Source organism: Plecotus auritus (assembly GCF_963455305.1).
Source record: "Plecotus auritus genome assembly, chromosome: 1".
Lineage (NCBI taxonomy): Eukaryota > Metazoa > Chordata > Mammalia > Chiroptera > Vespertilionidae > Plecotus > Plecotus auritus.
In genome coordinates this window covers 49,766,914-50,050,877 of record NC_137770.1, presented here as the reverse complement: position 1 = coordinate 50,050,877, position 283,964 = coordinate 49,766,914, and the positions used below count along the sequence as shown (strand labels likewise).

General features: G+C 40.2%; 5 protein-coding genes and 1 pseudogene across 19 annotated transcripts in view; 3 read left to right on the top strand and 3 right to left on the bottom strand.

Moving 5' to 3' along the window:
- Positions 1-23,810, bottom strand: part of DPP8 (dipeptidyl peptidase 8) — a 66,838-nt gene extending 43,028 nt beyond the window's left edge. For 2 of the 3 annotated variants that reach the window (XM_080644753.1, XM_080644755.1), the window contains exons 1-6: positions 23,594-23,810; positions 21,814-21,950; positions 19,071-19,340; positions 15,687-15,799; positions 6,648-6,821; positions 5,714-5,882 (exon numbers count right to left, since the gene is read on the bottom strand). In XM_080644753.1, coding sequence (XP_080500879.1) covers positions 5,714-5,882; positions 6,648-6,821; positions 15,687-15,799; positions 19,071-19,340; positions 21,814-21,850 — 763 coding nt within the window. In that variant the 5' untranslated portion in view covers positions 21,851-21,950; positions 23,594-23,810. Of the gene's footprint in view, positions 1-5,713; positions 5,883-6,647; positions 6,822-15,686; positions 15,800-19,070; positions 19,341-21,813; positions 21,951-23,350 lie in introns of all 3 variants that reach the window. The other variant, XM_080644754.1, reaches the window with a different exon arrangement.
- Positions 1,849-2,227, top strand: LOC308253981 (small ribosomal subunit protein uS10-like; annotated as a pseudogene). The gene has a single exon. The product of its transcript is annotated as a small ribosomal subunit protein uS10-like (transcript).
- Positions 23,212-67,990, top strand: HACD3 (3-hydroxyacyl-CoA dehydratase 3). 3 transcript variants are annotated; one of them, XM_080644782.1, is made up of 11 exons: positions 23,212-23,435; positions 43,210-43,252; positions 45,238-45,311; positions 46,764-46,928; positions 48,335-48,386; positions 51,853-51,963; positions 59,641-59,768; positions 61,237-61,349; positions 62,286-62,392; positions 63,177-63,308; positions 66,323-67,990. In XM_080644782.1, the coding sequence occupies exons 4-11, from the start codon at positions 46,911-46,913 to the stop codon at positions 66,397-66,399; spliced, it is 738 nt and encodes a 245-aa protein (XP_080500908.1). In that variant the 5' UTR covers positions 23,212-23,435; positions 43,210-43,252; positions 45,238-45,311; positions 46,764-46,910; the 3' UTR covers positions 66,400-67,990. The 3 variants fall into 3 exon arrangements, with proteins under 3 accessions (XP_080500908.1, XP_080500909.1, XP_080500910.1); XM_080644784.1 differs by lacking the exon at positions 23,212-23,435 and adding an exon at positions 31,892-32,118; XM_080644783.1 differs by lacking the exons at positions 23,212-23,435; positions 43,210-43,252 and adding an exon at positions 31,877-32,118.
- Positions 67,991-68,564: 574 nt separating this feature from the next.
- On the bottom strand, positions 68,565-107,199 carry INTS14 (integrator complex subunit 14). 2 transcript variants are annotated; one of them, XM_080658969.1, is made up of 12 exons: positions 107,147-107,199; positions 102,847-103,130; positions 101,604-101,711; positions 98,335-98,490; positions 96,650-96,768; positions 96,090-96,232; positions 90,646-90,738; positions 86,344-86,488; positions 84,440-84,573; positions 76,551-76,669; positions 73,387-73,452; positions 68,565-69,444 (listed from the first exon to the last, which is right to left on the bottom strand). In XM_080658969.1, exons 2-12 carry the CDS (start codon positions 103,066-103,068, stop codon positions 69,193-69,195), a joined length of 1,557 nt encoding a protein of 518 aa, XP_080515095.1. In that variant the 5' UTR covers positions 103,069-103,130; positions 107,147-107,199; the 3' UTR covers positions 68,565-69,192. The 2 variants fall into 2 exon arrangements, with proteins under 2 accessions (XP_080515095.1, XP_080515096.1); XM_080658970.1 differs by lacking the exon at positions 107,147-107,199 and adding an exon at positions 105,545-105,691.
- Positions 107,200-115,747: 8,548 nt separating this feature from the next.
- Positions 115,748-147,054, top strand: SLC24A1 (solute carrier family 24 member 1; the record flags this gene model as incomplete). 4 transcript variants are annotated; one of them, XM_080678647.1, is made up of 10 exons in its annotated part: positions 115,748-117,583; positions 133,277-133,330; positions 134,704-134,812; positions 138,562-138,648; positions 139,667-139,758; positions 142,897-143,086; positions 143,282-143,628; positions 144,382-144,471; positions 145,312-145,478; positions 146,424-147,054. In XM_080678647.1, 10 exons carry the CDS (start codon positions 115,748-115,750, stop codon positions 146,671-146,673), a joined length of 3,222 nt encoding a protein of 1,073 aa, XP_080534773.1. In that variant the 3' UTR covers positions 146,674-147,054. The 4 variants fall into 4 exon arrangements, with proteins under 4 accessions (XP_080534773.1, XP_080534774.1, XP_080534775.1 ...); XM_080678648.1 differs by lacking the exon at positions 133,277-133,330; XM_080678649.1 differs by lacking the exon at positions 144,382-144,471.
- Positions 147,055-153,825: 6,771 nt separating this feature from the next.
- Positions 153,826-283,732, bottom strand: DENND4A (DENN domain containing 4A). Of its 6 annotated transcripts, none has more exons than XM_080687107.1 (35): positions 283,417-283,732; positions 246,447-246,524; positions 244,256-244,383; positions 235,897-236,229; positions 225,488-225,737; positions 218,345-218,414; positions 215,953-216,122; positions 214,897-215,138; positions 207,605-207,671; positions 206,176-206,234; positions 203,730-203,874; positions 203,305-203,480; positions 199,178-199,278; positions 195,149-195,367; positions 193,496-193,641; positions 186,609-186,742; positions 182,483-182,618; positions 181,908-182,114; positions 181,690-181,818; positions 181,290-181,431; positions 179,375-179,506; positions 176,865-176,981; positions 175,826-175,957; positions 173,209-174,305; positions 167,576-167,765; positions 164,136-164,230; positions 160,359-160,534; positions 160,122-160,265; positions 158,911-159,109; positions 158,218-158,472; positions 157,114-157,231; positions 156,968-156,994; positions 156,337-156,499; positions 156,125-156,189; positions 153,826-154,627 (listed from the first exon to the last, which is right to left on the bottom strand). In XM_080687107.1, exons 4-35 carry the CDS (start codon positions 236,205-236,207, stop codon positions 154,491-154,493), a joined length of 5,751 nt encoding a protein of 1,916 aa, XP_080543233.1. In that variant the 5' UTR covers positions 236,208-236,229; positions 244,256-244,383; positions 246,447-246,524; positions 283,417-283,732; the 3' UTR covers positions 153,826-154,490. The 6 variants fall into 6 exon arrangements, with proteins under 6 accessions (XP_080543233.1, XP_080543234.1, XP_080543235.1 ...); XM_080687108.1 differs by having other exon boundaries at positions 179,375-179,503; XM_080687109.1 differs by lacking the exon at positions 156,968-156,994.
- Positions 283,733-283,964: the final 232 nt, after the last annotated feature.

The following is a 283,964-nucleotide window of genomic DNA, read 5'->3' as shown; positions in this document are numbered from 1 at the left end:
ACTCTGGAGCCAAAGAGACTGAATTCAAATCATTTACTGTCTGACCTTGGGCTAATCACCTAGTCTCATTCCACTGAAGTATTTCATTTGTCAACGGGAATTAGAATCTACCTTTTAAGGTTATGAGGATTAAATGAATTAATTCACATAAAACACTTAGAACAAAGCCTAAACTGTAATATGTGCTCCATAAATGTTATTTTCCAATTTAGCTAGAATCATGGAAAAAAAGAACACTGAAAAAGATCATGTTAACTTGTAACTCTCGAGAAGTACATTTTTAGACCTAGAATGGGTCTTACAGATCATGTAATTCATGGTTCCCCCTCCCTGCTCTTCAACCAGAGCAGCTCAGCTTTATCTATTTTACACTTAAAAGTTTCTTGTAAATAGTTAGAAGGGAACTTGTGCTTTAAAAACAAAAATGATCAAAACACAAAGACTTACTTATGTAAGATTTCATGACATGGGGAAATGTTTACAATACCCTTGAATTTTAAAAAACATATTACACTAAATAGCATGTATGCTGTGATTCCATTTATAAAAATGTTAAACATATATTTAAAAATGTATTGGGCCGGGCTGGCATGGCTCAGTGGTTGAGCATCAACCTATGAATCAGGAGGTCACGGTTCGATTTCTGGTCAGGGCACATGCCCAGGTTGTGGGCTCGGTCCCCAGTGTGGGGCCTGCAGGAGGCAGCCACTCAATGATTCTCTCATCATTGATGTTTCCATCTCTCACTCCCACTTCCTTCCTCTCTGAAATCAATAAAAATATATTTTTTAGAAAATGTATTGGGATGTAAACCAAAATGTGGTTTTCTCCAAATAGTGGGACTATGGACAAGCTTAAAAAAATGCGTTATAATTTATAAAACCTTAAGTGTACCTTTTATTTTTGAAAAATGCATACACTTGTATAACATCCTATCAAGACACAGAATACTTCCAATACTCCAGAATGTTTTCTCATGCCCCTTCCCAGACAATGTCCATTCCCGCCCAGAAGGAACTGTTGATCTGATTTCTATCATCATAGGTTAGTTTTGCATATTCTAGAATACCATATAAATGAAATCATACAGGGGAGTATGGGTGGGGGATTTAGGAAAAAAAGAGAGAACTCATGGACATGGACAACAGTGTGGTGATGGTGGGGGTTAAAGGGGATGGATGGAGATGGAAGAGGGCATAGAAGGGGTAAATAGTGATGGGAAAAACAAAACTAAATTATATTTAAAAATAAATCATATAGTACCTATTTGTGTCTGTTTTTTAAATTCATCTATGTTGTTGCATCAACATTACGTTGTATCAATGTATTGCTAATTGCTTCCTGTTTATTGCTGAATAGTATTCCATTGTATACCACAGTTCTTTTATATATTTATCTCTTAATGGACATCTGGGCTGCTTCCAATTTTTGGGTATTATGAAGAAAGATGCTGTGACCATTCTTTTTTTCTTTTTAATATTTTTAAAAATTGATTTCAGAGAGGAAGGAAGATCGAGAGATAGAAACATCAATGATGAGAGAGAATCATTGATTGGCTGTCTTCTGCACACGCACTACTGGGGATTGAGCCTACAACCTGGGCAAGTGCCCTGACTGCCCCAACCGGAAATCAAACTATGACCTCCTGGTTCATAGGTCCACGCTCAACCACTGAGCCACACTGGCCAGACGCACTATGATCATTCTTGTATAAGAATCTTTGTAGCTCTTTGAGGAAGATGTGGTCGCAGCTGAAGCAGAGCTGTTTTACCCACTCCTGCTTCTGATTCACTGTTGTTTGTTCACTCCTACAGAGGAACAAGTGGGTCAGGAAGCAGCACCGCAGCCATGGGTTTTAAAGATACAAGAAAGACACCCATGGAACTAGAGGTGGCAATTCACCGAATTAAAATTTCTCTAACCAGCCACAACATAAAATCTTTGGAGAACGTGTGTGCTGACTTGATCAGAGGTGCCAAGGAAAAGAATCACAAAGTGCAAGGATCAGTTCGGATGCCTACCAAGAGTCTGAGAATCACTATTAGAAGAACTCCCCATGGGGAAGGTTCTTGGAATAGTTTTCAGATGAGGATCCACAAGCAACTCATTGACTTGCAGTCCTTCTGAGGTAAAGATTACTTCTATCAGTATTGAGCCAGGAGTGGAGATTGAAATCACTTTTAATAAACTGATTGTCAGTCGTAAAGAAAAAAAAAAGAATCTTTGAGATATATGTTTTTCTCTTAAATAAAGACATAAGAGTGGAATGGCTGAATAGTATGGTAAGTATATGCTTAACTTTTAAGAAACTGCCACATAGTTTTCTTTAAAAAAATTTTTTTTTAAATTGATTTCAGAGAGGAAGAGGGGGCGGGAGGAGAGGAGGGAGAGGGAGGGGAGGGGGAGGGGGAGGGGGAGGGGGAGGGGGAGGGGGAGGGGGAGGGGGAGGGGGAGGGGGAGGGGAGGGAGAGGGAGAGGGAGAGGGAGAGGGAGAGGGAGAGGGAGAGGGAGAGGGAGAGGGAGAGGGAGAGAATGAATCAGAGAATTGTTGTTCGGCTACCTCCTGTATGCCCCACACTAGGGTTTGAGCCTGCAAGCCAGGCATGTGCCCTGACTGGGAATTGAACTGTGACCTTCTGGTTCAGAGGACGGGCTGCCACACAGTTTTCCAAAGTATTTGTATTATGTTATATTCTTAGTCTCTCCAGGCTTTGGTGTTCTTGTTTTCACTTTAGCCAGTCTAATGGGTATGTAGAGTAATGTTTTATAGTGATTTAAATTTTATGTATTATTTTTATTTGTATTTTCTATACTGTATATTGTCTAAAATGAATGTGCAGTATGAACCAATAATCCCTTATCCAAAATATTTGAGTTTAGAAGTGTTTGGAGCTCAGAATTTTCCCCCCAAGTATTATACATCTATTATACAATTATGCAACATCTCCAGCAGGGTAATCAAATACACCAATATTCCTGCAGCAAACATGAATAGGCACACTAGGTAGGATTAAGATTATAAATATCCTCAGGTCAGGTCAGGTTTTGCCACCAAATGAGTTTTAGCACATAGCTAATGAAAAATAATCAGAGTTTTCAAATTTTTTTGAATTTTGGAATTACTGACATAACCAAAACCAGTGCTCAGTTTTCTTGGACCTTTCAACTACCCCAAAATATACCCCCCACACAAAACTGTTTTAGGTTTTGTTCTCCTTTAGATATGAAAATAAGTACTACTCATTTGTATATCCCTATTACTTATTACAGACCTCAATTATTAAAAGTTATTTATTAAATGAACAAATGGTCAACCTATTCTCTCAATAGGATACCTCATTTGCGAGTAGAGCCTGGCATTAACATTACTTTTAAATTCTTCTATCATACTAGGCAGAGAACAAACACATGCACATGCTGATTGATAAACCCATCTAAAAGCAGACTTTCACTAGAAAAGTTATTGTGAATAAGAGGAATAAGAGTGATGATACTCACTCTCTACTTACCTTTCTACCTTAACAAACACATAGCATTTACAATGGTTCAGACACTTTCCTAAACACTTCACAAATATTAACTCATTAAAACCTCATAAAACCATATGTGATATGCTATTAATTAACCTTTTTACAGATACAGAAACAGAGATAGGTTAAATAACTTACAGTCACAGAGCTAAAAAATGGTAGATCTGGGACTCAAACCCACAGAGTCTGGTTCTAGATTGTACTTTTAACTACGATTTAATTCTGAAAATAATATACCACATACCATTATACAAAAGAATAAAAACACTACTACAGAATTTTGCAGGTTTTCAGTGCTTTCTATTTTAAATTCTGCCAATCTTCACAATAATTGTGGAAACAATTCTATAGAAGAAGAAATAAATAGACTAAAGAATGCCTAATTCTACAGTTTCTTTGAGGGACAGAACTATATCTTATTCAATTCTGTATAGTTCCTGCAACATTGCCTGGCACACAGGTACTTAACATACTTTTGTCGACTAACTGAATAGTTATAACAGATATCTTGACTTCTAATTAATTAATCTGTTATCATCAGAACTTTGCAGTCTCAGCCTCAAGTACAATAACTAGTACATAATGAGTACTCAAAGTTTATTGAAGCATAAAATAATTGCCAGGCTTTCCAATCTAGATTCACTAATTACCAACCTAATCTTTCTACGCCATTGGTAGCTGTTCTGATTCCATGACTCCAAATGGAGACCCACTGAACACCAAAAATGTACTTTTTACTTAAAAGTTTCCCTATTCCACACTCTTTTCTCTATCCTATACTTGTTTTAGGTCATAGAACCTGAATAATTGCAACAGTCAAGCTTTGGTATCCCTGTCTCTAGTCTTGTGCTTCTCAAATATAACTTCCACAAAGTACCCGCAACAATTTATCTACAATATGATTCTGACCATACCACTCAACTGCTAGAACTTTTCAATGGACTGCCACATCATTATAAAGATCATGCTCATTTACATGACATACAGTCTACCCTTGTCCTGGCTTTTCTTATCTGCCAGTTTGAATTCGTACGTGGGTGGGGTCCGGCCAGCTTGGCCAGGGGGAGGGGACATGGGCGGTTGGCCGGCCTGCGTGCTGGTCAAACTCCTGGTCGAGGGGACAATTTGCATATTAGCCTTTTATTATATAGGATATACACTGTGTGGCCAGATTATTATGCGTTCAGAGATCATAATAATCTGGCCACTCAGTGTATATTCTAAAATCACTTATTAAAGAAGATGCCTAATAAATCAACTTTGTGAACACTAGATTAAGAAAAGTTGGACAAATGAATTTTCAAAGTGACCATTCTTCATTATGCAATTTATTCTTAAGCTGTTTCACATGTTTAAAGAAAAAGCAATACAGTATTTCCCATCTTTCATTTGTATGAAAGCTTTAGAGGAAAACATCCACATCTTTTCTGTACTTAGAGTACTGCATACTATTATTATAGTCACTTCAATAAAAATTAAGTATTTCCACAAACACACAAGTACACAAAGTTCTGTTTTTCCTATTATGACAAAATAACTAAGTAGACTCTCCAAGAAGGGGAGACAAATATTCAGGTAGTTCTTAATTTTTCCTGTTTGTTTCCCAAAAACAAGATTAATTTTTAAAATTAAAATTTTATTTTAAGGAGAACAGTTTGGGGAAATTCTCGCAGTCTAATTTGGCTAAAAGAACAATCACATCAAGGGTGCACTGTTGTGCTGTCTAGAAATGAACATTAAAACACAAGTCAGCATAGCCGAGCCTGTGGCTCTCAGCAGTTGAGTGATGACCCATGAACCAGGAGGTCACAATTGATTCCCAGTTAGGGCACATGCCTGGGTTGCGGGCTCGATTCCCCAGTAGGGGGCTGTAGGAGACAGCCGATCAATGATTCTCTCTCATCATTGATGTTTCTCTCTCTCCCTCCTTTTCCTTCCTCTCTGAAATCAATAAACACACACACACACACACACACACACACACACACACACACACACACGGCAGCATTACACAGGTGATACATACCACTTATCCTCTGCATGTTTTTCTTTTTTAATTTTAAAGATTTGAATTTAAAATACAAAAATCACCTTTTAGTTTACTTCATTTTCAAAACATAAGCAAAAGCAAATTACATTTAAAAAAACTTTTCAGAAAAGTGGATTTGAAGAACTATCATTACCATTGTGCACATAGGTTAGCCTCCTTTCCTCTCTGGTTACGATGTTGGATATCCAAATATCATTGCTATGTATAAAGGCAATCCAGTCTGGATCAGCTGGGCATAATTTTGGATCCATCCTAATGTTGGGACAACTAGTCTCCACTAAATTAGGCCGTAAGGGTTGTTGCTAGAAAAGTAAACAACATTTTAAGGAAAATGTTAGGCTGATACATACATACTTGTTTGCCAGCACCCTTCCTATAAAATGAACAATAATTCCAAGTAAAATGTCAACTATGACAATTGCTCCCTAGAAAAATATATTTCATATGCCTTAACTTATTAGGAAGGACTTGTTTTTTTTTTGGTTTTTTTAGAAACTATGAATTAGAAAGCCAAGAGTAATAGGAACTTCATAAATTTTGTTATCCAAATCTGTTTACTAGAATAATTATTTATTAAATAACTTATTTTTTATTTATTAAACATTTCAAATTAATTTTAACAATATAAAAGTTTTCTCATAAAAACATGTAATGAAAGCCAGGATCATCACAATTCTATCAAAAGAACAGTTCTACTAGCACATAAAAAATTGCGGGGAATAAAACCAAACATTTAAAACCAGTTATTAAGATGAATTAAGCTTATAAGGGAACCAAAAATAGATTGCCTTGTGATAATATTATCCTCCCACTCCCACTTCTCAGCACTTACTCAGAAAGTAGGCACTGATGTCCTTTACTATATCTTCCTAATAAGATAGCATGTGGTTTTAGCATTTTAAAAATTTATATTGTCACTAGAAAAATTAACTCCTAAAATTAGAAATTATCTAAATTTTTTAGCTGATGGGTAAACAGAATATTTTGGTTTAATTACCTTTCTGATTTGGGTGCAAATAACTCTTAGGACCCTAAAACACATTTAATAAGTAGTAATACCAACTTACAGTAAATCCTTGTGGCCCTCCATCTTTTACGTGATATATTCCACTACCAGCTTGAAAGAGAAATGTTCCACTTCCTTGGTGATAATCATAAGAAGCAATTCCAACTGTTCCAATGCGTTTTCTTTCTCTTAATAGTTCTTCTTCTCGAGAATACATTCCATAGTCCAGTGTTGCCTAATGCAAAATTAATTTTAACAACATAAAATAGTTTGCTCATAAAAAAATGTAATAAAAGCCAGGATCTGCGGCAGCACTAGGGATGTCTGACTGACGGCTCAGGCCTGCTCCCTGCGGACATCCCCCAAGGGCTCCTAGACTGCGAGAGGGCACAGGTCGGGCTGAGGGAACCCCCGCCCCCCACACCCGGTGCATGAATTTCATTCACCGGGCCTCTAGTCCTCTAATAAACCCCTAGGTCAGGTTGATCACATCACTGATGTAAAACCTAACATGTGATGTTTTGCTTCCTGGCCTTTGTCCCTTCCATTTCCCCCCTTGAAAGGGTATTTTTCTTTCTACCCACCCAAGTTTTAACGATATCCCAAAACCTTGGCTCTAATTCAACCGTGGCCAGGAAAGCTTCCTGATGCATTACGGTGTATAGCAGTGATCTCTTCTTTGAAATTTATGTAAGAGTTACTATCTCTTTTACTTATTTGGCTATGGTTTGGCTTTTCACTTTTTTCAGTATTTCTGAGAACTAGGTTTTAAAAAGCATAAAAAACTTGAGAGCAGAATCTGTCATTTTGTTTTCCTACCTATAGTATTTGTTAAAATGTTTCTCAAAAGAATATTTGTAGCCCTAACCAGTTTGGCTCAGTGGATAGAGCATCAGCCTGCGGACTGAAGGGTCCCAGGTTCAATTACGGTCAAGAGCATGTACCTTGGTTGTGGGCACATCCCCAGTAGGGGGTGTGCAGGAGGCAGCTGATCGATGTTTCTCTCTCCTTGATGTTTCTAACTCTCTATCCCTCTCCCTTCCTCTCTGTAAAAAATAAATAAAATACATTAAAAAAAAGAATATTTGTAATTAATGACTGATGATGATTTTTCCCAAGCTAGAAATATAATTTGACACATATATAAAATACAAAAAGAAATATAAAGAAAACAAATCTAGTAAGTGCTAACTTAAAAAAATTGCATCCAAGCCCTGGCTGATTTGGCTCAGTGGATGGAACGTTGGCCTGCGGAGTGAAGGGTCCCAAGTTCGATTCTGTCAAGGGCACATGAATGGGTTGTGGGCTTAATCCCCAATAGGAGGTGTGCAGAAGGCAGCCAATCAATGATTCTCTCTTATCATTGATGTTTCTCTCTTTCCCTCCTCCTTCCTGTCTGAAATCAATAAAAATGTTTTGAAAAAAATTGCATCCCATACATTCCCTCACTCACTAAGAGCTCTTCACACTTTGAGTTTGATAAAAGAAAATAGACATGGTTTCTGCTATCTATCTATCTATCTATCTATCTATCTATCTATCTATCAATTATCTAAAAGCCCACTGACTGGAATGGCGGAACAACCGGAACGACCAGTAGCTATAATGCGCACTGTGGCGCCAACCGGCCTGATCCAGGCCCTGATCGCCCCCCCACCCCAGTCTCCTGTGGCCCCTCCCCCAGGCTGGCCCCATCCCCATACACCCTCCCCACCCCTATCGAGGGCAGGTCTGGCCGGCCAACCACCTGTGCCCCCCCACTCACCGGCCTGGCCCAGATCAGCCCCCATTGCATGGGGCAGGGGCAGCCGGACCCTACCCGTGCATGAATTTGTGCACTGGGCCTCTACTCAAGGAATAATATTTTAAAAAGAGGTCAGCCCTTGCCCATGTGTCTAAGTGTTAGTCAGCCCCTGCACTGAGGGCTTGCAGGTTCAATTCCAGGGCACATACCTGGATTGTAGGTTTGATCCCTGGCCCTGGTCAGGGTGCAGGCAGGAGGCAACCAATCAATGTATCTCTAGCACAACGATATCTGTCCCTATCTCTGTCTCTGTCTCTCTCCTTCTAATCCTCCCTTCCTCCCTTTAATTCTCTTTAAATATATCCCACGAGGATTAACAACAACAAAAGAGGACTAGACAAATTTGTAAGCATGTACCACTCCAAAATTAAGCCAGCACACTGAAAGTAAACATTGTTTACAATGATGGCAAATACAGATACATATTTGCAAACCCAAAATAATGTTAGGTGAGGTTAAAAAAAAAACAACCTTGGAATCCTGGTAAAAACTCACATTTTTTTTTTTATTCAATGTATCATATCGCTTTTTTATTAATGTTTAATTATATTTATATACATTTGTGTGTGTGTGTTAGGCTCAAAAAAAAAAAAAACTCACAAATTCTATGAACATATAGTTTTATTGATTTTGATCTTTTGTTTTAAATATTTCTTAAGACTTTCCATAAAAGCCAAGAGCAATTCTGACTATATATTTTAATTTCTCCCCTCTTCTTCTCCTTGAATGTCACCAGACTTGATCTCTGCTTAATATGTCTTTTCTTTTTAATATATCTTATTGATTTTTTACAGAGAGGAAGGGAGAGGGATAGAGAGTTAGAAACATCGATGAGAGAGAAACATCGATCAGCTGCCTCCTACACACCTCCCACCGGGGATGTGCCCACAACCAAAGTACATGCCCTTGACCGGAATCGAACCCAGGACCCCTCAGTCCACAGGCCAACGCTCTATCCACTGAGCCAAACTGGTCAGGGCTTAATATGTCTTAATACTTAATAATCAGAACATAAGAAATTTCAGAGCTAAGAAATTAACTTTCACAAGAAACTGTATTTATAACTTTGTGATTATAAAATTTGTTATTTGAAAGAATAACAAGCAAGATGATAAAAAGAACCCTGAAAAAGATCAATTATGAGGGGGAAAAAAGGTTAGCCTTACTAGATATTAAAAATTAAAACATGAATAAACAGAATGAACAATGTTAGAGAACTAAAAAATCCAAAACAGACAACTGATATTTTAAATCAGTTGGAATTACTGCATAGTCATATACAAAAAGATAACACTGGGACCTAGCTGGCTTGTCTCAGTGGATACAGCGTCAGCCTGCGGACTGAAGGGCCCGAGGTTCGATTCTGGTCAAGGGCAGATGCCCGGCTTTCGGGCTCAATCCCCTGTACAGGGCATGCAGGAGGCAGCCAATCAATGATCCTCTCTCATCACTGATGTTTCTATCTCTCTTCCCTCTCCCTTCCTCTCTAAAATCAATAACAATATATTTTAAAAAGATAATACTGGATCTACTTTTCACATATTCCAAATATGTTAGAGATTTAAATGTTAAAATGAAACAAACTTTCCATTTCTACCCAAGATGGAGTAACAGGGACCAGAAATATCCTCCCTGTTTCTGAAACAACTGAGAAAATGAACAAAATATATGAAATAACACTGGACATCAGACAACAAAGGACAGTGATCCCTGAGAAATAGGAAACAAATGAGGTAAGCCGTATACTTGAACTGCCTTGACAATTTTACAGATGTTGGCACAAGAAGGAAGAAGCTAATGGGTCAAAGAAAAAAAAAAAAATCACAACTACATTAAAAAAGAGATCTTAGGGGAAAAAAGGGGACATATGTAATATTTTCAACAATAAAAAATTATTTAAAAAAAGAGAGCTCAAATTAATAAGCCAACTTTCCATCTAAAACTGTAAAAAAAAGAAAAGCAGACTAAATCCAAAGCAAGGAGAAGTTAGGAAATAATATAAATTAGATTTGAAATAAAACAAAATGGAAAACAGAAAAACAATAAAGCTCAACAAAACCAAAAGTTAGTTATTAAGAATCTTATATGGATTTTAAGTAAATAGTATAAACGGTTGTATGCCAACTAAATGGATGATGTAGATAAAAATGGTTAAATTCCTAGAAACAAACCAACCACCAAAACTGACTCAAGAAATAGAAAATCTGAATAGACTTATAATGAGTAAAGATACTGAGTTAATAATAATAAAAAAACTTCCCACAAAGAAAAGTCCAGGATTAGATGGTTTTACTGATAAATTCTACCAAATGTTTAAAGAAGAATTAAGATGCACCCTAGTCACACTTTCCAATTTCAAAAGTTAGTACAAAGCTACATTAATGAAGACAGCATGGTACTGGAACAGAATTGAGAGTCCAGAAATATATCCAGACATTTATGGTCAATTGACTTTCAACAAGAGTGCTAAGACTATTCCATGGGGGAAAAATAGCTTTTCAACAAATGGTACTAAACAAATTAATGTGAACCCCTATCTCAAACCATATACAAAAATTAACTCAAAATGGATCCAAGACCAAAATGTAAGAGCTAAAACTATAAAACTCATGTAAGAACATACAGATGAAAATCTGTGTAACCTTGGATGAAGCAACAGTTTCTTATATATGACACCAAAAGCACAAGCAATCACAGGGAAAAAAAAATGAATTCATCAAAATGTAAAACTGTGCTGGGCTTCTGACACTGGGAGGATGTATATGGGGGTGGCATACATCGAAGTAAACCCCAACCCTCGAGTGATGAATAACCAAGGCATCTCGCTGGCCTACATCATGTTGGTAGGACTGCTACATGTGGTTTTATTCAGCATCCTCTTCTTCAGTATTCCTGTTGTCTGGACCTTGAACATTATCATCCATAATTTGTCTATGTATGTCTTCTTACATACGGAGAAAGGTACACCCTTTGAGATCCCTGACCAAAGAAAGGCTTGGCTACTGACACACTGGTAACAGATAGTAACCTCTTCCTTCAATAAAGGGGAAGTCTAAAAATGTTTTATCCTCCATAAAAGAGAGATCAAAGTAACTATATTTAAATGTATGGATCTAAATTAATGATTATAGTACTAAACACTTGCCAAAGATAACTGTAGCTGATTTTATACTCATAATTACTACAATTAAAGAAAAAAGTAAAAAGAAAACTCACAGAATGGGAGAAAATATTTGCAAATCACATCTGATAAGGGTCTAGTATCCAGAATACAGAAAAAAACTCTTACAACTCAACATTAAAAAGACCCAATTAAAAATAGGCAAAGGACTTGCACAGATATTTCCTCAAAGAAAATAAACAAATAGCTAATAAACACATGAAAAAATGTCCAACATCACTGGTCATTAGGAAAATGCAAAGCAAACAACAATGAGAAAGACTTCACACCTTCTAGGATGGCTATAGTAAAAATGATGAATAACAAGGATCAGTGAGAATGTAGGAAATCAGAACCTTCATATATGACTGATGGAAACGTAAAATGGTGTAGCTGCTATAGAAAGCAATTTAGTAGTTCCTTAAAATTTTAAACATAGAGTTACCACACGACCCAGCAATTTAACTCCTAGGTATATAACTAAGGGAATTGAAAACAAATCTACACAAAATCTTTTGGGGATGACAGGAAGTTCTAAATTTAGATTGTGGTGATAGCTGCACAACTCAGTGAGTATACTACAAACTACTGAAGCCCTGACCGGTTTGGCTCAGTGGATACAGCGTTGGCCTGCGGACTGAAGGGTCCCGGGTTCAATTCCGGTCAAGGGCATGTACCTGGGTTGCGGGCACATCCCCAGTGGGGGGTGTGCAGGAGGCAGCTGATCGATGTTTTTCTCTCATCGATGTTTCTAACTCTCTATCTCTCTCCCTTCCTCTCTGTAAAAAAGCAATAAAATATATTTAAAAATAAATAAACAAAAACTACTGAACTGTGTACTTTGAGTGAATTGGATGGTATGTGAATTATATCTCAATAAAGCCAGTTAAAAAAAGGAAAAGAATGGAAAAGCATATTCCATGCTAATATTAATCAAAGGAAAGCTGGAGTGGCTGTATTAAAGTAAATTTCATGGTAAAGATTATTGCTAGAAACAAAGAAAGTCATACAATAACAATAAAGAAGTCGATTTCTCAGCTCATAACAATCCTAGCCTGATGTACCTAATAACATAGCTTCGAAAAAATAAAGCAGAGGCTAGAAAACAAGGTTCCATTAGAGAGGATCACCTTGGCCAGAGTTCCGAGATATGCCGCCCTGGGTATAAAGCCCTAGACACCCAACACTTACTTTTAAAACTTTTCGCTCCTGAGAGAGAAACCAAGATGGCGGCATAGGTAAACACCTGAACTGCTGCCTCACACAACTTCAAAACTACAACTAAAAGACAAAACGGACATCATCCAGAACCACAGGAAGGCTGGCTGAGTGGAAATTCTACAACTAGAAGGAAAGAGAAAAAGCACACTGAGACTCACAGAAGCTGCAGAAGTAAAGGCCGAGGTACTGAGCCGCGCGGAGAGGGTTGGCAACTGAGTACGCGGCTGGCTGACTTTTTCAAGCGGGAGGAAGACAAAGCTCCCGACTGCTCTGAACTCCAGTTCCAGGTGAGACTCTGGGGACCCAGACTCATACGGGGAGAAACTGGACTGTCTGGCAGCGGGCTGAAGAGGTGCTTGCAGTGATTACCATGGGACACTAAGATCCAGGAGCAACTTAGGGCAGGGCTGAGGGAAGCCATTGCTGTTTGCTCCGCCCTGAGACTCAGCCCCATCCAAGCTGAGCGCAGAGGCTTTTGCATATGAATGGCCGGTTTGCATATGAATGGCCGGGTCCTTTGAATTCTAAACTTACCTAACAAACTACAGCTGAGTCAGAGAGACCCAGAACATCCAAAAGGCCCCACAGCAGCTTGCATTGCTTCATAGCTGGGCCTCATCTGGGCACCTCCAAAACCCAAACAAAGAAGAGGAATCTGAAGATCTCTCTGTAGCTTCTGCTGGGTGGCCTCAGGCAGAGGCTAAATTAGCACCTCCTTGGAGATCCAAGAGCCAGTGTACACAGGGGTCAGAGTAGGACCATCCAGATTACAACTCCTCAGATCCATAAGGGACACACTCAGGGAGCAGATTCAGTGAACACCAAAGCCACTGAAGCAAGTCTTGCCTCATAAGGGTGTCTCCAGCACAGAAGTTCTCCCAGTGTAGACACAGCTGATCCTCACAGCCAATTCCTCCCAGTGATACCAACAACAATCAAGGCTTAACTACAACAAGACTGTGTACACAGCCCACAAAAGGGTGCACCAAGAGTGTCCACCTCAGGTAACTGGGGAGGCTGAGCCACTGAGCCCTATAGGACACCTAGCACACAAAGCCACGCTATCAACTCAGGGAAGCAGCCAAAATGTGGAGACAAAGAAACAGGTCACAAATGAAAGAAATGGAGGAAAGCAAATGACTGGATATAGACTTCAAAACCACGGTTATAATGTTTTTCAAGAATTTTCTAGAAAAGGCTGATAAATTTAGCGAGACCCTCGAGGATATGAAAAAGGACCAACTAGAAATTAAGCATACACTGACTGAAATAAAAAATAATATACAGAGATCCAACAGCAGACTAGAGGATCACAAGAATCAAGTCAAAGAGTTGAAATACAAAGAAGCAAAAAACACTCAGCCAGACAAGCAAAAAGAAAAAGAATCCAAAAATATGAAGATAGTGTAAGGAGCCTCTGGGACAACTTCAAGCGTACCAACATCAGAATTATGGGGGTGCCAGAAGGAGAGAGAGAGCAAGATACTGAAAACCTATTTGAAGAAATAATGACCGAAAACTTCCCCCACCTGGTGAAAGAAATACACTTACAAGTCCAGGAAGCCCACAGAACCCCAAACAAAAGGAATCCAAAGAGGACCACACCAAGACACATCATAATTAAAATGCCAAGAGCAAAAGACAAAGAGAGAATATTAAAAGCAGCAAGAGAAAAACAGTTAGTTACCTACAAGGGAGCACCCATACGACTGTCAGCTGATTTCTCAACAGAAACTATGCAGGCCAGATGGGAGTGGCAAGAAATATTCAAAGTGATGAATAGCAAGAACCTACAACCAAGATTATTCTACCCAACAAAGCTATCATTTAGAATGGAAGGTCAGATAAAGAGCTTCACAGATAAGAAAAAGCTAAAGGAGTTCATCACTGCCAAACGAGTATTATATGAAATGCTGAAAGGTATCCTTTAAGAGGAAGAAAAAGAAAAAGGTAGCCGAAACCGGTTTGGCTCAGTGGTAGAGTGTCAGCCTGCGGACTGAAAGGTCCCAGGTTCGATTCCGGTCAAGGGCATGTACCTTGGTTGCGGGCATGTCCCCAGTAGGGGGTGTGCAGGAGGCAGCTGATTGATGTTTCTCTCTCATCGATGTTTCTAACTCTCTATCCCTCTTTCTTCCTCTCTGTAAAAAATCAATAAAATATATTTAAAAAAAGAAAAAAAGAAAAAGGTAAAGATAAAAATTATGAACAACAAATACATATCTATCAACAAGTGAATCTAAAAATCAAGTGAATAAAAAATCTGACGAACAGAATAAACTGGTGAATATAATAGAATCAGGGGCATAGAAAGGGAGTGGACTGACAATTCTGGGGGGGAAAGGGGTATGCGGGAAGAGACTGGACAAAAATCGTATACCTATGGATGAGGACAGTGGGGGGGGGCGGTAAGGGCATGGGGTGGGTGGGAACCGGGTGTAGGGGAGCTATGGGGGGAAAAAAGAGGAACAATTGTAATCATCTGAACAATAAAGATTTATTTAAAAAATAAAAATAAATAAAGCAAAAACGAACAGAACTACAAGGAGAAATCATCAAATCTACAATTATGGTTGGAGATTTCTACACCCTCTTTCAATAATTGATAGAACAAATAAAAAATCAGTAAGAACGTAGAAGACTTAAAACAGTACAATAAACCAATTTGATCTAATGATCACTTATAAACCCAACAATAGCAGAACACATTCTTTTCAAGTGAACACAGAACATTTACCAGGATGAACCATATTCTGGGCCATAAAATAAGACTCAATAAACTGGAAAAGATTCACATAATCAAAGTATGCTCTCTGATTCACATCTCCTTCATATACAAAACCCCAACTGAATTTCTGTCTCTAAAGAAATGCTGAAAACATACACCAAGTCACAGGAATAATAATGTCTAATCCTACCTGAAAAAGATCCAAAAGAGGCTTCCAAGAGAGCATTAAGATTGCAGCTTTGTTGATGTTTTTGGGAATTTCAGAATAAAACAGTGTATTTTCTCTGTTCTCACCAGACATAGCTATAAGAAAAAAAACAGTCTTTTAAATAATCACTTTTAAAAATAGCCATCGACTGCAATCATAGTAGTAAGTACATAATGCCTTCTATATCTGCAAATTTTCATATTCTGTGGAATCTATAATAAATGTTAACAAGTAGGAGATACATATGCCATATGCCCTGGAAATTCGTTTCAATAAAACTCAAGTTTCATTCTGATATCAGATCTTATTCTCTCTCAAAACAAACGAAAGTATGTAAGATGATATAGGGACAAGTGTCATTTTTAGTTTTTGTTTCATTTTTAGTTTTTGTTATGTTGTTGTTGTTGTTTTAATTGATTTCAGAGAGGAAGGGAGAGGGAGAGATAGAAACATCAATGATGAGAGGTTCATTGATCAGCGGCCTCCTGCATGCTCCCTACTGGGAATCGAGCCCCACAGCCAAGGCACGTGCCCTGACTGGGATGGGACACTTCCTGGTTCATGGGCTAATGTTCAACCACTGAACTGCACTTGCCAGGCAGGGTTTTGTTTTTTTTTGTTAGCCTCTTATAAATTGGCAACAGACTCATGAGATTCCAAATGAGCGTGCTTTGTGACAACTTCAGATTACTAAAATTTCTTATTTTTCTGAACCACTAAAGTGCTTATTTAGAAATATACATGTCTGAATTCTAGTTTTTCTTCATTATAAATGTTCTATAACTATAATCACTAATAAGTTTCAATTAAATATATACTTATATTAAAACAACACAGAAGCTGGTATCTGATTTGCTAAAAATCTTTTTCCTTTATTGGGTAAAGGTAAAGGAAAGAGGTCTATATTAAGTAGAAGCCACATCTATTCTGGGAAATCATGCAATAATTGAATAGAAAGACACAGTAGTACAGAATGAGCTACATACAAAAGAGAAAGGAAATACACTTGGGTTTTGAAGATGTGAACCAAAGAAAACGCAAATAAAAACAAAGCCCCACTACCCTAAAAGGTATTAGTAAGGTATCATTTCCAAAAAGGGCAGGAGAGAGTGAAGGAAGGAGAAAATAAATCTCACAGTTAGAACAAGAAACTCTTGAGTGGAACAGTCTCAGCCTAGTGTTTCTGATAAAGGCAGAGAAGATAGTCTTGGAAGGGCACAGTAACTTCCACACTAACCCTCACAAAGGCTGGAGGTGAGCCCTGAAATATCCACATCATCCTTTAGCCCTTATTTTCCTAAACCTTTCTTAGTTTGTGTTGTCTTTTGGAGTAGAAAGTAAAATATTAGCTGACATTTACTTCAGCACTTACTTTTGTCTTAAATCTGTTTTGTATATTCCAGAGTTACTTTGTTATAGAATTCTTAAGATTGCAGTCACCTATCCACACCATTCCTAATTTTACTAAATGTGATCATTTCCTCTGAAGCCCTCTCCTTCCAAGAGCCTTCAGCCCTCAAATATGAAAAAACTGGTTCTCAGCTATCCTCAAATGAGAGCCATTCCCCATAATTGTTTCAGTTGTCCCTTTTGAAACTGCTCCTTATTCTAAAATGTTTTCCTTGGCTTCATTCATGACCAGTGCAAATTTCCAAAGCATGGTGCCAGGGAAGCACTAAACTTAAGGAGGGGAATCACTTCATAAGTTATGTAAATGTCTAACCGCTACGCTGTACCACCTGAAACTAATATATTATTGAATGCCAACTTTAATTAAACTTTATTTTTTAAATTTCCAAGGCATTCTATGTATACATACACCAGTTCTGTGTAAGCACAAAATGAGCTTTCCTCATTGTTTCTTTCCTGATGACACACTGGTATTAACTGGTGTTTGAAGTATATTAAAAATTTTTAAACAATGGATTTTTATTTAGAAAAATATTTTTGGGACATCCTATAAAATGAAACTCTTATCAATATGGATTCTTGCAGAGAATATCTCTTATAATACACACACACACACACACACACACAGAGGCTAATGTAGCTAAGTGGTTAGAGCATCAGCACACAGATCGAAGGGTCTCGGGTTTGATTCCCTATCAAGGGTATGTACCTGGTTTGCAGATTCCATCCCCAGCCCAGTCAGGGTGATGGAATATAAATAAAGAGAAATGGGAGGCAACCAATTGATGTGTCTCTCTCACAGCGATGTCTCTATCTCTCTCTCTTCTCCTCGCTCCTTCCCTTTTTCTCTCTCTCTAAAATCAATAAAAAATATCCTCAGGTGAGGATTAACAACAACAACAAAAAACAAACACACACACACACACAAATGGGGAGGAAAGTCTAATAACAAAATAAGCTGATGAACAAAATAGATCTAGAGACATAGAATCATAGAACAGACTGCAAAACCCCAGAAAGAAGGCAGGGGAGGGAGGGTGGGTGGGAAGTGATCAACCAAAAAACTTGTATGTGTGTGTGTGTGTGTGTGTGTATTTATGCATAACGCATGGACACAGACAATAGGGTGATGAAGGCCTAGGGCAGGGAGGTGGGCTAGAAGGGGTCCATGGGGGGGAAAAGGGGCATATGTAATACTTTCAACAATATTTAAAAAATTTTTAAAAAGTACATATGTACACATGCTTAAACAATAAATATTTAATAAGTAATAAATTAATCAGTGGTGTAATATATTTAATTTATACAAACCTTAAATCTGGAGTGAATAGGGAAGAAGAGACCAAAACCAGCCTTGGTTTAAAAAAAATGACAGCAGCAGCTACTGAGAGTGGGAACAAACTAATGGTTTTATTGTTTGTGCTCCTAATCTGACCATTGCTAAGGAAAGGCATTTTGATCTAGCTTTAGAAAGAATTAATTTCTGGCATCTTTAACTTTAAAAATAAGATAATGATCAATCATGATTTGTCACCTGAAAGTAAAATAAAGTTAATGGGACAAACCAAGACTTCAAAGAAGCTTTTTGTTGTTGTTAACCCTCAAGGGAGGATATGTTTTCCATTGATTTTTAGAGAGTGGAAGGGAGGAGGAGAAACATCAATGTGAGAGAGAGATATCGATTGGTTGCCTCCTGCACATGCCCCACTGGGGCCAGGAATCGAACCTGCAACCAAGGTATGTGCCCTTGACTGGAATCCAACCCAGGACCCTTCACTCTGCGGGCCAACATTCCAACCACTGAGCCAAACCCGCTAGCTAGAGCCAAAAAAGCCGCCTCCCCCCGCCCCCCCCAATGGGACCATCACTGATGCATTTATTTATTTACCAATTGCATCTAGCCTTTAAGTTTGAATTAAGAAAGCATTTCCTCTCAGAAACTGACTTCATACTCACCAAGGTAATAGATCCTGTCTGAATGAGGCCCATCTGGATCATTCCTCTTTACAAACATAAAATCATGTGGTGCCTTAGCCATCATGTAGCCATGATATTTTCTGGTATCAGCAAGCAGCTTTTTAAGCTGACTCCAGGAATACCGCTCCACATAAAACGGCTCCAATTTAGGCTGATCCCCTGATTCAATATTCTCCTCACACTCTGCAGTTTCAAAGATCTCAACACCCAGCTGTTCTGTTTCCATTGCTGCTGCCATGTTGCATTTTCCTAGAAAAACAAAGCACATGAAGTTGTTCTCAGGCCTACCTTCTCTTATATTAATCAGAATGACAATTTGATAGGGACCCTGCACCCTCCCCCCAATGCAAGAAAAAAAAGCTTTTGAGCATAGTTGTAATGAAACCTAGTAAGAAAAGCTCCCCCTTCTCTGTGTTCAGTTTAAAAATAAGATTTAAAAAAAAAATTGAGGTCATGTCTATTTCACATTGACTCTAAATCCCTTTGGGAACCTTTATAAAAGGCTCTCCTTAGGTATCTCTTGCCAAAATTCCTTTTTCCTTTCCCACACTGGAAGGAAACAGGCCATATGCCAGTTGGCTGTTATGCTCCTTCCAAGAGATGTCAATAGCGAAGCTGAATGTGCCAAGGGAGTTAAGTGCTTCTGTACTTTAAAAAGTGACACATTTAATAAATGTGGACTTCTTCAGCTAACAGAAATAATCATGACCTATTAGAACAGTGATAAAACTGTCGCAAAACAAGGTACTTTTAATAATCTTCTGAGGGCACTTACCCAATATAAATACTGTTTCTTTTTAATTGAAACTCTAAGCAACAAAAGACTTAACTGGCTGGTATGTTTTTCTTTGTCTTCTGCTCTTGCCTAGACATCACTGTCTTATGATTACTGTGGTGACTCTATACTACTAGGAATCTATGAGCCTATTATTACAGATTACACAAGTTTTACTCTCCTGATTAAATGAGAGGGGGGAAAAAAAGTTACTACTTCAAGTGGCTTTAATAGTTGAAGTAGTTGATACAGAAAGCAACTGATGGCCTGGCCAGTGTTGAGCATCGACCTATGAACCGGGAGATCAGCGTTCAATTCCCAGCAAGGGCACAGGCCTGGGTTGCAGGCTCAATTTCCAATAGAGGATGTGCAGGAGGCAGCTGATCAGTTAATTCTCTCTCATCACTGATGTTTCTATCTCTCCCTCTGTCTTCCTCTCTGAAATCAATAAAAATATATTTTTAAAAAACTTTATTTAAAGAAAGCAACTGATGTTTGTTATCAATATTTTGATAAAAGTTCGAGCCCAATTTACCAGTTCAACCTCCAAACAGTGTTAATATTTCATCTATTAATGATGTTTCTTTTCATGATATAAATTCAGGAGATGATGTATTTTTGCTTTATCTATTTCAATATTAAAATGTATCAGGAGCAAAGTATCAAAGAAAAATAACAAGCAGTGTTATTATAAGCCTTTGTGTGATATTCTGATATGTATTACTCATGAAATTACTAAAAAGAAGCAAAATAAACAGAAATTCTGTGGCAACCACTTCTTTTTGAACTATTAAATGTCAAAAACTTGTGGAGTTGGCAGACTGCATTTATGTAAGCAATTTCACATTGTATTTTATGTAAGCAAATGAACAACAATCAATACATGGTGTATATTTAATATGCTTTTTTTAAAGCTCAATTTCGCAGGTTAACAGGCGTTAACTACATAGAAAAAGTAATTAGCAGGTACGGGTTGTGAATTAGCCCATCAGGCATGCAGTATGACATGCAAAATAAACTAAACTGTGTGGCCAGGATATGGTATCTTTCTTTAATCCTACAGTGAATTGTACTACCATTTTCAATGTAATAGTAGCAAAAATGGCCAGGAAAGCCATTTGAGAATTATATCAGGCATACAACATGTAACATTAATGCAATTTAATATCAGTATACAACTTGTAATATTATTACAACTGGGCATTTACCACCAATGATTAAAATCCAAATAGCTCAGCAGAGAAAAAGTCATTTTGCTCAACTGGCATTCAGCATGCCAATATTAAATGGCAGTACTTGACAAAGGTGGTCATTTGTCTGCCTAAAAGCTAGTGTAGGCCTACTTTCTATCAAATTCGTCAATGGATCTAGCTTTATTTTTAATAGAGCAAAAGAAGCAGCTTCACAAATTGGGTTCATTTTTCTCAATTCCCCCTGTGTTAAATTTGGAACTTCATCTCCAAGAACTGGGCTAGGGAATAGAACAGGGAGCTAAGCAGACAGACCTCTGAAGTCTTACTGCCCAGCTCCTTGAGTTATCATTCATTTGATTGATATTTCTCCTATATAAATGTTGCATTAGCTTGTACTTATGCAAAATTATTAGTATTCCTAAATTGTAAGATCCTTGGACTATTTCTCTATCTTTCTACACACAAATTTTACAGTTCAAATGACACTACTACTTCATGTTTATGATAAATAGATATCCTGCCATTTCCTAGGACCTGATATATAATTTTAGTACTTTACACAAATGTGTAACTTAGTGATTTAATTTTCAGATTTTCATAACACCTACACATATAGATATATTCTCGAAATACACGATCCTAATTTTCTAATTTCAAAAATTAGAAAATAGGGGCAGCATACATTCTCAGCACAGTGCATATATTTCACTACCCCCACCTACCTCCTCATTTAAGGCCCTTCCCTGGTACTTACCCGATTGTATTTTCATCTGCTCAGATCTCTTCCACATTCAAAGAGATCTTTTCCAAGTGACTCAACTTCAAGCATAGATCCCTCTGCTCATTCTGCTCTCTTTCTCACAGGAGTCTTGCCTTTTCTCACATCCAATCCTATTCACCAAGACAATGAAATAAGATATAAGGCTGCTAATCATTACCAAAATGAATCATATGTGACCAAAAAGATTAAAATTTAGAAGTCTCATATATACTTAAAACTTACACAGAAATTTTCTTTCTGGTTAAAATGTAATTTAACCGAATTTAACTGAATTATTTTGTATCTACATTTTAGATTAAAATTATTTCAGAAATATACTCAAAAGAATATCCTAACAATAGTATAAATCCTGACACCCAGACATACATTAAAAGTTATGGAAAAGCTTCAAAAAATATAAAAGGCATACAGATATGAGGTTACTCATTGACTATTACAAATCTTCAAAAATGACAGATGATTAACAAAGTTAATTTCTATTTTTCTGTTCCTCTGTTTTACATAATACATTTGTATTACTTTACATAATACATATTGAGCTGTTTGGAGACAGAATAGACTCAGTAAAATAACCAAAAATGACAGAATAGGCCATTTTTGTGGGAAGGGAACTAACTTGCATTTAGTAAGTTAAGATTTTTACAAGATAAAGAACGTACTAGCCATTTTAAGTGCATTCCACTTATGCTTTTTTTTCCATGTACACTCTTAAAATAACTAAATTAGGTAACCTTTCTGGAAAAGGAAGCATTAAGGTTGTTGAAATTATAGCTTAGTAATAGAAAAATAAAGGAGGAACTGTGATTACACTTGTTATTTTATCAGTTTTAATTCTGAAGAGAGAGGTAATGAGAAAAGCTCAATGGCAAATGGAGGGAAAATGGTGAAGTTATGACAGCACGGCAACCACGTAGGAAGTGTCAAGACACCTTCCCAATGCACTATTAGCCTCGCAGAGAAGAGCATGTTGGGTTAGAAAACAGCTTCAGATAGGACTCTTGAATTTGGACCCACTGAAATATCATCTCTTAATTTTTAATCCAAGGGCCAAATCGTCGTCCACTTAAAACATCCCAAGCCTCACTGAACCAGCCTAGATATCACCCTTCAGGGTCCACAGCTAGTTGAGAGGTTCATCATCCGAGAGTGGACCCAGATTTTGAAATCTATGAATGAGGAATGTCGAGAAGGGGGGGTAGGGAGAGGCCAAGTCTTAGGAGAAAAATGTGTAATCAGAGAAATTTTAAAAAGGGAAGTATTTATCCTGCCCCAGGTGAGTGAAGCAGAATGAGAGGTGGTAGTGAGCAGGGAAGGGAGGGGAATCGACCTCGAGGGAGGCAGTAGAGAGAAAAGAACACCAGCTGGGAAACCAGAAAAATCTCGGTCCAAATGCGACCTGCCCAGTCGGGCTTTAGGCAAATCCCTTCGGCCCTGTGGGCTTCCGTTTCCCCGTCTGTAAGCCTGGGCCATCCCCGCTCCCCACCCCGGCGAGGCTCGAAAGATAACGGACGTGGACGTGCGGAGGCCAGCACCCAGCTCAGGGGGCCCAATGGACGTTGGTGGACGGAATTTCAGAGCCTCCGCTTCCTCTTCCGGCAAGTGGGGCCCTGCAGTCCGGCCCGCGCAGGCCGGGTGTCGGTGCACCGCGGGGTGGGCTGACCGGGGGCGCGCGGGCGGCTCTGGGAGGCCGAGGCCCGGGTGGGCTGCGGCCCAGGCCTGGCAGGCGCAGAGGAAGGAGGGGTGGATACTGCACCTTCCCCCCGGCCCCGCCCGGACCGTCCCGACGCGCGTCAGGGTGCGGGCCTGCGCCGCTTCATGCCGCGCCGCCTCCTCCCCGACCCGGCTGCGGCAGCTCCCTCGGCGGCGGCGCCGGCGGTAGCCCAGGCGGAAGGCGGCACTTAGAGGCGCCAGGGGGACCGCTCGGGAGCTCCCGCGGCTCGGCACTTCCGGTTCCTCGGCCCCGCCCCGCTACCAGCGGTGGCGGCGCGGGGCGGAGAAGGGCGCCGCTCCCTGCTCGGTGGGGTCCGTTGTCACAGTGCCGTCTCGTGGCCGGAGGAGCAAACCGGGCGTGGGAGGGAGAGGTGGCGTGGGGGACAGAGGTGACATCTAGGAACGGACAAGCGATTTGCAGGGAGTCAAAGGACGAACTGCGGCGCGTCTCTACTCTTCCAGGTTTTTCATTCAAATGGCACAGAGCAGGCCGCGTTGTAGGCGCTGAGATTACAGTAAGGAGCAAGCCAGGCAAAGACCCCTGCCCCTTCATGAGATTAGGTAGAAAGGGAAAGGACCAGGGCTTCAGGGACCCTCTAAGTGTTTCATTGTTAGGGTGGAAAGAAACTTGAACTTGGAGTCAGGAAGCTTGGTTCTAGTACTAATTAGTGGTCTTCTGCAGATCTCGCAATCTCTGAGCCATGATTGGTTGATTGGTTAATTTGGTTAATCCTCACCTGAGGATTTTTTTTTCCATTGATGTTTAGAGAGAATGGGAGGGAGGAGAGAGAGAAACATCCCTGTGAGAGAGAGACTTCAATTGGTTGCCTCCCACACGCACCCCAGCTAGCGCCAGGGCCAGGGCTGGAATTCGAAATCTAGGTACATGACCTGACCGCGAATCACCTTGACCCTTCGGTGTGTGGTGGATCCACACCGATTTCTTAATCTGTAAAAGAGATATAACAACATGTCACTTAGTTGCAATTAAGGAAAACCATGTGTGTCACATTAACACATAAATTTGGAGAAACTGGGGCCCAGGGCAGAGAAGTGAGTGACACTTGTTATAATCAGAACCAGAGGCAGGTCCTTTGACCCACAATTTCTTTCCTAATCCCTTATCATTCATTGGCTGAGAGAAAGAGAAAAAGGGAGCCTGGGCAGATGACTAAGTGATAGGCATAGAACAAAAATGGGAAAGCTGGGCCTCCGCTATTTCTGTTATTACAAGGAACCATGTGTCAGAAGTGTGTGTCACTAGGATCCTATATAATAAAAGCCTAATGTGCTAAGTGTCTGACCATTCGTCTGACCCCCCCACACACACACCCCCCACCAGGGGGCAGACGCTTTGATCTGTAGGTTAGCTTGCTGCTGGGGTCTGGGCAAGACAGGCCAGACATGCCCTGGAGCCCTCCTGTGGTCCCTCCCCAGCCCCATCATGTACTGGTGGGGTCTCTCGGCCTGGCCTGCACCCTCTGGCAATCTGGGACCCCTCAGGGGATATTGGAGAGCCAGTTTCAGCCCGATCCCCACAGGCCAGGCCAAGGGACCCCACCAGTGCATGAATCCATGCACTGGGCCTCTAGTTTATTATAATAGCACTAATAAAAGATTCATTTGGGTGTGTTTCCATTCCTCCATATGTAATTATTCACTCTGAGGTTAAATGAGTCTTCCCTTAGGTTTATTTTTTAGTTGAGCTCCCCTAAAAGCAAGGTACAGACATTTCACTGGAACTCCTCTATGAATTTTCTGCACATAATCCAAAGTCGATTTTAAGGCTTTGAATGCACATACACATACTAACAAAATACAATGAAATATCCTATACTTCATTTTCTTCATCCAACAAGTGTTCATTGAATCCCTGCTACATGCCTGTCATTGTTACAGGCAATGGGACTACAATAGTGACCAAGGTAGGTAAAATCCCTGTCTTTGTGCAGTTTACATTCTAATAAGAGGAGAAAGACCTCCTGAAAAACAATATATGTATATAATTTTATGGATTTTTGAAAAAAAGAGCCCTGAGGAGATAACGGACTTGCTTAAGTCACATGGCTAATTTGGGATTAAACTAGATTTTAATTCAGATTTCGCGGTTTTCAGTCTTATTATCTTTATGGCAGGCTTAAAAGGCCTCAAACGCTGAGAAAGCTGAAGGGGAACATCTCCAACATGCCCCCTGGCAACCTTGAATGTATCCATTTAGGCATTATAGGCAGAGGCTTGAATCAAAGCATGTCTGAGTCTCAGCAGAATGTCTTGTGATCTTTCCAGAACAGGAGAGGATGGGAGGCTTATGAGGACCTCAATCAATCAGCAACACATACTAATATCTTCCTGGATCTACAAGTAGAGCATGACCCAAGTTAAAGGAAGAGAAAACTCTGGGAACCCTGGCTTCCCAGAGGGACATATCTTATAGCAGGAGCAACATTTTTAAGTCACATACAGATGTGCACATATATTTCATACCCTTTGGTTTTCTATCATTCAACTCAACCTCATTTATATGACCCATTTCACTTAATAGCAAAAAGATACTAAAGTATCTTTTATCGCTGCTGTAGTGGTTTGAAGAGTGTCCTCCCAAAATTCGTACCCTGCCAGAACCTCTAATGAGATCCTATTTGGAAATAGGGTCTTCGTAAGATGTGATCAGATTAGATTACAGTGGGCCCAAAATCCAATGAGTGGTGTCCTTTTAAGGCCATGTGAAGTCATAAGGACACACACACACACAGAGAAGGCCATATGACAACAGAGGCAGAGATTGGAATGATGCTGGTACAAGTCAAAGAATACCAAGAACTGACAGCAACCACCAGAAACTAGGAAGAGGCAGGGAGTATTCTTCCTTAGAGCCTTCAGAGCATGGCCCTGCCAACACCTTGACTTGGAACTTCTACCCTCTAGAACTGTGAGAGAATAAATTCTATAGTTTTAAGCTACCTTGTTTTACTTTGTTATGGCAGCCCTAGAAAATAAATATGCCAGCTAATGCTCAGGTGTGACCTTTCCCCCCATCATGCACCCAATTAAATATCTGTTACCCATCAGTTTCCAGTTGTCAGTCCACACTCTCTGTTCCTTTTTATCTCAACTGCTAGCCCTTCTCAGAGGCTCTCCTGAACCTACACCCAGGAAGCCTCAGGCCCTCTCTTGCCAGCCCTCCACCTCCACCTCCACTCACTGCTGTTACACCAGGGCACTGCTGCTCTACACCTTGCACTAATGCTTGGGCATAGGCATTGGTCTTTTCTTTTCCTAGATCCCTAAATTTGTATTGAGGGGTGGGGATCTACTATCCCCTTCTGCTTTGGAGAAGCCCTAAAGAGAAGGTAAGGGCAAGACTCAGGTTTCTTCTTAAGGGTACCCCCTTACTTCCCTTTTAACTTTCTCCTCCCTCCTCTACTTGGAAAACTTGTATTTAGTCAATATATTATTCCAGATATTTTCTATCTTGCATGTGCAGCTGGGCTTAAAAGAGACAAATTTGGTTCTCTGTTCTCTGATCCTATCATTACAACTCCTAGAAGACAATGGTTGTCCCATGTTAGCTCCCTAAATTGGGGAGGATCAAAGGTTATAAATGAGGAAAACTGAACCGCATCCAGCACAGCCAGGGGTGAACCTGAGGAGGGGCGGTGAAGGATTAAAGAAGACAGACAAGAGTTGGGGCCAGGTAGGATCGCTGTGCCTGGATGAGGAAACAGTGACACAGCCTGTAAGCGGAAGCTTTATTTTATAGTCAGATCACAAAAGCAAAGCAAGGGGAGTGGTCAATATGTTTACAATATTCTTGCGAGTTTCAAATCTATTTCCTTACTCAAGCCTTGTTTTGGCAGCACTTGCTGCACCTCCCACAGCCCATTAGCTACCTAAGAACAAGGGAGGACTATAAGGTCAAGCTTAATTGTGCTAGGAGGGCTCTGCCCTCCAAGCTGGGACTTGTATGTGGCTCTGCCACAGGTCAGTCCAAGGCTTGACCCTATAGCCCCTCCCTACAGAAAACAAAAATACAATTTGTAATCAGAATTAAAATATTTTGATCATAAACATTTTTAATATTGCTAGTTTCTAATTCACCATGTTGTATAGCTATATAGTTTTTCCACTGAGAGTTATACTACAGCTAGAGGCCCGGTGCATGAAAATTCATGCACTGGAGTGGGGGGGGGTCCCTCAGCCCGGCCTGCCCCCTCTCACAGTCCAGGAGCCCTCAGGGGCAGGAGGCGACCCGGCAATCAGGGGAAGGCGATGCCCCATCACACCTCTGCTGCTGCCACTTCTGGCAGCACAAGCCTCAGCCGGCCCTGGTTACCTGAGCTTAAGGTGGCTCTGGGTGTCTGGGCAGCTGCCATCTGAGGCTTGCCTGCACCTCGGGCTGGCCCTGGGCAGCTGGGGGACTGAGGAGACTGGGGGACTCCGGAGGCAGGTGTGCGGAGCTGAGGGGATTGGGCGCCACCATCTTGTGGCTGTGGGCGCTGCCATCTTTGCAATGGTATGAGGGTCAATTAGCATATTCCCTCTTTATTAGATAGGATTGGTCATGCTCATGTAATTTCCATTGTTTCACCATGTAACACCATGAATATCTTCATATATACATCTTTCTTCCTTGAAATTATTTTCTTAGAATAAAATCCCAAAAGTGAAGTTACTAGGCCAAGCAGCATAAACATCTCCATTTTTCTTGCTATGTATTGCAAAATTGCTTTCCAAAACGATTCCACAAATTCATTTTGTCCTTACCTACATTCAGCATGTATGCCAATTTCACTAAACTTTTTTTTAGCACTGGGCATTATCATTGATAAATATATTTTAAGCATCTATTTTATGAAACACATTGTGCTAGATGCTACAGGATACCAAAAGGAGGCAATCTGTGTTCTAGGAAGATTTATAATTTGAGGAAACAGATCATCCTATCTAATAAGGAGGGAATATGCTAATTGACTGCCACGCCCTAAAAGATGGCGGCGCCCACAGCCACAAAATGGTGGCCTCCAGTCCCCTCAGCCCCTCAGCCAACCAGGGCTGGCCCGAGGCACAGGCAAGCCTCAGATGGCGGCTGCCCAGCCACCCAGGGCCACCCGAGGCTCAGGGAACCAGGGCTGGCTGAGGCTTGCGCTGCCAGCAGTGGCAGCAGCAGAGGTGTGATGGGGGCATCGCCTTCCCCTGATTGCTGGGTTGCCTCCCACCCCTGAGGGCTCCCAGGCTGTGAGAGGGGGCAGGCTGGGCAGAGGGACCCCCCCCTCCAGTGCATGAATTTTCATGCATCGGGCCTCTAGTAAGCATATAATACACACATTAATAGCAGTTGACTACAGGAAATGGCAGCCTGCCAAAAGGAGCTGGGAAGGCAGGACACAAGGTAGGACTTGGTAGGACTCTAAGATAGGACACAAAGATAGTGCTTAATTTGCATTTTCATTTAACTAGTATTTTCATAAAACCCTACCTACTTCAGGTTGGCAGTTCCTCTTGGTTCTGCTTTTTTATCCCCTTTGCTATCTTTTAATTTTATAGTTTACCTGGATGCTACTTTTTCCCTTTTCCAATTTTTTTTTTCTGACTGCATTTCCACTGGAGAGAATGGTCTACAATAGTTGGCCTCTTCACAGGAAACTCCAGAAAAAGCTGGTAAGAGCATTGGAGGGGACTGAATATAACTCATTTAATAGATATGGAAACTCGGGCCTGGAGAAGTCATCCCGCAGGTTAGTGGTGGCTGAACCAGGCTAGATAGGACCTTTTCCAATGGACCTTTCTTATGGACCGTCTGAGGCAAAATGTCAAGATTCAATTTCCTTGCTTAACAGCTTTCAACTTGGATAGAGGTCAGTTGATAAGTCTCAGATTCAATATGCTGGATTAAAATTCTTTCATTTTTTTTAAAATAACACATCCACAAGAATGGCTAAAATTAAAAAAGAATGAAAATACCAAGGCTATAAAGCAAATGAGACTTTTAAACATTACTTGTGGGAGTGTAAATTGATCAAAAACACTTTATAGCCCTAGCCCAGTGGTCGGCAAACTCATTAGTCAACAGAGCCGCAGTTTGCCGACCACTGCCTTAGCCGGTTTTGATCAGTGGTTAGAGTGTCAACTGGTGGCCTGAAGGGGTCTTGGGTTGGATTCCGATCAAGGGCAGGCACCTAGGTGCGGGAGGCAACCAATTGATGTGTCTCTCTCACACTGATGTTTCTCTCTCTGTGTCTCTCCCACTCCTGTGCACTCCCTCCCGCTATGAACCAGGAGGTTGTAGTTCCCAATTCCTGGTCAGAGCACATATATTAAAATATATTTAAAAAATAATAATTTTAAAAAGCACCCTGTATTTTATCTGCATTATAGTTAAGGCAATGCAATTAAAATACTTTTATTGTTTTTGTTTTTAATCCTCACCTGAGGATATGTTTTATTGGTTTTTAAAAAATATATTTTTATTGATTTCAGAGAGGAAGGGAAAGAGAGCTTGAAACATCGATGTTAGAGAGAAATATCTTTCAGTTGCCTTCTGTTTGTGCCCTGACCAGGGATTGAACCCGCAACATATGTATGTGCCCTAACTGGGAATCAAACACGCAACCTTTTGGTGTACAGGACTATGCTCCAATCGACTGAGCCACCCAGCCAGGGCACTTTTATCATTTAAATTTTTTTTTATTTTTAAAATTCATTATCTCATACCTGGCAGATTATATCACCTTCAACAGGTATGCCTACTACCAATTCCTCCTCACTGACAGGTCATCCTGCTGAGCACATATTTGATTTTGCTAATCTAAGCTTAACAAACTTCCTTGGCTCCCACGTGTCTGTGGGATACAGAACAAACACCTCACTGAAGCAAATAAAGACTTTCCTAATCCACTCTCTACCTGGGTTTCCAGATCCAGGGTGACCTCTCTCTCCAGGTCCTTAACCCCCAACAGCCAGACCTTCCACATCCCTTCACCTTTGGACTCCTGCTCTGTGCTTCCACTGCTCTACCTCTGCTTCTTCCTCTACCAAACGCCTCACATTTCATTGTCCAGCTTTCCAGGATTCCCTCTGGAAAGGCTGCCCATGGTTTCTGCAGCCCTCAGTTCCTACCTTCTTCCTGCCTCTTTGTGAGCTCAGCACATTCCCCACATTAAAACCCTCTATATTTTATACATTCCACCCCCTGAGCTAAATGTTTCCTGAGAGCTGGCATCATTTCTCTTTCATCTCTATGTCCCTGTGCTCAGCACTTCGGTAAGCCAATGAGTGCTAATAGAACTGAAGTAGAAGTTCCATTTTTGTCCCAGACTTCTGGTTTTCATAGTAATGTTGCTTTCTCACGGTGGCAGACTTAGAGATGAAAGTGTATACAGATGAGATAGCTTAAATTAGACATAGATTAGTGGTTTTGCTAGTTTGGGTTTCCTATTTCAAGAGAGGCAAGTCTGCTCTACCCAATAGGATAGTACTAATATGTGGATATTTAAATTAATTATAAGTATATAAAAATAAAACATTCAGTTTCTTATTCTCACTAGTCACATTTCAAGTACGCAAAAGCTTCATGTGGCTACCGTATTTGGGCAGCTCAGAATGCAATACTATTTCCATCAGCGCTGTAAATCTCTAACCTTTACACTTAACTCTCCCCTCTGAGAACACTCTTCCATCCTAATCCCACACCGCTTCCCTTATAACCATCATCATCCTTATTGTGTCTGTAATTGCTTGTGTCTTTGAAAGACCGAGGGTTCCAGGTCGTCAGGGGCTGTTTCTTACTGCTGTGGCTCCAGCGTTTAGCTTTGCAGCCCAGGCACTTAAGTGGAGTGGGCGTTCAGTTAATGTTTAATTAATGAGTGATAGAATGGGAGGGACCAGTCCTGACCAGCGTTTTTTATTTTAAACTTATTTATTTAAATATTTTTTACTGATTTCAGAGAGAGGAAGGGAGAGGGAGAAAGAGATAGAAACATCAATGATGAGAGAGAATCATTGATTGGCTGCCTCCTGCACACCCCACACTGGGGATCAAGCGGGCAACCCCAGCATGTGCCCTGACCAGAGTCCAACCCGGGACCCTTCAGTCCACAGGCCGACGCTCTATCCACTGAGCAAACCGGCTAGGGCTTAAGCTTACTTATAAGCATCGCCCTAAAGAACAGAAAAAAGCCCGGTGCACCTGCTGGGCGCAACTCCAAGGCAGTCGCAGCCAGGCGTCCCGCACTCCTGGGCCCGCCCCTTCCCGCCATCGCCCCGCCCCGCCCCGCCTTCAGCCGGCGGGTGCTGAGCGCTGGAGCCCGCGCCGCCACTCCGGCTCCTCACTGCGCAAGTGCGGCTGGAGAGCGTGGGGGCTGCGGGCTGCGGGCGCTCAGGAGCGCGGGGGTTTGGGCCTGCGATCACCGGCTCCAGCCGCGCACTGCCCGAGGCAGCGAGGCACCGCGAGCGGATTCCCCCCGCGCCCTGGGCTGTGTGGCCATGGAGAATCAGGTGCTGACGCCGCACGTCTACTGGGCTCAGCGGCACCGCGAGCTGTACTTGCGCGTGGAGCTGAGTGACGTGCAGGTAAAGGCCGGGTCCGGGCGGCGGGACGCGCGCAGAGCCGGGGCTCCCGGGGCTCTCGGGGCTCAGAGGACTCGCCGAGACCCACCCGGATCCCCTGCTCCTTTGTTACGGTGCGCGCAGGAGAGGCTGCAGTGCACCAGCGGGATCCGGTACGCGGTTCACTCACGGCGTCTAGCCTCGGGTAGGAGTTGGCCCTTTTCGGGGAAAACCCGCAGGTCCGATCACGACCCCCCGAGGGGTGTAGGTACCTTCGGGGGCTGCGCGAGTCTCGCGGGGGCCTCGGAGGCTGACCCCGGCCTCCTCTTTGTTCGTAGTCCTCGGCCTGATGGAGCCCGAGCCCGGCCCTGGAGGCCTGGCAGTTAGGGTTGGGGTTTGCTGAGGCCGTTGGAGGCGTGGGATGAGCACGTTGGGTGAAGGGCGCAGTGGGACAGTGGCTTGATGGGCCGTGACTGGACGTCTAGAGCTGGCCTGAGAGGTCCAGCCGGTCCCTTCGGACCTTCAGGAGACCAGCCGCTGTCTCAGAGGGGCCACACCCACCCCCCAACCGTTCAGGGATGGAAATCATGCTTGCTAACTTTAAAGTCCAGAAGACCTCGAAGTAATGATTTTTATCCTTTATTCTGAAGGCTGTGAGCTCAGGTTTGCTGAGTTGCATACAGAACTTAAAAATTATCTTAAGTTGCATTGAGCATTTATGTTTGATCTCATTTGCTCCCCGTGTGAACTGAGGCCTCCTCAATGTTGGAGGTCTCTGGACCTGAGTACCCCCATGTTTCTGTTCAAACCTTTCAGTATTCCAGTCTTTGAGGAACTGAAATTTCAGTCTGGAATGTTCTTTTCTATAGTCATCCTTACTCCCTACTCTCTGACACTTAAACTCTCTCTGAGGTTATGTCTGGATCTGTCAGCCTGACTGGCATATTGTCTTGCAAAGTGAGGGCGCTCTTTGAGTGCGAACTTGAATTTGTTGAATTTAATCTTTACATCGAATATAAACCTGTTTTCCCATTGAAAGAGAAAAGACAATACTAGCCAGAATGCCTTTAAGTAGGCTGTAGCATTGCATGGTGTGTCATTTAATGTGTTAAACCAGGTCCAATTATACTTTGGCCTCAGAGAGTGAATAAATGTTTTGTGCTGGCTCTTCTCTGCTTCATGATGTCTTAATTAAAAAAGGAAGAAAACAAAGTTTTTGTAGATGGAGATCGAAGCCTCTATCTAGAGAGGACTTTTTCCAGCCACAAGAAAAGTCTGGTCTGTTACAACAGTCTCTCTAAGTATTGAGCGTTATGTAGACCAATTAAATAAACTTAGACTCGGTCCTCTCTAGAAGTGTATCATGTAATAAGCATGTAATATTCTGGGATACTTTTGAAGCTACAAACAGAAAAGGTGTTTTTAAGGGGAAGGGAGTAGTGATGGTGGAAAGAAGTGGAAATTAGACAAATGAAAGAATGTATCATACTTAAATATTTTCTAAGAGGTTTAAACCTTTTAGTTAAGCATGAACACATCAACCATTTGCTATATTAAAAAATATAAAGGTATATGTTTGAAATATAGTTAAAATAAATGTAAAGGTGGAGAAAAATGGAATTTTATTTTGGAGAGAGAAGTCCTTTTATTTTAACTTTTTGGGAAAAAATAAATCTTTTTCTCCAATTGAGTTGTTTTTTTTTTTTCATCTTTTCTGGGATTTCCTATGTGTAATTCTGAGACATCCATTTCAGCTACCATTAGTTTAAAAGCAACATGTTCATACCATTGATAAAATAAATCCTCTACCACATGTGAGATACTACAGATTTTCAAAGATCAGACAGATTTGGCTTTCTAATGGTATGTTATCTAGAAGAAAGCATATTATACCAACAAAAAGTTTTGTGCATGAGTATGTTTATTGGTAAAATTGGAGTTGAATATTGAACCAGGTTCCTGGTGTTAAAGGAATTTGTTACTTTTCTTTTGTTTAGTTAGAGATGACTTCCAGAAATAAGATGAAGAATTCTTGTCAAACTGAGATTGGGAGAAAATTCTAGAAAGAGAAAGGCATAGACTTTTAGACCTTCTGATTTGTACTGTGTGAACACTATCCAGCCAAACACTGCCAGGAACACACTACTTAAACAAGTTGGGTTTATTACTCTTTTCAGCAAGGGAAAGCATACCTCATACAATCATGGGGTGTTTTAAGAGGGTATTAGAAAGAACTGATTATAGGTTGTGGACTTTGGTGATTCAAGGATGGTCTAAGGCAGTCGTCGGCAAACTGCGGCTCGCGAGCCACATGCGGCTCTTTGGCCCCTTGAGTGTGGCTCTTCCACAAAATACCACTGCCTGGGCGAGTCTATTTTGAAGAAATGGCGTTAGAAGAAGTTTAAGTTTAAAAAATTTGGCTCTCAAAAGAAATTTCAATCGTACTGTTGATATTTGGCTCTGTTGACTAATGAGTTTGCTGACCAGTGGTCTAAGGAAGTGGGATTTGCTTTAAAGGCTGTCATAAAATGATTGGTTATCTGAATAAATCTTTCTTTAAAAAATAAATCTTATCTATAGGGACTAGCACAAGAACAAAACCGTCAATAATTGGTAGGGAAGTAGCAGTCACATATTTTGGCCCAGAGTGGAAGGGCGTCTGGTATCTTATGAGTGACATATTGGCCAAATTTTTGTCTGCTTACGCAGACAAAAATCAAGGTTTCAGAATAACTTTGTCTGAGGTTGGTATTCTGTGAGATCAGCCACGTTGTTTGTGTTTATGTCCAGTAGGAGAATAACATGCCTTAGCTGTGCGTGCCAAGCCAACTTCTGAATATCAGGGGCTGCTTTTTATTTTATTTTATTTTATTTTATTTTATTTTATTTATTTATTAAATATATTTATTGATTTCAGAGAGGAAGGGAGAGGAAGACAGATAGAAACATCAATGATGAGAGAAAATCATGGATTGACTGCCTCCTGCACACCCCCTACTGGGGACTGAGCCAGAAACCCGGGCATGTGCCCCTTGATCAGAATTGAACCCGGGACCCTTTAGTCTGCAGCCCAACGCTCTATGCATTGAGCCAAACCAGCTAGGGGTATTTTTTTTTAAATTTCTTAATTCATTGCTCTATGTAAGGCCTGTGAAACCGGTGATTCTGGCTCAGGATGAAGCAATTCATTTATTTGTTCAATGAAAACCATTTGTGGAGTACCTACTCTTATCCTTAATCTAGGTGCTGGATTGTTAGACAGCTCTCTGTCGCCCCCTGCTCTCTCTAGCATGTCCCATAGTTTATGTGTAAATTTCAGAGTTGAATTCCAATTGGGAGCATCAGCTTTGCTCCCCTCTCCTTCTGAGACAGAGAACCATCGGGTTTTGTTGTTATTTATTTTTTTTTTGAAAGACAGATCAATTTGTTTAAAAATGCAACTTACAAAAACTCTCGTCTCTATTCTGTGTTTGGAGATGCCGGGTTAGTGGCTGATGAGAAACTACTGATGAGAGGAGGAATGGTGTGCAATAAAGATTTCAACAGCAGCATTGTCTGTGTTTGAGGTGAGCTGTAGCAAAGGAGCTAGGTAGGAGTCTGTTGGGGCCAGGACAGGGTTACTTTCAGAATAGAATTTATTTTCAAGATAAGCCTAATGGACAGATTTGTGTCAGCAACCTTAGTTGTCAAAGCATTTGTTCACTTATCAAGGCTTTTGTTTGTTTGTTTGTTTTAGTTTTGTGCGGACAAAGTGCATAGCTCTGTTTGGGAGCTGTTTGAAAGATATGGTTCTTGTCCTTGCCCAATAGAGTCTGGTGGGAAGAGTGATAACTGAAGATAAGAGACTGGGTCCTTGCTTGTTGACTTACTTTCTGGTAGCCATGGATAATTCACTTAACTTTTGTGAGCCTTGGCCTCAAAATGAATAATAACACCTAATTCACAGGATTGTTTGAGGTTTGAATTGGATATTAGATTTGAAAGTGCTTTGTGAATTCTAGTGTGCTATTCAAGTGTAAGGGATTATTATTGTGATAGTAAACCTTAGATGAGAGCAGTAGAACAGAATAGAGTCTATTAGGAAATTCATTCATATAAGAAAACTTACTGTACAACAGTGTGGCTTTATGAATTAATATGGGCAAAGATGAACCATTCAGGAAATTGTATTGGTACAATTGGTCATCCAAATGGCAAAAAAGGTAAAGTAAGATCTTACCTGCATACACAGAAGTTAATTCTAGGTGGGTTAATAACATAAATTCATAAAGCAAAACTAAAAGAAAATATAGAAGAGTATATGGTATTGAAACAGGGATGAATGCATTAATCTAGACACAGAAAACATAAACCTTAAATAAAAAGATTGACAAATGTAAGACAAACTTGAAGCAGATATTGTGGCACATATCACTGACAAATGACTAGCATCTTGAATAAAGAACTACCTACAGATCAATAAGAAAAAAGGCATATTACCCAATAGAAAAAGGGTAGATAATAAAAGCAGTTTAGAGTAAAAGGAAACAAGAATGGCCAATAAAACTGAAAAGATATTTGACCTCACTTATAATCAGGGACATTTAAATTAAAATGATAGGTCATTATTTCTCACATTAAGTTTTGAAAAATGAAAAGTCCAACATTACCAACTGTTGGCAAAGATGTTCAATGGTGGGACATTCTTATACAGTGTGTGGGGTTATTAATTGGTACAACTGGTTTGGAGAACAGTTTGGCACTGTCTAGTCAAGCTGAAGATGTATGTAATCTTATGCCTTGGAAGTTTTGCTCCTTGGAGACTCTCTTCCTTTCATGCACAAGGAGACAGCTTGTTCATTGCAGCAATAAATAAATAAATAAAATAAAAACAATCTTAATTCTTATCAACAGAAGAATGGATAGATTGTGATGTGTTTATACAATGGCACACTGTACAAGAGCTAAAATAAATGAACAGAACTGCCCATATCGATAAAGATAGAGTTTAGAAATATAAACTAAAAAGCAAGTTCAAGAATTATATAGACAGTATGAAACCATTTATATAACATGTAAAATAATACTTTGTATAATAATAAATACCCAACATGTTATAAGTAAGTAAAGAAATACAGTGGGTGCCCTGGCTGGTGTGACTCAGCTCATTGTCCTGTGCACCCATTCAGGTCAGGACACGTGCCCAGGTTGCAGGTTCGGTTCCTGGTCTTGGTGTGTATGGGTTCCTGGTCTCTTTCTGTCTCCCTCTCCCTTTCTCTCTTTCTAAAATCAACAGAAAACATTAAAAAAAAAAAGAAGAAATACAATGGGAATGGTAAGCTCCAATTCTGGAATAGTGGTTACCTGTGAGGATGGGATGTGTTTGAGAGGGAGAGGGTGGTGGGATTGAGTAATTGTATAACTGTACCCATATCTACTTTATTTCTTTGAAAAAAAAAAAAAAAAGCTGATGCAAGTAAACCAAAATGCTAATGGATGAGCATCCTTGCCATCATTATTATGAACTCTTTGTCTGATGAATTTTTTATGTCATTTTCATTTAGGTCTTCTTCTGGAAAATTCTCTTATTCTTTCATTTGGGGCTTGTTTTTTCGTCTCCCCATTTTGGCTGCCTGTTTGGGTTTGTGTGTGTGTGTTAGGTAGATCTGATAGCTACAATGGTGTTTGCTGTATTTTTCTGTGTATACCGATCGTTTGAAATATTTCATAAAAAGGTTAAATAAGTCTGAGCTGTTCAGAAACACAGTACAAAAACACACATAAAGCAGTAAAGTAATGAAATAATCTGGTTACTGTTGAGCACACACAATGGTCCAGGCACAGTGCTAGATACCTGGGAGTTCATGTGAGCCTCATGCTTACTATATAACTCTATTTTTGCGCATGTATTAATCACACATGCAGCAAAGGTAAATGCCAACAATTTAAACTAAAAAGGAGACTATTTTCTAAAGAGTTAGGTAGCAGATAGTTAATTGAACTCTGTAGTTCTGTCAGAAATTATGAAAAGGGGAAAATTGATTTGATTTCAATTTATTAGTTATTGAGGCATTAGGGATTCAGAGATAAATAAGACACAGTGCCTGCTATTAGGGAACTCAATTCTAGAGAGGCAGATAAACCAATAAACAATAATTACAGAACAGTGTGATAGGTATTATAATAAAGGTGAAGAGGAGATAGTAAGGAAGCTATTGATGTTGGAAGTGAGTAGATGGGAAAAGGAATTAACATTTGACCTGGACTTTTAAAGATGAATAGATTTGGAAGCTTAGAAGACCATTCTAGTCAGAGGAAGAAAAGCATCTGTAATATGAGTGCTTACTAGATGCCAGACTCTTTGTAGATTATTGTAGTTCTCACAACAGTCTTGTGAAATAAGGGGTTTTATTGTTGTAGTATTTTTAAATGTTGTAGTATTTTTAAATATATTTTATTGATTTTTTACAGAGAGGAAGGGAGAGGGATAGAGAGTTAGAAACATCGATGACAGAGAAACATCGATCAGCTGCCTCCTGCACACCCCCCACCGGGGATGTGCCCGCAACCAAGGTACATGCCCTTGACCGGAATCGAACCTGGGACCTTTCAGTCTGCAGGCTGACGCTCTACCCACTGAGCCAAACCGGTTTCGGCTGTTGTAGTATTTTTAAATGTTGTAGTATTTTTAAATGACAGTTGCTGTGGATTTGAAAGTGAATGATAGAAATAAGTATGATATGACTAGGATTTGTACCCAGGTCTATTTGACTTCAAAGCCACCTTGTACCCTTTTCCTTATTCATTCATTTTTTTTCATAAGCAAAGGCACAGTTCCTTCTCTGGTAAAAGATGGGCTAAATTGTGCAGATTAATCTTTCTGCTAAAAACAGAAAGTTTCAATGTAAGTGTTCAATATACATCTTAAAATCATCAAAGATTCAACAAGTTAGGAAATAAAGTGGGAACTCAGAGAGGTAAGCTGAAGTCTGAAATTGCTTTTGCCTTGAGAACATTTGCTCAACTGCATGAACTTGAGCTTTGGTTTTGACAGCCTGACAGAATACCGGGATAGAAGTAAGATCAAATCTCACCAGAGATGCAATATGTAATAGGAAACCCTTCTCTCCATTAACTCTATGTCAGAGGACTACACACTTGTACAGGAAGGATGAACTAGAGGTAAACACACCCCATCTTCCTATCCCCACATGCCGTGGCCCTGAACAGAGTAGAGGAAAAGGTCCTTGTGGACTTAAAACTGTTAGTTGGCTCTCAAAAGATTATGCAGCCCAAATTTACCGAATTTTGGAGATCTAAAAACCCTCAAGCCATGAATTTAGTTTAAAGTGGTCTAAACTGATAGGTGCCTGGCAGAAGCAGATCTTTGTGGTATAGCTATGTTGATATCAGATAAGAGTTTTAGGTCAAATGTATTTTTAGAAATAAAGAGGTCAGTTCATAATGATAGAGGTTTCAATTCACCAGGAAGATATAACAATATTAAACTTTTATATAACTAATACCATGGCCTTTATAATATGGAAATTAGCAGGTATAAGGAGAAATAGACAAGTTTAAAATATTGTGATTTTTCAGTCTGGCCTGCGTGGCTCAATGGTTGAGCATTGACCTATGTGAACCAGGAGGTCACCGTTTGATTCCTGGTCAGGAGGGTACATGCCCAGGTTGTGGGCTCGATCCCTAGGGTGGGGCGTGCAGGAGGCAGCTGATCAATGATGCTCTCTGATCATTGATGTTTCTGTCTTGCTCTCCCTCTCCCTTCCTCTCTGAAAATAATAAAAATATATTTTTTAAAATACCATGATTTTTCACTAATTGCTAGAAGACAAAATTCCAAAAAGATAGATAAATGTGAACAATTAATTAACAGTAAACCTAATGTATATGTATATATATAGAATACTGCATCTAATAATTTTCAAGTTTACTTAGAACATTTATAAAATTTAACTATATACTGCTTCCTCAAGCAAGTCTCCATAAATTTGAAAGGATTAAAATCATACGGAGAATGTTCTCTGATCACAGTGTAATTGAGGTAGAAATTAATAAGTAGAAAGTCTCTTGTGTTTGGTAATTAAGAAACACTTCTCAGTAACCCATGTTTTAAGGGGAAAAATGATAATGTAAATTAGGAAATATTTTAGAGTATGATAATGAAAATAATATATTCAGAGCTTGAGAGATGCTACTAAAATAGGAATTAGTAGGAAATTTATATTTGTAAATGTTTATATTTAAAGTATTAATTAAAATAAAATAATGAAGTCTGAAAATTAATTATGAGTCCATTATAAGAAGTTAGAAAAAAATAGCAAATTCTCTCAAAGTTGAAGAAGGAAATAAAGAACAGAAATAGAAAGCAGAGATAGAGAGAATCAATAAAGTTAAAAGTTCTTGAAAAGACAATTAAAATGGACAGATCTCTTGATAAGATTAAGACAAAAATGGTAGTAATAATGAAAAAGGCTTAACTATACATAGATGCTACAGACATTAAAAAGCAAAGAGAATATTGAATTTGTCAGATAAAATGGATAAATTCTTCAAAAGTAAAGACGGTTTTTATCAAAGAGATAGAAAACCTAAATAGCACAATAACCATTAAATAAATCAGTATCCAGAAATCTTCCCATAAGGAAATTTCCAGATTTGAGTGGCTTCACCATTGACTTCTATCAAACATTTATAGACATAATTCTAGTTTTATTAGTTATCTATTGCTGCGTAACAAATCACCCCAAAATGTAGTGGTTTAAAACAACAATAATCCGTTATCTCTGTGGGTCCTTCAGAAAGGATTAGGGTTGTTGTGGCTTAGGATCTCTTCACGAGGTTGTCGTTAGATGTTAGCAGTGTGATAGCCTGGGGTATTCACTTCAAGGGTGTCTCACTCACCTTGTTGGCAAATTCGTGTGCACAGGTTAGTTTTCCATGTACTCCTCTACACAGGACTGCGTGAGTATTTTTGTGACATTGATGTCTGTCTTTGCCCAGAGTGAACAGAGACCTATATGGAAGCTGCAATGGCTTTTATGACCTAACCTCCGAAGTCACATTGTTGTTTCCACTGTATTCTGTTGGTTACTCAGATCATACCTGACACCAGCTAGCAGGGGACCGCACAGGGTGTAAATACCAGGGGAAGAGGCTCACTGGGGCCATCTTGAAGGCTGGCTACCACACTGGCCTTGTACTTACATTTCCAGAGAAGAGAGAGAGAGAGAGAGAGAGACCTCTCTCCAACTCTTTTATGAGGCAGATATAAGAAAGGGAAATTATAGGCCAATCTCACTTATAAATATAGACAGATATAACTTTTATATTGCTTCAGGTCTCTTCCCAATTTTGAACTTGTGTCTGGCGTAAGCATTAAAAAAAGATATTCTTATTGATTTTAGAGAGGAAGGGAGAGGGAAAGAGATAGAAACATCAATGATGAGAAAGAATCATTGATCGGCTGCTTCCTGCATGCCCCACATGGGATCAAGCCCCGTAACCTGGCATGTGCACCTACCGGGAATCGAATTGTCACCTCCTGGTTCATAGGTTGATGCTCAAACACTGAGCCATGCTGGCCAGGCTGGCATAAGTATTTTTAACTGAAATATCCCTCCACTGCCACCACCGTCGGAGAAGCTAAACCTGAAATGCCCAGTGCACGGCTGGATAGGAGCTGCCCCGTTACTGCTGAGTTAGCATCTGAAACCTGGCCCACAAAAATGCTTAATGAGCCTCTGGACTTGGGCTGTGGCTAGCCACTTAGACCTTTACACACATCAGTCTGTCCAAGGAGAGTAAACTGGGCCCCCAAAACTCCATTTTCCTTCCACATGAATTAGGGTATGGGGAACAGAGTTGGGCAAGAAGTGACCTAGGTAGGAAACTTACTTCCAAGACATCCCAGAACTCTAGCCTTCAAAATAATATTTACATCAAAACCCTGTTTCCCTTGCTGAGGAACCATGCCCCTGGACTTGTAGGCACCCCCCTCTCCCGCCTTATTTTTTTAAACTCCCTCTTCCTGCCACAGAGATCCTCTTCATTGTTATCCTCTTTGGTTGAGCTTCTCAGCCTGAAATCTATACTCCCACTGGGGAGGTTCTTAATATAAAATTTGGCTCAAATGCTGTCCCCACCCCAAGCCTTCCTTATTCCCCCTTTCCTAACATTCTTGGCTATGAATAGAGCATCTAGGCTCCCACTGCCTCTCAAAACCTTCTGTCTGTCTTGTTGGTTTCCTTTGATGCATGCTAGAGCACAGAGAGCTGAGCCTGCAGGAGGAAAATAAATAAACTAGTTAGGGCTCTGGGAACATGCTGCTTCTTCCTTACTGACTTTGAGCTGAGAGGTAGGAGGTGAGTTGTTTTTCATTTACCCGGAAAAGTGTTTAATAGTTTCATTTTAAATTATGCTGTTAAAGGCATGTAGCAATCTCTGGGAATAAAGGAACAATTTGGAGAATTTCGATCTCTGATCTCTTCTAGTCTTCCTTGGGATGGGGGTTAAGGGAATGTGGAGCCTCAGGTTAAGGCACTGCATGTTTCATTTCCATCCAACCACTCTTAATCCCTCTCTTACTGAATTAATTTATTCTTCATGTTACAACGCAGGCCTTAAATTTGGTGAAGCTTTCCCCAACCATTCTGTTCCCATTGTGCTTGCTGGCTTAACTGTACAATTACTGCTTTTACTACTCTTTTGGTCTTGAGCGTATGTTATTTGATACTCTTTGATATCTTCTCATAGGAAATGACTCATCTGTTCCATTAGATTCTCTTCCTCCACAGCTCAGGGACAGAGTCTTAGAGATTTGTGTATTCCCCCATAACACCTCACGTAGCACCTTGCACTATTTGCACTCATCAGAATGGACTGGCTCAGTATCTGATTGTTCTGCATAGTTAGGGTCCTTCTTGCCGGAGCCTACAATCTCAGATGGGTACAGCTAGACATAGAGAAACCCTATGCAGATATGTGAATAAACGACTAAATACATTCTCTGGGGGAGGCCCAGGTTAGGAGGTTGAGTCCCCAAGTGGGAAGGAGGGTTTTAATTCCATTTTTCTCTTCATTAAAATGCCTTCTCGAATCCTTGGTCTCTTTTCACAGAATCCTGCCATCAGCATCGCTGAAAATGTACTGCATTTCAAAGGTCAGTATTCGGGCAAATGCTCCCAGCTCTCTAAACAGTTAAAGAGGTGTAGTGGTGGTTTCTTTTTATTTTTATCTATTTGTTTTATTCACTTTCTATTCACTTTCTCTGATACTCTTGAGGTAAACTAGGTTGTTTTGAAATACTTGATTAAGGAAGTCAAAGAATTTGTTTAAAATCCTGCTTTCCCCTTGGAGAGGCAAAAAAAGAAGCGTGGGCTAGAAATACGGAAATTAATTCTGCTGCTACCTAAGACAACTATTGACTTCTCTGGGCCTATAAAATGGGGTATTGGGTTATATGTTGTGTTTCTCAAACTTGAGGACCCAAAGCATCTGAGAATATGTCCTCAGCATCCTCCAGGACCATAGACCCAGATTGAAAAACGTGTCAGGAGTTAAGTATGGTTCCTGTAAGTGATATGTGGCTTCATTGCAGCTGTGAACACCGCCCCTGAACTTGTGATGCCTATAAGGTAGTCATCAAGATGACCTTTTATTTTTATTTTTTAAGATTAAAATGAAACAAAAAAAATAGAAATTTTCTTAATGAGGCTATGTGGCTCCCTGATATTACACTTACAGACCAGTTTAAGAAATACTTATTCTAGATGACACCTAAAGCTTTTCTAGCTCTGACGGTCTCAGTTCTGTGAATCTGCCTCCATCTCCTTTCTCCTCCGTTTATCAGCTGGGCCTCCGATGGTAGGTCTGGAGTTACTGTCACCCCATGGGGTGGAATTCTCCCTAATTGCTTTCTGTGCTAGTTCTTGGAATGTCATTAGTAAGTGACTAGGGTTATGGGACAGTGAAGAGTTTCTGCTTTCCATGAGATTCCGTCTGCCTTAATATACTTGCATGAAATCACAGCCTGACTTTTGTATCTACTTCTCAAGATGAGAGCAGTGGTGGCAGCAGCTCCGGTTTATTTTAGGCGTTACACGTTTGAATGGAAGTTAAAGTGATAAAAGTGCGTCTTGCCACTGGAGCTTATAGACTGTCCTATCTTAAGGAATTTATGGTTTTAGGGATCATTAGCTACCTGTAGCAAATATTAGGCAGGTTATGCTACATAGGGCCAGATGAAGAAATGGAACCGAATTGGTAACACAAGTCCGAGAGTGAGAGGGGAAGTGATGTGCAGCAGCCCCTGGCACTGAGGCGTGGCTGGATCCGGGGAGAGGAGCCATGTCAAGGCACAGGTCAACCCAGGGCTTTCCTGCCAGTGCCATTTGTCCTCGCGGGTTGAGCTGAGAGAATGATTTTTTTCTTTTTTGTTCCATTTGGGATGTGCTAAAGCAGTTGTCGGCAAACTGCGGCTCACGAGCCACATGCGGCTCTTTGGCCCCTTGAGTGTGGCTCTTCCACAAAATACCACGGCCTGGGCGAGTCTATTTTGAAGAAGTGGCATTAGAAGAAGTTTAAGTTTAAAAAATTTGGCTCTCAAAAGAAATTTCAATCGTTGTACTGTTGATATTTGGCTCTGTTGACTAATGAGTTTGCCGACCACTGTGCTAAAGGAAAGTCAGCTTCTCCATTTTCTACCCCTGGTTGGAAAGTATTAGGTTCAGAGCTTTCTCTGAGGCAATCCAGCATTTCCATGTATCCAGCAACTTTCCTTAACCTGATTTTTCTCTGCTCTGGATTCAGCGCCAAAGTGCATGTGAGAGTTAAATTTATATCTATGTGATACCTTTGGCTTTGCTTTCTGTAATCTTTCCCCTGCCTATTATTTGTACTGGGCATCGTGAGGGCCATGTTGGAAGATTAATTAACTACTCTGGAACTGACCATCAGAAGGACATATGGAAATAAACTTTTGTCCAGGATTCAGCTTATCTAGCTGTTGAGTAGCTCTTCTCACACGCCCCGACTTGTTTTGGCAGGACCCATTGACATTTGTATACTTCTGAAAGAACTGCATTAAGCTTTTGGATGGCCTTTTTCTGCTCAAATTCACAGTAACCCACATTTTTTTCTTTATAGCTCAAGGACATGGTGCCAAAGGAGATAATGTCTATGAGTTTCACCTGGAGTTCTTGGACCTTGTGAAGCCAGAGGTATGTTCTTTCCTTTCTTTTTCTTTTTTTAAAAATAATATATTTTATTGACTTTTTACAGAGAGGAAGGGAGAGGGATAAAGAGTTAGAAACATTGATGAGAGAAAAACACCGATCAGCTGCCTCCTGCACACCCCTCACTGGGGATGTGCCCATAACCAAGGTACATGCCCTTGACCAGAATCGAACCCGGGACCCTTCAGTCCGCAGGCTGACGCTTTATCCACTGAGCCAAACCAGTTTGGGCTTTCCTTTCTATTTTAGGAAATAAATACTAGTAATTTAGTGAAATGGGAAGGAACAGTTGTGGGAAAGAAGATAAAAACCAAAGGAGAATATAATTTTAGCTGCAGAGGAATGTGGAAGTTGGAGAACCTGACGTGATTCTTGCTCTGCCACTTATTAGTGGTTGAACAAGTCCTTTCACTTTTTTGAGTTCCTATTTCCTTATGTGTTAAATGAAGAATTGGATAATGATCTCTTATCCAGTCTGGTGTTTTCCAGCTCTGATATTCTGTCTTTTAACGACGACAGAGGAGGAGTATGGTACCCACAGAGAGCAGTTATGGAGGGCAGGAGAAGCCCACACAGGCGCTGCTTTCCTGTGACTTTGCCGGAAGGGCAGTAGAAATCAAAATGCTGAGGCAGTTGATCTTTAGGAAGAATGTGGGACGTATATTGAAGTTTCCCTTCTCTAAGCGCTTGAGGAAGCTTCTGTAACTGGAAGGGAGGGAATCCAGCACATGGTGTATTTCAGTTTCTGGAATTACATGCTTATCTATGAGGGTTTGAGCATATTGCTCTCTGTCTGCAGGAGGTTTCTGTTGTTTTGGTTGTTTTAATAGACAGCAGTGATTTAAGGAGTGGAGAACTTGTCATGGGTCTTGCTTTGGAGGCAAAGGGGGAAGACATGTAGAATAATGAACTGCAACAGCCACTAAGAATTTGAGTTTAGTTGGGAAGACTCCCTAGGCTGACCCATGTGAAAAAGTTGTATCTGATCCAGTACAGTTCTAGCTTTGATTAGACCTTTCTAAAATAAGGACTCTCTATGCCAGGACCATCGTCATGGGAGGAAAATTTGGAAGGTGAGGATGCACTTGAAAGAGTGATTGGATGTAGTGCCTTGCATGATATAGATCTGGCAGGAGGTTCATTTAGTTTCTTCTAGTATACCAGTAACCAGGAACTCTGCCTTTCTTATCCTGATCTCCTCCTGTGTCATTCATTGGGTGCATCATAAAGACAGTGCTATTCTTACCAGATTTTCCCTATACCGGCTCGTGGTCTAGATGTTCTCTTTGCATCAGGATGTGTTGGAACAGAGAAGGAAGGGGAATAAGCCTACTCTTTAGTTTCTCTGTATAGTCACACTGGCTTGGGGCAGTTTCAGAGGAAGAAGAGGGGGATAGGAAGGAGAGAGCATTCTCACATTCTTATTTTCTCTCTTAGCTGGTTTACAAACTGACCCAGAGGCAGGTAAACATTACGGTACAGAAGAAAGTGAGCCAGTGGTGGGAGAGACTCACCAAGCAGGAGAAGCGCCCACTGTTTTTGGCCCCTGACTTTGATCGCTGGCTGGACGAGTCTGATGCGGAAATGGAGCTCCGAGCCAAGGTCAGTAAGGACCCTAGGACCTAGGCAGAAATCGTGAGGAGACCAAGTTATTTGGGTCACCTCAGATACTTATCAGGGTCTGATAGAATAAATACGAAGTTAGACATTAAGTTAACGACCTGGAGACATGGTTTTATAGAAGTATTGGTCATATTTTGTAGACTGTTCCTCAGTGGGTGTGCTTGGTGTGTTTTTCATGATTGGTTTTGGGGAAGGAAGACCACAGAGGTTTTATTCTTATCATGCCATATCACGGGTACATACTATCAATATGACTTATCACTGTTGATATTGATCTTGCTCATGTGGCTGAGGTAATGTTTGTCAGGTCTCTTCATTGTAATGTTACTTCCTCCCCTTTCCTTACTGTACTCTTTGGAAGGAAGTTACTATGCATAGCTCACACTTAAGGAGTGGGGAGTTATGCTTCCCATCTTCAGGGTGGAGTATCTACATATTTTATTTGAAATTATTCTGCATTGGAGATTATTCTCTCCCACTAATTTATTCAGTCATTAAAAATATCAGTAGACTCATTAATATTTATTTTATAGTTTGAGTTATAATTCAGTACTGTGTTATTTATTTTGTTGCTCAGATTGTTTCAGGTTTGGACAATAGAACTCTTTCAGTTGGCTCTTGTGTCCTTTTGACAAAGCTCATAGCTCCTTCACTTCACTATGGGGCTTTCTTCTTTCCTTTTTTTGTGTGCACTTCTTTAATTTCTGGCACTGTAAGCTGCTCCTGGCTTATCTTGTATGTTCCCTGCTCAGCCCTAGAATAAGCCATTCTTCAAGGAGCTCTGTTCTTTTTAGTGGAGAATGGTAGTGGAAACCAACATCTAGGTTTTGGTATGCTTGTTGCAGCTGGGATATCATCGCTTCTAGGTCCTCTCAGCTGACTGAACAACAAACTATGTGTGTGCATACTAGCCTATGCATATACATCTATCCATAAATATTTCTATATGTAACCACCTATATATTAACCTAATATGAGTTCGTACTGATGTGGAGACATAGTTTTAGATTCTGGAAAAATTATACTAAAAATCTAGAGGTGTTAAAAATAAAATAGCGATCTATTTTCTGCCTTAAATTTCTGTTTGTTTCTATGACCATGACAAATCTTAATGTCTCTCCAGCTCTAAGATGTCAAGACTACCCACTTTATAGATTAGAAGCCAACTGATTGGCTCAGTTCTGTGAGTACTGGACGGGCATTCTGTGATGTTAATGCTACTCAGTAAGGAGGAGCACCCTGAGCTAGGACATTTTCCCCAATGAAGTCTGAGCACAATTGGAAGAGGCTTTCAGGGAGTCAGATCACTCAGCCAACATGTGGACTTTTGCAAGCATCTGGGCAGTCTAATTTTTCTTCTTGAAAAACTTCTGTCCAAATTCTAGGAAGAAGAACGCCTAAATAAACTCAGAATGGAAAGCCAAGGCTCCCCTGAAAGTAAGTTGCCCCTGCTGCTATGGTAGTTACCATTTAATTTGTGATAGAGATGGGGGTATGGATGAGTGTGATGTGGTAGGAGAGCTAATATTGTGTAGGTGAGTGGATGAGCAGTCCTTAATGTCCAGTGCTTACGCTGTGCACATCCACATTAGAAGCCTTACTTTTAATGTTTCCCTTTTAAAAAAATATTTTTATTGATTTCAGAGAGGAAGGGAGAAGCAGAGAGAGATAGAAACCTCAGTGATGAGAGAGAATCATTGATCGGCTGCCTCCTGTACGCCCCACACTAGGAATCGACCCCACAACTTGGGCATGTGCCCTGACTGGGAATTGAACCTTGACCTCCTGGTTCATAGATTGATGCTCAACCAGTGAGCCAAGTTGGTTGGGTAATGTTTCCCTTCTATTTGGAACTTACCATCATCTGGTATGTAGTATGGAAGAACCTTAGTCTCTTGGACTGGCCTAATGTCAGATGGCAGCATGTACTGCATGGAAATGTGGAAATGTGATGGAGGTCCAAGGCTACACTCCTTCCAATCTGGTGTTTTTCTCCCAACCGAGATCTTAAGGGCTGTGCTACAGATAAGTGTGGTTGTCAACCTTGAAAAAAATCCATCTCTATTTCTGTCTGTCCAACCACTTATAAGCAATAAGTTCTGTAAGTGTATTATCTTCTGGGTGACATAGATTAAATTCAGCAGCGATCTATTAAATTCTTGCGGCACTGAAAGCATTATACTAGTCCCTTGAGTGTGGAGTCAATGAATTCATCATAGCACCTGTGCTCTAAGAGCTTGCATTCTAGAGGGAGGACTATGGAAGTCTATAAGTTAAAACTTATATAAGTTAATGCTAAAACACCAAATAATATAAGAGTTCCTCATTTGTTCACTTTTTCAAGTTTAGTGGTGCATATTTGGCATGCCATAAATAAGGGAGTGGAAAGTTGTAGAGCAGTGGTTTTCAAACTATGTTCCATGGTACCCCAATTCCCAGAGATGCTTTGGAGGGATAGGCCAACCAAGCATTTCCACTTTAGTCAAAGCAACTGTGCTTTTGTGTTTCATGGCATTGTTAATAAAGTTTCTCTTGAAAAGAAGATTTCATTGCTCTAAAAAAAAAAGATTTGAATAACTACTAATTAAGAGAAATATTCCCTTAGAAAAGCAAAGGAGGGGAGACAATTAGTGGAGGTAAAGAATAGCAACATAAAAGGACACCTGAGATTTAAATTAATTTTTTGTGTTTAGAGGGATAAACTTCAAAAATATATGAAAATACTTATATACTGATTTTTAGGATGTTAGATAAAACTTTAACAGTTTTATCTAAATTCATAAAGGTCCCTAATGAAAGAAGTTTTTTATGATTGGGAAGTATAATAAACTTTTATAGTTTTGAAGAAAAAATTTTAATTTGTCTAGCTTTTTTGGCCCCTTAGAATAAGGTTGCTTTTGCTTGCAACATCATCCAAGGGTGTATGCAGAATGTCTGTAGTCTAGGAATAAATTTGTGCAGCAGAACCTGCACTTCATAGCTCTTCTCTTGAGAAGTCTCCTTTACCCTGCTCCTTTGACTCACCATGACCCGAAGTTTCTCACTCCTTCCGTAAGTCTGTAGTTAGCTGTTCCACAAACCTTGGGCTGCAGACAAAACTAATGTCCCTTATTCCCTTGCCTCTCAGATTGTAATTTCCTCCTTTGGTTATATCTTCATTCTACCCATCCTCCAAAGCCTAGATCAGATACTTGCTTGATTCCCACTTCCCAGCCTAATGTAATTTTCTCACCTTGAAATTGTCACAAGATGTTACCTGTCATTCTATCTTGTATTATGGTTTTAGATTGTAAGTTCTTTGAATCCCAATAGTGCCCCTCCATACCTTGGACATTGTAGGTGTTCAGTTAATGCTTGGTTGAATGAATATATGATCAAATATCAGAATTTTTTTCATTATTCATTCTCTCTCTTTGAGCTAGTTTGACCTCTATGACCTTAAAAAATTCCAGAAAAGAAGTAACTGTAGATTATATTAAGATTAGTGGCCCGGTGCACAAAATTCATGCACGGGGTGGGGGGTGTCCTTCAGCCTGGCCTGCACCCTCTCCAATCTGGGATCCCTCTGGCAATCCAGGACTGCTGGCTCCTAACTGCTCATCTGCCTGCCTGCCTGATTGCCCCTAACCACTCTGCCTGCCGGCCTGCTTGTCCCCAACTGCCCCCCCGCTGGCCTGCTTGCCCGCAACTGCCCCCCCTGCCAGCCTGCTCACCTCCAACTGCCTCCCCCCACCCCCACCGGCCTGCTCGCTGCCCCCACCTGCCCTCCCCGCTGGCCTGCTCACCCCAAACTGCCCCCCTGCTGGTCTGCTCACCCCCAACGGCCTGATTACCCACAACTGCCGTCCCATCCTGGCCTGATCACCCACAACTGCCCTCCCCTCTTGGCCCCTAACTGCCTCTACCTTGGCCCCGCCACCATGGCTTTGTCCATAAGAACGTCCGGAAGGTCTCCTGGAAGGTCTCCCAGTCTAATTATCATATCCTTTTATTAGCATAGATAGAGGTGTGGTGCACAGGTGGGGGCTGGCTGGTTTGCCCTGAAGGGTGTCCTGGATCAGGGTGGGGGTTCCCTTGGGGGGCGGGCTGGCCTGGTCGAGGGGCCTGTGGTGGTTTGCAGGCCGGCCACGCCCCCATTGGGGTGGCGGTCCCCACTGGGGACGGTGCCAGCCTGGGTAAGGGGCTGAGGGCTGTTTTCAGGCTGGCCATGCCCCCCAGCGGAGACCCTTACCCCATGGGGGCATGGCCAGCCTGGGTGAGGGGCTGAGGGCCGTTTGCAGGCCCCTCCCTTGGCAGCCAGCCCAGGCTACCCAAGCCTCCTACGCTCAGGCCGGCTCCATGGCTACTGCCCACAGGCTCCTCCTTTGACAGCCAGCCCAGGCGGGCGGGAAGCTTGGCTTCTTCCGTCGCCAGGGGCGACCCAAGCCTCCCGCCTGCTCTGGCTGGTTCCGTGGCCGCTGCCATCTTTGTCCTGCTAATTTGCATACTCACTCCTGATTGGCCGGTGGGCATCGTGAAGTGACAGTCAATTTCCATATTTCTCTTTTATTAGTGTAGATAACAAGAATAGGAGCTGAGCATAGCTTTCCCCCCATACTTTAATACCTCCTAAGTTATATTCTCTTCTTGGATTTGTTATGTCTATATTAGTATACTTACCCTTCAAGACTCTGAGGGGAAAGTCTGCTGAAAACATACCTTGGAGTGCAGTGTTCCTCATATTTTTTCTTTCTGTTTGTCTATGGGACCAGGAGCCAGGCTGGTACAGACCTGGGCCAGGTATTTGTATGGGAGCTTAGAGCACCCAAATAGGAAAGAGGGATGAAGTTATTATAGGATGCCCTACATACCCCTCTCCTGCTGTGCTGCTTGTAACAGTTTACTGCCTTGCTTTGCTTTTCAGCTCTTATAAACTTGAAGAAAGGATACCTGTTCATGTATAATCTTGTGCAATTCTTGGGATTCTCGTGGATGTTTGTCAACATGACTGTGCGGTTCTTTATCCTGGGAAAAGGCAAGTACCAAATTTTAACACTAGTTTTCTTTTTTTAGTAGATTGGCCCCCTAATCATCACAGGTAATACTCTTTGCCTTTGGTATTAATATTAAACCCCCTTATTTGTATAGTACTCTATGCTTTTCATTGTATTTTCATATCTTCTATTTCCCATGATCTCTGAAACAGATGGGCTGATATTCCATCTTGTTAGCTGGTGAGGAAACAGGTTTAGAGATGGCCAAAGAAATGGTCCCTGTCCACACAGCTCACCAGGAGCATATCTTGGACTACCATCCCTTTCTCTATTCACTACATGATAGTTTATAACTAAAGAAATTGATGTGATACTTCTAATGCCAGAGTTATGCAAGTCCAAAAGGGATCTTATCCTTTTGGAGTCTAAATAGATTCTCAACTGAACTGTTCTAAAAATGAATGAAAAGACTATTATAAAGATATTAGTTCTTGATAAATTAGTTTGCATGTTTAACAGAATTCTGGCCAAAGTAAATGACAATAGAAAATATTTGAGAATGTGATCTAAAGTATTATGAAATTTTATTGTGAATAATAAATAGATAATAAAATTTAGGGGAAGAAAGGTAATGGGAGAGGACTTTCTCCACCTGATATAAAAGAATCTGTATATATAAAAGGCTAAGCGAGTGTCCGACCGTCCTACTGGTAGCTATGATACGCACTGACTGCCAGGGGTAGATGCTCAACGCAGGAGCTGACGAGCTGCGGTGACTTGGCAGCAGCGGTTCTCAGGTGACGCACCCTGGAATCAGAGAGGAGGGAGCCCAATTCTGGGGTGCATCACCTGAGAACTGCCCTCTCTCAATCGGGGACCCCTTGGGGGATGTTGGAGAGCCCGTTTCAGCCCAATCCTTGAAGGCCAGGCCAAGGGACCTCATCTGCCGGAGGGACCCTGCTCACTCTGCAGATGCCCTTCGAGCTGCTGCGCAACCCCAGGTACAGCTGGCCGGGGAGGGACTGTGGGAGGTTGGCTCCAGGGTGTGTCCAGCCCCTCTCACCCAGTCCCGCCCCTCCAGCCACCTTCTAATTAATGTTCTTTCAATGTGCACGAATCTGTGCACTGGGGCACTAGTGATAATTAAAATAGTACGGTCTTAGTGTAAGAACAGACTAATCAGCAGAGCAGACTAGGTGGCCTAGGAATAGTTCTTACATTATATACACACCTCAATTATATATGATAAAGAGATCATGAATCAATGGAAAGGGAAATATTATCCAATACTTTTTTACTGGATAAATATTTCCAAGGAAAATTGATTAGGTTTGGACACATGAAGGAACAAGGACTCTGACTCTTCTCCTTCACACTGAAAAATAAATTCGCTCAAAGGACTTAAGAATTATTTATCAAAAAGTTAAACCATAATTGATATAAGTAAATATTTATAAAAATCTCATGTGGAATGTTAGGCCTTTCTAAGCTTAAAAGTGTTGAAAGAATCATAAAGGAAAAGGTCAATATATTTGACTACAATAAAATACCTAAATTCCTGTATATCTGATAACACCCCAGCCAAGATAGCATTAAAGATTAAAAGTATATTGAGATTAGCAGCATGGGGATAGACTAGAGGGTGGTGGAAAATTGCAACAAATACCAATAAAGATTGATTTCTTTACATATAAAGAACTTGTACAAATTACTTTAAATATGTGAAAACTCCACCGAATAGATAAACTATAAAGTATGTACACAAAAGTCATAAGAGGAACTAAAACTAATTTAATATACAGAAAAAATTATTAACAGTAATGATGAAGAAAATAAAAAATAAGACTTTTTTATTGTCAATTTTGCAAAGTTTTAAAAGATACCTAAATCAAGAGGACATATGCTAAAATAGACACACCAATGGCTACTGTGAAGGTACGTAATTACAACTCTTGGGAAATAATTTGGCAAAGTGAATCAGGAACCTTAACTGTTCATATCCTTGGAACCTGGTAATTTCACTTCTAGAACTATGCTCTAAAGAAAGAACTGAAACTGCAAGAGAAGCTTTTTCAAAAAGATAGATAGATATCATGGCATTATTTATGTTAGTGACAGATTAGAAGCTACCTAAATGTTCAGTGAGGAATTGGTTTAGAATATTTCCTCATTGGAATGTTGTGAAACAAATATAAAGTATTTGAAGAGTTTGTAATAACATGTAAAAATACTGATAACAGGCTAAATAAATAACATAAATTTAATCTTCCAATTAGTTCACACCCATGTAAAAAGGTGAAAATGAACCAATACACCCAAAAAGATTGGGAGGAAATGCACCATTTTCAAATGGTTTGAATGTGGATAATTTAAAAAATTTCTTCATTTTATAAAATAAAAAGGAGTATAAAAATAAGTACAATGGAAAAATATAAATTCTATTTAAAGAGAGAAAAAAGTCCTGTCGACTGTTTCCTTCTTCACTCCTAAATGTTTTTATCCGAGGTTTGTAGACGATGTATTGTAGTTGCGTCTGGAGTCATTTGAAAGAAGTGCATGTTTTTCCAGCCTTCTTAACACCTTGGAATTCTGCAAATCACAGGTTAAACCAACATAGTTGGATTGATTCTGAGTGTTGCTGTGCAAGCCTGCTGGCCTGATGCAGTTCAAAAGCTGCTAAGTATCTGGGTCATGTGTTAAAGTAAGCTGCATGGATTTGTAATTTCTATTTTGGCTCTGAGCCTCTTCCTGACCACCTGCTGGTTTAATTCTTCCCTTATCAGTTCTCAGAGAAGAGTTGGGCCCTAGCACCCAGAGTCCTAGCTTGCCTTTTGCAGTTTTCTCCTTTTGAATAAAGGATGTTGATGAATGGCAGATTCCACACATGTACTTGTTTTTTCTTTTTCTTTTTTTTTAAAATAAATCTTTATTGTTCAGATTATTACAGGTGGTCCTCTTTCCCCCTAGCTCCCCTTCACCTGATTCCCCACCCCACCCCATGCCCTTACCCCCCGCCACTGTCTTCATCCATAGGTGTAAGCTTTTTGTCCAGTCTCTTCCTGCACCCCTCCCCCCCCTCCCCCCTGAGAATTGTCAGTCCACTCCCTTTCTATGTCCCTGATTCTATTATATTCACCAGTCCATTCTGTTCTTCAGATTTTTTATTCACTTGATTTTTAGATTCAGTTGTTGGTAGGTATGTATTTGATGTCATTTTGTTGTTCATAATTTTTATCTTTACCTTTTTCTTCTTCTTCCTCTTCTTAAAGAACAACCTTCAGCATTTCATGTAATCCTGGTTTGGTGGTGATGAACTCCTTTAGCTTTTTCTTGTCTGTGAAGCTCTTTATCTGACCTTCAACTCTGAATGATAGCTTTGCTGGGTAGAGTAATCTTGGTTGTAGGTTCTTGCTGTTCATCACTTTGAATATTTCTTGCCACTCCCTTCTGGCCTGCATAGTTTCTACCGAGAAATCAGCTGACAGTCGTATGGGTGCTCCCTTGTAGGTAACTAACCGTTTTTCTCTTGCTGCTTTCAAGATTCTCTCTTTGTCTTTTGCCCTTGGCATTTTAATTATGATGTGTCTTGGTGTGGTCCTCTTTGGATTCCTCTTGTATGGGGTTCTGTGTGCTTCCTGAACTTGTAAGTCTATTTCTTTCACCAGGTAGGGAAAGTTTTCTGTCATTATTTCTTCTAATAGGTTTTCAATATTTTGCTCTTTCTCTTCTTCTGGCACCCCAAAAATTCGGATGTTGGTACGCTTAAAGTTGTCCCAGAGGTTCCTTACACTATCTTCATATTTTTGGATTTTTTCTTTTTGTTTTTCTGGTTGGGTGTTTTTTGTTTCCTCATATTTCAGATCTTTGGTTTGATTCTTGGGGTACGTTGATCTATAGTTGAGTTTCTGTATATTCTTTATTTCAGACAGTGTATGCTTAATTTCTGACTGGTCCTTTTCCATTTTTTTGGCATTCTCATTAAGGTCCTTGAAGGTCTCACTAAGCTCCTCGGAGGTCTCATCAAGTTTCTCGGCAGTTTTTAGAAGATTCTTGAGTAACCTTATAAATGTGGTTCTGAACTCTATGTCGTCCAATAGTTTGCTTTCCTCCATTTCTCTCATTCGTGACATGTTTCTTTGTCTCCGCATTTTGCTGCTTCCCTGTGTTGATGGAGTGGCTTTGTGTGGTAGGTGACCTATAGGGGCCAGTAGCTCAGCCTCCCCAATCACCTGAGGTGGATGCCTTTGGTACACCCCTTTGTGGGCTTAGTGCAAAGTCTTGGTGTAGTTAAGCCTTGATTGCTGTTGGTACACTGGGAGGAATTGACCTCCAGGCCAATTGGCTGTGAGGACCCGCTGTGTCTATAATGGAAGAACTGCTGCGCTGGAGACACGCTTATGGAGCAGGACTTGTTTCAGTGGGGCTTTGGTGCTCCCTGAGTCTGCCTCTTGAATGTGTCACTTATGGATGTGAGGAGTTGAAATCTGGTGTCTCACACTGACCACTAGGTACACTGGTTTCTGGATCTCCAATGGGGTGCAGGTCAGCTACTGTCTGAGGCCACCCAGCAGGAGCTACAGCAAGAATTACAGTTTTCTCCTCTTTGCTTGGGGTTTGGAGGTTTTGGAGCTGTCTGACCCGGGCTGCAAGTTTGCTAGGTTAAGCTGCTATAGGGCAGGCCATTCATATGCTAAAGCCGCTGCTTAGAGCTTGGGTGGGTTCGTAGATTGTGCAGGGCGGGGTCTCAGGGCGTGACTAGGCTAGGGCGTGGCAAACAGCGATGGCTGCCAGTAAGCCGGCTCTGCGTCTCCGACTGTGTCCCCGCGTCCCGCGCCCCAGCACAATAAACAATTGTTCCTGCGCACAGCCCTGCAAGCTAGCCACCCTCACTTTCCCACCCCACAGCAGACAGTCCAGCTTCTCCCCGTAGGAGTTTGGGTTCCCCGTGTCTCCCCAGAAACTGGAGTTCAGTGTAATCGGGAGCTTGTCTCCCTTCTGGTTGAAAAAAGCAGCACTCCCAGTCGCCCATCGCCAGCCAGATTAGCGCACCTCCGTACCTCAGCTTTTCAGCGCTTGCGCACCCCTCAATCTGTTTGCTCTTTCCTTCTAGTTGTAGAACTTCCACTGAGCCAGCTTTCCCGTGGTTCTGGGTGATAGACGTTTTGTCTTTTAGTTGTAGTTTTGAAATTGTTGTGCGAGGCAGCAGTTTAGGTGTTTACCTACGCTGCCATCTTGGATCTCCTCTGTACTTGTTTTTTCATGTAATCATGTATTTGCTAAACTTCATATGCTCAGGAAACAGCAGTAGACTCTTGGGCTTATGTAGAAACTTGTTTGAGCTTGCCTAGCTCTCTATTAAGTAATACTTTTTTATTAAATAAATTTTTACTTTTTTTTCTAATTATAAAAATGTGTTAATTACAGAAGAAATCAGAAAATAAAGACTTAAAACAAAAACTCTACCCTAATCCCAACTATGAGAGCAGCAGATTCTTGGCTCCTTGGTTCTTGTCACCTTTCCCACAAAGCTTCCTTGGGAACAATTCCTAAAGTGGAACTGTGAGTTTAGAGGACACATTGTTTTTAGGGATTTTGATGTATAATGCCCAGAAAGAGTATATACTGTTTTATACTACCACTGTTTAAATCCATATTCTATTCACATATGAGAGCCTTTTCCTATTTTCAAAATTTTTTTTCAATTATAAAATTTAATGTGCTGATTTTAAAAAGTTTGTAAAATGGGGGAAAACAGGAGTAAAGGTGTAGGAGAAGGAAAGGGAGGTTAATAAGCCATTGTCTATCATTATTAATATTCCCATACAATGCCTTTTAGTCTTTTTTCTTCCTACAGTTAAAAATAATCATCATGCCGAAACCGGTTTGGCTCAGTGGATAGAGTGTCGGCCTGCGGACTGAAGGGTCCCGGGTTCGATTCCGGTCAAGGGCATGTACCTTGGCTGCGGGCACATCCCCAGTGGGGGGTGTGCAGGAGGCAGCTGATCGATGTTTCTCTCTCATCGATGTTTCTAGCTTTCTATCCCTCTCCCTTCCTCTCTGTAAAAATATCAATAAAATATATTAAAAAAAAAATCATCATAATGTATGTATATACAATTTTGCATCTTATTTTTAAAAACAATATTATAAGCATTTTAATGTTACTAATATTCTTTATAACTATCATTTTAGAAATCAGATTTCTATTCCTGAATTGAATCAAGGATCAATTTCCCATAAAATCAGAGGCAAAGCCCAGAAGATCTAATTTTCATTTATCATATGCCAAGTCTTAAGTCACAACTTTCTATGTATGAGTTTTAACTTTCTAAGTTTTAGCTTTAAATTTCTCATTTTATAAAGGAGAAATGTCACTTAAAGTGAATCCCCTTCTCAACGATACCAGAATTTACATTGTAAATGTGACAAAAAGATTTGATGGGGATTTTGTCTTGAAAAAGGGGCATTTAAAATTATGAAAATAATTTATTTTATATGTAGCAAAATTTAAATTGTAATTTTGCATTAATTTTTTTTCAAAGAAAAGAATTAGTCAGATTTTGAACTGCATATTGATGGAATTTTTCTGGTAAAATTATGTATCAGCAATATATACACCATTCTTCGTTTCACATTTGACTTTGCAGCAGGATTGTAAAGTGATTCATTTCTGCAAAAATACTTCAGAGGTTTTCTTCAACTTTGGCAAGGGCCTCTTTTATTCATCATTATTTAAATCATACCCTTTGAGGCTCTACAGTGTCCTCTTTGTTGGTAGCTGTCCTAACTCTGCTGGATCCTCGGAAGCACTACTTGGATTTAATAAGCAGCCAAGAATCCTAAACTTTCTGCAATGTGTAGGACAAACAGTTGTCCTCGCCAAAATGTCATGGATGGCTTGGCTGAGACACAGTGCAAAGAGGAATGTGGGAATGCAGGGTGTGAGGTGAGGATCAGTATGAGAAGTAAAGGATTTTATATTATGGACCACTCAGAATTGATACCACATTTGCTGACCTCATATAAGCAATAACTTATTTTAAATTATTATATAATTTCCATGAAGTAATATACTATAGTTTACTCAAACTCCCCATACCCTTAAACATTCAGACAGTTTCTACTTTAATGTACTTAGAAATGTTTCAGAGAGCAACCTTGTTTCTAAAGTTTTTTTCTCTCTTCATTTTAGACTTTTTTTAGTTAGGATAGATTTTCAGAATAAGAATAGTTAGGATTAAATATATAAGCACAATTAAGGTTTTTGAAAGTTAATTTTATTCAATATTCTTGTACTTCTATTTATGATTATACAATTTTTGAGATTTTAAAAGGCTAGATTGCATTCAATGAGATATAGTTTTAGCTTTAAATTAAATTAGATAATGGAGCTGAAAAGAATTATTGCTGTGCTTGATATATAGATCTTTCAGAATATAATAACTGAATGAAGTGTAGGTGTGCTTCTTTCTCTTGCTTTTTAAAATGAGAAGTGCATACAGGTTTATGTGTTGACTTTGTGGTAACCAGTGGAGTTGACTTCCATGATTCTGCAGGCCTGCTTTCTTTCAGCGTAGTTGGTTATTAAACTTGAATCTGACTGGATATTTATTATACCTTTCTTAAAATTCCTTTCATTTAAGGCATTATATAGTTTGAGAAATAATCCTGTTGTAATTTGCCAGCTCATTTACCCTTAATGTATTTTTATTCCATAGAGTCCTTCTATGACACATTTCACACCATAGCTGACATGATGTATTTCTGCCAGATGTTGGCGGTTGTGGAGTCTATCAATGCAGCAATTGGAGTCACTAAGTCACCAGTGATACCTTCTGTTATCCAGGTATTAAATAGTTGATCTCTAGGGTGGGGAATGAAAGAGTTCAGTGTTTATTTAGTAGTTATGCCACAATTTTCTGGGAAGTCTCAATTAGTAAAAATACTTATTGGCATAGGAAAAGCATTGTTTTATCTGAACAAGGAGGAAAATTTAAGCCTCAGGAATATTTTCCAAAGTAAACTTTTGCCATTTCAGGTCAATTTCATTATAACATCTTCATGAAATCACAGTTATACAAAGAGCTGTAAAACTAAGGAAACTTGATTCTCAGGCAGCAGCAGAAAATCCTACCCTCAATCTTCTCAGATAGAGACATGCTTGGTGTCCTCCCACCTTGGGTGAATAAAGGCAATATAGTACCTCAGAACTCTTTTTACTTTGGACTTTCTCTCATATATGAAGGTGGCTCTTCTGACTTGTGTGGGGATCCCTCCCCCTAATACATCCATATAATTTCCAATGTTTGGAAGATTGTAACCAGGAATGGAGCAGCAGAGCCTTTCTTCATTCTTTCTGTTTCCTAACTGTGCAATCACGTACCATTAAATACCACCTGCCCAGACACGGGGGACCAGGTGATTATTGGTTAGTCTTTTCTGGAGTAGTTTTTATGATTCTACCCTTTTGTGGTATAGCAACTCTGGCATGCTAATAGTATCAGTTGCATGGTAAAGGGTGTTAATACAGTAGCCTTGTTATTTCTAGGTTTTCTGCCCTTGGAAAGAGTCTGCTTGGTTTAGTTTAAAAAATAAGAAGGGGATAGTGATTGACCTGCTAATATGGAATAATATTTTTTGCATATCAGTGACTAGTACACGTAAGCATTAGGGTAGAATCTCTAGGGCAAGATGGATGGGACAGGTTCAGTATCCCATTGCATGGGTCCAGCAGGTTCCATTCACATGGGATACAATGTGAATGAAGCCGCCGGGAGCTGGGCAGTGCCACATGATTCTATGTGGATGAATCTTGAGAACTTAACATCGAGTAAGAAGTAAGTTACAGAATAATACATGTAGCATAATTTCAGCACATTAAAAAACAGGCAGAGTGAAACAGTGTACTGCATAGGAATACATACATAAGAAGTGAGCCTATAAAGAAAAACAGTGGAATGGTTAACACAAGACAGTAATGTTCTATTTCTTAACTTGGGTTATGCAGACGTAAATGTTCATTCGTCAGCATCCTTTAAACCGTTTGTGTATTTTTACACACACACATACATTTATACACACACACACACACACACACACACACACACACACACACACACACATACTCACTTATCCAGAAAGACTGGTTTGGACATTTAACTTGTTCCAAAACTGGAGCAAAGGAGTAAACCAGTTGAGCTCAATCTTTTTCTATTTACTTTGAATTTAGTAGGGTTAGGTTTCAGATAACACATGTATATGGTTTTTTAAAATATATTTTTAAATTTTTTCTCTCTTTTGGGTCCCTTTAATAGCTTTTTGGAAGAAATTTCATTTTGTTTATCATCTTTGGCACTATGGAAGAAATGCAAAACAAAGCCGTGGTTTTCTTTGTGTTTTATATGTGGAGCACAATTGAAATTTTCAGGTGGGTAGAAATGCTAGGATGGTGTTTGAATGCTTCTCCTTTGGATCAGCTCTCTTCTTGAGAGCTGTCTTACCCAGAGTCTCATTTGGTTTGGGATTAAGGTTCCACCTGTGGAGAGTGTAGCTGCAGCTATGTGCTCTGCCAGCGTGAGGCAGAGTTGTTGTTTTTTTTAAGCCATCATTGGATCGTAGTGCCAGCCTGGGCACTGGGGAGCAGGAGAGACCCAGAGAAATGAAAAGACCCATCTTACCCTTCAGGATCTTGCTGTCTTGGTGGGAAGAGAAACATTCATGAAAGGGCTGAAAAAACCTGGGGTTGAAGGAGCAATCCAGGTTGGATGGGACTAGTGAAGACTAGCCTTCTAAAAGGGATGGTAAAAATGAATCTTACTACAAGATTTCTGAAGTTTAAATTGACCTCTTATCTGCTTCTTCCATCCTCAGTTGTCAATAAAATAATCTTTTTTAAAAACCCAATTAAAGTGGATGTATTCTTCTCTACCAGACCATACATATTCCATAAGTCTGATTTGAGGCTAACGGTCTTTGGTGGTGTGCTTAAGTATAGTTAATTTTGATAGCATTCGTTTATCCAGAGATAAAGTGCCGTCAATGTGTCTGTCAGCCTTACCTACTTGGAATGTTGATCAGAACTAGGAAGAAAGCCAAAAAACTTATTATCATCCATTCCCCATACTCAACTATTTCAAAGAGGGTTCCTTTGAGACGTACACTTAGTCTGTCTTTAAAGAGAGTTCACATCCTTTGAAGGTGGGAGGAGCATGATGGGAGTTTGTGGGTAGATAGCCCAGGATTATATTTCTGTTCTGAAGAAGATGTGTGGCTAATTGTGAAATGGTTCTGTTTGAATGATGTTCTAGGGTTACATTCAGAACCTGAAGTGGCTTTCAACATCTGAATTCCTTATTTTCAATAGGTACCCCTACTACATGCTTTCCTGCATTGACATGGATTGGAAAGTGCTCACATGGCTTCGTTACACTGTGTGGATTCCTCTATATCCTCTGGGATGTTTGGCAGAAGGTACTTTCAGGAACTCTATGTTTTATAGCTTAGCTCCAAGGGATAGCTAAGCCAATAGGCCAGATCTGTCTTCCTCCCTCTGCCAGCCTTAGTCAATCTATGGAAGTTGGACTTTTCAAGATTATCTTCCTAGTGGCTTCCTTCCATAATACTCCTGGTATCCAGACTGTTCCAGGGATGTGGCACATTTGGAAGCTGGTGGTCATGCTTCCTATTCCTATGGTAGTTTTAATTTTCCAAAGGAGGTTCATATTTTTATTTTACTGTTTATTTTTTAAATTGATTTTAGAGAGGAAGTGAGAGGGAGAGATAGAAACACCAGTGTTGAGAGAGAATTATTGACCAGCTGCCTCCTACACCCCCCTACTGGGGACTGAGCCTGAAATCTGGGCATGTGCCCTGATCAGGCATCAAACGTGACATCCTGGTTCATAGGTCATTGCTCAACCACTGAGCCACACTGGGTAGAGCAGGTTCATATTTATGACTTAATTTTATTCTGACCAACAACTAGTGGTAGGATTTTTCTCTCCATTTTATAGGGTAGGAAACTGAAGCCCAGTGTTATCAAATGGTTGTTCCTCATTCATCTTCGGTTGTCAGCTTGGAGGCTAATCTCTTAGGAAAACTAGGGGGAAAAGAAGAGGCATAAGCCCTCTGTGCAAAGGGAGGAGGAAGCATTTTCAACAAACCCATAACTGAAACTTGGAGGAGTTAGAAGGTGCTGTCGCTAGATGTGACTGTGCTTTATTTGCTTCTAACAAGTTCTTATTTCTGCTTTCAGCTGTCTCAGTGATCCAGTCCATTCCAGTGTTCAATGAAACAGGGAGATTCAGTTTCACATTGCCATATCCCATGGAAATCAAAGTTAGATTTTCCTTTTTTCTTCAGATTTATCTTATAATGTTATTTTTAGGTAAGTATTGGTTCTGTAATAGACTTTTTCCTCTCACTTCATTAGAGTGTAGAGCTAAATGATTCAAACTTTTAAAAGTCTTTAGGAATCTTATTTCCAAAAGAGTAGTATAGAGTTAGAGAAGAATTACTTTGCAGAACAGACCCACTAGGACCTTCGTTGGCAAACTCATTAGTCAACAGAGCGGCAAACTGCGGCTCGTGAGCCGCATGTGGCTCGCGAGCCACAGTTTGCTGACCACTGCACTAGGAGAATGTGCTCTGTATGGGAAGTATTTCTTCCCATATCTCCAGTGATTATCTTTCTTGAAGTACTCTTGGTTATTGGGAACTCACTGTAATATATTTTATGTTTAAAACAATGTCAGAAGCTCTTTTAAAATAGAATAAGCAGCTCATTTTACTTTTACTAATTTCATTAGCACATTCCTTATCCAGAGTTTACAGGAGTGGTAATACAACTGGTAGCAAGAAGGAAGAACAGCCAAGAGATGTCATAAAGCTTTCTACCTAACAATAGGAGGCTTCCCTGCTCCTCATGTAAAAACTACTTGCTTATTTATTAATTTACTCTTATATAAAATATAAATTATTGCCTTAATTCATAAAAACTAAAAGAAGGGAAAATATGTAAACCTAAATTATTGCAAATATGAGAGATTTATAAGCCTTCCTAACTATAAAGACTATATACTTTAGGTAAAGTTCTAATACATTTTAACATAATTTATGTACTTATTCCTGCTTCAGTTCACAAAAGTCTTGAGGTGGCCCTAAATAAGTATGGCTCTCTGGTGTCCTAGTAACAGAGGATGTGTCAGCAAGATAGTATATTAGGTATCTATTGTATGACAAATTACCCCAGAATTTAGCAGTCTGAGACCACAAACATTTATTCTCTCACATGGTTTCTGAGGGTCAGGAAGCAGCCCAGTTGGGTGACCTGGCTCAGGGTCCCTCATGAGGTTTCAGTCAAGTGGTCAGCTCAGCTGGTGCTAGTTTCTGCAGACTTGACTGGGGCTGGAGGATCTGTGCCAAGCTCACTCATGTAGTTGTGGACAGAAAGCTCTTTTCTAGCTGCAGTACTTCTCCCTGTGGCTGCTCATGACATGGCTTCCCCCATAGCAAGTGATCGAGAGACAGAAGCCACACTGCCTTTTAAAAATTTATCTATTTATTTAATTTTTGATTGTAATGTGCTTGACATACTGTATAAATTTAAAGTGTACAACATATTGATTTGATATTTCTATACATTGTTATAAGATTGCCACTGCAGTGATAATAGCACCTCTGTCTCCACACTTTTATAACCTAATTGCAGAAGTGACATACCGTCACTTTTCCATATTCTGTTGGTTACATTAGACATACCTAGTAAAGTGTGGGAGGGGACTACACAAGGGTATGACATACCAAGAGGTGTGGGGTCACTGGGGACCATCTTGGAGGCTGGCTACCACAGTCACTGAGAGGAAGACCACAAAAGTAAACCCAAGAAGCCAGAAAGCCCAGCGGCCTTGGTCACTTAGTATCAGGGAGAAGAGACCTACACTTCCGGATAGAGCACATGGCAGAAACACAGTTAGTAGTACAACTTATGGGTGTAGGTCATTTGCTAAAGATTAAATTTTATTCCATTTCTTATTTTCTATTTCAGAAAAGGTATAATACATTTCAGAAAGATTTCTAACCAAAAGTGTTAAAATAGTTGGGCAGTTGAAGGGAATAAGCTTCAGTTTGGAAAATGCACTCATTAAGAGCTCTTCACCTCTGTTACTGGATAAACCTACTATTACTGTAATTAGGCTCCACGAGGTGGGCATACTGAAAGGGTTAAAGAGGAATAAATATTGGAAAGACCTTAAAATATTTTACTAAAAAAGAAGAGTAGAAGTATTTTAATGTGCATTAACCGTAGTGGCTTTTTTCATGTTGCTTATGTTGTACACTCTAATTTTCAAGGTTTTATACTCATATCTAGTTTGCCTACAATGAATATGCAGTTGTTCTTATTCTTCACAATGAAATAAATCCTAAATCTGCATAATTTAGAAGCAGTAATAACAACCATAGATCAAAGTGCTTTTCTAAACCTATGTTCTCTCAATCAGTCTGTTAAATAAGTGTTTTTAACTCTGCTGCACAATGAGGAAACTGAAGTGAGGCTAAGCCACAGTGATCAAGTAGAACTGAAATTTGTTCTTTCTGACTGAAATCCTGTGTTGTTTTTAAAAAATATATATTTTTATTGATTTCAGAGAGGAAGGGAAAGGGAGAGAGAAATAGAAACATCAAAGATGAGAGAGAATCATTGATTGGCTACCTCCTGCATCCTCCACAGTGGGGATCAAGCCCACAACCTGGGCATGTGCCCTGACTAGGAATTGAACCGTGACCTTCTGGTTCATGGGTTGATGCTCAACCACTGAGCCATGCTGGCTGGGCTGAAATCCTGTGTTTTCTAACAGAGAAGATTGTGCTCCTTTTAAACTATTGCTTAATACAGGTTATTGCATAGCCTTGAATTAGAAATTGGGTTGTTTCTATACTTCAGACTTGTGTATTTTATGTAAGTCTTACTTGAAGAGAAATTGGGAAAAAAATATTGTGAACTCCAATTAAGGAAATGTTTAGGGATATTGATGTCTGTAACTTTCACTGAAAAACACAAAAAATGAGATGGGAATGGGTATGTGATAAAAAAAAAAAGTAATAGAGTTAAAGTTTAAATCTAGATGGTATTTATTGTACAATGATTTAATCTTTTTTGTATATTTGAAAATTTTCACAATAAAATATGGGAGAAAATGAAATTGTAAACCTACTGGGAAAAAATTGAGTGGTCTCTGGTGCGTTGTTACTAACTTATTATTGAATCGTACTTTCTGAGCAGCTGCAGTAAGCACAGAGGGGTATGAAAAACAGCCAACTAGAGACTGTCCCTGCCCAAGAGCTTCTGGTTATAAACAGGACAAAGATTCTCATGTCTAATTGGCCTCTTTTCTTTTTCAGGGTTATACATAAATTTCCGTCACCTTTATAAACAGCGCAGGCGGCACTATGGACAAAAAAAGAAAAAGATCCACTGAAAAGAGATTTAGATGACTTCTTACCATGTAGACTTTTGAGCCTAATCTATAATTCTTACAGTTTTACCTTCTTGTACTGATGTAAAAGTTTTTTTAAAGTTAAATGATTAAATTCTCAGTAAGACTATCTTCCCTTTCCCCCAGTTACATCCTGAATTTATTGTATTATCTTAGTGTAGTACTTGCATGATAGCTGATGACAGGTTTGTTCTTTTGTAATCTATCAGTAACATCAGACTCAGCCCTGTCCCCACCCACTCCATGTTCAGTCAGTCTCCTTCACACAAGCCAGAGATTTCATCAGTGCCCTGAACCTACTAGGTACTGGCCTTTCTTACAGCTGGAATGTGTTCTTTTCAGCTATTGATTGTGGAAGAAAAACAAGACTGTTTTTGCTTTATCAGAGGCTGTGAAAGTGACCTAGGCAGGACCTAATATATTCTGTACCCAAAAGGTTACTTAATAAGTGGAGTGGCATTGATTTTTTGAAAATCTGTTTGACTCAGTCACTGATAAAACATTTGAGTCCAAGTGGGCCTCAAGCATCCATATTACCTCTGAATTTTTTGGCCTCTCTAACGATATCTGTTACTATACAGTGCTTACCTGTGTGGACACAGAACGAGTTGAGAGAAACCAGTCAGAACCATGGAACACCATGATCACTTACTTCATTCCAAGATAAATCAGAACTATTTTCAACTTTAAAGAAAGATGAAACAGAAAATAATGAGATTGTAAGAGTTCCAACCCCAAATGGTTACAGGGATCAGACGGGTCAAACTGGCCACAAGACAGCTGCCTGCAATGCAGCCTGTAGCAAACTGGAAACACTAGAGTAGGCCAGTCTAAACACACCTGCAAAACGGCCTTAGGCTGTGCACAAACATAAAAAACTCAAGCTTCTTTCCCCTAACCTGGGTAAGTCCATTTGTGTACCTGTCAGAGTAAGTGGTGGGGTTGTCTGTTTTTTAGTAGACCTCAAAACACCTGCTTTTATGTCGCTGTTTCACCTCTGAAGTTGGACAGTGAACAGAGAACACTGGCTAGAGAACCACCAGCTGGTCCATTAACACAGGTCCTGGTAGGAAACCCACCAACAGAGAAACTGAAAAAAAGTAGGCATTATGAAGTTTGGCCATTGTCAAAAACATCAATTTCTTCCACATTCCAAGCAAAATGTGTTAGAAGTAATGCTTGTATGAAAGAATTTAAGGCATGATTGCTCAATTGTGCCATTCCCATTGTTCCTGGGAAAAAGGGACTAAATGAACTATGCTGTTTCTCTGAGCCCAAGGTGGAAACTTGGTTTGACCTAAAAACATATGATTAGCATAGGCTGGCTGATTTTTTTTACAAGTTCATTGCACTGAAGGATATTTTGCATGTATGTAACTTCTGTCAATACTTGTTTGTATTAATTTCTGATATTCTTTCACCTGAGTTTCTGTGTGTAATTAGGCAGATCAGCTTTGCAGCAGATTATGCTGCATCTGTGGCAGAATCTTACATTCTTATAAGACTTTTTGTTGCTGTCTGAGAAAGCAAAAGATTGTGTATTTCTATTAAACATTTACAATCAAAATCCTAACTTGTGTTTAAAGATCACTTATTTACTCTAATGGTCTTCAAATTGTTAGTGATAAAGTCCTTTTTCCAGACAAAATATTATATAGCAGCTCAGCATGTTAAACCAAAAGTGGATGCTCAGGTTGAAGCCTTGAGGAAGTAATACTTTAGGCCAGCAGTCGCCAACCTTTCAGACCTCACGGACCACCAGTGGTCTGCGGACCACCGGTTGGTGACCGTTGCTTTAGGCGGTCCACGGAGCAATTTGAAAAGCACTGATAATATAAATAAAACCTAGAGAAGCTACAGGATTTGACCAATGTCATGAAGCTAGGGGATGAATTGGAAGGGGAGCTGACTGCAGTGACCTGTCAGAATCTACCTGAATGGAACTTGGTGTAGGCCAGTGGTCGGCAAACTGCGGCTCGCGAGCCGCCGCGGTTTGCCGCTCTGTTGACTAATGAGTTTGCCGACCACTGGCATAGGCAACGAGGCCTAACAGGTGTCAGAAACAAGGAAGTCAGTATGGAACCCAAGGAACCCTCATGATTTATGAATCTGCCATATAGAAAGCTGAAATTATATCCAGATAGACTAAAAGACAAAGACTCATTAATTTACCAGTGAAACCATTTTATAGAAAATCAAATACTTTTTCATTAAAAAACAAACCTTGAATGGGAATGATTTTATACACTTATGGTTGCTATTTAAAAGTCTGTATCTCAAGACATACCAAAAGCACCTAAGTGTTACCACTAAGTTTTGCCCAAGTTCTAAGAAAAGTTCCAAAACTTAGTGGTGCAGGGCTTGTCCTTAGCTAGACCCAGACAGTCTGGGTTGCTCATTCCAAGGGCAGAATCTTGAAAATGTCCTTATGACTGAGAGAAGAGAAGATAGATGCTTTTCAGGAAGCCAGAGGACCCCTGTGGGTTAGGTTTCCTGAAGAAGGGGGAGAGCTCTGTACCCATCACACGGTCAAGCTTCTCAGAAGATGTACCCATCACGGGAGCAACAGGTGTCTTGGGCTGAAAGACTGAGCCTAGAAAGCTAAGGTCAAAGCCCTTAGACTGTTGCAGTCATTCAAACCAGCAAGTGGTGCTTCTGAGGCAGCCTCAGGGAGGTCTTCAGATGGTTGTTGCAGAGGTGAACACCCTGGAGAAGTTTTTACCCTAAATCATTTGGACTTAAAATGAAAAAGAAGGAAGGCTCCCAAAGTCAGCTTTACATTCTTTCAGTGCTGCTCCCAGAGAAGTCTGTCTGCAAAGGTGTGATGTTGTGGTCATAGCCAGCGTACTCGGAGGTGCCAGTACTGGCCAGCTTGAGCTGCTGGGCAGCGTGGGTCAGCTGGAACGCTGCATCGGGGTGGGCTGTGTCGGGCAGCAGCGTGCACTCCCTTTCCAGCATGTCAGCCACCCCTTTGAGCAGGTCCAGGAAACCAAAGGCCAGAGCAGCCTTTCGTAAACGGTTCAGTTCCTGAAATAAGATAAAAAAACATGAATGTTCCTAAAATGCCATTTCCTTATCACATACTTAAAAAAAACAAACACAACTTTTTTTTTTATTCTCACCCGAGTATACTTTTTCCATTGCCTCTTATTTGTTTATTTTGTTTTAAAGGCTGAGTTCTTTTTTTAAAAAATATATTTTTATTGATTTTTTACAGAGAGGAAGGGAGAGGGATAGAGAGTTAGAAACATCGATGAGAGAGAAACATCGATCAGCTGCCTCCTGCACGCCCCCTACTGGGATGTGCCCGCAACCAAGGTACATGCCCTTGACCGGAATCGAACCCGGGACCCTTGAGTCCGCAGGCCGACGCTCTATCCACTGAGCCAAGCCAGTTAGGGCTCCATTGACTTTTAGAGAGAGTGAAAGTGAGTGAAAGTGAACGACGCTCTATCCACTGAGCCAAGCCAGTTAGGGCTCCATTGACTTTTAGAGAGAGTGAAAGTGAGTGAAAGTGAACGAAGGAAGGCCCCGGTTAGAGAGAAATATCCATGTGAAAGGGACACATCACTTGTTGCCTCCCACATGCGCCCTGCCAGGTGGGGATTGAATCTGCAACTGAGGTACATGCTTTTGACTGGGAATTAAACCTGATATCTTTCAGTCTGAGAACCGACGCTCTAACCACTGAGCAAAACTTTCCGGCTAAAAGCAGGTTTTTTTATTCAAAGGTATAACTGGATAAGTAGATTTGTTTAGAACCATTCTTGCGAAATACTTTTTAAGAAAATACAACCACCTTTTCTTATCTGCAAATAGCATACACATACCTCAACTATGATGACCTAATTTTTGGTGAATAATGTACATAATTAGGCAGAAATTATGTACACTGGTAGACTATCAAATTCTCAAAGCTCCATTTGTGGCCCCACTTTAAAAAATATGTATATTTTTTATTGATTTCAGAGAGGAAGAGAGAGAGACATCAACAATGAGTGAGAATAATCGGTCAACTGCCTCCTGCACTCTCCTTATTGGGGATTGAGCCCACAACCTCAGTATGTGCCCTGACTGGGAATCAAACCATGACCTCCTAGTTCATAGGTGGATGCTCAACCACTGAGCCACACTGGCCTGGCCCCACTTCTTCTTTTTAAAAAAATATATTTTTATTTATTTCAAAGCGTAAGGAAGAGGGAGAGAGAGATAGAAACATCAATAATGAGAGAGAATCATTGATCAGCTGCCTCCTGTATGCCCCCTACTGGGAGTTGAGCCCGCAACCTAGGCACGTGCCCTTGACCCAAATAGAACCCAGGAGCCTTCAGTCCTCAGGCCAGTGTTTTATCCACTGAGCCAAACCAGCTAGGGAACTTTTGTATTTTAAAAAAACCCCACATTTTATTGATTTTTTACAGAGAGGAAGAGAGAGAGAGTTAGAAACATCGATGAGAAAGAAACATCAGCTGCCTCCTGCACACCCCCTACTGGGGATGTGCCCGCAAGCAAGGTACATGCCCTTGACCGGAATTGAACCTGGGACTCTTCAGTCCGCAGGCCGATGCTCTATCCACTGAGCCAAACCGGTTAGGGCAGTGGTCGGCAAACTGCGGCTCGTGAGCCACATGCGGCTCTTTGGCCCCTTGAGTGTGGCTTTTCCACAAAATACCACGGCCTGGGCGAGTCTATTTTGAAGAAGTGGCATTAGAAGAAGTTTAAGTTTAAAAAATTTGGCTCTCAAAAGAAATTTCAATCGTTGTACTGTTGATATTTGGCTCTGTTGACTAATGAGTTTGCCGATCACTGGGTTAGGGCACGGCCCCACTTCTTGACTGATTTCTATTCCCACTTCATCTTCTTCCTTCTTGTTGACTTCCTGACTGATTCCCCTGCCTATTCTGTCTACCTGACCGAGCTAGTCCAGCCATTTCTCTGTCTGGAATGATCACATACTTTCCAGCTTAGAATAAGTTCTCACTGACCCCCAAACTTAAGTGAGCATCTCTATCTCTATATATAAAAGGCCAATATGCAAAGTGTCCCCTCAGGAGTTCAACCAGGAGTGCAAATGCTCACAATGACATGCGCTGACCACCAGGGCGTGGCGCGGAACCAAGGAAGGCCCTGGCCGGCAACCAGGGAAGGGAGGCCCTGACCAGCAGCCAGAAGGCCCCCGATTAGCCCTGATCGCCAGCCAGGCCTAGGGACACTATAATGAGAGTGGGATGACATAACTGAGAAGCAGTTCCTCTACAGGTGATGAGAAAGCTGGGTAAGAAAGACACTGACTGAAACAGGTCATCACCACCACAGTTAATGAGCACTCATGCAGATGTTGTGAGGCACTTTGCATACATCATTTCATTTACTCATAACTCTAAGGAGGTTTTACTTTTCCTGTTACTCAGGTATGGAAAAGGTTTGTCCCAAACCTCAGAGGCTCTTAGCCTCTCCTGCTGAATGACAATGGACACACTGGAGGAGGTTCTGGAGGAGTCAGAAGCCTGACCCACCAGACAGCCACAAAAAGAAAGGTGGATCCGGGCTGGTGTAGTTCAGTTGGGTGGGCATCGACCCATGCACCAAAAGGTTGCCAGTTTGATTCCTGGTCAGGGCACATGCCCGGGTTTGGGCCTTGGTGGGGAGTGTGCAGGAGGCAGCCGATAGATATTTCTTTCTCACATCGATGTCTCTCTCTCTCTCTCTCAAAAAAAAAAAAAAAAAGAAGTGGGGTAGTGAATGAAAGCAGAGAATAGGAAATGCCCCATCAACCACTCAGCACACTTAGCAGTGTGATCTGGGCAATGTGTATAGCCTGTCTGGGTCTCAGTGGCCTCATTTACAAAGTGAGGATAACCTCTTCCCTGCCCACTGCAGGGGCTGAAACAATGGCCTGGTAGAAGCCCTTTCCAGCTCTGATATGTGGCATTATATAAATCCAGAGAAGAGAAATGGGCTTTCTGACCACTTCTCTGTTATCTGTTAAAAAGTGAAAAGTTCAAAAGGCCAAAGTACAAGTGTGTCATCTTGAATAGAAGCTGATGATTGTGTGTAGAAAGCTCTGCAGGGAGAAGGACCACAGCCAGAATGGTCACCAAGGGCCTGTGTGAGCTGGCTTTCAGTTAGGGGGGCATGGCAGGCTGGCCAGCTCTCTGGTGTTGAACTCTGATTAAGGTTGCTCTTACTCGATTCCACCAGCTCACTACATAATTAGGTTTGAAGACAATAGTGACATAAAGGTAATGAAATAACATCCAGACAAAGTAGCCTGTATGTTCTCTGGAATAAATGCTAGCCTAGGGCTGTCTGTGTGTCCACATTTTTAAGCTTAGCAAACTAGGATACAACTGACAACAGCATACCTCACACTGCTACTTAATTTGATTTCAGCCAAACATCAGAAGGACAGGGGAGAAATTAGTGAGCTTAAAGGCCCCACACTCCACCTCACCCCTTGTAAATTTATTCCTTCCACCAATGGTTCTGGATTAGCTAGGTATGATTCCTGAAGGCTATCCTTTTGCAATTCATAAATGTGCAATTTTAGAAATCAATCCTGGAAGCAGCTTTTCTGGTACAGTAAGAATGTCCTTGGCAATCACCATCCCAGGAAGTCACATACCATGGTAGCCTGGGGCTAGGCTGGATACCCACATGGGAATGGTGAAAAGGGTTAAGGGCTATGAGGGTTAGGGTCCTTTCCGCTCCTTCCTTTAGCCAGTCATAGCAGCACAGAGAAGCCCTTCTGCGCAGAACCAGGCACTTCCAATTCTTGGATTTTAGGGCAAAAATGGACCTATCACTTCTACTGACTTTACTGATGAAAAAACTGAAGCACAAGCCATACAGTATTTCTAACACCTGTCCATGTTCACGCTATGACTCCACACTAACTATGGTAAACCATTTATTTTTGGCACCCACCCCAGGGCTCACCCTCTTCCACTGTAATTCTGATAGTCTCACCTTGTAAAATGTCTGTGTTTTTTCAGGTAATTTCCTTGCATTTCTTAAAATCTTCTGTACATCTGTCTATCAAGGATAAAACAAATTCAACATTAGATTTCTGTGGTAAAGGGGAAAGAATACAAAAGGATGGCTCTAAATGTTTAAAGAAATGAAAATACGAGTAGAACTACAGTGTCAAAATGAGGATCCCTCCTGAATTAATGTCACTGTTCTGTTCAATATTAGTACAGCACCTCCCTCCTGCAAAGTGCTTGATAATAAATCCCTTGGTGACAGAAATTAACTTGTTTTACAAAAACACACCAAGTAATTATATATATGGCCAGCTGCTTTTTTGACAAGGTTGCCAAGACCGTTTAATGGGGTAAGAATAGTTTCTTCTACAAATGGTGCTAGAACAACTAGATAGACACATAGAAAAGAATGAAGTTGTACCCTTACTTCACACCAAAAAAGTAAATAAAAATGTATCAGAGATCTAAATGCAAGAGCTAAAACTCTTACACTTCAGACTCTTAAAAGAAAACATAAGGCAAATCTTCATGGCCTTGGATTTTTAAAAAAATATATATTTTATTGATTTTTTACAGAGAGGAAGGGAGAAAGATAGAGAGTCAGAAACAGATCAGCTGCCTCCTGCACACCCCCTACTGGGGATGTGCCCTCAACCAAGGTACATGCCCTTGACTGGAATCGAACCCGGGACCCTTCAGTCTGCAGGCCGACGCTCTAGCCACTGAGCCAAACCAGTCAGGGCATGGCCTTGGATTTGGCTATGATTTCTTAGTTACAACAGTACAGCACCTTAAGAAAAAAAATTAATTTGATGAATTTTCATAGCAGCATTATTCCTAATAGCAAAAAGGTAGAAACGATCCAAATGCCATCAACTGAAAATGTGGCATGGTTATACAATGGATTATTCAGCCACCAAAAGTAAAATTACTGATGTATGCTACAACATGAACACTGACACTGTGCTTAGTGGAAGGAAACCAAACCAAAAAGGCCACATGTTATATGACTCCATTTATTTGAAATATCCAGAATAGGCAAATCCAAAGAGACATAACGCAGATTAGTGACTTGCTTAATGGGTATAGCGTTTCCTTTTGGGGTGATAAAATATTCTGGAACGAGATAGGGCAAGTACCGTGGTTGCGGGCACATTCCCAGTCGGGGGGTGTGAAGAAGGCAGCTGATCTATGTTTCTGATATTCAGTAGTAGTTGAATAACATTGTGATTATACAAAATGCCACTGAATGGTATATTTAAAAATGGATGAAATGGTAAATGTTACGTGTATTTCATCACAATAAAAAAAATACACCTAGTCTAAAATAAAAAATTTTAAATAATTTTAGAAAAATTAGGGGGGAAAAATCAGCTATCCTTCCAATAGGGAAGAGCTCAGGTCAGGGGTGATAGGAAAGAGGGAGAACCTGATTTCCCAACAAAGAGAAGAGACCTCCCTTCCCTTAGCCATGGCAGGATGTGTCCAGTCTCTGTGAAAAGGGGGACTATGCCATCAACAGAAGCCACTTCTGTTGTCAGGTGGCCTGACTACCTCTTCCCTTTTGGTTTAAGCTGGATTCACTGGAGGAACAAAGGAAAAAAAGGCACTTAAATGAGAACAAAGGCTCAAAAGTGATTTTAAAAAATAGGTACAAAGGACTTTTTGGAAGAAGAAATGTCACTCAGTACCTTGCCTGAAAGTAGCATATCTTGGTAATAATCTACTTGCAGCTTCCCATGAAAGTGTTTTTGTGGAATTACAGTGTAATGCTATGGTTTGCGCTCTACTGTGGGAATGGAAGAAATAACCACATGAAGATTTTTACATCTTTCTCAAAATTGTTGTTAAAGATAACACCCATTATATTATTCAATGTCTCAGCATGTCCAAAATTTCACATTAAAATTAAATGCCAGGGAAATGTGTCTCTCTAGAAAAACTGACATACTTCCTTTAATCAGACATATAACCCTATCCTATCTAATAAAAGAGTAATATGCAAATTGACCATCACTGCAACACACAAGATGGCTGCCCCTATGTGGACAAAAGATGGCCACCACAGATGGCCCGCAGGGGAGGGCAGTTGTGGGTGATCAGGCCAGCAGGGGAGGACAGTTGGGGGGGACCCAGGCCTGCAGGGGAGGCAGTTGGGAGGGAACCAGGCCAGCAGGGGAGGGTATTGGGGGGGGAACCAGGCCAGGAGGGGAGGGCAGTGGAGGAGGGGCAGGCTTGAAGAGGAGGGCAGTTGGGGAGGACCAGGCTGGCAGGGAAGGGCAGTTGGGGGGGGACCAGGCCTGCAGGGGAGGGCAGTTGGGGGGGACCAGGCCTGCAGGGGAGGCAGTTGGGGGGACCAGGCCTGCATGGCAGGGCAGTTGGGGACGACCAGGCCAGCAGTGGAGGGCAGTTGGGGGGGACCAGGCCTGCAGGGGAAGGCAGTTGGGGGTGACTGGGCTAGCAGGGGAGGGCAGCTGGGGAGACTAGGCCTACAGGGGAGGACACTTAGGGGTGACTAGGTCAGCAGGGGAGGGCAGTTAGGGGCAATCGGGCCAGCAGGGGAGCAGTTAGACGTCGATCAGGCTGGCAGGGGAGTGGTTAGGGGGTGATCAGGCTGGCAGGCAGAAGCAGTTAGGGGCAATAGGCGGTGATCAGGCTGGCAGGCAGAAGCAGTTAGGGGCAATTAGGCAGGTAGGCAGGTCAGTGGTTGGGAGCCAGCAGTCCTGGATTGTGAGAGGGATGTCTGACATTGGAGAGGGTGCAGGCTGGGCTGAGGGACACACACCCCTGTGCACGAATTTCATGCACCGGGCCTCTAGTATAACATAAACCCTATCTGTTTCTTTTTTGACTTTGGTAACTCAGAGCCAAATTGTTCAATACAATTATTTTGCCTTGGGTTCCCAGAACAATTGCCTCCCCTCTTCCTCTAGGTTTTGTATTGCTCTAAATTTTGTAAAAAATGATTTTGCTGTATACACTTTTTATCGTAGGCCACCTCAAATCCTTTTTGGAAATAATGACAAACATTAGAAGTAAATGAATTAGTAAGTATCAAAGGGAAGGAAAATCAGATCAAATGTCTGCCTGCCTGCCAGAATCCCTCCTTCTGTTCCCAGTGGAAAGCAACGTGAATGGTACTATTACCTGCAGGCCACTGGGTTTGATCCAGACAGTCACATTCTGGGCATAACTGCGTTTGTTTTTGGGCTGCAGGGGGAATGGGCTCTTATTGTCATCCTCACCATAAGGGTTTTCTTTAGCATCTTAAAAGAAAAAGACATTCTTGAAATGACATCTGGCAGAACACAATCAATTACATTTCCAATTAGGCTAGAAGCTCTTTGAAATCATTCGATCTTCTATATCCTGTTACTTCCCTAATTAAGAAAATCTATTAACTTCAGTCAGGTTGGGGATCTTGTTCTCAATAAAACGCCACTGATGTAAGAGACCAAACAATCAACTAAGGCCCATGTAAGTGAAATACAGCTTGATGTTTTTAAAGAAACAAGCTTTACTTATTATTTGATTTATGAATTAAAGTCAGAGAAGATAAAACAAATACATACAATAATACTAATGTACTATTTTAAAAAATAAACATACAAATGGAAATTCTGTATAGCTTAGTCTAGCATTCTCCAACAGAACTTTCTGTGATGACAGAATGACAGCCACTAGCCCATGTGGCCACAGAACATTTTTGTGTAGCTAGTGTGACTGAGGTACTGAATTTTAAATTTTGTTTAATTAAATAGCCTCATGTGGCTAGTGGCTAGTGGATTAGAGAGGATAGTGATTATATAGACAAATTAAGAAAAGAAGTACTTTTTGGTGAAACATACCCCACCTTATTATGGTTTATTAGTTTATTATTTCCAAAGGATTAAAGTCATATTGGTTTTATAGCTATGTGAATAAACAAGAGTTCTTATTTTTCTACCTGCTTCCTGAGCCAATGAAACTGCCACAAACTTACAGGGTATACCTACATCTACTGGCTTGTCGTTATAGTTACCACCTTCTGGGGTAGACAGAGCAGGAATCATTTTCCCAACCAGGCAGGGAGCTTAAATCCTTTGCCCATTATTATGTGTCTACTATGGCAGAAACTTTATACTTATTCCCCTCAATAAATTCTCTCAACAAACCTCTAAGGTAGGTTTTATTATCAATTATTACTTGTTACCATAATGACAATCCCAACCTCATAAGACTATTATGAGAATTAAATGAGATTATACATTTCATTGTGCCTAGCACAGTGCCAGGCACAAAGTTAAGTTCAATAAAAATGTTAGCTCTTACTATATACTCAAACTATAATCACCTAAAAGTATGTATGTATGATGTATGTATATGTATATAGAGAGAGAAAGAGAAAAAAAAGGGAGAGAGGAAGGGAGGAAGAGAGAGAGAATTTCTGAAGGTAAGATTCTTCAAAAGCTGCTCTAAGATGATAATTATGTTTCTCAAGTCTATTGGAGGGAACCTGACATACCTATTATAGAACTGTCACATGATATACTAAAGGTTACTATGGGTGTTGCCCAAAGTCAAAATAAACATTTCATTGAAATATTTTTCAACTCCAGACAAATACTAACGTGTATGCTGAAGAAATTAGTTTTCCTTACCCAAATGAACTGATATATGTATATGTATTCACTGGTAGCAGAACTTTTTAATAGAGTGTACTGAGGAAAAAAAGTCTCAGAAACATTTTTTAAAAAGCACTTGCTAAAGCAAATGAGAAATCTAATTTTTAAATTAGGCATTTAAAATAAAATGACTTTAGAGAGAGAAGTACTAACTCCTAAGATACCATGTCTTTCCATTGCTTTGCAAAATTAATCTTCTGCCCTGGCCAGTGTTGCTCAGTGGTTGGAACGATGGCCCAAGCACTTAAGGCTCATGGGTTCAATTTCTGGTCAAGGGTTCGTACCTGGGTTGCAGGTTTGATCCCCACCTCAGTCAGAGTGCATATGGGTGGTGGGTGGGGTGGCAACCAGTTGATGTGTCTCTCTCACATCGATATTTCTCTCTCCCTTCCTCCCTTCCACTCTGAAAAGCAATGAAAAAAATATCCTGTTAAAAGCAATAACAAAAAAAAATAAAATAAAATCTATCTTCTTTGCAGATAAGCTGTAAAGAATATCTACATAAAAACAGACATATGAGCCCAGCTGGTGTGGCTCAGTGGTTGAGCATCGACCTATGAACCGGGAGGTCATGGTTTAATTCTCAGTCAGGGCAAATACCAGGATTGCAGGCTAGATCCCCAGTAAGGGGTGTATAGGAGGCAGCCAATCAAATATTCTCTCATATCATTGATGTTTTTTTCTCTTTCCCTCTCCCTTCCTCTCTGAAATCAATATGTATGTTTTTAAACAAACATATGAAAGAAAAATAATTTAAGTTGTTTTACCAAGAATTCTGATTTTTTCCCAAGAAGGATCTAGATAGTGGTATCCTTAATAAGATAGCAGATTCACACTCTTTAAAAATAATTGCAAAACAACACATATTTTTTGACCCAAGCCATTATGCTCAATTAATATTTAACAAAGGAGGCAAGACCATACAATGGATTCAAGATAGTCTCTTCAATAAATAGTGCTGGGAAATTTGGTCAGATACACGCCAAAAAAAAAAAAAAAAAAAAAAAAGAAAGAAAAAAGAAACTAGATCACCAACTTACACCATACACAAAAACAAACTCAAAATGGATAAAGGACTTAAATGTAAGACGGGAAACCATAAAAATCCTACAAGACTCCATAGGCAGCAAAATACCAGACATATGTCATAGCAATATCTTTACAGACACAGCTCCTAGGGCAATGGAGACTAAGGAGAAAATAAACAAATGGGACTACATCAAAATAAAAAGCTTCTGTACAGCAAAAGAAAACATCAACAAAACAATAAGAAAGCCCACTGCATGAAAGAACTATTTGCCAATGCTATTTCAGATAAGGGTTTAATCTCCAAAATTTACAGAGAACTCATACAACTTAAAAGGAAGATAAACAACCCAATCAAAAAATAGGCAAAGAACCTAAATGGACACTTTTCGAAAGAGGATATACAGAAGGCCGAGAGACATGAAAACATGCTCAAAGTCACTAATCATCCGAGAGATGCAAATCAAAACCACAATGAGGTACCATCTCATACCTGTCAGAATGGCTATAATCAATAAATGACAAGTGCTGGTGAGGATGTGGAGAAAAAGGAACCCTCATGCACGGCTGGTGGGAATGTAGACTGGTGCAGCCACTGTGGAAGACAGTATGGAGTTTCCTCAAAAAGTTAAAAATGGAACTCCCATTTGACCCAAGAATCCCACTTCTAGGACTATATCCCAAGAAACCAGAAACACCAATCAGGAAGGATATATGCACCTCTATGTTCATAGCAGCACAATTTACAATACCTAAGATTTGGAAACAGCCTAAGTGCCCACCAGCAGATGAGTGGATGAAAAAACTGTGGTACATCTACACAATGGAAAACTACGCCACTATAAAAAAGAAGAAACTTGTACCATTTGCAACAGCATGGATGGAACTGGAGAGCATTATTCTAAGTGAAATAAGCCAGTCGGAGAAAGATAAATATCACATGATCGCACTCATATGTGGGATATAATGATCAACATAATTTGATGAACAAAAATAGATCCAGAGACAAATGGCAAGGGAGGGGAGGGGGTTAGAGAGCAACCAAAGGACTTGTATGCATGCAGATTAGCATAACCAATGGACACAGACACTGGGGCGGTGGGGGCTTGCCCAGAGTGGGAATGGTCGGGGGGGAGGAGGTCAACTGGGGAAAAGGAGACATATGTAAAAGTTTAGACAATAAAAAAAACAACAACACATTTTATGCATATTTGGACTTGTATATGGAACCAGTATTGTACCTAGTGATCACTGCTATTATAACTGAAGTTAACCAGAAACCAAACAAAGGGAAAGCTTCAGGTAAAACTCACAAGGCAACACTTTTAATAAACCTTTTAAATTAAAAAAAAAGAAGAAAGACCCAGAGGGAGGAAAATAATAACTTGAATATAAGGCACAGTAAACAGCAGTCCAATTTGAATGAAGAATGCATGTAACAAGCCAAGCACTGCTAGGTTGGAAGCCTGATCAGAAAGAAATGTGAATGCTACTATCTTAGATTATGGACAGGCAGGCATCTGTGGTGAAAACTATCACAATAGTCTAGGTCAGGGGTGAGCAAACTTTTTCTGTAAAGGGCCAGACTATAAATATTTTAGGTTTTGTGGGTGATATGGTCTCTGTTATAACTACTCTACTCTGCCACTGGAGCAGGAGAGCAGCCATAGACAATACGAAAGCAATGAGTGTGCCTATGTAATAAAACTTTACTTATAAAACAGGCAGTGGGCTAATTTGACCTGCAGGCCATAGTTAGCTGTCCTCTGACCTAAGTGAAAGGTAAAGAAAGCCAGAACAAGGCAAGAGCAGTGAGAACGAAAGGCAGAATGAATGTAAGGATGTTAGAGAGAATAGATGAAGGAGGTGAGGAATCGTTACACTTACACACACAAACACACACACACACACACACGCACACGCACGCACTTCCTCTGCCCTTGTGTTCTCCTCCAACTCTTGGTGGCCAAACTTGTCATCTTCATTTCCTCATATCTAATTCATTCCTCAACCTATGTCCTGGCTAACTATCTACTGAGGCTCTTTTTATGAAGCCACCAATCATTTCCTAACTGTCAAGATCAAATGACTCCTGATTTATAGTGTCCTCTTCTTTCCTCATGGTTTCTAGTCCTTCCTAAAACTCTTCAGTCTTTAAAACACTCATTCCACAGTTTCAGATTTAGTTCTCAGAGTGCTAATCACTCTGTTGGTCTTCCTTCAAAGGAGATAAAATCCTCTCATGATTTGGAAACTGTTTTTCAAATCATGATCTCATCGTCAGCGGGGATTTTTCTGTGGAAGTCCTTTTGCCCTGGGCTGTAGAGGTGTTCCTACAGAGCCACTGTATGAACTTCTGGAGGATGCACCAAGGGTTTCATTGCTTCAGAACCAGTTTTGTATTGTTTGGTTTTAGAAATCCCCATTTCAGAATGAGTAGTATCAGTCTACATGGTGCAGGACTTGGGCTTCAATTTCTCATAGAAGGCTTTTAAATTTCTTTATATCCAGAAAAGTAGGTAGAAAAAAATGGGTAGAATTTTTCTTGCCATCCTCTCACTGAGAGGGCAGACCTTCCACATTCTTAGCTTTACTCACAGAGCTCAATTCTTTGTCTTGTTTGGATCCAAAGTCATGTCTCCTGTCCCAGTGTGAACTTTAAAACCCCAGTCCCTGGATCCTAGCTCAAGAGCTGGCAAACTATGACCTGTTGCCTGTTTTTGAGTTAAGAATGGTTTTTGTATTTTTAAATGCTGGGTAAAGAAATCAAAAGAATAATATTTCATGAAATATACATGAAAATTATATAAAATTCAAATTCTGGTATCCATAAGTAACATTTTTTGGAATATAGTCACTATCATTTATGCACATATGGTGCTACAATGGCAGAGCTTAGTAGTTATGACAGAGGCCATATGATCTGCAAAGCCTAAAATATTTACTATCTTGTTCTTTTTCTGAAAAAGTTTGATGAACCTTGGCCTACCATCTGGGCCTATATTTAGTCCAAATCTTCTCCAGGCTCCAATGGCAAAAGGCATCCTTTGGGCTCAACTGACAAGCATGCACAATTGTATGAGACACTGTACTTCCTTCTTGAGTCTCTTTATTCTCTTTGCTTCTGCAACATCACTTCTACTTTTCCTCTTTCATCTGCCTATTCCCTCTCATTTTCCTTTACTAGTACCCTTTCTACTGTCCCCAATAGTTGTCCCTTTCTAGGGGTTTGGTCCTTGACTCTTTTTTCCTTAAATCTGTACTTTGCTAAGGCTAGGCTTCTTAGAGTGTAGATCACCTGGATTGTAATCATGTGGGTAATATTAAAACTGCAAGTTCCTGGGCCTGAATCCAGACCTACTGAATCAGAATCTCTGTATGTGGGGGCCCAGGAAACAGAATTTTTATACAAGTTCTCCAGGTTTATTTTTGTACATGAAAACTCAAATTTTGGACCTAAGTAATCTCCCTCATTCTCACCATTTTAGCAATCAGTGATGTGCTTATAATGAAAAATTGTATTTCCAACTCTGCCCTCTCTGCTGAACTCTAGGTTCATATAGAAATTGTCTCTAGGCACCTCCATCTGAATCTCATAGGCATAAACTCAACATGCACAAAAGATATTCTTACCAAATCTACTCTTCCTCCTCTGTTCTCTGTTTTAATTAATAGTACCACCTTTCACCCTGAAGCCCAGGTCAGAAACCTGGGATCATTCTTAATTCTTATCTTTCCTTTATTCTTTTTTATAAATACTAGTATGACTTGCCTGGGTCCCATCCACTGTCCCCAGCCACTAATCCTTGTTCCGGCTCTCACCTTCACATCTCCAGGACTATCATACTCAACTTTTTACTGCAGGATGTCCTTACCTTTTCAAATCCACATTTCACAGTTATCTTTCTAAATGCAAATTTACTATCACTCACTTGGATTTCGGTCATATTGCACAATACCAGGGGGCACTAGTACCTAGAATACAAAGTTTTCTTACTGGTACCTCCACTGTTCTCATTATAGCCAGAAGGATCTGATATATTACTCCCCTTTGGTGGCTTTCCAATATCAGCAGAATAAAGTTTCAGCTCTTCACATTTCAGATGAGGCCTGCCCTGCTCCAGCCCCTGCCAACCTCTAACCTACCCTCTGGCCTTCCAACCCCTCCCCCACAGTTTGTGCTCCTTTCTTTTCTATAGGGGTTCCATTTGTCCAGGATGCCCTTTCTTCCTTCACTGGCTCACCAAATTCCTCTGCCTTTTTTCCCCCCAGAAGTTGGCCAGGGTCCTGTGAGGATTTTCCTGAGTCCTCTAGGCAGAGGTGATCCTCCTCTCCTGCAGGCCAACTCTGACCTTGTGTCAGCCTGTGTTTATTATTCATCTTTCCACTAGACTTTGAGTAACTCTTGCTAACTCTTTTATCCCCTAGACCAGTGGTCAGCAAACTCAGTCAACAGAGTGGCAAACCGCGGCTCGCGAGCCACAGTTTGCCGACCACTGCCCTAGACCCGGCACAAAATAGGTTGCTTGGTAGATGTTCCTGAAAGTGAAATGGGCCCAAAAGAGCTAAGGATGACTCTATTGTTGGAACCTGAGTACCTAGGCGTACAAAGGTAAAAGGCCTCCATCAGAAGAAGTAGGAAAATCAGAAGGAACATTTTAAGAGGGAAGGGGTGAGACAATGGTTTCTATAACAGACATACTGAGCTTGGGACTGTGGCAGAATATCCAGGTGGAGAAGTCCAATGGGAAGTGGAAATACAATATGCAAATTCCAGGGAAAGATCAAGCAGGACTAGAGTTATAGATTTGGGGGACTCTGCAGCTATAATGGCTGATTTAATAACCAGGAGAGTATATTAATGCAAGAGAAAAAGGCAAAGAATATCATGAGGCAAAAAGAAAAGATGCCAGAAAAAGAAAAGTTGCTGAAGAAAAAGGCTAAGTACCAGGAAAATGCAATGTTAGGAAAGCCAAGGAAAACAGTTCCAAGAAGGAAGGGGATTAAATTATCTAGGAATGACTGGGGATTATCTGGGTTGAAAATTACACTAAGGAAATTTTACATTAAAGAAAAGTAAGTTTATGGAGAGTTGCTTTTTACTTTAAGCAGTTAGAGCATTTATATGTAATTAAAGCAACCTAAATGATGATTTTCCCTGAGTTATAAAGTTAAAAAGTTCAAACATCAAACTCTCTTGGAGTTCTCCATTTACATATCCAGCATCAGAGACCACAGTACACCCACAGGGATATCACGCAGCTCTCTGACTACACAGTCAGAGCCATTCAGAACAGCGGAGAGGAAAACAAAGTCAAGATCAATAAAATCTGATCTGCGTTATACCTGAAATAGGACCCAACTGTCCCATTTTCCCTAGCCATGGGAGAGGTTCTGGGCCAGGCTCAAAGAGGGACATCATGAGGTTTGATTTCTTCTTGCTGTCAGCTTGGGAGTAGAGCATTCCATGCCATTCAGGACTAGATGGAGAGAAGATGGAAAATCAGAAGAATATCAAGCCTGTGACTGTCAAGTTAAATAAGTCTAACCTGTGTTTTTCTTTTGAGTGGCATAAGCTTCAGCTTTGAAATCAGGAATATTACTTTTACTAAAGCCAAATCCTAAACCTGAAAATGCATACTGCTGCCCCCTAATATCACCATTCTTCTGGGACATGAATTTTTATTCAATTATGTAGATATGGAACTCAAAAGCAGTTATTTATTTATTTATTTATTTATTAAGCCTCACTCAAGGATATTTTTCCATTGATTTTTAGAGAGAGAGTGGAAGAGAGAGTGAAAGACCGAGAAATATCTTATGCATGTGCCCCGACCAGGGTCCCAGCCAAGGAGGAGCTTGCAACTGAGGTATGTGCCCTTGACTGGAATTGAACCTGGGACCCTTCAGTCAGCAGGCCGACACTCTATCCACGAGCCAAACTGGCTAGGGCAAAGCAGTCTTAAAAGAGAAAGAAATCACAAGGGCAGGAGGCAGCTGCAGGGGTGGTGAGGAGTAAGGGCTGTGATCTATTGGTCTTTTCAGCTGCCTCCATGAGTCATTCACAGCGGCACCAACACAGAGAAGACCTTGTAACAAAAGGCACAAAGCCATCACCCAGCTCTGCTCCCAATTCACCAGGTGATTCTCATTTTCAGAGCCAGTGCAAGTAAGTTTGGGTACAAAGAAATACAGCAAACCAATACCTAAAAAGAATTGCATTCTTCTTTTTGAACTAACTAATTTTAACTCAAGCAGAAATAGAACCATGCTTCCTCTGATCTCATATCAGTCTATCCCAGGCAATGGCCAGAAAATGCTCAGTCACCTCTTCTTTTCTAACAACAGGTATTATAGAAAAGGAAGCAGGTTAGCTTTGCAAATTTCGAGACTGCAGTGAATGTAGAAGCTAGAAGGGCTTTCCTCTTAGGGAAGGAATACAGCAGAGTGGTTATAAGCATGGACTCTGGAGCAAAAATGCATAGGTAAGAATCCTGGCTCTTCCATTTACTAGCCATGTGATCTTGAGCAAGTTCCTTGACCTCTTAGGCCTCAGTTTCTCATCTACAGAATGGGAATAATAGCAATACCTCCTATGTAGTGTTTGTGAGAGATTAAATATGTTAACGTATGTAGAAGCCTACAAGAGTGCTTGGCATATGGTAAATGTTCAATTTTATCAGCATTTTTTTTCCCATTTAATTCTGCCTCCTCATTTTGTAGCTGAGGAGTCTGTGAACACTGCATAAGATCCTAATAGCAAGTTGGCAGCATTGCTATAAATGAATCTAGGTTCTTAGATAAAGTAGAAGAAAACTTCTATAATCTAAAAGCAATATAATTAAAAGGCTTTCTTACTTAATCTAGGGTTGGGGTGGGAAATGTCTGGCCTGAGGGCTGTGTAAGGCCCTCGAAATCATTTGGTCTGTCCTTGCCAAGGCATGAGGAGTGAGTTAATTAAATGTTTGACCAAATACAGCAGGCTAATTTTTAAGCTGATAATTTTGTATGGCCCTCGAATGATGTTATAAATATCTAAATGGCCCTTGGCAGAAAAAAGGTTCCCCATCAGGGCTGTAGGGGATAATTAAAGAACAATTTAGAAGATGATGGTAGGTGGGAAGGGTATGGCAGGGAGAGGGAAAAGGAGACAAGGACCTTTCTATTTTTTTCAGAAAAGTCTGGGAAATACTTCACTTTGTTAATTGATTCTCCCTTTTACTCAACCAAAGGAAAACAACATTTCTTACCCTAGCTGAACTATTGCTACCATTCCTTCCACCTTTAGGCTGCCATGGAGCAGGACACAGAAGTTGGGTATTTTGCCTGCAATCTGATTAGCTGAATTTTCATCTTCATTATCATCAGTTATGCCAGTACCCACCTCATCACCTTCTGTGAAAAGAAGAGAAAACAGGTCAGACTGAGATTTGCTACAAAAATCCCAAACCCCAATTATACTGTTGGCTGTTTCTAGCCTTGGAAGGAAAGTAAATGGATTTATAAAAGGAAAACTCATATTCTGGTGTTCCTATGTCCACATAAAAATCAGCCCTGGCTGGTTTTGCTCAGTGGATAGAGCGTCAGCCTGCGGACTCAAGGGTCCCAGGTTCGATTTCTGTCAAGGGCATGTACCTTGGTTGAGGGCACATACCCAGTAGGGAGTGTGCAGAAGGCAGCTGATCGATGTTTCCCTCTCATCGATGTTTCTAACTCTCTATCACTCTCCCTTCCTCTCTGTAAAAATCAATAAAATGTATTTAAAAAAAATCATTTTTCACATGTTTTATGAATTCCATTTATATGAAACATCCAGAAGAGGAAACTATAGAGACAGAAAGGACATTAGTGGTTACCTGAGGAAGATAAAGGGCTTAGGAGTTTTAAAATTCTGATTCTAAAATGAACTGTGGTGATGGTTGCACAATTCTGTAACTATACTAAAATGTACTGATTTGTATACTTTAAATGGATGAAATGTATGGTATGTGAATTGCATTTTAGTGAAGCTGATACACGCAAAAATTAGCTTTCCACAGCTTCTACTAGGACACTCAGCTAGGTGCTCTCTGGGGGTTTCAAGTACCTTCTAAACAGAACCACATATTCAGAGATAGCAAGAGTATTCTTAACTGACAGCCTTCAGGCAGCACATGGATGGGAGTCCTTTCCCCTTTCCCCCCAAGATGAAGAGTGTTACTCCATAAACTTTTTTGTTTTAATTTAATAAATCTTTATTGTTCATATTATTACAATTGTTTCTCTTTTTTCCCCCATATCTCCCCTCCACCCGGTTCCCACCCCACACTCTGCCCTTACCCCCACCCCACTGTCCTCATCCATAGGTGTACAATTTTTGTCCAGTCTCTTCCCGCACCCCCACACCCCTTTCCCCCCAAGAATTGTCAGTCCACTCCCTTTCTATGCTCCTGATTCTAATATATTCACCAGTTTATTCTGTTCATCAGATTTTATTTTTTTATTTTTTCATCAGATTTTTTTATTCACTTGATTTTTAGATTCACTTGTTGATAGATATGTATTTGTTGTTCATAATTTTTATCTTTACCTTTTTCTTCTTCTTCCTCTTCTTAAAGAATACCTTTCAGTATTTCATATAATACTGGTTTGGTGGTGATGAACTCCTTTAGCTTTTTCTTATCTATGAAGCTCTTTATCTGCCCTTCAATTCTAAATGATAGCTTTGCTGGGTAGAGTAATCTTGGTTGTAGGTTCTTGCTATTCATCTCTTTGAATATTTCTTGCCACTCGCGTCTGGCCTGCATAGTTTCTGTTGAGAAATCAGCTGACAGTTGTATGGGTGCTCCCTTGTAGGTAACTAACTGTTTTTCTCTTGCTGCTTTTAATATTCTCTCTTTGTCTTTTGTTCTTGGCATTTTAATTATGATGTGTCTTGGTGTGGTCCTTTAGATTCCTTTTGTTTGTGGTTCCGTGCGCTTCCTGGACTTGTAAGTCTATTTCTTTCACCAGGTGGGGGAAGTTTTTGGTCATTATTTCTTCAAATAGGTTTTCAGTATCTTGCTCTCTTCTTCTGGCACCCCCATAATTCTGATGTTGGTACACTGGAAGTTGTCCCAGAGGCTCCTTACACTATCTTCATATTTTTGGATTTTTTTTTCTTTTTGCTTTTCTGGTTGAGTGTTTTATGCTTCTTTGTAATTCAAATCTTTGACTTGATTCTTGCGATCCTCTAGTGTGCTGTTAGATCTCTGTATAATATTTTTTATTTCAGTCAGTGTATGCTTAATTTCTAGTGGGTCCTTTTTCATATCCTTGAGGGTCTCGCTAAATTTATCAGCCTTTTCTAGAAAATTCTTGAAAAACCTTATAACCGTGGTTTTGAACTCTATATCTAGTCGTTTGCTTTCCTCCATTTCTTTCATTTGTGATCTGTTTCTTTGTCTCCACATTTTGGTTGCTTCCCTGAGTTGATAGAGTGGCTTTGTGTGCTCGGTGTCCTATAGGGCCCAGTGGCTCAGCCTCCCCAGTTACCTGAGGTGGACCTCTTGGTGCACCCCTTTGTAGGCTGTGTGCACAGTCTTATTGTAGTTAAGCCTTGATTGTTGTTGGTATCACTGGGAGGCATTGACCTCCAGGCCAATTGGCTGTGAAGATCAGCTGTGTTTACACTGGGAGAACTTTGGTGCTGGTGACACCCTTATGAGACAAGACCTGCAAAAGCCTCTGTGCTCAGCTTGGATGGGCGGAGTCTCAGGGTGGAGCAGACAGCATTGGTTTCCCGTCAGCCCTGCCCTAATAGGCCCCTGTGTCTCAGTGTTCCGTGGTAATCGCTGCAAGCACCTCTGAGAGAAAGCCGCCCTCGAGTTCCGCCGGCTGCCAGACAGTCCAGTTTCTCCCTGAATGAATCTGGGTCCCCAGAGTCTCGCCCGGAACTGGAGTTCAGTGCAGTGGGGAGCTTTTGTCTCCCTCCCGCTTGAGAAAGGCGGCCACAGACTCAGTTGCCCGCCCTTTCCGCGTGCGCGCCTCGGTACCTCTGCACTTCCGCAGTTCCTCTGAGTCTCAGTGTGCTTTTCTCTTTTCTGACAGTCCAGTTTCACCCCGTATGAGTCTGGGTCCCCATTGTCTCGCCTGGAACTGGAGTTCAGTGCAGTTGGGAGCTTCTGTATCCCCCCCGCTTGAGAAAGCCAGCCGTGCACTCAGTTGCCAGTCCTCTCCGTGCGCGTCTCAATACCTCTGCCTCCTGCAGCTCCTCTGAGTCTCAGTGTGCTTTTCTCTTTCCTTCTAGTTGTAGAATTTCCACTCAGCCAGCCTTTCTGTGGTTCTGGATGATGTCCGTTTTGTCTTTTAGTTGTAGTTTTGAAATTGTTGTGCGAGGCAGCAGTTTAGGTGTTTACTTATGCCGCCATCTTGGTTTCTCCCCTCCATAAACTTCTTGATCTGACTCTCTAATACCAGGTTCTCTCATGCACTCAGCTGACAAATCAATGTTCCTACAATTAACCTCCCTTTGGAACTATCTTCCCGCTCAATCTTATGCAAAGACTTTTTAATTAAATAGGAAGAATTTTCCCAGTTTAGCTTGACATTCAAAAGCCCTTAAGACATGGCCCCATTCTGCCTTCCCACACTTTTCTTTCCACTGTTCCCCTACATAAACTCTTCATTTTTCTCACTTTCTTGGCAATTTATATGGGCATGCAGAATCCCTGCCTCCTTTCCCACCATCTCTAGACCTTAGAAGTAAGGTAAACTTGGTTATCAATATTAGTATCAAGAACAGTAAGGTAAATTATGAACAATAATCACTATAAGCCATCTTTGGGCACATTTCAAGATTCCGTCTATGCATGTGTGATTGAAGGTTATGGAATACCCAATTTTACAACTGAGACAACTGCCATCAACAGAATGTGATCATAACTCTGAGTAGAAACCTGACTGACTACATATGCTCCTTGGAGAAAGCTGGTGAACATAAAGTAGATGTTCAGCCTAGAACAGAGAAAAGAGAAGTTTCAAGTGCTAGAAACTAACATTCTCCATAGAGATGTTTAATTTGGGGGACATGACTTTACAGTTCTTGGAGAGCTTTATTCTGTAGTAATGAAGCCTCACAAGGGACTGGATTCTTCCATTTTATTCCACAGTATTTACTGAGTATCACTGGTAGAGAACAGGTGTAGTTTCTCCCCTTATGGAGCCGTATTTGACTCCATATTTATCAGGCAACCTCTAAGAATCACTTTGGCTTCCTCACCATGCTCCTACCAGGAAAGGCAGAGCCTTGGATTAGGAACAAAGCATTCTCATTTCTAAAGAGGACCTCCACTGTAAATTAATAAAGCAATACACCATAAATATGTGTCAATATGCTTTCCACAGTGTAAAGCTGCAGAATTAGTTTTCTAGTAGAAGAGGCAATATTCCATTTTTTAAAAATTCAATCCAACCCAAAAACTATTCCTTTCCCCAAAACTCTGCAAAATGGGCTACTCTATAATCTGACACTTAAGACTAACTTTAGACAATAAGATGCTTCATATGTATCACTGAACAGGAAGAGAACTCACCTTTGTTAAGTGCTATAGGTAGGACCAGATGTCTGGACAGAACTGGAGGACTGGAAATATCAGCTATATCAATAAATCCCACTATTTCCAAATCTGAAAAGGATAAATCAACATAGAATTAATTAGTTCTATCGGAAAGTACACTATTTTCTATGTACCAGATTTCATAAACACAATGTTTAATTTAGATATGAAATTCAAATATGATGGATAGGAAGGTTATTAGAAGTCTTCCTGGATAACTAACACATTTTCATTTAAGTAGCTCGGAAAATAAGAATAATTATCCTTATTTAATGAATTTAAGTTATATGACAAATGAGCTAAACTTTATTTTTATGAGGGTAGATCCCCAGCCAAAGCAAAAGGTAAAGGCCAAATCCCTCTATATCATCAGGGATTTTTCAAGCCCACCAGGCCTCATAGTCAAATACTTCCACAACAACTCCAAGCAAGCATCCTTGGAGGGTAATGCTATTCTGAGAAAGAAATACATTCTTTACAAAATCAAGCTAGCAGTCTAAATATGACAATGGTTTCTTTGTTTTAAAGAAGCCTATTAAAGACCAAAAGTATTTGTTGAAAACATAAATAGTATAAAAGCCTGGAAAACACTAAAAATTCTGAAGAAGAAAACTAACATTACTCATTATTTATTATCAAAGGAAACCTCTATTCATATTTTATTGGCCCTGTCCCGTGTTGGTCAGTGGTTAGACAGTCAGTCTGGGGACCAGGGTCTTGGGTTCCATTCCCAGTCAAGGGCAAAAGCTGAGTTGAAGGTTCACCTCTGGCCGCAGTCGGGGTACATGCAGAAGACAACTAATCGATGTGTCTCTCTAACATTGATATTTTTCTCTCTCTCCCATCCACTCTCTCTAAAGAATCAATGAGAACTAACAACAACAAACACACACACACACACACACACACACACACACACACACACACACACTGAGTGGCCAGGTTATTATGATCTCTGAACGCATAACAATCTGGCCACTCAGTGTATATCCTATATAATAAAAGGCTAATATGCAAATTGTCCCCTCAACCAGGAGTTTGACCAGCAGGCAGGCCAGCCAACCACCCATGTCCCCTCCCCCTGGCCAGGCTGGCCAAACCCCACCCATGCACGAATTCATGCACCAGGCCTCTAATATATATATGTATGTGTGTGTGTGTATACACACACACACACACACACACACACACACACACACACACACAGAGTAGCCAGATTATTATGCATTCATATATCATAATAATCTGGCCACTCAGTGTATATACACACACATATATATATTTTACTGAATTGCTTTTCAGTTTTCTAGGCATATATACACACTCATATTTTCAAAACAATTTTAAAAAATCAAGCTTGTGGTAAGTACACTGTTCTTGTAAGACTCAGAAAACTGCTTTTCTGGAGATTTGCCTTCATTACCTTCTTCAGCTGAATAACAAATGAATCAGCAAAAGCAGCTACATATTTTTCATTTGAGTAGAAAAGGGTTTAAGTATAAGCTATTACAAAGATCATGGACTAAAAGTTTATTTATATAGGAAAGAAAAGACCTATTCAAAGTTACTCATCAAGATTCGAAACCAAGATGGTGGCATAAGGTATACACCTGTATGTACTGCCTCTCACAACCACACCAAAACTACAACTAAAAGACAAAACGTCTATCACCCAGAACCATGGGAAAGCTGGCTAAGTAGAAGTTCTACAACTAGAAGGAAAGAGAAAAGAGCATTGAGACGTGCACAAGCACGGAAAAGCTGAGGTACGCAGGCGCGCAAATCAGGCTGGTGGTTGGCAACTGGGTGCGCTGTTTCTTTCAACCCGAAGGGAGACAAAGCTCCCCATTACTCTAAACTCCAGTTTCTGGCGAGACTCTGGGGACCCAGACCCCTATGGGGAGAAACTGGACTGTCTGCCATCGGGTCGGAAAGTGAGGGTGGCTTTCTTGCAGAGCTGTGCGCAGGAATCATTGTTTACTGTGCAGGGTCGCGGGACGTGGGGACTTGGAAATGCGGAGACCCAGAGATGGCTGACTGGCAGCCATGGCTGTTTGCCACGCCCTAGTGACTCCCTGAGACCCTGCCCCACCCAATTTACAAACCCACCCAAACTGTACTCAGTGGCTTTTGCATATCAATGGCCTACCCTATCACAGCTTAACCTAACAAACTGCAGCTCTGGTCAGACCAGGAGAAATCTGCAGACCTCGCTGTAGCTCCTGCTGGGTGGCCTCAGACAGTATCTGACCTGCATCCCATTGAAGATACAGAAGCCAGTGTACCTAGTGGTCACCAGATTTCAACTTCTCACATCCATAAGTGACACATTCAAGAGGCAGACTCAGTGAGCACCAAAGCCCCACTGAAACAAGTCCTGCCCCATAAGGGCGTCTCCAGCACAGAGGTTCTTCCATTATAGACACAGCGGGTCCTCACAGCCAATTGGCCTGGAGGTCAATTCCTCCCAGTGTACCAATAGCAATCAAGGCTTAACTACACCAAGACTTTGCACTCAGCCTACAAAGGGGTGCATGCACCAAGAGTATCCACATCAGGTGATTGGGGAGGCTGAACCACTGAGCCCTATAGGTCACCTACACACAAAGCCATTTCATCAACACAGGGAAGCAGCCAGAATGCGGAGACAAAGAAACATGTCACGAATGAAAGAAATGGAGGAAAGCAAACTACTGGACATAGAGTTCAAAACCACATTTATAAGGTTACTCAAGAGTCTGCTAAAAACCTCTGAGGAACTTAGTGAGACCTTTAAAGATCTTAATGAGAATGCCAAAAAAATGAAAAAGGACCAGTCAGAAATTAAGCATACACTGTCTGAAATAAAGAATATACAGAAATTCAACTATAGATCAAAGGACCCCAAGCATCAAACCAAAGATTTGAAACATGAGGAAACAAAAAACACCCAACCAGAAAAACAAAAAGAAAAAAGAATCCAAAAATATGAAGATAGTGTAAGGAGCCTCTGGGACAACTTTAAGCGTACCAACATCCGAATTATAGGGGTGCCAGAAGAAGAGAGAGAGCAAAATATTGAAAACCTATTAGAAGAAATAATGACAGAAAACTTCCCCCACCTGGTGAAAGAAATAGACTTTCAAGTCCAGGAAGCGCACAGAACCCCATACAAGAGGAATCTAAAGAGGACCACACCAAGACACATCATAATTAAGATGCCAAGGGCAAAAGACAAAGAGAGAATCTTGAAAGCAGCAAGAGAAAAACAGTTAGTTACCTACAAGGGAGCACCCATACGACTGTCAGCTGATTTCTCAACAGAAACTATGCAGGCCAGAAGGGAGTGGCAAGAAATACTCAAAGTGATGAAAAGCAAGAACCTACAACCAAGATAACTCTACCCAGCAAAGCTATCATTCAGAATGGAAGGTCAGATAAAGAGCTTCACAGATAAGAAAAAGGTAAAGGAGTTCAGCACTACCAAACCAGGATTATATGAAATGCTGAAGGGTATTCTTTAAGAAGAGGGAGAAGAAGAAAAAGGTAAAGATAAAAATTATGAACAACAAAATGACAACAAATACATACCTATCAACAAGTGAATCTAAAAATCAAGTGAATAAAAAATCTGATGAACAAAATAAACTGATGAATATAATAGAATCAGGGGCATAGAAAGGGAGTGGACTGACAATTCTCGGGGAAAGGGGGTGTGAGGGGTGTGGGAAGAGACTGGACAAAAATCTTACACTTATGGATGAAGACAGTGGCGGGGGGTAAGGGCATGGGGTGGGATGGGGAATCACGTGGAGGGGAGCTATGGGGGAAAAAAAGAGGAACATATGTAATAATCTGAACAATAAAGATTTATTTAAAAAAAAGTTACTCATCAAAAACAGATGGGAGGGAATCTAACTGAAGGTTTGACATAGCTTAATACATGGTTGTTTAGTCACAATGAGAGATGGATGCCCTACTTCTAGATAGCCAGGAGCTAAATGCACAAAAAATAAAAAGCCTGTGCTTAGCCCTTCACTCTAAAACTCCTTAAAACTGTACAGCCAAGCCCTGGCTGGTTTGGCTCAGTGGACAGAGTGTTGGCCTATGGACCACCGGGTCCCAGGTTTGATTCCGATCAAGAGCACATATCTTGGTTGCAGGCTCCTCCCCGGCTCAGGCCCTGGTCAGGGTGTGCAGGCCCTGGTGTGCAGGAGGCAACCAATTGATGTGTTTCTCTCACATTGATGTTTCTCTCTGTCTTTCCCTCTCTCTTCCACTCTCTCTAAAAGATCAATGGAAAAATATCCTCGGGTGAGGATTAACAAAAAAACACCACCTGCACAGCCAAGAATGAAATGAACATTTACTGTGCACTTAATTTTAAATTTTAGACATCTGTTGATTGAATGGTTACCTAGTCAACATCTACTAAGCATCTGACACTATGCTTGGCACTGGGGGTGCAATGGTGACTGACAGAGGGATGGTTTAATGTGTACCCACAGCTCAAGGAGTTCACCCTCCAACAGGAGACAACTCTCCTCTCCACTGTTCCTTGTTACTTTTGACTCTTCGCTTTGCCAATCTTAGCTAAGCCCAGCACTGGCAACATACAATATGCAAGATACAATACAACATACAAGATACAATAACTTTCAGCAGCACTTTTCTTCAAAATAATGAATTAAAACTTCCCGCAAATGCTCTTTTTTTGGCACGAAATTCGACATTTTTAAGCGTAAAAATATCTATGATGTTAACACCTTCAGAAAACTTGACATATGAAGTTTTGGAGCTTGCTGTCAATACAACAAAATAGCATACATATCAAATCGCATATTATCAACATATGTGTAACTCCATCTATTGAAAAAAATCCGCATTATTAACCGGTACACCTGGTAAAAGCAGTGGCACTTCACTTCTTTCAGTCATAATATAAGCAGCAGGGCTAGAGAGGCACAGAGCTGAGATTTTAGAAACCATCACCTACAGATTCCACTCACCCAGCCAGTAAGAACTGGAGGAAGTGACTTGTCCTGAGTCACGCAGGAAGAGTCACTCAGCCAAGTCTAGAAGCTGGCCCTTCATATCTGACCTCAATTATGCTGCTAAATAACCTTAGTATCTATTAAGAAATACCTCAAGGATTTCAATGCTAGTGAATCTGGCCATGATTTCCAACTCTAGAATTAGGGGTTATTATCTAGGATTGGAGATTAATTCATGACCTCACCATCACCACAAAGGACTACTAATATGCTACCCCTTAGGCAATGCATCCTCCCATCCAAAGTGTATAACTGATGATGACAGCATCCTCGTATCAGAATTTACATTTCTTTTCAACTATCTTGGATAGAGGGGAGTAAAAGTCAAAAGTTAGGAAAAAGTCAGGATAATAGAAGAACTAAGAAGGACGTTTTAAAAAGAGTTACCTGTGTTAATGACTTTAGGGATAGGATCGATTTCCTCATCTACAACAAAAGGTTCTGGCCGGGGGAAGACTTGCACATCTGCCGTTAGGTGGCCACACTTGAGAATAGCATGGAAAGGCGTGTATGCCAGGTCTATCAGTTTTCTAGAATATGATGATTAATTATTATAGGAAGAGTAAGATGATACATATAATTTTTTCAAGTTATTTTTTCAAGATGCTAAAAATTACTTTGAGTTGACTCCAAAACGATGTGACCATTTTGAAACAGAACAAAATCTGACATTTTTGGTGAAGCAATTTCAATTCTGAAAAGTCCTAAGGCAAGTTAATCTTTGAAATTGTTGAGTCATTGTAAGGAGGTCAATATAGATTTAGTCATGTTTAATTCAAAAGGGAATAAACTTTTAAAAATCACTTCTACCAAGCATTTTATCTGAAAAATGTGTAACTTGGGGGAAATGAAATGACACAATTAGAAGTAGTAAAATACATATTATTGCTGAATATCAAATTATAATGGATTGTAAGAAGGCAAAAAAAAGCTAAGTACATACTCACCCAAACATAGACTGAACATTTTTCAAGCATAGGGGGCCATCGATAGTAAAAATCTGCCCTTCGCCATTATTTAAATCTATGAGACGTTCAAGGCAATCCAAGGAGTCAGTGCTCTGAAGCTACAAAGAAAAACAGTTGAGTTGTTTAAAGTAGCACAAAATGCCAGATTATTAACAGCACACAAGGTCATACCCATCACAGTAACACAGGCAATAAATATAATGGAGATGATTTTGAGGCAGAAGAGTAAGATACTAAAATTCCTTGGCAAGTAGAATATGGAAAACCGAGACAATATAATTAAGCAAGGCCAAAAAATCTGAGCAACTTACAGCTAGGTAATGAATCACAAAGTTTTATCTTCCCTTACCAATGACACTAAGGAGCAAATAGTTTACATATTCCAGACTGTCCTGGGACAGAATGGCCTTGGTCAGGTTCCTCTTCAATGACGTTCTTGATGACATTTTTTAAAAATGAAACTAACCAGAAAATAACCCCTGACTCCTCTTTATGCTCATTTTGATGAATCAACTAATTGAAGGACACACCTGAAAAGCTAATGAATATTCTGTTAAGACCTTCCCCTGAGACTTTTCCTAGGATTCCTGGAGGCTAGAGAGAATAAAAGCCTCAATAAAAAGGAATAAGAGTGTGCTCTCACAAGAGCATGCTGTGGCCTTGTATCTTTGCTGTTTTTCTCCTAAACTCTAAGGGACCCCATGATACTTGCAACCAGGAGAGCAGTGGACAGTGGCAGCTAGACCCAGGCTAACCCCCTGAACCTGTCTCCAAGGACCCCTTTTCTCTAACTTTTCCTCTCCTATTGCTTTTCCTACCTTAAGCCCTCCCTCTGTTTCACTGTCCTCAGCTTTAATAAACACACTCTCAAAAACACCTGGACTCGCATTGTGAAATCTTTCCTATTCAAAGTCAAGAACCTGCACTTTACCAGCAGGCCCTAGGCCAGACTTGCGGTGTGGGGGGGAGGTGACCAGACACTGTCTGGCAACCATTTAACAATGTGAACAGGAAAACAGCTATAACAATTTTGATTCGAAGTTACCAAAGAGGAAATGTCATATAAAAATGATACCAGTAGAGCTATTTCATTAAGATGTAGTTTTGCAAAGATTCTCAGAGATGACCACGGTTGGTATTGACATAGTATCTTTCCTCCAAAGTATTTCTAACTCTTTGGTAAGTACCATTATCATCTACATTTTACAGATAAAAAACTGAGATGAAAATAGCTTTCCTGATGAAAATAGTATAACCAGGAAATAGAGTTTAATAAAACATACATCAGAGTAATGTTACTTTACCAAAAAAAATCAAAGCACACTTCTGTCAATATTTCTGGCGGCATGGACTTAAGAATTCCTAAACAATGGAAATATCCAACATTTAAAAGAATATTTCAGAATCTGAAGGATCTTGATGGGCAGTAGGATGGATAACAACTCTAGCTATATTTCCTAAAATGGGGCAGTGCTTTTAACTTTCAAAGAACATTTGAGCTCTAGGGTCTTTTCAAAGATAACTGACGAGCCTCAGCTGAAACCAATGGAGTTCAATGTTACAGTATCTGCAATATAATACTAAGGGGATATACATACTAAAAAATAAACTGAGTCCTAAAACATATCTAATCAAACTGGAAAGAACTTAGTAAAAAGCATTACCTCCTCCAAATTTGCCATACACATGATGTATAACTTAGATGGGAAGGGGAAAGGTAGTGGGAACCTGTTGCTCTCACTTCGTTGATTGTGTGTAGCTAGGGAATGCCGCAGTGACCCTCTACCAATGCCAAGACAGCCATCTGTCACCAGAACAACCTGTTTGCAAAAAGTGAGAGAAGGTTTATATATAAAACAACATACTCATTTAAAGCAGCCTCATTTAGCAATTTCATTTCTCCCTAATTGCATATATACTGAAAAATCCACCTCTGCAAAGATATAAGCAATTATGTGAATAAATTTCAAAAACATTCTGTCAAGTGAAAGATGACAGATACATTGTATAAGTCTATTTATATAAGTTCTAGAACAGGTAAAACAAAGCTAGGAAAAACCAAACAGGGGTTTGTGGGCATGGGGGGATACTGACTAGAAAGAGGCATAAGAAAACTTTGGGGGGAAATGGAAATGTTCTATGTTTTTTACTGGAGTAGTGGTTACATAGGTATATGCATGTGTCAACACTTAGTGAACTGTGCACTAAGATCTATGCAATTTACTGTATTTTATCTAATTAAACCTTTAAAAAAGCACCTACATATGAAAACTTTAAAAAGGACAAAAACACTCATAACTAGCTCTTAGTCAATTGTACTAAAACTAGAATCCTATCTCTTAGATAAGGAGGTGGCACCTAAGGCATCAATGTGAAAAATGGCATGAAGCTTATTTTATGTTTCCCTAGAGATGAGCAGCACAGAAGTCTGAACCTTGACACTTTATTTTTAAAGATGACAAACTCTACCCTTGGTCAACTAGAATAACAACTGCTTTGAAAATATATTTATTAAAACCACTTAAACATATTTTTATTGATTTCAGAGAGGAAGGAAGCGGGAGAGAGAGATAGAAACATCAATGATGAGAAAGAATCAGTGATTGGCTGCCTCCTGCAGGACCCCTACTGGGGATGAAGCCTGTAACCTGGACATGTGCCCTGACCGGGAATTGAAATGTGACCTCCTGATTCATAGGTCAACACTCAACCACCGAACCACACTGGCCGGGCTATTAAAAACCATTTAACCACATGTGTACAAGACCTTTAAAATACATTTAATCAACTTGTAATTTGGAGAACCCTTCAAAATATCCTAACAAGAGACCACAATTACAAATCATTTTTCTTTTCTTCATTGCTTCAAAGCAATCCTGTGGGGGGCAGACTTTTCCAAGCATTTCAGAGAAGAATTATCTTAGCTCTTCTAAAACCCAAGAATGCTTACTTCATAGAGGACCCTTCAAGCAATGTCATCTTTTGGGAAGATAGTCAATTGACTACAAAGTAATTTCCTCTTCTAGGTACCAATAATTGCTATTTAATGATTTACTTCTGCCACTAGTTTCTTCAGATACTGTATGATAATGAAATATTTCATGGAATGTCAAAATGAGACAGATTTTACTCAAATAATAAAGACACAGCCCAGCTATCTCAAAGGTTGGTTAAAAAAATTCAACATTAAAATAAATATTTGACAGTAATTGATTATAAAAATAATCACTAATAACTTCCACCTCTAGTCCAGTGTTTTGAATTGTTCACCCCAAGTGAGTTAAAGTGGATTCAGGCCCAGCCCTTGCCCTCAGGGTACAATACCTCTCTCATTCAGATTCTTCCTTTTTGCAAAGGAAGAAAAAACATTAAAAGGCAGAAGTCTTTCTGGTTCACAAATTCTCTGAGTTTCTTCTCTAAAACTACTGAAGACTATCATACGAGGAGACTTGACTTTGTGTGGAAGGGCACACAATATACAGAGGAGGTATCATAGAATTGTATACTTGAAACCTATATAATTTTATTAACGAATGTCACCCAAATACATTTAATTAAAAAATAAAACTACTGAAGAAATAGCAAATGAAATTGTGCTACTTGCTAGCTTCCAGTTCAGAAGATACTGACAATAAAACTTCATTTATTTAGAATATTGTTAGGAAATTAGATATTCTGTATGCATGGATTTACCAAATAAATAATGTTTATGAAGTAAGGTGCCAAACATTTTTATCTCTGAAAAGAAATTAATTAAAAGACATTTACTAGCTTTTTTTTAGCAAGGGTCCATTAAAGTGATTTGATTTAACCTTTTAGTAGTAGCTCAGGGTCTTCATTAACCCATTAGTTCATACTCTATAAAACAGGGTGGTTTTACAGCAAAAAAACCCCCCAATTTTCAAAAAGTTGGGTATATTGAGATATAATTTACATGTAATAAAATTCACCCTTTTTAGTATACAGTTCTGAAAAATGCTTTTAGTGATGTAACCACTTCTTCAATCAAGATAAAGACCAGTTCCATCATTTCCCATATTTCTTTGTCCTTCATTTAGGAAGAATAAGTCAACCCCTACCTTTCCCTTACCCACAGGCATAAATACCAGTGATGCCACTGACACTACTGAGGAATCCTGTGTTTGACCTAAAATACAAATCATACACTATGGCCCACTACCTGTTTTTGTAAAGTTTTACTGGAACACAGCATGCCCGTTTATTTACTTATTACCTATGGCTGCTTTCATGTTATGACAGCGAAGTTGAGGAGCTGCCACGGACACCTGCAAAGCCTAATACAGGAAAAGTTTGCTGACTTCTGTTGTAGACTACAGTATTATGGTTTTCCTCTTAGCACCTTTTTTTCACCTTAAAATATGCTACCACTTCTTAAAGCACCTGTGTATAGCAAACTTCCAATTTGCTTTTTCAGCTACTATTCTGCTCTGATTTGATGCTAATATGGACCTACTATAGACTCTTAAGGGCAACTGACTTTCTGACATTCATACTCCTCACTTTTTAGATAACAGATAGTTAAGATGGTTAAAAGTTGGCTGAGTTAAATGCTACATTGAGATAACGAAGATAGATGACATTGTACTGATGTTTAAAATTCTATCACTCAAAAAATTAAAATTACCCCTTCTAGAGTGTTCTAAAATTCCACTGTGGGCCCTTTGTATTTTACACAAATAATACTAGTTCTCAAGAAGTCAATTTACTAGGAGGATGCTTTCCTTAAGGCACAATTGTGCTGCTTTCTGAGCATATTAGTGTTGATTAGTGCCTTCTTTTAAAAAGACACCACTAGCATATAACATAGTTTGTAGAAATTACATTGCATGCTGTGTTAGAGCTTAAAGAAAATCAAAGCACCTCAGTGGCTAACGTTTTTAACTTAGAGCAATGAAAAAGAATTGGTAATTACCTGGCAAGGAATTGCACCACCCCATTCTTGCTGAACAATGTTGCAAACACCAACTAATGCAGACTCTAAGCAGGTTTTATCGTAATCATCCATATTACTTAATGCTTCCTAATTGAATAAAAGATAAAACTGCTCATTTTAATTTGTTATCAGAAAACAACATAAACTGTTAAAAGCATGCATGTTACATAGGGGACATTGTTTCTAAGAGTCCCAAAGCATAGGTTCTTAAAAACAGTAAACAGACTTCCTCAACTATAAAGGATAATGAAAAGAGGTTCCCTTCATTCTGTCCTCTTTATCAGGTGAGAGTGAACAGCCGACCAAGTTCATCTCTTTCTAAGTGGACCTTGAAGGAAATAATTAAAATGAAGCACTTTTAAATACATTACAAAAATGCCAACATTTATTGAGAACTAACTATATCCTAAATACCATTCTAGGCACTTTACATGCATTTACTCATTACAACACCCTACCCATTTTTTAAAAAAGAATAATTATTTATTTTTAGAGCGAGAGGGAGAGAGAAACATCAATGCGAGAGAGCAACATCGATAGGCTGCCTCCTGCATGCCCCCCACCGTGGATTAAGTCCATAACCTGGGCATGTGCCCTTGACCAGGAATCTAACTGGCAACTTCCTAGTGCATGGGGTGACTCCCAACAAACTGACCTACACTGGCCAGGGCTTAACCTATTTTTTAAAACGAGGAAACTAAGGTACAGAATAATTAGGTAACTTTCCCAGGTCTCATGCCTAGAAAGCTTTGGAGTCACTTAGAAAAAGTTAGATAAAAAAGAACGATTTAACAAAATTTTATTATTTACACTTTAAAAATCAAACTACACTGATCCTGGATTTCTAAACTGCTTAGCAATTATTAAACTATTCAATTTAATTTCACAAACACTTATTGGCTGTTCACTATGGGTAAGGCACTGTGCTAGGCTTTGTTGGAAATATTAATGAACCTTAGGGAATGGGCCACTACATCCTGAGAATTCCAGGAAACTAAGAGAAGAAAATAAGGCAACAACTCCCAGCTCTAACTCATAACCCTACCAAAGACATAAAACCTACTGGTTGTGAATCCTTGTTTTATAGCTATACTTAGATATTATACCCATAGACTTATCATTCAATAATTCCAAGTTCTAAATATTCAGTACAATATGATTACACTTTTTGCTCCCTATCAATTTGGACCTTGTACATACAATAACTCATTCCTTTTCATACCTGTAGGGTGTTATAATCTCTTGTGAAGGGAACCATCAGCTCCCAGAGTGATGAAAAAACCACCAGGGCTGTAAACTCAAGCTTGTAATTCGTGGCCATGTGCTCAAACAGCATTGTCAACCCGTGGGCTGCTAGGTGCTTGCGCTGATATTCCTCAGACCCCTCAACAGACACAGGTCGGGTCATGGAAAGGGATACGTCCATTACCACCACTGTTGGCATGATGAAAATGAGCCCAATGTTCCCAATCAGAATGCAGATAGACAGCTATAAATAGAAAAATGCTGTAGAAAATAAATATGGTTAGGTTATATGTCATGGAGAGCACAAAGTCTTTTCCCCCCCCACCATAATTTTTAACCAAACTTTCCAGAAATGAGTGAAGGCGAATTCCATTTAAGTTGAGGTGAGGGCAAATCTAGAGAATTCAGTGGGAGGGAAGCAAGCAAGCAATCACCCACTAAATGGCTATAAATCAAGAATGGCCTTAAGTATTTCTATTAAAAACACACACAAACACATTAAGTTCAGGTAGTCCTGGACTTTGACAGTTCCAAATTTTATAAAACTTAATATAACAAACACTCCTACATCCCCTCTCCAACACTTAATTTATTAAAGAACATTTCTATTTGTCATATTGTGGCTCTTTTTGACAACCAACCAGTCTTTTTGGGCACCATCACTATCTTAATTGATATAACAGTACAGTGCAAATGTTTAATTATCTTGTTACTTGGTGTCACCCCCCCCATCTTTTAATTAAAATGAATGCAAAATATAAAAATGAAAGAGCCAGTAAAACCATAATCCAAAATAGACAAAGCTGGAAATCATTAAGCATGACAAAAGCAAGACTATTAGCCTCAGCAGTATTCACTGAATGTAAACAGGCAACAGGGCTTTAAATGGGAAGGAAAAGAACAAAGTTAAAGAGTATGTATGACAGCTGGCATTATCTCATGAAACTGTATGAGTCAAAATGTAGAAGAAATGGAGAAAACAAAGAGTTCTTTAGAATTATGGATTGAGAATTAGCACAAAGAAAACATTTCTGGTCTCAAAAATAAAGAAAAAAGTTCACAGATACACAGACCTGCTCTTGGGAACACAGCTTGCTGTTACTCTATTATTAAGCAAACTATAGTCTAATGCAGGGGTGGGCAAACTTTTTGACTCGAGGGCCACAGTGGGTTCTTAAACTGGACAGGAGGGCCGGAACAAAAGCATGGATGGAGTGTTTGTGTGAACTAATATAAATTCAAAGTAAAGGAGCGGAGGGGAGAGCAAGAGAACCGGATAGAACAGCCGGATCCGGCCCGTGGGCCGTAGTTTGCCCACGGCTGGTCTAATGACACAATAAAATATCATATAAATAAATGACACATGTGGATATCAGAAACATTTATGTAAAGTATTAGTAACTGAGAAAAGCAAGTCACAGGATTGTATGTATACACTGATTACAACTTCATAAAAATCATATTGTACATATACAATTAGGGAAGACTCTGAATAGACATAAACAGGTTAGACATTTAATGTTCACTAATTTCTTTTTTGGAACTTACTTCAAAACACCTAACAGTGGCCAGACTGCTTGTTTTGGTACAATTTCCAACTGCAAATGTGTGATATTTTAAAAGTCCATGTGTAAATAGGCTGCAAGGGGTAAGGGGGCGGGCATGGACTCAGAATATATTGGTTCATGGAAACAATGTTATAAATGAGGGCCAGGGACTGAGTCAGGTAGGAAAAACCTCTTTAGCACATAATGAATGGCCTGAGATACATTTCAAATACAATAATGCCTCATGTATCTAATATCAATAAAGACTAAACTAGAGATATAAAGTACATTTCCAGACTTTAGAATTCTAAAATATTTAACCATTCTGATAGAAAAAATTAAATTGTGTATTCCTCTTAAACATTGTGTTAGATGTATAATTCACGTCTTATGATGACTTGACATCACCACTCTAAACACCAACAACTGCCCAACCAATTGCCACCCTGATGTTTTACTTATAATAGCATTCCCCCAAGTGTGTGATGCAGAACACTGTTCTGGAAGGGTCTTTCAAGAATAATGAGTTCAGGCCTTATTACAGAAGCTGAGTACTAGAGCAAAGAATCCAATTTAATTTGCTAACCCTGTGTTTCCCATTTAACCTTTCTTTATGTAATTACTGTTAAGGTCCCACAGAATAGTATAGTGGTTCCCAACCTTTTTTTTGGCCATGCCCCACCTAAGCATCTCTAAAATCATGATGCGCCCCCTGTGACATATAATTTTTATTATTCAAAAAGTGAACTCCTATTTATGTGGAGGAAGCCTAAAAGCCCATTAACTTGGTCTAAACAAGCTTCCAAAGAACATGGCATCCATGAAAAAGAAAAATAAAAGAACGAAAAGACAGTTTAAGTACTGAGGAAGAAATCACTAAGAAATTGTTAAAAAAATAATAAGTGATATGAAAAAATAGCAAATAAACTTTCAAAACATATAACAGAAAACTGAAATGCATAAATATGTGCAATATATATTTATATACTATATATGAGGCCCCTAGAACCATAAGAAATGCAAAAAATTCAGTTAATAACTCATTCTCGAATTGCCCCCCTTAAAAATAAAATTGCCACCCCTGTGGGGCATGTGCCCCTCGTTGGGAACCACTGGTATAGAACATACATGGAAACACTGCCTTGTGTTCAAGAAATCCAGGCTGTTGTGCTGTTTTGGTGCCTCCTCTTTATAATCAGCTTGCATTCCACTTTTTTTTCTCAGGAATCCTCCATAATCATCCTCCCTCTAATTTGCTGCTTCTTGGCCACAATGCTGGAGAGCCAGATAACCAAGTTTGTTTAAAACTGTGTCCAAAGTCGAAGTTACCAATTCTGAGAGCTTGAGGTTTCTTCTACTGTCAAACGCATCAGCTTAGGTGTGTCACACTTTTACTATTCTTTTTAAATTTTCTTTCTGGGTCTCAGCTGTGTCGTTCAAGTGAGGCCCTGTACAATGTTGGTTCAACTACATTACGTCAGAGAATACACCCAGTAAGGGTAGGGACCGAGTCAGACTTTGCCCCCCAATGTCTCCTCAGAGTCTATCACAGTCAGTGGCACATGGTAAGCACTTGGCAAATGTCTGATGACTAAGGAACTACCCCTAACTGCCATATATAACATTAATTCTTTGGCCAAGCACCTGATGAATTCGGACACCAGAAACACATTTCCTCTTCCTCATTCAAGCAGAGACACCAGCGACTCCTATGTCTCTGCCCACTTCCAGAGTTTATGCAGATCTCTGGCGGTCCCATTCATGCATGGAGGCCTTTATGTTATTGAAAGTTGGGGATCGCAGGGAGTAATGCCCTTGCCTCTTAGGAGAATGGGAGACAGGACAGAGTTAGATCAGGTATAAGAAAGCACTTCTGGCCCATGAAATCTGCTAAACACTGGAGTGGGTGACCATCACAGGCCGTCTTGCCTTCTCTGCACACACCTCTAGAGATGCCCTTCTCCTGACCCATGCATCTGTGTCCACCAGCAAACACACCTCCTTAACAATGGCAAAGTCGTGGGGAGCCAATTTAGTAACTCAGGTTGTAGTACAGAAGTAAAAGAACTGAGCGTTTTTAAGGATGGTTCACTCAAGCAGTTTAGGCCTGAAAAAGAGAAAACCCCTGCCCACCAGTCCGGCAATGTCGTGAGAGCCTGATGGATTCCTCTCGTGGGTGAGTCTCACCTGCAAGTCTCCCACCCCAGCCCCACACCTGTCCCCAAAGCAGCGTTTCCATACAACGCGCCAGACAAGTAGGGGTCTCGTTCTCAAGAACTGTCTACTCCTGATAATAGACCCTAGCCGCCAATTTGGCCTCAATGCCAGGCCTCCGTCAGTACACATTTATAATTCTTCTCTTAAGGTGACAATCTGCTTATGTATAAAGAATTGATTCTCAGCAGTTTAGCTCTCAAAGCGTGAGAAAGCGCGAGAGAGTGAGATCTGGAAGTCTCATGGGGGGGCGGGGGAGGGAGAGAGGGGGCGCCAAGGCCTGAGCCGAGGTCCGAAATCCTGGTGTTTGTGCGGAGTAGGCGACCCCGAGCCCCAGAAAGGGGGAGGCCGGGGGCAGGGCCCCGGAACCGGAGCCGCAGAGACCGCACGGAGGGACAGCAGGAATAGCGGGAAAGCCGGGCGCTGGCCCCACATTGTTCCCCACCCTTGACCACTGCTCCTACAGGTCCTACAAGCAACGAAGACACCCCCGCACCCCCAGCCTCTCCGACTCACCCGGCGCCCAACGCAGGCGCAGTCCGGCCGCATAAAGTTTCCGCCCGCGCGCCGCTGCCGGAACTATAGGGCCGCGCGACAAAGGGAACCCGGAGCGGGACTGTGCACGGGGAGGGGGCGGGGCTTCAGGGGCGGCGCGGCGAGGCGAGGCGCCGGCTCCGAGGCCGCTAGGGGGCGCGTTCTCCTCAGCGCGGTCCTCTGTCCTCGGTGCTGCGTGCGTGACGACCCTTCGCCTCACAGAACTCCAATTTCGCCGAGGCTGAGCTGTGTCCGCCCCTTCCCTCCCTCCTTGTCCATTCTCGGGCTCTTCCCCCATTTACCTCTGGCCTCTGGCCCACCTTCCCCTGGTTCCTGAAACTCTGTGACCCCTTCACTCTTGTGACTCCTCCTCACCCGGCTCCGTTGGTGCCACCAACCCAACCCTCTCTGACATTTGCGCCTCTTCTCCGTCACTCTTCAGACCCCTCCCTCAGATTCTCTGAACCGGGGGACAGCATCCTCTTCATACTCTTTTTAAACTGTAATTGCTGCCGGGGCAGTGCTCATACTAAGCACGCTGTGTATTTTTCTTAGCTGACCTGAGCCGATTTACATGGCGAGACTTTTCCTCTCGGTCTCCCCTGCACGTGGGTGGCTCTCTATCCCCCACCCCTTCTTTCAGGGAAGCAGCGGGAGAGTTCAGAATTTCTCATTATTTCCCGAAGGGAAGGGATGTGACCAAGAACTTGTGGGCAAGGGAATTGTCTCGCTCCCCATAATGTGATGGTGACTCAGCCATCAGGCCGCTGTTCTGTAGTTTCCTCTCATTTCCAAGGACTGATTTGTTATCTTCGTCCTGAAGCTTAAGTTTTCTGGTTTGCTGATGGGTGGTGAGGTCTTGGTGACCTAGTTCTTCTGCGTACAGGCTTGGGGAGACTAGGGAAGTCAAGGGCAAAGTATTACATCTGACAGCAAAAGGGAGCACTACCAAGAGGACTGCGTCACTTAGGGCAACTCGTGAGTGCTTTCGCTTTAAAATTCTTAGTGGAATCCCATTAAAGTCAGAAGGTTGTTCAGTGAATATAAAATCAGGGAACATCAGCACAAAGAGAAGGCCTTATTACTTTTTGATTTTTAAAATGTTTTTTATTGATTTCAGAGAGAGGAGAGAGAGCAACATCCATGATGAGAGAGAATCATCAATCGTCTGCCTCCTGTACGCCCCCTGTTGGCGATGGAGCCCGCCACCCAGGCACTTGCCCCCACTGGGAATGGAACGTCACCTCCTGGTTCCTAGGGCCATGCCCAGCCACTGAGCCACGCTGGCCTGGCTGGAAGGTCTTTCAAGCCTTAGCTGGCCAATGCATTTCTTTTTCCCCCCACTCAAGAGACCCTCATCATTTGCATATTTTTGCACACACATGAAAGAAAATCAAGAAACAACTTCTTTACAAAATCTATCATCCCCCCTTTTTTTTTTTTTTTTTTTAAATAAATCTTTATTCAGATTATTACAATTATTTCTCCTTTTTCCCCCCATAGCTCCCCTCCACCCCTTTCCCACCCCACCTTCTGCCCTTACCTCCCCCCCACTGTCCTCATCCATAGGTGTATGATTTTTGTCCATTCTCTTCATGAACCCCCCCATACCCCTTTCCCCCTGAGAATTATCAGCCCACTCCCTTTCTATGCCCCTGATTCTATTATATTCACCAGATTATTCTGCTCCTCAGGTTTTTAATTCACTTGATTTTTAGGTTGGCTTGTTGATAGATATGTATTTGTTGTTCATAATTTTTTCTCTTTACTTTTTTCTTCTTCCTCTTCTTTAAGAATACCTTTCAGCATTTCATATAGTACTGGTTTGGTGGTGATGAACTCCTTCAGCTTTTTCTTATCTGTGAAGCTCTTTATCTGCCCTTCAATTCTGAATGATAGCTTTGCTGGGTAGAGTAATCTTGGTTGTAGGTTCTTGCTATTCATCACATTGAAAATTTCTTGCCACTCCCGTCTGGCCTGCATAGTTTCTGTTGAGAAGTCAGCTGACAGTCGTATGGGTGCTCCCTTGTAGGTAATTAACTGTTTTTCTCTTGCTGCTTTTAATATTCTCTCTTTGTCTTTTGCTCTTGGCATTTTAATTATGATGTGTCTTGGTGTGGTCCTCTTTGGATTCCTTTTGTTTGGGGTTCTGTGGGCTTCCTGGACTTGTAGGTCTATTTCTTTCACCAGGTGGGGGAAGTTTTCGGTCATTATTTCTTCAAATAGGTTTTCAGTATCTTGCTCTCTCTCTTCTTCTGGCACCCCCATAATTCTGATGTTGGTACGCTTGAAGTTGTCCCAGAGTCTTCTTACATTATCTTCAACTTTTTGGATTTTTTTTTTTGCTTTTTGCTTTTTCGGTTGAGTGTTTTTTGCTTCTTTGTATTTCAATTCTTTGACTTGATTCTTGTGTTCCTCTATTCTGTTTCTGGGTCTCTGTATAATATTTTTTATTTCAGTCAGTGTATGTTTAATTTCTAGTTGGTCCTTTTTCATATCTTCGAGGGTCTCGTTATATTTATCGGCCTTTTCTAGGATATTCTTAAAAAGTCTTATAACGGTGGTTTTGAATTCTATATCCAGTCGTTTGTTTTCCTCCATTTCTTTCGTTTGTGATCTGATTCTTTGACCCCGCATTTTCACTGAATCCCTGAGTTGGTAAGGTAGATATTTGTGCTAGGTTTCCAATATGGCCCAGTGGGTCTGTTTCCCCAGTTAACCTGAGGTGGACACTCTTGGTGCACCCCTTTGTGGACTGTGTGTACAGCCTTGTTGTAATTAAGTCTTTATTGTTGTTGGTATCACTGGGAAGAATTGACCTCCGGGCCAGTTGGCTGTAAGGATCAGCTGTGTCTATGCTGGGAGAAGTTCGGTGCTGGAGACAGCCTTATAGGATTAGACTTGCCAAATTGCAATAGCCTCTGTGCTCAGCTTGGATGGGGTGGAGTCTCAGTCTTGGCTTCCTGTCAGCCCCGCCCCTGCACGCATGTGCGCTTTCAGTCCTCCGCCTTCCCCAGCTCGAGTCTCCGCCTGAGAGTCCAGACTCCCCCCACAAGAGCGTGGGTCCCCAGGGGCTCGCCTGGAACTGGGGTTCACTGCAGTCAGAACTGGGGCTCGGTGCAGTCAGAATCCTCTGACTCCCCTCCACTAGGGAAAGCCTGTGGCAACCCCCGCAGCCTTTGTGCGCACCGGCGCGGCGCGTGTGCGCACTTTCAGTCCTCCGCCTTCCCCGGCTCCTGAGTCTCCGCCCGAGAGTCCAGACTCCCCCTACAAGAGCGTGGGTCCCCAGGGGCTCGCCTGGAACCGGGGTTCACTGCAGTCAGAACTGGGGCTCAGTCAGGATCCTCTGACTCCCTTTCACTAGGGAAAGCCTATGGCTACCTCCGCAGCCTTTGTGCGCACTGGCCCGTGTGCGCCTTCAGACTTCTGCCTTTCCCAGCTCGCGGTCCGAGGCTTCCTTCCCCCTTCCGCCAGAGGAAGTCAGCCAAGCTCTCAGCCGCCCTTCCTCTCTGCGCGCACAAAGCCCCTTTGCCGTACCTCCAATTCTCTGTGAGCTTTTCTCCTTCCTTCTAGTTGTAGAATTTTCACTCAGCCTGCTTTCCTGTGGTTCTGGATGGTGTCCGTTCTGTCTTTTAGTTGTAGTTTTGAAATTGTTGTGCGAGGCAGCAGTTTAGGTGTTTACCTATGCCGCCATCTTGGTTTTCCCAGATCATCCCCCCTTTTTTTTCTGCTTTGAAACAGTGGGCATTGCCCCAGAAGCTTTGAAAGGCAGAGTGGTTTGGTCTTCAGTCTGGCAGAGTAGAGGTTAGCGACAGAAATACCACCCTGCTCACAGGGCCACATACTGGACTCAAGGGAGGCTCATATATTCAATCCTGCTAGGGCCCATATTGAAAATGTGGACTCCCAGACCATGCTGACTGAATGGGAATTTCATAATTTGGTGCCTGGAATCTTCATTGTTAATTCCCGGGATGATTTTTCATCCACAGAGGTGAAGGGTAAGGAATGAGTAAGTGAAGAAAAGGGGAAGAAAGTGGGTGGGGGGAAGCAGTAAGCCCATCTCCCTTTTCTTTTCTTCTTCCCCTTTCACTTTCCTGTACTCTCCTTTGCCCCGTGTCTTCCTTCCTGCCTCCTCTAGACCTTGCCCACTCCCAAATCGTGCTTCCAAGTTCCAGGCTGTCCCCTTTCTCCCAACCCTAAACCACATTCCACTCTTTTCACCAAAATGGATGTCTAAAGAAATAGTGTGACTCCTCTCTCTTCTTAAAATATTTTGTTACTGGAAAATTTCAAACATAAACACAAATAGGGGAAATAGCATAATAAATCCTCATGTATCCTTCACTCAGCTTCTACTGTCAACTCAATTCTCAATCTTATTTCATTTATACCTCTACCCACTTTCCCCAACATATTATTTTGATGCAGATTCTAGATCGGGTAACATTTTGCCCGTAAATATTTCAGTATGTAGCTCTAAAAGACAAGGGCTTATTTTTTAACTAATAAACTTTATTTTTAGAGCATTTTTAGGTTCATAGCAAAATGGAGTGGAAAGTACAGAGTTCCATATACTATGCACACACACACACACACACACACACACACACACACACACAGAGCCTTCTGCACTATCAACATCTCACACCAGAGTGATATACTTGTTATAAATCCATGAACCTACATTGACACACTATAACCCAAAGCCCTTGGTTTACCTTAGAGTTCACACTTGGTGTTACACATTCTACAGCTTTGACAAATTTATGATGACGTGTATCCACCATTACAGTATTAAACCGGAGTAGCTTCACTGCTCTAAAAATCCTTTGTACTCTGCCTTTTTAGCCCTCCCTCTCCCCTGACGTCTGACAACCACAGATCTTTTTATTGTCTCCATAGTTTTGTCTTTTTCAGAATGTAATATAGTTGGAATCATACAGTGTATAACCTTTTGAGATTGGCTTTTTTTGCTTAGTAATATGCATTTACGTTTCCTTCACGTCTGCTCGTGGCTTGATAGCTCATTTGTTTTTAGTACTAAATTATTGCACCTTGTGACTTGGGTTCCTTTTTCCATCTTTCTGGACCAGACTGAGACGGTGTTACATAGTTTGTGTGAGAAGGGAAGTAACTGGATCTTGTTCTGCCTGCAGGAGTCCAAGGGCAAGGATGTAACTAGCAGAGGTCAGCCCCTCTACCCAGGCTTCCAGCATTCAGAGTGACTTCAGGACACCCAGAGATGAAGAGAGCTCTGCCACAGTGGGTGGGCACCTCTGTGTGCTCTGGAGCGGAAGCTGGGAATCTTCTCACTGTCTTAGACCACTGGGGGGCGGGGGAGAGTAGGGCAGTGGGGAGGCTCTCGGGGATTACCTGCTCTTTCCGGTGAAAGTAATCAAAGCGGCATGCTATGCATGTACCTTGGGGGAAACTTCGTGGGGAGAAAGGAGTAACCAATAAGTATCAGGCAGAGTTAGCTGAATGATTGAAAAGGCTGTCAGGTCCATGGGTAGGATCATGAGACGCCCCAATTGCTTCACTTCACTTCCACTTCATTCCCCCCAGCCCTGAGTTGGAGAGACACAACTCCTAGGGTATCTTGGGATGTTCCAGTCTGCTCTAGGGAGATCTATCAGTGCCCTCTTCCTCAAGAATTGCCGTTAGGCCTAATAAAATATTTTGCATGTGTGAAATGCTTTAAAGTTTTATAAAGTATCTTCCCCACATTCCTTCATTAAAAAAAAAAAAAAAAAAAGACTATTTCTGCCCTGGCTGGTGTGGCTCTGTTGGTTGAGTGTTGTCCCAAGCACCGACAGGTTGCTAGTTCGATTCCCAGTCAGGGCACATACCCAGATTGTGTGTACCATCCCTGATTGGGGTGTGTACAGGAGGCAACTGATCCATGTTTCTCACATTGATGTTTCTCTCTCTCTCTCTCTCTCTCCCTTCCTCTCTAAAATCAATAAAAACATATCTTAAAAAATAGACTATTTCTTAGAGCAGTTTTAGGTTCACAGCAAAATTGAGCTGATATTCCCTCGTTTAAAATTTTGATTCTCACATCTACCCTACAAATAAGCAAGTGGCTATTATTATCTCCACATTTACATTTAGATTACATTTAGAGTCACACAGTAGCAAATGGAGCATGAGGTCTTTTGATCTCTTAAGCCCCAGGCACTTTCTCTTGGTTCTTACAGATCGAATTCTGAGTCTTTCCTTCTCATAAGCTTAGAAACCCCAGACCACCTCTCATTCCCAGAAGTTAGAAGCAAGTTTGAGAAGTTCCCCGAGCTTCCCCCTCCACTGCAGAGGGCCATGCAAGCCCATCTGGGTCCCTGGTGGAAGGTGCACCCTCTTAGTCTCTGGCAGAGGCACCAAGACCCAGAACTTGTACAAGGCCCTGATAAGCTTCTTAGAAGGGGTATTAGCAGGGATTGGATATTCTTCCCCTGAGATGCCCTTCACTCCCAACCTGTCTTCAGCTAGGATTCCATAAGAGAGCTGGGGGCAGGAGAATGGGGTAGTCCCTGCTGTCTAGCTTCAGACCCACTCTCTGAGATCCTGGATTTTGACAAGTTTCCAGAACTGAGAAGACACCCAGATGTCCAGGTTTGAAGGTAGGTGATTAAGTAGGACGGTGCCGGCTCAACTCTGTTATATAACACAGGCATACCAGAAAGAGAGAGACCGTCCGAAGTTTCTTTAGGAGATTCAAAGTGTTGAATTTATGGTAAGGGACAGAGTTGACAGGGAGATGGTGGAAAGATAATTATAGGTATGAAGAACAAAGAAGGAGAATCACTAATTTCATAATTCTTTGTTTGCCCCTCTTGTGCTTTTTAAGACAATTGCATTTGCATCTCTAGTGTGATCTGCTGGAAAGATTGGGGCACTAGAAGCCTCCTTTGCACTGCTACTCACTAGCTGTGTGGACACTGAGCAAGTCACATCTCTCTGGACCTCAGTTTCTTTCCTCTTTTTTTTTTAAATTTATTGATTTGAGAGAAAGAAACATTGATTTGTTGTTCTACTTATTTATGCATTCTTTGATTGATTCTTTTATGTGCTCTAATCAGGGATGGAACCCACAACCCTGTCGAATTGAGATGATGCTCTAATCAACTGATCAACCAGGTCAGGGCTGGATCTCAGTTTCCTCATGTCTCAAATGGGGAGTTACACTAAACTGTGTTAGTAACGTCTTCTACCTTTCACCACCTAAGATTCCATGGGTTACTCATCTCCCTTACCTCATATGCAAAACTGATAATTTCTAGGTACTATTTTGTAATAATCTGAGGACATTGATTGGAGATTTAACAAATATTTACTTGGGCTGGGCCTCAGTGCCCTAGATAAATTGATGATTCCCTGAGGGCCTTTCATGTTCTTTCCTCCTGTGTCCTTATGTAAAAAAGCCCTTATGTGGCATTTGATTCTACCAGTATACAGTGCATTTCACTGATCTTATGTTTACTCTCCCAACATTCGTATGGCATAGGTATTGTTATTACTATTTACATAGCTAGATATTACTATTACTATTGTCATTTATATTATATTCAATTAAATAATTTAAATTTAAAAGATACTATCTATATAATAAAAAGTTAACTGGTTAAACTGAACAGTGAGTTATACTGACCCCTGGCCTTTAAATTTCCCTTCTCTAGATGTCCTTCCAGAGGTAATTTTTGCATAATCAATATATATATATTATGCACATTTCACAGATGAGGCACTGAGGCTCAGCTTGTCCAGGGTGACGCAGATGGCAAGCAGCAGAGCTGGGAATCCAGGCCTTTGACTCCACTCTCCATATTCCTCCTACCACATTACACTGTCTGAGAACCTTCATGACATTAACGTTTTATTTTCTTTTTTCAATATTTATTGTTGAAAGTAACATGACATTAACTTTTAAGCTTTATCTTCTCTGGATGATATGGTGGAATTGTTTTAAATAAGTCTGAAAAAAAAAACCCACATGCAGAGTTGTCACTGTCTTCTACTGCTGCCTCTTTTTGTCCAGAGCTTAAAACCATGTCTTTTTATTTCCCTTGTGCCTTTAATAAGGTGAAATCTGTGGCCTGGGGCACCAACTACATATGAGCTCCCAGCAATTCAGGCTTGGACTTAGGAGTGCTGGCAGATCTTGGGTGGACCCAGCTCAGGAACCAGCTCATAAATTGATGATTCCCTGAGGGCCTTTCCCTGCTGGCATGCCTTTACGACACAGAGGACCTCTAGATGCTCTTTTTCCCCTGAGCAGGCATTGCCCCCTTGAGCAGGGGGCAGAGGTAGTTTTGTTCTAACAGAAACAACTATCTTCCACCACAATGGCCCCTGAATGAATTGTTACTCTTTCCATATGAGGGTTTGGTGGACCCCAGCATTCCTCTTAGGGACAGATAATCTCTTTCATTTAATTTCCCCCCTCTCTCTAGGTTTGTGGATATCTCTTAGCTGGGCTTCATGGAGAAATCTTCCCTGATCACCAACCTGAATCCCAGAACAACCCCCATCTTTCAGTGAACAGAATGAGAGGCCTTCTGTAACCTGGCATATCTAGCCATCATGGGGAAGCTGATCAGGATGGGGACGCAGGAAAGGCGGTTACTCCTGCCAAAACGGCTTCAGTGGAGTCGCTTCCTCTTCCTCCTGGGAATGTTGATCATTGGCTCCACCTACCAGCACCTGAGGAGCCCTCTGGGCCTCCCCTCACTGTGGGCAGCAGTCTCTTCCCAATACCCTGTAAAACTGGCCAGCCGGGACCTTCCCAACAATGAGATGATGACGGTGAGCAGTGAACCTCCAAGGGCTAGTTCTGAAATGGAGGGTGAGACACTGGAACCCCAAGGCACAGTGGGCAAGGAGGAATCAACACCTGGCATAACAATGGAGAACACTCTCAATACACCCAGAAGAATAGCCAACATCTCTCCAACAGTACCTAAGAATAACTACAGCCCAACAGCAGCAGGCACAGAAAGAATGAAGGAAAACACTCCAACCAGACCAAGTGGAGTACTGAATCACTACACCCCAACTTCAAGCATATCAACAATGAAGAATTATACCCCAGCAACACCCAGGGGAGAAATGAAGCACTACCACCCAACTCAAGCCAGGGGAAAGGTGAAAAAATACACCCAATCCCCACATGGTAGAATAGTGAACTCTGCCCCATCCACATTCATGACAATGACAAGGAGCCATGGGATCACTCCCAGAACAACAGTGAAAGACACTGAAACTGTGGCAACCTATAAAATATTGGAGACCAGCCCCTCCAAGGGAGTAGTGGAGGAAACCACCCCAACTGCTAAGAGAATAGCTGATAATACTCCAACTTCCCTGATAAATTACTTAGAAACAAGCATCTTGACTTCTCCTAGGAGTACAGTGGATAAGAACACCCTGACTACCCCCAGAAGAGTGGACAATAACAGCTCAACCAATCCTCGGAGGTTAGTGGGAAAGAACAACCTGACGACTTTCCAGGGAATAGTTTTAGAGCACACTGCAGCCACCTCTGATGGGCAAGTGACAATTAGCACCAGGGTTAGGAATCCCTCGTCCAGAACCAGTACCCCAACCGCTGGATTATCCTTAGCCACCTTCTGGGGGCTGGCGAAGAAACATCCCACAGCACCAAGCACCTCAGCAACCCTCAGCATCAGGGTAAATCCGACCACCCAGGTTCGTCACTATGTGGAGCCAGCTCCAGCCTTGCCCACTACCCCCTCCCTCAGCCTGACAATGGCCCTGCTCTCAGAGGCACCCAGTCCCAGTCCCTCAGTGCTGCCCTCCAGCTGGCCAGACCACCCTAAGGCCGAGTACCCCCCAGACCTGTTCAGCGTGGAGGAACGGAGGCAGGGCTGGGTAGTCCTGCACATCTTTGGCATGATGTACGTGTTTGTGGCCTTGGCCATCGTGTGTGATGAGTACTTTGTCCCAGCCCTGGGTGTCATCACAGACAAGCTGCAGATCTCTGAGGATGTGGCAGGTGCCACGTTCATGGCTGCTGGAGGTTCTGCCCCCGAGCTCTTCACCTCCCTCATCGGCGTCTTCATCTCCCACAGCAATGTGGGCATCGGCACAATTGTGGGCTCTGCTGTGTTCAACATCCTCTTTGTCATCGGCACCTGTGCCTTATTCTCCCGGGAGATCCTCCACCTTACTTGGTGGCCCTTGTTCCGTGACGTCTCCTTCTACATCCTTGACCTGATGATGCTCATTCTCTTCTTCCTGGACAGCCTCATTGTCTGGTGGGAGAGCCTGCTGCTGCTGCTAGCCTATGCCTCCTATGTGTTCACCATGAAGTGGAACAAGAAGCTTGAGCTCTGGGTGAAGGAGCAGCTCAGCAGGAGGCCAGTAGCCAAGGTCATGGCCCTGGGGGACTTCAGCAAGGTAAGAACAGGGTAGCTCAGGTTTTTCTAGCCACTTTGGGGCAAAGGATGAGCGAAGACTGGGACTAAAGAATGGAAAGTGCTGGGTCAGACTTCAAGAGATGGGTGCTCTGGTTCCCTTGCTATTCATTCAACTTTTAGAGGCCTGTTCTCTGCCAGGCACTATTCTGGGGTCTTTGTCTCTAGAGTGACCTTGGTTCACCCTTCCCCCCCCAAATCATCCTATAAAATGGTTATTATTATGACCCCCCCATTGGCAGGAGAAGGAACGGAGGCCTAATGAAATCAAACCACTTGTTCAATGTCACACAGGAAATAGGGGGTGGAGTCAGGATTTGAACCATGTTGGTCTGGCTGGATCTTTGGAAATGATATTTGAGCTGGGCTTTGGAAAATGTCCAAGGAGATATCAGGCTGGGAAAAATGATAATCGCTTCCATGTGCATGGTGTTTAGGGTTTATCTAATACCCTCACTTTCATTTAATCTTATTTGTTCACATTCCAGACTTGGAGGGAATGGTGTCTTGGATGGGGTTCAAGAAAGAAGCAGGGAGGACTGTTTTTTGTTTTGTTTTGTTTTTAAATAGTGAAGAGGAGAGCTCCATTTATCCACTGACAAGCCAGTGCTAGGTGCAGACCCCTCTCTCCGTGCTAACTGGAGACCAGATACGAGGTGTGCTAACTCTGGGGCTTTCTCCTGTTTCTTTCCAAGAAATCCTCTGGCCCCATGAGGAGCCTTCCTACTAAATCCATTGCATGATTCAATAACCTGGAACCGTGGTCCGCAAACTGCGGCTCGCAAGTCACATGCGGCTCTTTGGCCCCTTGAGTGTGGCTCTTCCACAAAATACCACAGCCTGGGCGAGTATTTTAAAGAAGTGGCATTAGAAGTAAGTTTAAGTTTAAAAAATTTGGCTCTCAAAAGAAATTTCAATCGTTGTACTGTTGATATTTGGCTCTGTTGACTAATGAGTTTGCCGACCACTGACCTGGAACATTTAATTGGGGAAGTGATTTCTGAAAATTCACCTCAAAGTTGTTTATTCCTTGAGACTCCAAAGTGAGGGCACCCTAGGGAACCCAGACCCCATTTATCTCCTGCTCCTAAAGCTAGAGTTTGGGCAAAGGTTGGCTCAGAGCCTGCCTGCATCAAGTCTCAGTGAAGCCACTGGTGTGAACAGAATTTTGTGTGCAAAGAGTGGAAGGATTTAGCTACTTAATCCAGTGCAGTTTTGATGAGCGGGCAGGATGGAGACAAAACTCAGCAACATGTCTGGGAGATACATGATGCAAAGGAGATAAAATGTACTTCCTTTAGGATTTTTGAGATAATGTGGTGTTGTGGCCGGGACACGGAACTGAGAGTTAGGAAACCTGGGTTCTAATCTGATTCTGCCTCTAACTAATTATGTGACCTTGGGCAGGTCCCTTTACTTCTTTAGGGGAAAATGAAAAAGTCCAGCTAATCACCAAAAGGTCCTGTTTAGTTCTAATAGTCATTGATAATGTCCTGTGTCCAAGTGAATTCAGTTCTGGCAGGCCCAGCACAATGGTTATTTGTCTGGTCTGATTAACTGAGCTCCAATTGCCTTATTTGAAGATATTTGAAGATTGCCCAAAAAGGAAAAATGTTCTCCTCAAGGTCATACAGCTGGAAGGTATCAGAACTGGGATCCAGTATCCTAACCTCCCATTCGGCACTATTTCCCACAAGACTACTGCTTCATGAAGCCAGAGACTAAAAAAAAGAAGGGGAGGCTCAGAGTGTCCCATCACTCACTATGAAGAAGCAGGGGCCTGCCTCTAATGCAGTTCTCAGGGTAGGCTATGCTGGGGGTAGCCATGGAGCCTGGTACTCTCCTCTGAGGAAAGTATTTACTGCCTGGTAGACACCAGGCCAGCAGTTTTCAAAAGGCCTCGGACTTGCCTCCCAGTCCTTCATAGTAATTCTGTTTTTATTTAAACTCTGCAATTTCTGAACTTGTCATTTTGTCAGAGCACCATCAAAGCAAAGCTTTCCAATGATGTGAAGCATAATCATGATTTCAAAAGAGAATTTGTAACCTCCTTCCAAGACTTTTTAAGGGATCATAGCAGCTGTTTGCCAACCTGTGAGAATGGTGCTATTACAACTCTGTTCTTAGCTATTTGTCAAAACAGATCCAGTATGATTTTTAATGAATAGAATTATGTTTTTAGAGGCTCTATTTGAAAGCAAATCTATATTTATTTAAAATTAAAAACCTATAGTTTAGACTTCACAGAACTAACTACTGCCTGCTAAAAATTAGTCCAAATAACTCAAGAATTATACCTGTTTTGAAATGGTTTTTAAAACTGTCTGGATTTAGAGTTTCACCCCAGGTTTCTTAGAGAAAGAGGGAATTGCCTTTGCTTGTATTATTATGTCTGTGTTTGGCTGGCTAAGACCTATGATCTGGTTAGAGGGAGATCAGTTATCTTGCATTTCACTGACAGCTAGGGAGAAGCCATTCTGCTTTGAATTCATGAAGCAATTCTCTGAAAAATCCAGTTTTGTTCTAGTAACCTTGGTTGGAATTCATTTTGGTGGTTTATGCAAGCGTATGTACTTATCCCTGTAAATTATTTTACTTTAAGTATAAAAATGAATATGCCTGCTCTCTTCCTCACTTTTACTGACTTATTGGTTCACCCCTCTCCCTGACTAATGGGTCCCTTCTTTGAGCATCACCTCAAGAAGGCAGGGAGCCAGGGAAATGGGGCTCATTTAATCAGCTCCAAAGGTGAGGAAGTCAGAGGGAAGTGGGGCAAGGCCAGACAGGGTGATAGGGAGCCAAGGAGGCTGGCTGGGGAGGGGAGGTCAGCTGTTTAGAAGTTTAAATAGTCAGAAGAGAAGCGGAGGGCGGTGGGATCGGCTCCTTCTTGGAGAGAAACAGGAACAGGAAAGACACCCCCTTCCTCTGTTGCCAGCCTAGGGTCAAGTGTGGAGGGGGCGGCCACACCATCAGGCTCATCATTGCCATTAAATGGGTAACAACCTTGGTATCTACCAAAGGGCTGAGCCCAGGGTCTCATCCCTAGCTAAAGCTCCGTAACGACTAGTATTTGGTTCAATTTCCTCAAGGAACCCTAACAGTTTTGTGAAAGAAAGGAGTGGGGAAAGGAATCTATACTTATGGAGGGCTTATTCCACACATACATTATCTCAACAACTTTTCATAAAAACTCCACAAGGAATAGATTGTTATACCCATTTTGCAGATGAAGAAACTGAGAGGCTCAGATAAGATAATTATCTCAGCCAAAGTTACATGGCTAGTTGACTGTCCTTTCCACTGGTTCATCTGGGTTTTAACCCAGGTTCCACTGCTAATTATCCCTGTTACCCTGGGCAAGTTAATGCAAATCAACAAACCTTTATTATTAAGCACTGAATTGAAAATCAGTGTGGGAAATAAAAAGATTGTGCCCCATCCAGTAGAGGGGACAGGCAAAGACAAGAGTATTTGTAATAAAGGGGACACTGCAAAGTGCTACAAAGTCACTTTGTTTTTCATCCAGGCCTAAGATCGCTTATCTGAAAAGTAAGTGGGGTGAACTAGTGCAGGGGTTGGCAGACTTATAAAGAGCTAGATACTAAATATTTTAGCTAGTGCATGAGTTGGCAGACTTGTAAGGAGCCAGATACTAAATATTTTAGCCTTTGTAGGCCCTACAGTCTGTCACAACTATTCTGTTGTGTGAAAGCAGCCACAGACAATATGTAAATGAATGGAATGGCCACGTGGTATTTTACTAAGAGCAACAAACTCACAGGTTTTTCCTTTCTGAAGAACTGAATATGTACACAACTGATACCTGTGGAGTTTCTAAGCTGGAGGACCTTTCACTTTACTTTTTATTCTGCTCTGATAATCTAGAACCAGGATAAAAGTTTTGAGGGATGATTCTAATCAGAATTTAATTGAGTATTTTCAGAAAAATTAAATGATGTATCATCAGATATATAGCAACTACTTTAGAATCTCTCTTTTGACACTGGGTGAAAAAAAATCAAATCCTAAAATATTTTAGACAACATTGTCAAACTGATATGTATGGTTTGAGGAATGACCCCAATAAGGAAATAGTAAATGTTTGTTTATCAACATAATCTAACTCAGCTTGCTCTGAAACTTTAGACCTGATTTTGAACTCTCAATGTATTTGTTCTGACCAAAAATGGCAAGTATCTGACCTGTCTTGACTACGTATACTCACAGAAAGCGAACAAACAGCAAAACTGAGGCATTAGCCTGGCTGAAAATTCTTATTTGTATCTGAAGGGTGATGGGCCTTTCTTTAAAAATATATTTTTATTGATTTCAGAGAGGAAGGGAGAGAGAGATAGAAACATCAATGATGAGAGAGAATCATTGATCAGCTGCCTCTTGCATCCCCTTACTGGTGATCAAGCCCGCAATCTGGGCATGTGCCCTTGACCAGAATTGAACCCAGGACCCTTCAGCCCGGAGGCTGATGCTCTATCCATTGAGCCAAACTAGCTAGGGCTGTATTTGAAAGGTGATGGCCCTTCTTTAGAGAGAGAGTTATGAGCTTAGCCAGAGAGGACCAGACATTTGCATGAAATGCTGACTGAGAAGATAGCCCTGTGGGATGCCAGTGGTGAGAAGGGATGAAAGGTTGGGAATGAGTCTGGTGTGGGTCCCGCCTATGCTAGGCTGCAGGGAACCCACTGTGCTCTCAAAGAGCCCATCTAGCCTGGGCTGAGGGGTTCCCTCCTTTAACTCCTTGAATAGTAAGTAGTCAGCTTCCTCCCAGTTGTCAGGAAAAGATGGTAAAAATAGAATTCCCAATTTTAAACTCTCTTTCCTTTTTTCTTAAACTTTCAGTGTTCCCCTGCTAGTGGGTGCTAGCAGATGACAAAGTGAATACATAAGAAACCAACATTAACAGAAAACTCAAAACACGTGATCATGCCTGGTCCAATATCTTATTGTTTTCATGGGTGTGGGTATGCTTGCAGTTGAGATTTTACATGCATTCATATAACATAGTATATTTCCTACTAATGTATATGATGGCATTAAATATGAAATGAGGTATTCATGGTATTCTACAAAGAACAGCATAGAGTTCCAGATGCTCTGCCACCTATATAAATTGGAAACCTAAATCCAACAGAACATTTTTTAGTGTGGAGGAGTAGGCATATGGATGATAAACAAGTAAAATAAATTAAGAAGGTAATTTCAGAGTGTGACAAGTACTGTGAAGGAAATAAGCAGTGCATGTGATGGGGAGTGACTGTAGGTAGGTCCCCTTTATTGAGAGAGAGAGCAAGGGAAACCTCTTGGAAAAGACCTCCATGCAGAGGTCTGCAGAATGAAAAGGAAAACACCCCATGTTCCAAAGAATTCCGGAAGAAGAAGTAGCATTTGCAAAGACTCAGAGTGAGGAAAGAGCTTGATGCATTAGAGGAAAGAATTGGAGGCCAGTGTGGTTAGTAAGTAAAGTGATACAGGGTAATGCCAGAGGGAGGGTGGGGCTGCTTCATGCCGGGGCCCATGGATCAGATAGGGAGTTTGGATTGTATTTAAAAGGTTACTTCCTAACTACTGTGTAGAGAATGAATTGTAGGTGTACAGGGTGGAAGCAGGCAGTCCAGTTAGGAGGCTGTTGTGGACATCCAGTATATATATCCCCCAAGAGATTTGAGAGATGATTTAAATACAGAATCATCTGGACTTGGTGATGAAGTGGATGCGAAGTTTGAGAGAGCAGGAGAAGTCAAGGTTTTTGCTGGTGTCAGGGAAGACTAGAGGAAGAACAAGTTTAGGGAGACTCAAGGAATGGTGAGTTTGGGTGCCTATGTCACCTTCAAGTGGAATGTCTAAGAAGCAGTTGCACAAATGGCCTGAAACTTAGAAACAAGGTCTGGACTAGAAATAGAAAGTTGTGAACTACCAGCAAATGTAATTAAAATCAAGGATTGGTTGATGCTACTCTGAAAGAGAAGGAGATAGTCTAGGATTAAGCCTTAAAGAACTTTCATTTGGCAAACATTTGTTGAATCCCTTTGTATGAAGCCTGTGTAGGATCTGAGGATACAGTGAGAAAGAAATAAGGTACAATCTCAGCCCTCAAGGAGCTCAGCCTAGTGAAGGAGTGGGAGTTGATTCAAATTTTGTGGGTCTGGGCACTCTAAGAAAAAAATATAAAACCATTGCTATACAAGTAATTACAAGCACTTGGCAAGGGTTTGTGTATGGGAGAGATGGGTCCAGAAGCTTAAACTTCATCAGCTCCCTGGTAAATCCTCTTTAGTGTGGAAGAAAGACATGTAAAACTAATAAATACCATATCATGTGTAGTGACACATGTAAGTTCCAAGGGATGTAGTACTACAGAGAGTGGACATCTCAACAGACCAGAGAGTTAGGGAAGGCTTCCTAGGGGAGGTGACGCTTAGTGGAATCTTGAAGGACCAGCCGGAGTTGGCTGACTGAAGAAGGGGTAGGGAGTCTTCTAGGTATATGTAAAGGCCAGGGGAACGAGAGTGTGAAGAGACTGTAGCTGCACTGTCCAGTATGGTGACCACTAGCAACATACTGAGCTCTTGAAATGGGGCTAGTCAGCACTATGGAAAACAATATAGATATGACTAAAAAAGTAAAAAATGGAACTTCTTTTGATCCAGTGATTCCACTTCTGGGTATATATCTGAAGAAACCCAAAAAACTAATTTGAAAGACTATATACACCCCTATGTTCATTGCAGCGTTGTTTACAATAGCCAAGCTATGGAAGTAACCTAACTGCCCATCAATAGACAAGTGGATAAAAAAGGACTGTGGTATATATATATCTTATATAATAAAGATGTAATATGCAAATTGACCATCACTGCAACACACAAGATGGCCACCCCCATGTGGACACAAGATGGCTGCCACAAGATGGCCTGCAGGGGAGGGCAGTTGTGGGTGATCAGGCCTGCAGGGGAGGGTAGTTAGGGGTGACCAGGCCAGCAGGGGAGGGCAGTTAGGGGCAATCGGGCTGGCAAGGGAGCAGTTAGGCGTCGATCAGGCTGGCAGGGGAGTAGTTAGGGGGTGATCAGGCTGGCAGGCAGAAGCAGTTAGGGGCAATCAGGAAGGCAGTCAGGTGAGCAGTTGGGAGCCAGCAGTCCTGGATTGTGAGAGGGATGTCCGACTGCGTGTTTAGGCCCGATCCCACAAGGACATCATGCAGTCGGACATCCCTCGGGGGTCCCAGATTGGAGAGGGTGCAAGCTGGGCTGAGGGACACCCTCCCCCCGTGCACAAATTTCATGCACCGGGCCTCTAGTGTGTGTGTGTGTGTGTGTGTGTGTGTGTGTGTGTGTGTGTGTGTGTGTGTAATGGAATATTATGTATCCATAAAAAAGAGTGAAATCTTACCATTTGTGACAGCATGGAATGACCTAGGAGGTATTACGCTAAGTGAAAGAAGTCAGTGAGAGAAAGACAAATACCATACGATTGCACTTACATGTAGAATCTAAAGAACAATATAAATGAACAAAACAGAAACAGACTAATAGATACAGAGTACAGAATAATGAATTCCAAAGGGGAAGGGGTCCCAAAGGGGGACTGGGTGAAAAAGTGAAGGGATTGAGAAGTACAGATTGCTAGTTACAAAATATTCATGGGAATGTAAAGTACAGCATAGGAAATATAGTCAATAATATTGTAATAACTATGTATGGTGCTAGTTGGGTATCAGAAATATTAGGGGGAACCACTTGGTAAAGTATATGATTGTCTAACCACTATGCTATACATCTAACACAAAATAATATTGAATGTAAACTGTAACTGAAAAAAATTAAAAAATAAAGGTATGTTAAGAAGGTTGACATTTATAAAAAAAGAAATGGGGCTAATAGGCATAATAAAAGAACAGAATCTTACCATTTGCAACAGCATGGATGGACCTAGAGGGTGTTTATGCTAAGTGAAATAAGCCAGTCAGAGAAAGAAAAATACGATACGATTTCTCTTATGTGTAGAATCTAATAAACAAACAAATGAAATACGAACAGACTTAGAGAACAAACTGACAGCTGTCAGAGGGAATTTGGGGGCTGGTGAAATAGATGAAGGGATTAAGCAAGCAAACAAACAAACTAAAAACCTCATAGACACAGACATTAGTTTGGTGATTACCTGAGGGAAAGGGGGTGGGGAGGTAGAAGAGGGTAAAGAGGGGATAGGTGGTGATGGAAGGAGACTAGACTTGGAGTGGTGAATGCACACTACAATATACAGATGCTGTATTATAGAATTTTATACTCGAAACCTATATTATTTTATTAACCAACTAGAGGCCCGGTGCATGAAATTCATGCACGGGGGAGGGTGTCCCTCAGCCCGACCTGCACCCTCTCCAATCCGGGAGCCCTCGGGGGATGTCCAACTGCCAGTTTAGGTCCGATCCTTGTGGGATCGGGCCTAAACTGGCAGTTGGACATCCCTCTTGCAATCTGGGACCTCTGGCTCCTAACTGCTCACCGGCCTGCCTGCCCTAACAACTCTGCCTGCATGCCTGATCCCCCTAACTGCCCTCCCCTGCTGGCCTGGTCACCCCTAACTGCCCGCCCCTGCCAGCCTGGTTGCCCCTATTAACTTTTTTAAAAGATCTTATCCCCTTCACACACAATTGTATTTGACTTCCTTATTGGCTTCTCCCTCTCACACAATTTTTCTCTCTCCTTTATGTAACACTTTTTCCTACTTATTCATCATTTATAAGCTTTTCTTTCCTCCTTATTTCCTACTTCTGTTCCATCATCCTTCTTCCCATCTTTCTCCTACCCTCCCTCCCTCCCCACATTCCTTCTTTCCTTTATCTTTACCCCTGCCCTCCCTCCCCTTTTCCTTCCTTCCCACCTTAATTTTTTTCTTCACTTCCTCCCTCAGACCTGCTTTGCTCTCTCCCCCACTTCTTCCTTCTTCCTATTCTCCTTTTAAGCTCTACTGGCTCCCCTTTAAAACTTTTCTTCCCTCCCTCTTTCTCTCTCATCCTACCTTTCCCATACAGTCTTCTCTACTACTTCCACTGTTTTAATATTTACCTATCTACCTGCCTAATTATTCACTATAATTTATCTTTTTTCTTTTCTGACTCCTACTTTTTAAATCTGTCCCCAGTACACAACTATACTTGATTTTCATTATAGCTCCTACAGTTCACTCATATATTCTCTTTCCTTCTTTAACTCTGCTCTCTACTGACACCTTTATCAAGTTCTTCCCTCCCTCCCTTCTTAAAGCTTCCGTTTGGGGGTGGGGGGTGGGGGTCGTTAACCCCCAGCCTAGGGCTCAGCCCCAGCCAGGTGTTCACTGCCCCCCCTTCTCCGGCCTCCCCGCGGCCATCTTGCTCCATTCCCTGCCCCCCTGCCCAGGATGCCCGGCCCAGTGAGGGTTGCCGAGGCCTGTGCGGCCTGGGCATTGCTGCTGCTGCTGCTGCTGCTGCAAAGCAGGAGCACCTCTGCCCAGAAGGCCTTGGACCGTCCACCACGCTGTCCTGGACTCGTGGGCACCTCCCTGCCAATGGCTTGCGCCAGAGGCCACCGTCCTCCCCCATGTCTGGGCGCACCTGCTTCCCACTCCCCCCCTCATGGTTGCCACCCCCTCCCGTGTGCAGCCCCACGTTTCTTTCCCTTTTCCTTTCCTGAGTCTTTTTTTGGTTCCCTTTCTGTATTTCTGTTTCTCCTCTCGGCCTATCTGCATCCAGGTCTGCCTTCCTCTCCCTCTCCTTTCTTATCCCCTGCTATCATATCCTATCCTACCCCGGGCCTTGCAGCTGCCTGAGCAGAGGGCAGGGACGCAGCCTGCTTATCCGGTAGTGACATGATGCTGTAACGGATAATTTGCATATTTCTCTATTATTAGTATAGATGTAATCCAAATAATTTCAATAAAACATTTAAAAAATGAAATGGGACTAGTAGTAATTACTGAAAGTATAAAATACACACTGGGTTTCAAGGGCTTAGTATAAAAAATGTAAAATATCTCATTAATATTTCAGATATTATTTACATTGAATTATATATTTTTATTTTTTTTAATAAATCTTTATTGTTCAAATTATTACAATTGTTCCTCTTTCCCCCCCCCCACCCATAGCTCCCCTCCACCTAGTTCTCACCCTACCCTCTGCCCTTACCCCCCCTCACTGTCCTTGTTCATAGGTGTATGATTTTTGTCCAGTCTCTTCCCGCACGCCTCCACACCCCCATCCCCCTGAGAATTGTCAGTCCACTCCCTTCCTATGCCCCTTATTCTATTATATTCACCAGTTTATTCTGTTTGTCAGATTTTTTATTCACTTGATTTTTAGATTCACTTGTTGATAGGTATGTATTTGTTGTCACTTTGTTGTTCATAATTTTTTATTTTTACCTTTTTCTTCTTCTTCCTCTTCTTAAAGAATACCCTTCAGCATTTCATAATACTGGTTTGGCGGTGATGAACTCCTTTAGCTTTTTCTTATCTGTGAAGCTCTTTATCTGCCCTTCAATTCTAAATGATAGCTTTGCTGGGTAGAGTAATCTTGGTTGTAGGTTCTTGCTATTCATCACTTTGAATATTTCTTGCCACTCCCTTCTGGCCTGCATAGTTTCTGTTGAGAAATCAGCTGACAGTCGTATGGATACTCCCTTGTAGGTAACTAACTGTTTTTGTCTTGCTGCTTTTAATATTCTCTCTTTGTCTTTTGCTCTTGGCATTTTAATTATGATGTGTCTTGGTGTGGTCCTCTTTGGATTCCTTTTGTTTGGAGTTCTCTGAGCTTCCTGGACTTGTAAGTCTATTTCTTTCACGAGGTGGGGGAAGTTTTCTGTCATTATTTCTTCAAATAGGTTTTCAGTATCTTGCTCTCTCTCTTCTTCTGGCACCCCATAATTCAGATGTTGGTACACTTGAGGTTATTCCAGAGGGTCCTTACACTATCTTCATATTTTTGGATTCTTTTTTCTTTTTGCTCTTCCAGTGGGTGTTTTTTGCTTCCCTATATTTCAAATCTTTGACTTGATTCTTGGGATCCTCTAGTCTGCTGTTGGATCTCTGTATATTATTCTTTATTTCAGTCAGTGTGTGCTTAATTTCTGAGTGGTCCTTTTCCACTTTTTTTGGCATTCTCACTAAGATCCTTGAAGGTCTCACTAAGTTCCTCGGAGGTTTCTAGAAGATTCTTGAGTAACCTTATAACGGTGGTTTTGAACTCTATATCCAGTCGTTTGCTTTCCTCCATTTCTTTCATTTGTGATCTGTTTCTTTGTCTCCGCATTTTGGCTGCTTCCCTGTGTTGATAGAGTGGCTTTGTGTGCTAGGTGTCCTATAGGGCCCAGTGGCTCAGCTTCCCTAATTACCTGAGGTGGACACTCTTGGTGCACCCCTTTGTGGGCTGTGTGCACAGTCTTGTTGTAGTTAAGCCTTGATTGCTGTTGGTATCGCTGGGAGGAATTGACCTCCAGGCCAACTGGCTGTGAGGATCAGTTGTGTCTATGATGGGAGAACTTCTGTGCTGGAGATACCCTTATGGAGCAAGACTTGCTTCAGTGGGGCTTTGGCACTCACTGAGTCTGCCCCCTGAGTGTGTCTCTTATGGATGTGAAGAGTTGTAATCTGGATGGTCTTCTCTGACCACTGGGTACACTGGCTCTTAGATCTCCAAGAAGGTGCAAAGTCAGCCACTGCCTGGGGCCACCCAGCAGGAGCTACAGAGAGATCTGCAGATTCCTCCTCTTGGTTTGGGGTTTGGAGGTGCCCAGATGAGGCCCAGCTGTGAACCAATGCAAGCTGCTGTGGGTCCTTGGGCCTTCTTTTGGAGGCTCTGGGGCTCTCTGACCCAGCTGCAGTTTGTTTGGTTTTAGATTTCAAAGGACCAGGCCATTCATATGCAAAAGCCTCTGTGCACAGCTTGGTTGGGGTTGTAAATTGGGTGGGGCGGGGTCTCAGGGAATCACCAGGGCGGAGCAAACAGCAATGGCTGCCCGTCAGCCCTGCCCCGAAGAGTTCCCCATGTCTCTGTGTCCTGTGGCACCATGCAGGAACAATGATCGCTGCAAACACCTCTGAGAGAAAGCCGCCCTTGTGTTCTGGCCCAATGCCAGACAGTCCAGTTTCTCTCTGTATGAGTCTGGGTCCCCAGAGTCTTGCCCGGAACTGGAGTTCAGAGCAGTTGGTAGCTTGTATCTCCCTCCCCATTGAAAAAGACAACAGTTTACCCGGTTGCCAGCCCTTTTCCTCACAGGCCTCTGTACCTCCGCACTTCACTTCCGCACCTCCTCACCTCCTCCCAGTCTCAGTGTGCTTTTCTCTTTCCTTCTAGTTGTATAAATTCCACTCAGCCAGCCTTCTCGTGGTTCTGGATGATATCTGTTTTGTCTTTTAGTTGTAGTTTTGAAGTGGTTGTGCAAGGCAGCAAGTTCAAGTGTTTTCCTATGCTGCCATCTTGGTTCCTCGAATTATATTTTTGATATGTTAGTTTAAAGTATATTATTAAAATTAATTTTACTTGTGTTTTTACTTTAAAAAAATAAAATTATGTGGCTTGCATTCTATTTCTATTGGGACTGATCTGTATTGGAGGTAAGCAGGAGGCAGGTGTGAGCTCAGCTTAGGAGTCTGTGCTCCCTTTAAGGACAGTGGGCCCCAGGATGCAGTGGAGTGACATGACGTGCTTTGCTCTGAAAATCACTGGCTAAGGGTTGGAGAATGAACCAGAAGGAGAACAGATCAGAAATCAGGAGCTGTTGCAGAACTGTAGGCAGGAGAGTGGAAAGATGAGGCCAAATTTGAGGACTTGCATGAACTAGGTCTGACAACTAGTTGGATGTGAGCTGTGAGGGAGAGGGAGGACTTGTGGGTGTCCAGCCTAGACAAAAGAGTGGATCAGGGTGCAAGCCTATACTCAATGAAGGGATAAAGTGAAGTGTCCCCAGCTAGAGTGTAACCTGGGTGAAGGACTCAGACCAGGGGTTCAGTAAATATTTGTTGAAGAATGTTCTTTAAAAATCAGACTAAAATGTGTGGTTCAGGAAATGTGTCCGGGATTGTGTCTAGAAGGGGAGAGGTAAATGATTAGCTAACTGTTATATTAGTGGGAGATAGAACTTGAAAATCAGGAGGACAAGTCCCCTGAGGGGCTACCATGAACATTGCAAAGGATGCCATTGCTCATTTTCAGCAAGATGCATCCCTGGGGGCTTGGCTGGCATGGAGACATCCTCTTCAGTTTCCTTAGCCCCTTTGCTAATTTTCATGAGAAGGAAAAAGTGGGGTGATGTTGCTGAAAAAAAGAGGAGGGAGAATGGTGTGGTGTGAGAGGTGGATGTGGGAATGTGTTCAAATAAGGCATATACTGAGAACACCTGCTTGCTGGTACTGTACCTATAAATGTACCCATCAGCCACACCCAAATGTAGACAAACATTCCATTTACTTCAATAATTTGAAACTGAGCCACTAGGGAATATAGATTCGACCTCATTCTCTTATGCTTGGGAAAAGAAAAGTGATTTAGTGAAAAACTAAACAACAACAAAAAACCTTGGAGATTAGGAGATTGGGATTGTCACTATCTTTGTGAGTACAGGCAAGTCACAGAACCTTTCTGCATCTGTTTTCTCATCTATCAAAAAAGCAATAATAACACTAGTCTTGTTTATTTCACAGAGTTAGTAGTATCGAATGAGGACCTGGCTGTGAAAGGCTTTAGAAAGTTAGAAGCCTGTATTGAGGTTAGAAGATATATATACAATGAACCCATAGAAAAGTGTTTTGTCTTGAATAAATCTGAATTGCAGAGAAATCAGTAGGCATGGTCATCATGAGACAAAAGTGGGTCTCTCCTGCCCCTCTGTGGACAGACCCAGCCATCCCAAAGGGTAGCCTGGTCCCTCATCATTCTTTGCCTCTAAGAACTCATTGAATGAAGATTGGTTATGATAAATAGGGAGATGGCTGGGCCAGTGGGGTCAGTGCGGTAGACTCCAGTATCCCAGTAATCTTACAGGTATGTCGTGAAAGAGTCAGGGGTGTTGTTCAGAAAATCCACAGTGCTCCCCTTCATATTCAGATTGGTTATTTCTATTCTGTTACATTCATTTGTGAGACAAACGTGATAACCACTACACTATGGAAACAAGAATCATTAATTCATTTGTTCATTGATTCATTGATTCATTCAGCCTGTATCCAAGCATTCAAACTCCCCTCACCCCTCATCCTTCAGAGCTTACCCAAATTCTACCTATTTCAGGAAGCCTTCTTTGTCCATCCCAGCACAGCACCTTTATCAATCCCTCTAATTTCTTGAAACACATTTTGCTTTGTCATGTGCTTGTGTTATAATGTGTCTTGATTCCTTTCTGGACATAGATTCCATGTCCTAAACATCTGTGTATCCCTACAGTGCTAGCACAGTAGCATGTAAACAAGCAGGTGCTCAGGAAATAAGAACTGAATTAATGAACATATTGGGTGGATGGATGAGTGGGTAGCCCTGGATTAGGCAGTATTTTCCATATTTTCTGAGCTGGACAGAGAAGGGAGTGTAGTAAGTCCAGTTGTAGTTCTGGCCATGGAGGTTGGTGGGGTGGAAGAGGCAACGGGAAGGCGAAGACAGTTACTGGGGGCAGCCATTGGTGACCCTGCTGTCTGAAGATGGCACTAGAGGTCAGTTAGGAGTAGCTACTCACTCACCTGTAGTGAGCACCTACTGTGTACAAGACACAGTTCAGGGCAACAGAGATGGCTGTATCATAAGTTAATTGCATGGCCAAAAAATATATGTGAAAATTTAAACAGTGATTTTAAAAAAGTTAAAATGACAGTAAATGCAAAATGGCAAGCTAGGGATCCAGATAGTACACACCGTGGGCTTGAAGAGCCTTCATCTTGATTTTCTAGGGCTGGTTCCCAGCGGGTTGCCCTGCAACTTCACCAGGACACTAGCACTTATTTGTCTACAGAGCCAGATTTTGGTATCACAAAATGTGCTCACTGTTGTTATAAAGCTTTGGAGGAGAGATGTAGCAGAGTGAGCTAAAGTGAGGGTGAGGTGGATGGGGCCATTTGGGAAAGTTTTATATCTGAAAATTTGGCATACAGAAGGATGGAGAAGGCATGAACAAGGGAATAGGAGTTGGAATAGATTAGGTATATTAGTTCATTCATTAATTTATCAAATATTTATTGAATGCTTGCAGAGTTTTTGTGCTGGTCACACATGGTAAATGAAATAGGCAGTCTATCTTCAAGATGCTAGTGGGGCAGTAGATTTATTTGCATGTTTGCTAACATACATATAACACAAATAACACATACATATAACACAAAGTGGGGAAAGTGCTATGAAGGAAAAGAATAGAAGTCTGTAAAGGAGAATTAGATGGGCACCCCATAATGAAGGTTTCAAGTTGGGTAAAAAGGATGGCACATTTGAGGGACCAGAAGACGGGTGGTGTTCCTGGACCGTCGTGAGTAGACACATCTGACTGGGAATGGTGTATGCAGGCTGAAGCCAGGCTGTGGAAGGCCAGGTTATCTCTGCTGAGTTTCTGTGTTCCAACCTGCGGGCTTCCTGGAGAGAGAAGGAAATAGGGAGAAAGAGTGATGGTCTCTCCAAACATCTTCTGACTCCTGTCCCTGTTTGCAGCCAGGTGATGGGGCAGTTGCGATGGATGAGCTACAGGATAACAAGAAGCTGAAGGTGGGTGCCATGTAGAGTCTGCCCAGTGAGGACACTGCAGGGTCTCAAAGGACAGCTACAGACTCAGGGCACGGTGGCCCTGATGCTGAGGATCTTGGGCTGGGCTCAGGCCTGGGAAGCTCCTGGGAGTGTTGCCATGCTGAGCCTGGGAAGGAGCGAGGGACTCTTAGCCCCAGGTGGCCTTGGAGGAGGTGCTGGTTTGGGAGCTGGATGTCACTGCTTGCTTTGCCACTAGCTCGCTGTGTGAGCTTGGGCCTCAGATTCTGTATCTGTAAATGACTGGACTAGAGGAACTTATGTCTAACTTTACAGCCCCCAGCATGCCATGATTGATCAAAAGCCTAATTACCTGTGGCTTTGGAATGCCCAGGACTAAAAGAACCATCAGAGGGCACTGAGGCAGGGGAGTCTGAGGTTTGTGAAAAAATGTCTTAGCTGCCTTTGGCCTATGAGGTATTTAGGAAGAAGTATGGGGACCTTAGAGAGGAGAGGCTGGGCCAAAATGAAATCTCCCCATCCAAAGAAAATCCCTAGGGCAGTTGTAAAGTACTGTGTTATCACAGCCACTAGATGGCAGAAGAGTTCAAGGCCAGAGGGATGGGGAAGTGAAAGTGGGGGGTGGGTTATGGAGGTGTGGGGCGCGGGGTGGGGTGGGACAGAGAGACTGAGCAAGTGTTTGTCTGTCTTTGGATGCTCCCTTGTAAATCTGTGTGTGTCACATCTGTCTCTGCAGCTATAGATGTGAGGATGTGTGTGTGTGCCTGTGAAGGTTCTTGAGCGCATGGGTAGAAAAAAAATCTGGATTGGGAATCAGAAGACTTGGGTGCTAGTCTTGACTCTTTCATTTACACCCCACATGAACATGTTGAGTTTTTACTTCCTGTTCTGTAGAAGGGATCCCAGTTTCCTTATCTCTGGGAGTGGGGCAGTGATAAAGCACCATGATGCGGTTCGTGGACTGCGAAGGGCTGTACCCATGTGCAGGGTGTGCTGTGTGGTGTGTGGGTGAGTGTGTGCTTTTATGGGGTGTACTTGGGGAGATGGAAAAACCCTTGGCAATGTGGTGTCCTCAGAACACATTGTCTGCTGCTCCCTTTTGAGACCTTAGGGAATTACTCAGTATGTAGAATTCAAGTCATGGGAGAGTTGAGGGAGGCTGAGAAGAAAGTAGTGAAACTCCTGGTTAATGTGAAGGACAAGGTGAGGCCAGGAAAACACTCCTGTGCTTTCCCTCTGATCTCTCTGGGAGGGAGGCAGTGTTTATTTTATTTTATTTTTTTTTTGGGAGGCAGTGTTTAGTGGGGCCCTTGGGTGGCTTCCCACCTGGCTTGGGCAGGGGCCCACTGAGGCCTGTGCTGCTCTCTCCTGCTCAGCTCCCGTCCGTGCTGACCCGAGGGAGCAGCTCAGCCTCTCTGCACAACAGCACCATCCGCAGCACCATGTACCGGCTCATGCTCCACAGCCTGGACCCTCTGGGGGAAGGTAAGCAAGGCCTCCCCAGACCTGCGTGGTCTCCCTGTCCACTCCTTCCTTCCTGCAGCTGGACAACAACTGGGACCTGCAGAACGGAGGCAGTGGGTGGGGTGAGGGCAGGAGTGGGAAGAGAGAGTTAGCAGAGGAGAGTGGGTGGCAGTCAGTCTGGGAGACAGGGTAGAGACGAAGACACAGAACTCACTGGGAGAGGAAAGGGCCCCAAGGAGGCAAAGCCCTTAGGCATCCACATTCCTCTATTTCCCTGCGTCCCTGTCTTCTCTTGTGAAATGAGGAGGTTCGGCTGCAGACAGTAAGGCCATGATGCTGTGTGCCCTGCACGGGTTATGTTGGGGCTGCCCCAGTATCTTCTCTGTGCAGCCCACCACAGAGTCTCCTGCCAGGCAGCTTGGCTCAGGCTGACTGGCCAGGGTCGCTTCAGGGGGAAGCTCCTGTAGGTGCTAGAAACTGGTGTCCTAGGAAGACTGCCACCCCTTCCCCCTCAGCCAGGAATCCCAAAGAACATCCTAGGAGCTGCCAGGACCACTTCTGGGGGTGGTGAGGGTCCAAAATGCAGTGGGAGCTGATGTCTAACTTGACAGATGATTTGGCAGCTGAGATTCTCACCATCCTTCTTACCATTTCTTGCCTTCTGGCCTCCCTCTCCAAAGAGCTGCCCCTAACATGATTCTCAGGCCTCCACAGGCACCCCTCAGGTATGCACCTGCTCTCTTTGAGCCCCTCTTTCTCTGGGGCTCAGGAGCCCAGGCAGGAGGCCCATCAAGGGAGGGTTGGCTCTTGGGCAGAAGCCACGGGGTTGTGGTTGCAGTTGGGCAGGAGGGCTGAGGCCTGAACTGTATATGACACTAGAGACTGACCCTTGAGCCCCAGGGAGCACCCTGACTGAGATTTCTGGTTCAGGGACACATTTAGGAGGCTCAGAATTTCCTTAGGCCCTTAAGTTTCTTCTTCAGACACAATGTTGGGATTTTGGGTATGTTGTACTGTGAAAGCAGAGTCAAAGACAAGGTGATCAAACCTTCCTTAGCAAATCCTCAAGGTGAGCCCCGGCAGACACTGAGCAAGACCTCTCACAGCCCCAGCTCCAGAAGCAGTCCTGCTGGGGTTCTGAGAGCGAGTCTGCAGCCCCTGGCAGCCTGTGTGTTATCCGTGTGGCTGTGTCATGAAGGAAGCTGTGTCTCTGGGCCATGCTGGGCCACTCCTCTGGGAGTTACTGACTCTGGCAATGTCTTAAAGATGAAGACTTCTCCTCAATGGGACCACAGGGCCCCCTGCCTGGGCCACTTCCACCACTAACAGCCGCCAGCTGGCCTGCTTGTCCTGACAGGATTATGAGATGTCCAGGCCAGGCCGAGGTCAGAGGAGATTGATACTAAGGAGATGATCCTCCGTGCTGAGCTGAGAGGCCATGTGAGGAAACCAGCTCTGGGGGAGCCTGCAACCGTCATCCCAGGGAAGACAGTCCTGCGTGGTCCACGGTGTGCCTGTGTGGCATGGAGGGGCCCTCTCTGTGAATGATTGCTGGCATGCTCTGGAGTACAGCCCTGCCCGGAAAAGCCAACCCTGACCATGAGATTCCATCCAGGAGGGGCTGTGACCGCACAGGACTGTGAGGAAGGCCTTTGTTCCCAAGACTTTCCAGATACATGTTTGTGTTTCCATGTGCTGTTTCCAATGGCTGTCCAGATGTTTCCACCCTTGTCAGGTGTTCCAGCTCTTCCACAGAACTGGTCTGAACTCTCACCCTGTGAAGAGGATCCAATGATCCCCATGCCTCTTCTCTCTCTCTCTCTTTCTCTCTCTCTGAGAGAGAGAGAGAAAGAGAGAGAGAGAGAGAGAGAGAGAGAGAGAGAGAGAGAGAGAGAGAGACCCATAGCTGGCCTGCTTTTCTTGGGGGCATGAGAAGTGAGAGGGTAGGGTGTGTGAGGAGGGATGAAAAGGAAAGAGGGGAACTTGGTTTTCTTGCCAGTCCCCCCAGCTAACAGTTGGCCGATATTCTCAGTGCCAGGACTGGAACCAGGGGAGCCCCTCTTTGACAACAGCTACGTGTCGCTCAACAGAAGATGCCAGTGCTAGATCCCTGCCAAGGGGGCACTGGATTTGTTTGGATGAAGGAAGCAGTGGAGTGCCCACTTCCTGACATTTCAGTCCTGTCAAGGACCTCCTGGGCAGGCCCACCAGGAAACTTCAAGGGACCACACACGCCAGAGCAGTGGAGCCCATTGCCAGAGGGGGCTGCAGCTGAACCTACTGTGAGAATGTAGGAGACAGGCTGAGAGGAGGAAATTCCAGACCTGTTAATGTTTCCTGCCCATCAAGGCTGGGCTTGATCCACCCAGTTTTCCAGATCGCACCTGCCCAAACCCTCTGGAACATGGTGCCCCATTGCTGCAGACTCAGTGGGACAGCTGCTCTCAACTCCTGTGTCAGTTCATCATTATCGTCACAGCTAAACCTGATGCAGTGCTTTCTAGGTGCTAGGCGCTGTTTTAAGCAAGTCGATGTGTCAATCAATTTATTCCTTCAACAAGTCTGTCAGATTTTACAGATGAAGAATCTGAAGGACAGAGAGGTTAAGGAATCACTCAGCTCGGTCCATGGCTAGCAAGTGGAAGAACTGGGATTCAAATCGAGGTTGTCTAGTTTCAGAATCTGAGCTAAGATAATAATATTTAATTGCAGCAGTTACAGTATTTTTATTTATTTTGTCTCGTGGATTCCCACATCATATATATCATGGTGTTGCCTTTTTAGAGAAGGGACGCTGAGGCTTAGAGAGGATACACAGACTTTCCAAGGTCACCCAGAGTTCACAGGGCAGAGCCAGCATGGGATTCAGGATAGACTCCAGGGCACCACTTTGTTCTATCAGGTGTATCATTATCCTCACTTTCCCACGCTACATGGCTGTGAGGGGGACCTTCATGGCCCCTGCACCTCAGTCTCTGTGCCTCCCACCTGCAATGACACATGTAAAGCACTTTGCATGTTTCCTGGATCACAGTCACACTGAAAGAGTTGCCCTCTCCATTTTTCTTGCCTGGAAACCAGGGCAGCACCATTCTGAGCACAGTGCTCTGTGGGTCTCCAGCAAAGCATGTGCACAGGGATCTGAAGGGGGCCCTGTTTGGGTTCCAGGTGTCTGGGGTCAAAAAGGGTCTGGCAAGGAGCTTGGTGAGCAGCTACTTCCCCCTTGCCACTGAGTGGGAAGGCTCAGGAATATGGCTACCAGCAGTGCCCCTGCAGTTATAGCAAAGCTTTTAGTAGATTTATAGAAAGTAAGCTGTAAAAGTCCTTACACATTATCTAGTCCAAGGATGGCAGAAACATCTCTCTGTCATTATTTCGCCATTCCCCGCCCAGTGCAGACACCCCCGATCAATCCTGACACTCTCCTACCAGACCTGGATGAGGATTCTCCCCATTTCAGCACTCAGGCAGCCATCACTTGGGCTCACAAAGGAATTAAATCCTATTTGTTGCCCCCAACACTAACCATGTTATTTTACCAGTGACTTGCTCAAGGTCACAGCCAGTTAGTGACAGTGCAGGGAAAGGAAGACAAAAGTTGGGAACTGGGCACCTTGACAAGCCTAGTAGAACTAGAATCCAGACATCGTAACTCCCAGGCCAGCCTTTGCCCATGCACTTGAGCTGCTCTGGCTGCTAGCCCACCAGTCTAACTGGAGGGTGTGGCGGGGATGCTTTGGTTCCAGATATGCTTCCTTTTTCATTTGCAGCACGCTCCTCCAAGAACAGGGACGAGGAGAGCTTGAATCAGGAGGCCAAAGCCAAGCCTCAGGCCAAAGCAGAGAGCCAACCAGAAGGTGAGAGGATGGTGAAACCAGCAGGTTTTCTCCTGCACCTTCCTTCCTCCTATCTGACAGGGCTGAGGCAGGGCTCTTGGCCTCTCTGAGCCAGTCAGCTGGAGTGGTGATCTGGTGCTGCCTGCCCTTTGCTGTAGTCCAGGGTCCCTCTTCCCCAGGCAGTCCCGTACTGTTCCCTCTGTACTCTCCTTACCTGGGGTAGGCAAGGCCAGACTGAAGGTTGTTGAACTCCCACTTCTGTTTTTGCTAAATCTTGTCCCAAATTAGACTATATTGGACTCTAGTTCTTCTTCCTGCCACTTCTACACAAGGATAGTTCTGCTAGGGATTGGTCTGAGACCAGCAATCCCAGTGAGGAAAGACCACCAGGGGTCTGGTGACACAGAAATCCAGCATCTGCGTGGCAGCTGGGACAGGGAGTGTGAGACAGCTACTGCCCTGTGTGCTCTATACTGCACACCAGGACTACCTGTTGTACTCAGTAACCCTTGGAGGAAGGTAGAGAAGGAGTGGCCGTTCCCATTCTATAGACACCATCCTACAGACAACGGAGGCTCAAAGAGGTCAAGTGACATTCCCAAAGCCACACAGCCAAGAAGTGAAAGAGCCTGTACCTAAACCCAGATCTCCAGACTTGTCAATGCTTCCTAGCTGCTGTCTTTGAAATCATTAGGATCCTCTCCATGCAGCTGGTAGGGGGAAAGGTCAGAACCTTAGGGCTGGTGCTTTACCCTCTCTCTGTTCCAGTTGCCTATACTGGCCAGGATGGAAATGTCTGCGAATCAGAGGGAGCAAGGATTGCCATTTCTCAGCTGTCCTCTCATCTGTACATATCTCTGTGGAAAGGACAATAGCAGTTCACATCACATCATTTTACTTTTTCTATCAACAAGAAATTCCCCTTCTGAGATAAGGAAGTGGACAAGTCCAATAGCCCTGTAGCCACTCACATCGGTTTCTATTAGCTGCCTCCCACACCTGGCACTCTTCTGACCTATCCCATGTTTATCCTTTAAAGAGGAGGAGCCAACCAAGCTCCCTGCGGTCAAGGTCACAGCAGCCCCTGCTCCAGACGTCAAGGGAGATCAGGAGGAGGATCCTGGCGGTCAGGTAGGCACAAGCCTCTTCCCAGGTAGAGGAGTGTGAGAGACCCAGGGAAAGACTTGACCAAAAAGTCTTCCTTCCTGAAGGTCTGAGGTTCATTCCTCTGGGGTAAGCATTGCGAAGATGAGATTCTTCATGGGACCGGTAAATTCACCATCACACCTGAGTGTGAGTCAGAGAACATATATGAAAATGTGTTGCCAACTGTCACATGCTGTAAAAACATGAAAATAACTGTTAGGGGTCTCTCAGCAACTCAGGGACGGTGAGACCAGTCAGCTCAAAATGCCAGGGTGAGGGTGCTGGCTAAAGGCCTTGGAACCTTCCAAGGCATCTTGGCCTTGTCCACTGGACTTCCTGAGTTCTGATACCGCTGTCCTTACAGCCTCAGCCTCTCCCACCTGCTACAGCCAAACTGGACTTCTTGTCTCCATGCTTTTCTACCTGGGCCCAGATGGTTTCCTTCCCCTAGAATGCCTTTTCCTTCTTCTTCAGATATCCTAACCTGCCTCCAGGCATGTGCAAATGCCTCCTTTGCTATAAGGCTTCCCCATCCATCCAATCTGAATGCCTATGGTACATTGTTCCTCTCCCAGGGCTCTTATCACTGTCTTCCTTGTACTCTCTTTTGGTTCCCCTGCTAGGTGGTGAGGTTCCTGAAGGCAGGATCCAATTCTGAATCATCTCTGTTTCCCCCACAGAGAGAAACTCAGGGCACAATAAGGGTTGAGTGACTGGCAATAAATTAACAATAAATTTGCAAGTTCCATCCCTGTGCGTGTTTTTTTTTAAACTTGACACTCAAAAGCACTCAAATATATCTTATCCTTAAGCCAGCAATTTGGGTTCAGTGTCTAAGACATCTTCATGGTATCATGAGTGTCCCGAGTAGGTCCCGGACAGCCAGCTCAGTTAAAAGGGATTAAGAGGAACCCCAGGGCAGGAAGTGAAGCTTGGTGTCACCAGGAGCTGGACCTAGGCCTGAGAAGGTATCTGTGACCCTGGAGGCTTCTCACTCCGTGTCTGGCTCTCCCTCACATGCCCTCCTCTGTGTGCATGCTTTCCTAGTAGCCTGGCTCCATTTGCTTCCTTATTAGCTCACACAGCCCGAAACTACTACCCTAGTTCTCCAGTCTACAGGGGGCATCATCCAGTGATTGGCTCCTAGTCACAGAAGAGAGAAAATTTGTTCGAACCAGGTCATGGGGCAGGGATCCAGTGTCCAATCAGCTGTGGCAGGGAAAGGTGGGGTGCTTTGACTTCAACAAGGAAGAAGGGATATTAGGGGTGGCAGTTTTTAGAGAAGAGGGTACAGGCTGGGCAGACACTCCCATACCTATGGATTTAAATGACTTGTCATCTTCTCCAGGAAAACTCTCCTGAAGGGGCTGTGAAGGAGGCAGGAATGACTTCAGACTGAAATCTCAAGCTTCATTCCCAATTCAAAGCAAAGCCTTACAGAGACTAATATTTGACTTCATCAGGGGTTCTTAACCCTGGTTGCATAATGGAGTAATTCGGGGAAGCTTAAAAAAATGCCCAGGCCCCCCAAAATGCCCAGGCCCCATCCTCAATCAATGAAGCCAGAATATCTGGGTATGGCATGAATGTTTTAAAAGTCTCCAGGTGACTTTAATATGCAGCAGAGTCTGAGACTCACTGAGCATCCCATGGGGGTTGGCTATGTCCTGAAATTTGTTATGGAAAACATACTCCACGAGCACACAGTCCGGGCCCTTTGTTTGTTTGGATCAGCATGTTGTTATAGTTAGTTGAAAGCCTAATCTGAGGACCCTCAGAATCAATGGCTTTAGGGTGCATGGAATCAGCCCATGGTTCCCAAACACTGGTCTGCAGATGGACTTGTTGGGAGCACTAGTGAGCATGTTAAAATAGATTCCTGACTTCCAGTCCCAAATATTCTAATTCAGTTGGTCCAGGTGAGGCAAGGAAATGTGTATTTCTTTCTTTCTTTTTCTTAAGATTTTAAAACTGATTTTTAAAGAGAGAAGAAGGGAAAGGAAGAGGGAAACAACAATTTGAAAGCAAAACATTGATCCTCCCCAGGACTGAGCCTGCAACCCAGGATGTGCCCTGACCGGGAATCTTAACGGGAACATTTTGGTGCCTGGGATAACACAACCAACTGAGCCATGCCAGCCAGGGCAGAAATATGTATTTTTAATAAGCTTCCTGCACCGTAAGGTTTGGGAACCAAAGATCTCATTTGGCCCTGGCATTTGCACAACAGGGTAGGTTGGTGGTTAAGAGGCCAAGAGTTGGACTATCCATATTCAAATCCCAACTTTATCACAAACTGTGTGGACCATGGGCAAGTTATTTAACTACTCTGTACCCTAGTTTTTCCATCTATCAGATGTGTTAATTCTATCTATATCATTAATTAATTGCTCATGAAATATAGTAATTGCTAGCTATTATTATTATTATATCACTTAGCAGGGTGCCTGGCACTTAAAAGCCATCATTAAGTAGGTATTATCATCAATTTATACATATGATGTAATATAATAGTTTAGGAGTTTAGTGGACACAGCAATGTTATATAATCACCAAAAGATATCATGCAATATTAATGGAAACATAATATCTAAGACAAGGAAAGTGATAATCCTATTAAACTCTGTGCAGTGTTCTGTGTTCAGGTTTAGAAGCCTCCTCATGGGATATAAGATAATTAGAATGAGTTCACCAAGCTGGGGATGAGGCTCTAGGCCATTATATGCGGGGATGACAGAAGGATCTGGGTATCTCTAACGCAGGGAAGAGAGCTGCCTTGTGGAAGAGTGATTAGCTTTGTTCTATGCATCTCCAAAGAGTAAACCTAGACACAGAGGGTAGCTTCTTGGTATAAATATGAACTTCAAACCAAGCAGAGTTGCCAAAGATGACAGGAGCTTCTTCTGGTGAGTTTTCCATCCCTGCAAATGCTCGAATAAAGATTACACAACCACTGGGTAGGAATGTTGTGAAGGGGAATTTTACTGAGTAATTGCACTGGTTTTCTCCTCATACAAGAGTTTTTAGTTATATTCTGAGAGAACAACAACAAAAATAATAGGAAGGAACTGGGAAAGAAAACAAGCAGAGAAGTTACGTTAATCGGTTGGCTTTGGATTGCAGGAAGGAGATGTGGCTGGAGCTGAGAGCACAGGTGTAATGACAGGCAAAGAGGTTGAAGCTCCTGGTGAAGGTGAAAATGGAGGTGAAACTCAGCTAGAAGGTGAAGGTGAAACTGAAGCAGAAGGGAAAGGAGACAATGAAGGTAAAGGTGAAATCCAAGCAGAAAGAAAAAGAAATGATGAAAGTGAAGGTGAACTCCAAACAGAAGGAGATGCTGGTGAAGTGAAAGATGACACTGAAGAGCAGGGGTTCAATGCTGGAAATCAAGGTGAAACCAGTAGTGATGAGAAAGGTACAGATGGTGAAGGGGGAGGTGATGGAGGTGATGGTGAACATGAAGAGAACAAGAGTAAAGTCCAAGCAGAAATGAAAGAAAATGATGAAGGTGAAGGTGAACTCCCAGCAGAAGGAGAAGATGGCAAAATGAAAGGTGATGGTGAAACCAAAGAGCAGGACTTCAATGCTGAAAATCAAGATGAAGCCAAAAGCGATGAGAAAGGTACAAACGGTGAAGGAGGAGGTGATGGAGGTGACAGTGAAGATGAAGAGGAAGAGGAGGAGGAGGAGGAGGAGGAGGAGGAGGAGGAGGAGGAGGAGGAGGAAGAAGAGGAAGAAAATGAGGAGCCTCTGTCCCTGGAGTGGCCTGAGACCCGGAAGAAGCAGGCTATTTACCTCTTCCTCCTGCCCATTGTGTTGCCACTGTGGCTGACAGTGCCCGACGTCCGGAGGCTGGTGAGTTTGCCCAGCCATACCCTAGACTGTCTATCTCCAGAGAGGCTGTGGGTCTCTAGGCATTCCACCCAAGAGGAGGGAGAGGACATAGTCAACCAGCTTGGCAGGGCTCAACCACAGAGAGGATTTGGGTTGGAATTTGCACCTCTGGAAGGGACCATGCACCTAGGGGGATATACCAATGGGCTTGCGAAACCCTAGAATGTGCTTATTTCCACCACTATAAGCAATGTGAACTAGTCCCTCCTTGACTCCTGTTTCAGTATACTGATTTTAATATAGGAATGATGCCACCACACCCCTCCATATTTCACAGGGTTACTGTGAAAACCCAAAGTGATAAGTGCCATTTCTTCCCAGCATTCCTATTTATAGGGAAAAATCTGACTAGCATACCCCACCCAAAGGCCGTCCATATTCTGTCTCTGGGTCTGTAGATGGGTAGGGCAGAGAGAGGTTGCAAAAGCCAAATCAAGTACCTAGATTGGCTTGGTTCTGGGGCAAGCAAATAGCTCTTCAGTTTGGTGACTACTGAACCCCTACTGACTGCACTCTCCCCTGCGGGCCACCAACCCCATCCTTTCTCTGCTATGTCAGGGTCCTCACTGGAAACAGATTTCAGCTCACACATCTCTAGATCCGCTCCATCATCCCTCCAGCAGATCTCGTCACTGATTCTGGGGCTCTCTCAAAAGGGCCAAAGACCTTTAGCCTCTGAAACTCATGTCTTTTTCTTCTCATACTTTCACATAGGAGTCTAGAAAGTTCTTTGTTATCACCTTCCTGGGATCCATCATGTGGATAGCCATGTTCTCATACCTTATGGTGTGGTGGGCTCACCAGGTGAGTAAAAGCAGGAACTAAATCCTGTATCAGCGAGTTCAAAGGCCACTTTTTTCCTTCAGGGTGAATTTCCAGTACTTAGGGAATGGTGAGGATCAAGTGCATTTGTAGTTGCTACATTGTTTGTAAAGGCAGCCTTTTTATTCCAGTGAATGTAGTACTTTCCAAGTGTGGCTTTCCTTACATTCACATGCAGCATGACCTAGAAGGCCCTTCACAATCTGCTCATCACCCTATTCCCTGCTTTCTCTGCCATGCATCTCCCACTCTTCTCCACCTGGTGAATTGTACACACTCGTGAGAGCAAGCACAGTTTTGCCCTGTCTCTGGCATTTTAATCCTCTGAGTGCCCATGGCTTTTCTGTTCTACCTGGAGTATTGCACCAGCACAGAGCTGTAATCGTTGTTTATGATCTTTTTTCCATTCATTAGGCTGAGAGTAGGGTCAGTGTTGTACTGCTCATACTTTTCTCTGCAGCTCTTAGTTCCTGGCACATGGCAGGTGTCCATGGTTCTGGAAATGGAAATGTGACATGAACAGATCTTTGGAGGGCAGTTCTTTTAAAAGTAGAGGTACTGTTGTTTGAATGTCAGTGGCAGGTGGTATTATAGATGGACTTTTAGTCCATCTTAGATAAGAGCAGAGTCATTCTCTGAAGCCTTGAGCAGGGGCCCCGTCTCTCCAGCTGTCAGTTCCACCATGACCCTGCCTTACTCAGACCGTGGGAGTGTGCTGAACTCCATGGGAGGTATTGGGTTTGCACAAAATAGTATGTGGAAGAGCCTCAGATTTTCCACTTGCTGTTGCTGTGGTTTCTTATTACTGTTACTGTTTACCAGGTTGGTGAAACAATAGGGATTTCTGAAGAGATTATGGGTTTGACGATCCTGGCAGCAGGCACATCAATTCCTGACCTCATCACCAGTGTGATTGTTGCTCGGAAAGGCCTGGGAGACATGGCCGTGTCAAGCTCTGTGGGCAGTAACATATTTGATATCACCGTGGGGTGAGTGGCAAAGGTGCTTTTTAAGGAATATTAAGACTGGAAAACCTTGTGTTGGCTCTGTTCACTGGTTTTCTGCTTCATTCATTATACATGGAATAAAAGGGCATTTATAGTATTAGTTTCTATAAGGCAACAAAGTATTCTCCCTTCATTAATCACAGACAGATGAGATAATAGAACTAAAATGCTGCCTGCAATGTAACTGACTGGAATTTATAGATGAGTTGAAAAATGAAGTCCATTAAATTCCATTACTAAATACCATCAAATGCTCTGCTCACTGACCTGCAAGGTGGTGGAGGTGGGGTTGGGACAATGACTCAGTCTCACTTCCTGATGTTCTTGTTCCTTTGCATTGGGGTTCCTGCCAGCTCTAAAAGCATTCTGTATAAACAAGCAAATGCTGCATCCTGCTGCACCCATCCCCTTACCTGGCCTATTTTCATTTCCCTAGTCATATCCTGGGCTTGAATGGTGGCTTTGGTTTCATTAATTTGAATTTGTGTGTATGGGTGGGGCTGGGAAAGGGCCTAGGAGAGCCCTGATCCCTAAGTAATTTAAAGGAATGCTATCCTGAGCTGGGCCTTATCATAAAAATTTAGAGATTAGAGTCACACATCAACATATCTGGTTAGTCATACAGAAGTCATTTAGTATGAAGAAAAAACACTCAGACCTAGAAAAGTTCAGTTTTAATCCAGGCTCTCCCAGTTATTAGCTGTGAGCCCAAGGGCATGTAATTGAACTTTCCTGAACCTTGGTATCCTCTTCTGTGAAATGGGGCTAATATTTTCTGCTCTATTTCATAGATTGTGTGTGTGTGTGTGTGTGTGTGTGTGTGTGTGTGTGTGTAAAAATGAGTGCTTTGTAAATTGTAAAATACAGTTTAAGTATATGGGATAATTATGAACATGAAAAATACTCATTGTTTCTTCAATCTCACAGCCTGCCTGTTCCCTGGTTGCTTTTCTCTCTTACCAATGGACTACAGCCTGTTCCAGTCAGCAGCAATGGCTTGTTCTGTGCAATCGTCCTGCTTTTTTTCATGCTCCTGTTTGTGATCTCTTCAATTGCATCATGCAAATGGAGAATGAACAAGATCCTGGGCTTCACAATGTTCCTCCTTTACTTTGTATTCCTGATAATCAGTGTGATGTTAGAAGATCGAATCATATCCTGTCCTGTATCTATCTGAGTCAGTCACTGTTGCTCAAAGTGGACATGGATCAGAAAACCATGCCAGAAGTTACTGTACCTCTTGGTACACTGATGAATGAACATGATCCAGGAGAGGGAACTGAGAGGCTGAGAGCATCTGATGTCAATGTGATACAGGAGTGAAGGTTATCGTTGGAAACACCTGCAGCTCATTGTGGATTAAGAATCTCACTTCTGGGGACGGGGAGTATATGGAGTTCCAACCCTTACTGCCTCAGACAACTGTCACATGGGCCCCAGTAAAAGGACCCTTGGAGCCAGAGGGTTTTCTACATGAGATAACTGGAGGGTTGGGACAGGCACAATAAGACAAGCCACCACGCTCACGTATTCCTGATTATTAAAGGGCTGCTAATCCAAAAGATGCAGATGTGGTCTCTATCTGACCCTCCTGGCTCCTGCCCCAAGCACATGCTGCACTTCACTGTCTCCTCTTTTTCTGTTCAAAACATGAGGTTCAAAACCAGGTTTGTAATCATCACTGGTTCAGATACTGGTGAGTTTTCCTAAGGCTATAGGAAAAATGAAATATAACAGGAATCAATTATCATTAGTAAGACGTGTACCAATATTTTGTAGCTTAAAATGATTACATTAGCTCTTACTGCATTTCAGAAAAGTGAAATTAAAATAAGTAACCCAAGAAATTAAAATTTGTAATTTGCCCTTGGATTGGAAGGCCTGGATATTAGAGAAGGAAAACTACTCTAAGGGCTATTTAAAAATATGTACTTATTAGAAAATCCAAGTTAGTGTGTCTCCATCAAGTGGTCTCCTTGAGGGATTAGACATATAACACAGTGGTTGGTCCTGGCTCTGCCTCTCCAGCATATTCTCACCCAACGTTACAGCTGCTCCTAGTGAGTGAGAAGGTAGAGTTCAGTCAGTAGAGCCAAGTCTGGTTTATAAAGTAAGAGATCCAGTGGGGCAATGCCACTTTTGTATGTTAACCTAGATGGGATTATAAAGCAAGAAGATTGATGTCTTATGTGGCTTACAAGTGGATATTAAGGCAATCACAAAGGAGAAATCCCCAAAAATGCTTAGCACAATGGCAACACAGTTGAGAACAAAAGTATTTCTACTTCCAAGATAGCTAGTGTAAAGGACACTTGTTTTTAGAAAGTGTGTGGTTGTTTAAACATTTCAGGTGGAATTTGAAGTGATTGTATATTAAATACCAATGCTTACTGCTTTTACTAGCATCAAGTTAAGGGATACATGAGAAATGAAACAGTTCTATGTCCCTGGTTTCAGAGCAAAGGGAGCTGAGGGGACTGTAGATTATGACGGTAAATAGAGCTTTATTTACAACATGAGAGAGGATTCACTAAAGACTAGAAGATAGCAGGGCAGATGTCATATGAAAAAAAAAAAATCAAACATTTTGGTGTTGATGGGCTGCGTTCAAAGAAAGTACTTCAGTCCATAATCCATCTTTAGTTTGGGTTAGTTAATTTAATTAAAGGCCTCACTACCCCAGGATTCATGTTCCTTAGAAATGACTTTTATTCAATTTCAATAAATTGTGAGTCCCATTGGTATTTTACAAACATGGTCAGAATGCTTCAGAGAAGACTGATGAAGAATATGGCATCATATTCAAATTCCATATTCTGAAGTTAGTTATCCTCATTCCTGATGCTGCTGCAGTGCCCAGTCTCCACATGCCATGACCTAAGAATAGAAGGGAGATCCCAATGCCAAAACTCTGGCTGCCAACCTGGTTTCAGCAGCCAATTCCAGCTGGCCGCGGGGAATTTCCTCCCCACGGATGGCCAGGGACCTGACGCTCTTCCCCAGAATGACTGAGTGGGGAGTGATGGACAGTGAAATGTTCTGTAATGATAAAGTTGCTTCATGATTAAAGTCAACTCTAATGATCTAACAACCTTTTCCTAATCGGTGTACTGAATTTTTGGCATTCTCTTTGCCTAGAAGGGAAGTTCTGATAACTTTACACTATGATAGAAAGGGTTAAGCATATAAAATGAAAGCTGGGTCTTGATGGGTGAGTAGGAATTCAAGAGGGAAAGGAGAGAAAGATTTCAGGGAGATGGAAAACTTATGTAACTTCTAAAAGATGCTTGGAAGTTAAAATTTTTGTCATATATTTACAGATCTATAATTTATTAAAATTGTGCTGTTTTAGAGATAAAGTACCATCTTAAAATGTCAAGATAATGTTGAGATGGTCCTTTCCTCTGATAGGCAGAACAGATGTGTTATGAAAAGATAGCAGGACAGAATACAGAATAATCTGTATTCTAGATCATTCGTTCAGTCTAGAAAGTCCAAACTGTCTCCACAGGGTGTCTGAATTGGAAGACTGGCTGAACAGATGGTTTCTCCTTCATTCCCCATGAGGTTGCATTTTCTTGATGGACTTAGGCCAAATTTGTAATAATGTGGAACTCATTCTAATTTAACGGTTCTAACTTCTAATTTAAAATTCTACATAGTACCAAAAAAAAGGCTACATTCCAAACTTATGAAAATTGGTATATGTTTAAATTGTTACTATACACTGTGAACAATATATTGCACTCTCATCTGAAAATGTTTCTATCAAATTATAGGCTTGGCCTTTTCTAACACTGTCTATACCATAATTATCATTTATTTAAAGACTAGTGGCCCGGTGCACGAAATTCATGCACATTAAAAGGGGATTAATTAGAGGAAATATTTTAATATTGCTATTTGCCTTTTCTCTATAATAGAAGTGTCAGAGATGAAAGAAAATTAGTAAAATGTATATGAAAATCTTCCTCCTGTCAGAGTCTGGGGTGTGCTGTGGGACCCAGAGTCAAGTCCCTGCCCACCCATGCGCACCTCGAAATCACGCGAGATCCAGACCCAGCTGGCCCCACCCCTGTCAAGCCCCACTGGGCCGGGGGTGCATCCTCAGGTTCCCCATCAAGCCCTGCTGGGCAGGGGGCACAGCCTCAGGTCCCCTGGTGCACCCTCAGGTCCCCCGGCCCGGTGTTGGGGTGGGGGGCACGGCCTGAAGTTTCCGGCCTGGCACTGGGGCAAGGGGCACGCCTTGAGGTCCCCCATCAAGCCCTGCCAGGTGGGGGGTGTGGCCGGAGGTCCCCCGGGCCAGTGCTGGGGTGGGGGGCATGGCCTGAGGTCCCCTTCCCAGCGCCAGGGCAAGGGGCACGGCCTGAGGTTGCCCGGCTGGGTGCCGGGGTGGGGGGAGTGGCCTGAGGTCCCCTGGCCTGGGGCGAAGGGCGTGGCCTGAGGCCCCCTGGCCTGGCACCAGGGCGGGGGGGGCGTGCCTTGAGGTCCCCTGTCAAGCCTCGCTGGGTGGGGGGTGCAGCCTGAGGTCCTCCATCAAGTCCCACTGGGTGGGGGATGCAGCCTCAGGTCCCCACTCCCTGGTCTGGCGCCACACAGCCTCAGGTCCCTGCTGAGATCGTTACAAGAACCCCACCTCCACTGTGGGCGCAGCCATCCTGTTATGGGAACCCCGTCTCCGCTGTGGGCGCAGCCATCTTGTGACAGCGTGAGGGTTAATTTGCATATTACCTCTTTATTTTATAGGATTGAATACCAAAGGCAGCCAGAATTGGAATGTAATATTCTGAGCAAAGCCTGGCAGATAAAAATGAAGAATTGGTCGACCTTATATGTCAAAGAATACCCTTGGTTCTGACCCCTTTTTTGTGGGCAGGTCCTGCTGCAGGTGGGACTGGTCTCTATAAAAGGTGCAGGGAAAGAGCTCATGATCAGGCTATTTCTGGGGGAGGGGGATCACTAGAACCAGCAGGACCCCCTGGCCTAAGGCTGCCCACACACCCAAGGCACTGCTTCTGCTCTTCAGGCCTTCCCTGTGATGAGCAGGTAAAACCTGGAGAATTTCATTTAAAGAAAATTCCATCAGTTGCTCCAGTGGTATATCACAGTTCTATGTTTAAAAAGAAAATCATTAAATACAAAAGGAGGGAGCCATCCAAATGAACAGCAACTGTGGAAAGGGCCACAGAAACTTTGTCAGATGAGTTTGTTACCATCTCAGAGAATAAGCCCAAGCACACAGATTTTTTGAATCAGAGTCAGAAATTCCTATGTGAATTTGTACACTGTTAAATTTGTAAACAAGAATAATTAAGCCAGCAAATGGACTGTGAGGCCAGAGGAAGAGGGTAGTATGAAGGTATTAAAAAGAAGAGACCAAGTACTGAGGATATGAAGGTAAACTGGTATGCAGCTGCTACAGAATTCAATTCTGAAGTAAAACTCAGCCTTATGTCTAAACAGAAAGGGCAGAGAATACAAACTCGAGCACAAAGGTGGGCCAAGTGCAGTCTGCTCTTTCCCTTCCTGCTCTGAGATAAAGTGCCTGAAAGCAGCTTTCAAGGTCTAGAGGGGGAAAGAAAAAAAAAGCTGGCTATCACACTTTACCATACAAATGAGCATTTTCTTACCATATACTTACAAAGTATTTAGAAATTCAACGTAACAGCCTTCTATGTATAGTAGGCTAACAATTGTTAGTTGCACTAAAATATAGTAATTACCAGCATAAAGTAAATTTAGTATTTATCACCTGAAATGCTGAACCAACATTTTTAGGGATCATTTCTCTACATACAAAAATGGAAAGACATATTAGAAAATCCTATCTAATAAAGAGCTAATATGCAAATGGTTGTCACACCCTCGTGCCCTTGCGCCTTTGTGCTGGGGCTGGGGGACCTGAGGTCGCGCCCCCTGCCAGGGCCAGGGAACCGGCGAGCCAGGGGACCTGAGGCTGCATCCCCCACTGGGGCCGGAGAACTGGCAGGCCAGGGGACCTGAGGCCGGGCCGGGGGACTTGAGGCTGCGCCCCCACCCGGTGGGGCTTAACGGGGGACCTGAGGCTGGGCCCCACACCCTGCGGGGCTTGATGGGGGTGGGGCCAGCCAGGTCTGGGTCTCACGCAATTTTGAGACACGCGCATGTGGGCAGGGACTTCACTCTGGGTCTGTGGTGCACCCCAGACTTTGACAGGAGGGGATTTTCATATACATTTTACTAATTTTCTTTCATCTCTGATACTTCTCTTATGGAGAAAGGGCAAATAGCAATATAAAATATTTCCTCTAATTAATTCCCTTTTAATGTGCACGAATTTTGTGCACTGGGCCACTAGTCTTACAATAAAACAGGGTTTTAAAGCAAAAAAAACAACAACCCTCCAATCATAAAAGACAAAAATTAGAATATGAACAAGCTGCACAACAACGCCCTGACAATAGGATGAAAAACTGATTATCTAAATATGATATAAAATACAAATGTGTGACATTCAAAACACAATTGAAAAAAGTAGTAACGTTATACCAGGACATAGAATGATTTATTTGCAACTATTAAACATATAAACAAAACTAAGAGTAAGAAAATTAGAGACAGATAATGTAGCAAAGGGTATTTCTCGCCAACACAACTGGCCATGATTCTCCAAAATGTATGGTCAACAGAGAAAAAACTGAAGGAAAGAATGTATAGTGTTATTTTAAAGGATGATCATATTTTAATTTTGTTTTGAGCAGAGTTTACCACTTCCTTTTCATGGTTCAGAGTATTTTTTAAGACTAAATTTGTGTAAATAATATTCCTTGGGGATTAAAAGTAGGGGAAACAAAACCCAACCAAAAGCAGAAACAAAACTGTGTGTGGGGGGAGGAGATATAAATTACATTCACTTTCCAAATAAGTTTCACCCATGAAGAATGGGCTTTCCCTCACCGTTTTTGGTCAGATTTGAAATAAAAAAACTGTGACTCATACTGTGTTAAAGATAGGTAAACAACAGTGAAAGCTGTTCTTATAAGGGACACAAACCAACCAACAAACAACAACAAAAGCCAGAATAGAACCCCAGGATCCTGTTTGGAGGGATGTTGTGGGCAACGCCAAAAGCCTCATCTATCACATATTTCTCACTAGACAACTTACCGGTGATTTAGAACAGTGGTCGCCAACCGGTGGTCCGCGGACCTGGTGGTCCGTGAGGTCCGAACGGTTGGTGACTGCTAATTTAGAAATCCTGAGACTCAGAATGTGAAGCGTGGATTTGACAGTGAAAGACGAAATGGAGTGGTATTTACAAAGGAGAGCAGACGCATGTGCATAGCACCAGATTTTTCAAGTAAGCACGTTCAGCCCCAAACTAACTGAACTGAAATTTTACATTTTTAAACTCTTCCCATTATTTTCCAGAGTAGAAGAAAGCTGTGAAATGTTTCAGCTTGGTGATATTCACTAACGGTGTGAACTCAAAAGGTGGTTTTCTGTAGCTGAACTGATTCTAAGTCTCAGGACTTCATGACATCTCCAGTCCAAAGGTCCTGGACTCTACTGGCTTTATACATAAATTGGGATCACCCATTTTTTTCTTTGAAATTGGCTAGAGAATTCCTTCCTTAATGATACTGTATGCAAACATACACACAAATTGAAAATCTATAAATAATTCTAACAGCCAAAGAATCCTTTTGATCAGAATTACCCAAAGAAAGTGAAATTAGAAATGATGAGATTCAAAATATATTTTAGAGTCTACTCATGGTGCTTAAATATTCAATTTATTGTCTGATTTCTGGACTTTAAATTCCATAAACTTCAGATCCTGAAGGCTTATTGAAAAAGCCAATTTCCTCAATATGGGAAATTCTCTGACTTTCTTTTAGAGAGTTATTACTTTTCTACTTTTGAAAAAAATTTGAATATGTGTATATAATGTTAACTGAATACTCCAGTAGGCCATATTCCCGATAAATACAGTACAATTTGCATCATACCCAATATTTTAGACATTAAGGTTAAAATCTGGAATAGAGTATATTGTCTGACATATTTCCCAACATAAATATTTATGTAGAGTATTAAAATTTAAACTGATATTTGGCTTTGTAAGCTATTTTCCCTGTGGACTGTGTGTATCTATTAGCAATAGAGAAATTTTGGAATTGTGGTGTGCTGACCCTGATTTTGCAGAAACAGACTTGGAACCTCTGGGGCTCTCCTTCCACAAGGCTCAATGAATCAGTCTGGGCAGTGCACACCCTTGTCATGACTCACTCACTGCAGTCAGGCGTAGGAGTACTAACGTGCAATTCCAGGACAACACAGACACTAGCACTGACAACTTTTTTTAATCATTCCCCCAAGTAATAAAAAAAATATAGATAGATAGATAGATATACATATAGAGATCTGCAGCTGTACTAGTTACTTCAAATAGCAGACAAGGAAAATAAGCACTTAATTGCTTGCTTTACAAGTTTAAGTTCATTTTAAGCTTGCTATATTAAGTTTAAAAATTAAAAAAATATCAACTTACTATAAACAATTTAAAATATGTATAATACAATTTCATGGTCAAAACATTTGACTAGTCTATGAAAACAGGAGATACTACATTAGTTCAAGTTCCATACATGAGTTTTCAATCTGTCTCTTCCAAGAGAAACCATGAAAAGGTTGTTTTATTTTATGGGAACTAATTTTGTTTAGGGATTTCCTCATCACAAAACTAATTGATTGTTACAGGGAAAGTAAAGAAAAAAAAAGAAAGGGGAAACAGAGTGGCTCTCTCCCTATTTGTCACTATTCTCTTCTTAAAATATTCTGTACATAAGCTATATGGACATTCTGAACCATTTACAAATTCATTTTCAAAAATTGAAGAAAAAAAGTTTAGAGTCTAAAAGTGTTATTTTATACACGGACTATACAATACATATTGAAAGTATTCACACACACACACACACACACACACACACACACACACACACACACATCTTAAAGATAAGGTTCTCCAAAGGTTTTTCGACATTCCATCACTCCTGTACTTGGTGGTCTATCACAGTTGTGTGTACTCTTGACTTGACTAGGTGTGAGACGATCATATGCCATCTTGTATTCTTTATCAAATACATCTGAAAAAATTCACAAAGAAACAAAGGCATGAAGAAATTTATATTAGACTTTGACAACAACCAAGTTTTGTAATACTACAGAACTGCAAAATTAAAGACCAAGAAGGAATCTTGAGGTCTTTTCTGACAACTAAAGGACCACAGAATTTCAGAGCTGGAACACGGGGACTTTAGAGTCCACAGTTCTTTAGCTCTTTAGAGTGAGATTACACAGACCAGTGAAATTTAAAGCTTTAAGATACCAACTTTTTAAAATGATTTCCCCCCAAATTTTAAAATTGAGGTAAAATATATATAACATAAAATTTACCATCTTAACCATTTTTAATTGACTTTTTTTTAGGGAGAGGGAGAGGGAAAGAGAGAGAGTTAGGGGAAGGGGAAGTGGGGAGGGGGAGGGGAACATCGATTTGTTGTTCCACTTATTTATGTTGATTCTTGTATGTGCCTTGACCGGGGATTTAACCTCAACCTTGACGTAATGGGACTATGCTCTAACCAACTGAGCTACACAGCCAGGGCTGCCATCTTAACCATTTTCAACTATACAGTTCAGTGGTATTACATACATTCATAATGTGCAATCATTATAATCATCCATCTCCATAACTCTTTTCATCTTATAAAATGGAAACACTACATACATTAAACAATAATTCCCCATTTTCCACTCCTCCAGCTCCTGGCAACTACCATTCTACTTTTGTCTCTATGAATTTGACTACTGTAAGTACTTTATAAATGGACTCATAATAGAATTTGATTTGTTGTGACTGGCTTATGTCGCTTAACATAATGTCCTCAAGGTTCATCCATGTTGTAGCATATGTCAGAATTTCCTTCCTTTTTAAGACTGAATAATATTCCATTGTATGTATATACTACATCTTGTTTATTCACTCATACTTCAATGAACACTTGAGTTGTTTCCACATTTTAGCTATTATGAATAATGCTGCTATGAACATGGGTGCACAAATGTCTCCTTAAGACCCTGCTTTCTTTTTTTAAAAATATATATTTTTATTGATTTCAGAGAGGAAGGGAGAGGGAGAGAGAAATAGAAACATCAATGATGAGAATCATTGATTGGCTGCCTTCTGCATGTCCCCCACTGGGGATCGAGCCCACAACCCGGGCATGTGTCCTTGACTGGAATCGAACCTGGAACCCTTCAGTCCTCAGGCTGATGCTCTATCCACTGAGCCAAACCAGCGAGGGCAAGACCCTGCTTTCAATTCTTTTGGGTATATATCCAGAAGTGGAATTAATGGATCATATGGAAATTCTATTGTTACCTTTATTATTATTATTAACATTAGCAAAATATCAAAGTATCTCATATAAAAAAAAATCAAAGAAAAAAGTATATTATATGAATATAAATTATTAAAAGAAAGACTACCAATATAAAAACTATACTATATTGAAAGTATATACACACACATATATTTTATGATATATAAGTATTACATGTTAAATATTATGCAGAATTACCTATATCAATGTTTTCTCTTCCCAGTGCCACTAGTGAGAGAAATAGTATTTCTCTATATAAACTCCTGGAGGGAAGAATGGAGAAGATATTACTATGCATATAGTTTATTCATTTTCTACAAAAATTTTTATGCTAATATAAGCATGAGATATTCTAACAGATTACTAATATGCCTAGAGGAACAATATGTTCATTTAAGATAATGACTTACCTCTGTCTTTTAAAATGAGGACATTTATTCAGTGTCTCTAAAATCTGACTCATTGGTCCATAGACATCATTCATTTTAATGCTTTTTACCATACTTTTCAATAGTTCCTGGCTAAATGAATTATCACCTTTTTGTAATAAATGGACCATTGGATACTTTTGGGCTGTAAAAGAACCAAAGAGCAGTTGAAGGAAAATGTTCTTTGTAGAAAGGAGAATGTAATTAAGCAGCAACTGATAGCTGGCAAAGAAGTTACAAAGCACTAAAAATAAATTAAGGGCAATAGAAATCTTAAAATGAAGAAAGAAAAAAGAAAATAAAAAAGATAAATAATGATAAAAATAGGTCGAAAGCTTTTTGGCCTCAAAGACAAAACTTAAAAATACTTTTTTCCTTAATATAGCTCCTGGGGGAAGTTCTACATCAGCAGCCCAGATGGAAACAAACAAACAAAAATAAATATAAAGAATTGGGACAAGCAATATGCTAAAAGCAGAACTCTACAAAACATAACCCTTCCAGCACATATACAACACTACTAAAAAAACAAACAAACCCCAAAACAAAAAAATAAATAAACCCTTGACCTCCATAGAAGATAAGCACTAAAAGCATTAAACTTAACACTCACTCTCAAACAAAAGAGTACGATTTTGACCTGTAAGACAAAAAGTAGTATAGTAAAATAAAAGTCAGTTACATTAGTTTAGACTATTTAAAGTAAGTAGAGATTACTCTCATATAAAAAAAAAGCCAGCATTCTATGATAGCACTTACTGTGGGCATTCCAGAGGATGTACAAGGGCTGTCCTGGATCCTGATGTAATTTCATATTGTCCCATAACATTTGTATTAAAACATATTTACTATCTTCAGACATACAATGGCGGGGAATCTGTGTTGAAAAATAAACAAACATTCATTAATGATCCTTACATAATGTTTTGTAAACATCTTATAAATAACCTTATAAATATTTTTTCGGATGTATGTGTGCAAGAGATAAAAAGAACAGAAAATGACTGGTTTGTGTGCATTTTATATTGACTGAAGGAAGATGGGCTGAGTTGAGAATCTAATGATCTCTAAAGTAAAGTGATCTCTGCTCTGAAGCAGATTTTACAAAGTACTGAGACCTGTGAGAAAGGGTAGTATGAAGGGCTAATCTCTACCAGTTTATGACTGAAGGTCCAAACAAAGATAAACCAGGCAGCCCCATTCTACATCAGCCGAAGACCCTAGGCCAGATAACTATGACTGACTTAACCTTTAGACACTCATTCACCATGCACTGAAAATCCAAAATGTGTGCACAGTCATAGATATAAAACACAAGAAAGGAGAATACGAGGTTTCTGAACTCGGAGGCTGTACAGTTTCGTGGTGGTGATAGCATATGAAAAGTAAGAACACTTTTACAGAACAACGTATCAAAACTACAAATGAATATATAACAAAATGACTACCTAAATGTTAAGCAAAAATTCAGAGTAAAGGAATGAAGAGAATGGTAGCACATGACTGCAATATCAATTAGAGAGATCCTCTTAAAGAAGTGTCAGGCTTGTTTTTGAAGGAGGTATGAAACGTGAGTGGGGCCAACTCACAAACTCTTCTCATAAGAGTCATTTACAGTTAATTCTTGAGGCCGTAACTAAAATGCAAGCCCATTTTGTATAAATTTTACAAGAAGGCTAAAAAACATGATTTAGACTGTAAGAAGAAAAATTATTTGTAAACACAATTTGATCAATCTTACTAGTCTAATGATTAAAATGGTTATTAAAAATAGCATAAACATTACTTTTTTGTCATTAGGAATATGCAAACATTACCATGGTGACAATAGCATTGCCTTTTAGTTAATTTTTACTCTCGTACCTTTGAATACTTGTTACAATGCTCAGAAGAAAGAATTAATCCAGGTAAGTTACTGGGCAAGTCAAGACGTCTAAAATACCACACCAGGTTCCAAAAAACAATTGGATGATGATCCACAAAGTCTGCCACTGTTATTGCATGATCACCTTCATTTTCCAATAAGCTTTCAAGTTCCTTCCATACTACTAAAGGACTGAGATATGGGACAGTGATGGGATCTGGACTTGGGAGGTGCCATTCTAATCCTAAAGAATCCTGTTGAATAAATAAAAACCATAAATGGTAAATACAAGATTTATGATATGAAGTCATTAAAAAATTTCCTGTCAGTGTTTTCCATGTAAGTAGAAAGGTACTATAATGGTATCACGGAACAAGAAACTCTCCTTGACAATAATAAAGTTAAAGCTGGCTCTGGCCAGGTGGCTCAGTTGGTTGGGGCATTGTCTGGTACACCAAAAAGGTTGCTAGTTCGATTCCCGGTAGGGGCACATATGGGAGTCAACCCATGGATGTTTCTCTCTTACATTGATGTTTCTCTCTGTCTCCCCCCTCTTCACTCTCTAAAATCAATAAATATATCCTCAGATGAGAATTAAAAAAAATTAAAGCTAATAAGGCTGTTTTGGACAAGGTGAACAAAATCATGTAAATGATTAATGTCCAAATTTTTAAAAACACCAAAATACATACTGTAGCTCCTTGTAAAGTAGTTGGCAGGCTGCCTGTAGGAATTAGCTTCTTCCCTCCAGTGTCTTCCTTATCCAAGGGACCAGAAGTACTGACACTCCGGGTCATTGGAAATATTGGACATTTTGATATAGCTGTTTTTGATCTATCAGCAGGGATCTGAATACTTCGGGCATATGTATTTTCCAGCCGTTTAGATTTGCTTGAGTATTGAAAAAAGAAAAAAGCATATCATTGTCTAGATTTACTTTATTTCTCTAGAAAGACCATATCCTTCTCTTTAGCATCAGTGCTGGACATAGCAAAGTAAATCCAAGGAACTCAGGCTTCAGCTTGGAAAAAGGAATATATTTTTAAGTAGTCTAGTCATGTTAAATTTCCTTTTTATCCAGTGCACTTTAAATATTCAAGAGTCATTTAATTATTCAAAAACAGTTAGTGGACAACTTTTATACAGCAAGAACCACAGCAGGCCCAGATAATATAAAGCAGGGAAAATAAGCATCTATTCTTTCAGCTTGTGGGAAGGGAGATTCCCACCTATTCATAAGCTAGTGGCAGTCAACGTAAGGGCTACAACAGACCTGTAATGAAAGATAGTGCACACACAGATTTGCGATTTTGCTGCCTAAGCATTTAGGATTAAGCAGATCATACCAGCCTGCCAGTATTATGCAGGCATTTTTCTTTTGCACATGCGGCTACCAATATGGCTTCATCTGCCAGCTATCTATATTTGGCACTTCTCCAAAATGAATTTTAAGTGTATTTATATTAGGCTTACTGTATATATCTTAGCTTAATTTTACAGTTCCTTTATCAGCTCCAAATTTTTTTAGATTATTAAATATTCCTAAGTAGAAGATTAAATGTTCCAAAATAGTAGTACGGACTTAATTCCTGAAGAGATAGACACAAGAGAAAGGTGTTCATTATAAACTTCAAGTGTGCTACAAAATTTTTACCTTTAAAATACTAGTAAACATTACATTATATGAATTATGTGATACCATGAGGATTCATAGAGAATAAACTACAACTGTTTAAACATTTAGGTTATTAAGATAATTTTAATATTGTTTTACTTAGAATTTAAGATTATGAATCTATTATACATAGCAACTTAAACCTTAAAATGTTCATCTAATTCTTGTCACTATCAAAAACTTGTATAATATAAATTGTTAACATATAGTTCCACATAATATACTCACCTATTTAAATCAAAATTCCCTTGAACAGAGATAACAGATGTGTCAAGACCAGAAGCTGATGTTGAGATACAAGACTGCCTTCCCTGACTTGAAAAGGATGGAAAATGCATATTTTCTATAGATGGACTTGACTTCAAAAAGTATCTGCAATGTGAATCAAAGGAGCTTATTGAGAAAGGAGAGATTCTAGGAAATGTGACTCTTAAACATGAAGGAAAAAAAAGCATAAATCATTACCTTCCAGGTCGTCTTAAATCTCTTATCTCGATATTCAAAAAGGGCAAGAAAAGATTGCCACAAAACGGGCATGTAGTATTGAGATTTGAATCATCTGCTGTCCAGCCAGCCATGATTTCTTCATCATGGACAAGACAATCACAAGTTCTACACCGAGAGCAACTTGAGATGAGAACCTGAGGGAGAAAACGGCACTGTATAAAGTAAGCTGGTCAGTGCATATTATAAATTAAAAACCAGTTCAATTCATAAATATACTGGGAAACTAAAATTCGGAAGTTACAAACAAAATATGAATTACATTCACTGCATTATATAATATATTTATCTTTAACTATTTCAGCTAAATCTATTCCAAAATTTTTGCCTGAAAAGGAAACTTGCATTTAAGCGAGCATTTTAACCATTATAATTACTAAAAAGCCTGCCATGGAAAAGTAAACCCAAGCATAATTTGTTAGTACCCCAAATCAGTATTTGTAATTACACATTATAGATTTGTGCTACTCAAAGTACAGTCACCGAACAAATGTTAGTCCACAAATTCTTACTGGTTTGTAATAAGATAAGAAATTGAAGGGACGATTTGGAAACCTTTAAAGTAATTTGTCAATGCTGTTACAACTAAGTATGTGATCAAAGTATTTTGCAAGAGTATCAGCCATTACAGACTGGAGATTTAAAACAACAATAACCCCCTGGTCTGTCACTATAGATAGTTGCTGTGGATAAACATAAATACTGTCTTTACATTAATAAAATGTAGAAATTCCTGAAGTCATCAGAAACTTTGTAAATTGCAACATCAGTGCTCATCATTTATTTTCCAACTGCATGCAGATGTATTCTCCCGTTTTATGCAAATGTTTTTGAAAGAAAATTATACCTAAAAATTAGGGGAAAATTTTAAAGGGTAAAAGAGTAACTTTTTCATTGTAAGAAAATGAGATAGACCAGCACATCCAGCAGATAGCTACATCAAACTGATACAAAGAATGAAAAACATGGAGAGGATCCAAGATGGTGGCGTAGGTAAACACCTAAACTGCTGCCTCACACAACAATTTCAAAACTACAACTAAAACACAAAACATCTATCACCCAGAGCCACGGGAAAGCTGGCTGAGTGGAAGTTCTACAACTAGAAGGAAAGAGAAAAGAGCATTGAGACGTGCACAAGCGCTGAAAAGCTGAGGTACGGAGGCGCGCGTTTTGGGCTGGCGGCGGGTGACTGGGAGTGCTGCTTTTTTCAACCCGAAGAGACACAAGCTCCCGATTACTCAGAACTCCAGTTTCTGGGGAGACGCGGGGGACCCAAACTCCCACAGGGAGAAGCTGGACTGTCTGCCATTGGGTCGGAAAGTGAGGGTGGCTTGCTTGCAGGGCTGCGCGCAGGAATAATTGTTTACTGTGCTGGGGCGCGGGGCGCAGGACGCAGGGATGTGGTCAGAGATGCAGAGCCGGCTTACTGGCAGCCATTGCTGTTTGCCACGCCCTAGCCTAGTGATGCTCTGAGACCCCGCCCTGCACAACCTACAAAACCACCCAAGCTCCAAGCAGCGGCTTTAGCATATGAATGGCCTGCCCTATCGCAGCTTAACATAGCAAACTTGCAGCCCGGGTCAGACAGCTCCAAAACCTCCAAACCCCAAGCAAAGAGGAGAAAAACTGTAGTTCTCGCTGTAGCGCCTGCTGGGTGGCCTCAGACAGCAGGTGACCTGCACCCCATTGGAGATCCAGAAGCCAGTGTACCTAGTGGTCAGTGTGAGACACCAGATTTCAACTCCTCACATCCATAAGTGACACATTCAAGAGGCAGACTCAGGGAGCACCAAAGCCCCACTGAAACAAGTCCTGCACCATAAGTGTGTCACCAGTGCAGCAGTTCTTCCATTATAGACACAGCGGGTCCTCACAGCCAATTGGCCTGGAGGTCAATTCCTCCCAGTGAACCAACAGCAATCAAGGCTTAACTACACCAAGACTTTGCACTAAGCCCACAAAGGGGTGTACCAAAGGCATCCACCTCAGGTGATTGGGGAGGCTGAGCTACTGGCCCCTATAGGTCACCTACCACACAAAGCCACTCCATCAACACAGGGAAGCAGCAAAATGCGGAGACAAAGAAACATGTCATGAATGAGAGAAATGGAGGAAAGCAAACTATTGGACGACATAGAGTTCAGAACCACATTTATAAGGTTACTCAAGAATCTTCTAAAAACCGCCGAGAAACTTGATGAGACCTCCGAGGAGCTTAGTGAGATCTTCAAGGACCTTAATGAGAATGCCAAAAAAATGGAAAAGGACCAGTCAGAAATTAAGCATACACTGTCTGAAATAAAAAATATACAGAAATTCAACTATAGATCAAAGGACCCCAAGAATCAAACCAAAGATCTGAAATATGAGGAAACAAAAAACACCCAACTAGAAAAACAAAAAGAAAAAAGAATCCAAAAATATGAAGATAGTGTAAGGAACCTCTGTGACAACTTTAAGCGTACCAACATCAGAATTTTTGGGGTGCCAGAAGAGAGAGAGCAAAATATTGAAAACCTATTGGAAGAAATAATGACTGAAAACTTCCCCTACCTGGTGAAAGAAATAGACTTTCAAGTCCAGAAAGTGCACAGAAGCCCATACAAAAGGAATCCAAAGAGGACCACACCAAGACACATCATAATTAAAATGCCAAGGGCAAAAGACAAAAAGAGAATCTTGAAAGCAGCAAGAGAAAAACGGTTAGTTACCTACAAGGGAGTACCTATAGGACTGTCAGCTGATTTCTCAACAGAAACTATGCAGGCCAGATGGGAGTGGCAAGAAATATTCAAAGTGATGAACAGCAAGAACCTACAACCAAGATTACTCTACCCAGCAAAGCTATCATTCAGAGTTGAAGGTCAGATAAAGAGCTTCACAGACAAGAAAAAGCTAAAGGAGTTCATCACCACCAAACCAGGATTACATGAAATGTTGAAGGGTATTCTTTAAGAAGAGGAAGAAGAAGAAAAAGGTAAAGATAAAAATTATGAACAACAAAATGACATCAAATACATACCTACCAACGAGTGAATCTAAAAATCAAGTGAATAAAAAATCTGAAGAACAGAATGGACTGGTGAATATAATAGAATCAGGGACATAGAAAGGGAGTGGACTGACAATTCAGGGGGAAGGGGGTGTGAGGGGTGTGGGAAGAGATTGGACAAAAATCTTACACCTATGGATGAAGAGAGTGGTGGGGGGGGGGCGGGTAAGGGCATGGGGTGGGGTGGGGTGGGGAATCAGGTGGAGGGGAGCTATGGGGGAAAGAAAAGAGGAACACCTGTAATAATCTGAACAATAAAGATTTATTAAAAAAAAAAAAGAATGAAAAACATGATGGAAAAAGTTGACACAAATGCCACAATGGCTCCCTGTACCTTCATCAAAGAAGTGTGCTCGCACAGCAGACTTGGTTAAGTGTTTAAGATGTAAAATAAAAATTCAAAGAGAACATACATATAACAAGGGATAAATATAAATGCTGAAATGAAAATGCTTTTGTATGTTGATAAATCTCAAAGGAACTTTTCTAAACAGGAAAAATGGTATGACTTCAACAATCTGAAATACTAGATATTTTAAGTTCATTCAGGTGCAACATACATTTTGAAATTTTCAGATACTACATATTTACCATTTTATTACTCTATCCAAGACCATCAATACTTAAGAAATGTAAATTTTATAAAGTAGTACATAAAAATGTTCTTTTGATTAAAATTGTACCTCCATTGCATAGTTCTGGAAGATATTTGTATTACTCGTGTTGCAGGAAGATGCGACCTCTGATTTCCCAGGTAAGGCAAACTTTGACAGGGATCCTATCCATTATTAAAAAACAAAGAGCAAAACCATTAAAATTAATGAGAAAGAATATGAGAATCTTTCACTTTCTTAAATATTGTGATAAAACTCAAACTGTTCTACTCAAAATATTAAAGGTAATTTAAGAAAAACACACAAATAAACAATGAAAAATGTTTTTCAATGCATACATTTTTGTTTCGAGTGTAAACCTAAGGAAATGTGCTCTAATTCCTGATTCTCACATGCTTGGTGTGTTCATCACTCACTATTAAGCACTTTATGTGTACAGAGTAGAAGGCATTCTAGCTGTTTGTAATTACTATTTTGCTGTTTGTGTTTTTCAATGCTTAAAATACAAGAAAATGTTTAGTTCTAAGGTTTAAAAAATATAAAATAGCTAATCTTGTTTCAAATCATGAAAGCCTCTAAAAATTAGGAAAGAGTTTTCAAATATATTCTTAAGAGCAATGGGATATTAATAAGTACTAAAACAACAACAACAAAAACAAAAAGTAAGGGGATTTCTGTGGTCAAATCAATAGTTGACAGTGATTATATCTTTTTAGTAAAACTAGAGGTAATGTATACCTTTTGTTTTTCCCTAGCAGCTATTAAATTTTATGAATGAGCACTGGTATTTTAATATATATAAACGTAAAAAAAAAAAGTAACTACTAGTTTACAAGAAATAGAGAGGACAGGAAAAGTTGTTAAATACCACCATGGGCATGCAATCAGCATAATCCAGACTAATGACCTGATTACTTCAGCAAATAAGTGATGATGTGGGGAGGGGGGAAGGGGGCGGTGGGAAGACTGCTCCAGAGAGATCATTGGCCCTAGGCCCTGCCACACGGAGATATAGAGGCAGAGAGAGAGACCTGAAGCCTCACATCATCCATTAGATGCTTAGCTGGTGGGAACTGCAGTTCTTTCCTTGATGGCTCCCCAATAACCTTCTGTAATCCCTCTCTGCTAATGCTAGTTCAAAGCTGCTTTCTAATATTTGCCTTGACTGATTCAATAATTTATGTGGGCACCTTTGTATCTAATGAACCATCAGTAAAGAATAAATATTCATTTTAACAAGTATAAATCAGGTTGTGAGCTAAGTTGTATTTGCTTAGCACACCAAACTATTCTGTTATTGTTAAAAAAAAAAAAAAAAAAGGAGGGAGGGGAGTTAATCACCTGATTTCTTCATGAATATATGACAAAGGGGAAAAAAGAAGAGAGGGAACAAAGATAAAAGAAAGTTAATAGACATCAACCAAATGCAACAAGTAGACCTTGTTTGGGTCCCAATTTGAATAAATCACCTAAAAAAGAGCATTATGAGATAATTGTGAAAATTTAAATAAATATTTAATATAAGATATACAATAACTATTGTCATATTAAAAATACAATGGTATTACAATTATGTTTTCAAAAAATGAATGCATCACAAAAGATACATACCATATAAGTCCATAAAATGCTTAAAAATGGCCATGCTAACATACAGTATTAGAAGATAATGTTTATCTATGAAGGGAGTAGTGACAAGAACTGGGCATGACAGGAAGTTCTGGATACTGTTAATGCTCTGTTTCTTGATCTGAGTGCTGATTACTCAGGTGTCCTCAATTTATAAAATGTTATTTACATACATGAAAGTGTACACATTATATGTATAACACATAGTAAGATAAAAATAAATAACTTTAATAAGTTAAAAAATATAACATTAAAGTTCTTATATTTTAGAGATACATATTTAAGTACTTATAAATAAAATTATATGTTGTCTGAGATTTAATTTAAAATAATCCAGTGAGGAAGAAAAAATGTTGGCAGTAGAGGGGAGAGAGGAAAAGATAAAACAAGACTGGCCACTTGTAGATACTACTGAAATTGGATGAAGGATACATGGTGGGGGGATTCATTGTGCTATTTCTTCTACTTTTCTGTATGTTTTAAAATTTCCACAATTAAAATTTTTTAAATTAGCAAGGTACAAATGAAAAAAATATAATAGTCATCCATTCCTCATATCATATACCAGGATAAATTTCAAATAGAACTAGTATCTAAATCAGGGGTGAAATCTATTTTTGTATAGCCATAAGAATGGTTTTTACATTTTAAACCATTGTTTAAAAGAATAAGACAAAAAAGAATTATGTGATAAAAAAAAAAAAAGATGTTTGTGCCCACAAAACCTAAAATATTTATGTATGGCAGCCCTTTACAGAAAAATGTACTGACCCCAGAAAATGTTACAAAGGAAACCAGAAAAGTATCAGAAGAAAACACTGGTAAACCTAGGGAAGGGGAAGTACTTCCTAATGACTCAAAATCCAGAAACAACAGGGGGAAAGACTGATAAATTTGATGACATACAATTAAAACCTTACTTGTGACAAAAAAAACACCCCACTAACTAGGAAAAGTACCTGCCATTTACATAAGAGATAAAGGATTAATTCCTTAATATAACAAGAGCTACTAAAACATTTTAAATAAAGCACCAATAAGTGAAATGTAGGCAAAGGATAATCTATCGAAAAAGAAATACAAATAGTCCTTAAACATATAAATAGATCCTCAATTTAGTTCGTAAGAGAAATATAAATGAAAACTAAACTAAATACATTCCTTAGCTATCAGATGGCAAAAATACAAAAGTTTGCCAACATATTTTGCTGACAAGGCTCTGAGGAAATAGGTATTCTTATATTCCCATTGCCAGAGGGAATGCAAAATAGTGTAGTCCTGAGGAAGGGAACTTGGCAATATCACTTCAAGGAAAAATTCTGAAGTATCTTTCAAAGTCCTGGCAAAAACATAATATGATATATATGCATCACAGCATTATTTATAATAGTCAAAGCCTGGAAACTTCATATCCATCAACAGAGTAGTGGTTAAAATAAAACAGGATACACTGACACATGATGACCTATGCAACCATAAAAATGAATGAGGGACAATGTTATATGATGATATGTAATGATCTACTGTTAAGTGGGGAAAAAAAAGGGAATGGGAAGGTATTTCTAGTAGGTTACTTTTTGAATAACAAGACAAGGAGGTAATAAGAATACACACACATGCACATATGGGCCTATTATTTTTTTAAAAAGCAACAATGGAAGGATAAACCAAAATGAATAAAAATGGTTGGTTACCTCTAGTGACAGGGAGAAAACAAATGAAGGGGTTGGGGATGGACACTAGTCTTCTCTGAAAATGCCTTGGTTCAATATTGTTTTGACTTTGGAGCCATGCAAATCTTTTACAAAAATAAAACATACAGGGAAAAAAAGTAAAGTACCACCTATCAAATGAAATATGACAACACTGTCTGAACAAACCTTCCAGGGAGGCAGAACTTTCTAGGCTTGTTCTGCTGAAATCAATGCCCTTAGTCCTTGTGGTGGCACTGCACTCTTGGGAGGAAGTGGTTCCTTCCAACTCAGGGCAGGCATCTTCGTCCGTTAAAGAGGTAGATTCAGAATCCTGGGCTCCCACTGAAGAAAGACTGGTACGATCAGAACTTTGATCCTAAGGACATAATTATAAACTTACTTTCCTTCATATTTAAAGTGTATTATTTAAAGTCACTTCTAAGGCAGAGGAAGTACTTAATTACTCAGATGATCAGTTAATCAACATTACAAGAAAAAAACAACCACCAATTTTACAAGTGCAAACTACTTTGGATCAACATGTGCTATAGATCAATTTTTAAGACAGCATTTTAAAATTAGATCAAAATAAGTATCTGTTAGTAAGATAACCTTGCTGACTTTATAAATCTCTATTTATTGTTAATTTCCTCTCTGTAAATCTCAGCCCAGGATGATATCTTAGAAATACATTTTATTCTTTAAAATGGATGTTTACATTTTATTCATTTTCACAATAATCCAGGCTATAAAGACATATTTCTAGTTTTCACTTTTAAGAACACCAACATTAATTTTTTTCTGGTTATACGATAATCCATAAGAAAATCTGGTAGATATAAATTTTTGTAGGCAGAAAAAATTACTATCTATAATTCTACTGCCCAGATAATACAATTGATTTTTTTCTAGTTGAGAGTGTGTTACTGAGTTGTTATTTATAAAATTATTCAAACATTTTTATGGGGTTTTTGGCTACATCTCATTGTTGTTTTTTTAATCCACACCCAAGGATATGTTTTTTTCATTGATTATGGAGAGAAAGGGAGGAGGGAAGAAGGGAAGGAGGGAAGTGGGGAGAGAATGAGAGAGAGAGAAACATTAATGAGAGAAACAATGATCTGCTGCCTCCTAACTGGGGATTGAACCCACAACCCTTCCATGCAAGGGATGAGGTCCGGGCAACTGAGCCAACACCAGCCATGGCTTATTGTATTTTTAAAGTAGGTGCTCAAGGGATTATAATATACATACCTAATCATTTTTGATCTACTTAAAGTTAGTACTGTATCACTTTGTATATAATAATATCACTATAGGGGAGTGCAAAAGTAGGTTTACAGTTGTTCCTATGGAAAATACAATAATTAATAAATAAACGAATAAACTTTCACATACTCACAACTGTAAACCTACTTTTGCCCCACTCTGTATAATAAACTTCAGTAGGGTGAGTCCCTTTACCACTACAAAACATCACATACATATTTTGAAAAATCCCATGAAATAATGTTGTAACGTTTGTTTTAGACAATTATAAGTATTTTAAGAAATTTAAGAGTAAAGAAGTAGTGTTTATATTAACCAGTGGTATCACTTATTTTCAGCCTGAAGAACTTCCTGTAGCACATCATCTAGAACAGATCTGCTGGCCAAGTGTTCTTTTTCTTCATTGAAAAATGTTTTTTATTTCACCTTTACCCTGAAGAATATTTCCACTGGATATGAATTTTGGGTTGTTGACAGGTCTGTTCTTTTAACACATTAAAGGTGTTGTTCCACTGTATTCTTACCTCCATGGATTGTGATGAAAAATACATGGTCACTCAAATCCTTATTCTTCTGTAGGTAATGTGCCATTTTTCTTTAACAGCTTTTAAGATATTTTTTTATTCTTGTCTTCTTTTTTTCAGCAATCACTTTCTCATTAGCAGATGCATAGCTCTGGTTTTGAGTAGTCTGCTTATGTGTGTGTGGGTATTGTTTTCTTTGAGTTTATCCTGTCTATAGTTCACTGGGTCTCTTGTATCTATCTGTAAATCTAAATCTCTTACCAACTCTAGTAAGTTTTAGCCATTATTTCTTCAAATATTTTTTCTACCACTATTTTTCTCCAGTTCTTCTGAAACTTCAATTATATATTATACCTTTTGATATCTGTCCCCAAAATCTGAAGTTCTATTCATTTTCATAAAATATATTTTTTCTCCACTTTTTTTCTTTTTTATTCTTTCCCTATTCTTCAATTATATAGTTTCTAGACTCTTTCCTTTGCCATCTCCATTCTCTTATTGAACCCATCCAATGAGTTTCAGAGTATTTTTTATACATTTTAAAAATGAATCCTATTCCTGCTGAGAATTCATGTGTTTTTCTTTACCTCAGGGAATTTAATTATAATAGCTGTTTTACAGTTTCTGTCTTATAATTCCAGTGTCAGGGCCATCTCAGGGTTATCTTTCCCTTGAGAATTGGTCATATTTTCCTTTATATATATCAACTAATTTCTTTATATATCAACTAATTTTGGATTTTATTTTAGACACTGTGAATTTTATGTTGAGTAGTCTGAATGCTGTTATAATCTCTTGAAGAACATTGATGCTTTTGTTTTAACAGGCAGTCAAGTGAGTTATTTCAGATTATAATTTGTGTTTCAATTTTTGAGACTTGTGTGGGCCATACACAGAATTAGGGAATCCCCTTCTTTCAGATTCCCCTCAAATGTTCCAGCCCACAGAGGCCCCCTTCCTTTGTCCAGGAAATATGGGGTTTCTCTTGAAGTTTTAGCTTCCAAAGTATGTGCCATGTCACGTTGTGATGGGAACCTGCTCTAGAGGCAAATATGAGTAAAAAAAGAAAATGGGAAATTCTTCTCTGTGTGAATCCCTCCTCATAACCTGCCTGATTTTATTTTCAGGATCCTTAGTTGTTGATGTTTTTTTTTTTAAAAAAATATATTTTTATTGATTTCAGAGAGGAAGGAAGAGGGAGAGAGAGATAGAAACATCCATGATCAGAGAGAATCATGGACTGGCTGTCTCCTGCAAGTCCCCCACGGGGGATCGAGCCCACAACCCGGGCATGTGCCCTTGACCGGAATCGAACCTGAGACCTTTCAGTTCACAGGCCGATGCTCTATCCACTGAACCAAACCAGCTAGGGCCTTAGTTGTTTTTTTGTATTCTGTGTGGAGTTTTTAATTGTAATTGATGGGAAGGACAGGTGTTAGTGGCTATATGTTACCAGAGTGGAACTAGAACTCTCATCTTAATTTATAAAGAATATTATTGCTGGATATAGAAAAATAGGTTGGCAGTCATTTTCTTTTTGGTTAATCCTCACCAGGGAATATTTTTTCCATTGATTTCTAGAGAGAGTGGGAGGGAAGGAAGGAGGAGGAGAGACAGAGAGAAACACTGATATGAGAGATACACATTGACTGGCTGCCTCTTGCACGTGCCCTGACCAGGGCCCCAGAGCAAACCTGAAATCTAGGTCATGTCCTTGACTGGTAATTGAACCCAAGACTCTTGGGTGTGCAGGCCGACCACTGAGCCACACCAGCCAAGGATAGCTGGCAGTCATTTTCTTTCAGCACCTTATTGAGGTAATTTGAGTTCCAGAAGAAGAAGAAAGAATTGGATACAGGAACATTTAAAAAGCTAATTGCCAATAATTTTCCAAAAGAAAACTAATTAAAGATGTCAAGGTACATATTTAAAGTATCTACAAATCTCAAGCAGAATACAAAAAAAAAAAAAAATCATCCTTCAGTTTTGAAATAGATGAAAATGAAATGCAAAGAAAAATCTTAAAAGAGCCAGAGAAAAGAGATATATTAAATTCCAAGAAACAACAATAAGTAATTGACAGATGCCCTAACTGGTTTGGCTCAGTGGATATAGAGTGTCAGCCTGTGGACTGAAAGGTCCCAGGTCCCATTCCCGTCAAGGGCATGTACCTTGGTTGTGGGCACATCCCCAGTAGGAGGTGTGCAGGAGGCAGCTGATCGATGTTCTTCTCTCATCGATGTTTCTAATTCTCTATCCCTCTCCCTTCCTCTCTGTAAAAAATCAATAAAATATATTTTTAAAAAAAAGACAGTTGACTTTTGAACAGAAATTATGATGTCATAATATGCTGAGAAGACATCTTTAGAGTGCTGAAAGAAAATGACTGCCAGCTGCCCTCATCTACGCTTCAGTGTAGATATTTTCTACTCACTTCTCATCTAGTTTACTAGCCTTTATTTTTTCTGTGTTTTGTCTGCTATTAAATCCAACTACTGCCCTCTTAATTTTTGTATCTTTTCTGGTTCTAAAATTTATAAGTGATTCTTTTTTATGTGTTTTCTTTTTTTTATTGATTTCAGAGGGAGAAAGGGAAAGGGAGAGAGACAGAAACATCAATGATGAGAGAGAATCATTGATTGCCTGCCTCCTGCATGTCCCTACTGGGTATTGAACCTACAACTGGGCATATGTCCTGACTGGGAATTGAACCTTGACCTACTGGGCCATGAGTTGATGCTCAACCACTGAGCTACACTGGCCGGGCTATTTGATTCTTTTTAATAAATAATTATCTGGTGAAATTTTGCAACTAGGGAGCTATTTTTTAAACCTCTTTTCTGTATTTTTTTTTTAACACAATTATTTCAAAGTCTCCGGCTATTCAAATATTTGGATCTCCTAAAGATCTATTTCCAATATCTGTTTTTCTTGTAGTCTTGTCTCTTGGCATAGCTATTTTTAATTGAACAACAGAATATAAAAAAATTGTATGGACTCCAGATGATGTTCTATTTCTCCAGAAAGGGTACACTTTTTCTTCTTTCTGATAAAGGCTGATTATTTTAATCTAACCACAGACTGAACTGAGTCAAGCCTGGGTTTCAGTTTTGGTCAGGCCCAGTCTACCTCCAGTTTGCCAATGATCCTAAGGTATAGCTCTACAGGACTTCCAACTAAGGGCTTAGTGTATTCACCAGCACCCCCACCCCCTTGCCCAGCAGCTCATGAACTCTAGCTATTACTAGTATATTCCCAGTACCATAAAACTTCTTATCTCTCAGAGACTTTCTGCTTACCTTTTTTAGCCTCCTGTCTCATGCAGTTTTAGTGTTTGAAAAATGTCTTGAAGGAAAAGAAATTGTGTATTCGAAGACCCTCAGGTCTCTAATTTTGTTTCTCTAGCTCTATATAAGATCTCCAAAGCTCTGCTGCCCCCTTCACCTCTCCACAGCCCTCTGATACGACAAAGCCTGGATTTGCAAACTCTTGCTCTGCGCTCAAAACAAGCAAATGACTTCAGGGAAAAAGTAGCTACAGAACTTCAGCTCACCTCTGCAAGTCTTCTCTCTCTAGAATCTTGTCCCTCTATTTTCTAATTGCTTCAGCAGTTCTCTGATGACTTTGAACAGCTACTTTTTATATTTCATCTAGCTTTTTGTTCTTAGGACGTATGTAGGTAGATCACAAGCTACTCCATTCTAACCAGGAAAAGTCCTATGCCTGGCTGGTAATTTTTGAAGGCAATAATGAAGTGAGCATTTTCAGATAACACTAATTTTTACTCTATCTACAAATCACTTCCTTTCAAAAATCTAACTATAAATATAACCTTAGTGAATTTTTTTCAAGTTTGTATTCAAGTCTCAATTCTGATACTTACAAACCTCACACATCTGAAGAATCCTTTTTAAAAGCTGTGTTTAAGGAGAATGTAAAAAAAAAACCCAGACATCTCTACAAGTAAGGGAATTTTGGTGGTGATGGAGGATAAAAGGATAAGTAGAAAATACTAACAATACATACCTTAGATGATGTGGTATACATGGTGAATCTTGAATACCATTTGCTTGCTTTCTCTGCAACTCCTTTTCCAGCAGTGAACATACTGTTCCTTAGAACATCTAGTTTAGGTACTAGTAGTGTATCTAAATTAAATGAAGGTGATGAATGGGTTAATGCATCTTGAGTTTCTTCCCTAAATGGGCAAGAAGGTGAGAATGTAGGAGAAGACCAGAGTCTATCCCTTGGTCTGTCTTCACTTTTTGTATAACTTTTAGATTTGGTAAGTCTCATTGGCCTAGGAGAATTAGGAGGCAGGCTAGATCTTCTACACGCCTTGACCAATGTTGGACTTTTCTTATCGATTAATTTATCATCATATGCCCGTTGTAAATCAATGCTTGGTGTCCGACTTGTCAAAGGACTGGTCATGTTATTCATATACATCACGATTTCTTCAGCTAAATCACGCCTAGCAGATGGTGTTGAAATGCTTTTGCTGTCATCTTCATCTTCTTCCTCCTCTTCTTTTTGCTGCTGCTCAGTCTCAGCAACCAAAAGAGAGAGGGGGTCAAATCCTGTTGCAACGTCAGTTTTTTCAAAAGGTTTTACTGAAAAGCTGCTATTCATACGCTGAATCCTTTTGGGATTTTGTGTGGAAATATATCCCGTTTTTGACCCATAGGTTTCATTGTCTAAGTCTTCTAAGTCAAAAATTACTGGAGAATCCACTTTATCTGCCAAACAATTAGAACCATCAAAAGGTGTATCATCATCACTAGATTCCTTTTCTAGACTGTCTCTTTTTGATCGTAAAGATGGCCTTCCAATATCAAGACTATTTGGTCTTTTGCTTTTTGAGATAGCATGTGAAAGAATTTTTGCATCAGCTCCTAATTTTTCAACCATATCTCCAGGGTTTGCTTCCTGGTTAATTCTATTGAGCATAAGTCCCATCATTACTCCTCCACTATGATTGCGGTTTCTATTTCCCCAGGACATTTGCTGCTGCAAATTAGGTTCACTGCCATTTTTATCTCTTTTTCTGAAGCATCTACTTATGTTTCCTGTTTCATTTGTATCCTCAAAAGATGATATTAAGAGTGGCTCAGATGTGCTTTCTGAAAAACAAGAAAAGTGTTTTTAGCCATAAAAAATATAATGTGCTATTGTAAGTTGTCTTAAATATTTAAAATACTAATAATGAAAATGATAATAGTAAGCACTCATCAAGTGTCTGCTATTTGACTGATACTATACTAGGTACTTTATTTACATTGTCTACCCATAATTATTCCAACATCCTTATAGCTTGAGAAAAAACTGACACTCAAGAGAAATTAAATATCTAGCCCAAAGTTAGCCAGTCCTTAAATGACAGAACTGGGATTAAAACCCAGATTTGATGAACTATAAAAGGTATATTCCTACATGTTAGACTGCACTGCTTTTTAAAACTTATAAATTAAAATTAATATTTACTCATGGTATACTTAATAATAATATTACCCTATATAATAAAAGGCTAATATGCAAATCAACCAAATGGCAGAACAACTGGTCACTATGACACGCACTGACCAGGGGGCAGATGCTCAACACAGGCATCCCCTGTGGGAGCGCCACTCAGCCAGAAGCTGGACTCATGGCTGCCAAGTGCAGTGGTGGTGGTGGGAACCTCTCCGTGGCAGCACTAAGGACCCCCAAGGGTTCCTAGACTGCTAGAGGGAGCAGGCCGGGATAAGGGACCCCCCCACCCCAGTGCACGAATTTTGTGCACTAGGCCTCTAGTTGTTAATAATAATATTCATGTTAATTCCACTAAATTGATTAAATAACAATGGTTACTACAATTGTGGTTGTGTTAGATGACCTTAAAAGTCTGAGTCTTCTGCCTATAAAAATGAAAAACCAAACCAATTAAAGGAAGCTGTGATAGTTTTATCACACAAAAAAATATTTAATATGTTTTTATTGATTAAAGGGAGAGGGGGAGAGAAATAGAAACATCAGTGATGAGAGAAAAATCACTGATCAGCTGCCCCCTGCATGGTCCCTACTGGGGATCAAGCCCACGTCCGGGCATGTGCCCTGGCTGGGAATCTAACAGAGACCCCTGGTTCATAGGTCGATGCTCAACCACTGAGCTACACCAGCCAGGCAAGCATTGCTATATTAATAAATATAAAGTAATATGTAAAAAGCACTTTAAGAAGAAAAAATATTATGTATTGTTACCTAAACAATCTGAAGGACTATCCTTTTGCCCCTGAAAAACCAGGAACAATATGAATACTGTCTTCATTAAGCCTATAAGCTTAATTTAAAAACTGGCTAGGTATGCTGTACCCTCAGACTGATCATCTCAATTGCTCCCACTTCCCCCTTCCCAAAAGTCCCAACAGTGCAAACTCAAAAGATAGTATGTAGCTCGTAAGTTTGTCCCTATACTTTCTTATCATAAAAACTTGAATAAAGTATATTACAAAACACAGAATTCAAGCTACTAAACTATACTATGTGAGGATGCACAAATATATAAAAAATAATCCTGGAGAATGAAGATTTAAAAAATAAATATTTACTAGAAATACAGATACAAGATATACTGCACATAACAGAGGTATACTATTCAACTCACCTGTGCGTTCTCCCGATATTTTATCAGCACTGTTGTTATTTGTACTACTGAGGCGAACTATACTGGAAGAACTTTGATAATTGAGCTTCGGAAGACAATCAGCACTTCCTTTTGTACTCTCACCCTCTGACACTGTAAAAATTAAAATGAAATTGGTAAGATGAAAACTATATGAATCATATAAGGCATAAAAAGAAGTAGCTTTTAGTTCTAAATATTTCTCCTCCAAATAGGTAATAAGAAATTATCGAACTCCTCTGTATGAATTTGTCAATCACAAGTAATTACACTGATCTGAGGTCTCAAGGTATATATCAAATTACTATGTACTGGTTATGAATGGAGGTCCATGCATACATTTTATATTACTTCTTTGGTTGTAAATCACTGTTTTCAATGGGAAGAAGTAAGGGTGAGAATATAAGCAAAAGACCATTAATAAAAGCATTAAATAAAAATATTGTTAAACCTCAGGAAAGAGCCACTGTTTGGCCCTGGCCGTGTGGCTCAGTTGGTGGGAGTATCGTAGACCAAAAGTTTTCAGGTTTCAAACCTGGTCAGGGCACATACCTAGGTTGTGGGTTTGATTCCCGGTTGGGGTGCATACAGGTGGCAACTGATTGATGTTTCTCTCTCACGTCAAAGTTTCTCTCTCTCTCCCTCCTTCCTTTTTCTCTAAAATCAATAAAAACATATTCTCAGATGAGGGTTAAAAAAAAGATTCATTGTCTGAAGAAACAGATTTCTATTACAAGAAGAACAGTATTTAATTGGAGAGTGGTTGTGCCACTAAAACTATAGACTTCATAGATGAAAATTTTATGTTGGAATATTAGGTTGTAGAGAGGGCTTGTAATGGAAGGAAAGAATATTAGGAATATGTTGGAATATTAGGTTGTAGAGAGGGGCTTGTAATGGAAGGAAAGAGAAGTTATAATAGGAAAGTGAAAAATAAAATTAGTACTTTTATACTGAAAGCCAGTTGTATTTATTATTAATACAAGCCCACAATTTTATACAATATCAAATTAATACCTACAGGAACTAGAATCACTCCCTTTCTTATCTTTTTCTTCTTGAATGTCTTCAGTAGATATATCTCCTCTTCTAACTTCATCTTTGGATAATGAATTATATCCAAGATCAGACTGGCCACCTAGAAAAAAAAAAGGAAAAAAATCCCTATGGTGTTTATCATAAACTTCTTTACTGAGAACTGGAATTAGGAGCAACACATTACTATTCCTATTTACTTATATAAATTTTTCTGGATAACTTTCAATTGGAAGCATTATTTTGTTAGATTCCATCCCCCATCTCTATTAAAGTAAGAAAGGGATAATCTCAAAATTATTTATTTTTGGCTCCATGCTGCAGTCAAAAGCATATACATGCACACTACTAGCTGGGCTCCAAAAGATAAAGACAAACCAGACATTCTTTATACAAGTCCATGACCTTTCTAGTAAAAGTCTGAGTTCCAACTAAGCAATGAAGAAAAATCTGCAGGGAATTCATAACAGAACCTTCACACACAGGAAGCTGAATGTCTAAATAATTTTACCAAAAAAAAAAAAAAAGGGTTTATGTAAGTTTATAAGTAGGCAATTACTTTTTCTGAAAATTCAATTGAATACTGAATTGCACTTAAGTACAAATACGTGAGAATGAGAAAAAGAACATGTTAAAGTTATTTTTAAGAAATGCAAAAGTTGCATTGATATAAGAAAACTTCTAATTATAGTATTGTTAGAGATTCTCTACTTTGCAGCAAATTATTTTCACTAGATTAGCATCAAGACATAAGGTTTTGAAACCTAGTTCTCTATCCTAGCAGACATAATTTTAAGTAAACCATATAACCTTTTTTGTTTGGATCTCTAATTCCAAGATTTATAATACACACGGTTGTTATGATTATATGAGAAACTATATATGGAATGGTTTAAATACTTGTAAAAAACTATCTAAGGAAACTATATTAAGTATCACTAGATATTTAATACATTTGTTATACTTTTGAGTTTGTACTTTTAGTAATCAATTTTTCAGCTCTATTCCCAAAGAAATAAGTTAAAAATCTGACTATCACTCTCCCTTCCTCTCTGTAAAAAATCAATAAAATATATTTTAAAAAATGTGAAGATAATCTTGAAATTCATGCTTTTATTAGGCCCTGTACTGTTTTAAGATAGTCTTTTTTTTAAAAGGCCATAGTTAAAAACAAAAGATAGACTTCTTCTTTTTTAAGAGATAATGACTGAGGATGACTGCAATGACTAATTATATTCACATTGTATAATTAATAAAACCAGCCCCGTAAAAAACAACTATGAAAATTACATTTCAACACAATTAGCTTATATGTATATTCTTAAAAGCAGGCATAAAAGGAGACCAGCCAAAATGTTACTGTTTGCAAAGATAGTAAAACTTTATATTTTATGCCTTTATAGAAGCCTTTATATTTTATTAATGGTTGGAGTTTTAAATTTAAAATTTCTTTCTATTAAGAGGTAGCTCCTATATTTGAAAAGCATATGTAAATTTTTTTAATGTAATAATAAAAAGGACAGAATTATTCAAGTAATTTATTTTTTAAATGTCAGTTTTAATATTAGAGGATATGTACAAACCTATTTTAATGAAATTAATGCCATCTTCAGTGCTAGAATGCTACAAATTTTATATGTATTTAAATTATTTATTTGTAACTTTTTATTCTAATACTAGAGGCCCAGTGCACAAAATTTCTGCACTGGTGGGGGGCCCATCAGCCTAGCCTGCACCCTCTCGCAGTCTGGGAGCCCTCGGGGGATCTCCAACAGACAGCTTAGGCCCACTCAAGGACATTCTTAGCACTGCCACGGAGGCAGGGGAGGCTCCTGCCACTGCCATTGAGCTCTGCAGCCATGAGCCCGGCTTTTGGCTGAGCAGTGCTCCCCCTGTGGGAGCGCACTGACCACCAGGAGGCAGCTCCTGTGTTGAGCATCTCCCCCCTGGTGGTCAGTGTGCGTCATAGCAACTGGTAATTCTGCTGTTTGGTCGATTTGCATATTAGCCTTTTATTATATAGGATAGTTTAAGACTCACAAGGAATTGCAAAAATAATACAATACAGAAAAGTTCCTGTGTACCCTTTACTCAGCTTCCCCCGATAATAATATCTTATATGAAACAATAAATTGATGTTGATATGGTACTATTAACTCAGATCAGAGCTATAAGTTTCTTTATTTAAAACTTTAATTAAATTTTTGTAGTTACAAAGAAGAACTTATCCTATAAAATTGATATGATGAAGAGATCTGTGTGCCATCCAGAGTTAATTGGATTATCATGGACTAAATACTTGAATAAATTTTTTATTTCTAGTCTAATAAAATTGCATATAGTTATTAAATGCAATATAAAATCAAATACCTAACATATAAAATTAAAAAGTGACAGTTAAACACATCATTGAAAATTAAAATCCTGAAAAGACCAGAGAGCAAATCTAATTTTTAAAATGTACTTTAATATATGTATACATAAGCACAAACAAACCTGTACTAGATCTATCATCAGTAGCATATACTTTGATTAAACCCGTATTAAAAGGTGCCTGCTCCACAGTGTGTGTCCCATGACCACTATCCATGCTGCCATGACTAACAGCATCCAGGTCACTGCCATCTGCTTAAGAACACAATTTGACAGCATTTTACTACTCAGGGAGATACCAAAAGCACACATCAGTTTGTTGCTCAAGCTAATCCTATCTAATAAAAGAGTAATATACAAATTAACCATGACTCCGCTACACCCACCAGCCACGCCCACCAGCCAATCAGGAGCGAATATGCAAATAAAGCCAACCAAGATGGCTACGGCCACAGAGAGCAGGAGGGAGGCTTGGGTTTCCCCGGCAATGGAGGAAGCCAAGCTTTCCACCTGCCCTTGCCGGCCTAGGCCTCCACTCAAGGCTACAAAGTTTCAATGATAGAAGATACATAAATCCAAACAGAAATGGCGGCAGCCACAGAGCTGGAAAGAGCAGGAGGCTAGGGTTGCCCCCGGCGATAGAGGAAGCCAAGCTTTCCGCACACCCTGACCGGCCCAGGCCTCTGCTTAAGGCTACGAAGTTTCAATTATAGAAGATACATAAATCCCAACAGAAATGGCTGCTGCCATGGAGCAAGCAGAAGGCTTGGCTCTGCTCCAGGCTACAAAGTTTCAATTGTAGAAAATAAATAAACCCCAGATCCCAGGGCCTCCGATTGGGTTGCCAGGGGGTGGGGCCGGCCTGCAAACAACCACAGGCCCCTCGCCCAGGCCACCCCACGCCCCAAGGGAACCCCCACCCTGATCCAGGACACCCTTCAGGGCAAACCAGCTGGCCCCCACCCGCGCACCAGGCCTCTATCCTATCTAATAAAAGAGTAATATGCAGATTGACCATCACTCCAACACACAAGATGGATGCCCCCATGTGGTCAAAGATCCTGCCCCCATGTGGACACAAGATGGCCATGACAAGATGGCCAGCAAGGGAGGGCAGTTGGGAGGGACCAGGCCTACAAGGGAGGGCAGTTGTGGGCGATCAGGCCTGCAGGGGAGGGCAGTTAGGGGTGACCAAGCCGGCAGAAAAGGGAAGTTGGGGGCGACCAGGCCTGCAGGGGAGGGCAGTTAGGGGTGACCAGGCCTGCAGGGGAGGGCAGTTGGGGGGGACCCAGGCCTGCAGGGGAGAGCAGTTGGGGGGGACTAGGCCTGCAGGGGAGGGCAGTTAGGGGTGACCAGGCCTGCAGGGGAGGGCAGTTATGGGTGACCAAGCCTGTAGGGGAGGGCAGTTAGGGGAAAACAGGCTGGCAGGGGAGCAGTTAGGCATCAATCAGTCTGGCAGGGGAGTGGTTAGGGGGTGATCAGGCTGGCAGGCAGAAGCGGTTAGGGGCAATCAGGAAGGCAGGCAGGCGAGCAGTTGGGAGCCAGCAGTCCTGGATTGTGAGAGGGATGTCCGACTGCCCGTTTAGGCCCGATCCCAGTAGGATCAGGCCTAAATGGGCAGTCGGACATCCCTTGAGGGGTCCCAGATTGGAGAGGGTGCAGGCTGGGCTGAAGGACAGCCCCCCCCCGCACGAATTTCGTGCACCAGGCCTCTAGTATCTACTAATACTCAATACAAAAAGTGCCACATAATTAGCAAAATACAACTGTTAACAAAGAACCCTATTGTGAATCATGAACGAATACTAAAATGAGACCACCAACAGTTGATAGTTTAAGTTACAAGAAAAAAAGTAAAATTTTGTTTTTTTTTTAAATGTGAAGAAAACTCCAATTAGAATTTGCTTAATGGCAATAAAAACTAGAAAACATTCAATAACTTGAAAGTATTTAAAATTTCTAAAAAATGTAAAGTATAACATGTCAATTAATTTTAAAGAAAAATTAAACATAAATATCCTTAAAAATCTTTAATTACCTGAGAGAGTTGTTTGTGATAAGCGTGCATGTTTCTTTAAAGTTCTTTTGAACTGTGCTACTCCTAAAACAACATTTCTTAATTTTGTCCAAAGATAATAGCCATTATGACTTCGTGAAGGCCAGGTACTTTCTAAAACAGCCTATTTGTTCAACAAAGTAAAATAATTAGTATAATAATTTTTATAAATGAACATATTGGCTTTAGATTCAAACTAAAGAATATCTAAGTAGATTGTATAACACAAAATAGTACAAAAATTTTACTTGGTTTACAAAATATATTTTAAATAGTCTAAAATAAATGTCAAATAAACCTTGCATCAGCACCTTCTGCCATTAAATTAAGGTTGTATAATCACAAAAGTTATACTCTTTCTCCATGAAATAAAAGTGATTACCTTATTATAATAACCATAAGTAATGGCATTGGGGTCAATACCAGCTTTCCGCATTTCAAAAAGCACTCGAACTGCAAGCACTGGCTGATCATATTGTCCACAGAGCTGCATAAGAATGCGGTAGCACACCTGAAACACAGTTAAGTTCAAAAGTGTACAGAAACAAAATACCTATGACCATAAATATAGAAATAATGCATTTTAAAGATAATTGTTACCTCATCAGGTGGATCCATCTTCTTTGACTGCATTTTTTTAAGCACATCATATGCTGTTTTCAGCGCCCTGACTTTTGAATGACATACTTTCACATAAGCTGGGAGACAAATAAACCATAGTCCGTAACAGTGACGTAGCAGACACCTAGACCACATCTGAGGAATGGAAGAATACCGCTTGGCAATTTTATGGGCTGATTTAATTTCCTAGGGAAAAATGTAAGGATCTCATTTATAAATTTACACACATGGCATTCTTATTTAACTTCATGTTGAACAGGTACAAGTCACTTGCTTTTATAATGTTTCCCTAATAAAATCTGCTTATAATTAATATATATTCAAGCCTCTGCTTGAATTTGTATTATATCATATATAAAATAAAGTTCTAGGACAAGAGAACTAGTTAATTTTTTAAAGTCCGCTTACTCTAAATTATCTTCAGAATACTTCAGGGAGCTTAATCTAGTCACAGTTACATATGAGGTGGTAAAGTACATTAAGGGAGGATGAGTGTCATATTTACTTTTGTTCTAATATTTGATTACATGAAATACGCAAAAATTTCAAAGCACCTGTTTTGTTCTTCTGAACATAGGAGAAGGACTACTAGGACTACTTGATTTTGAAGGCAATTTGCTCTTTCGTGTTTGTAGAAATCCTTCAGGTCTCTCAAATAAACTGTTCCTAAGAACTGGAAATCCATTATAGCTGTTTTTGAAAAGAAAAAGAAAACCTCAAACACACATAGATTATATCATACTGGTTACATGCTAAAAAAATGTATGACCAATAACTTCTTAACTTACAATTTATCCTGTGTTTCTCCATCAGACTGGGATATATACTCAATAAATATTCATGCTAATGTTGCTTTTCTTTTTTTTTTTTTTAATATATTTTACAGAGAGAGGAAGGGAGAGGGATAGAAAGCTAGAAACATCGATGAGAGAGAAACATCGATCAGCTGCCTCCTGCACACTCCCCACTGGGAATGTGCCTGCAACCAAGGTACATGCCCTTGACCGGAATCGAACCTGGGACCCTTCAGTCCGCAGGCCGACGCTCCATCCACTGAGCCAAACCGGTTTCGGCTAATGTTGCTTTTCTTATTATAATATTTAGAAATGTAATAGCCAAACATAAACTCAAATATATATTTTGGAGGAAAAAGTTTTGCTGAATTGACATTAAACTACAAAGTAACTCAAGCACTTTGGTAGTATTTGTGTAAATATATAGCAAACTTATCAGATAATATGACAGTTGGTAAAAGACAGTCATTAATATCATTGCTTTGAATTAACTAATCACTACAGAATCTCCCTCTTTCTTAAAAAGATGTAAATAACAGTGCTCGCTTCGGCAGCACATATACTAAAATTGGAACAATACAGAGAAGATTAGCATGGCCCCTGAGCAAGGATGACATGCAAATTCATGAAGTGTTCCATATTAAAAAAAAAAAAAAGTAACATATTAGCACACCAGGACAAGCTCTCATATTGTCGTGAATTGGTTTATCAGGTTAGCTAGCAGGTTTAGGGCCTCATTTATGAGGAAAAAAAATTGAAGAGGGTGGAGAAGAGGAAGAAAAAGATTAGACTAGGTAGCTTTATGAGGAGGGGGGTTTAATTTGGGTGCTAGTGGAACGTGTTTGGGCATTTAAAAGATAGCAGCAGCTAAGAAAAAGACATACTGGAAAGAACAGAAGAAGCCCCTGAACAGCAAAGGTAACCTACTTTATAATATTCTTAAAGGTATATAAATAGTTTTAATTAATTAAAAAGAAAACAATAATAAAAGATGGCAAACTATATCAATTATATAAAAGCAAATTCAGTTGAGTAATAAAATATTGGTAATGACTGAATGTGAAATAGCAATAAAATCTCAAAGTTCAGGAAAATCCTGACCCTTAAAAATTCTTTGTATGTACATGGTGTGATAAGACCATTCTGTGTATCTTATAAACTTACTGCCTTATCATTTTATATAGAAAATGTAAGTATATGATCATCTCTTATTAAGAGAACAGACTGTACTCATTAAAGACATTTAAGTTGTTTCGAGTAATGGGGATGATTACACCAAAATTATACTGGGTAGTCTCAAGGGGGGAAAATGACTTAGATTCTTTAAAAAGGGGGAACTTTTTAAGCTAAGTAATTTTCTTACTAAAGGACTAAATCTCAAAGTAAAATTTTAATTAAAAGGTTAAAACCAAACCCAAAAATCCCCTAGAAGTATATTAGTAAACATACCAAAAAGAAGTCTTAGAAATATCATGTACAGCCCTGGCTGGTTAGAGTGTCAGCCCTCGCACAAAAGGATCTCGGGTTCAATTTTAGGTCAAGGGCATGTACTTGGGTTTTAGGTTTGCTCCCTGCCACTGGTCAGGGCATGTTTGGGAGGCAACTGATTGATCTTTCTCTCTCTCCCTCTTTATAAAATCAACTCGAGGCCCGGTGCATGAAATTCGTTCACGGGGGGTGTGTGTCCCTCAGCCCAGCCTGCATCCTCTCCAATCTTGGACCCCTCGAGGGATGTCTGACTGCCCGTTTAGCCCCGATCCCAGTAGGATCGGGGCTAAACGGGCAGTCAGACATCCCTCTCACAATCCAGGACTGCTGGCTCCCAACTGCTTGCCTGCCTGCCTTCCTGATTGCCCCTAAACACTTCTGCCAGCCTGATAACCCCCTAACCACTCCCCTGCCAGACTGATTGATGCCTAACTGCTCCCCTGCTAGCCTGTTTGTCCCTAACTGCCCTCCCCTGCAGGCCTGGTCACCCCTAACTACTCCCCCCCTGCAGGCCTTGTCGCCCCAACTGCCCTCCCCTGCAGGCCTTGTCACCCGCAACTGTCATCCCTTGCAGGCCTGGGTCCCCCCCAAGTGCCTTTCCCTGCAGGCCTGGTCACCCCCAACTGCCCTCCTCTGCCAGCCTGGTCACCCCCAACTGCCCTCTTCTGCTGGCCTGATCACCCACAACTGCCCTCCCTTGCAAGCCTGATCCCTCCCAACTGCCCTCCCCTGCTGGCCATCTTGTGTCCACATGGGGGCAGCAATCTTATGTGTTGGAGTGACAGTCAATTTGCATATTACTCTTTTATTAGATAGGATTAGATAGGATAGAGGCTTGATGCATGGGTGGGGACTGGCTGGTTTGCCCTGAAGGGTGTCCCAGATCAGGGTGGGGGTTCCCTTGGGGCGTGGGGCGGCCTGGGCGAGGGGTCTGTGGTGGTTTGCAGGCTGGCCCCTGGCGACCTAAGCAGAGGCCCTGGTATCTGGGATTTATTTATCTTCTATAATTGAAACTTTGTAGCCTTGAGCGCAGGCCAGGGCAGGTGGAAAGCTTGGCTTCCTCCATTGCCGGGGAAACCCAAGCTTCCTGCTTGCTCCATGGCCGCAGCCATCTTGGTTGGGTTAATTTGCATACTCGCTCCTGATTGGCTTGTGGGCGTGGCAGAGGTATGGTCAATTTGTATATTACTCTTTTATTAGATAGGAAGGATAAAAAATGTCCTCAGGTGAGGATTAAAAAAAATGAGTGAGCCTGGCCAGTGTGACTCAAGTGGTTGAAAGTGTTGACCTATGAACCTGGAGGTCACAGTTCGATTCCAGGTCAAGGCACATGCCTGGGTTTCAGGCTCGATTCCCAGCAGGGGCGTGCAGGAGGCAGCCGATCGATTCTCTTTCATCATTGATGTTTCTATCTCTCTCTCCCTCTCCCTTCCTCTCTGAAGTCAATAAAAAAATATATGTATTTTTAAAAATGATATGAATAACATCATCAATAGATGTAAAGGGCAGGAATCAAGTGGCCTATGAATATTTACAAACATCGGTTACACCACTTTTTCAAATTTAATAATCTGGGTTATAAATAAGGATGTCCTGAAAAATCCTTTCTTAACAAAAATAACAAACTGTCACTTAATGAATGATAGGTGAGAAATGGTTTTAGAATCTTTAAATAAAGTAAGGAGTATTATTAGAGAAGAAATAAATAATTTAAAATCTAAAAGGAAATACTACTTTAAGTAAAAATAAATACATACTGGAAATTAACTGTAGTATATAACAAATGTATATATACAAAATATATCTAGATAGATAGATGTATAATAAATCTACCTCTATTAGAACTTTTCTCTAGACTTGAAGACAGGAACTATGTGTCATTCAAGTCTAAAAACCAAGCACTTAGCAGCATCTGGCCAAATTTCCTAAATTAATAACCATCAATTTCAATGTTCTGAATCTTCCTTGACTTAAAATAAAAAATCATGGAATAATTAATAACCTAAAAAAATTACACATTAACCAATGTGTGTGTGTATGCGGGTGAGGGAGTGAGGAAACCAGCTTTAGTGAGAAACAAAAATCAAAATTTTATAATAAAAGTGCTGCATTTTGGTGGGGGTAGAGTCCGAACTGAATGTAATCAACATTTATGAGAACAGATACTTATGCAGATATAGAACTTCCCATTCCCAAGTCTATATTATGCAAAATTATATTTTTTTTCTTTTTAGACCTCAAAACTTAATAATGGATGTGGGATAAGCTTGCTTACCACCTAAAAATTAGGGATCTGTAAAGTTTGGATTTTTGAAAATACCACAGTCCTTAGAAAGCTACGTCACAGATGATGGATTGCTTCTCTCTTTCAATCTCAACACATTCGCCTCTTGAATACCTGTACTGTAAAGGGGGTTCTTCACCATTGGGTAGATGGGGGATCTCAGGTGGTGTTACAAAAACAGTATGTTCACTTTTGAAAGATTCATCCAGTTCTATAAGTCGCATTTCACCACTTTTGTCCATATCCACCTGAATGAGTTTAAAAAAAGCATATATTAAAAAAACACACACCACAATGGTTAGCCAAGAGTTCATCTATAGGGGAATGGTTAAATAAACCATGTATACAACTGGGTACTATAGAGCTATTAAAATAAAAAAGAATGAGCAAGTTGTCTATGTATGACTATAGAAAGATCTCCAAGATAATTAAGTGAAAGTAACAAGGCGCAGAGTATTGTATATAGTGAACTAATTTTTGAGGAAGAAAGGAGCCTTGGCCAGCATGGTTCAGTGGTTAGAGAGTCATAGGTTCGATTCCCTATCAAGGGCATGTATGTGGGTTGCAGGTCTGATTTCCACCCCCGGTTGGGGTGGGTATGGGAGGCAACCAATCAATCTCACATCAACATTTCTCTTTCTCTCTTCTCTCTTTGTCCCCCTACCTCCTCCTTTCCACTCCCTCTAAAATTCAATGGAAAAAAGATCCTCATTCTTTGGGTAAGGATTAAAAAATAAAGAGGGAAAACCAAGAACACACACACACACACACACACACACACACACATATATATACACACACACTAGAGGCCCAGGGCACGGATTTGTGCACCGGTGGGATCCCTCGGCCTTGCCTCGGGGCTGCATTGCCCAGTCCTGATCGGGCCAGGGAGGGACCACAGAAGGGCTCTAGGGCGTGTCTGGCCCCTCTTGCCTAGTCCCGATCAGTCAGACCCCAGCAGCAAGCTAACCTACCAGTCAGAGCGTCTGCCCCCTGGTGGTCAGTGCGCATCATAGAGACTGGTTGAATGGTCAAATGGTCAGATACTTAGCATATTAGGCTTTTATTATATAGGATTTTTTGTTTGTATGCACATAAAGAAATACTGAAGAACACTAAAAAAAAGTATCTGTATGGGGGAGGGGAGGTGAATGGAGTGAACAAGATGGGACAAGACCCAGATTTCCCAATGTATATGTTTTTATATTATTTTAAATCATGGGAATGTATTCAAGAAATAATAATTTTTAAAATGCAGACATAGCCCTAGCCAGTCTAGCTCAGTTGATTGGGCATTGTTATTCCATGTACCAAAAGAATGAGGGTTTGATCCTGGGTCGGGGTGAGTGGTTAGGCACATGTACAGGAGGCAACTGATCAATCTCTCACACTGATGTTTCTCTCTCTCTCTCTCTCTCTCTCTCTCTCTCTCTCTCTCAAATCAGGTGAGGATTTTAAAAAAAATACCAACAGGCAGGCATCAAAAAAATATCTTCAATGTACTCTTTCTCACTAAGCTGATGGAAGATGTGCTCCACCATAACAAAGAGGTAAACCAAGAAAGAAGCTACTGAAACCAGAAAGCAATAACTCCAGAGAGAGGTCAATATAATTCTAGGATGATGGTGAAGGAAAATCCCGGATGATAGAGTAAAACGCAGTCAGTTCATATTGGAAAAAAAAAGATGGAATGTTCCAGCAAAAATTTTTAAAACAATCAAATGGATATGTTAGAAAAATTGACATATTTAAACATTTTCACTTTTGTAGAAGACTTTGGAGATGAATTAACAGTAAACACAAAGGAAAGAACATAGTAATTATTAACTTCAGGGAAAACAAAATCCACACATGAAAGGCAATTTAGTTATAATGTATATATGGCGTAGCTGTGATTATATACAAAGTGACCAAATATAATGTATGACTACACTGGGAGAATTGTGGTGTTGGTGGTAGACATTAATTAGCAGCAATAAAAACATATTATTTGGAAATCTTAAGGTAAATGACTGAAGATACAGCTGAAAGAGAAAGTGGTGGTCTCTGGGGAGTAGAAACTAGGGTAGAAAGGAATGGGACCTAGCCTTATAAAAGTACTAAAGGCCCAATGCATGAAATATGTGCATGGGTAGGTCTCTAGGCCTGGTCGGCGATCAGGGCCGATCTGTGGGGTGACTGGTGGGGCGATCGGGGGGCCCCTGCTGACACCTGCCTTGGCTGGCCTGGCACTGCCCGCTTGCTGGCTCTGCCCCCCGCTGCTGTCCACTCACCGGCTGGCCCAGCCTCCCGCCACTGGTTGCCTTCCTCTGGTTGCCTCCCTCTGTGGGGTGACCAGTGGGGTGATTGGGGGTTCCTTGCTGGCACCTGTCTTGGCTGGCGTGGGGCCTGTGGGCTGGGGGCAGCTCCTGCGTTGAGCATCTGCTCCCTGGTGGTCAGTGCGCATCATAGCGACTGGTCATTCTGCCTTTTGGTTGATTTGCATATTAGGATTTTATTATATAGGATTGACTTTCTAAACTATGTTATGTTTTACTGTGGTAAAAATGAAATTTTACTTTTAAGAGATTTGGCAGCAATATTAAGAATGCTTAGCCCTGGCTGGTGTGACTCAGTTGTTTGGACGTAGTCCCCTGCACAGAAAGGTTGCTGGTTCAATTCCTGGTCAGGGCACATGCCTGGCTTGTGGGGTTCAATCCCCAATAGGGGGCATGCAGGAGGCAGACGATCTATGTTTCACTCTCACATAGATGTTTCTCTCTTTCTCTCCTCCTTCCTTCCTCTCTCTCTAAAATATCAATAAAAATATTTTTAAAATATGCTTATAAGATCTGGTTATATAAAAAATTAGGAGACCATATTATAATTATGTAAAAACACTGAAAATGTAAAATGGATATTAGGGCATCGGGCTTACAAAGTTTTTCTCCCTTCTATTTTCCACAAAATTTAATAAAAGTGTTAATAAGTTAAACCTTCAATAAAAAAAGAACATTATTAGCAAGCCTGAAAGTATTAAAAAAACCATTAGGAACATGTCAGAGATAACTCATAGTGGTAACCTGTCAATGATAAATTATATCAAATGAATAACAAATGAAAAGCTCTATATACATACATTTTTTTATTCAGAGGGAGTGGGTTTAATCTAATTATAAGGGCAGCAATGCTAATGAAATAGAAAAGATGGACTAGAACAAAAAGGTTTAAACAGATACCCAAGGTCATTGGAAAGGAAGCTGAAAACTACGCCTGTATCCATGATGGAGCATTGTAAGAGAAGTGCTTGTCAATGAGCACCAGGTGTTTTAAAAATTTTATTTACTTATTTAACAGCTTCTCTCTCTCCAGACCTGTGCCTACTTCTTACTCTCCAGCCACTTTGCATAGAAAAACCTGTGGACAAGGAAAACCGCTCTAATTCTCAGTATTAAAAAGACTATTAAGATAAGTTCTTGGTACAATGCTATAATGAACACAAAATTTCAAGGATCTGATTACTTCTCAAAATAAATGAGGTTTCAAAGCTCTATATAGGCAGAGGTCAACTTACAAAAAGGCATGGTTCTAAAAGTCCATTTGTAAATAAGTTATTCAAAATATAGAAAACAAATCACTCCCCCCCTCCCCCCCAAAAAAATCCTTCCTAAGAAATGTTCTACATTTGGAGTCACGGTTGCATGGAAATCTCTATTTGCCAAAACTTATCAAACTCTACATTTCAAAGGTGCATATCTATATATATAAAAGCCTAAATGACCATTACAACCGAACAACTGGAATGACTGGAATGACCAGTCAACCAGTCGCTATGATGCACACTGACCACCAGGGGGCAGATTCTCAATGCAGGAGCTGCTCTCTGGTGGTCAGTGTGCTCCCACAGCCAACCTCCCGCAGCTGGCCAACCTCCTGCAGCCCCTCCCCCTGGACGGCCAACCTCCCGGGGCCCCTCCCCCCAGCCAACTGGCCCCCTCATAGGCCTCGATCACTGGCCAGGCCGAGGGACCCCACCCGTGCACAAATTCGTGCACTGGGCCTCTAGTATTGATATATTATATCTCAGAATTTTGATTTTTTTAAAACTGTCTTAAAAGACAGAGGACCATTCCATCAAAAAGAAATTTAATACATATTTCTAGCACAACACTGTTTGAACTACAGCTAATCACCCTCTATTTCAGTGTTTTTATGGTAAAATGAATTATGAGTTCTAAGCAGATAATGGCATGTGTCCATGGTTTCCCTATTCCAAAGCATTTCAAGGACTTCAAGCACCTTAGCCTTTTAACTCTCTATCAACACCAGAAAGTATTTCTCTACATCAACCATCCCTCAAGTTTTATAAAGTGAAGGAAAGGTTATATATATGCCTACACAAGGCTCCAAACTTGTTCCTGCTCTCCATATATGTTATTCAAAAGCTGAACATTATCATGAGATGATAAAACGAGATGGTTTTTATTAGAGTTTATTAGGTTTTTACTAACCTAATAAACTTGAATAAAAGCAAGCAAGATTAGTGGAATCTAATGAACAAAATAAACTAGCAAACAGAATAGAAACTGATTCATAGATACAGAAAACAGACTGTCAGCTGTCAGAGGGGAGAGGGGTTGGGGAACTGTGTGAAAAAGGAGAAGGACTTAAGCAAAAAACCCCACAAAAAAACACACATACACACACACCAAAAATCAGACACAGACAACAGTATGGTGATTGCCAGAAGGAAAGGGGGTGTGGGAGGAGGAAGACGGCATGGGGGGATAAATGGTGATGGAAAGAGATTTTACTCTGGGTGCTAAGTGCATGTTGCAGTGTTGCAGATGATGTTTTATAGAACTGTACACTTAAAACCTGTATGGTTTTATTAATCAACTAGAGGCCTGGTGCACAAAATTTGTGCATGGGTAGGATCCCTAGGCCTGGCCCGGAGATCAGGGCTGATTGGGGCCTTCCAGCTGCTGGCCAGGGCCTTTCTTTGTTCCGTGCCACCCCCTGGTGGTCAGCGCAAATCATAGTGAGTGATCGAACTCTTGGTCTCCCGGTCGAACTCCTGAGGAGATGCTTTGTATATTAGCCTTTTACAGTATATATATAGATGTCACCCTAATAAATTAAGTAAAAAATAGTCACAATGTCTTCTACTTTTTAGTTCATACAATACTACTCTGAACACTGGGAGGCATGCAGTTATAATAATTTCTCCTCACAATATTTTGAAAAACACAGATAAGAAAACAACACAGAAACATTAAAGGACTTGACTAAAGTACAAATATAAGAGCTAGGGTGAAAGTTCTCCTGATTCCCAATGCAGTGTTTATCCCACTACACCCTTCACAGTGACTATAATTTCTCATTTTTATAGGACACATTTGGTACTTACTTAATAAATGACATTTTCATGTTAAACTCAGAACTAAGTCAATTTCTGAATATTTTGGCTGTTGTGTCTCCCCCAAAATCAGTGATTTTCTTTCATGGTCACGTAAATTGGAAAGTGATGGACTTAAATTACCTTATCAGTATAAATTGAGAAAATAATTTCTTTCTTTTTTCTACTGTCATGGGCACAAAACCATGAACACTATATATATATATATATATATATATACCCACATCTATATATATAAAAGGCTAAGCAACCAGCCAGTAGGTATGATGTGCACTGACCACCAGGGGGCAGACGCTCAACACAGGAGCTGCTGAGCGACAGCAACTTTGCAGAGTGCCCTCTCGCACTGCAGGACCCCTAGGGTAGTGGTCGGCAAACTGCGGCTCGCGAGCCACATGTGGCTTGTAAGCTGTGGTTTGCCGCTCTGTTGACTAATGAGTTTGCTAACCACTGCCCAGGGGGATGTCAGAGAGCTGGTTTTGGCCCGATCCCCACAGGCCAGGCCAAGGGATCCCACCTGCCAGAGGGACCCTGCTCACTCTGCAGACACCCTTTAAGCCACAGCGGCGCCCCAGGTGCGGCTGGCCGGGGAGGGACTGTGAGAGGTTGGCTCCAGGGCATGTCCGGTTCAACTCGCCCAGTCCCATCCCACTGGCCACCTTCTAATTAATTTCCTTTCAATGAGCACAAATCTGTGTACCAGGCCTCTAATATATATAAATATATACATACACACACACACACACACACACACACACACACACACACACACACATATATATATATTTACAAATTTATAGAAAAGTTTCAAGTACACTAACTTTTCAAATACAAATAACTATTTTCCTCTTAATATTTTGAGAGAAAGTTGCTGACCTGATGACCCATCACATCTGAATACTTCAGTGTATACTTCCTACAAAAAAGGACATTCTCCTATATAAGTACAATACATGAATCTGAAAATTAACATTTATACTGTCTAATACTCAAACTACATTTGAATTTTGTTGATTAGCTTAATAATGTTATATCAAACGCATTCAGTTCTAGCCCTGGCCAGTGTTGCTCAGTGGTTAGAGTGTTGGCCTGAACACCAAAGCGTCACAGGTTCAATTCCGGTCAAGGGCACTTGCAGGCTTGATGCTGGCCTTAGTTGGGTGCGTGTAGAAGGAAACCTATTGATGTGCCTCTCTCACATTGATGTTTTTCTCTCTCTCCTGTACCTTCTTTCTCTTCTACTCTCTTTAAAAATCAATGAAAAAAATATCCTCGGATAAGAATTAACAACAACAATATGCTCAAGTTAAAGGTCCACAGGCTTGAACAAAAGTCCTATTGTCCGTAAGTGGGCAGGCAGAGATACAGACCTGACTGCTAAAATAAAACGCACGATTTAGTAAAATACTTCAGGAAATTTCCAAGAGGTTGTTGTGTTTATCATATCTAGTAGGCCACCAAAACTTTCATAATAAAGGGTCAATAATGGAATGAAATTAATTTAGATTTTGTTAAAAGCTAGTAAAACTTTTAAGTAGAAACCATAATTTCTAACATTTATAACAGTCACACAAAATAAGTAGAGCACTGCAGACAAACTTACTTTATCTACACAGTCATCAAAAAATGCCAGGCTTGCATCTTTATCACTGACAAAAGAACATTCCTCAATGAAGCGAATAAACATTTGTGTTTTGGTCATCATGTTATAGAATTTTTGATGTGATCGGTCTCGGCTTCTTAAGAAAGCTGTTCAACATAAATTTACAATGTCAGAATATCATTTGTAGATTCATAGAATTTTTAAGCTAGAAAGAACTTGATCAACCATGTCATCTATACCCACCATCTTGCAGAAAAAGAAAGTAAGACACTGAAAGTAGAAGTGATTTGACAAAGATAGCAACAGGAAAGAAACTTGAATCAAGATCTTTCAAATCTTCAACCAGGACTGTCTCTGTTGTCCCCTCACTACCTTGAAGGTTACACATATACTAGTAAATGTGAAAGCATCTTAAAACTGCAATTTCCCCCCCTCCTTTATGTGTTGCCTGCTATGTGCACGTGGCTCATGCTCTTGCCATATACATATGTAGTTTTTTCAAAGCAGCAGTTACATCATCTCTAGTATTCATTTATGCTTGTGTCAATACTTACTGTAACAGAGTAAAAGTTTATTTCCTGATTTCACACTCCACCTCATTCACTATACTCAATTACACAACACGGGTTTTCTTTTGGGCGCATGAACTCAAAACTATTTCCAGCCTCAGGGACTTTGCATAAACTGTTCTCTCTGCCTAAAACATTCTTCCATTTTCCCTTTGCCTGTCTAATTTCTATTCCTCCTTTTGAACATAGCTCATATGTGAATTCCTCACAAGGGCCTACTGTGACCTAAAGTTGTGAACTGAAGTATTCATTCATATTATTTTCAAACTAGAGGCCCGATGCACAAAATTCGTACAAGGGGGTTGGCCCTCGCAGCTGTGGTGGCTTGCCTTGGCCCTTGCAGACCTGGCTTCATCCGGAAGGTCATCGGGAAGGTCGTTTGGCTGTCCAGTCTAATTAGTATATTATGCTTTTATTATAGATTGCTTATCTTTTTACTATAAGCTCTATGGGAGAAGTGACCATGTTTCTCTTTTCTTTTTCTTTTGTGTGTGTGACCACGTATCTTATGCATACCACTATATACCCAAAGCCTATCATTTGGAGGCACTCAACATATGTTTATTAAATAAATTTATCTTTTAAATGTTAAATAGCACAAAAGAAAGTAAATACACATTATGATACAAATGCATTCCAGGGTTTCCCAACATTTTTTTTTTTTTACTTTGTGTCATGAACAGAAAACAATATTTGTAAAGCATACTGAAGCAAGACAAATGAAGCTGCTCAAGCCTAGAGGTGACCATCAAAGGCTACTAGGCATGCCCAACATTGTCTGGCTTCCCTGAAAGCTAAAAGCATCAACATCAACACAACTGTGATACAAGTGCAATAGTGTATGTTTAGAAATTCCTGTACTTTTCTAATAGTTCTTTATGCATACTTTGCCAATGGGATTATACTGAATATGCCTGAGAAATAACCAGTCCTATGGAAATGGATTACCAACAGAATTGCTATTCACATACTCTCAAAATAGTTATATATTTTGATAAATATGAGCTATTGACCCAGAAAGCAATTAAATCACACGAGGTTAAGCTCAATAATATGACAACTGTAAAACTATGCAATCACTCACCTTGTAGGTCAAAAAGGGAGCTTGCATCTGTGGCTGTCTCAGATGGGGCTTGTGTTATTGGTGTTAAGTATGATCTATAACCTTTTAAAATAGAGGCCATGAAACACAAAAATGCCTCTTGGATTTCCAAATCTATCATATGTAACCTCTTTCCAGAATTAAAATCATAGTCATTCATTGCTAAGTCCATTAGTCCATCATCTCTTGGTCTCTGCTGCACTGTGAAGAAATAGGTTTAATGTTTCTCCAAATAGTCAAAACTAATGTTAATAGTTGTATTATTGTCAATATAAACTTGTTGCATATGTATATCAAGTCATTATGCTATATACCTTAAACTTACTAGATCTGTATGTCAATTATCCTATATAATAAAGAGATAATATGCAAATTGACCATCACTCCAACACAAGATGGCCACCCCCAGGTGGTCAAAGATGGCTGCCCCCATGTGGACACAAGATGGCCGCCACAAGATGGCCGGCAGGGAAAGGCAGTTGTGGGCAATCAGGCCAGCACGAGAGGGCACTTGGGAGGGACCAGGCTTGCAAGGGAGGGCAGCTGGGGGTGATCAAGCCTGCAGGGGAGGGCAGTTAGGAGTGACCAGGCTGACAGAGGAGGGCAGTTGGGGGCGACCAGGCCTTTAGGAGAGGACATTTGGGGGGGACCTAGGCCTGCAGGGGAGGGCAGTTGGGTGGGGGGAACCAGGCCTGCAGGGGAGGGCAGTTAGGGGTGACCAGGCCTGCAGGGGAGGGCAGTTAGGGGCAATCGGGCTGGCAAGGGAGCAGTTAGGCATAGATAAGGCTGGCAGTGGAGTGGTTAGGGGGTGATCAGGCTGGCAGGCAGAAGCGGTTAGGGGCAATCAGGAAGGCAGGTAGGCGAGCGGTTGGGAGCCAGCAGTCCTAGATTGTGAGAGGGATGTCCAACTGCCCGTTTAGGCCCGACCCAGTGAGATCCCAGATTGGAGAGGATGCAGGCTGGGCTGAGGGACACACACACACACCCCGTGCACGAATTTCATGCACTGGGCCTCTAGTATCTCAATAAAATTGAAAGAAAAAAATAAACATTTGTTGTGTTTTCAAAAGGGCTCAAGCTACCACAAATTTTGTTTATATATAATTTCGTAATATGAAAATCCTAGAAAAGTTTGCCATATAATTTTTTTAGGCTCTGCTGAGTACATTTTATCCAAATTAAACACAAAATAGCCAGCCGGTGTGACTCAGTGTTTGAGCATTGACCTATGAACCAGGAGGTGACTATTTGATTTCCGGTCAGGGCACATGCCCAGGTTGAAGGCTTGATCTCTAGTAGGGGGCGTGTAGGAGGCAGCTAATCAATGATTCTCTCTCATCATTGATATTTCTATCTCTCTCTTCCTCTCCCTTCATCTCTGGAATCAATTAAAAATATATATATATATTTAAAAATTGAACACAAAATAATTCCTTTTTATCTGACTACCATCAGAAAAAATGTTCATGTTATAAAATAACTATATGTAGGTTAATAAATGAAGATCATAACAAGCATAGCAACTGGACACAGGGTTAAATGCAATAGTCCTTCCTTTCTTCTTTTGTTTCTTTTAAATATAAGTGCTTATAGAAGGAACAGTCTGGGATTAAAATGTGAAAATTAACTCTTACTCTTTCTGAACAATTCAATGCTAAAGCCATTAGGTAGTAAAAGAATAACTTTATAGTAGAGAATAAGCCTGGTAGACACCACATAATCAAGTGACCAATGTGAACATCTTCATCAATAATGGGACATATTGATATAGTGCTCAATCTGATAAGGATACTATGCAAGAAACTCAGTGTCACTTCTGTCAAAGTTGCATGATCTGTATTTATCATGAGGACATTCAGACAAACCCATATCATGGACCATTCTACAATAAGTATAACCTTCAAAAGTGTCAAGAAAATGAAGAAAAAATTGAATTGTTTAGAGAAAAGGACACAAAAGAGACCTGAGACTAGATACATCTGATATGCAAATGGGTTCTTTTGCTATAAAGAACATTACATATTATGATAACTAGCAAAACTCAAATCAGGTCTGAGGATAAGGATGGCAGGAATGCTAATTTCCTGATTTTCATGGTTATATGGTTATATTGTAGTGCTAAAGGAGAATGTACTTGTTGGTAGGAAAGCTATTCTCCAAGGGTCAGGAGAAAAAATTTTGTGATTGCTTAAAACCTTAAAAACTTTTTAAAATATGAGGAATAAATCATCTTAGTAAAGTTTTTTCAAGTTCTTATTGTCTAAAAAAGTAGAAGTATTAGAAAGAATGTAGGCATTGGAACAGAAGGTTTTTTTTTTTAAATATATTTTATTGATTTTTTTACAGAGAGGAAGGGAAAGGGATAGAGAGTTAGAAACATCGATGAGAGAGAAACATCGATCAGCTGCCTCCTGCACACGCCCTACTGGGGATGTGCCTGCAACCAAGGTACATGCCCTTGACCGGAATCGAACCTGGGACCCCTCAGTCCACAGGCTGACGCTCTATCCACTGAGCCAAACCAGTTAGGGCTGGAACAGAAGGTTTTAATCATTAGCATCAACTGAATGATTCCTAAGAAAGTACTTTTTACTTCTCTCAACCTTATTATCCTCACCTCATAGATGCAAAGATAAAAGAATGTATGTGAAAGTACTCTGAAGCTATAAAATGTTATACAATCCTGAACTGTCAGTATTGCTTAAAAGTCTGTAGTTTTAAGCTTTAAGATTCTGTACTTCAATAGAGCTAAATGAACTATTTCATTGATTTTAATAATATTTAAGTATTGCTAAATATTCACTGCTGGACTTTTCAGCTATTCAAAGGAAGTGCATGTACTTTTAGAAAGCAATGAACTAGGTAGTTCAAATAAAATTCCATATACAATTTACTTGTTCCATAAGATAAAATTTTATTCATTTGATGTTATTTTTTTAATATCCCAATATTTATGAACCACATCCAAATTATCTACTTGTTGTGAGGTTTACTTTGTAAACATTGTCTTTCACCCTAGCCGGTTTAGTTCAGTAGATAGAGCGTAGGTAGATAGAGCGTAGGCCTGCAGACTGAAGGGTTCCAGGTTCAATTCCTGTCAAGGGCACATGCCTAGGGTTGCAGGCTTGGTCCCCAGTAGGGGGCGCGCAGGAGGCAGCCGATCAATGATTCTCTCTCATCGTTGATGTTTCTATATCTCTCTCCCTCTCCCTACCTCTTTGAAATCAATAAAAATATACTTTAAAAAAAACAAGAAAACATTGTTTTTCATGTCCTCTTCCAAGTATACTACAGGATATAAACCATTTCCTATGCTTATATTTCACCTACTACATAAATGAGAACCTCAAATATTGCTATACAATTACTGACCATTTTTCATACAGTAAGTATTAAATTAAGGGACCTGAATAGAAGTTACTATAAACTACCAAGAGGATTAGATAAATGAAGGTTTAATCCTTCTTAGTAATTCTGGATCACTGTCAAGATATTCTTACATAGCTTTTTACTGAAATATTCCATATTCTAATCAATTTTCATTTTGATTAATTTCCTAATGCTTGCAGCAAGTTTCTATTTTCAAATTATTTGAAGAAAGCACAGTAGGTGAAAAGCAAATGACCTAGCTCTCACCCTATTGGAAATTAGCATTTTCTAATGTAACTGAAACCATCTAATATATTCAAAACTAACTTTCTATTCCATGTATGAAGAAAATATACAAGCGTAAATGCTTATTTTTTCCATGGTGTTTCAGTAACAGTAAAATTAAAGAAAACAACCAGCTTAACTTCTTTTTGAATTTTATTATTCTAAAATGGGTCTATAAAAATGTGATATCAAAAATAAATCTCCCATTTAGCTTCTAACAAATTTTGCCTATTTGCTCATTTGCCTTTAAGACTGTAAAAATACTTTCCTTTAGATAAACTTTTTCTAAGTACAGCAAAGTAACTGGAGTTCTTTTCTCAGATTAAATTACTTCCTTTAATTAAATTAGACACTTACATTTTGCCAATTGCTGGTACAAATTATTCAGTGTGTTCATCAGATTTTTACATGGTTTCTTTGGAAGTGTCTTCCAGGCTACATTTTTCTTGTCACCAGTTCTGAGATTAAATAGCAAAAAAAATATATTTGTTAGATGGACCTTTTTTTGGGGGGGAAAGGGGAAATATATACTTAATTATGTAAAAAAGGAAAAAGAGAAAACACATTGAACAAAAAAGAAAACACTTAACAAAATATTCTAATTAACAGGAGAAAAATATTACTGGGGTAAATTGGAATGTTGAATATTAAAAAGTAATTTATATGAGGGTGAAACCTTGCATTAACTATAGCTCAAATATTTGTAATTATGTTGGTATTGAGTACATTGCATGTGCATTGGAATCATGCCAATCACTACCAAATTTAATGTGGTGGTCATTACTCTTAAACTCCACTTAAGAGTCTTTAGACACTTAAATACTGGGAAAATCCTACTATGTGATTTTTTTGTTGTTGTTATGGATTTGAAAACTTTCAATAAGCTTATCAAAATACTTTGGCATATTTAAATACTGTTTCTTAGTTTCCTAAAGGAAAAATTATTTTTGTTTTCTTCAGAAAAAAAAATCTATAATATTAATCGAATAAACTAGAACATTCCAAAATACTTTTATAACTATAAAAGAGGATATGTGCTTGAAAGTGGTATCTTTAGGAAAAAAGAAAAGTGGTATCTTTGTTTCTATGACAAACTTCTATAATCTCCTTTAGTACCACTATGGCAACAGTTAGTTGCTCTTTAAATTACATATGGGGTAGGAGGAGAAGAAATGGTGATAAAACACCATAAAGGTTTTGGACTTAACTATAACTTTGTTTATTCCACTCTTTATTAAATCTTTTTTTTAAAATTTCAATAGCAATGAATACTCCTTTTAGAAAACTTGAAAAATGTACAGAAAAAGAAGAAAAGTACATCACTCATGTTTTAACCACCAAAGATAACGATATAGCACAGGTGTTCAGTGAAACTTGCTGAACTTTTTTTCCCCAATATTTCGTAAACTTTCCACAGAACAAAAGGACAAATATCACTTTGAAAACTAAATGAAGTAAAAAGAGTGGATGGGAAAGCTTAAGCAGACAAAGAACAACTGTCTTGGAATCTATCCTATCTTTCCACAAATGAGAATAAAAATATAGATAGGGCAAGGTCAAATTGCAGGTGTCCTGCTGTGAAGGTTTTATTTCATTTACTAGAGGCCTGATGCATGAAATTTGTGCAAGGGGCTCGGCCCTCACAGCCGTGGTGGCTTGCCTTGGCCCTTGCAGCCCTGGCTTTGTCCGGAAAGTCGTTTGGCTGTCCAGTCTAATTAGCATATTACGCTTTTATTATTATAGATAATGGGACCAGGAGCATGGAATCCTACATTACAGTGAGAACACAACATAGAAACACTATTTACATTATTTTTTTGATAAAACTTTGCAACACAGTACTCTCACTGTGTCTTATTCACTGTATGCATGCCTGCCTTAGATTAGATTATAAGCAACTAAAGAAAAGGGAATGTACTTGGTTTACCTTTCTATTCCCAGTGCCTAGCAAAAAAGGTATTCAAGATGTAGCATAAATGAATAAAAAATATCTTATCATTTCATTACACCTAATTATTTACATCAAATAATTAATTTCCTTCTCTAACCCTTGATATCTTCACTTTAAAACTTGGCTGAGTAGGACAGGATAATTTAGTATCTAAATTTGGTTTTATGATAGCCCTCTGCATTTGCATTCATAGTAACGTCATTTACAAGATAACTATTACATAAGTAGTTAGCCAATAATTAGTGATAGATATATTAGTTTGGAGTCAGACAGTGATGGTTTCAAAAATCCAATTCTGGCAGTATAAATTATGTGCCTTTTGACAAATAACTTAAAAATCTAAGCTTTGGTTTTCTTCTGTCACAGGGTTAATAAAAACTAACTTGCAAAATAAAGAGAATAATATGAGACAACTAAGGCTATGCATACAGTTTTATGACTAGCACATATCAGATTCTAATTTCCCTTTCTTCAGATTCTTGACATTAATAATATACTCTATATTATATGTACCTAAGAGTCAGAGAGGGAAAAGGAAACCAAAAATTCCATACTCAGAATTTGTTTTTGTTTTTTCAAACTTCAGGTTGAGGCTCCAGAAATTCTGGATGAAGGAAGGTAAAAAGCTGTTAGTTTACTAGTTTAGTCCTCCCATAGTTTTGTAAGGATGATAGTATCAAGAAGGAAGAATGCTAATGAATGCAAAAGACTCATGTTTCTCTGATTCTTTAATTCATTAGTGATCAAAACAAAAAGATAAAATAATAATTAACAATTCTGTTAGCCCTGGCTGGTATGGCTCAGTTGGCTGAAGCATCTTCCCATGCACCCAAAGGTTGCTGGTTCGATTCCCAGTCAGGGTCCATATATAGGTCGGGGCACGTTCAGGAGACAACCAATTCATGTTTCTCTTTCACATCGATATTTCTCTCTTTCTTCCTCCCTTCCGCTCTCTCTAAAATCAATCCTCAGGTGAGGATTAAAAAAATTCTTTTAACAAATCGAGGGAAAGTATAAAAAGAGGGAAATGTAATTTATCATCGAAATAAACCTAGTATATACTCATTTACCATCCTTAATTTCAATTTTTAAAAACATTATATCATGTAACATTAACAAATGGCAAAAAAAGAGATACTATTTTAATATTTAAAGAGTTAAATATTCTGAGTAAAGAATTAAATATTCCTAGTAAATAATTTTTGACTCTATTGATCCCATACATAAAATGGCTTTTACACACCAAGTACATCCCATATTTTCTTGGTTAGGCTTTCTGTGAATAAAAGCTTTTTGACAGCAGACATGTTTTATACTAGAAAATAATTTTTTTGCTAAACTTTTCTGATGATTTAGGTCAGTGGTCGGCAAACTGCAGCTCGTGAGCCACATGCGGCTCACGAGCTGCGGTTTGCCGCTCTGTTGACTAATGAGTTTGCCAACCACTGATTTAGGTATTTGAAGTTTTGACATATGACAAAATTAGAATTAATGTAAGATTTCAAGATTAAATTAAAAAGCTTTAATATAACACATGCATATTTTAAAATGAAAATACCTATTTCACATATACATAAGTTATAAAAGACATACTAGCTTTTGGGCTTTACTGATAATTATTTTAAGCATGTCCTGTGGATTTAATGTGGTCACTGCATCAATTTCCTCTTTCCTGAATAGCATAAGTATGATTAAACTGAAAATAAGGGATATAAGAGGAACAACTATAAAAAAGCTGTAAATATACAGCTCCAGTAGTACAACTTAAATATTATTCCAATAAAAGAGAGAATCTTATAAAATCCTTACACTCCTAGGATATAAAAGTAAAAAAAAGTATAATTTAAAAGTGATTTAATGACAGAGGGGTGGGGACTAGGAGGACTGGCTAAAGGAAGATGAAGGGACCAGCTAAAGAATATATATAAACATAGCCTATGGACACAGACAATAATGTGATGAGGGCCAAAGGAGGGGGGGAGGCGGGGCTGAATGGAGGTGGACAAAAGTGGGGGTGGGGGGAGAATAGGGGATATCTGCAATAGCGTGAACAATAAAAATTTTTGTAAGTTATTTAAAAATTTAAAAACATTACATTAATTTTGATATGAAGTATCAGTATTCTAAATAGTATTACACTATACTAGAAATAGGATAGAAATACTAATCAAGGAATAGTATTTCAATTAAATTTGTTTCACCCATACTCATTTGACTAAAGCGAAATAAATTTTTTTCTATTTCTAACCTCAATTTCCCTTCTGCTAAATTTCTAGGTAAGCATAAGATTATGTTTTTTAAATATTTAAAAAGCTAAGGATGAAAGGTACATTTTCTTTCCAATAAAACCTTCTCCAATGTCCTAAATCTATCCCACTGACATAGTAAGAGCTGATTCAAAGATGGTAATAATCCCAAACACAAAAACAATATAGCTAAAGAGAAATTCTAATAAGCATTCATAAAATAAACAATTACACACATAGACTATGAAGTAAAATTAGTGGGTGTAGAATCAGTAAAATGTACTTACTGAGAAATGGTGTTGGTATCTAGGTCAACACAACTAACATCTGGTGGAGGGTCATAGAGATCAAAATATCTTGAATCAATTCCTACTATGAATGGACATGGTGCACTCAAGACATCGGCTAAAGCCAGTGGGCAGAGAGGAACATATGGGCATGGCCAGTGGAAAGGGAATATCATCTTGGATAAACAAAAGATTGAAGAATATTTAGCTGTTTGACAGTGAAGCATAATTTATCAGCAAGCACAGAAAATTATATTTTAAATATTTAGACTTAAAGTCTAATGCTTAAAAATGAATTAAATAATTATAACTAGTGTCAATGGTCAGAAAATTTAAATTATTTTCACAACATAAAAATTCATTACACTTCGAATTAAAATAGCTTTAAATCACCTATTTTCACAATAAGAAACTGTGATACTCACAGACACTAATGCTTCCGTCACACTAGTAAGCACAGAAGGCCGTAAGGAATGGATGAGAATCTTATGTTCTGTTACTGCAAACACCAGTAGTGTCACAGCATTTTCAGGGCCTAAATTCTGAAGTAGTGTTGAAAACTTGCCACCACTGTCAACCCAAACAAAAATATGTAATTAATAAGATAAAGATCCAATAACCTCATTACACAAAATAATGAAAAAAAATTCATGATTAGGGTAGAATCTGTATTATATATTCAACTTTAAATGTGATTGCTGATCTTATGTAGGGAAAACTGCATCAGAAACACTGAAAACAATGACGTTTTATGAGGTTTCAAAATCATTGAATTCTTCTGCATTGTATTCATTATGGAAAATGAAAAATCATCTGCTTTACTTTATATATGAAGATCTACCATGTAGATAATGTCCAAATAAAGAATTTAATTTATAACAGGTATGCTTTGATTGAAAGCAAATCCTTCAGTGAAAGTTTTGGCTCATCTTCCACTGTAATAATAAAAAAAAAACTACATGACTTACAGGCCCATCTCCCTTAAGGTAAATACACATATTATTACAAATAGATAATCTTTCATATTGTAATAATAATAGTAATATGAAATCAAGAGCTATCAAGTGATGATATAAATACCAAGCAAATTCATAACCAAAACTTAGACATCTAAGTGGTTGAGCATAGACCTATGAACCAGGAGATTATGGTTTGATTCCCGGTCAGGGCACATGCCTGGGTTACCGGCTAGATCCCCCTTGCAGGTTGTGCAGGGGTCAGCCGATCAATGATTCTCTCTCATCATTGCTGCTTCTCTCTCTCTCTCCTTCTCCCACTCCCTTCCTGTCTGAAATCAATAAAGATATATTTTAAAAAATCACTTATACATTTATAAAGTAACAAAATACTGACAAGTAAATAACTCTGTAAGCCAACCAGTATTTTGTCTCTGTAATCTATCTATAATAATAAAAGCATAATATCTATAATAATAAAAGTGTAATATGCTAATTAGACTAGACATCCTTCCAGACATAGCCGGGGCAGCAAGGGAAGCCCGGGTCCCGGGTGCCAGAGGGAAGCCGGTGCCGGCAGCCGGGGAAGGAAGGCCTACTCTTGAATGAATTTTGTGCATCAGGCCTCTAGTGCTAAATAATTGGCTTCACTGGATTTTTTTTAAATAAAGCAAAACGAGTAACAAAATTCTCTTGGAGAAATGAAAACATATGTCCACAAAGATCTTGTACATGTTCATAGCAGCATTATTCATAGTAGCCAAAAAGTCTATCAACTGATGAATGGATAAATAAAATGTAGTATGTTCATATACTGAAATATTTGTTGGAACTAAAAAGAAATGAAGTACTGATACACACTACATCATGGATGAACCTTGGAAACATTATGCTAAGTGAAAGAAACACAAAAGGTAAAATATTATATGATTCCATTTATATGAAATATTTAGAATAGGCAAATCTGTAGAGACAGAAGCAGATTAGCTACTGCCAAGGGTTGGGGAGGTGCATGTGTTTGTATGTGTAGGGATGGGAGAAATAGGGAAGGTAAACTGCTAAAGCATACAGGGCTTCTTTTTAGAGAGATTAAAATGTTCTAAAATTGATTATAGTGACAGTTGCAGAACTCTGTGAATATAACCAGTAGAGTGTACAATTTAATTGAGTGAATTGTTTAATATGTGAAATATATAGCAAAAAAGCTGTTAACAACAACAAAAAAGTCCTTGGGTAATTTAGAATCATTTTAATATAGTCTCAGTTTTTCTAGTTTATTTTTGGCTTAAACAAAGGTTAAGAAAATACTGATCACTCTGGGCCAAGACCTAATGATGAAATAATCTGCAATTTTTACAAAATTAATGTCAAAGATGGCACCTAGTCTCCCTTAGATGTGTGCTACAAAATAACTTAATTATATTGTAGCTATTTCTCTGCAAGAAAAATTATACAGCTAATTAAATTTCAAGAAATGATATCACAGAAAAAAATATATATTTCATAATTTCTCTCAATTTTTAAGGTGATGAAATACATTGTTCTACCCATGGTTTAATATTTATACATATCTTTTTATTTTGAGATTAAATGGAAAGTTAATTACATTGAATGTTCTTCAGAGAATATTTAAAGCTAAAAATAATTGTTTCATAATCTACATACATATGTACCTATTTATGTAATAGTACTTAACAAATGGATACACAAAATACCAAATACTACCTCAAAAATCTTTCTTTTTTTAAGAACGTTAACCTAAATATTAAGTAAATGGAATTTAGATGAAAAACAGTTAAATGAAAATATTTACATCAACATTTGAAATTTTACTTAGGAAAGAGAGAAAATATTTGAATGTTATTTGAGCTCACACTAGTTTTAGAGAAATAAACAGAAAGGAAGTTTTACTTGCCTTAGTGGAAGAGGTGAAGAAACAGGCTGACTGAGGATCAGACTATCGTGTGGTGATAACTGGAAGAGGATTTAAAATAAAGTATTTGAAATATAAAGATAAACTTTAAACACCACTTTCTGGTAAAAACATACAGATTAATGATGATGACGTTTCAATATATTCATTCATCAGTATAATCATTTACTAAGATCCTGAAGATATGTCCTGATTACTGACCTCTTCTGACTACTAACTCTTCCATTCTAAACCCTCTATCTTTTCTTCTGTTCCTCAATGTTTCCCTAATGCCACTTTAACAAATCTGTATTGAAAGACTAAATTATTAATTTAATACCATAAAACCAGAGTTAGCAAATCCATGGCCTCCAGGGCAAATCCACAGGCTACCTGTTTTTATAAACAGTTTATCGGAACTCATCATTTACATATTACCTCTAGCTGATTTTGTGTAATAACAACAGGGCTGAGATCAAATGGCTTGTAAACACTAAGGTATTTACTTTTTGGTCCTCAACAGAAAAAATTTACCATAAAAAAAATGTTTTGTGTGTATTCAAACTGACTGCTACATATATTCTGGCACTAAATACCAAGAAGTAAGACAGAATTGATAAGTACATATGCAGACTGATGACAAAACTTATCAAATGATATTTTTCTGTATCAATACAATAATGCAGTTATTTTTATCCACATTTTCAAATTTATGCAGATTTTTACAAGTTTGTAAATATCTATTTGTCAAATGATTTCTAATTTTGAATGATATGCCAATAATGGCTGTGATAGATTTAGTACAGCACACATAGTGATGTTACATGAAAATGTCTTAATGTAAATCACTTCATAAATGATGATTAAATAAGCAGAAATTTACATATCAAGAGTACAAAAAAAATATGAACAAGAGAAGAAAGTTGCGGGCTGGAAGAGGTTAATGGTGGGGGGGATCTATGAATACTTTCAACAATAAAGATTAAAAGGAAAAAAAAAAGAAGAAAGTATATTGGGAAAAAGAGATGGGGAAATAATTTGTTCATTTTAAACTTCCCCCATCACAAAGATATGAGCATTCCTTCCTGCAATATATGAAAATATACAACTTCCCCTTCTGTATACTGTAATATACTTATCTTAGGGACTAATGCCAAAACCATAGAGAAACTTTCAAACACAGAACAAATTTAAGAAAATAAGTTCCTTTTTTGTGTTCAATATGTCTACTGCCTCCTACTTCTTTAACTCTGCAATACTTTATTTAAGAAAGAAAAGTTAGTTGTCAATAAGGGCCCAAACTCCAAAATAAATGAGCATCTTGTTCTCTTTCAATCTCATTTTTTTCCCATTCATAATTTTTATTCTTATGTTACATTTTGACAGAGCCAATGGTTCATTCAGCAGGGCACTTAAATCAAGAAAATCTTACCTGAACTAAAATCCGTGGTCTCTGAGGAGATGGAAAAGGAACTTTATGCATAAAATGAGAAATATGCCTTAAAAACAAACAAACAAAAAACCAATTGATCCCAAAGTGAGTACCATATGCTACAAAGGTCAACATGTCATCATAAGTCCAAGTTAAGTCAAAAGCTTTGTGAACCTATAATTTTGAAATCCCTGCTACTATGAAAACAAGTGAACAAACAACCAAAAAAAATTTGTCCCAGTAAAATTGCTTCTACCTAAATTCAATAACTTCTCATATTAATAGTTTACATTCAACAATGTTTATGTCATGAATATCTCAAAAGCCATTTTACCTCTCCCTAAGTAGATAATATACAACATACAGGAGATGTGGACAGTGTATTTGTAATATATACTTTAGTCAACTACTCATATTTTAAAAGTAAAACACCATTTAGAGTGCTCCAGAAAAATGTGTTGAACTATTTCTAAAAGATGAACAATATACAGACACACCTTGTTTTATTGCACTTTACAACTTTATAGATGGTTTTTTACAAACTAAATGCAAGACTCTCCACCAGCAAAAAGATTATAACTCACTTTATTGCAATACATTCTTTATTACAGTGGTCTGGGTTGGAAATCGCAATATCTCCAAGGAATGCCTGTACTTTCCATTAATAATAGGTTAAAAATTCTATTATTGAGTTTATGTTTTTTCTAGAAATGGATAAAAAGTGAGATTGATGTGTTTTGTTTTGAGCACCATGAAAAAGAAAAAAGGCAACATTAGTGAAAAATCCTTTTTTTTTTTTTGAAAAAGTTATTTCTGCATTACTTTTCTCTTAAATATTATTTTAAAATCATCTTTGTTTCAGAACTGGGATAATGTCAACAGGATAGAGAACATTAAAAGAGAAATGTATTAATTTTACAAACATGTTTTGACTGCTTGCTATGTATAAGACACTGACAGACATTTTGGGAATTATAAAAAAAGCATATTACAAAGATGGCAGCATAGGTAAACACCTAAACTGCTGCCTCACACAATAATTTCAAAACTACAACTAAAAGATAAAATGGACATCATCCAGAACCACAGGAAGGCTGGCTGAGTGGAAATTCTACAACTAGAAGGAAAGAGAAAAGCACACGGAGACTCAGAGGAGCTGCAGAAGGCAGAGGTGCTGAGACGCGCAAGCGGAGTGGACTGGCAACTGAGTACGCGGCTGACTTTCTGAAGTGGGAGGGAGACAAAAGCTCCTGACTGCGCTGAACTCCAGTTCTGGGCGGGACTCTGGGGACCCAGACTCATACAGGGTGAAACTGGACTGTCAGGAAAGAGAAAAGCACACTGAGATTCAGAGGAACTGCGGAAGGCAGAGGTACCGAGGCACGCACATGGAGAGCGCGAGCAACTGTGTACATGGCTGGCTTTCTCAAGCAGGAGAAAGACAAAAGCTCCTGACTGCGCTGAACTCCAGTTCCAGGTGAGACTCTGGGGACCCAGACTCAGATGGGGAGAAACTGGCAGCAGGCGGAACTTGAGGACAGCTTTCTCTCAGAGGTGCTTGCAGCGATTACCATGGGACACTGAAACACAGGGGCCTATTAGGGCAGGGCTGATGCGAAACCAATGCTGTCTGCTCTGCCCTGAGACTCTGCCACATCCAAGCTGAGCACAGAGGCTTTTGCAGGTCTTGTCTCATAATGGTGTCTCCAGCACAGAAGTTCTCCCAGCGTAGACACAGCTGATCCTCACAGCCAATTAGACTGGAGGTCAATTCCTCCCAGTGATACCAATAACAATCAAGGCTTAACTACAACAAGACTGTGCACACAGCCCACAAAGGAATGCACCAAGAGTGTCCACCTCAGGTAACTGGGGAGGCTGAGCCACTGGGCCCTATAGGACACCGAGCACACAAAGCCACTCTATCAACTCAGGGAAGCAACCAAAATGCGGAGACAAAGAAACAGATCACAAATGAAAGAAATGGAGGAAAGCAAACTACTGGATATAGAGTTCAAAACCATGGCTATAAGGTTTTTCAAGAATTTCCTAGAAAAGGCCGAAAAATTTAGTGAGACCCTCGAGGATATGAAAAAGGACCAACTAGAAATTAAGCATACACTGACTGAAATAAAAAATATTATACAGAGATCTAACAGCAGACTAGAGGATCGCAAGAATCAAGTCAAAGATTTGAAATACAAAGAAGCAAAAAACACTCAACCAGAAAAGCAAAAAAGAAAAAAGAATCCAAAAATATGAACATAGTGTAAGGATCCTCTGGGACACTTCAAGCATACCAACATCAGAATTATGGGGGTGCCAGAAGAAGAGAGAGAGCAAGATACTGAAAACCTATTTGAAGAAATAATGACCAAAAACTTCCCCCACCTGGTGAAAGAAATAGACTTACAAGTCCAGGAAGTGCAGAGAACCCCAAACAAAAGGAATCCAAAGAGGACCACAGCAAGACACATCATAATTAAAATGTCAAGAGCAGGGGGAAAGCAAGATGGCGGCATAGGTAAGAACCTAAACTGCTGCCCCGCACAACAATTTCAAAACTACAACTAAAAGATAGAACGGACACCATCCAGAACCACAGGAAAGCTGGCTGAGTGAAAATTCTACAACTAGAAGGAAAGAGGAAATCTCACGGAGAAGGAGCGGCAAAGAGCTGAGGTACGGAGACACACATGCGCAGAGAGGAAGGGCGGCGGAGTGCCTGGCTGGCTTTCTCTGGCGGGAGGGGGAAAGAAGCCCCCGACCGCACTGAACCCCAGTTCCGACTGCACTGAACCTCAGTTCCGGGCGAAACCCTGTGGACCCAGGCTCATACAGGGGGAGTTTGGACTGTCAGGTAAAGAGAAAGGCACCCGGAGACTCGGAAACTCAGAGACTCAGGGGAGCCGCGGCGGCAGGGGTCTGGAGGCGCGAGTGTGCACAGGGACTGACTGCGGAGGTTACCACAGGCTGCCCCTGGCGGAAGGGAGTCGGTGGTTCCTGACTGCACTGAACCTCAGTTCCGACTGCACTGAACCGCAGTTCCGGGTGAGCCCCTGGGGACCCATGCTCTTACCGGGGAAGTCTGGACTGTAAGGTGGAAACTCGGGAACCACAGAGGGCGGAGGTCTGGAGACTCACGCAAGGGCCGGGCTGATGGGAAGCCAAGACTGTCTGCCCCGCCCTGAGACTCCACCCCTTCCAAGCTGAGCACAGAGGATTTTGCAATCTGGCAAGGCTAATCCTATAAGGCTGTCTCCAGCACCGAAAATCTCCCAGTGTAGACACAGCTAATCCTCACAGCCAACTGGCCTGGAGGTCAATTCCTCCCAGTGATACCAACAACAATCAAGACTTAACTACAACAAGGCTGTACACACAGTCCACAAAGGGGTGCACCAAGAGTGTCCACCTCAGGTTAACTGGGGAGGCCGACCCACTGGGCCATATAGGAAACCTAGCACACAAAGCTACTCTACCAACTCAGCGAAGCAGTGAAAAATGGGGAGACGAAAAAACAAATCACAAACGAAAGAAATGGAGGAAAACAAACAACTGGATATAGAATTCAAAACCACGGTTATAAGGCTCTTCAAGAATATCCTAGAAAAGGCTGATAAATATAACGAGACCCTCGAAGATATGAAAAAGGACCAACTATTAATTAAACATACACTGACTGAAATAAAAAATATTATACAGAGACCCAACAGCAGACTAGAGGAACGCAAGAATCAAGTCAAAGATTTGAAATACGAAGAAGCAAAAAACACTCAACCGGAAAAGCAAAAAAAAGAAAAAAAAATCCAAAAAGTTGAAGATAGTGTAAGAAGCCTCTGGGACAACTTCAAGCGTACCAACATCAGAATTATGGGGGTGCCAGAAGAAGAGAGAGAGCAAGATACTGAAAACCTATTGGAAGAAATAATGACAGAAAACTTCCCCCAACTGGTGAAAGAAATAGACTTACAAGTCCAGGAAGCGCAGAACCCCAAACAAAAGGAATTCAAAGAGGACCACACCAAGACACATCATAATTAAAATGGCAAGAGCAAAAGACAAAGAGAGAATATTAAAAGCAGCAAGAGAAAAACAGTTAATTACCTACAAGGGAGCACCCATACGATTGTCAGCTGATTTCTCAACAGAAACTATGCAGGCCAGACGGGAGTGGCAAGAAATATTCAAAGTGATGAATAGCAAGAACCTACAACCAAGACTACTCTACCCAGCAAAGCTATTATTTAGAATGGAAGGTCAGATAAAGAGCTTCACAGATAAGAAAAAGCTAAAGGAGTTCATTACCACCAAACCAGTATTATATGAAATGCTGAAAGGTATTCTTTAAGAAGAGGAAGAAGAAGAAAAAGGTAAAGATAAAAATTATGAACAACAAATACATATCTATCAACAAGTGAATCTAAAAATCAAGTGAATAAAAAATCTGATGAACAGAATAAACGTGAATATAATAGAATCGGGGCATAGAAAGGGAGTGGACTGACAATTCTCAGGGGGAAAGGGGTGTGGAGGGTGCGTGAAGAGACTGGACAAAAATCGTACACCTATGGATGAGGACAGTGCGGGGGGTGGGAATCCGGTGGAGGGGTGCTATGGGGGAAAAAAGAGGAACAATTGTAATAATCTGAACTATAAAGATTTATTAAATAAAAAAAAGCATATTACACTACCACTTTATACCATGAAGGTACTCATAACCTAAGAAAAAAATATAAGGGGAACGAGTTCCAGAACACACTTTTGCTTGAATTATCTTAAGTCGTTAGAACAGCAGAAAACAAAGTATACTCCATGAACATCTAAAGATCTCCAAAACCCATTCATGGAGGATCTGCAAGGTCAAAACTATTCTTTTTAATCCTCACGGGAGGATATGTTGATTGAATTTGAGAGACACAGGCATTGATGTGAGAGAGAAACATCAATTGCCTCCCGTATGGGCGCCCTGACTGGGGATCGACCCTGCCACCTTTTGTTGTACGGGACCACGCTCCAATTGAGCCATACTGGCCAGGGCTCCAGTGTATTTTTTAAAAAAATAATCAGTGGCTTTAGCTGGTTTGGCTCAGTGGATAGAGTGTTGGCCTGCGGACTAAAGGGTCCTGGGTTCAATTCCGGTCAAGGGCACATGCCCGGGTTGCAGGCTTGATTCCTAGTAGGGGCATGCAGGAGGCAGCCAATCAATGATTCTCTCTCATCACTGATGTTCCTATCTCTCTCCCTCCCTCTCCCTTCCTCTTTGAAATCAATAAGTATATTAAAAAAATAATAAAAAATAATCTGTGATCGAAGGGGAAGTATGCAAAAAGCATTTATGCTGTGCATAGCAGTACAATGGTTGTCTTGAAGAAAAGCACTTGTGCAACTGAGTCCACAGCAACATTTAGTTCATGCCAAAAGATCCTTAATATTTGGTTCTATGAAAAACATCCATGAGCATATTTGGTATATGACAAATTGTTCTTTATATTTGGTCCTGTCAAAAATGTCCACGCTTAGAAAACGTCTTCGGGTTCAGATAGCCCATAACAGTTATTTATAATTTTGGTTTTATAGGATTGATACATAAGAAATACTATCAAATTTTACTGATCTAATAACTGTGCTGCAGCTGTATTGCCAATAATAATCCTTCTTGTCTCAGTAACCAGCTAGTAATGGCACATGGGGTAGATAGATGGGTCATCGTGGACTAAATATCTCCATGGATGTTTTAGACAGAACCAAATGTCTGCTAACCCCTATAATAAACTCTGCTTGTCATGTCTGGGTGCAGTAACAAAAAGGGAAATCCACAATTTTCTGAACAGACTTTTCAAATGTCCACTTACTTATCTTTTCCACCTACTTATCTGTGTAAGGTCAGGTTCATGTACTTGGATCCAAGCAACATTTTGCAACAGATTAAATACAGAAGCACACATGAGAATCTACCTGTGTTCAATTAATCCAGACATTCGATTTATAAAAATGTAAAACAACTTTTTTTGCTTTGGAAAACAGCTATTTTTTAAAAAATTATGTTAGCATGTATTATGTTTATTATTTTTTAAAATAAATTAATATTTTTCAAGTTTTCCGTTTTAATTTCTACTATAGTAAATATCAACAGATCGAAAGCTCTTTGGGGGTACTCAGTTGTTAAGAGTATAAAGGGGTCCTGAGACCAAAAAAACTGAGAACTGCACTGGAATACTGAGACTAGAAAAGTGCAAGGAAAAATTAAAGAATAATCCTGTACACCAATGTACTTAAGATAATTCTATCACTTTCCAACTGTCATTAGAGTCAGAGAATTCTGCCTAAGAACACAAAAGAGCTTAAGTGATTGATAGTATAAAACAAACAGTCCTCTCTGCTGGTTTAGCTCAGTGGTTGAGCATCAACCTAAGAATCAGAAAGTCATGGTTAGATTCCCAGTGGGGAGCATGCAGGAGGCAGCCAATCAATGATTCTTTCTCATCATTTATGTTTCTATCTCTCTCTCCCTCTCACTTCCTTTCTGAAATCAATAAAAATCTATTTTTAAAATAAAATAAACAATAGTCAGACATTGGAGATATTTAGATCTCATTTACATCAGATCTTACTACATAAAAAATTATTCATTTACTTTAATGACCTTAAAGTAAATTACTAAAATTTTAAAAAGAATGCACTTGTGTAATTTTTCATTTAAATTCATTACATCTAAAAATAGTGAGGAATATTTTTAAAGGTCCATAATAAACCCAAATTATATGGAAAATAAAAATTATAAAACTATTTTTTAAAATTTCAATTAGGATCTCCAAACTTCACAAGAACATCAAAAAATGAAACTCTGCCCTGCCAGTGTGGCTCAGTGGTTGAATGTCAACCTATGAATCAGGAAGTCATGGTTTGATCCCCAGTCAGGGCACATGCCTGTGATTCGGGTTGATTCCCAGTAGGGGGTGTGCAAGAGGCAGCTGATCAATGATTCTCTCATCACTGATGTTTCTATCTCTCTCTCCTGTCCTCTCTCTCTGAAATCAATAAAAAATACATATATTTTTAAAATGAAACACTTATTTTGTTAGAGATAAAGTTATTTAAAATAGCATGACTGTAAAAGTATAATAGAGAAATATTCCTGATTGAAATCACCAAACTCTTTTTTCCAAATAACTCCTGACAAACCTAGTTTCCATATAAAATTTACCAGTAAAATTCAATTACAAGTACAAATATACCACACATAATAGAAAGATCTGCCACATTTTGAACCAAGAAAATTTCTAACTTACTTCTCAATTGGAAGGACATGAGGTCCAGAGATGGAATAACGATACAAAAAAGTCAGAAACTTCCTGAACGCATCAAAAAAAGGCCAGTGAGAAAGAAGACAGATGCATTTATTAGTGTGAACTGTTTTGGAACTGTCAGACTTCCCATCTGCCGATGATGCTAAACCCAATAGAAGTCTCTGTTTTTCTGTGAGATTCTCCTCAGGATATGGCTCATAAAACTGAATAGCAGCACCATAGACCTGGAAAACAAGTAATATATTTACTAAATACACCTTATGTCATTTATTCAAATCACATCATTAGTTAAATATTTAATGGGTAAGCCAGGCCACTATGAGCCATTATATGCCTGTTAGGCAAGGTGCTAGGTACCAGGAACATTGTAGTGAACAAACATCACTCTTTGCTTTCTTGAAATACATTAAAAAATAAAATAAAAATTTAAAACTACACAAGTGCTACTCTCACATCTCTATATTTTTTCAAAAAGGTGTTTCAATTAAATTGTATTTGTTTCATAGAAAGTGAAATAAATTGTATCAATATTCTCTATAAGAAAATGATTAAGAACTATTATTTAGTAGATAGTGGGACAATTTTAGATAGGGAAATACAAATTCCAACTTTAGGCAATTCACTGAATTTCTCTGGATCTCAATTTCTCAATCTACAAAAAGAGAGTGTCAGACTAAATTTCCAAGGTCCCTTCCAACTATAACAGTCTATGATTCTAAATAACATTGATTATTAATAATGTCTTTTGTATTGTTTTCAAAGCTTCTATATTACAAAAAATAAAGCAATGAAGGATCATCATTTGACAATTAAAAAATCTTTCACCACATTCACAAGAAAGCATTTGGGTACATGGAATAGCATGAAAACTCTCTTTTCCTATGTCCCTGGATATAGTTACTTTAACCAAATGAAAGAAGTACGTATTATAGATTCAATTTAATCAGTTATGTTTTCTTACTGTTCCTTGCACTATATAAAACTTAAATTTAAAATGTATAAGAATTTCCTGATATAATTTGTTAAAACACATAGTACCTTTTCAGCTGAGGCTCCAGTTAACACAAATGTAGAAAATACAGGGAGAGGGTATTTGCTATTTGATGGCCAACATTCAATAGTTGCACCCATTGGTAAACAAAATAGGGGAACAGATTCTGGGAGTGAGAATGACTCATAATCTTCTTGAGGATATCTACAAATTAGACCTACAAAAACAACAATAAATATTAGGTAATCATCTCTTGAATTGTGTGCTTGTAATTTAAATCATGCTGAAATGCTTTATTTAACACATTTCAAAGTTCAAAACATTACATATACTGGGTGGGGCAAAAGTAGGTTCACATTTGTATGCAAAACACTGAGTTTATTCTTGTATTATTATTTATTAATTAATGCATTATTTTCCATATGAACAACTGTGAACCTCCTTTGGCTCCATCCTGTATGTTCACCAAATAATTGAATGCTTCAGTAGGATTCATATAGATTTTAATTCTCAAATATAATGATTCATATTAACTGCTTAATATTTCTCAAGCTTCATCCACAAAGGCTAAGTAAGGCAAACGAGAAAAGATTATTCTAAAGAAATATACATAAACTAGAGGCCCGGTGCACGAAATTTGTGCACTTAGGGGAGGGGTTCCTCAGCCTGGCCTGTGCCCTCTCCCAGTCCAGGAGCCCTGGCATTGCCACGGAGGCGGGAGAGGCTCCCACCACTGCTGCTGTGCTCGCCAGCCTTGAGCCCGGCTTCTGGCTGAGCGGAGCTCCCCCTGTGGGAGCACAATGACCACCAGGGGGCAGCTCCTGCATTGAGTGTCTGCCCGTGGTGGTCAGCGGCATCATAGTGACCGGTCATTCCACCATTAGGTCATTTGCATATTAGCCTTTCATTATGTAGGATACACACATATTCAAAAATTCAGTTTGTGGTCAAACTACCACCTTAAAGCACATGAATATACTATTTTTTAATTTTTTCAATATGGTTACTTGCATATATCCATTTCATCAGTTCTCAATAACTTTCCCTCAGGGTGTTTTACACATTAAAATAGATGTCCTTTAAGAGTACATACATAACTTCTAGCACAAATACAAGAAAAATACTAATCAAAATAGAAGAGTCACATATTAACGATGTCTTCAGAATAGTATCAATTCAAATCCAGCTTCTGAATAACCCCAAATTATATGAAGATAGCGTTTCAAGTGGTTTATGATTTCATATTAAATAGACTAGTCTAGAAAGTGGTCCAGAAATCTTCTATTGAACACAACCTCCAGCAGAGTCTTGTACTGGATTTTGTGGGACTAGAAATAGCAAATAGGTTCCCTGAACTTGAATAGTAAAAGTCAAGTGGAAACCATCACTAGATATGACCTTAAAGGCAAAATGATAAATTAGGAATACCAGTGGTTGGTTTGTCACTAATATCTATGTGATTCTGAACAAATCATATACCTGTAAGACTGCTTTTCTCATTTATAAAGTGAGGTGAACTAGATATACTAAGGGCCAAAGCAGTTCTCAAATTCTCTAATTATGTGCTGGCCAACCAGTAGATCCCATGAGGGTCTACAGTTAATTGTCTACTACTCTCTTAGGTCATAAGGCTACAGTATGGGCTTTAAGTAGTTCAGAAATAGTGATAAATTGTACATAGATCTTTAAAAAATCAAAGTTAGAACAGAAAGTAATAGTCTAGGACTTGATTTTAAAACTATCTATATATATAAAAAGACTAATATGCAAAGTGTCTCCTCGGGAGTTCGACCGGGAGACTGGGAGTTCGATCGCTCTCTATGACGTGCGCTGACCACCAGGGGGCGGTGCGGAACGATCAGCCCTGATCACCAGCCAGGCCTAGGGACCCTATCCGTGCACGAATTTCATGCACTGGGCCTCTAGATTTATTTAAAAGACTGAATCTGCTCTGCAAATAAGATGAGAATGTTTGCTATTTTGAGGTTTTTGGCAATTGAAAATTTCAGTTATGTATTATAGAATCACAAATTAGCTTATTTCAGATTATTATGAAACAATTACATATGAACTATAGATTTGACTAAATTTGATATATTAAAGAAACATTTATTTAATTAGAAAATACTTTTCCCCATTTTCTACAGAATTAAAAACTTAAAGAGAATTTCTACTTATTTATTTATACCTAATGTTTAAAAAAATCATGCCTTCTTTTAATATTAATCTTCCATTAACTGTATGGATGAAAACAAAACAGAATCAAAAGACATAGGTTACAGTCTCAGTCCTGATACTAACACACTGTAAGATGGGTTTTATTTTAATGCACTGGGCCTCTAGAATTATTTATTTTAATGCACTGGGCCTCTAGAATTACTGGCCCTAAGAATACATTTATATATATTTATATATTAATCCATGAAAAATTCTACTTACCAGCTTTGTAAGAGATAGTGTTAGTTTTTGCCACTGATTTTTTATAACATAAGTATACTGCAGATCCCCACTGAATTAAAAAAGAAAATATCATTAATTTTAAAAGGTAATAACTTAATAAAATGGAATATCTTTTATCTTTCTCGTATGTATTATCTAAGATGTAAAAGATTGCTCTCTGTAAGCTATTTTCAGTTGGTTGTTTTGTGAGCATCTTATTGGAGTTACTGCCCACTTTTCTCTCAGAAGTAAAATTTAACATATTTTTTCCGAGCAAAAGCATAACATGAAACTCTGACCCTTTAAAACAAAAATAAGCCACAAAAATTTAGATTTTTATGCTAAGTCCAAAATTTGGGCAGAAGTGATAATCTAAGAATTATCTACTAGTATGTATACCTTCCTTTTGATTCCATAACCCCTTTCAGATACTGCCAGATTTTTCTGCAGCTCTTTATACCAAATCTTGAGTAGTAATTTGCCATATCCATTTCCTTACATTCCATTCTCTCCTGAATCCATCCCAAAACAGGTTTTAATTTCACCATTCCTTAAAAGAACACCTTGACAACTTTAATGATGCCAAATCTAATAAAGTAGTTGATTCATAGTCTTCATTTTATTCAACCTCTCAGCAGATTTTGATACCACTAATGACTCCCTTCCTGAAACATTTTCTTTTCTTGGCTTTTCAGGCACCACACTCTCCAGGTCCCTTTCCATCAAATTTATGGCCACCCCTCAGTCTTCTTTTTTAAAATCCTCACCCAAAGATATATATTTTTTATTGATTTTAGAGACAGGAAGGGGAAGAGAAACATCAACTGGTTGCCTCTCATATGCGCCCTGAACAGGATCAAATCTAAAAGCAATCAAACCCACAACCTTTTGGTGTATGGGATGACACTCCAACTGAGCCACCTGGCTATGGCCCTCAGTCTCCTTTGTAGCATCCTCTCTCTTTTCCTGATCATTAAATGTGATCTCTTATGTTCTTTCCTTTCTCTAAATGACCTCATACATTGGTTTTAAATAACTGCTACTCCCAAAGGAGTCTCAATCTTCTAGTCCTACCTGTAACTGAGATGAGGAAGACTGGCTAAAGCAAATTTTGGGGTGAAGAAAAGGCATTCAGTTTTAGACATATTAAGTTTGAAAAATCTATTAGACATCCAAATGAAGAATCATACAGAGCTAAGGTGAGAGGTCTGAAATGGAGATGTAACTTGGGAGATATCACCACTTGACATTAGCTAGTGACAGATATATTCACATAGCACACTTCCTTACCTTCTTTAGGCCTTAACTCAAAGGCCACTTTATTATTTCATCACCTTATCCTATCTAATAAAAGAGTAATATGCAAATTGACCATACCTCTGCTACACCCACAAGCCACGCCCATCAGCCAATCAGGAGCGAGTACCCAAATTGACCCAACCAAGATGGCTGCAGCCACGGAGAGAGCAGGAGGCTTGAGTTGCCCACAGCAATGGAGGAAGCCAAGCTTTCCGTCCTCTGGCCTGCCTAGGACTCCGCTCAAGGCTACAAAGTTTCAACTATAGAAGATAAATATATCCCAACAAAAATGGCAGCAGCCACAGAGCTGGAGAGAGCAGGAGGCTTGAGTTGCCCACGGCAATGGAGGAAGCCAAGCTTTCCGCCTGCCCTGGCCTGCCTAGGCCTCTGCTCAAGGCTATAAAGTTTCAATTATAGAAGATAAATAAATCCCAGATACCAGGGCCTCTGCTTGGGTCGCTGGGGAGCATGGCTGGCCTGCAAACCACCACAGGCCCCTCACCCAGGCCACCCCACGCACCAAGGGAACCCCTACCCTGATCCGGGACACCCTTCAGGGCAAACAAGTTGGCCCCCACCCATGCATCAGGCCTCTATCCTATCTAATAAAAGAGTAATATGCAAATTGCCCATCACTCCAACACACAAGATGGATGTCCCCATGTGGTCAAAGGTGGCTGCCCCCATGTGGACACAAGATGGCCACCACAAGATGGCCAGCAGGGGAGGGCAGTTGTGGGAGATCAGGCCAGCAGGGGAGGGCAGTTGGGAGGGACCAGGCCTGCAAGGGAGGGCAGTTGGGAGGGATCAGACCAGCAAGGGAGGGCAGTTGGGGGCGATCAAGCCTGTAGGGGAGGGCAGTTAGGGGTGACCAGGCCGGCAGAGGAGGGAAGTTGGGGGCGACCGGGCCTGCAGGGAAGGGCAGTTAGGGGTGACCAGGCCGGCAAAGAAGGGAAGTTGGGGGCAACCGGGCCTGCAGGGAAGGGCAGTTGGGGGGGACCCAGGCTTGCACGGGAGAGCAGATGGGAGGGACTAGGCCTGCAGGGAAGGGCAGTTAGGGGTGACCAGGCCTGCAGGGGAGGGCAGTTAGGAGTGACCAGGCCTGCAGGCAAGGCCAGGGGCAAACAGGCTGGCAGGAGAGAAGTTAGGCATCAACCAGGCTGGCAGGGGAGTGGTTAGGGGGTGATCAGGCTGGCAGGCAGAAGCGGTTAGGGGCAATCAGGAAGGCAGGCAGGTGAGCAGTTGGGAGCCAGCAGTCCTAGATTGTGAGAGGGATGTCCGACTGCCCGTTTAGGCCTGATCCTACCAGGGCAGTCGGACATCCCTCGAGGGGTCCCAGATTGGAGAGGGTGCAGGCTGGGCTGAGGGACACACACACACACACCCGTGCATGAATTTTGTGCACCAGGCCTCTAGTATGCAGTAACAAGCCTCCATCTATCCTTCCCAGTCCTCCCTATCACCCCTTTCTTGCTTTTCTTCCCTGCATAGCACTTACCACCAATTGGCATGTTGCATATTTTCTTATTTATTATCTGCCTCTCACCACTAAAATATAAGTTTTATGATGGCAAGGGTTTTGTCTTGTTCACTACTATATCTGTAGCACTTAAAACCATGCCTGCTATGTAGAAATGCTCAATAAATATGTGTTAAATGAGTCAGGACATGTTTGTGCACACATGATAGAGTACCTCTGTAAACCAGTACATGAGGACAGATTCATAGCACTGAAGACAAATATATGGAGAAAATAAACTTAAAGAAATATATATATTTAAATGTTTTATTGATTTTTAGAGAGAGAAGAAGGGAGAGAAAACACACACACACACATCTATGTGAGAAACATCTACTGATTGCCTCCTGCACGCATCCAAACTGGGGATTGAACCCACAACCTGGGCATGTGCTGACTGGGAATCGAACCAGCGACCTTTTGGTGCATAGTACAATGCTCAACCAACTAAGCCATACTTGCCAGGGCTAAGAAATATTTTTTAAATATTAAGAGACTACTATAACAAACACCCACTTACCACCAAGATTTAACAAATGTTAACAATTTATCATATTTGTTTCAGGTATATATATATTTAAATAATTGTTGAATAATTGTTTAAAGTATTATATATGCTCCCTTTACCCCCCGCCCCCCCCCCCCCCGCAACTGACCCCCTTCAGCCCACCCCGCCCCCCACACCAGGTCGTTACTGCCCCATTGCTTGTATCCATGGGCCATGAATATATGCATACAATATCCTTGGGTGATTAACTCCCACCCACTCACCCTCCCCCGCCTTCCTCTGAGATTCCTCACTCTGTTCCTGCTTCCATGTCTCTGGATCCACTCTGTTCATCAGTTTATTTTGTGACTTAGATTCCTCATATGAGTGAGATCATGTGATACTTGTCTTTCTCTGACTGACTTACTTCACTTAGCATGATACCCTCCAGGTCCCTCCATAGTATTCCATGGTATAAATGTACTACAGCTTTTTTATCCACTCATCTGATGGACACTTGGGCTGTTTCCAGATCTTAGCTATTGTAAATTGTGCTGCTATGAACATAGGGGTGCATATGCTTCAGATATTTTAATTTATAGAGAAACAAAAAATTACAGGTTAGCTTAAGCCTCATCTTCCACTCCTTTGTATACTACAGAGTTAACTACTAACCTAAAGCCAGTGAATTTCATTTACATGCATTAAAAAATTCTACTGTACAAATATACACATCTGTGTGTATGTATTATTATTTTATGCATTTTAATTTTACATAAGTGATGATATACTGAATATATACTTTTATGGCTTACTTTTTTACTCATCAACATGTTTTTGAGAATTAGTGAATTTGATCTAATTTCTTCATCTGAACTACGGGATAGTTCTTCATTAATAAATGAATCACTTTATTTTACCCATTTCTCTACTGATGGTCACTTAGGTTGTTTCCTTTTTTTTCCTTTTGGCTGTTACAAATGATGCAATCAATATATTGGCTCCTCATGAAGAAATTTTTCTTGCTTTCTTAAACATTTCCCTACTTTTTAAAATTTATTGATTTGAGAGAGAGGAAGAAGGGAGAGGGAGAGGGAGGGGGAGAAGGAGTGGGAGGCGAAGAGGGAAGAGGGAGAGGGGAGGGGAGGGGAATGGGGAGAGGAAGAGGAAGAGGGAAAGGGAGAGTGAAAGGAAGAGGGAGAGGGACAGGAAGAGGGAGAAGGAGAGAGAGGAGGGAGGGGGGGGGAGGGGAGGGGGAAGGGGAAGAGGGAGTGGGAGGGGTAGAGGGAGGGGAAGAGGAATGGGAAAAGGGAGAGGGAAAAGGGGAGTGAGAGTGGAGGGGGAGGGAGAGGGAGAAGGAGAAACAGCGTGCTTTGTTGCTCCACTTATTCATGCATCCATTGGTTGATTCTTGTATGTGCCCTGACCTGAGATGGAACCATAACCTTGGCATATCAGGATAACACTCTAAACAACTGAGCTACCCAGCCAGGGCATAAAACATTTTTTCTGTGTCTCCAGGAGTTAAACTATTAAATTGTGCTTAGGATATTAAATTATGCTCATTGCTGTGTTAGAATTTTATTTTTATAAATGTTTTAGTATTTTTGTATCGAAAGAATGAACATGTAAAAGTCAGGTGGATATTATGAATGCAAGTCAAAGTGGACTTTTAGTTTACCAGGTGAGTAAAAACTTTATAAATAAAGGGTTTTCTATTGAAAAGTCCCAACTCTAGTTCCCAATAAGCCAAATTTCATGAAGATTAAAGAACCTTCAGTGATAACCTTTGTAATGATAAAAAGGAAGCTATATGACCATTTGGATATGGTAGAAACCAAAAATAATATTCTAAAATGAAAAATAGAAGCTCAGAGGTACAGTAAAAATTATGGGGTGCTGGAGGAAAATAACCATTATATCAAAACTAAAAGAGGGTTTTCTTAATTTTTTCACATACAAGGTTCAGCAAAAAAGAAAGTAGGGAATCCATTGTTCCAAAAATACTTTAAATGTTTAACCTATAAACTATCTGTTTTAATATGGCAAAAACATATGATGCTTTTTATTTTCCCCAGGAATTAGGTACATGATTTAATTGCTTGCTTTTTAATAACTCCACTTTTCTAAATAAGCTTGCTAAATCAAATACTGACATTTTTGAAAGATTGTAAAGCAAGAGCCATTTGCATAGAGTATGAAAAAAATACTCTCAATGAGTCAAAAACTGAGTAGAAAGTCCCAAATTTGCCAAGAGTTAGCTGTGTAACTCAAAATTCCTGGACTACATATCCTTAACTACAAATTTTTGCATTTTTGCACCACATCACTATTAATAAGTTCTCTTCCAGCTCTAAAATATTATTATTCCTTTCTAAATAAATCCAAATCCACATCATTCAAGGCTTATAGTTCAAAGTTTAAATATTAACAATTCTTTTTGTAAAATTATGTTTTTATTTATTTCAGAAAGGAAGGAAGAGAAGAGAGAGATAGAAACATCAATGATGAGAGAGAATCATTGATCGGCTGCCTCCTGCATGCCCCCTACTGGGGATTGAGCCTGAAACCCCGGGCATGTGCCCTGAATGGGAATTGAACCTTGACCTCTTCGTTCATGGGTCAATACTCAACCACTGAGCCTCATATTAATAATTCTTGAAAATTCTTTCTGTATATAAGATTAATGGGAGGTGGGGAAACAGAGGAGGGTTTTGTTTGTTTTTTTTAGGCCAAAGCTGTAAGCCAGGTATAAAAATCATGTAGGAACTTGAAGAAACTTGAAGAATTCAACACACATTTCCTCCTGTACATCAGATTGTGTGGTTTTTTTTTCCCTTCCTGGTTTAGAAACCTAGTAGACACATACATTTAGGAAGTCATCCACACATAGCCTGTATTTAGATCATCAAGGCTGTAAGTTTAGATGGTAAAGATAAATGGTCTGCAGACTAACCCATGGAGCATTCCATTGTGTAGAGGTTAGGGAGATGGGAAGGTATCAGCAAAGGCAGAAAAGGAATGATTGGTAAAGTAGGAGAAAAAGCAAGAGAGTACATAGAGAAAGACTACATCTTCTCTTTCTGCCATTGTTTCAAGAAGTGATCATCTATGCCAAAACCTACTGAAAATAAGATGAAGAACTGACCATTAGATTCAATAAGAGCAATCTTACCTGGGGTTGGGGAGTGGGTAGGGGCTGGGAGGAGAGGAGTAAAAAGGGGGAAATGGGTGCTATCTGTAATACTATGAACAACAAAAAATATTAAACAAACAAAAACAAAACCAAAAATAACAAGAGCAATATTGGTGGGATTGTGAAGACAAAACCCTAACTGAAGAATTAAGGTAAGGAAAGGGACAAAATATAGTTAAATCTTTGAGACATTTTGTTATAAAGGAGAACAATGAAATGGGGCAATAGATGGTGGTGGGGGGGGATAAATGGGTCAAATTTTATAAAGATGGGAGAAACATGGTTTGCATGCAATAGAGAAAAAAATTGATGATTCACAAAGAAAATAAGGAGAATTGCTGAAGTCATGTCCTCAAATAGGTAAGGATATGGGACCTAGTGCACAAATGGAGGGAGGAGTTAACCCTGGCTAGTGCATTACTTTTGCAATAGGGGGAAATTTTTTTTTTCAATTAAAAAAGGCTTTTTGCATAGCTCCTTTTGAAAGTACAACTAAAGTACTTTCCTAAAAATAAAATATCCAATATCTTTAAAAACATGTTTTTAATTCAGTAATTGTGCTATGCTGTTTTCCAAACAAAGATTTTACGTTATGGTCTTTTCATCAGTGGCTAATTTTATCAGTGCAAAAGAATCACTTACCATACTGTTATTGAGATTCTTGTCGACTCTGCAGAATGTGTGTGGTGGACTTTCTCCTTTACTGGGTATAATAATACATATGTCTGTGACAGCCAATGTATTCTGAGTCATGTTTTCAGAGGCTCTTCGGTAAGTGATATAAATTTTTTGTGATGAGGTACTGCCGCTAATAGTTGCAGGGCGTCCATAGGGAGTACTCTGAATAATTTCACACCCCTGTTTCAATCTTTCTTTCCAGTCATATAAAACCCTAAAAAAATAAAATAAAATAAATAAATACACAAAAACAAAGTACCCTCAAATGAAAGGTAATATTATCAGATATCATGAACTGGTCCTTAAATGTAGCCGAGATGTCAATGTTATTGCAAATTTGAATTGCACAGTCCCATATAATATTAAAGGATAACTTTTCCCTACCAAAATTTAAATAAAGTAAGAAAACTTCAGATTAACTTTTGTTGACATAAACCACAGGACAACAATGATTAAGTGCAAAGGTACCTGTTTAGTGTTCCATTTAATGGATTTATTTAATTTATTTTTGTCTCTAAACCCAAGCATCTTCCTGAGAAAAAGCAACTTTGTATTGTTGCCAAAATTAAAATTTTACAAAAAACTCTTTAACCAGAACGTAAAGGACCTGCCTGCACACTTTTATTTCCAATACTTCCCTCAGATTTAAGAGATAATTTTAGTCTTTCAAAAGAGAAAATAACCTCAAAAGTATAGGGGAAAGACATAGGTTTTTCCCCCCCTTCTTTATTGTGGTAAAAATCATAGCCTTTTCATAATGGGCAGGCTAGACATCCATTCCTTAAGTCTTCTAAATACTATACTTAAAGTACTTGGGAAAACAAAGAAAATGTGATGATTAAATAATATAGTGTAATTCTTTCACAAAATTCACTGATTAGACTTTAAAGCTAAGTCCTTGGCATCAGTTAAAAAAAAATTTAAGGTCTACTATATTGTGTTTTTGCTATAATAAAAATGGTAGCAACTGGCAATGTCCTTAATAGCAATCAGTGTCCTCTTTTATAAAATCCATTATACAAAAGAAAAGTTAGTATTAGAAATTGGTCAAATTATTGCTTTCTGTTATAATTTTTAAAATATATTTTTTATTGATTTCAGAGATGAAGGAAGAGGGAAAGATAGAAACATCAATGATGAGAGAGAATCATTGATTGGCTGCCTCCAGCACACTCCCTACTGAGGGGCAAGCCTGTAACACGGGCATGTACCCGGATAGGGAATTGAACTGTGACCTCCAAGTTCATAGGTCAATGCTCAACCACTGAGCCACACCTGCCAGGCTAATATAATTTTTTTAAATAAATCTTTATTGTTCAGATTATTACAATTATTCCTCCTTTTTCCCCCCATAGCTCCCCTCCACCCGATTCCCATCCCACCCTCTGCCCTTACTCCCCCCGCACCGTCCTCATCCATAGGTGTACGATTTTTGTCCAGTCTCTTCACGCACCCCCCACACCCCTTTCCCTCCGAGAATTGTCAATCCACTCCCTTTCTATGCCCCTGATTCTATTATATTCAACAGTTTATTCTGATCATCAGATGTTTTATTCACTTGATTTTTAGATTCACTTGTTGATAAATATGTATTTGTTGTTCATAATTTTTATCTTTACCTTTTTCTTCTTCTTCCTCTTCTTAAAGAATACCTTTCAGCATTTCATATAATACTCGTTTGGCAGTGATGAACTCCTTTAGCTTTTTCTTATCTGTGAAGCTCTTTATCTGCCCTTCAATTCTGAATGATAGCTTTGCTGGGTAGAGTATTCTTGGTTGTAGGTTCTTGCTATTCATCACTTCAAATATTTCTTGCCACTCCCGTCTGGCCTGCATAGTTTCTGTTGAGAAATCAGCTGACAGTCGTATGGGTGCTCCCTTGTAGGTAACTAACTGCTTTATTCTTCTGCTTATAATATTCTCTCTTTGTCTTTTGCTCTTGCCATTTTAATTATGATGTGTCTTGGTGTGGTCCTCTTTGGATTCCTTTTGTTTAGGGTTCTCTGCGCTTCCTGGACTTGTAAGTCTATTGCTTTCACCAGGTGTGGGAAGTTTTCTGTCATTATTTCTTCCAATAGGTTTTCAGTATCTTGCTCTCTCTCTTCTTCTGGCACCCCCATAATTCTGATGTTGGTATGCTTGAAGTTGTCCCAGAGGCTCCTTACACTATCTTCATATTTTTGGATTCTTTTTTCTTTTTTCTTTTCCAGTTGAGTGTGTTTTGCTTCTTTGTATTTCAAATCTTTGACTTGATTCTTGTGATCCTCTAGTCTGCTGTTGGATCTCTGTATATTATTCTTTATTTCAGTCAGTGTATGCTTAATTTCTAGTTGGTCCTTTTTCATATCCTCGAGGGTCTCACTAAATTTTTCGGCCTTTTCTAGGAAATTCTTGAAAAACCTTATAGCCATGGTTTTGAACTCTATATCCAGTAGTTTGCTTTCCTCCATTTCTTTCATTTGTGATCTGTTTCTTTGTCTCCGCATTTTGGCTGCTTCCCTAGGTTGACAGAGTGGCTTTGTGTGCTAGGTGTCCTATAGGGCCCAGTGGCTCAGCCTCCCCAGTTACTTGAGGTGGACACTCTTGGTGCACCCCTTTGTGGGCCTTGTGCACAGTCTTATTGTAGTTAAGCCTTGATTGTAGTTGGTATCACTGGGAGGACTTGACCTCCAGGTCAGTTGGCTATGAGGATCAGCTGTGTCCACGATGGGAGAACTTCTGTGCTGGAGACACCCTTATGAGGCAAAACTTGCTTCAGTGGGGCTTGTCTGCCCCCTGAGTGTGTTCCTTATGGATCTGAGGAGTTGTAATCTGGATGTTTCTACTCTGGCCCCTGGGTATACTGGCTCTTGGATCTCCAAGGAGGTGCTAATTTAGCCTCTGCCTGAGGCCACCCAACAGGAGCTATGGAGAGATCTGCAGATTCCTCTTCTTTGTTTTGGTTTTGGAGGTGCCCAGATGAGGCCCAGCCGTGAAGCAATGCAAGCTGCTGTGGGTCCTTGGGCCTTCTTTTGGATGTTCTGGGTCTCACTGATTCAGCTGCAATTTGTTAGGTAAGTTTAGATTTCAAAGGACCAGGCCATTCATATGCAAAAGCCTCTGGGCTCAGCTTGGATGGGGCAGAGTCTCAGAGCGGAGCAAACAGCAATGGCTTCGTGGGGCGGGATCTCAGGGCAGAGCAAACTGCAATGGCTTCCCATCATCCCTGCCCTAAGAGGCCCCTGAGTCTCAGTGTCCCGCGGTAATCGCTACAAGCACCTCTGAGAGAAAGCTGCCCTCGAGTTTCACCCGCTGCCAGACAGTCCAGTTTCTCCCCATATGAGTCTGGGTCCCCAGAGTCTCGCCTGGAACTGGAGTTCAGCGCAGTCGGGAGCTTTTGTCTCCCTCCCGATTGAGAAAGCCAGCTGCGAATTCAGTTGCCAGCCCTCTCCGCACGCGCGCCTCCGTACTTCTGCAGCTTCTCTGAGTCTCAGTGTGCTTTTCCCTTTCCTTCTATTTGTAGCATTTCCACTCAGCCAGCCCTTCTGTGGTTCTGGATGATGTCCGTTTTGTCTTTTAGTTGTAGTTTTGAAGTTGTTGTGTGAGGCAGCAGTTCAGGTGTTTACTTATGCTGCCATCTTGGTTTCTACTAATATAATTTTTAATTTCCCTTTTTGTCCTGGCTATCAGCAAAAAAATTGTTTTCAACACTTTATTTGGAAAATTTAGAGCTAACTTGGATGCTTAATCATAGTGACTATGTTTATCCTATTGTTGGCTTCATTGCTTATTCCTCCTTCTCTTTTTGATCTTGTTTTTCTGTGTTGTTGTTTTTTTCAATTTTAAAAAAAGGCATTGTAACAGAGGAATTACACACATCTGAATTCAAATTCCTACTACTTGTTACTAGTTATACTATCACAGAACAATATAAACAAACAAAATAGAAAGAGACCCACAGATACAGAGAACAGACTGATGGTTGCCAGAGGGGAGGAGGGTTGAGGGACTGGGTGAAAAAGGTCAAGGGATTGAGAAGTACAGGTTGGCAGTTACAAAATATTCATAGGGATGTTAAAGCACAGCATAGAACATATAAGAATGATATTGTAATAACTATGTATGGTGCCAGATGGGTACTGGAAGTATCAGGGGGAACACTTTGTAAAGTATATGATTGTCTCACCACTATTCTGTATTCCTGAAACTAATACAAAATAATAGTGGATGTAATCAGCAGATGAGTGGATTAAAAAACTGTGGTACATCTACACAATAGAATACTATGCCGCTATAAAAAAGAAGGAACTTTTACTATTTGCAACAGCATGATGGAACTGGAGAGCATTTTTCTAAGTGAAATAAGCCAGTCGGAGAAAGATAAATATCACATGATCTCACCATATGTGTGATATAATAATCAACATAATTTGATGAACAAGAATAGATCCAGAGACAAATGGCAAGGGAGGGGAGGGGGTTAGAGAGCAACCAAAGGACTTGTATGCATGCATATTAGCATAACCAACGGACACAGACACTGGGGTGGTGGGGACTTGCCCGAGGTGGGAATGGCTGGGGAAGGGGTGTCAAGCAGGGAAAAAGGAGACATATGTAAAATTTTAGACAATAAATAAAAAAATAAATACAAAAATAGTGGATGTAAACTGTAATTGAAAAAATAAAAAAATAAACTAAGATTTAAAAGACAAGAATGATGTCATATTCTTCACAATGACAAACATATAAGGGTAGCTATAAGAGTAGTTGATTTGTTCATTTCAGTTCAAGTCCTTTCGTATTCCGGAATCCTTCCTATGCTTGGAAAATTCCTCATCTCTACTCTAGGGAACTCCAACACCCAAATGAGATTCTGCAACAGTGCCTTCATTTTATCCACAAGCTAAAATTCTAATGATAGTCAGTGGTCACAGGAGCAACTTACCTAATCAAGATTTAACAGCTGGTTTACTTTCTTTATTTTATTTTATTTTTAAAACTAGTGACCTGATGCACGAAACTCATGCACGGGGGGTTGGGGGGGGGATGTCCCTCAGCCCGGCCTGCACCCTCTCCAATCTGGGACACCTTGGGGGATGTCCGACTGCTAGGCCCAATCCGGATTGGGCCTAAACCAACCGTCGGACATCCCTCTCACAATTCAGGACCGCTGGCTCCTAACCGCTCACCTGCCTGCCTGCCTGATCGCCCCTAATCACTCTGCCTGCCGGCCTTCTCGCCCCCAACTACCCTCCCTTGCCGGCCTGATGGCCCCCAACTGCCCCCCCGCCAGCCTGCTCACCCCCAACTGCCCCCCTGCCAACCTGATCGCCCCCAACTGCCCCCACCGCCAGCCTGCTCACCCCCCAACTGCCCCCCCCGCAGGCTTGATCACCCCCAACTGCCCCCCCTGTCGGCCTGCTCGCCCCCAACTGCCCTCCCCTTCTGGCCTGGCCTGATCGCCCCTAACCGCTTTGGCCCCGCCACCATGGCTTTGTCCAAAAGGACATCTGGAAGGTCTCCTGGTCTAATTAGCATATTACCCTTTTATTAGTATAGATTTTTTATTGTTTGAAGTATTACATGTAGTATTATATATGTCTCCTTTTCCCCCCCATTGACCTCTCCCTGGCCACCTCCACCCCCTAGCACATGCCCTCACCCCCCCTAGTGTCTGTGTCCATTGGTTATGCTTATATGCATGCATACAAGTCCTTTGGTTGATCTCTTACCGCCCCCCTCTTCCCTCTGAAGTTTTATGGTCTGTTTGATGCTTCTCTGTCTCTGGATCTATTTTTGTTCATCAGTTTATGTTGTTCATTATATTCCACAAATGAGTGAGATCATGTGATATTTATCTTTCTCTGACTGGCTTATTTCACTTAGCATAATGCTCTCCATGTGCATCCATGCTGTTGCGAATGGTAAGATTTCTTTCTTTTTTACAGCAGTGTAGTATTTCATTGTGTAGGTATACCATAGTTTTTTAACCCACTCATCTGCTGATGGGCACTTAGGCTGTTTCCAAATCTTAGCTATTGTAAATTGTGCTGCTATGAACATAGGGATGTATATGTCCTTTCTGATTGGTAGTTCTGATTTCTTGGGATATATTCCTAGAAGTGGGATTTCTGGGTCAAATGGGAGTTCCATTTTTAATTTTCTGAGGAAACTCCATACTGTTTTCCACAGTGGCTGCACCAGTCTTCATTCCCACCAGCAATGCAAGAGGGTTCCTTTTTCTCCACATCCTCGCCAGCACTTGTCATTTGTTGATTTGTTGATGATAGCCATTCTGACAGGTGTGAGATGGTACCGCATTGTTGTTTTGATTTGCATCTCTCAGAAGATTGGTGACTTTGAGCATGTTTTCATGTCTCTTGGCTTTCTGCATGTCCACTTTCGAAAAGTGTCTAAGTCCTTTGCCCATTTTTTGATTGGATTGTTTATCTTCCTTTTATTAAGATGTATGAGTTCCCTATAAATTTTGGAGATTAGGCCCTTATCAGATATAACACTTGCAAATATGTTCTCTCATGCAGTGGGCTTTCTTGTTTTGTTGATGGTTACTTTTGCTGTGCAGAAGCTTTTTAATTTTGATGTAGTCCCATTTGTTTATTTTCTCCTTAGTTTCCATTGCCCTAGGAGCTGTATCAATAAAGATGTTGCTATGACATATGTCTGATATTTTCCTGCCTATGCCATTTACTAAATATGTAAATGTCATAGGAAGCAATATAGTAGCTCTTTTGCAACCAATTTAAAATTATTGCAATTAATTCATGAATTAACAGAATAAAGACGATTTTTAATGTAACTTTTTGATATCAACCATTAATGATAGAATTTTAAAAGTAGAAGAAAATTCAGGAGCTCATCTTATCTTTCCTCCAGTATTAGTAAACATGACTACATATCCTCTTTCAAACTTAATATATTAGGAGATGGAACTTTTATAGCCCCTTCTGGCAACATCAGTGGGGATGGTGATATCTTCCTTATTTTTAACCAAAACACTGTAAGTTATGAACCTATCCCTTTTTGTAACACAGCAATGAAAACAAGAAATCTAATCTTCATTCCTTATTGAACCGTGTCCAGCATGGCCAGGCATGAACCTGAGGAGGGGTGGTGAAGGATTAAAGAAGACAGACAAGAGAATACAGTTGGGGCCAGGTAGGATCACTGTGCCTGGATGAGGAAACAGTGACACAGCCTGCAAGCCGAAGCTTTATTTTATAGTCAGATCACACAAAGCAAAACAAGGGGAGTGGTCAACATGTTTACAATGTTCTTGCGAGTTTCAAATCTATTTCCTTACTCAAGCCTTCTTTTGGCAGCACTTGCTGCACCTCCCACAGCCCATTAGCTACCTAGGAAAGAGGAAGGACTATAAGGTCAAGCTTAATTGTGCTAGGAGGGCTCTGTACTCCAAGCTGGGACTTGTATGTGGCTCTGCCACAGGTCAGTCCGAGGCTTGACCCAATAGCTGCTCCCTACACCTTATAAACTCTTCATTCATTTTGAAGACATTCTTAGAGCTACTACTGGCCTTTCTTTGGTCTTTTTCTTTCAGTTTTCCTGTGGGAATCTTATTTTTCTACCTTTTAAATTTTGTTCCTCTTTTCCTACAAAAAAATTACGTCTTTACATTTATATAATCCTCTTTTACACATATGTAAAATATGCATATATTCCTCTTTTAAAAGAACCCCAATCTTTGCAGAAATTGACAAGCTGATCCTAAAACTCGTATTAAAATTTAAAAGGCCCAGAATAACCAAAACAATCTTGAAAAGGGGGAACGAAGTTGGACTTACACTCCAATGTAAATACTAACTACATAGCTACAGTAATCTAAACTGTCTAGTACTAGCCTAAGGACAGACATGTAGACAAATGGAATAGAATTGAGAGTCCAGAAATAAACCCATACATCTATGGCCAATTAATTTTTGAAAATGGGAGAAGAATATTCTCTTCAGCAGACGGTCCTGGGACAGATGGATATCCATATGCAAAAGGGTAAGATTGAACCCCTTCCTTAACCATAGACTAGTAAAAGTCTTCTTAGATACAACACCAAAACATAAGTGACAAAAGAAAAAATAGTTAAATCAGACCTCATCAAAATTAAAAACTTTTCAGCTTCAAAGGATACCATAAAGAAAGTGAAAAAACAACCCATAGAATGGGAGAAAATATTTGTAAATCATGTATCTGGTAAGGAATGTGCATCTAGAATATGTAACAAACTCTCAAAGCTCAACAATAAAAAGACAACCCAATTAAAAACAGGGAAAGGATTCTGAATAGACAATTCTCCAAAGATTTACACATGGCAAATAAACACATGAAAGATGCTCAACATCATCAGCCACCAGTTGAATGCAGATCAAGACCACAATAAGATGTCCCTTCATACCCATTAGGACAGTTATAATTAAAACGACAAACAAAATGTTGGCTAAGATGTGGAGAAATTGGAAGTTTCATACAGTGCCAGTGGGAATGCGAAGTGGTACAACTACTTTGGAAAACAGTCTGGCAGTTTCTCAAAAGGTTAAACACAGTTACCATATGACCCAGAAATTCCACTTCTAAGTAAATATACAAGAGAAATGGAGACATATGTCCATATAAAAACTTGTACATGAATATTTCCAGCAGCATTATTCATAATAACCAGAACATATAAACAACCCACAATCAACTGAAAAAAAGGATAAATTGTGGTGTATCTACAAAATGGAATATTATTCAGCTGTATAAAGGAATAAAAGTATTGACACATGCTACAACATGGATAAACCTTGAAAACGGTGAAAAAAGTCAGACACACACACACACACACACACACACACACACACACACACACTGATTCCATTTATATAAAATGTCCAGAATAGGCACATCTATAGAAACAGAAAATAGACTAGTGATTGCCTGAAGCTGAAGGGGTTCGGGAGAATTGAATAGTGACTAAAGTGAGTACAGGGTGTCTTTTTGGCATGATAAAAATGTTCTAAAATTTATTGTGGTGATGGTTGCACTCCACCAACTCCATAAATATCCTAAAAACTACTGAATTGTACACCTCAAATGGGTGAATTGTATGGTATGTGAATTCTCAATAAATCTGTTATATTAAAAAGGAGTCTTAAGTTCAATATATATAGTATCCTAAGGAAAGCACTAATTTACCTCAAGATCCTTGTTTTCAGCATACAGACTTATCCTATATAATAAAAGCCTAGTATGCAAATAAACCAAACGGCGGAATGACTGGTGGAACAACCAGTTGCTATGATGCACACTGATCACCAGGGGGCAGACGCTCAACACAAGAGCTGCCCCCAGCCCGCAGGCCCCAGGCCAGTTAAGGCGTGTGCCAGTGGGCGCCCCCCCCCCCCACGATCGCCCTGCCAGTCACCTCCCACAGGGAGAGGCGACCAGTGGCAGCAGGGCCAGCGAGCAGGCGGTGCCAGGCTAGCCAAGGCGGGTGCCAGTGGGGGGCCCCCTGACTGCCCCGCCGGTAGCCCCACAGATTGGCTCTGATCACCAGCCAGGCCTAGGGACCCTACCAGTGCACGAATTTCGTGCACCAGGCCTCTAGTCCATTTATAACGATCATTATAGTACATGCTTAAAAACCACCCTTTTTTTGTACTTTAAAAATAATTTAATATTTTATGCTCAGGATAATACATTAATTTTCTAGTACTTTTCTATAAATGTTTTTCAAATTCTCTCCACCTTTTTAAAAAATACGTTTTTATTGATTTTATAGAGAGAGGAAGGGAGACAGAGAGAGAGAGATGGATTGGCTGCCTCCTGCACACCTCCTACTGGAGACAGAGTCTGAAACCTGGGCATGTGCCTTGACTGGGAATCAAACTGGTAATCTCTGGGTGCATGGGATGATGCTCAACCAACTGAGCCAGACTGGCCAGAACATCCCCCCTACCTTTAATAGAAAGAAACTCAGACAAGATGCAAGTTCTGGGAACCTATAGGACAAAGGGACACTGAAAAGGTATAATGAACAAAGTGATAGAATACAGGATTCTGGATTACATATGTATTTCTTTTTCTAAAGCTGCCATATACTTATTAATTAAAAATATTAAATAGTTAACTTCAGAATCTATAACAATAATAATAATGACAATAATTGTTTTTTAATCCTCCCCCGAGAATATGTTTTATTGATTTTTTCGAGAGAGAAAGAGAGAGAGAAACATCAATGTGAGAGAGAAAAATTGATTTGTTGTCTCCTGTTCATGCCTTGACTGAGAATCAAACCTGAAACCTTTTTTGGCGCATGGGACAGCTCTCTAACCAACTGCACCACTCAGCCAGGGAAACAAAAATTATTTTTTAAAAAGACTTACCCAAGATCTGTAAGTGGAGGCTTATCTCTTCCTCTTCTATAGCAAAGATAAATCTGTGGCCCCACAAGACTTCCATTATTGAGGTCAGCTGACAATCCAGATGGGGTAACATCAATACACATATAATCCTGTGGCACTTCCTCCCCAAGAGATTTAATAATAACTGAAACATCTGTGATAGGTTCTTTTGGTTTAGCTACTTTATGACAGGCATCATTGAAGTGAATTTCTTCTTCAAAAGGCTTTGAAACATCAGTTAATCCTGCTACAACAAAGTAGTCAGCAACACGAGGCCCTTTATCTTCAATCATCTTCCATTACAGAAGGTTACATCTAAAAAAAAAGTAAAAGACTAGTATTTTCCTTTAATAAGCCAAATAAATATAAGTGGTTTTTGTGCAAATAAAAAAAACCTACAAAAAGAACACTACCTCCTTGATAAACACACTAGTATACATTTCACTTTCATATATAGAAAGTACGCCTTTTTTTTAAAAAAAAATGAGAATATAGTTGGCATTATTTGTGATTATAAAAATAACGTAAGAATTTCCATTTTTGGCAATATGGATGCCTTGATTACCTAAGTAGACAGAAAACAAAACCCCCATACCCTTTAATATATATATATATATATATATATATATATATATATATATATATATATATATATATATATATTAGAGAGGAAGGGAGGGAGAGAGAGAGAGAGAAACATCAATGATGACAGAGAATCATTGATTGGCTGCCTCCTGCACGCTCCCTACTGGGGATTGAGCCTGCAAACCAGACATGTGCCCTTGATTGGAATTGAACCCGGGACCTTTCAGTCCGCAGGACGACCGTCTATCCATTGAGCCAAGCAGGCCAGGACCTCCATATCCTTTTAAATGCATAGATTAACATTAAAAAATGTAAGAAAATCCCCAGGGCCCCCAAAACAGTGAGGAAACCAAAGACCAGAATGCAGTATATAAACTGATACTGGTGGAGGAAGTTTGCTGACCTCCTCAGTTATCAAGGGGTTTGTGTTTTAAAAGGTATCACAGAGACAGGAGACAAGACTCTGAGATCACATAACATAGGGAATTGGAACTGAGACATCTGTAAAAAGTCATGAGTCTCAAAGAACTATATCCCCAGTTAAAGAGTGAATTTTGAAAATCCACCAACTGGTACAGGGAGATAATAAAGTTTGCCTCAATCTGGGCTCTGCTTTGGAGGGTAAAAAGTCTCTGTGCATGTATAACAATAGGCCTACTCAGACTTGGATTTGAGGTTTGATCTTAAGCTATGGTCCCAGGAAGCTACAAACTGAGATATTAATAATAACTGTGTTCTCAGGCTAGTGATACCCCTGGGGAAGTAAATGCAAGACCGTTCTAGAGGGTACACCCTCAACCCAGGTTTTCCACAGGTAAAGCCCAACTGAACATGACCTCCTATTCTACTAGTAAAACCACAAAAACACGCAGAGAAAAATCCACTCTGAATGAGTCTCAGCAGGTGCAACAAACAGAACTTCAAACAATAAAAATAAGGCAGAGATTATAACAGAAATGCATGCTTATAACAAATTCAAAGAAAAAATACACAGTAAAATCCATCATGTAATGCAAACACTAACAGCAAAATTTCCTTCCATTGTCTAGTATCATTTAAATCTTATTTGTTTCTTTAACTAAGAGATTTCACCCCACAGAACTGTCATTACTTATATAACAGTTATAGAAAAATAATTTAAAACAAAAATGTCCCAACACATGTCTCATGTCAGACTTAGTTGCAATAAATGCAAAGAAAGGATTCTGTGGACAAATAAATATATACTACATGCCTCTTTTGTATACTTACAATACATAAAGATATTAAAATCTCGGCAGTCATCTGATAAAGGTACTCGATTAACTTTGTTTAACCCAGGATGCCCCAAGTCTATTTGAACAATGAGCCCTATTTTCCCACTTAAAAACTAGAAAAAAAATCCTCAGAACATGCTTTAGAAAATGCTATTTTAAAGTGAGGAACAAACTTCTTGTATAGACTATAAAACATCTGAGGACAAAGTATGCTTGTTTATTATATAAGTATCACCATATTTATCATAATCCCAAAACTCACTTAGTTTCCTATATTCCTAATGTTATGAGTTTTCAAAATTTATGCCACATTTCTTGGAATCTGTACTCAATGCTGAAATATACTCTATAAATATGCCTCTATTTGTTTAGGAAACAAGCCTAAAAGAGGATGAAATATCCCTTCTTGTTTTATTTAGATACATATGGCTCCTATATAGCAATTCCCTTACACATAAGATTTTTGCACAAGATAATGGGCTTAAACTTTTCAGGAATGTCTCCAAGCTGACAGTAAAGAGAAAGTAAAAACCTGTTCTTCAGAGAAGATTCTGTTAAACTTTGAATAGTCACTATCAACTAACTGCATATAACAGGTGCTCCACAAAAAAACAACTAGTGTTACCCAGTTAACCATCTATTAATTCTCAAAAAGTAGGAGAATAAAAGCACTTTGCACTTAATTTTTTCTTCATTTAATTAAATAGTCTTCGAAATAATTTTAATGGCTGCATAGTATTTTATTTTGTGAACGTAACATCTATTTCCTTATTGTTTATCATTTTTACTTCTACTTATTTTGCTAATATTTTTTAAAAGCTATGATAAATAACCTTGAACATAACTCTCTGGCTACAACTCTTATGTCTTCTGGATAAATTTGTGGTAAAACCTCCAGATCAGTGGTTCTCAACCTTTCTAATGCCGCGACCCTTTAATACAGTTCCTCATGTTGTGGTGACCCCCAACCATGGTCTTAGGCTCTACAGCGACCCACAGGTTGAGAACAGCTGCTGTAGAGCCTAAGACCATCGGAAAACACAGATATTTACAATTCATTAACAGTAGCAAAATTACAGTTATGAAGTAGCAACGAAAATAATTTTATGGTTGGGAGTCACCACAACATGACGAACTAACTGTAGAAACGTTGAGAACCACTGCTCTAGATAATGGTCTAATTCAGGTGAGGGATGTCCATTAGAGCAAAAAGACTGTTATATAATAAAGTAGGTTTTCCGAATGTGTATGTTAAAAATTTGACAAATTAGCCCAGCCAGAGTGGCTCAGTGGTTGAGCACCCATCTATGAACCAGGAGATCACGGTTCGATTCCCAGTCAGGGCACATGCCTGGGTTGTGACCTCGATCCCCAGTGTGGGGTGTGCAGGAGGCAGCTGGTCAATGATTCTCTCTCATCATTGATATTTCTGTCTCTCTTCCCCTCTCCCTTCCTTTCTGAAATCCATAAAAAAAATATGTTTTAAAATTGACAAAATAGTTTACCTGTTTTTATTTATGTAGACCCATCTGTATAATTAAAATTAAGTATGTATGAAAAGTCTAATTTCACAGAAAAGTTTTCTATATGCATTATAGTAACTTTAAATTTATAACAAGTAGGTCTAGTAAATGCATTCATTTGCCAGTCATTAAGAGCAAACAAATGCACACAACTGGGGCATGGCTTAGTGTAGTGGGAACCACACAACAGAATCAATTAACCTCACATGATGCGGTGTGATCACGTGCTAATAATTCGCTGAATATTATTTACGAGCAGTGATTCTTGTATTTAAATATGTAGACTATAGTTGTAGATATGTAATATTTATTTATGTCAGAAAAATTACTACAGTGTTTTTTTCCCAATATATGGCCTATTCTCTAAAATGTGTTAAAAGTAGGAGAAACCAAGATGGCGGCATAGGTAAGCACCTAAACTGCTGCCTCACACAACAATTTCAAAACTACAACTAAAAGACAGAATGGACACCATCCAGAACCACAGGAAAGCTGGCTGAGTGAAAATTCTACAACTAGAAGGAAAGAGAAAAGCTCACAGAGAATTGGAGGTACGGCAAAGGGTCTTTGTGTGCGCAGAGAGGAAGGGCAGCTGAGAGCCTGGCTGACTTTCTCTGGCGGAAGGGGGAAGGAAGCCCCCGACCGCACTGAACCCCAGTTCTGACTGCACTGAACCCCAGTTCCGGGCGAGCCCCTGGGGACCCACGCTCTTACGGGGGGAGTCTGGACTCTCGGGCGGAGACTCGGGAGCTGGGGAAGGCAGAAGTCTGAAGGCACGCGCATGCCAGTGCGCACAAAGGCTGCGGAGGTTGCCACAGGCTTTCCCTAGTGGAAGGGAGTCAGAGGCTCCTGACTGCACTGAGCCCCAGTTCTGACTGCACTGGACCCCAGTTCCAGGCGAGCCCCTGGGGACCCACGCTCTTGTGGGGGGAATCTGGACTCTCGGGCGGAGACTCGGGAGCCGGGGAAGGCGGAGGACTGAAGGCGCGCGCGTGCCAGTGCGCACAAAGGCCATGGAGGTTGCCACAGGCTTTCCCTAGTGGAAGGGAGTCGGAGGCTCCTGACTGCACTGAGCCCCAGTTCTGACTGCACTGGACCCCAGTTCCAGGCGAGCCCCTGGGGACCCACGCTCTTGTGGGGGGAGTCTGGACTCTCGGGCGGAGACTCGGGAGCCGGGGAAGGCAGAGGTCTGAAGGCGCGCACATGCGCGCAATGGCAAGGCTGACGGGAAGCCAAGACTGAGACTCCACCCCATCCAAGCTGAGCACAGAGGCTATTGCAATTTGGCAAGTCTAATCCTATAAGGCTGTCTCAGCACCGAACTTCTCCCAGCATAGACATAGCTGATCCTTACAGCTAACTGGCCTGGAGGTCAATTCCTCCCAGTGATACCAACAACAATCAAGACTTAATTACAACACGGCAGTACACACAGTCCACAAAGGGGTGCACCAAGAGTGTCCACCTCAGGTTAACTGGGGAGGCCGACCCACTGGGCCATATAGGAAGCCTAGCACAAATATCTACCTTACCAACTCAGGGAAGCAGTGAAAATGCGGCGTCAAAGAATCAGATCACAAACGAAAGAAATGGAGGAAAACAAACGACTGGATATAGAATTCAAAACCACGGTTATAAGGCTTTTCAAGAATATCCTAGAAAAGGCCGATAAATATAACGAGACCCTCAAAGATATGAAAAAGGACCAACTATTAATTAAACATACACTGACTGAAATAAAAAATATTATACAGAGACCCAAAAACAGACTAGAGGAACACAAAAATCAAGTCAAAGAATTGAAATACAAAGAAGCAAAAAACACTCAACTGAAAAAGCAAAAAGCAAAAAAAAAAATCCAAATAGTTGAAGATAGTGTAAGAAGACTCTGGGACAACTTCAAGCATACCAACATCAGAATTATGGGGGTGCCAGAAGAAGAGAGAGAGCAAGATACTGAAAACCTATTTGAAGAAATAATGACTGAAAACTTCCCCCAACTGGTGAAAGAAATAGACTTACAAGTCCAGGAAGCACACACAACCCCAAACAAAAGGAATCCAAAGAGGACCACACCAAGACACATCATAATTAAAATGGCAAGAGCAAAAGACAAAGAGAGAATATTAAAAGGAGCAAGAGAAAAACAGTTAGTTACCTACAAGGGAGCACCCATACGACTGTCAGCTGATTTCTCAACAGAAACTATGCAGGCCAGACGGGAGTGGCAAGAAATTTTCAATGTGATGAATAGCAAGAACCTACAACCAAGATTACTCTACCCAGCAAAGCTATCATTCAGAATTGAAGGGCAGATAAAGAGCTTCACAGATAAGAAAAAGCTAAAGGAGTTCATCACCACCAAACCAGTATTATATGAAATGCTGAAAGGTATTCTTAAAGAAGAGGAAGAAGAAAAAAGTAAAGATAAAAATTATGAACAACAAATACATATCTATCAACAAGTGAACCTAAAAATCAAGTGAATTAAAAACCTGAGGAACAGAATAATCTGGTGAATATAATAGAATCAGGGGCATAGAAAGGGAGTGGACTGATAATTCTCAGGGGGAAAGGGGTATGGGGGGCTCATGAAGAGACTGGACAAAAATCATACACCTATGGATGAGGACAGTGGGGGGGAGGTAAGGGCAGAAGGTGGGGTGGGAACCGGGTGGAGGGGAGCTATGGGGGGAAAAAGGAGAAACAATTGTAATAATCTGAATAAAGATTTATTAAATAAATAAATAAATAAAATAAAATGTGTTAAAAGTAACAGTGAATTAATAACAAAAAAAAAGATGTTAATTTAATTATAAGTAAATCTTGTTTAAAAGCATTCAAAATTAACAGGGTGTTAATTTTCACATATGACTTAAGGACCTGAAATTTGGTCCATTAAATCCAAGTCCGTTAAAGCAAAGTCTACAAAATCATAGGTTTACTGTACTGAAGTTGAATGGCTAGGTCAAAAGTTCCATAACCAGCCTCTCTATAAGTGCTTATGTGGTTTTATGTGTCCACGAATTTTAAATGATAAGCTTTTGATAGACACTATTCTTTTTTTTTTTTTTTAAATATATTTTATTGATATTTCACAGAGAGGAAGGGAGAGGGATAGAGAGCCAGAAACATCGATGAGAGAGAAACATCGATCAGCTGCCTCCTGCACACCTCCCACTGAGGATGTGCCCGCAACCAAGGTACATGCCCTTGACCGGAATCGAACCCGGGACCTTTCAGTCCGCAGGCCGACGCTCCATCCACTGAGCCAAACCGGTTTCGGCGATAGACACTATTCTTAAAAATTACTTTGGTGGAGCACTTTGCTCTCTTCATAATGAAGAGATTCAAATATTTTCCTTTTTTCCAACTTCATGTTATTTAAACTAAAGTATATAGTCACTATTGCATATAATAGTTTTATGTCTTGCTATGCTGAAAGAAGGGAAAGAGAATGGAAATAGTACTATCATGGAAACATATTTACATACATATTTAATAAGGTCTTTTGAAAGCTACTATTTCAGCCACTAAAATAAATAGCTATTGTACTAATAAGCAGATATTTGGGAGACATTTGTATAAAAAATTTATTTTTGTTAGATCTTCCTGCTCACAAATTTTAGTAACTTGTTCTCATTCATAATTGAATACAGTAAATAACTACTAAAAAGGAACAAGTTATTGTTCTTCATTAAGACATAAGAATAATTAATTTTAGCCGAAACCGGTTTGGCTCAGTGGATAGAGCGTCGGCCTGCGGACTGAAGGGTCCCAGGTTCGATTCCGGTCAAGGGCACGTACCTTGGTTGCGGGCACAACCCCAGTAGGAGGTGTGCAGGAGGCAGCTGATCGATGTTTCTCTCTCATCGATGTTTCTAACTCTCTATCCCTCTCCCTTCCTCTCTGTAAAAAATCAATCAATAAAATATATTTTAAAAAAAAGAATAATTAATTTTAAAGTGGTGATAAAATTTTCACACATTTATTAACAAAAAAGTAAATTTTATATCACTCCAGTTCTCTTGCCTTCTTGTTAGTGTTATTCATTTGGGGGTGGAGAGTGGTTAGAAAGGCCTGCAAAATATTTTAAGGCACAATTGACAAAGTATGTAATGTCAAGAACATAACTGGAGAATTTCCAGGTGACTTCTTAAAAGACCTAAATGCTTTTTAATTCATTCAGGAAGTCTACAATACTGAAAATGCAACTCTACTTTTTATTTTAAATCAACTCTTTTTAGAGTAAATTTGAGATTTAGAAGCGAGGTGGAAGACATTGTTAAAAATTACAAGTTAAAGAAAATACTAAAAATATTTAATACAGAAATGAATATTATTATTTCCTAGTAATTTTATTAAAGCATGTGAAATTTATGATCTTTATGGAAAATACTAAATAGATATGACTAAATGCTGGCAAAATGAGAAAATGGTGGCAAAAGTTACCAGAAATGACTTGGAAAGAGCATTTGAGGAAAGCATTCCTAGTCACACACACAACTTGGTTGGACTTTTAGTTCAATACATCAGAGCAAAAACTGTTAAACATTTAGAAGATAATTTTGTTTCTTTCATTCTTTTTTTTTTTTAAGGTAAATTTCTTTAAGTTCATTTTGGAAACTGGGAGCCACATAAAACAAACATTTAATCCAACAGTTCACTAAGTATTCACAATAATATAAAACCCTGAAACAACTTTACTAAAGCTGAAGTAATAATATGTAATATCACATTATTAACCAATTATTGTTTTTAATTCTTCTTTGTTCAACATGATACAGATAACTTAAAGAATTAGCTTATAAAAATGTTTATAGGCATCTTCTTAAAATTTCAGACACCTGCTTAGCTAGTATTTCACTTAAAATTAAATCTATTTTCTTTGATAATAGCAAACAAGAAGGATGTCCTCTCTATTCCTTAAAGGTTCATCAGAATTAAATTAAGAAATCATTATAAGAAAGCTCTTACCTATTCAGAAACTATTGAAGACTTGTTTTCCTCCTTTCAATCTCTGCTCAATCAATTCAAATCCTTTTTTATTTTTTATATAGTTCCATTAGGTCAGAATAGTTAAGCATTTGCTACTTAGACTAATCCTAAGAATAAAAAAAGGCAAGAGTGGAAATCAAAGGTAACCTTTTAAAGATTTTTGAAAAACAAAAAGTCTGTACATAAAAGTTTTACCAAATTATAAACTCTTATTGAAATGGCAAAGTGAGCAAATATATCTAATATAGAGTCACAAATGCAAGATACATATAAATTGGTCTCTAACTCAATGGACCAATTCAACTACTTCTTAACTCCATTTCACTTATATAAGCTAGAATAAATTTTTTAAACATAATTCCACAGGTAATAACCTAATTCAGCTCATCTTTCCTTACATTATTAAAATTAAACTAGACACCACCAATCTCATCTTTTTTAAACTTCATCTCTCATTTTTCTTCCAACCAAGGCAATCTATCTACTGTCCTTCAAAAGTAGTTTTGCTCTTTTCCTCTTTGACAACCCACTACAGTATTTCCTCTTTCCAGTCAATATATGTTCATGATATTTTTCAAAGATTTTAAATTTATGTGGATTTTCATTTAAACTTTATGAATTGTACAAAAGAGCAGAAAAATTAAATAATCCCATATACAATAATAAATATGGCTTATAGATGACAATGTTTCCTACTTTCTTTTGAGAACAGAAAATATCCCTCTTATCATGCACAGTTATAATATAGAATACAAATAGTTATATATTTTATTCATTTAATAAGCATCTCCTAAACTGCTATAATATTTATAATTATACTAAATGACTACATAATACTCCATCAAATAGAAATAGTATCCACTGTAACCAACACCCTATTTTTCCATTCCCAGCTAGTCCCAAAGTATGGTAGATAGGTATTTAAAAATATTTATTAAATGAATGAACAGTTCACTTTGTAATCCTTCTAAAGCATATTATACTTAAACATAATGTCTTTTTCTATAATTCAGAATCAATATTCTGAATTTCAATTGCCTTAAATATTATAGTTGTTGTTAAATGTAGGATAGATATAGATAAACTAGATGATCTGAGTCAAGTAACCAAAAACCAAAACCATCAGGACCTTAGGCAAAATTAGAAATTTATTCAAGAATTAATTGATTCATCCAATAATTTTTTCATAAATACTTACTAAGATTTAACACTATTCTAGGAGCCAGTGATGATACTGATTAAAGCAATAGCCTCTGCCTTCAAGGCCTTTCTTATTTAGTTCTACTTTTCCACATCTCTTTCTATACTTTTATTTACTTCCAGCTATCTTTTCTCCTATCCCCCTTCCAGATTTCAAGTGTGTCCCTCCACTATGCCCAAAGTTTCTCTACCATTTTCTCCCCAAAATCCCTTATGCACAAACATGATGATCCTTATTTTATTGTCCCTTCTCCCCATCTCCTTGAAAACTGGCACTCCTTCAGCATCAGCATTCTCTGGAAATTTTGAAAGGAAAAAAACCTTATTTGTTTTGAAAAGGTTAAACCCACACAAGGCAAACTTGACTTTTTAAAAGTAAATTTTATTAATCCAAATTGTTGGACTATATGGAGCAAACTTCTTGAGCAAGGGAGGCTTACTTGTCTCCTAGATCTACTTTGGAAGCACCTCCCCTTTCAATACCAATTCCCAAGCAAAAGCCAACAACAAAAATCAAAACATAACTGTAATTTGACAGCACCCTTATGAAAGATTAGCAACCCCTAATTTATTGGAAAAAAAAGGTTAAGATAGGAATAATAGACATTTAGAGGGAAAGGAAATGTATTATTAGTCATAGTAGCCTTCATTTCATAGCCAAAGAAACTGAAGCACAAAAGGTGGTTTACTTAAGGATACCTATCTAGCAAGTAGCAACCTGGACAAGAACTCAAGTCCCTTAAACCAGTGTTCTTTACATTTGAGGTTGCTATCTCTAATAAATGGTCATTCATACTGATCAAGGGCACATATTTCAATAAGTTCTCTTGTGTCACTTGTTACTCATAATCATTATGTGGTGAATATGTGCCAAAATCTGGTTAAGAAATATGGTAAATTAAACTTTCAGTGTTTAATACAGAAAACAGCTAATAGAAATAAATCAAAATAAAAAACAAAAACTACTTACTCATTACGAAGGTCTTTCTCTGAAAATGATGCCAGGTCTCAATTTGTGAATTTTGCAAGCCTCAGAGTTTGAGAAATACTGTATTGAAAGGAACAAGAATTGGGCTTAAATTAATTCCAATCAAATATTACCCCTACAGTGTCTTAAAGTTCTGTTAACAATGATAATTTTCAAACAAAATGCTTGCATATATTGTTTTCATATGGTTAAGAGCCAATAAGTAATTTTCAAACACTAGCTCTTTCAGAAAACACATTTCAGCCAAGAATAGACACACACACACACAGAGCAGATAATGGGGACAAAAACAGAAAATAAAAGAAATATGACATAATGAGTAAATACACAGAAGCAATGTGAATGAGAAAGAAAAAACATATCACTTCTGGGGCATTAGATATAGCATCTCATTCCTACAGGAAAAATATACACATTTAAGAAAATTAAATATAAACTCAAATAACTTCCATATACAAAAGAAGTCAACACCCTAAGTATTTTCCCTTTATTACAAACTAGAGGCCTGGTGCACAAAATTCGTGTATGGGCGGGGGAATGTCCCTCAGCCCAGCCTGCACCCCCTCCAATCTGGGACCCCTTGAGGGAAGTCCGAGTGCCCGTTTAGGCTCGATCCTGGTGGGATCAGGCCTAAACGGGCACTCGGACATCCCTCTCACAATCCAGGACTGCTGGCTCTCAACTGCTCATCTGCCTGCCTTCCTGATTGCCCCTAACCACTTCTGCCTGCCAGCCTGATCACCCACTAACCACTGCCCTGCCAGCCTGATTAATGCCTAACTGCTCCCCTGCCAGCCTGTTTGCCCCTAACTGCCCTCCCCTGCAGGCCTGGTCACCCCTAACTGCCCTCCCCTGCAGGCCTGGTCACCCCTAACTGCCCTCCCCTGCAGGCCTGGTTCCCCCCAACTGCTCTCCCCTGCAGGCCTGGGTCCCCCCCAACTGCCTTTCCCTGCAGGCCCGGTCACCCCCAACTTCCCTCCTCTGCCAGTCTGGTCACCCCTAACTGCCCTCCCCTGCAGGCTTGATTGCCCCCAACTGCCCTCCCTTGCAGGCCTGGTCCCTCCCAACTGTCCTCCCCTGCTGGCCTGATCACCCACAACTGCCCTCTCTTGCAGGCCTGGTCCCTCCCAACTACCCTCCCCTGCTGGCCATCTTGTGGTGGCCACCTTGTGTCCACATGGGGGCAGCCATCTTTGACCACATGGGGGCAGCCATCTTGTGTGTTGGAGTGATGGTCAATCTGCATATTACTCTTTTATTAGATAGGATTCTTTAAATATTTATACTAAAATCAAATCAGTTATATCAAATTCTTAACATGGTTGAGATCTCATCAAGGAACCCAGGACTTCTATCCAAGATAATAAATGATATTGTATTATGGGATTCAATATGTCATTATCACATTTTCTTCAAAGTTGAGTAATTTAGTAAGTTGTAGTTATGAGTAATCGTAAATACCAAATGGAAAGATGATGCCACTGACAAAGTCTTAGAGTGTAACCATTCCAACTGCATTGTACAAATCATTGTGGGTTAGCTTCATAATGCTGAAGACTTGCACAGGCAGGAGTTTTAGTAAGAGTCAAAAGCTTTTGCAGGAAAGCAAGTTGAAATGCAGTAATAACAATTACATCAAGAGGAAGAAACCACAGCTCTAACCAATGTGGATTATCTACTAACGAGGCTCGGTGCACAAAATTCATGCATGGGTAGGATCACTAGGCCTGGCCGGAGATCAGAGCCGATCAGGGCCTCCCTTCCCCGGCTACTGGCCAGGGCCTTCCTTCGTTCTGTGCCGCCCCCTGGTGGTCAGTGCACATCATAGCGAGCAGTTGAACCCCTGGTCTCCCAGTCGAACTCCCGAGGGGACAATTTGCATATTAGGCTTTTATATATATAGATGACAAGGAAACAGCAGCAGCAACAGATACCAGATTTACCTAACTTGGTTTGTCTTTGAAAAGTAGGAGAGAAGGGTGGAAAGGGCCAAAATTATTTGAGTCAAGATTTGATAAAATGTCTTGGAGGGGAATGGGTGAAAAGAATGAATGAGAAATAAAGTTAAATACAATCTTATTACATTTTGTACTGCTAAAATTGGTCAGAATGGATATATGTTTTAAAAACTAGCCCTAGCCGTTTTGACTCAGTGAATAAAGTGTCGGCCTACGGACTAAAATGTCCCAGGTTCAGTTCCAGTCAAAGGCATGGTACCTTGGTTGCAGGCTCCTCCCCACATGGGGCCCTGGTCAGGGCTCCTGCAGGAGGTAACCAATCAATGTGTTTCTCTCACACTGATGTTTCTTTCTGTCTTTCCCTCTCTCTTCCATTCTCTCTAAAAATCAATGGAAAAAATATCCTCAAGTGAGGATTAACAAAACAAAACAAACAAACAAAAACTAGGACATCATTCTACCTCAGATTCACTGAAAAATTCCTGTCAATAAATATGGAGTGACATATATATTAGTGACCTGCTGAAACATTTCTTAAATTCAACATCAGATAAACACAAAAATTTCCCAGCTGAAATAATCTATGTATATAAAAATACTTTAACTTTTGAAAATTATAGCTTCTGGTTTATTCATAGACTATCAGGCTTATTTAGCTGCAATTATGAATTATGAGTATGCTACAATAAATTCCAAATACATTTTCTGCTACATGATTTTCTTAATATAATAAGAACATTTCTTACCGTAAATGATCCACTAAACTTAATATTTTTAATAAAAAAACAAATAGGATTTTCTTCAATGTTGATAATTTTAGATTTACAGTAGAGTTTACAATATCAAATATTTCACCTTTGATGAAATAAACTTCCAAAACCTTTACTTTGATTTCATAAATTATAAGAAAAAACTGACCCATTATTAGAATTAATAGATTTCCTATTACAAAAATGAGACATATAAAACCAGCATCACTTAAGTGCAAAGTTCTGCTAATTAAGACAACACATCACAACTATTGCTCTACTTTCCACACATACATAAGAAAACTTGGGGAAAAAAAATGGGTAAAATCTATTTAGTAGATCATCCTTTGATGTAAATGGAATGTAATGTATCAGTGTACTTCCTAAAGCTACATATGTTAAATTATCTTTCAGCACAGACTCCTTTAAATTGCTTTTTAAACATATATTAGTTTCTGGTATACAACATAGTGATTTGATATTTGTACATATTGTGAAATGATCACCAGAATAAGTATAGTTAACATTCGTCACCATAATTATGAAATTAAAAAATTTTTTGTGTGATGTTAATTTTTTAGATCAACTCTCTTAGTTACTGTCATTTATGCAATACAGTATTGTCAACTATAGTCACCATGCTGTACATTACATTCTCATGACTTATTTCATAACTGGAAGTTTGTACCTTTGATTCCCTTCACCCATTTTTCTCCCACTCCTTATCCCCTACTAGCAACCACCAATCTGATTTGCATCCACGAACTTGTTTTTTTTTACATTCCACATATAAATTATATCATACGGTATTTCACTGAGCCACGCCAGCTGGGCTTTTTAAAAATATATACATATTTTTATTGATTTCAGAGAGGAAGGAAGATGGAGATAAGACAGAAACATTGATGATGAGAATCATTGATTTCTCTGACTTATTTCACTTAGCATAATGTCCTCAAGTTCTATCCATGTTGTTGCAAAATGCAAGATTTCACCTTTTTTATAGCTGAATATTGCACATATAAACATATAAAGAAAATGTGATATATATATATACACATATACATCTATCTATCTATCTATCTATCTATCTATATATGTTTACACACACACACACACACACACACACACACACACAGGGTGTCCCCCAAAAATGTATACACACACTTTGATAATTATAAAGGCAGTGTTTATTGAAATACATTTCATTTTCAAAATTGAGCTATCAGCTGTTAAAGTGTGTATACATTTTTTTGGGACAAAATATAAAGTATACACACATTTTCTTTATCCATTCATCCATCAATAGATACATTGTTTTTATATCTTGGCTAATGTAAATAATGCTGCAAATGAACTTGAGAGTGCAAATATCTTTTCGAATTAGTGTTTTCATTTCCTTTGGACAAATACTCAGAAGTGGAATTGTTGGATCATACAGTAGTCTCCATACTGTTTTCCATAGTGCTACACCAATTTACTAGTACATTCCCATCAACAGTGCACAAGGGTTCGCTTTTTTCCATATCCTTGCCAACACTTGTTATTTCTTGTCTTTTTGATGAGAGCCATTCTAATAGGTGTGAGGTGATACCTCATTGTGGTTTTGATTTGCATTTCTCTGATGATTAGTGATGTTGAGCACCTTTTCAGATACCTATTGTCCATCTGTATTCTTCTTTAAAAGAATGTCTATTCAGGTCCTCTGTCCATTTTAACTCTGCGATTTTTTGCTATTGAGTTGTATGAATACACTTTTTGCATATTAACCCCTTGAGAGTTATATAATTTGCAAATATTTTCTCCAATTCAGTATGGTACCTTTTCATTTTGTTGATAGTTTCTTTTGCGGTACAGAAGCTTTTTACTCTGATGCAGTCCCACTTATTTATTTTTGCTTTGTTGCCTTTGTTTTGGTGTAAAACTCCAAAAAAACTCTGCTAAGACATCCTGTCAAGTAACTTATTACTGCCTATGTTTTCTTCCAGAAAATTTATGGTTTCAGATATTACATTCAAGTCTTTAATCCACTGAGTTAATTTCTGTGTATGATGTAAGATAGTGCTCCAATTTCACTCTTTTGTATGTGGCTGGCCAGTGTGCCCAACACCATTTATTGAAGAGGCCATTCTTTCCCTACTGTATATTCTTGTCCTCTTTTTCATAAATTAATTGACCATATATGCATAAGTTTATTTCTGGGCTCTCTATTCTGTTCCATTGATCGTTGCATCTGTGTGTGTGTGTGTGTGTGTGTGTGTGTGTGTGTGTGTGTGTGTGTTTAAAATATCAATAGCATATTGTTTTGTTTACTCTAGCTTTGTAATACAGTTTGAAACCAGGGTGTGAAATGCCTCCAGCTTTGTTATTCTTTCTCAAGATTGTTTTGGCTGTTTGTGATCTTTGGTGGTGCCATAGAAATTTTAGAATTGTTACATTTCTGTGTAAAATGTCACCGGAATTTTGACCGGGATTGCAGTGAGTCTATATATGGCTTTGGATAGTATGGTCGTTTTAAGAATATTGATTTTTTCCAACCCATAAGCATAGAATATTTTTCCACTTATTTGTGTCTTCTTCGATTTCTTTCATCCATGTCTTACAGTTTTCAGTGTACAGGTCTTTTACCTCATTTGTTAAATTTATTTTTAAGTATTTTATTCTTTTCGATGCAATTGTAAATTAGATGGTTTTCTTAATTTCTCTTTCAGAGAGTTTCTTACTAGTATACAGGAACACAATAGATCTCTGTATATTGATTTTGTACCCTACAAATTTACTAAATTTATATTCACAGTAATATGTCAATGTATTTCCTGTAGCTACATATGTTAAACTAGTGGCCCGGTGCACGAAATTCGTGCACAATAAAAGGGGATTAATTAGAGGAAATAATTTAATATTGCTATTTGCCCTTCCTCTATAATAGAAGTGTCAGAGATGAAACAAAATTAGTAAAATGTATATGAAAACCTTCCTCCTGTCAGAGTCTGGGGCGCACCACAGGACCCAGAGTCAAGTCCCCGCCCACCCACGTGCACCTCAAAATCGCATGAGACCCAGACCTGGCCGGCCCCCGTCCCCATTGGGCTAGATCCAGACCTGGCCAGTTCCACCCTTGTCAAGCCCCACAGGGCAGGGGATGTAGCCTCAGGTCCCCTGGCCCGGTGCCAGGATGGGGGGGCGTGGCCTGAGGTCCCCCAGACAGACTGGGGCGGGGGGCGTGCCTTGAGATCCCCTGTCAAGCCCCACCAGGTAGGGGACATGGCCTGAGATCCCCTGTCAAGCCCCACTGGGTTGGGGGCATGGCCTGAGGTCCCCCGTCAAGCCCCACCAGGCGGGGGGGTGGGTACGCGCAGTCTCAGGTCCCCCGGCCCGGCACCAGGAGGGGGGAACAGCCTCAGGTCCCCTGTCAAGCCCCATTGGCAGGGGGGGTGCAGCCTCAGGTCCCCGCCTGGGCGGGGGGTGCGGCCTAAGTTCCCCTGACCCAGCACTGGGGGTGCACCTTGAGGTCCCCTGTCAAGCCCCGCCAGGCAGGGGGGCGCAGCCTCAGGTCCCCTGGCTTGGTGCCGGAGTGGGGGGCACGGCCTGAAGTCCCCTGTCAAGCCCTACCTGGTGGGGGCGTGGCCTGAGGTCCCCCGGCCTGGTGCTGGGACTGGGGGAGCAGCCTGAGGTCCCCTAGCTCAGCACCAGGACAGGAAGTGCACCTTGAGGTCCCCTGTCAAGCCCCACGGGGGCTGGGGAGGGCGTAGCCTCAGGTCCCTGCTGATTGCTTGTTAAGGCTCCTTATGGGAACTTGGCCTCAGCTGTGGGTGCAGCCATCTTTGTGATGGAGTGATGGTTAATTAGCATATTCCCTCTTTATTAGATAGGATTATATTTCAGTAAGTTTCCTTTAAATAGCTATTATTTTTAATTGAACCTTTTTAATTTTGAGATAATTATAGATTCACATTCAGTTGAAAGAAATAATAGAGATCTGATATACCTTTTATCCAGTTTCTCTCAGTGGTAGCATCTCATAAAACTGTAGTACTATTTCACAGTGGGATATTATATTCATGCAATTTACCTATCTTATTTTGATTTCACCAGTTTTACTTGCATTTGTGTGTTTGTATATTTAGTTCTCTATAATTTTATTACATGAGCAGCTTCATGTATGCATTACCAAAGTAGATATACAAAACAGTTCCATCACAAGGATCCCTAGTGTTGACATTTTATAAGTCTTGTCCCCTTACCAACACTGTCCCTAATCCCTGTGGAGTGGTATGTATGTATGTATGTATGTATGTACGTTTTTTTTTTAACTAGAGAACACATATAGCCTACAAAGTAAAAGATGTCTCCAAAAGCAATGCACCCTTACAAAATAGGTACAGAAACCAAAGAAAAAAGTATATGTGGTGAGGAAAGACTTGTTAGTCACGTTTACTCAGACATCTGGAATATCATATTTGAACATGATTATACAAACATATAAACGCACAGACATATGTATACACATAAAAGATAAGAAGGACAGAGAATGATCATCTACTAAATCACAATGAAGATCAATCTCCTTAGTTCTGAAATAAACTTTTCTATTATGGTCAAATTTTAGACTAGATCAAGTGAACAACATAAAATAATGCTACAGAACAACTACAATGGGGATTCCTATATGCATAAGAACATAAAAAGTAGTCTTTTACCGAGTTCAGGAGTAACCCTGCTCCTGATGGAGAAGTTAGGTTGGAACTACAGTAGCTGGTTTTCCCTTGAAAATATGGATCTAAACAGGAACAAACTGGAAATAACACACAGCGTTAACATACAGATAGATACCTCTTGTCTCTCCAGGCTGACTATAAACAATGGAAAGGCAGGAACTCTTATATTTTGTTTCTTTTGATTCGGTCACATAAATTATAGCAGTTAAAAACACATGGTAGGTGTGTAAATATTTATTAAACAAATAAGGCCAGCACAGTAGGAAAAAATGGGAAAGTTAAAACACCACAGAATCATAGGATTTTAGAGCTAGAAGGGTACATGGAGATTTAGTTTCAATTTTTTTTATAATGGAAGAAATTGAGGTATATAAGTTAAACATCTTGCCTAAGATGAAATACATTAATTTTTAATTTAACTCTCATTTGATTTGGAGTTCTACTATGTAATACTTCAATTCAAGGATGGAAGAGAAGAGCCTGGCTGGGATTGCTCAATGATTGAGTGTCGACCAGGAATCTAGAGGGCACAGATTTGATTCCCAGTAAGAGCACATGCCCAGGTTGCGGGCACAGTCCCCAGTAAGGGGCATGCAGGAGGCAGCTAATTGGTGTTTCTCTCTCATCGATATTGATGTTTCTACACTTGATCTTAGCCAAAAGGCCAAGAAGCAATCTCATCTCCCTTCCCATCTCTCTAGAATCAATAAAAACATATTTTTTTAAAAAAAAGAATGGAAAAGAAGAAAGCAATTTCCTGGGGAGACCTTTGTGTTAGTTAACATGGACTTTGATGGACAAATATTAACAGGTAAGTGAGAGAAGTTAAATTGGTTGAAGAAAGTGGGGCAATTAACAGGTAAGAAAAAGAATGGTTGACCAAAAATAAGACAAAAGAGTAAAGTAGAAAAGGAAGAAAGTTGAACAAAGAGATATAGTAAGAAAAGGAATATAAAAGATGGGGGTGGAGGTTTAATATAAAAGTGAAAAATAGTGCAGAAATGGGAAAAGTGAGAAATGATTAAATGGAAATGAGGAAATGATACCTGGATAATTTTTAATGCTATTTACTACGTTATTTTAAAATAAAGAAACGATGATATTTACCATTTCTACAGTCTAATCAGATTCACTATAAATTAATAATAACAACAAATATCAATTACCAATCTTGTACTGAAAATCTTTTCATATTCAGCACTGCATATGAAATGCAAATATATGTGTTTACCAGTCTAGAGTGAAAGGGAAGTCTGGTTTTAAATGTCTCTTTCACCATCTTTTTTTTTTTTTTTTTTTTACTTAATTTCCCATATGCATACCACTCCCATATCACCAAGTTCTTACTTCCTCTTTGACTTATCATAAACATTTGTTAGCTGGTATCTAAAATGAATTGTTGCCTCCACTGGAATCTTCCCAAAAGTTTCTCTCAAACACACAATATTTGGTTTTTCTTCAGTATTTCACAGTCACACATACACAAGGAACTTAAATAATATTCACTGGGGTGATTAAAAAACATTTACATAAGATAAGTAATCTAAAATTCAGTTATACTAATATGTAATAAAAATGAGAGCCACTGACTAAAAATATCACCTTTCTTGAAAAGTAGATATACAAGATTTACAGTGTAGTGCTGTTATTTGGTTAATGCTTAACATTTTAATTTCTTAATCTCATCACCTATTTATAAAGGTACTTTAAGCCTTTTAAAAAATCCCTTTTCACTTTTGCCCATGAACTGTAACATATAACAAATTTACTTGCTAATAAGCAACTGAAAAGGACTTTGAGAATTAATAATTGAAAACAAATTTGAAAGTTATTGTCCCAGTTAATAATTACTGATAAAATTATTTTACTTGTAGGACTTACTAGATGAACAAAGACTATAAACACAAGAAATCCAAATATTAACATGCTTGGAAGAATTGTTAACCTTGCAAATAATTTTTAAAAATAAACTTTGAGCCCAGCTGATGTGGCTTATTTGGTTGAGCATCATCCCATGCACCAGAGGGTTGTGGACTCAATCCCGGGGAGGGGGAGGGGCGTATGGGAGGCAACCGATTAATGTTTCTTGCATGGATCTTTCTCTCTCCCTTCCTCTCTCTCTAAAAATCGATAAAGACACATCTTAAAAAATATTTGGTTCAATCTCATCATTTTGTTGCTGAGTAAATTCAAGTGTGGAAAGGCAAATTTGACTTGCCCAAAATAGCACAGTTCATCTGTAGAAGAGCAGGGCCTAAAACTCCTTATTCCAGATTTCTTGCTAATATACCAGTAGACTATTCCACAGAAGACTAAAACAATGACCCAGAATTGACAAGGATTAGATCAGCTTAGTGAAGCTAGATGACACATTGCTCTTTCTAAACCTTCTGATGGCCAGGACCAGTCCTAGACAATGCATAACTTCTATTCTTTAAACTCCCTTATCCTACTTTTAGCATTCAAACCAACCTCCAGGATCTTCCCTTTCTTCATAGTCCCAAGAAAACATATTAATCCCACTAACTACTGCTCACTTTTGAATTTATATCACCAACCATGACTCTCTATTGAAATTCAAAAGGCCTACCTGATAACGCTATCTGTATATCTAATAGCCAAAACAGAACTATTTCTTTGGCATATCTCCATCTTTAGACCTAAACCCACTTCTCTGCCACACACACACTTGAACTCTAAAAATTCACCAGGAAGGGCATAAATCTGAATCTGGGATTTCTGCCTATATTATCAATCAAGATAGTTGATATTGTCAAGGGAATATGGGCTCCAAGAAAGAAAAAATAAACACTGCAGAAGTACAAAGGAGAGGTAGGAGAAAAAACCCAAAAAACAGTCCAAGAACAGAACAACTATCCCAGAGCAAACAGAACACATTTCTTACATAAGCATAACAAACATCCTCAGAGAACTAAGTAGAACACTAGAAAAATAATAAGAAATCATGAAGAACCAACTAGAGATAATGGATGTTAAAAATAACTGAAAATTTTTAAATCAGACAGGTTAAATAACAAAATGAATGCCATTAAAAATAAAATCAATGAGCAGATGATCAGAATGTGGTGTTAAGAAGGCATAAAGATGCATAAGCCTAACCAACGGACACAGACACCAGGGGGTGAGGGCATGAGTCGGGGGAATGAGAGGGCAATGGGGGGGGCGGGGGAATAAGGACACATATGTAATACCTTAATCAATAAAGAAAAAAATTAAAAAAGAAGGCATAAAGAAGCTGAAAATACACTAACTTACACCATACACAAGAATAAACTCAAAATGGATAAAAGACTTAAATGTAAGACATGAAACCATAAAAGTCCTAGAAGAAACCACAAGCACCAAAATCTCAGACCTCTCTCGTAGCAATATGTTTACTGATACATCTCCTAGGACAATGGAAATTAAGGAGAAAATAAACAAATGGGACTACATGAAAATAAAAAGCTTCTGCACGGCAAAAGAAACCATTAACAAAATAACAAGAGACCCCACTACATGGAAGAACATATTTGCCAACAATACATTTGATAAGGGGTTAATCTCCAAAATATATAGGTAACTCATACAACTTAACAAAAGGAAGACAAACAATCCAATTAAAAAATGGCCAAAGGATCTAAATAGACACTTCTCCAAAGTGGACATACAGAAAGCCAAGACACAGATGGAAAAATGCTCAAAGTCACTAATCATCAGAGAGATACAAATCAAAACGACAATAAGATATCACCTCACACCTGTCAGAATGGCTATCATCAACAAATCAAACAACGACAAGTATTGGCGAGGTTGTGGAGAAAAGGGAACCCTAGTACACTGCTGGTGGGAATGCAGACTGGTGCAGCTACTATGGAAAACAGTATGGAGTTTCTTCAAAAAATTAAAAATGGAACTCCCATTTGACCCAGTCATCCCACTTCTAGGAATATATCCTAAGAAATCTGAAACACTCATCAAAAAGAATATATGCACCCCTATGTTCATAGCAGCATAATTTATAATAGCTAAGACTTGGAAACAGCCAAGTGCCCATCAGCAGATGAGTGGATAAAAAAAACTATGGTACATTTACACCATGGAATACTACACGGCAATAAAAAAGAAAGAACTCTTACCATTTGCAACAGCATGGATGGACCTGGAGAGCATTATGCTGAGCAAAATAAGCCAGTCAGAGAAAGACAAGTATCATATGATCTCACTCATATATGGAATCTAATGAACCAAATAAACTGATGATCAAAAATAGAACCAGAGTCATAAAAGTATGAACAGACTGTTGAACCTCAGACGGAAGGCAGGGGAGGGTGAGATCAACCAATGAACTTATATGCATAACCTGTGGACACAAACAATGGGGTAATGAGGGCCTGGTGGGTGAGGGAGGATGGGAGCGGGCTGGAAGAGGTTAACTGGGGGGAAAAGGAGGACCTATGTAATACTTTCAACAATAAAAATTAAAAGAAAAAAAAAAAAGAAGCTGAAAATAGCCCAGCTGGTGTGGTTTAGTGGTTGAGCGTCAAGTATGAATAAGGAGGTAACAGTTCGATTCTCATTCAGGGCACATACTCAGGGTGTGGGCTCAATCTGCAGAGGGGGGAGTGCAGGAGGCACCAATCAATGATTCTCTCTCATTATTGATGTTTCTTTCACTCCCTCTCCCTTCCTCCCTGAAATCAATAAAAATATTTTTTAAAAAGAAGCTGAAAATATCTATATCTACACTAATAAAAAAGAAAGATGCAAATTGACCGTACCTTTGTGACGCCCACAAGCTAATCAGGAGTGATTATGCAAATTAACCCAACAAAGATGGAAGGTTAATTTGCATACACAGGTGTTCCACACTGCCCCAGCAGCTCTGGGCCTCTGGGCAGTGTGGGAAGGCGGAAAGGCTGCTCTGGGCCGGAGCGAAGGCAGAAAGGTAGCTCTGGCCGGAGCGAAGGTGGTGCCAGCAGCCACGGGAAGGAAGGCCCATTCTTGCACGAATCTTCATGCATTGGACCTCTAGTATATATATATATAAGCCTAAGCGACTGAACGACCAAATGACTAGTCAACCAGTCACTATGACGTGCACTGACCACCAGGGGGCAGACGCTCAACTCAGGAGCTGCCCCCTGGTGGTCAGTGCACTTCCACAGCAGGAGCGCCACTCAGTGAATTTATCGAGCAGCGAGCAGTGGCGGTGGCAGGTGCAGTGGGGCCAGGTTAAGTGGAGCAGTGCAGGCTCCTCCTCAGCTGCCTACTGCTTCACACACTACTACATCCCTCAGGGGATGTCAGACTGCCGGTTTCAGCCTGGCCTGTGGGGATCGGGGATCAGTCCGAAACCGGCAGTCCAACATACCCCGAGGGGTCCTGGATTGCCAGAGGGCGCAGGCCAGGCTGAGGGACCCCACTGGTGCACGAATCCGTGCACCGGGCTTCTAGTATATTATAAAAGTATTAAAATATGGAGGCTTAAGAGAGTGAGAAGGCAACCCACAGACTGGGAGGAAATATTTGGAAAATACATATCTGATATTGGACTGTTATCCAAAATAGTATATGATTCCAACTATATGGCATTCTGGAAAAGGCAAAACTATGGAGACAGTAAAAAGATTAAGGGTTGCCAGTGTTTAGGGAGGAGGGATAAATAGGATGAGCACAAAGCCATTTTTCGGGCAGTGAAACTACTCTGTATAATACTGTATTATGGTGGGTATATGTTGTTCCATATTTGTCAAAACACACAGAATGTACAACATAGAGTGAACTTCAATAGAAACTATGAACTTTGGTTGACAATGGTGTTTCAGTGTAGGTTCACTGACTGTAGCAAATGTAACACTCTGTTGTGGATGTTGATTGTGAGGGAAGCTGTGTCTGTGTGGGGGCAGCAATCTATATATATAAAAGGCTAAGCAACCATCTGACTGGCCGACCGGCTGGTAGGTATGACGCACACTGACCACCAGGGGGCAGACGCTCAACACAGGAGCCACCGAGCAACAGCAGCTTTGCAGAATGCCCTCTCGCACTCCAGGACCCCTCAGGGATGTCAAACTGCTGGTTTTGGCCTGATCCCTGCAGGCCAGGCTGAGGGACCCCACCTGCCAGAGGGACTCCGCTCACTCTGCACACGCCCTTTAAGACACAGCACAGCTCCAGGTGCAGCCAGCTCCAGGTGTGGCCAGCCAGGGAGGGACCGTGGAAGGTTGGCTCCAAGGCGTGTCCGGCCCATCTCACGCAGTCCCACCCTGCCGGCCACCTTCTAATTAATTTCCTTTCAATGTGCATGAATGCATGCACCAAGCCACTAATATATGATAACTCGCTGTATTTTCTGCTCAATTTTTCTGTGAATCCAAAACTGCTCTAGAAAACAAAGCATATTTAAAAGGAAAAATAATAAAAGAATTAGCTCTGAACCCTCCCCTAATATGGGGGGTAGGAAAATTAGAGTCAATATCTAAATAATAGAACTTTCAGAACGTAACAAAAAAAACAAATGGAGATGAGGAAATACTTCAGAAATAATCACCAAGAATTTCCAAGAATTAAAGATATGTCAGTTTGGTATAACAGGTAAGAAAAACTACCTAGACATCTCAAAGTGAAAAATTCTAAAAATTCCTAGATATAAAAAGTAGTTTACCCACTCAAAAAACAAAACCTTACTCTAGACTTCTAATCACTAACACTAGATGTAAGAAGATAATGGAGTAATATTTTTAAATATTGAAAGAAAGGAAACTTTATATATCTATCTAAACTATCATTTAAATGCATAGGTGAAATAAAGATATTAGAAATATAAGCACTCAGATGGTTTATGAAGAAAACATCTAAACAACAAAAAAATCAAACTTTGGTCTAAAGGTCACTTAAATTTTATAACCTTAGACTCAGAATTTTAGAGTGAAACACTGTGAGAGAAAATCCTTTATAATAAAAGCTTAATATGCAAATTGTCCCCTTGACTGGGAGTTCTACTGGGAGTTCAACCAGGGGACAGAGCCGGCTGGCCAACTGTGGGAAGAGAGTCCCCGGCCAGCAGCTGGCAGCCACTAGGGACCCTACCCGTGCACGAATTTCGTGTACTGGGCCTCTAGTATTGTAATAGGAAGATAAACAAATCTAGGAGACACTAAAATATGGCAAGAAAGGGTGAGTAAATAATTTCAAGGTTCACTATTGCTAAGTAAACAATGGAAGTCAGGGGAAGAAAGGAAGGAAGAAGAAGAAAAAAAAAGGAAAGTATCCTATCTAATAAAGAGGGAATATGCTAATTGACCCTCACACCATCGCAAAGATGGCGGCGCCCACAGCCAATAAGGAGGGAATATGCTAATTGACCACCACACCCTCAAAGATGGCAGCACCCACAGCCAATAAGGAGGTAATATGCTAATTAACTGCCACACCCTCAAAGATGGGAGCGTCCACAGACACAAGATGGCGGCACCCAGTCCCCTCAGCCCCCCAGTCACCCAGGGCCAGCCCAAGGCGTAGGCAAGCCAAGGATGGCGGCTGCCCAGCCACCCAGGGCCATCCTGAGGTGCAGGCAAGCCTTGGATGGTGGCTGCCCAGCTGATGCCCGAGGCGCAGGCAAGCCTCGGATGGTGGCTGCCCGTCCACCCAGGGCCGCCCGAGGCTCAGGTAACCAGGGCTGGCCGAGGCTTGCGCTGCCAGCAGTGGCAGCAGCAGAGTTGTGATCGGGGCATCGCCTTCCCCTGATCGCCGGATCGCCTCCGCCCCTGAGGGCTCCCAGACTGTGAGAGGGGGGCAGGCTGGGCTGAGGGACCCCCCCCCCCCCCGCTCCAGTGTATGAATTTTCATGCACCAGGCCTCTAGTATCCATAATAATCCTGAAGATCAAAAGGCTAGAGAAACCTAACATGCTAGGGGCAGAGAGGAGGGAAGAATAGAGGACTGTGAGAGCCTACTAAGATACATGTCTTGTTCAGGCAGAAGATACAGATAATCAATAAACTTAATAAATTGACAAAAATAAATATAAATACGAGTATGACTAAGTAAAGGGTAACCATCAGAAGAATACTGTAACTTTCAAACTGACACCAACGTTCTTATTTATCGTTAGAAAATAGTAAAAGAGAAAGAAAGGAAGAGTCTAGGGCAAGCAGAAAACACAAGATAGCAGAAATAAGTCCTAATATAATAAGAGACAAGCCCTGCTGATGTGGCTCAACTGGGTGTCATCCCATGCACCAAAGGGTTGCCTGTTCGATTCCCAGTTGGGGCACACGCCCAGGTTGTGGGCTTGATCCCTGGTGGGGGGGCACATAGAAGGCAGCTGACTGATGTTTCTCTCTCCCTCTCCCTTCCTCTCTCTCTAAAAATCAATAAAAATATTTTATAAAAAATAATAATAAGAGACAAAGTTTAGCATACTAAAAGAACTCTTAGAAAGCACTCTTGGAGGTAACATGCTTTCTTACTGATCTTTGAACAAATTAGGCATATTCCAGTCTCAGGGCCTTTTATAGTTCCTGCTCTGTCTCCCTGAAATAGCCTTGCCTTATGCCAGCCCAGCCAGCTACATCTTCAGGTCCTTCTTTCTAAAAAGTTACCTTCTCAGTGAGGCTTTCCATGACTCCCCTATTTAAAATTTCAACAACTTCCCACACCCAACACTCATATTCTCTCTTTCCTTGTTTTAATGCTCTCACCTTATTACTTTTCACTAACATATTACATGTTCTACTTATTCATTTTATTTATTAACTCTCTCCACAAGATTGGAAGTTCAATGAGGGTAGGTATTTTTCTGTTTTAGTCACTGCCAACACCTACAACAGTGCCTGGAAATAGTATGTGGCCAATGTATGTTGAATGAATGAGTAAACAAACTGAAGTGTCCAAGTAAAGAAATAATTTTTTTTTAAATGTATTTTATTGATTTTTTACAGAGAGGAAAGGAGAGTGATAGAGAGTGAGAAACATCAATGAGAGAGAAACATCGATTCAGCTGCCTCTTGCACACTCCCCACTGGGGATGTGCCCGCAACCAAGGTACATGCCCTTGACCGGAATCGAACCTGGGACCCTTCAGTCCGCAGGCCGACGCTCTATCCACTGAGCCAAACCGGTTAGGGCAAGAAATAATTTTTAAATATGGCAGATATCATGATTTGAATACCATGCAACAGTCAGAAACAATGAAATAGATGTAAACAGCAACATATATAATTTGTTTTTAGTTAATCCTCATCGGAGGATATTTTTCCACTGATTTTTAGAGAGAATGAAATGGAGGGGGAGAGACAGGAAAAACATCGATGTGAAAGAGACACATCACATCAATTGGTTGCCTCTCGCACGTGCCCCAACTAGGGCCTGCCAAGGTACATGCCCTTGACCGGAATTGAACTGGGACCCTTCAGTCCACAGGTCAACACTCTATCCACTGAGCCAAACCGGCTAGGACTATATATATATATATATATATATATATATATATATATACATATATTTAGTTTTTAATAAGTAGGAAACAAAAGAATCTACAGCAAAATATCATATATATAAATTAAAAACACATTCAACACATTCAAAACAGCCCTATAGTTTTCAAAGATATATTCAGGATGATATGCTAAAGTATATACCTATTGGATAAAGGAAATGGGAGTGAGGATGGAGAATAAAGGAGGATAAAATAAAATTAAAGCAGGGCCCCACACAGGCCAATGATGAAAGTGTACCATGAAATAAGAAATATGATTAAATCAATTCTCTATGCCTGAGGTGCTCTCACTCACCTTCCTTCCAAAGAGAAATGTTTAATCACTGGTTCTAGCAAAACTCAAATCACTGTGACTTTGAGAAAATCCATTTCAGTAAAGAAAGAAAGCCTAACTAGAATGAGCTGAGGAGAGAATGTAAGGTAAGAAAAGAAGGAATTTTGATGTGAAGAAGGGGAGGGAAATGGAGTGGTTGGTAGAAGACATGGTATCAACAGAAGACTTTAAAAAAAAGGAATTAACATTCATCAGAGGGAGAAAATGGGGATGAAGGAGAAAAAGAGGATGACTGTAAAAGCAAAAGCCTTAAGAAAATGGAGAGATGGTACCCAAAACATACAGTCTGATTACACAGGCAAGGATATATCACATTATAAAAACAAGCTTTTCATAAAATAAATAAATAAATAAATATACAGGCCTTCACGATGTGGTTCTTAACCTTTTTTGGGTCATGCACTCCTCCTCCCTCCCCTTTGAGAATCTGATCTGTGCTATGGATCATCTCTCCCTTAAAATACTCATACAGATATTCAGATAAAACTTTACATAAAACTTTAGGAATTTTGCTGAGACATGCTCCCCAAGCTGTGTAATCCATATGCAAGTCTGATTATTTTATTTTATTTTTTTACTTTTTAATTAAGGTATAACATACTTAGAGAAAAGTGAACTCTAGGAATTTTCATTAAGTGAACACACCATCCATTATAAAAAACCTCCCAAGTGAACAAATAGAACGTTACCAGTAACAGGAAGTCCCCAATCCCCCTCCAACCTTCCCCAAAAGAACACTATCTTGACTTCTAACATTAGATTAATTTTGTCTATTTCTGAACTTTATATACATGGAACATGGAAGGATTCATATATATTCTTTTGGTCTAGCTTTTTTCACTCTACAATGTTTCTGAGATTTAGTTATACTCATATGCATAGCAGTTTATTCATTTTCATTTCTGTATAATTTTTCATTTTGAAAATATATCATAATTTTGTTTATCCACTCTATTGTTAATAGAATTTGGTTTGTTTCCAATGTCAAAGTCACGTATAAAGTATTATACATATCATGATGCACTAGTGCAGCGGTCGGCAAACTCATTAGTCAACAGAGCGGCAAACCACAGTTCGCAAGCCGCATGTGGCTCGTGAGCTGCAGTTTGCCAACCACTGCACTAGTGTGCTGGAAACCAATCATTCTACCACTAATAGAAAGATGTGGCCAGGAAACTGGGAAGGCTGGTCAACAGCCTTAATTGTTTTGATCACTCACTGTTTAGTTGAAACATTGTTAGCTGAAGCAGCCTCCACCTGTTTGTTTCATGTAAATTTCTGTTATTGGAATTTCCTGCCTAAAGGTTATGGGCGTATCCCATAGTCTCAATAAAAGGGATTGCAAGGCCAGGGCAAGGGGTAGTCCTTCCACTAGAGTTGGGCTCCCGCCTGGTCCCCAATATTTCCAAATTAATACTTTTCCAAGTCTCTTTTCATTTGTGTGCGGCCTTCTCCAGAACCCGAACTCTGAACTGGAACCCTGAACCACGCGGGACGTGAAAGGGGTTCCCACACTAGTGTATACATTTTTTTTAAAAAACCTACAAATAAAACTGCTAGGATATACAGTATATGTCCTATATATTAGGATATAGAGTATATGTCCTATGTGTCTGGTACATAATGCCAGCGTTCCAATGTGGTTTTAATACAACCTTATATTTGATGGGTAAGATGGTTAAGAAATAAAAAAAATTTCAAGCAAAAACATTCCTCTGACTGAGGTCTCTAAGATATTAACTTATTGTTTTTATTTAAATTAAGTCAGTATTGAATACAACTATATAAAGACTATAAAAATAGCAGTTAAGTGCTCTGGAATCAGTTAGGCCAAGTTCAACCCCTGGCTATATCCAGTGTTAGAATATCAGATAATCAAATAAGCATGTGCTTAGGGTATTGCAAAAAAGGGAGCACCAAAAGTTTAAATTTAATTCAAATAATTTTCTTAAATTTAACAATGAGGTATCATTTTAAAAATCAGAATTTTGCTGATTTTGCTTATCTTTTGCTTATTTTATGGTTTGGAATTGATTTTGTTTTAGATTACAGAAGTGGCACCATATTCACTTCAATTCTTGAAAATGTAAAGAATTAAAGACAGAAATTATGACTCTGATTTTCTCATTCATTCATCTAATAATTATTTATCAAAAGTTTTTTGAAAAGTACATATGTCTTTTTTTTTAATACGAACATCTGAACTCCCTTCCTACAAGGCAGTTTAAAATTCATTTTAGAACAGTGACATACAGCACCCCTGTCAGCATTCCAGCAATGGCATCCAATGTCCTGCAGAAGAGCAATGGTATCTTAAATAGAAAAAGGATATTTCCGTGGCATAACTTTGGCCATGGTCTAGCACTGAGGATGGCTGGTTGGTTTATTTCCTATTTATTCTCAGAGTCTGGTTCTCCAGTCTTCCAATCATTTCTGTAAGCTAATATCCTTTCAATAAAATCATTTTCTTTTGCTTCAGTTAACCAGAGTTGATTTCTGTTGTTTGCATCCAAGAATCCTGAAATGGTAACCCTACCATGTGTCAGGTGCTGTACTAGGCACTGGAAACACAATGACAAATAAGATACAGCCCTGCCTTATAGGAATATAATGGAGAATGCAGACAAGTAAAGAAGACATTACAATAAATAAGTCTATATAATGTGAGTGGTCACAGAAATTACAGGACACATAGTTTAGGCTTGAGAAGTTGGAAAAGAAAAAGATAGTGTCTAAATCTTGAAATATGAGTAGAATAATAAAAGAGAGTTGAAAGGGCATTCCAAACAAAAGGAGCAACAAGTAAAAGGACTATAACCTTTTCTTTTTTATGTTCATTACCTCTTTCCTACACAGTATATCAAAAGCATATTTGAAGGACAAAAAGCAGACTGATAGATTTGAAGGGGATGAGAAAACAATCACAATTTGTGACCGGTGACAATGATGGTATTTCTGACCTTGCTATATGAAAATGAGCCTCATGCTTGAAACATAGCCACCTACCACCACCACTGCTGCAGCTGCAAAACTGCCTCCTTTTCTCTTTCCTCACCTACCTCATTCACTTCTCAAAATAGTCAACTATGGAGCTCTTGGTTTGGGGGAGTTTTTTCATTTGGTTGGTTGGTTATTTGTAATGGGGGTGGTGTAGGAATCATGACTGAGTGAATAAAGGAATTGAAAAGAGAAGGTGTTAACTGAGAGTGGTGAAGCACAAAGCATTCTGCCAACTGCTTACACTAGTTTTGCTTAAAGGAAGGTACCATTCTACAGGAGAAAAAAAAAACTGATGTAAAATATTTTACAAAATAGTGTATGTTCTTTCATCTAAAATTAAAAGATTTCAGTATTGACATAGATCATTTATTATCTGTTAATATTAGGTTTACACTATGTATGATTTTCATTGCTTACTTTTATAAAAATTTGGATCTTCATATGTGTTTTTTTAATTTATTGATTTGAGAGAGTGAGAGAGAGATTTGTTCCACTTATTTATACCTTCAATAGTTGCTTCTTGTATGGGCTCTGACTGGGGATCAAACCCACAACCTTGGTGTATCAGGGCAACCCTCTAACCAACGAGCTACCTGGCCAAGACTGTAACTATTATAAGCTCTATGCTGAATAGGAAAAATCACCATAAAAGTAAAACAACAGCCAACCAACCACTATTTGAAAAAATTGATAAATGAGACTGAAAGCAAATGATCAGTGACATCTCATTCTTGAAAGTGACATCAGAGTTATAGAACAAGCCCTGGCAGTGTTGCTCAGTGGTTGAGTGTAGACCCATGAACTAAGAGTCATTGGTTTGATTCTCAGTCATGGCACATGCCCAGGTTGCAGGCTCAATCCCCAGTAGGGGGCATGCAGGAGGCGGCCGATCAATGATGTTTCTCTCTCATGGATGTTTCTGTTTCTCTATCCCTCTCCCTTCCTCTCTAAAAATCAATAAAAACATACATTTTTTAAAAAGTTATAGAACAAAATTATTTTAGTAAACTAAAATCTACAACCCACCTCTGAAAAAAGTAGTGTTCACTATCATGTGAAGGACAGTTATGAAAAATAAGTTTTCATTTCAGTTTCATTAAATTAAATGGTGTAAAAATTTACTTCAGTCATACCAAACTTCACACTACCTATGCAAATTCAGTTCTGTGACAATATCCCTGTTCATATGGCCACTCTTGTGCAATATTTGAGACCTGCTCTTTGAAGCCTTCCCTAACCTCTTTCCCCAGGACAGAATGTCATTCTATCTTCTTATGCTTTAAGAGTATTCTATACATATTTATATTATGATTATAACACCAATACTATACTTGTTTCTGTGAACGTGTACTCTTTGAAACTAGATTAGGAATTCTTTGAAAGTAGGCAATGTTACATTTCCATCTCTGTAAATACCTGTTTTAGCACAGTTCCTGGCATAGTAAATGACAGCAGTCAGTAAATGCTTCCTGAACAGAAAAGTACATGATGTATTAATAATCATATTAAACATAAAGTTATTTGTGTTCATAAAACAGCATGGCTCAAACTTCAAATTCAGTATGCAGAAGCTAAAAAATCAGCTCCACTGGTTTTTATTTGAAAAGAGGAGATATTTTTACAGCTCTCACAATAATCACCTATGGATCAGGGATGAAATAATTTAAGTTCTTTACTACTATATAAAAGCCAATGAGTACTCTCTTTTTTATTTAAAAAAAAAAACACACCTTAATTTTATTTTGTATTATTCAGTATTCCTTTGTAATCACCACCTTTTAGGATATGTATTTGGCTACATATCTCTCCTTCTGAGAGTTGTATGCCCTACATCCACTCCCCTACCATAAAAATGGGGCCTGAAATGTTCTGTAAGACCTTAATCTCATCAACCATAGCTGATGGGACCAGACATTTTCTCCCAGGGGTATAAATGTGATCACAGAACCATGAGTAAATATATGAATTTAAGAGTTAGAGAACTTGTTCAGCCATGCACAGTGGTAAAAGACAACATGTAGAGAGAGAAAAATGAAGTGGGCAAACAGGGAGAAGCAGAGAGACCATGCTGCCCCAGGGTGGTGAGAAAATAACTAACTGCCTGTGTTACTGATGAGTTTCCAGTCCTTGGTTCCCCTCCCACTCATGAAGCTTGGCTGTACTTCTATCTTTAAGTACTGTGAAATCCCCAGTATCCTTGCCATTAACATTAATTCCTCCCCCCTTTTAATTAGTTTGAATGTGGTTTTTAGTACTTACAAACCAAAGAAATTTGATTTTAAAATCACAAAAAAGGTAAGGTCATGCAGGAATAGCAAAAGGTCAGTTAATCACGGGGAGGGTGGGGCTTGTTAAAAAAGAAATGTCTATTACATTGGTATGTTCAGGCATTCTTCAGCATAAGAAAATGAAAAATACCACCCTAACAGGTTCAAACAACATCCTATAAATCCAATTTCAGCATAGTGTGAGTCAGTATGATTAAATTCTATTTCAAAGTTCAGAAACAAGTGAGAGATTACAAGGGATAGAGAATCTTTTAGAGCTTATTAGAACAAATTATTTTTTTTAAAGAAAAATACTACTTACTACAATTTTGACCAAAAAGTAATTGGGGATATGTTTTTGGTTTTTTTTCTGGTAATAATAGCCAGTCCTATCAGCCAAGCCTAAATATCATTACAGTTTTTCCCATCCACCTACACCACTTATCTTAAAAACAAGCCACTTGAAAGAATCTTCAACTAAAATACTCAGCGGTAGAAGGCAGTGACCTGTAAAAAAGGATGCATTTCCCAACAGAAGTCATTACATGACTTTAGCTTCTAAAATAAGACTGACATATTAGGTTTTCTATTTTGTTTTTATAGTTTGTTAGTAAGAAGTTTCCTTTTTCATCCCAAACTAAAAAAGTTTCTTTAGTAAGTTTTCATATGGATATTGAAGAAGAATGGATATCAGAAACTGTATAGTTCCTTTGTTCAAAACAAGGCAAACTTACATTTGTAAGAAAAACTGACTAGTTTGCTTCACATAATTAAAATTTTGGAAGACTGAGAAAATCTAGAAATGTAACAGCAAGTTCAGAGATAAAAATAAAAGATATTTCTATCAAATTCTGGCATTCAAAAAAAGGAGGAAGACATTAAATTTAGGGTAAAAAGAAAAGTTTATGAAAAATTAAAGTGATTGCTATAAAAAAGATTTTAAGTAAACATGTCTCAATTGTTTATAATAATGAAAGAAGGCAGAGGGATTGATAATTTTTAATGACTTATATTGTCCCTAGAATGTATATTGAAATTATGTTTGACTATTAGTGTCCAATATTCTGAGAATTTTATTTTTACTTTTTAATGATTATTTTTATTTTATTTGTTTTATTTATCAATTACAGTTGACATTCAATATTATTTTATATTCGTTTCAGTGGTACAGCATAGTGGTTAGGCATTTATATAATTTACAAAGTAATCCCCCTAAAAAGTCTAATACCCATCTGGCACTATACATAGTTATTACAATACTAGAGAATGGTTTCTAGCATCATTCTCTAATGAATTCGTGCACAGGTGGGATCCGGCCAGCCAGGGGCCGATCTGTCCAGGCTGACCTGAGGGTGGGGCCGTGGGTGGTTGGCCAGAAAGCCCCAAACCCTGGTCGAACTCCCAGTGGAGGGGACAATTTGCATATTAGGCTTTTATTATATAGGATTACTGACTATAATACCTATGCTATACTTTACATGCCTGTGACTATTTTGTAATTAACAATTTATATTTCTTAATACCTTCACCTTTCCACCCATCTTCCCAACCCCCCTTTCTGAGAATTTATTTTGAACCACAGTGAAGGGGTACTGTGCAGGGTTGGCTCAGAAGTAGTTGGTAAGTTTTCCAATTTTCCCATTCTGCTCCCTTGTTCAATCTTTCTCTATAACATGCTTCAGTTTATCTCTCAAATTAGTAACGAGTACAATCTTCATAGAGTTATCACCCTCACACCTTAATCTAAAATAGGAAAGGCTAGTTAAATGCTACAGTACAGACTATATGAAGATTAAAAATAGAGGGCATTCCTAGAGTTTAAACAATGCTAATAATAAGAAAGTTGTGCTGAAATTTAAATAACTAATTAAGAAATGCTAATCAACATGAATGCCAATTTCAAATTTATGACAGAACACCAAATGTTGGAGCTACTACAGAGAAAGGCTAATGGTCAACTTGCCATGACAGTCTCAAAAGCTAGGACTGTATTTTTCATTTTAAAACCCAGGGTAGTTGGTTTGTTCATTCATTTGTTAATTCTAGACTAGTGGGCAGGGGACACAGATACATAAATTAAAACATTCTAAGGGTGCCCTGGCTAGGTGGCTCAGTTAATTGGAGCATGGTCCCATACACCAAAAAAGGTTGTGGGTCAATTCCCAGTCAGGGCACATAACTAGGTTTCAAGTTCAATCCCCAATTGGGGTGAGTACAGGAGGCAACAGATTGATGTTTCTCTCTCACATAGATGTTTTTCTCCCCCACCCTTTCCCCATACCTTTCTCTTTAAAATCAATAAACACATCCTCAGATGAGGATTTAAAAAAACAACAATATTCCAGCCCGGCCAGTGTTGCCCAGTGGTTAAGCGTCGACCCATGAACCAGGAGGTCACGGTTCAATTCCATATCAAGGCACATGCCTCAGTGTGGGCTTGGTCCCTAGTAGGGGGCCCACAGCAGGCAGCTGATGAATGATTCTCTCTCATCATTGATGTTTGTCTCTCTCCCTCTCCCTTCCTCTCTCTAAAACCAATTAAAAAACATATAATATTTTTTAAAAAGTATTCCAAGGGCAATAGTAGCTATAATAGGTAATTTATTGAACATTTACTAAGTGTCAGCAACTGTTCTAAGTGCTTTACTTGTATTAACAAATTTAAGTTTCACAACAATCTTATGAAGACACTAGGGGCCCAGTGCACCGTGAAAGGAACTGTGGGCCATGAGCCTGCGGTGGGCACAGGGGCGGGTCTCGGCCCATCCGAGCCCCGATCCGGTTCCTCCCGCCGCAGCCCCCGGTCCCCTGTCGGTCCACTGTCTGCCGGCAGCCCTGCTCCTGCCGCCCCTGCTTCCATGTGCTGATGGCGTGGAGCGATTGGGGCCGGTGCCAGCAGTAGGTACGAGTGGGGCTGGTGCCATCAGCAGATGTGAGCAGCAGCTGCTGCCCCGATCGCCCTTCAGGAGCAGGGGGAGGTGGAGAAGCCCTCAGGGGTGATAGGGGCCGGCAGCCGCCACTCTCACCCAATGATGGTGCCAAGCGACCGGGACCTGCTTCGGGCACCGGCAGTGGATGCGCTAGGCGGATGCTGGCTCCAATCACCCCTCAGGACCAGGGGGAGGTGGAGAAGCCCTGAGGGGTGATTGGGGCCAGCAGCTGCCGCTCGCACCTGCTGATGGCGCCGAGCGATTGGGGCCGGCGCCAGGACCTGGCAGTGGGTGTGAGCGGTGGGCAGGACCGTGGTGCACGGAAGCAAAGAATTTTCAGTAACCACAGAGGCTCGCCCCGATGACAGCGACCAGCGCCCCACCTTGGTCTGGTGCCCACGCTCACCTGCTCCACCATCCCACTGCAGCCAATGCCCGCCATGTTCCACGCTCTGCCGCCTGCTGCGGATGGCTGCCATGTTCCGTGCGCGCCCCCTGGTGGTCAGTGCACGTCATAGCGACCGGTTGTTCAGTTGTTCCGCCGTTCGGTCTATTTGCATATTAGACTTTTATTATATAGGATAGCAGCAAAGTCAGATGTCAACCCCAGACAGTCTGGCGAGAGCTAGCCTTACCCGTTCACTTTTGGAGAGAAGGGGTAAGGCTAAAAGGAAATGTGGTACTGAAGTAGAGTCAAAGATAACAGTATGAACTCATGTTTAGCTTCATATAGATAAAGACGGATAGACAGAAAAAAATAGTTACATGTTTGAATATGTGGGTTAATATATCTTTCCTAGATTTGTATACTGATAGGGCCTAGAAGCAATGATACCCTAGCTGCAATGAGCAGCCCCACTGCCTAGATCTTTGTTTCTAGCATCATAATAAAAGTAACCAGGGACCCTTGGAGAAATGGGTGGAGGTAAGGAATATATGAGCCTGGAGCAAAAAAAGTAAGGCAGTGTTCAAAAAGCAAAATAATAGGGTACGTCCTGTTGGTCACAGGAGCCAACATGAAAGATGTGGAACAATTTGAACCACAAAATAAAGTAGTGTAGGATTATAACCCAAAGCTATAAAATGAGTGTCCATAGTCCCAGGCGTCCTCAAACTACGGCCCGCGGGCCACATGCAGCCCGCCGAGGACATTTATCTGGCCCGCCGGGTGCCACTGCCTGTCCTGCTTAGCAGCCGACTCGTCCCGGGCCCGCAGTGTGCATAGGAATTTGTTCATAGTTTTTTTTTTTAACTATAGTCCTGCCCTCCAACAGTCTGAGGGACAGTGAACTGGCGCCCTGTTTAAAAAGTTTGAGGACCCCTGGTCCATACTGATACAAATGATTGAATAAATAAATGGGAGAAGACAAAAATCCCTTATAGAAATTCCAGATAATTTTGTAGATATTCCCCCCTCAAGTAGTTAAAACTTATCTCCCCTCCCATTGAGTACATGGTCTGCACTTAGTGACTTGTTTCAAAAAGTAGAAAACTTTTTATAGGAAAACTTTACAGTAGAGAAACCTGGCAAACATTACCTTAGTCAGGTGATAGAGGTTAAAATACAGTGACAGCCCAGCCAGTTGAGCATTGTCCCAGGCACCAAGAGGTCACTGATTCAATTCCCGGTCAGGGCAAATGCCCAGGTTGCAGGCTTGATTCCCAGTGGGGTGGGGGTGGGGGTTCAGGAGACAGCCAATCAACATTTCTCTCTCATCAATGTTTCTCTCTCTCCCTCTCCCTTCCCTCTCTAAAAATTAATAAAAAAAATCAGTGATAAACCATATTGATAGTATGTACCCTTGAAGCAATGTAATAAGAAAGGCATTTTACCTCTGTGGTCATCCTCCTCCCAAACCAATAACCTCAGTCTAACTCTGAATAAATATCAGACAAACTCAAATTGAGGGACATTCTACAAAATATTTGACCTATACTCCTTGAAACTGCGAAAGTCATCAAAACAAGGAAAATCAGAGAAGCTGTCATAGTCCAGAGGAGCCAAAGGAAACATGACAAATAAATGAAATGTTGTTCTGGATGGGATCCTGGAACCCAAAAAGGACATTAGGTAAAAACTAATGAAATCCAAATAAACTATGGATTTCAGTTATCAGCAATGTTCCAATATCGGTTCCTTGGCTGTGACAAATGTAACATAGAAATGTCATACATTAACAATAGGGAAAGGTGGATCTAGGCTATATGGTAACTCACTGTAACTTTTCTGTAAATGTACGACAATTCTAAAATTAAGTTTATAAGAATAAAGCTATTGCCTTAATTAGACTGATATTAAGTCCTTTAAGTGATGTATAGTAGGTTGGACCAAAATAAAAATATAGTTAGTATTGTGCAAAACAATCTCAACATTGATGAACAGCTTATAATATTGTACATGTAAGTACATATTTCATATGTGTACATTTTATTTCTTAGTTTGTAAGCACTTTAGGAGCAGAAAATTCTCCTCCAGCAAGAGGCCATTCAAATTTTGGACTAAAGCAAAATTGTGGCACTAATTACATTAATAAAAATTCCACCTGGTTTTTGAGTCCACAAAGTTTGAATAGCTTTAGGTAACATCTATTTACAATACATTACTGAAACATTTCTTCATAGTTTCAGAAGGAGAGGAATGTAACTATACATATTTTAAGAAGGTACATTGGAGCTGGCCGGTGTGACTCAGTAGATGAGCACTGACCCATGAACCAGGAGGTCACAGTTGGATTCCGGTCAGGACACATTGCGGGGGTTGCAGGCTCCATCCCTAGTAGGGGGCGTGCAGGAGGCAGCCAATCCGTGATTCTTTCTCATCATTGATGTTTCTATCTCTCTCTCCCTCTCCCTTCCTCTCTGAAACCAATATATATATATAAAGAAAGCACATTGGAGAGTTCACTAGTAACAATATACTATAGTATAAAATTCACAATAACTTGGGTCCATAATTGCCATTGTTCAAGAGATTTAGAAACTCAAAAAACAAACTTCACTAACATTTGTAACTATCCAACAAAAAACCTCTTGTAACACATTGAAATAAATGCTCGGCCTTTCTGACTCCATCATGTTCAAGCCAGCTTTGTTACCCTGGCTATCAGGTTAAAAGCTTCTTGCATATAGACATGCTAATCATTACAGGAATTCTGCTTGCAGCTTGAGTTTTGCAAAAACAGCCCCTTACCATAAAATGCCTCTTCCAAGGAGATCAGAGATGTGCTGTTTATCAAAGATTTGCAGGAACCTCATGACCAGACTCACATCAACTAGGATGAGCACACTAAGCACAATTTCCTTGGACCCCTGCTGGTGCCCAGATGTCTGTGGTTGTCAATCACCTCTTGCCCCTCAGGTTTCCCCTTCCCTTGACATAAAAAAAAGCCTGAACTCTGCACTTCCTTAAGATGTATTTGAAGCACCACCAAGTCTCCCATTTTCTCAGTTGGTGCCTTCTCAATCAATAAACCTTTCCTTACTCCAAAACCTGACATTTTGAGTTTTGGCCTTTTGAAGTGTGGGGCACACAGACTTTTTAATATCAGTAAGAAAAAGACAGCCCAGCCCTAGCTGGTTTAACTCTGGATAGAGTGTCCTGAAGGATCTTGGGTTCGATTCCAATCAAGGGCATGTACCTCGGTTGCAAGCTCGATCCCCAGCCTGTCAGGGCATGTCCAAAAGGCAACCAATCGATATGTCTCTCTCACATCGATGTTTCTCTCTCTCTGACTCCCCCCTTCCCTTCTACTCTCTCTAAAAATCAATGGGAAAATGTCCTCAGGTGAGAATTAACAAACAAACAAAAAAAGATGGCCCAATGTATAAAGGAAAGGTATAGGCAAATCATTGCATAGATAACAAAAAATGCTCATACATAAGAGAAGATGAAAGAAAACAGAAATAAAATGCCATTTCACACCAATCAGATAGGAAAAAAATTAAAAGTCTGACAACACTAACTGCTGGTAAGGATATGAAGAAACAGAACTTGTGTGTCAATATCCTATAAATAGCTTGTAAAGATAAAAGATACTCATATCCTAAAATGCAGAAATTTGACAATAGGTATATGACCTGGAGAAACTCTGGCATGTTGCTTCCAGAGATACAAGGATGTTCATAAGGCACTGTTTATAATAAATAATTATAATAAATAAGAAATGAAAACAATCTAAATGCTCATCAACAGACTGTTCTTTCCCAACACTCTTGCCTCCCTTGTGACATTGGTTGTGTGGTGCTGTCTGTGTATGCCAACACTAATGCCCTCTCCAGTCTACCGCCAATAAATAACTATTTAAGTGGGGGTGGGGGGGGAACTCATCAACATAGGAAATAATAAATTGCAGTATATTCATTGAATGGAACATTGCATACCTGTCAAAACAAATGAACTAGTCCTGTAGGGCCAACAAGGATTGGAGGAAGCAGGGAGTAAAATTTAGCCCTGGCCGGGTGGCTCAGTTGGTTGGAGCATTGACCCATGCACCAAAAGGTTGAGGGTTCAATTCCCATTTAGGGCATATACTTATGTTGCGGGTTCGATCCCTAGTTGGGCCAAGTGCTGGAATCAATCAACTGATGTTTCTCTTTCTCTCTCTCCCTTCCTGTCTCTACAAATCAATAAAAACCTATTCCTAGGTAAGGATTTAAAAAAAAAAAAGTAGCCAAAACCGGTTTGGCTCAGTGGATAGAGCGTCGGCCTGCTGACTCAAGGGTCCCAGGTTCGATTCTGGTCAAGGGCATGTACCTTGGTTGCGGGCACATCCCCAGTAGGGGGCGTGCAAGAGGCAGCTGATCGATGTTTCTCTCTCATCGATGTTTCTAACTCTCTATCCCTCTCCCTTCCTCTCTTCCTCTCTGTAAAAAATCAATAAAATATATTTTAAAATAATAATAATAAAAATAAAAAAATAAAAAAAAAGTAGCCCTGGCCGACATGGTTCAGTGGTTAGAGCATTGACCCGGGCACTAAACGGTTGCAGGTTTGATCTCTGGCATCGGTCAGTTGGGGTGTGCGCAGGAGCAACCAATTGATGTATGTCTCTCACATCATGTTTCTCTCTCTCCCCTCCCTCCCATATTCCCTTCCATTCACTCTAAAAATCAATGGAAAAAATATCCCTGGGTGAGGATTAATAACAACAAAAAAGTAAAATTTATAAAGCAAGTTTCAAAATATGCATATCATGACAGATCATATTAATAGATGCTTAAATTTACCAGCACATTTTTTTTTTAAGTTCTAGGCACAGTTTTAAGCACCTTCTGTAAATCAACTCATTTACTTTTTACAACAATCTTATGAGAGTGACACTTCTATTATCCCTGTTTGATAGATGAAGACAAAGAGGCATGAAAAAGATTTAAAAACTTTCCTAAGGTCACAAAATTATTAAGCAGCAGAATAAAGATTCAAACCATGGAAATAAGGCTCCAAAGTCCACACTCCTCAAAAGCATCCAAAGAGCCCTAGCTGGTTTGGCTCAGAGGATAGAGCCTTGGCCTGCAGACTGAAAGGGCCTGGGCTCAATTCTGGTCAAGGGCACATGCCCAGGTTTTGGGCTCAATCCCAGTAGGGGGCGTGCAGGAGGCAGCTAATCAATGATTCTCTCATATCACTGATGTTTCTCTCTCTCTCTCCCTCTCCCTTCTGCTCTGAGATCAATAAAAAACAGATTTTTAAAAAAGCATCCAAAGAAATGCCATGTACTCTTTATGTAAATATACTGAGTGGCCAGATTATGATGATCTCTGAACGCATAATAATCTGGCCACTCAGTGTAGTTTATTAAAAGGTAAACTGTAAGGATACACATCAAATTTATCATAACAATTGCCTCTGGGAAGGAGTATGAGGAGAAAGGATAAACTGGGAAAAACAAATGTGACTTTAACTTGATCAGCAAGGTTCAAAAACAGTATAAAATTATACAGAGCTCTTCCAGAATTCAGTGTGATAACTATAATATACATACTTTTTTTATATTAAACATGTATCTGAAGCAAAAATGGGGAAATGTTAAGATTTTGTATGATGGATATATGCATGTTTACTATTTTTATAATTTTCTGTATTTTTAAAACTTCAAAATAAAAAAATGTCTTATCTATAAAACAATATTACAGCAAAAAGAAAATTTTAAAATTAAATGTATTGGGGTGACTGATTAATAAGATCACATAGGTTTCAAGTGTACATTTCTATTATACATAAATAAAAAGAAATTTAATAAATTACCAGTCTCCATACTTCAGCTTTTATTTGGAAATAAAAATAGCTAAACTGTGAGTTTGGTGCACAGATTCGTGCACCAGTTGGGTCCCTCGGCCTGGCCTGCAGGGATCAAGCAGAAACTGGCTCTCTGAAATCCCCCAAGGGGTCCCAGATTATGAGAGGGCAGTTCTCTGGTGATGCACCCTGGAACCGGGCTCCCTACTCTCTGGTTCTGGGTGAGTCACCTGAGAACCGCAGCTGCCAACTCACTGCAGCTCGGCAACTCCTCCATTGAGTATCTGCCCCCTGGTGGTCATTGTGTGTCATAGCTACCGGTCGGACAGTCGCTTAGACTTTTATATATATAGATATGCCTATATATATGTATGTGTGTGTGTATATACTAGCATACATATGGAAAATGTCTTTTTACATGGATCTAAAAAAGATACTAAAAGTACTAGTATATCAGAAACAGTATCTCTTATTATATATTTTGATGACTCACTATTCCTCAGTGAAAACAGTACTAGCAGGAAAACTCCTTTGATATCTTTCTACCTTGTTTTCCTTCCTTTCCTTTTTAAAAATATGTTGCACCCCAACCCTTTGGTGCACAGGATGACTCTCAATCAAGCCACACCACCAGCCAGGGGCCACCTCATTTTTTTTAATAGTCTGTCTCTTCTCTGTTCTTTCTATTTGTTTGCTTTTTAAAAAGAGGATGCAAGAATAAGGTACTAAGAAATTGTCACACACTTTACGAATAACAATAACATCCACAGATGAATATATATGCAGCCTTTGTGAACGTAAGATTCCCCAACATACAATCAAGTAATATCCCAAAAATCTACTTATAAATTAGTTGTCTGGAACTCAGAACATATTTTCCCATAAAGAAAGTTAAAAGAGGATATATGAGCACCAGGAGAAAGATACTGCCTGAAGTGCCAGGCCTTGAGCAGTGAGACAGGAAAAACAGAGTACACAATATGGCCTGATAGCCCAAGAAGAAAAGAAAGTGTTCTCAACCACAATTTGAGGACAGAAATCATGTCTCATTCACCTTTGTATCCTCAGTGACTGGCAAAATACAGCTGACCCCTGAACAACACGAGTGTGAACTGTACGGGTCCATTTACACACAGATTTTTTTTCAATACATAGTGTAAATGTATTTTCGCTGCCTTATGACTTTCTAAGTAACATTTTCTTTTCTTACTTTATTGTAAGGATACACTATATCATATATATATATATATATATATATATATATATATATATAACATACAAAATATGTGTTAATTGACTATGTTATTGGTCAACATTAGGATATTAGTAGTTAAGTTTGGGGAGTCAAAAGATACATGCAGATTTTTTACTGCATGGGGGATCTGTGCCCCTAATCCCCATGTTGTTCAAGAGTCAACTGTACCTGGCACCTCATAAACATTCAAAAACTGCTACTACTGACTGATCAGGCAATGAGAAAAAGACTAAGTCAAGAAGTCCATCAATAGGTGGCACTGTCAACACAGAACAGTTTGACTGTAAGACCCAAACAGCATCCACATACTTAAAACTATTACCAGGTTGGTGCTGTTAACTACAGTGGTTGGCAAACTCATTAGTCAACAGAGCCAAATATCAACAGTACAACAATTGAAATTTCTTTTGAGAGCCAAATTTTTTAAACTTAAACTTCTTCTAACGCCACTTCTTCAAAATAGACTCGCCCAGGTTGTGGTATTTTGTGGAAGAGCCACACTCAAGGGGCCAAAGAGCCGCATGTGGCTCGCGAGCCGCAGTTTGCTGACCACAGAACTAGGAGAATGCCTTCACCTAAATTATCAGCTGTCTCCATTATTGTATATTGCGTAAACACCATATTTTGAGGGTTTTTTTTTGCTAATATGAATCATAAGATAGTTTCTCTGTTGGAGTAGTGGTTATGTGGGACTTTCAGGATTTTCTCTTATGACCCTTGGAAATATTTTAATGTCATTTTTATGATTATTAGAGTAATATTATTCAAAAGATAGAACATAGAAAAGTATAAACACTAAAATAAAAATTATCTATAATCTTATCCAGAGACAACACCTTTTAATATTTTATGTATACCTGCCATTCATTTTGCCATATACTATGTGACATCATATATAATAAAAGGCTAATATGCAAATTGTCCCCTCGACCAGGAATTCGACCAGGGGACGGGGCCAGCCGGCCCATCTCCCACACCCCCTCCCCCTGGCTGGCCCAGTCCAATCAGATCTGATCGGAGCAGGCTGGCCAGACTCCACCCGTGCACAATTTCATGCACCGGGCCTCTAGTGTTATAAATAATAACAGTGTATATATTTCCTTATATTCTGATTTTTCTCTCAACAATTGGACTTTCTCATGTCAGTAAGCATTTTTTAATATATGACTTCTTAAAACTTCATATATTACATGAATTATTATTAATTTCACTATCCTATTATAGTGCATTTTGACTGTTACAAATTTTTTACTATTATAGTAGCACACTATAAAAAATACTTTCTTATGTAGCCCTACCCAGTTTGGTTCAATGGATAGAGCATTGGTCCATAGACTGAAGGGTCCCGGGGTTCAACTCCAGTCAAGGGCACATCATACCTTGGTTGCAGGCTAGATTCCTGGCCTGGTCTGGGCAGGTGTGGGAGGCAACCAATCGATGTGGCTCTCCCACATCAATGTTTCTCTCTCTTTGTCTCTCCCCGTCCCCTCCACTCTCTCTTAAAAAAAAAAATCAATGGAAAAATATCCTAGGGTAAGGATTAACAACAACAAAAATATACTTTCTTATGTATAAAATTCTATATCACTGTTTTAGGATTCAAAGTGGTAACTATGATATATAGTAATAAAGTGTGTGGTGCTTGACTTCTCCCCAACCCACAGATTCTATTGAGCAATAATCTAGGGCATTAAAACAAACAAACAAACAAGAAAGAAAGGCATTTTTGTCAACTTTTCTTGAATCATTCTCTTGTTCCACATCTGGTGGGAAAGAAGAAAGTCCCACAAAGTCTCTGACATCAGTAAGGACAAGAACAAGTCAATTTTCCTGCTAGAACCACTTTTGTTTTCCACTTAGAATAATAAACCATCAATTTAAACAGGAAAAGCACAGATTTGTGATATATAAAAAATCTTTGTGTATCAGTGCTTAAATTCAGGTTTTCACAGTAAGTAGACTGCTTAGAAAATATGTGCAAACAAAAAAGATAATGTAACTAATATCACTTAATGAGAAAATAAATTTTCATTTAAAATTCTGCCATGATTTCTTGTTTGAATAAAGTAATAAATGTCATATACTCGAGCTCCTCCTTCTAATAGCCTCCTAATTATTCAAATATTATTCAAGTTGCCATTGATAGGCCAACAGCTCCAGAAGCTTAAGAATCAATAACTATTTAAGCCAGAGGTAAGTCATATGGAAAAGTTCAGAACAAATCAACATCAGCTTTGTGCCCCTCTTGCACAAAAAAATTTATATCGCTTACCAATTTTCAAGAGTGTAAATTTGTGTACATAAATTCAAAACTCAGGCCAAAATTTACTCATTTATTCCCAGTAATGGACTTGTGTCAAGATCAATTAACTTCCCTAACAAGTACATTCTTATAAAATTTCACAATGAGGTAGATCTATGTTTAATCATTCAGAAAAATAAAATTATGTAACATATAGTATATATAACGATGATGATGATAAATGCTATTCTGAACTCCTACTTGAGAGCTGCAGTTCAAAGGAAAATTGTAAAAATGATGTAGAAGTTGCCTAAAATGTTTAATTTCAATGAAAGTTCTTATAAAATAAGTCAAATACAATCTTTTGTTTCACTGTAAGTTCAAACAGGGTTCAAATAGCTCAGAAATTCTGTATACTTAAATTTCAAAACCTGAATCCCAGAACCATATTCTCTAAACATAAACTGAACAATTTGCCCAACAGTCCTTACTTATTACCTAATCTTACTGGTAGGTCTCCCAGAGACTACTTTTTACAGTAATCTCAAATATATTTCAATAGATTAGTGTAACCTGGGCTACGCTGTTTACAGGTGTCTCCGCCTCCTTCCACCAAGAGGAGAGTAGACTAGACTCTCGATTCCAATAATTACAGGCTGTTGTTGTTCCTTGTGATTAAGCCCCTAGGGCAATCAGAAAATAGTGCCTATAAACGCCAAGCCACAGCTTGTAATCTTATAAAATTGCTTCTTTACATTTGGGCTACTATTTTCATTAATGTGTAACACATTTTCAAGAATAACATATTAACGGAGTAATACAATTTGTGCCCTCACGGGTCTCTAGATGGCTGGCACGCGTTTTCCCCCTAAATAAATACATGCCTGTTGACTGATGCCTGTCCTGCTGTTGCAAACAAGAAATAACTGTCCTGTAAAACAAAAACCCTTCTCTAGGGCTCCAGGCGTAACCATGCGTTTGTATTAAAAGCACACTGAGACAATAACAAAAATCTTCCAGCACATCTGTCATTTAAAAGCACGATAATGAAAAGCTGTCGCTGCGACCCAGTTTTAGGTCACAAGATTTCTTCATTTTTTCTCCTCCCCCCCCCCCCCCCGAATGCGAGAAACTTCAAAAGGAATGGTGGCAACCAGGAATCGTTTCAACCCCCCCCCCCACACACACACACACAAACATAAAAAAAATAATAATAAAAGACTGCGGGGTGAGGTGGAAACTAGCGAACTTGGACGCAGATCCAGCTCACGCTGGTCGGAGTAGACGAAGCAGACCCCTGGGAAGGAAATCGGGCCTCTGGGGCCCCGCCAGGCTCCCGCAGCCGCCGGTTTAAAATACCGAGCAGGTGGGATTCCGGGAAGCCACCTCCGTCTTACGTAACGGGGTTGTCAAAATCCCAGCTCCAGGACCTCCCCTCACACCGCCCCCGTCCCCACCCCCACCTCCCAACAACAAGAGCCCCAGGCCAGCCCCGAATAGAAAATCCCAATGAAAACAGTGGAGCCCTCCACGCTTCCGAGGCAGAGGCGCGAGTGCTCCTCTCAGCACCGCCGTGCCATCCCGGAGCGGACCGAGCCGCGGAGGACGGCAGGCTCTGAGAAGCCCCCGGGCGGCGGTCGCGATCATCCGTGCCACCTCTCCGAGCCCGGCTGGCCCCGCTCCCGCACCCTCGGCTGTCACCGCTCCGGGTTGTGACAGCTCCACATGCCACCGCTGCCCGCCTTGCCGCCCCCGCACTCACCTCACTGCTGGCTCCGGAGCGAGCAGCGGGTCGAGCTGGGAACGCGGTGCCCGGTCCCCTCACGAGCGGCCGCGGGACACGAGGGGTTGAATGCCGCGGTGCTCTGAGCCTGCTTAGCTCATCCCCAGCCCAGCGCTCCGCCCTGCGCAGCACCCCCGCCCGCCCAGGCCTGCCTCTGTCTCAGTCAGACGGGACTCCCCCTCCCCTTGCGGCCGCTGCTGCCTCCGCCTCTTTCTCTGACTCCAGCCACCACTAACTCCGCCGCTGCGACCAGCGCCATCTTGGCAGTGACGGAAAGGGTGGGGGATGTCATCGCGGCTCGCAAGAGCCAATCGCGGGCCAGGTCCGGCCATAGGAGGCGGAGTCATAGCTCCTGAGACTGATTGCGTGAAAGTAGGCGGGGCTCAGCCGGTGACGCGCGGTGTTGTTGGGGGGAAATGCGCCGTGTGGTTCCCCCTTTGGTCTGGAGATCCCCAGCCTGAGGCGTGCGTGGGCGAGACACATCTTCCCTTCTCTTTTCGCCGTCCGGAGGGCCAGGGATCTGTCTG

Excerpts from the sequence above, each read along its gene's own strand:
- HACD3 (XM_080644784.1), top strand. The coding sequence starts at position 32,032 with ATGGAGAATCAGGTGCTGACGCCGCACGTCTACTGGGCTCAGCGGCAC. Across the intron at positions 45,312-46,763 it reads TGGACCTTGTGAAGCCAGAG|CTGGTTTACAAACTGACCCA; the intron begins GTATGTTCTTTC and ends TTTCTCTCTTAG. Across the intron at positions 62,393-63,176 it reads TCTGGGATGTTTGGCAGAAG|CTGTCTCAGTGATCCAGTCC; the intron begins GTACTTTCAGGA and ends TTCTGCTTTCAG.
- INTS14 (XM_080658969.1), bottom strand. The coding sequence starts at position 103,068 with ATGCCAACAGTGGTGGTAATGGACGTATCCCTTTCCATGACCCGACCT. Across the intron at positions 98,491-101,603 it reads GTGGTGCAATTCCTTGCCAG|GTTGTTCTGGTGACAGATGG; the intron begins GTAATTACCAAT and ends TTTTGCAAACAG. Across the intron at positions 86,489-90,645 it reads ACCTATAGCACTTAACAAAG|AAGGTGATGAGGTGGGTACT; the intron begins GTGAGTTCTCTT and ends TTCTTTTCACAG.
- DENND4A (XM_080687107.1), bottom strand. The coding sequence starts at position 236,207 with ATGATTGAAGATAAAGGGCCTCGTGTTGCTGACTACTTTGTTGTAGCA. Across the intron at positions 182,619-186,608 it reads GAACCCCCTTTACAGTACAG|CTATAATGGATTTCCAGTTC; the intron begins GTATTCAAGAGG and ends TTTCAAAAACAG. Across the intron at positions 160,266-160,358 it reads GATTTAAGACGACCTGGAAG|ATACTTTTTGAAGTCAAGTC; the intron begins GTAATGATTTAT and ends TTCACATTGCAG.